The sequence below is a fragment of the Bos indicus x Bos taurus genome, chromosome X, assembly GCF_003369695.1.
Source record: "Bos indicus x Bos taurus breed Angus x Brahman F1 hybrid chromosome X, Bos_hybrid_MaternalHap_v2.0, whole genome shotgun sequence".
NCBI lineage: Eukaryota > Metazoa > Chordata > Mammalia > Artiodactyla > Bovidae > Bos > Bos indicus x Bos taurus.
The window spans coordinates 67636930-67925287 of record NC_040105.1 but is presented as its reverse complement, the minus strand read 5'-3'; the positions used below and the strand labels follow the sequence as shown (position 1 = coordinate 67925287).

General features: G+C 40.2%; 2 protein-coding genes and 1 pseudogene across 4 annotated transcripts; 1 reads left to right on the top strand and 2 right to left on the bottom strand.

Moving 5' to 3' along the window:
• The first annotated feature begins 29108 nt into the window (after positions 1 to 29108).
• RLIM (ring finger protein, LIM domain interacting) lies at positions 29109 to 53218 on the top strand. 3 transcript variants are annotated; one of them, XM_027533023.1, is made up of 5 exons: positions 29109 to 29333; positions 31148 to 31208; positions 43685 to 43877; positions 44727 to 44810; positions 46029 to 53218. In XM_027533023.1, the coding sequence occupies exons 3-5, from the start codon at positions 43709 to 43711 to the stop codon at positions 47609 to 47611; spliced, it is 1836 nt and encodes a 611-aa protein (XP_027388824.1). In that variant the 5' UTR covers positions 29109 to 29333; positions 31148 to 31208; positions 43685 to 43708; the 3' UTR covers positions 47612 to 53218. The 3 variants fall into 3 exon arrangements, with proteins under 3 accessions (XP_027388824.1, XP_027388826.1, XP_027388825.1); XM_027533024.1 differs by lacking the exon at positions 29109 to 29333 and adding an exon at positions 29368 to 29553; XM_027533025.1 differs by lacking the exon at positions 31148 to 31208.
• Positions 53219 to 80021: 26803 nt separating this feature from the next.
• On the bottom strand, positions 80022 to 212621 carry SLC16A2 (solute carrier family 16 member 2). Its single transcript, XM_027533913.1, has 6 exons — positions 211717 to 212621; positions 98384 to 98528; positions 94199 to 94649; positions 93066 to 93209; positions 84215 to 84443; positions 80022 to 82589 (listed from the first exon to the last, which is right to left on the bottom strand). Exons 1-6 carry the CDS (start codon positions 212339 to 212341, stop codon positions 82369 to 82371), a joined length of 1815 nt encoding a protein of 604 aa, XP_027389714.1. The 5' UTR covers positions 212342 to 212621; the 3' UTR covers positions 80022 to 82368.
• LOC113888237 lies at positions 116891 to 117005 on the bottom strand (annotated as a pseudogene).
• Positions 212622 to 288358: the final 75737 nt, after the last annotated feature.

Here is a 288358-nt window from a genome sequence, read left to right as displayed (position 1 = left end):
ACAACAAAAAGTAAAACAAAGGAATACCATCTGAACTGGCATTTCCAAGAGAAACTAAGCATATGCTGACGAAAAATATCTACACAATGTTCACAGTAGCATTATTCATAATAGTGGGAAAAAATGAAAACACCTATATTGTCTATCAACTGAAAAATGGATACATAATATGTAGTACATCTATACAATAGAATATTGTTCAGCTACAGAAATTGATAAAGTGCTGTATAAAGTCAGGGAGCCTGAAACCTCCAGCTCCATGTTTCTTTTTCAGTATTGCTTTGGCCGGCTTCCTTGGTGGCTCAGTAGTAAAAAATCCACCTGCCAGTGCAGGAGAGGCAAGAGACTTGGGTTCAATCCTTGATCCAGGAAGATTCCACATTCCACAGAGCAACTAAGCCTGTGTGCCACGACTATTGAGCCTGTGCCCTAAAGCCTTGGAACCACAACTACTGAAGCCCAAGCACCCTAGAGCCTGTGCTGTGCAACAAGAGGAGCCACTGCAATGAGAAGCCCTCGCACAACGGCTAGAGAGTAACACCCACTTGCCTCTACTAGAGAACGCCCACACAGCAACGAAGAACCAGCACAGCCATAAATAAATTAAAATTTAAAAAAAAAAAAAAGATTGCTTTGACTATTCGGGTTCTTTCGTGTCTCCATACAGATTTTGAAATTTTTTGTTCTATTTCTGTGAAAAATGTCATTGGTAATTTGATAGGGATTGTGTTGAATGAACTTGTAGATGCCTTGTGAAAGTGAAAGTTAGTTGCACAGTCCTGTCCAACTCTTTGCGATTCCATGGACTGCAGCCTGTCCTGCTCCTCTGTCCATGTAATTCTCCAGGCAAGAGTACTGAAGTGGGTTGCCATTTCCTTCTCCAGGGGATCTTCCTGATCCAGGGATTAAACCCAGGACTCCCTCATTGCATGTGGATTCTTTACCAACTGAGCCACAAGGGAAGACCTGATTCCTTGTAGACTGCTTGGGCGCATCTATGCATGCTCAGTCACTTCAGTTGTGCCCGACTCTTTGCAACCCTATGGAATGTAGCCTGCCAGGCTCCTCTGTCCATGGTAGTCTCTAGGCAAGAATACTGGAGTGGGTTGCCATGCCCTCCTCTAGGGGATCTTCCTCATCCAGGGATTGAACTCAAGTCTCCTGCATCTCCTGTATTGCAGGCAGATTCTTTACTACTGAGTCATGGGTTAGAAGTCCAGATTGCCTTGGGTAGTATAGTCATTTTGACAATATTGAGTCTTCCAATCCATGAACATGGTATATCTTTCCATCTGTTTATGTCTTCTTCGATTTCTTTCATTAGTATCATATAATTTTCAGAGTACAAGTCTTTTGTCTCCTTACGTAGGTTTATTACTAGGTATTTTATTCTTTTTGATGCAATGGTAAATGGAATTGCTTCTTGAATTTCTCTTTCTGATCTTTAGTTTTTAGTATATAGAAATGCAACACAGTCATCAAAACAGTATGGTACTGGCACAAAAACAGAAATACAGATCAATGGAACAGGATAGAAAACCCAGAAATAAGCCCATGCACCTCAATTTTAATCTGTGACAAAGGAGGTGAGACTATGCAATGTTGGAAAGACAATCTCTTCAACAAATGGTGCTGGGAAAATTGGACAGCCACATGTAAGATAAAAAAAAAAAAAAAGAAATTAGGTCACTCCTTAACTCCATACACAAAAATAAGTTTAAAATGGATTAAAGACCTAAATGTTAGACCAGACACTATAAAACTCCTAGAGAAAAAATGCTACTAGAGGAAAACATAGGCGAAACTCTCTCTGACATAAATGACAGCAACATATTTTTTAAACCACCTCCTAGAATAACGGAAATAAGAGCAAAAATAAACAAATGGGACCTACCTAAACTCAAAAGCTTTTGCACAGCAAAGGAAACAGTAAACAAAAGACAACCCACAGATTGGGAGAAAATATTTGCAAGTGATGTAACTGATAAGGGATTAGTCTCCAAAATTTACAAACAGCTTATGACAATTAATAGTATGAAAACAAACAACCCACTCAAAAAATGGGCAGAAGATCTGAATAGACATTTCTCTAAAGAGGACATACACAAGAATAGGCCATTCTTTTTAATGACTGAGTAATATTCCTATATACACCACATCTTTATCCACTGTTCATAGCCAATAGGCACATGAAAAGGTGTTTAAAATTGCTAGTTATTAGAGAAACGCAAATCAAAACTACAATGAGATATCAACACAGCCAGAATGGCTATCAAAAAACCCACAAACAACAATGCTGGAGAGGGTATGGAGAGAAGGGAACCCTCCTGCACTGTTGGTGGGACTGTAAATTGGTACAGCCACTATGGAAAACAGTATGGAGGTTCCTTAAAAAAACTAAAAATAGAGCTACCATATGACCCTGCAATCCCACTCCTGGGCATATATCCAGAGAAAAACATGGCCCAAAAAGATACATACACCCCAGTGTTCATTGCTGCACTGTTTACAAGAGCCAAGATATGTAAACAGCCTAAATGTCCATCAACAGAGGAATGGATAAATGGATAAAGAAGATGTGATGTATGTTTGTATGTATATGTATGTGTGTATATATATATGCTGCTACTGCTGCTAAGTCGCTTCAGTCGTGTCCGACTCTATGCGACCCCATAGACGGCAGCCCACCAGGCTCCCCCGTCCCTTGGATTCTCCAGGCAAGAACACTGGAGTGGGTTGAGATATATATATATATATATATATATATATATATATATATATATACACACATATATACATATATATATATATATATAATGTAATATTACTCAGCCATTAAAAAGAATGAAATAAGGCCTTTGCAGCAGCATGGATGGACATAGAGAGTGTCATATTGAGTGAAGTAAGTCAGATAGAGAAGGAGAAATATCATATGACATCCCTTATATGTGGAATCTAAAAAGAGATGATACAAATGAACTTACAAAACAGACTCACAGACTTAGAAAATGAACTCATGGTTGCTGGAGGCAAGGGATAGTTAAGGACTTTTGGAAGGTCATGTACACACTGCTATATTTTAAATGGTTAACCAACAAAAACCTACTGCATAGCACATGGAACTCTGCTCAATGTTCTATGCCAGTCTGGATGGGAGGGGAGTTTATGGGAGAATAGATACATGTATATGTATGGCTGAGTCCCTTCACTGTTCACCTGAAACCATCACAACATTGTTAATCAGTTATACCCCAGTATAAAATGTTTTTTGTGCTTAAAGAAAAGTAAAAATAAAATTAGGATAAATGATAAAGTACTGACGCATGCTACAAAATGGATGGACCTGGAAAACATGCTAAATGAAAGAATCCAGTCATGAAAGACCATGTGTTGTAGGATTCCATGTACATTAAATGAGCAAGCAAATCCATGAAAACAGAAAGCAGATTAATGTTTGCCTAAGGCTGGAAAAAGGGAATGAGAGGAAAGTAGGAGGGAACATGCTAATTGGTATGAGGATATTTTATTGGGGTGATAAAAATGTTCTGGAATTAGTGGTGAAGGTTGCACAACTTTGTTAATGTACTAAAAACTACTGAAACTAAAAACTACTAAAAGGGTGAATTTTATGGTATGTGAATTTTATCTCAAGCTATTAAGAACACATACATAAAATGAAGTGTCAATTGTGGTAGGCTAAATAATGCTTCCTCTCCCACAATTTGCCTATGTCATAATCCCTGAAACCTGTGACTGTTATCTAACATTGTAAAAGGTGCTTTCCAGATACAAGCAAGTCAAGGATCTTGAGCTGGGGAGATCATCCAAGATTATCTGTATGGACCCAAAATAACCACCAGAATCTTGTTTAGGGAGAAGCTGGAGTATCTGTTGAAAGAAGGGGATGTGACAACAGAAACAAAGATTGGAATGATAAGCTTTGGAGATGGAGAAAAAGGCCAGGCATGAGCCAAGGAATGTAGGTGGCCTCTAGAAGATGGAAAAGGCAAGGGAAAGGAGTTTCTCTTGCAGTTTCCAGAAGGAAAACAGTCTGTCTTGTGCTTTGATTTTAGTCTTATGATACTCATTTCAAACTTCAGGCTTTCAGAATTGTATGATAAATAAATTTCTGCTGTTTTAAGGAATTAAATCCATGTTAGTTTGTACAGCAGCAATAGGAAAATAATATAACATTTCATAGCCAATAGATAAATAAATGGCTAAAACAAAAAATGTTAACCACACTAAATGTTTTTTATTGAAGAATAGCTGATGTACAATGTTATGTTTCAGGTGTACAACATAGTAATTCACAATTTTTAAAGGTTATACTCCATTTATAGTTATTATAAAATATTGCCTATATTTCCCATATTGTACAATATATCCTTGTAGCTTAATTATTTTATCATAGTAGCTTGCAGCTTTTAATCCCCTACCCCTAACTGGCCCCTCCCACCTTCCTTCTCTCCACTTGTAACCACTAGTTTGTTCTCTATATCTGTGAGTCTGCTTCATTTTTGTTATATTCAATAGTTTCTTTTAGTTTTAAAATTTCATATATAAGTGATATAACACAGTATTTTCTTTCTGTGTCTGACTTATTTCACTTAGTGTAATACCCTTCAAGTCCTCAATGTTGTTGCAAATGCAAAATTTCATCCTTTTTATGACTGAGTAGTATTCCATATATACTGAGTTGGTCAATATACATATCGCATTTTTTTTGGACTGAGGTGGTTTTTAAAACAAAAATACAATTGTTTTACAATGCTGTGTTAGTTTTATCAAAGTGATCAGTTACACACACACACACACACACACATATATATATATATATATATTTGAGATTCTTTTACCATGGAGTTTATTACAAACTATTAAGCATAGTACCCTGTGCTATACAGTAAGTTCTTTTTGGTTATCTGTTTTATATATAGTAAAGTGTATAAGTCAGTCCCAAACTCCTTATTTATCCCTCTCCCTTCCTCAACTTTTATAAATTTTATTTATTTATCTGTGTTGGGTATTTGTTGCTGTGAGTGAGCTTTTTTTAGTTGCAGCAAGTGGGGGCTATACTCTATTTGCTGTGCATAGGCTTCTCTTTGCAGTGACTTTTCTTGTTGTGGAGCATGGGCTCTAGAGCACGTGGGCTTCAATAGTTGTGGTGCATAGGCTCAGCAGTTGTGGTTCGTGGGCTCTAGAGCACAGGCTCAGTGGTTATGGTGCACAGGCTTAGTTCCTCCATAGCATGTGGGATCTTTCCAGACCAGGGATTGAACCTGTGTCCCCTGAATTGGCAGATGGATTCTTAACCACTGGATCCCAGGGAAGTTCCCCCCTTCCCCTTTGATAAACATATTTGTTTTCTATGTTTATGAGTCTATTTCTGCTTTGTATAGAAACTCATTCATATCAATTTTTTTACATTCCACATATAAGTGATATAATATGATATTTGTCTTTCTCTGGCTTACTTCACCTAGTATGATAATCTCTAGGTCCATCCATATTGCTGCAAATGGCATTATTTCATTCTTTTTCTAGCTGAATAATATTCTATTAAATGATTATACCACACCTTCTTTATCCATTCCTGTTGATGGATATTTAGGTTGCTTGCATGTCTTGGCTATTGTAAATAGTGTTGCAATGAACACTGAGGTGCGTGTATCTTTTCAAATTATAGTGTTGTCTGGATATATGCCCAGGAGTGGGATTGCAAGATCATATAGCAGCTCTGTTTTAAGTTTTTTAAAGAAACTCCACACTGTTCTCTGGGGCTTCCCTTGTGGCTCAGTGGTAAAGAATCTGCCTGCAATGCAGGAGACGCAGGAGGAATGGGTTAGATCTCTAGGTCGTGTTAGATGCCCTAGAGTTAGATTGGTTAGATGCCCTGGAGGAGGGAATGCCAACCCACTCCAGTATTCTTGCCAGGAAAATCCCATGGACAGAGGGGCCTGGCAGGCTACAGTCCATGGGGTTGCAAAGAGTCAGACACAACTGAAACAACTGAGCACAAACACAGCACACACACACACAGTTCTTTACAGTATATCACATCTTTATCCATTCATCTGTTGATGGACATTTAGATTGTTTCCATATATTGGCAATAGTGAATAACTAATGCTGCTATGAACATTTGGGTGCATTTATCTTTTCAAACTAGTGTTGTTTTTGTTGTTGTTGTCTTTTAAGGTATATACTCAGGGGTGGAATTGATTGTTGGGTTAAATGGTAGTCCTGGGCTTCCCTGGTAGCTCAGCTGGTAAAGAATTCGCCTACAATACAGGAGATCCTAGTTCGATTCCTGGGTCAGGAAGATTCCCTGGAGGAGGACATGGCAACCCACCCCAGTGTTCTAGCTTGGAGAATCCCCATGGACAGAGGAGCCTGGTGGGCTACATACAGTCCACGGAGACACAAAGAGTTGGACACGACTGAGTGACTAAGCACCACACAGCATGGTAGTTCTATTTTTAGTTTTTTGAGAAACCTTCATACTGCTTTCCACAATGGCTGTACCAGTTTACATTCCCTCCAACTGTGAATGAAGGTATCCTTTGCTCCACATTTTTGTTCTTTTTGCTGATAGCCATTCTGACAGGTATAAGGTGATAGTTCATGTGATTTTGATTTGCATTTCCCTGATAATTAGTGATGTTGAGCATCTTTTCACGTGATTATTAGCCATCTGCAATTCCTCTTTGGAAAAATGTCTATTTGGGTCTTCTGCTCATTTTTAAATTGGGTTTGTTTTTGATAATGAATTGTATGATGGATATATGCTGGATATTAACCTCTTATATATCATATACTTTGCATAAGTCTCCCATTCAGTAGATTGTCTTTTTTTTTTTTTTTGGCAATAGTTTCCTTTGCTGTGCAAAAGCTTCAAATTCTCCCACACTCTGGGAGGTAGTGCAGAACAGAGAAGCCTGGTGTGCTGCAGTCCATGGGGTCACAAAGAATCAGACATGTTCAGTCGCTCAGTCGTGTCCGACTCTTTGCGACCCCATTGACTGCAGCATGCCAGGTTTCCCTGTCCATCACCAACTCCTGAAGCTTGCTCAAACTCATGTCCATCAAGTCGGTGATTCCATCCCACCATCGTCCCCTTCTCCACCTGCTGTCAAACTTTCCCAGCATCACCGTCTTTTCCAGTGAGTCAGCTCTTCGCATCAGGTGGCCAAAATATTGGAGCTTCAGCTTTAGCATCAGTCCTTCCAATGAATATTCAGGATTGATTTCTTTTAGGATTGACTGGTTAGATCTCCTTGCAGTCCAAGGGACTCTCAAGAGTCTTCTCCAACACCACAGTTCAAAAGCATCAATTTTTCGGTGCTCAGCTTTCTTTATGGTCCAACTCTCACATCCATACATGACTACTAGAAAAACCATAGCTTTGACTGGATGGACCTCTGTTGGCAAAGTAATGTCTCTGCTTTTTAATATGCATTCTAGATTGATCATAGCTTTTCTTCCAAGGAGCAAACGTCTTTTAATTTCATGGCTGCAATCACCATCTGCAGTGATTTTAGAGCCCCCCAAAAATAAAGTCTGTCACTGTTTCCATTGTTTCCCCATCTATTTGCCATGAAGTCATGGGACCGGATGCCATGATCTTGGTTTTCTGAATGTTGAGTTTCAAGCGAACTTTTCCACTCTCCTCTTTCACTTTCATCTAGAGGCTCTTTAGTTCTTCACTTTCTGCCATAAGGGTGGTGTCATCTGAGTATCTGAGGTTATTGATATTTCTCCTGGCAACCTTCATTCCAGCTTGTGCTTCATCCAGCCTGGCATTTGGCATGATATACTCTGCATATAAGTTAAATAAGCAGGGTGACAATATATAACCTTGGAATACTCCTTTCCCTATTCAGAACCAGTCTATTGTTCCATGTCCAGTTCTAACTGTTGCTTCTTGACCTGCATACAGGTTTCTCAGGAGGCAGGTAAGGCGGTTTGGTATTCCCATCTCTTGGAGAATTTTCCACAATTTGTTGTGATCTACACAGTCAAATGCTTTGGTGTAGTCAACAAAGCAGAAGCAGATGTTTTTCTGGAACTCTCTTGCTTTTTCAATGATCCAACAAATGTTGGCCATTTGATCTCTGGTTTCTCTGCCTTTTCTAAATCCAGCTTGAACATCTGGAAGTTCTCAATTCACATACTGTTTAAGCCTGGCTTGGAGAATCTTGAGCATTACTTTGCTAGCATGTGAGATGAGTGCAATTGTGTGGTAGTTTGAACATTCTTTGGCATTGCCTTCTTTGCGATTGGAATGAAAACTGACTTTTTTCAATACTGTGGCCACTGCTGAGTTTTCCAAATTTGCTGGCATATTGAGCACAGCACTTTCACAGCATCATCTTTTAGGATTTGAAATAGCTCAACTGGAATTCCATCACCTCCGCTAGCTTTGTTCGTAGCAGTGCTTCCTAAGGCCCACTTGACTTCACATTCCAGGATCTCTGGCTCTAGGTGAGTGATCACACCATTGTGGTTATCTGAGTCATAAAGATCTTTTTTGTATAGTTTTTCTGTGTATTCTTGCCACCTCTTGTTAATATCTTCTGCTGAACAACAACGTATTAAAGTAGTAATCCTTGTGTCAATCTTTTCTCAACAAAATATTTTTAATAAAATAAATTTAAATGACTGATATAACATAGCTCTACCTCTGGACCATTCTCAGGATTATGAGAATGACCTGCTTCTTTTTATTTTGCACCCAATGAACAGCAGTTATATCAGGGTAACTGCCTGTTTGTGTTAACTCCTCCTCGTCCTCCTGATATTTAATTCTCATTTAAGTTAGCTTTATGTTTCTCAAGCTGAACTCTGGGTTCCCTAAGAAGAATTATTTGTTTCTTTGAATTTAGAGTGGAAACAATATCCTAATAATCAAAACATAAGGCAAGTCTTTGATAAATTCAAATATGTTAAGATTAAGGATTTCTATTCAATATGAAGTTCCATGCAGAAAACTAAAAGAGAGATGATAAGGTTAGATAAAAAATTTCAATGTCTGAAACTGATGAAGGAATACCTGAAGTACACAAGAACTGGCAAATCAACAAAAAGTCAGCAACTTCATGTTCTATATCTTGACTGTGCTATTGATTGGTTACATGACAGTGTACATTGACAAAACTCTATACACTGAAAAGTGCAAATTTCACTGTGTGTAAACTATAACTAAATAAGCTTATTTTTAAAGTAAAAAGATCAGCAACTTTAGTACAAAAAGAGGCAAATGATATTTATAAGCAATTTACATAACAGAAAGCCCAGAAGACTAATAAAGCATATGTAGATATACTGAAGCTCATTTGTAATCAGATAGATGTAAATTTTAAAAACAATGAAATATCACTTTGTACCTATTAAACTGATAAAAATGAGAAAGTAGGGTCATGCCAAATGCTGGGGGAGACCTTCTCATGAAGGTAAGAGTGTCGGTTTGTACTGTCACTCTGAAGAATTAACTGGCAGGCAGTTAAATTTGCATGTCCCATGACCCAGCATTTTTCTCCTGAGTTGGTATCCCAGATTCTTACATGGGTTCATGCAGAGTTATGTTCACTGTAGTATGGTTCGTGGTAGTGGGAAGCTGAAGATGTTAGGAGAGTGAATACAGCAGACAAAAGCCATATGTTAGATGTACACATAGAAACATGAATGGAACTTTTAAATAATGTTAAGGAAGAAATGAGATATAGAACAGAATGCCACTAACATCAACCGAAAAAATATTCATATACACATTTTGCAAGAATACCTATAAGTGAAAAAATACACACTAAACTAAAGATACACACTAAACAAGACCAGGAGCTGACTGTGGCTCAGATTATGAACTTCTTATTGCCAAATTCAGACGTAAATTGAAGAAAGTATGGGAAAACCACTAGACCATTCAGGTATGACCTAAATCAAATCCCTTATGATTATACAGTGGAAGTGAGAAATAGATTTAAGGGCCTAGATCTGATAGATAGAGTGCCTGATGAACTATGGACTGAGGTTCATGACATTGTACAGGAGACAGAGATCAAGACCATCCCCATGGAAAAGAAATGCAAAAAAGCACAATGCCTGTCTAGGGAGGCCTTACAAATAGCTGTGAAAAGAAAAGAAGCAAAAAACAAAGGAGAAAAGGAAAGATATAAGCATCTGAATGCAGAGTTCCAAAGAATAGCAAGAAGAGATAAGAAAGCCTTCCTCAGCGATCAATGCAAAGAAATAGAGGAAAACAACAGAATGGGAAAGACTAGAGATCTCTTCAAGAAAATTAGAGACACCAAGGAAACATTTCATGCAAAGATGGGCTCGATAAAGGACACAAATGGTATGGATCTAACAGAAGCAGAAGATATTAAGAAGAGGTGGCAAGAATACACAGAAGAACTGTACAAAAAAGATCTTCACCGCCCAGATAATCATGATGGTGTGATCCCTCACCTAGAGCCAGACATCCTGGATGTCAAGTCAAGTGGGTCTTTGAAAGCATCACTACAAACAAAGCTAGTGGAGGTGATGCAATGCCAGTTGAGCTATTTCAAATCCTGAAAGATGATGCTGTGAAAGTGCTACACTCAATATGCCAGCAAATTTGGAAAACTCAGCAGTGGCCACAGGACTGGAAAAGGTCAGTATTCATTCCAACCCCAAAGAAAGGCAATGCCAAAGAATGCTCAAACTACCGCACAATTGCACTCATGTCACACGCTAGTAAAGTAATGCTCAAAATTCTCCAAGCCAGGCTTCAGCAATATGTGAACCGTGAACTTCCAGATGTTCAAGCTGGTTTTAGAAAAGGCAGCGGATCCAGAGATCAAATTGCCAACATCCACTGGAACACTGAGAGAACAAGAGAGTTCCAGATAAACATCTATTTCTGCTTCATTGACTATGCCAAAGCCTTTGACTGTGTGGATCACAATAAACTGTGGAAAATTCTGAAAGAGATGGGAATACCAGACCACCTGACCTGCCTCTTGAGAAACCTGTATGCAGGTCAGGCAGCAACAGTTAGAACTGGACATGAAACAACAGACTGGTTCCAAATAGGAAAAGGAGTACATCAAGGCTATATATTGTCACCCTGCTTATTTAACTTCTATGCAGGGTACATCATGAGAAACGCTGGGCTGAAAGAAGCACAAGCTGGAGTCAAGATTGCTGGGAGAAATATCAATAACCTCAGATATGCAGATGACACCACCCTTATGGCAGAAAGTGAAGAGGAACTAAAAAGCCTCTTGATGAAAGTGAATGAGTAGAGTGAAAAAGTTGGTTTAAAGCTCAACATTCAGAAAACAAAGATAATGGCATCTGGTCCCATGACTTCATGGCAAATAGATGGGGAAACAATGGAAACAGTGTCAGACTTTATTTTTTTGGGCTCCAAAATCACTGCAGATGTTGACTGCAGCCATGAAATTAAAAGATGCTTACTCCTTGGAAGGAAAGTTATGACCAACCTAGACGGCATATTCAGAAGTAGAGACATTATTTGTCAACAAAGGTCCGTCTAGTCAAGGCTATGGTTTTTCCTGTGGTCATGTATGGATGTGAGAGTTGGACTGTGAAGAAAGCTGAGTGTCGAAGAATTGATGCTTTTGAACTGTGGTGTTGGAGAAGACTCTTGAGAGTCCCATGGACTGCAAGGAGATCCAACCAGTCCATTCTAAAGGAGATCAGTCCTGGGTGTTCTTTGGAAGGAAGGATGCTAAAGCTGAAACTCCAGTACTTTTCCACCTCATGCGAAGAGTTGACTCATTGGAAAAGACCCTGATGCTGGGAGGGATTGGGGGCAGGAGGAGAAGGGGACGACAGAGGATGAGATGGCTGGATGGCATCACGGACTCGATGGAGGTGGGTTTGGGTGAACTCCGGGAGTTGGTGATGGACAGGGAGGCCTGGCGAGCTGCGATTCATGGGGTTGCAAAGAGTCGGACACAACTGAACTGAACTGAACTGAAACTAAAGTTACGATAATTGTATATGGAGAGTGGGAAAGTGAAACAGGAGTCTTATATGAGGATGAAGAGGAATAAACAAGGAATGGGCATTGGCTAGACCAATGACAACATGGAAACAAAATAACAGAATTTAAAAATATTCAGCCAGGAGGCAATAAAAGTAGCCAGTGTGCAGATTTCTACAAAGAACTGCAAAGGCCAGATTTCTGACTCTTCCAAAATCTGTAGGATAATTAACAAAAAAGGCAAAGTGAGTGGCTCAGCCTAGAAACTGAACTGCTAAAGAAAAATATCTAGAACTGATGCTCAGTGGTCACTTTTAGACAATCTCTCTTTTCAAGGGTCCGCTCCCTACAACTGGTCACACATTATATGATGGACTATATTTTGAAAGTTCATTTATACACAATTTAACACTACCAAGCATTTTAAAAATATGACTTCTCTAGAGTCACTTATTTATTTATCGTGTGAAACTCAGGATGAGTCACTAAATTAGAGGCTGTGAGTATATCCTATAAGGGTACAGACCTTGCTGTGGTATAGAAGTTTCACAGGACAAGGATGTGACTGGGACCATAGCATCGCATTAGGAATGTGTTGCTTATAAACCTGTAATTCTCACTGACTCCTGTGCCAGTTCCCATGTTTTCATCAAAAGGGTACCCTCAGTATCTCCCCACAAAATGTCTGGTTGAGGGGTCTCAAAGTGGGTTAGGGTTTTAATTATTCACAAATTAACACTTTGGTTAATTTGAAAGAGGAGTACATCTGGGTCACATGAGACCTCACTAGTGCTCTCTGCTATTAAATCTTTGCTGAGTGTAGGTATCCTACTGCCAGGTTTTGGGTGTGTGAGACTTATAGGGCTTGCTGATGAACAGAAAGAATATAAGGTCTGCTGAGTAGCACTTTGGATTTTCATAGGGACATTTTATACCTTGACAGTGCATTAAATATGTAAGAAGACAGTGGTATTAGTGTGTCCCCCAGATACAGCCTCCAATGGGTTAACACTGTTGTTGTTCAGCCTCCCAGTCATGTCCGACTCTCTGTGACCCCATGGACTGCAGCATACCAGGCCACCACCTCCTGAAGTTTGCCCAGATTCATGTCCATTGCATCGGTGATGCCATCCAGCCTTCTCACCCTCTGACGACCTCTTCTCCTTCTGCCCTAAATCTTTTCCAGCATCAGGGACTTTTCTAATGAGTCAGCTGTTCACATCAGGTGGCCAAAATACTAGAGCTTCAGCTTCAGCATCAGTCCTTCCAATGAGTAATCAGGGTTGATTTTCCTTAAGATCGACTGGTTTGATCTCCCTGCTGTCCAAGGGACTCTCAGGAGTCTTCTCCAGCATCACAGTTCAAAGGCATTAATTCTTCGGTGCTCTGCCATCTTTACAGTCCAGCTCTCACAACCATATGTGACCACTGGAAAGACCATAGCCTTGACTATACGGACCTTTGTCGGCAGAGTAATGTCTCTTCTAGGCAACACACTGTCTAGGTTTGTCATAGCTTTCCTGCCAAGAAGCAATCGTCTTCTGATTTCACGGCTGCTGTCACCCTCCGCAGTGATTTTAAAGCCCAGGAAGAGGAAATCTGAAACTTTGTCAAATCCCTATTTGCCATGCAGTAATGGGGCCAGATGCCATGATCTTAGTTTTTTTTAATATTTAGTTTTAAGCCAGCTCTTTCACTCTCTTCCTTCACCCTCATCAGAGGCTCTTTATTTCCTCTTCACTTTCTGCCATGAGAGTGATATCATCTGCATTATCTGAAGCTGTTGATGTTTCTCCTGCCTATCTTGATTCCAGCTTGTAACTCATCCAGCCCTGCATTTCTTATGATGTGCTCAGTGTATAGATTAAACAAACGGGGTGACAGCAGACTGCCCTGTCGTACTCCTTTCTCAATCCTGAACCAATCAGTTGGTTCCATACAGGGTTCTAACTGTTACTTCTTGACCCACATACAGGTTTCGCAGGGGACAGGTAAAATCGTCTGGTATTCCCATCTCTTTAAGACCTTTCCACAGTTTGTTATGATCCACACAGTCAAAGGCTTTAGTGTAGTCCATGAAACTGAGGTAGATGTATCTGGGCTGTAACTCAGATGCAGCCTCTAATGGGTTAACGTAATGAGGCAGTATAAATTCACAGATGGTCCATCTGCTCAGATTTCTAAACTCCCACCTCTGTAGTCACCACTTCCCTGTGTAAAAACATCCTACAAGAGATTTCAGAATCAATAATTCTCTATCAGAGGATTAAAGAAAGCAGAAGTACTACCCAGTTACCAGCTGTGTCTCTGAGGAAAGGCCTGGGCCATGATTAGGCCCCAACCCAAGTACTAGGCTCAGCTACAGCTATAATTAAGGATAAACCACAATCTACCTTTAAAATGTCTGTCACATTCCAAGCCTTCCTTGCACAGCCATAACTATTAAAAAAAAATCAAATCATCAAGGACTCAAATTGGGTCTTTATTCTGTCCTATTTCTAAGGTTAAATGTATAAATCCTTAAGCTCTGCTATCTGATTCTGCAGAACTTTAAGAAATCTTTTAAAATAATTTAGTGGTTTTAGGGATTTTAATATTAATTCTCTCTTGGGCACCTGCTGATAACCTAAAGCACAAACTTTGTACTCTTGTCTCAGTTTTGATATGGAATATGGAGTTTTGGCGATGAGAAATGAAATGTGACTAAAGACACATACACCTGTCCTGCTTACCAGCTTCCCAACAGCTCAAAGCCCATATCACTTCAGCTGATTTAACACTTGCTTATAACTAGGAGCCCAGAGTGGGTACAGATAGCCCACTTACAGTTGGAGTTTTATTTAAATATTACAAATAAAATGCCCAGATAGACTCATTAGTAGAATTATAGAAAGCTGGAACTAGAGCAAATATTATCCAAAGTGAGATAGCACACACAAAAAAATAACTGCTTGGGCTAAAACTGACAAGCTTCACTGGTATGCCCCCCAAATCTTTAATGGTCACTTTGTACTCTTAGCTTGGCAAGTATTTTCTTTTCCCAACATATGGTGAAAAGTCAGTAGAATTATGGCACTTAAAAAACAAACAACAAAAAAACACCTGTCACTATTTATCTCATTATTGATGAGAAAGAAGTTGGCATATTTATACATGCCCACATAGGTACACAGACTTATATGTATGCACATGCATGAATGCAGTTAGTCAACATTTATTGAATGCAGAACTCTATATAGCAGGAAGAACCAAGGGAAATTACAAAAAAAACCACACACCTAATCTCTGCCCACATGATAGTTATACTCTAATAGACAATTTGAGATGCACAGGAAGATGAACAAAAATTGATTACTCTAGAGATAAAAACCTTTCTCTTCCATAACATTTACTTTTTCTTCCCTTCCGAGTACAAAAGTAATACATGTTTCTTGTAAAAACTTGGGGAAATAATCACCTGTAATGCCAGTATCCAGAAATATGTATGTATACATTTAAATATATATCCTTCCAGGCTTGTTTTTCCTGTGCTTATAAAATGTCTTTAAAGACTACATATGGTATGATTCCAACTATATTACATTCTGGAAAAGGAAAAACTATGGAGATAATAACAGGATAAGTGGTTTCCAGAGGTTGAGGGAGAAGGATGGAGGGATGAATAGAGCACAGAGAAGTCAGAGCACAGAGAATTTCAGGGAGTGAAAACACTTTTTATGATGCTATAACAATGGATACATGTCATTATACATTTATCCAAAACCACAGCCTGTACAACATGAGAAGTGAATCCTAATGTAAACTATGCACTTCAGGTGATAATGATGTGTCAGTTCCAGTTCATCAATTATAACAAAAGTACCACTCTGGTGAGTGATGTTGAAGTGGGAAAGGTTAGCCATGTGTGCAGACAGGGGGGTATATGGGAAAGATTTATATCGTCCCCTAATTTTCCTATGAAACTAAAACTTCTCCAAAAAAGTAAACTCTTTTTTTTTTTTTTTTAAACTCTTTTAAAAGCTTGTTTTACAGAAACAAAATCACAGACATAGAGAGCAGACTGGTGGTTGACAAGGGGGAGGGGGTTATGGGAGGGTTGGAGTGGGAGGTTGGAGTTAGTAGATATAGGCTTTTATATGTAGAATGGATAAGCAGCAGGGTCCTACTGTATGGCACAGAGAACTATGTTCATATCTTATGATAAAGCATAATGGAAAAGAATTTTTTTAAAAAATGTATAGGACTTCCCTGGTGGTCCAATAGTTAAGACTTCATGTTACCAATGCAGGGGGCATGGGTTCGATCCCTGGTTGGGAAAGATCCCGCATGTCATGTGGCATGGCCAAAAAGAAGAAAAAAGAATATATATGTGTGTGTGTGTGTATCTAACTGAATCATTTTGTTGTACAGCAGTAATTAACATAACATTGTTAAATACTTCAATACTTCAATAAAAAATTGTTTTAAATGTCTTTAAAACAAAATAGAATCATATTACGCATACCTTGCTATGAAATGATTTTTTTACCTGACATTATGTCACAAAGTTTTGCACGTCAATAATATTTCATAATAAAGTATGCCATAATTTATTAACAAATATCATAATTCACAACAATGTGAACATACTTAACACTACTAAACTGTACACTTAAAAATAGTTAAGATGGTTAAAATAACTTTAAAAACAAACCAAAAAACCCTAATTATTGAAGAGAGGGTACTTTAATTTTTCATTATTATGAATAATTTCATAGTGAACAATCTTTGAGTGTTATTTTGGTGCATGAAAATTGGTGCAGAAAATTTGGTGCAGAAAAATTCCTAGATTAGAACTGCTAAGCTAAAGGGTATGTGAAAAAATAGAAATATCTTTATTGTTTTTCCTAATTTTAAAAATAATTTGTGCTTGTCATTTTTTTTTTCAGAAAATGTCCAAAAATATAAAAAAACAAAACAAAACAAAACTTACTTTTAATTCCAGCATCCAGAGACAAAGACTATTAATATTTTGGAGACTATCTAGGCTTTTTCTTTGAATATATAACTATATATATTTTAAAATAAGCATATTGTATTTGGTAACCTGGATTTTCATATTATAACATATCATGTGTCTTTCCATACCAATAAATAGGCATAATCATATTTCATTCTTGAAATACATTTCACTGTACAAGTGTACCATAATTTTTGTAACCAAACCGTATCTCTGAATATTTTGTTTCTAGTTTTGCATTATTATTAACAGTGTTTTCTGAGAATTCTACAACTTTGTGCACTTATGTGATTATTTCCTCAAGATAAATTTCTAAATGCAGAATTGCTAAGTAAAAGTATTTGTAAGGTCTGGGGGATATAATGTCGAATTTTACTTCAAAAAGGATGGACTAATGTATACTTTCACTAATTGCATGTTTCACTTTTTTTCAGGAGTTTCATTTTTTATACATAAAATGGTTTCATCCATACAGATATTATTTTTCTACCATTTTGTGCAAAGTTAATTGTCTCAAAATCACTGATTAAAAAGTAGTCTGTCATTAAGTTGATTTGAAATTCCATCTTTATCAGATATTTACTTGGAATATTTGCATATGGCTCAGGCTGTCTATACCCCCTACCCCAAACTTGTACCTGGCACTACTTTGAAATTCTCTTAATAAAATAATGTAATAAGAATATATCTGATTTGATTCCAATTAAATTCTTACTTAGGTACTGAAGTCTACAGAATTAACCTTGTCTGCAGTCACTGTGATTTGACAAATACCATCAAGCACTTCCATATGAAAATATCTTCCCCATCAACTTATTATTTCTCCCCCAAAAGACCTCTCTTTCAGTTATTCCAAAGTTCCCTAACAGGTTGCACATTCAAATTACTTATCTGGACTCCACCTTAGTTCTACTGGAATCAGACTCACCAGGGTAGGCTCTGGCCCCAATGATTTGGAGGTTTGGCAATCATAGGTTTCTAGAAAAAAGATAACAGTTATTTCAAGAAGGCAAGAGTTAAAACCCGTATGTATTATCTGGAGAGAATCTCTTCTAATCCTTCCCCTATGTTATAAATTGTCTTATTCAATTTGAGCTAATTATCCCCTTGGAATAGGCCACTAGAGGCTTGAGCCCTGAAAGGAAAAATATAGAACCGGCTTTTAATTTGGAAGGGAAGGAAGGAACATAATGCAGTAATAGCATCTGGACAGCATTGGGTTCCAGGCTAGGAATACCAGTCCATAGACAAAGTTTCTCTTGCTTATGTTAGTCAGCATATTAAATGCAATCAGCATGATCTTAGGTGATATTCAGGTGAACACTGTTTTACTAATTATGTACTGATTTTTCTGATTTTCTTCCATTTATAACAAGTGACACTGGTTTTCCATTTATAATAGTGATACAAAATATCTTTTAAATAAACATACATTTTAAAAGGTGGATAAGTTTAAAGGAAAACATCACTGATAGTAAGGGGATATAATAAACTTTTGACTATGATTAGAAATAACTGAAGTTCGCTAAACTCTGACAACGAGATTCCTGGGATAGATGGTTGGAAATTTAGTTAGGGAGGAATGCCAAAGGGAAAACTAAAATGAACTTGTTTGTCTGGCAAGCTTTGCTCATGGTTAGAGCTAATACCAACTGTATTGGTGTCTTTTCGGTAGGTTCCTTACCTCATCTCGTGCTGACTTTTACTATATTTACTCAATGGGCAACATGAACCAGTCAAACTGTACAATTCCAACTCTACACCAAGGGCAAGTGACCAGTCCAGCTACACTGCTGCCTAAGTCTGATATTCTGTTTATGACTTTAGGATTCTTGCTCAACCAAGCCCTGGAGCAAAGAAGCAGGTGAGCACTGGTCAGGCCTTCTTGAAGTCAGAGACTGCACTCTTTCTGTAGGTATTTCCAGGAGCTTTATGTCCTGCCAAAAAAAAAAATAAAAAACAAACAAACAAAACCCACAAACACACACAAAACAAGGAATTAACCTAAGCCAAAGAAATATGTGACTACCTGATTTCTGCGATTATCTGTGAGGGCGGGGTGGAGGGAGCTGAAAACTTTTATTTGAAAAGACCATTCCCATTCAATATCTTTAGTATTGTAAGATATATAGACCTTTGGGGAATATGATTTCCAGCAAAGTTAGGTTTTCTGTCTTTTCAATCATCTTTAAGAACACATTTTTTAATGTATTCTTCACTTGATCTCTGGTTTAGGAGCTTGGAGATCTGGGTTGTTAGAAGCAGCATGCACTTACACATAGTACAAATCTATCTTCATTATTTACCAGCTGTGTGATCTCATGCAAATTTTGGTTTTGCTGCTTTAAGCTTCATTTCCCTCAACTATAAAATGCTCATAACATCTCTTAAGATTTTTTTGGTAAAAGTTAAATGAGATAATGTGCATAATGTTCTTGGCACATATTAGGGACACAGTATTGTTTTAACTAAAGCCCATCTTCCAAACACTTCTCTGCAGATAACCTGCATCTGAATCTCCTAGAGAGTTTCTTTAAAATGAAGATTCCTTGGATAAAGATGTGATATATATATATATATATATATATATATATATATATACATACACACACACACACACACACACACATACATATAATGGAATATTATTCAGCCATAAAAAGGAATGAAATTGTGCCATTTGCAGAGATGTGGATGGACCTAGAGACTGTCATACAGAGTGAAGTAAGTCAGAAAGAGAAAAACAAATATCGTATAATATCACTTATATGTGGAATCTAGAAAAATGATATAGATGAACTTATTTGCAAAACAGAAATAGAGACACAGATGTAGAGAACAAACATATGGATATCAAGGGGGAAGGTGGGGTAGGATGAATTGGGAGATTGGGATTGACATATATACACTACTATGTATTAATCTGATATAGATAACTAATGAGAACCTACTGTATAGCATAGGGAACTCTACTTAATGCTCTGTGGTGACCTAAATGGGAAGGAAATTTTAAAAAAGAGGGGATATATGTATATATATAGTTGATTCACTTTGCTGTATAGCAGTAACTAACACAATTATTGGAGTATGGTTGTAAATTCCAATAAAAATTAATAATAAATAAAATGCAAAGTAATAAAATAAAATGAAGATTCTTGGGTTCTATCCTAAAATTTCTGAATCAGATTATTAGAGTGAGGCCTAGGAATCTGTATTTTATCTAAGTGCCCCTCCAAACTCTCCTTCTGGGTTTGAGATATAAAGGCTTTGTGAGGAAAAACAAGTCTGCACTTGGTTTTTTATTTCTCAGTGAGTCTGGAGGGGAGAGGAGGTCTTTTGGAAGCTGGCACTTTTCAAAGTGCTGAGAAGGAGAGATCTTTCTATGAATAGACTGCGAAAGCAGGGGAGTGTGTTAATATTGAGTGTGCAGTCCCAGAGGGCTCCGTCAAAAGTGTTGGGAGGCTGTAAAACTGGACAGGTAGTAGTAGAAGTGTATTTATACCTGATCTCTATGGAAATGAAAGTTTAAATGGGTGTAGGACCAGATGAGCTTGAAGCTTTCATGATGACTGAAGAGGACAGAGATAAGCATGGACAGTCATCTCTCTAAACAGAAACTTGGTATAAAGTTGCTTGATGCCAGGGAAAGTGCATAGTCAGCTTCATCTATTTAAAATATTTAGTTAATTGCCATTTTAAATAATTGACCAAGTATTTATTAAAATAGATTAATAATTGGAGATAAGATGAGTATTTCTTCCCTAAATCCAAGCTTTCTGTCTTCTCTCTGCTATATTGCACTTGATTTGTTATAAGAAGATCAGTTCCTGGTTGTTTCTGGCATGAGCTGGAAAACTGCCCTGTGCTTTCTAAACCAGAACATCTGAAACACTGATATTTCAGTACATAAGGTGCTTGATATTGCTTCCTTAGGCAGGTTATTTTTTATATCCCCCAAAAGCATAGAATGGAAAGGAAACTGTTTAGTTGTTGCTGTAATAGCTGGGGGAAAAAGATAAACAGTGAGTCTACTGAGTTACCCCACTACTAATGTAATTAACCAGGCATTGGTACATATTTTATTTCTACTATGTTTGAATATTTGCAATAACACTTCTTATTTTTTTTCTAGAGTATATTTTACTGGAGGAGAACAACCTCAGTTAATTAACTTACAGGGCATTGATTGGAGAAATCATACACATCACTATATACCTTTTCAAAGAGATGAACTGAGTTTTAGAGCAACTAGGTCTTAAATAGCAGTGCTGGTATAAACATGGCATTGTGCTGCTAGGAATGAAACCAATTGTAATCTTTTTAACTAGTCTAAGTCGAATATACAAGATGTTCTTAAGGTTTTTAGGTTAAAAATATCTTCCACAGATGGTAAGGAATAAAAGGGATTTACTCTTACACTTTTTGTGCTTTACTCTCTAATCTTTCATTTATTTTTAAGACCTCAAACACTCTATAAATACAAACTTGTGGCTGACTTCCTAAAAAGTGTTGCTGGGGCCCCTATAATGGAACCAACAGATCAGCTTTAGCTTCCACATATTGGCACAAAATGACTGCAGATTAAATATATCCTCCCAGGATGCCTTTCTTCTAGATTGTGAACTTCCTCAAGATAGAGACTATATCTTTTATATCTGTAGCCCCAAGACATAGCACAGTGCCATGGCACACAACAAATACTGTTGAATGAAAGACTTAACTGAATCAATGAATAAATGAATGAATGAGCTCAGCTGTCTCTTCCCATCCTGTTGCCCCTTTCTCAGGGCAAACTGAAGAAAACATTTAAAATCCATTCATGTTTTGAATATTATTATGAACTCCTAAAGGAATGAACTTAAGCAAAATGGAAGTGCTAAGAAGCACATATTGGTTTTCTGGTTAATTGATTTTGTCCAGTAATTCCTGTGCAAAAAAATTTAACAAAGACATTAGAGGCAGTATCCAAACTAAATAAATAGATATTTGGGAGGATGCCACAAAGCCTGTTGAATTTCTTAAAAATAAAGGAGTTTGGACTCTTTAAATAGTAAATAAATCCACTATAAAGAAAATACAAAAAATAAAAAAAATTAACACATAGCAGCCATAAAGATTGCTTTTAAGTAATCTTTTTAAAACTCTTCAACAACTTCCCATTGCTCTGAGGATAAGATCCAAAATCTCTAATTTGGACCACAAGCTAATTCATTGATTTGGGCTTCCCTGGTGGCTTAGACTGTAAAGAATCTGCTTGCAATGTGGGAGACATGGGTTCAATCCTTGGGTTGGGAAGATCCCCTGGAGGAGGGGATGGCAACCCACTCAGATGGACACAACTGAGCAACTAAGCACAGCACAGCAATTCATTGATTCAGTCCAGAAATACTGATGAATGTCTATTATGTATTTCAGGCTTGGAAAATACAGTGGTGAAGGAGTTGGGCTAAGCCTCAGTTCCCACAGAACTTTATACTGGGAGTGGGCCAGTGGGAAGACTGACAGACTATAAACATAGAAATACAATCAGTAAACATCATAAGCAAATAGACAAGATAAATTCCAGTGTGATGAGTGCTATGAAGAAAACAGAATGATTTTCTAGAGAAAACAAGCTATTCTTTCAGTTTCCTAGTCTCTATTTTCTGACCCCAGGTAATTGGTATAGGTTATTCACTCCCTCGGGGCTCCTCCCTTACCGTCCTTCCCTCTTTAACCATCATTTTTCCTTCAGCTCAAGTCGGAGCTAAAAATGGCAACTTTTCTGGGTTAAATGTTCCTTTTACATATCCCTCCTATTGTACCCATATCTCCTTTGTAATGTTTATTCAGTTCATTTCAGTCACTCAGTCGTGTCCAACTCTTTGCGACCCCATGAATCGCAGCGTGCCAGGCCTCCCTGTCCATCACCAACTCCCGGAGTTCACTCAGACTCACGTCCATCAAGTCAGTGATGCCATCCAGCCATCTCATCCTCTGTCGTCCCCTTCTCCTCCTGCCCCCAATCCCCCCCAGCATCAGAGTCTTTTCCAGTGAGTCAACTCTTCGCATGAGGTGGCCAAAATACTGGAGTTTCAGCTTTAGCATCATTCCTTCCAAAGAAATCCCAGGGCTGATCTCCTTCAGAATGGACTGGTCGGATCTCCTTGCAGTCCAAGGGACTCTCAAGAGTCTTCTCCAACACCACAGTTCAAAAGCATCAATTCTTCGGTGCTCAGCCTTCTTCACAGTCCAACTCTCACATCCATACATGACCACAGGAAAAACCATAGCCTTGACTAGACAAACCTTTGTTGTCAAAGTAATGTCTCTGCTTTTGAATATGCTATCTAGGTTGGTCATAACTTTCCTTCCAAGGAGTAAGCGTCTTTTGATTTCATGGCTGAAGTCACCATCTGCAGTGATTTTGGAGCCCCCAAAAATAAAATCTGACACTGTTTCCACTGTTTCCCCATCTATTTCCCATGAAGTGATGGGACCAGATGCCACGATCTTCATTTTCTGAATGCTGAGCTTTAAGCCAACTTTTTCACTCTCCACTTTTACTTTCATCAAGAGGCTTTTTAGTTCCTCTTCACTTTCTGCCATAAGGGTGGTGTCACCTGCATATCTGAAGTTATTGATATTTCTCCCGGCAATCTTGATTCCAGCTTGTGTTTCTTCCAATCCAGCGTTTCTCATGATGTATTCTGCATATAAGTTAAATAAGCAGGGTGACAATATACAGCCTTGATGTACTCCTTTTCCTATTTGGAACCAGTCTGTTGTTCCATGTCCAGTTCTAACTGTTGCTTCCTGACCTGCATACAGATTTCTCAAGAGGCAGGTCAGGTGGTCTGGTATTCCCATCTCTTTCAGAATTTTTCACAGTTTATTGTGATCCACACAGTCAAGGGCTTTGGCATAGTCAATAAAGCAGAAATAGATGTTTTTCTGGAACTTTCATTACATTTATAAGTATTTGGTCAACGTCAGTCTTGCCACAAGGGCAGGGACTTGTGGTTTGTCATTCACTGATCTATTCCCAGCCACCATTTTATATCTGGGAAATATAGCAGATGGTCAGTCTACCATAGACGATCATCATATAGTAGATGATCAATACATTTTGCTGAATAAATGAACAGAAGGAAAATTGTAATATTCTTTTATTTTTCTCTGTTAAGGAAGTGATAAAAATTATGTGAACATCACACAAATGTAAAAAACACATGAGAGAGATGTAATTAGGCTGAAGAGAAACTCAATAAGAATTATTCAGTGGTTGCTTACTTGGGTTCTAGTGTGGCACTGAATGCCATCATGGGATAAACTGTTTTGAGAATTCATTTCCTAGATGTTGGAAGTAAGCACTCTATGGCTTATAAAAACTTGAAAGAATACACAGGGGAAAGAGAAGAAAGAAAGAAAGAAGAGAGTAGACTTGTTGAAACATGGAAGGAATAAGTAGTTGGGGAGATATTCATTTTTGTTTTTTTTCCAGATTCAAACAGACTTTTCTTTCAAAATAAAAATTGCCCCTCTCCCAATACCAAGTAATATATGCATATTGTAAATATTCAAGACAAAACAGAAAGAGGTAAAGAAGTCAAAATGACTAAGAATCCTTTCATTTTATTTGCATGCATACTCTAGACTTTTTTCTATGTATATATACAGGTATCTTAATATAAAAATACAATATGTACTATTTTACAGATTCAGATCAGATGAGATCAGTTGCTCAGTCGTGTCCGACTCTTTGCAACCCCATGAATCGCAGCACGCCAGGCCTCCCTGTCCATCACCACCTCCCGGAGTTCACTCAGACTCACGTCCATCAAGTCAGTGATGCCATCCAGCCATCTCATCCTCTGTCGTCCCCTTCTCCTCCTGCCCCCAATCCCTCCCAGCATCAGAGTCTTTTCCAATGAGTCAACTCTTCGCATGAGGTGGCCAAAGTACTGGAGTTTCAGCTTGAGCATCATTCCTTCCAAAGAAATCCCAGGGCTGATCTCCTTCAGAATGGATTGGTTGGATCTCCTCGCAGTCCAAGGGACTCTCAAGAGTTTTCTCCAACACCACAGTTCAAAAGCATCAATTCTTCGGCGCTCAACCTTCTTCACAGTCCAACTCTCACATCCATACATGACCACAGGAAAAACCATAGCCTTGACTAGACAAACCTTTGTTGTCAAAGTAATGTCTCTGCTTTTGAATATGCTATCTAGGTTGGTCATAACTTTCCTTCCAAGGAGTACGCGTCTTTTGATTTCATGGCTGAAGTCACCATCTGCAGTGATTTTGGAGCCCAAAAAAATAAAGTCTGACACTGTTTCCACTGTTTCCCCATCTATTTCCCATGAAGTGATGGGACCGGATGCCATGATCTTCGTTTTCTGAATGTTGAGCTTTAAGCCAACTTTTTCACTCTCCACTTTCACTTTCATCAAGAGGCTTTTTAGTTCCTCTTCACTTTCTGCCATAAGGGTGGTGTCATCTGCATATCTGAGGTTATTGATATTTGTCCTTGCAATCTTGATTATATCTTTGCTTCGTCTAGCCCAGCATTTTATAAGATGTACACTGCATATAAGTTAAATAAGCAGAGTGACAATATACAGCCCTTTTGTACTCCTTTTCCAATTTTGAACAGATTGCCTTTCTATTTAAAAACATATTTCCAGATCTATCCATTTTTTTAGCTACTCATTTCTAATAGCTATGTAGTAGTCCATTATGTGGATGTACTGTATTTAACTAATTACTGTTGAATAGTTATTTTTCTGATTTTTCAGTATTTCAATACTATACAATTAATCAAGATTAACATCTTTATATATTTAATAGGTACATTTTTGCAAACTTGTCCACTTATTTTCCTTAAAATAAATTTCTATATGTGGACTTGTTGGTCAAACAATATGGATGTTGAGGCTTTTGATACATGTTGCCAGATTACCTTAAAATGGCTGTATCAGTTTGTACCAATAGCATACAAGTGTGCCCATTTCATACTATCTTCATCCACACTTAATATTATAAAATGTTTAATCTTTGACATTCTGCTAGGCAAAAAAAGGTATCGTTTTTATTTCTGATTACTCGTGAGGTTGATTACTCACTCTGATTACTATTATTGTTATGTTTATCAGCCAAATGTTTTCTCCTTCTTTGAACTGAATTCATGTCTTTTGCATATTTTTTAATTGGAGCACTTACCTTTAAAAACATTTATAATAGCACTTCATAGACTACAGATCTTCCTCAATTTATTATGGGATTATGTCCCCAAAAAATCCATCCTAAGTAGAAAATATCCTAAGTGGAAAATGCATCTGATGCACATAACCTACCAAACAGCATAGTTTAACCTAGACTACCTCAAACATGCTCAGATAATTTACATTAGCCTACAATTCGGCAAAATCATCTAACAAAAATCTATTTTATCATAAAGTGATGAATATCTCATGTCATTTATTGAATACTGAAATACAGAATGGTTGTGCGGGTACAGAATTGTTACCAGTATCTGGGTTATTAACCCTCAAGATGTGGTTGACTGGGAACTGCAGCTCACTGCTGCTGCCCAGCATTACCAGCATATCACTGCCCAGCATATCGCTAGCCCAGAAAAAGACCAAAATTCAAAATTTGAAGTACTGAATAAGTATCACTTTATACTATCTTACAGTGAAAAAAATTGTTTAAGTCGAACCATTATAAACTGGGCACTGTCTGTAGTAATATTAGCCATACATGCTTATCATATATTTATCATATATGCAGCATTTTTGCCAATTTCCCTTTTTATTATAAACCAGTACTAATCCTTAGCTATCATATTGAAATTATTTTTCTCAGTGTATCATTTGTCTTTTAATTTTATTAACGTTGTGTGTTGATATTCAGAAGCTTTCATTTATGAAGTTATATTTAACGATAATTCCTTTTGTGGATTTTGTGTCATATTTAGAAAGTCCTTCTACATCCCCAAAGCTATGGACATATACACTTACGTTTTCTACTTCTTTTATGATCTTATATTTTACATTAAGCCATGTTTGTCTGAAGAATATGTCAAGGAGTGGCTAATGTTATTGCCATAATCTCAATATCAAGCTTAACAGCAATTGCTGGCCACTGAAGAATTCACTTTACACTAGGTAAAAGTTCTAGTATATGATTATGTAATATAAGACACAGGCTGAGTAGAGACACAGTATCTAATCCACATTCCCATACTGTCAAAAACGGTAATATTAATATGCTTGAAGGTTGAGCAGGTAAGTATGAGGGATATTGTTGTAACTGCTTGGAATGAAATACATGTCTGGGTGATGAAATGGCCATCATGCTGAGGCTGGCACTCTCTCAAATAATATTTGAGGGCCTACTATGAGCTTGTTGGGGATATAACAGTGAACAAGAGGCTTACTATTAAGGGGGTGGGCGTAAACAAATATTTTCAGATGAATTTCTTTAAAGAAAAGTAAGCTGGGAAGTGGATGTTGTTGGTGTTGGGTTGCTAAGTCGTGTCCAGCTCTTTGAGACCCCATGGACTGGAGCCCACGAGTCCCCCATCCATGAGATTTCCCCAGAAAGAAAACTGGAGTCAGTTGCCATTTCCTTCTCCAGGGGAATGTTCCTGACCCAGGGATGGAACATGTGTCTCCTGTGTCGGCAGGTAGATTCTTGGCCATTAAGCCACCAGGGAAGCCCAGTAAGGGCATGGGGGAAGTTGTAATTTCAGATAGGGTGGTTAGGGAAGTGTTTTCTGGGGAGATGACAATTGAGAAAAGGTTTGGGTGATGAGAGCAAAGATATGAAGAGGAAAATGCAAGCCTAAGTAAAGTTTTAGAGATGGGAACAAGTTTAGAGCACTGGAAGAATACTAAGAAAGCCAGTGTAGCTGGACTGTTACCTGAAAACACAGAAAACAGAAAAATGAGAAAAGAAACGAGATAACACCCTAAAACTGTGGTTGTTTTTCTTAACTGTGAAAACCAGAGTTGTTGCTTGCTAGCTCATACTGTACCTTCTTTCATGCATTACTATCTAAGAAAAGCCTTCCTTGGTGGTGGTGGTGGTGGTTTAGTCGCTAAGTCATGTCCGACTCTTGGCGACCCTGTGGACTGTAGCCCGCCAGGCTCCTCTGTCTATGGGATTTTCCAGGCAAGGATACTGGAGTGGATTGCCATTTCCTTCTCCAGGGGATCTTCTTGACCCAGGAATCGAACCCAGGTCTCCTGCGTTGCAAGCAGATTCTTTACCGACTGACCTACGAGGGAAGCCCATGTAGTTGTTTTTCTTAACTGTGAAAACGAGAGTTGTTGCTTGCTAGCTCATACTGTACCTTCTTTCATGCATTACTATCTAAGAAAGGCCTTCCTTAACCGCCCTTAGATTCCAACGTTATCAGATTTTCCCACCCTTTTACAAACACCGCCCCTTCTCAAGAAATTCAGAATTACCGTCTGAGAGAGGCCACCTCGGACCACTCTTTAAAACTGCAATTCCCATTTGCCGCCACCGGGCTCTCTCCCACCCACCTTCCCTCGCCTTATTTTTCTCCCTAGCATTTATCATTAATTTTATATACTATATATATAATTATTGTCCCTCCCCCCAAGAATATAAAGATACACAAGAACTGGGATTTTGGCTTTAATTTGCGCTGTATCCCCAAAATCTATACTAGTGTTTGACACCCACAGTTGGCATTCGATAAATGTATTCGAATAAAAGTAGGATGCTGTATTAACCGGTCCTGACTGTGTGAATCGACGTCAGGTGAGACTAATATCGCGTTTCTCACTCTCTGAAAAGGGCTTCCAGCAGTCATACGGTGACGTCCTCCAGTTTTCAAAATGGGAAAGGTTCTCACAGTTCTCAGAACGCGAATTTCTCGCCACAATTCAAAATGGCGGAGGAGGGTGGGGCCTGTCACATGGTGGGCGGCACAACAGCTTTCCTTTTCCAGGCCGCGGCCCGCCCTGCCGCGTCGTCAGCCGGCCACCTCCTCCTCTCACCGAGGGTTTTTCGAGGAATCGCCTGGGATTGGATAATCGGCTGGGAGTGGATAATCGGCTGCGGCTGCGGGGCCAGGACGCGGCATCATCACTTCCTGTTGTGGGCAGGCGTTTCCTGTCGCTGCTTGGTAACAATGGGGAAGATAATGGCTGCCTGAGCAACGTCTCCGAGCAGGCGCTGGACTAGAGGCGGGTCTCGACCAGCGACTCATCGGAGGCGGGCTTGAGAGCTGCGGCAGGGGAGGCGCGCAGGAGCCCCGGCGGCGGTGGCGGCGGCGGCGGCGGCCGAACCGACCGAGTCGGATCCCGACACCAAAACCGAGTAAGTGAAGCCTTGGGAAACGGATGGAGAGCGAGAGGAAGACAGCGAAGCCCCATCTGCTGCTTTCTCTCAAAATGGCCTGACTGGTGCATCGTGGTGGAGGCTCAGCGCCGCCTCCGGACCCCAGGCACCGGTTGCTGTGGGGGGCTCCGTGGCGTAGTCTCCGCTGCCATTTTAGTTGGGTGTATAGTCGACAGGCTTTTTGAAGAAGGGGAAGGAGGTAGGTAGTACTTCCTCTCCGTGGCCGCGCGAGCCGCAGCTGGGGCCCTCCAAAACCTTAAGAATTTGGGGGAGGCGATTTTCGAGTGTTGGCCTCAGGCATGAGAATCTTTGATCGTCTCAGGTTTTCTTCTCCCCAGTTCTCTGGAGACTTCCTTCTCCTCCTCCTCCTCCTCCCCCTTTCTTTTACATGGCGGGCTTGGGTTTAGGAAATGGGGAAAAAATCAGGCTGCTCTAAGTTAGATGCTGGGAACTCTTGGGCCTTTAGATTTCCCAGGATTTGCAAAACCCCATTTTGAGCCTTCTGCTTCTACAGGGCACTATCAATTAGGCGCCCCCTGAGGCCACGATGACATCTTCCCTGAGGATCTAAGACAAATGTGGTTTACTCCCTTGCTTGAATAACCCTGGCGTTTCCTTTGCCAGATACCACTGCACGGATTCCCCCCAAAAGGGAGGGAAAAGCCGTTGCGTGTTTGTTATTTTTCCCTGGCTGAGGGTGGGAATTGGGCCAAATGATTTTGAAGTTAATTTCCGTTCAATCCGTGCACAACCCAACCCCTCCCCCCTCAAAAAATGCCTTAGGGTCTCGGCTTCTGCGGGCGGTACCTGCCACGTACGCCATAGCTTTAGTAACTAGTATTAACCGGTTGGGCTTCTGCTTCCTGAATACTCCGTCCCTTTTTCCCTTATGCTGATTAATTTCAAGATGGAGGAGACAGCCACGTTCCTTCCCTAGACAGTTTCACCATACTTATTCCACAGGTTAGTCCGGGAATCTGAGGCCTAGCAGGCTTGTCTATTTAGGTCGTTCTTTCGTTTTGCAGAAAGAGGAAGCATTTATATTAGGTTGTCATTCAGTCATAGCAAGGCCCCACAATAATTATTTTTTTGCTGGAAATAAGGAGTCCGCATTTCCTGAATCAGAATTAACCGCAGTGGCTTTGGATGATTGAAAGGAGGAAGAAATAAACTACTATTAGTCATTTTTTAAAAAATTCTTGTCATTATTGAAGACAAAATACACTTATCACCCCATCAGGTATATTATGTCCCTCCTGTATGACTTGAGAGCAGGCAGGCACAGTTATCGCTGCCCCAGAATCAGTTTTCTAAGTTGTAGAAATAAAATATCCAGGAAGCCCAATCTAAATATTTTTTAAATTTTGTTTTAGGATACTCTTCTCTTACTGAAAAAGTGTTTTTCTTTAGCCTAAGATGTCCTGATGATTTTTCATACTTTAGTTCCTGCCTTAGGCTAGTGTAATGTACCGAGTAAGTTCTTGAAAGTAACTGTGAGAATCTGAAAATAATTACTGATCTGATGCGTAAAAGTCCATTTTAAGTAAGGTTATATTAAAAGGTAGATGGGTTGTCAGCCTTTAAAAGATATCTTCTATCTAACATATAAGATTGTTGGTTCCCTCTGACCTTCTTAGTCTCACCAAGTATCCTAATACTAATGTGGAATTAGGTTGATTATGGCGGGTGTGTATCTAAAATACATAGGATATGTAATTTTTAGGATGTGTCTGTTACAAAGAAAATGTCTATCTTATAAAAGAGGAAGAATAATGGATTCTTTTTTTTTCTAGAGCAGAGAGTGAAGAAAACTAAAATCCAGTTTATTGTATACAATACTATGTCATAAGTCAGGTAATTTTATTTTTTGTTGCGTCTCCTGATGATTTATGTGTAGAATGCATGTTTTAAAATATTTATTCTGTTTTGGGGGCCCTGTAATTGAATGGGCTTCTTTGATATATGTTAGTTGGTGTCGGGCGTTCTTAATGGTCAGAACGGGTGTTTTTCACTGGGAATTCAAAGGGTAGTGTTTCTGAGTAGCTGGAACCTCATTAGTGCTCTGTCAGTTTTCTTTTAAAATAATGTCTGAAATTTGCCAGTACCTGTATAGAACAGAAAGAACAAAATAGAAATTTGCTTCCTTTAATCACTGTTGGAATGGGATGAGTATAAATAAATAGTATTTAAATGTTTATTGAATAACTAAATGAACTAACAGTAGACTATATTACAGGAATATAATCTCAAGTTATTTTGTGTGACATTTGATATTTTTGCTTCAAGATCCGAGAAGTCATAATATATAATACTCTAATTGATATCAACCTCTTTCATCATCGTTGTTAAGATAACCACATAATTTATTGCCCTAGCTACGATGCTTTTAAGAAAAAAAGGAACATTATTTTCCTGGACAACAGGTGCAAACCAAGATTGTCCCATGCAAACTAGGATGGGTAATTAGCCTAAATTCATAATTAATTTGTATTGAATACTTATGTGTTAGGTCCTGTGCTTCACATGTGTGATTTTGTAATCCTTACAGCCAAGCTTCATGAGGATGTTACCTGTTTTACAGAGTGAGACTCAGAGGAGAGATTAGATAATTTGTTCTCTATTAAATAATTTGCTCAAAAAGCTAATAAGTGGTAGGAACCCCCATTTTAACCCAGGTCTGTCTGATGCCAAAATCAATAAACTTTTATGTCCTTAGAATTGTTATTAGATCAGAAATGCAAAAAAAAATGAAAGGTTGTAATAAAAAAAATCTATAGGTTAAGTTGCATCAAAAACTTCTGTTAACACTCAAAGGAAATTTGCTTTATGAAGCAAGTAAGACTTATCTAACGATTGCACTCTCTTTTTCAGTCTGTCAGGGTTCTTTGTTTCAGCTGTTACTGCCTGTAATATAATTTGATAAACAATTTAAAATTAGAAGTGGTTTTAAGAAGTAGCTTAATAATGAAGTGATATCTAGAAGTGTTAGGCTGGTTGGATATATTTTTCATGTTAGTGAACATGAGGCCTTATATACAGTAGATCAAATGGGACATTTGCATTTATCAAATTACAATGTGTGTATAAACATTTTGTAATACAGACATTTCCAAACCTTATAGCCCATTGATTTTTAAAAGTATCCAGTTTACATGATCCTTTGACATTTTGATACCCAGTGTAAGAAAGCAATAACACTTCTATTTTTTTTTTTCATTTTTTTGAAATAGAAGTTTCCCAGATAATAAAGCAGTTTATTTTAGAGGTAAAAATCTTGACAATCTTAAACAGTTTGGGAGTATATTTGTGAACTTGTGGTTTTGCTCCTGAAATAGATACTTGATGTTTTTGCTGTACATAGTCTTACATTTTGGGTTTCCCTGGTGGCTCAGTGGTAAAAAAAAAAAATCTGCCTGCCAGTGAAGGAGAAGTGGTTCAATGCCTGGGTCTGGAAGATCCCCTGGAGAAGGAAATGCCCACTCCAGTATTCTTGCCTTGGAAATCCCATGGACAGGGGATCCTGGCGGGCTGCAGTCCATGGGGTTGCAAAAGAGTCGGACATGTCTTAGAGACTGAACAACAAATTCTTGTATTTTAGTGCTTCAACTCAAGGGTTTAATTTCATTAGTCAAAATATCACATATATATGTTTGGAAGACTAGTATCTGTAGATAATGCATGTGTGTATATAGATTTGTGGACTTACTACAGTAATTTCACAGCAGCAGTTTGGACTGCTATTACAGTATTTATGTGATGATGAACATAATCCATTCTGTGGTGGGAAGGAGATATTTGTGTTCAGTGTTTTCAGATTTTTCTGAAATGAAAAATAGTCTTCTTTCCTCTTGCTCTACATTTGATTGTGTGAAGAAAGGGTTTAACTCGTAATTACATTTTTCATTTTGTATTGACCAAAGTTCCTGTTAGTGTCAGTTACATTTGAGGTCACCTTATCATTTATCCAAACTGGGACACTTTTAAGAGTGAAAGAAGGCCATATTAATAATCACTATAGGACAGCAGTTGTAGACTGCTACTCATATGGACAAACTGGGTATATATGGTCACCTTTGTCATCATTTCTCTGTAGGAGCACTGGTTCAGAAATCACAGTTGTCAATGTGTTTGGTTCTGTAACACAAAATTATTTTCCTCAGACAATATAGGAGTCATTTGTGTAGATGATATTTTTCAGTCACATGATTTTAAAATAGTTCATTTTTGGTGGGAAACTTATATCTTAAAAAATAGTACTTTATTTACTAACACCAGAATTGCCAGTAATCAATGACTTTTGCATTAAAACATTTTAAAAATAAGTGCATGAGCCTTTTGGGTTTTTGAGTAGAATTGAGTTAGTGTGCATAAGACCAAATTCTAATTTAGTGGCATAGCTTAATAGTAAAAGAACATGAACTGGGTAATCGAAGATTAAATTCCCTGTCTTAAGTACTTAAGTGAATCGAAATGTCATAATGGGTTCCTTTTTAAACTAACTTGTTCCTGTGAATTGGCAGCATTTGGCTTGGTCTCCATCCTTGGATTTGTTGACGTTCTTAATATTCTTTTGATTTAACTGTTTTAGAAGGTTGTTGTCATTAGAATTGTTTGTAAGCTGCACAATTCCTGCCTAGAGATTAAACACGTGCTGAATCCTTTTTTTTTCCTGATGTCCTTTTCAAGTGATAGAGAATACAAGAGACACTGTATTCAATGTCTCTTGAATTTTGCCATGCAGATACTTTATAATCTCATACTGCTCTAGTAGTATCAGCAGTGGCAGAAGTTTTAGTACCATCCTCCAATAGGCCAATAATGGAAATAAATTGTGTGGCTGGTGAGAGGTACTGTGCAGTAAGGCAGTGAAACATAAAGCCTACCCTATTTTTTAAAGAGGAATGCTTTGTATTTGTTTTTTAAAAATAAGATAGTCATAAAAAGAGAAGTGTACGAGTGAAGTAGCAGTGAGAAAAGCACAGCTTTTAAGCTTACATCCTAGTTATTCATGTTTCTTGACCTTTATTTTTCCAGCCTATATTGTAATGTGATGTGGGTTATATCATAGTCTGGATTCATAGAATTGGAAAGGTATCTTGTAGATAGTTTAATCCAGTACACTAATACTGATGGAGATCCTGAGATGCAAAAGGTTAAATAATTGGCCAAATTCACGTAGTTAATCTTACAGCCAAGACTAGAACCTAGTATCTTCTCTTTTTTCGTTTTCACAGAGCTGAATTCCACCCTGCTACTCAGTCAACCTTTGATTTGTTGGCTGCAAAAGCTGTAAAGTTTTAATCATTCTGTATAGGAAAAATTCCCAACACTTCTGGTAACTACATACACAATGGTATTTTATATCCAGACCTCAAATTCAGTAGTTCTTTGTGACTTGGCTTTTTTTGTTGTTTTTAACTATATTAAGTATTTTTCATTTTGATGATGGTATTATTGACCTGACATTTTCTTTATACACAAGGCTTGCCTGTCATTAATTCTCATATGCTCTACGAGGTTCTTAATGAAGAAAGAAACTCTGTTGCAAACAGAAAACAGAATAATGCCTGCCCTTTTTTCAGTATGACACATTTTTATGTTGATACCTATGATTTTTTTTTTTTGGTGTGTTGTACTTTAGGACACTATTGAATTTTGAAGCTTGTTTGAACACATCCAAAAGGTGACAATGCCCAAGATAACTTCAGTAGTTGGTTGACATTAGGTTATCTTGATTCCTCCCTCCTGTACTTCCTGATTTTTAAAAGAAGTGATTTCTTCCAGACTTAATGGATGTGGTCTATTTTAAAATTGATACCCCTACAACCTTTTGAATTTCAGAATTCATTTTTTTATGTCGTTTTTTTAACTCTATATTTTGGTGCCTTAAATCTTAATTGATGGAGTATGTCCATTGAATATAGTATGTGTGCTTACATTTAGCACCAGGTCTCCTGACCCATTAATACTGAACAGTATGTTTTAAGTGACTTTTTGCCCTAACAAAACAAAAATACATGTTTTAAAGATTACTGTACGTGGGTTAGGAGAATTAAATACTTATAGCAGTGGTCAGAAACGTGCATAATTTATATTAATATATGATAATTACTATAGAAGAATTGAAATCACTAAAAATGCTTTAAAATTCTCAAGGTGAATAAAATCTGCTTTAAACACCCTAATTATAGAATAAATCTCAAGTTTGGTTTTCTTGCTGGCTTTTCCTCCCCAGAATTAAATTTACCTGACACAGTCATACAGTTACTGACCAGATGAGTAGTTTTTGAAATGACTGGGCAAATTTTCTAATTTGGCTACTTACTTTCCAGGACTGGATTTGGCTGTATTGGCACACAGTACCCTGAAAGAAATAAGGTTAATAACCTATGCTATGCATCTGAGGGGCAACTGTATTTAAAACAAAAATACTAAAAGTTGACTTGTTTAAAAAGAAGCCCTGCTGGGTTCATACTGCTTATAAAAGATATTTTGTCCTTTTGGAAGTTTTCATACCAGAAGTGAACATGAGCTAAGTGAAAGTAATGAAGTTGCTCAGTCATGTCCAACTCTTTGTGACCCTATGGACTGCAGCCTGCCAGGCTCCTCTGTCCATGCCTCAGGCAAGAATACTGGATAGGGTTGCCATTTCCTTCTCCAGAGGATCTTCCCAACCTAGGGATCGAACCCGGGTCTCCCACATTGCAGAGACTCTTTGCCACCAGGGAAACCCCAAACATCAACTAAAAAGCTGATAGTGAGGTTGAATACATTGGACATGCCTGTTAGGATTGAAGGAATGTATTTTTAAGGTATATGGTCTTAGGATATATTGGGATGCAGTTGACCATTTATTGAAAAGTTGACTGGATTTGGAATCAGGAGACCTGGATTTAATTGCTGGCTCTTTCCATTGACTAGCCTCATTGCCTTTGGTAAATGACTTCCTCTCTCTGTGCTTCTGTTTCCTATCTGTAAAATAGAGTTTGTGATTCCTACTTCATAGAATTGTTGGAAGGCTTAAATGAAATATAGGTGAAAGGGCTGTATGAAAAGGGCAATGGATATTACTTTTAACTAGGAAGAGACCTAAGTGATTTAAGAACAGTTACACATTTTTTCTCTTATGTTTTATTGGTTAAGTTTTCCATTAAAATATTTAAGTTTAAAATTGACTGATGATAACCGTCTATTTAATCCAAAATTTCTGACTGTGCACATGAATATTATAACTCAGTATAAGGTAACTGAATGAAAAGATTTAAAATTTTCTCATTTATGATGATAGAAGGAGCCCAGGGGGTATGGGGATTCTTTTTTTCTCATACCACAGAGTAGAATCTAGAGACCCATTTTATTAACATGATCTTTTCACACCAAAATGGAGAGAGATCTGTATTTGATCATTTGAACTGCAGTCTCCTGACATCTTTGGCATGTTTTAACTTTCCGAACTTGTGATTTAGAATTATTACATTTTTTCATTTTTTTTTACTGCTTAGGTAGTGAAGGCACTGCTTAAAATGAGACCAGACTCACTGGGTGTATGTTCGTAAGATGATTTTACAAGGCATTTGAAGGCATTGCTTACATTCAGGATTTCCTTTTTTTTTTTTTTCCAAAATGTAATTAACTTCTAGTCCAGTGGACCTTGGCAGGTGTTAAAGCTGTAACTCTCTAAAGCTGTAACATCTGTCTTGCCAGTGCTGGAATCTCTTGACTTCCACTCCCAACCCAGGCAAATGCAGAATAAAGCAGAAAGAATGAATGCTTTGGGCAAAAGTAGGGAACCACGTAGGCTTTTTCTCTCCCTGTGCCTTAATCAACTGCAAGAAACGAACAGCATTTTAAATGGAAATCTATACCTTAGCAAAAAACATGGTGTGTTCTGTTTAATGAAGCCTTGCCAGTTTGATTGCAATTTTGAAATAAATGAGTGTGTTGCAAGGATGCCATGTAGGGAAAATAATTTCCTTTATTTTCTCTGGTGTAGGCAGGGGGAAGGGAGAGCAGCATGTTACTATGGAAGTAATAGTAATTTGGATTTGTTTACATGTTACTTTGTGTGTCTCATTGTTAAAATTTCGAATTGAAAAATAAACTAAAATAAAAATCCCTCTTGAATAGAATAACCCAACTTCTAAACTCATCAGGCAGGAGCTATTTAGGATTTAGCAGTCTCCAAAATCACAGTGTTGAGAGGGTTTTAAATAGAGGTATGGTGTTTTTTTTTTTTTTTGGTCTCTAGTTTCCATGTAGGAAATATTAGAATTTTTAGGTCAAGAGTGAACTTGAAGATTGGTGATTGTAATTAAGAATCATCTATTCCATGTGTTTTTGTAGAGTATTCACCATTATCTTCCCTAGTGGCTCAGATGGTAAAGAGAGTGTTTGCAATGCAGGAGACCCAGGTTTGATCCCTGGGTGCGGAAGATCCCCTGGAGAAGGGAATGGCAACCCACTCCAGTATTCTTGCCTGGAAAATCCCGTGGATGGAGGAGCCTGACGGGCCCCAATCCATGGGGTCACAGAGAGTCGGATATGACTGAGTGACTAACACTCACCTCACCCTCACCATTATTATTTTACTTTTGAAAAGCATAAAGGGGATTCATAAATAGTGGGTTTATAGAGCAGAAACAATATATTGGGAACACTTTAGAGCTGTTTCCGTATGTGGAGTTTCTCTACCTTACGAACAAATTCTTTAAAGCTGCATGCATTGTCCGATATGGTAACCTCTAAGCACATGTGGCTACTGGACACTTGAAATGTCATTAATTAACTGGAACTGAACTTTTACTTTTCTTTCATTTTAATTACGCTAAATAAACAATGTAAATTTTTTCCATTAAACATGACTTTTGTTTCATTAGGACCATATTTCACTTTAACCATTGAAAATTTAGCATCCAATTTGAGATGTGCTGTAAGTATAAAATAACATACCAAATTTCTGAGACTTAGAATTTTAAAAAAGAATATAATACATCTCAATAATTTTTATATTGATAATATGTTGAAATGATCTTTTGGACCTGTTGGGTAAATAAGATATTAATAAAATTAGTATTTCAAAAATATAAAAGACCTTGTGAGGCAGGAAGTGACACTAGTGGCACAGGCAAATGCTGTGTGCAGAGACAGTTGAAAATAATTGCTACCTGAGGTAGTCAGTCATAGCTTCTTAGGTGGTAAGATTTCATTGAACCTTGAGGGGTGAGTGAAATGGGGAGAGACTAAATGGAGGGCTGAAGGGAGAGTATTAGAAGTGTGAAGGTAGTAAAGTACAAGATGTGTTGGAGGGAAAGGATGGGGCAATATAAAGTGGATTGGTCTTGTTAAGAAAATGTTATAACAAAATTGTGTCACTGGGAATATGTGGCTTAGTATGACCCTAGACCCAGAATAAGGAAACCGAGGGACTGTCTATCCTTAATGACATTTTAGTCCAAAGGGTCTTTTGAAATCAGTCTGTTCAAGCTCCTACCTAATATCTAGCCTCTACTTGAATACTTCCAGAAATTGGTAGTAGCTTACTTCAAGAGACGGGTTGCATCTCTACTTTTGGACAGTCTTTATTTGTTTCACTATTAAAAGACAAGAATTATTTGCTTCATATTTTTTCCAACTCTAGGCTCTAATTTGACCCTGTGGTTTGCTCTCTTATATGTTATAACTCCAAATATTTGAAGGTGGTAATCGTGTCCATTTTTAGTGTTGTCTTTGGGCATTTTCAAGTAATTCAGCCATTTATTTTATGGTATTCCCTGGCTTCTCACCATCTTAGTCACTCTAGATATTTTCTCGTGTTTGTCAGTGTCCTTTTGGATATATTTTTAATGTTTCAAATACTCCACATATAGTCTGAACAGCAAGTAGCATTGACACTACTACCTATTTTTATCTGAATACTGTGACCTAGGAAAGATTTGTCAACCTGTGACTCCAAGGTTTCTTAACGGTCAAGTGAAACATGCTTTTAACTGAGCTTTTGTTGACTAAAAACTTCAGGTCATCTTCATATTGCCAGGACAGGTCTCCCTGTCCCCATCAGCTTGATAACCCTTAAAGTGTTTAAAGTAGCACATTTACCATCATTTTTGTTGATTTCCACTCATTCTCACAGCCCACTGAGAATTCAGGATTTGTTTTTTTATTATATACATCTTTATTACCAACTGCCAGCATTGAGTTGTCTATAGATTTGGCTGGCATGTCTTTGACTTGGTTCTTTTCAAAATGCTTAAGACTGGGCTCTTTGCAGGTTAACATTGCTCCATAATCTTTTGAGAGTGGTATTCAGAAACTGTGAATCTGTTAAATTGTATTGTCATCAAGCTCCTTGCTACTCAAACTGATTCTAGGATTAGCAGCATCAGCATTACGTTAAGGCTTATTTAAAATGCATGCTCTCAGGCCTCACCCCCAACCTACTGAATCAGAACCTGTATTTTTACAAGATTTCCAGGTGGTTCGTTTGTATGTTGGAAGTTTGAGAAGCATGGATCTAGCCTATATTTCTCCATAAAATAGGATGCAAAAACTTTTCAGACTCTGGACAAAAACCAAGCCAGGCGTTTCAGCAGTATTATCCTGATGCCTCTATCAAAAGTTTCTCAACCCTGACTGTGCAGTGGAATTACCTGTGGAATTTTTAAAATGTCGCTGTCTGATTGGCCCCAGAGAAAGCTCCTCAGGTGATTTTAATGTGAGAATCTTGTAAAGCAAGTTCTGTGTGAAAGAAGACTATGTAATGCAAATGAGGTTAATTTGACAGTGAATTCCACTTGTGAACATGTTTTTCTACATGTTTGCAATATATCTGATAGTCTATAGCAGAATTCCATGCGCTCCCCCTCCCCAGGTTTTGTGCCAGATTTTGCTGTGTTAAAGTTTATAGACGTCACTTTCTTTGCAGATTAAGATCATCTGGTATCCCCTGTTCTCTGATTTCTCAAAGACTGGAAATTTTGCAGTTTGGATTTTGTTTTGTTTTTTTGAGAAACTTGGTTTTTTCCACTACTTTCAGTTGGAAGATGATTCTCCTTGCTGTATAAGATAGAAGTTGAGTGCCTCTACCTACCATCTTCTATTAATATACCATCTGTATCAGAGGCTTAGTGAAAGATCTCATTCTTATTTCAGATTTGTTTTTCAAAGCCATTTAAAAGCTCTTTCCCATACTTTTGAAAGTTTCTGTTCCTTGTGGGCTTTAACCTCTGACGCTATTTTTAAGGCTTTGTGCCATTCTTGTAACAGTCCTTGGTATGTGATTTTTCTGTTATCTTTGGTTCCTGTCCTTCAAATGTCAGAACTTATCAGAAATTTTTGCCTTCTTTGAAAGCTTTGCATTCTTAAAGCCTTTCAACCCTACTGAGCTTTCAGTTTTTAGAAATTTTCAGAACTATTTATTAATCAATTCCTTCATAAGTGGAATTGATCCTTTCATGTTACTACTATTCAGAATATTAACTGCTTAATATTAGCCTAGTGTGATTTTCTTTGGTTTGGGAAATTATGGCTGGACTTTCTTTGTGCTTTTCTGTATTTTTTTTTAATTAACTGTGTGCTATTTATTACCAATACTAAGTTGTAGAAAATTTTGGCTTGTTTTTTTTCATTGCCTGGTCCATATAACGTTAATGGGTGTTTTATTTAACCTATTGACTTCTAGTCTTATAGTTTCAAGTTATTTAAAAAACAGCATCTTTCAGAAATTTATATAGTTTAGTCTTACCAAAATTAAGAAATCTTAGTTATGAAATTAGGAAACTCCAAAAAATATTAAGGTCTTTCTCCCTTTCCCTTTCCTTGAGATAATTCATCTTGTTTGTTTAAAGAATGATAGACTAGTTCTAAGAATAATGATCTAAGAAAAACAGTGGAGAGCCAGATGTGCCCATGTATAGACTAAAATTTGTTTAGACTCATCAGATAGGTAGACAGTCTTCTTTGTTTTTTTAATATCTGAAAGATGGCTTGTTTTTATTTTTCTCTAGTATTGACATAAACATCCAGATACTTCGTGTTTTGTGTGTGGGATTAAATCGTAGTACCAACATAGATTACTACTTTTCCATAAATCAGATTTTCACATGTTTCTGAGTTAACTTTTGTCATTGTGAACTTGAGTCAATCTGGGGTTGGAAGGAAAAGAATATACTATATATTTCCTAGGGCTGTACAAATAGTGAGTGAGAATTAAGTTTTGGCTAGTTTTATGTACTATCCAGAGTAGGGGTTGACAAACTTTTTCTGTAAAAGGCCAGATAGTAATTTTTTTTTCACTTTGCTAATTAGAATTGAACATATTACGTAGTTATTTATATAAAAACAGAGAAGCCAAATTTCCACAAAGTTTCTCTTGATGTAATAATAAATGAGTACAGTGTTTTATAATACAGGTCTACTAATGAGAAGAATGGTATTCCTTTTGGTAGGATAACATTTTGCTAAATTGGGGCTAAACATTCTTTATCATCAGAATCATTTGCAGATGTCCATTTAGTGTTTTCTGATTTGAAATGAGATTTTACATATTTCGTCGTTGAAAATACCTTCACACATTAAGTACGCTGTCTAATCAATATACAAACATATAATTTTAATTGTAAATTTGCCTGACTCAATATATTTTTGCTCTATGCATATTTTTTTTTAACCACCATTTCAGTTGTAACACATCTTCACAGATTCCACCTCAGGTTGTGCTGAATTAGTGTTTCTCAGCTTCTTTGAAAATGATATCACCTGTAGTTAGTTGTTCCATGCAAACTATTCATAGAGACTACTGCTTTAGTCACTTCAAACTCCTCAAATAACTTGACTCCTTGAATAAGCAACTGAATAGTATCAGTTATATTTGTCAACTCCTCAAGAACCAAAGGGAACTACTCATTTGCTTCCTTGTTTTTCACTTGATGATTGATATATCCCAGTATTGTCATTTTTTGAGCACCTGTTCTCATTAAAAGGCTAATAATCTTAAACCAGTTAATTTTCTGTGGACTATTTGTTTAGCTTCTGCAGTCAAATGCAATTTAGTTAACACAGCATTGATAAATGTCTTTCCTTGCTTAGCCAACAAATGAGCCACTTAGAAACTTACTCTGGTTGAAGCTTCATTTTTTATTTTTATGAGGAAATATTTTGTGATATTTGTTTTAAATTTTCTAGTTTTTCAGACCATAGCTTTCCTGTGAATTGGAAATACTATGATGAGTGCTTAGTCTAATAATATTAATGTATATTTTATTATTTTAGCACAGTTTCAGTGTCATTGCATTATAAATAAAATATTTGCCATCTACTCTAATAAAATAATCCATACTCCACTGTGCCTTTAGAGATGGTATTCAGTGTTCATCAAGTTTTACTGGAATACAGCTGTACACATTCATTTACATATTGTCTGTGGGCTGCTTTCTTCCTATAATGGCAGAGTTGAGTAGTTGTGACAGAGACTATGTGGCACCGTCACTGCTTTGCACTGGTGGTCTGTGCACTGCAAGTCACGGTGATGCAATTATAACTTTACAGCATTTCAAGTGCCATGCTCATACTGTAACATTTTTCTAAATTACCAGTGCACACTCATCGTATTAAATGGAGAAAGTGGGCTTGACCATTAGCATTTTTAGAACTTCTGTTCTACATGGCATATCTCTGTGAGAGGCAGTAGAGCATAGAGAAACCTGAATTCAGATTGTCCGGGTTCAGCTTCTGGCCCTGTCACTTGTTAGTTGTGTAACCCTGATCAAGTTATATAACCTCTCTATACTTTAGTTTCTTCATCTGTAAAAAGGAATAACAACAACAACAGTGTTTGTGCACAGTGTCATTGTGAGGACTAAAAAACAAAAGCAATTATAGTGCCAAGAATTCAGTGAGCTGCTTGGGTCTAACCTTGTTGAATACACACCGTTCAATTCTTGCTACACTGCTGAATTCTTACCTGTATTTCTCTAACCAAACTTTTCTCTGGACAGGTAGCTAAGAATTTATTTATTGGATCTCATATAATTTTCACACATCACAAAATATTCTCTTAGAAAAACATTTAAAAGTGTAATAATCATTCTTAGATCTCAAGGAAAAAAATAGTCACCAGGGCTAAGTTTGGTCCATGGGCCATGGTTTGCCAACCCCTGACCTAGTCTTTTCCTAGTATGACAGTGCTTTTCAGTGTTTGTATTAGGAAGTTTCCATTCATAGGGGTCTTAAAATTCATGTCTCAAACTGAATTCTGGATTTTCACATAATTAAAACTGTTATATAGAAGATATACTGACTTTTGTTTTCAAGAGTGATCTCCTTTCTCCTTTTAGATAATTTTCCACTTGTTCATCAAGATGGAAAGCTCAGATTGTAACGATAAAGGAAGTGGTGATCAGTCTGCAGCACAGCGCAGAAGTCAGATGGACCGATTGGATCGGGAAGAAGCTTTCTATCAATTTGTAAATAACCTCAGTGAAGAAGATTATAGGCTTATGAGGGATAACAATTTGCTAGGCACCCCAGGTATGCAATGTGTAGTTTAAAGATTTACATATATATAAATTGCTGGTCTTTAAAAAAACAACTGTTTTTTTAAAAAAATGTTTTGTTTACCATTGTGAAGTATGATTTTAATACCAGGGATAGAGAATGAAATTTACTGCTGTACTTGCTACTTGATTTTGTTCACTCATATTTGCAATTATCCTATGTCAGGATTTATAGCAAGGAATTATATTATGAGTTTATAGTAAGCTGAATTGAAAAGAGTGGAGCTGAACAATCTTTTTGTTATTTATCTTTATTTAACTACTAGACAGTGGTCTGGAAGAGCTAATAGGAACTTTGGTTCTTAGGACAGACTTAACTCTGTTTTGTCATCTCTCATTCTCTGAATATGTCCCAATCATAATCAACCAGAGCTAGCCTTGGGTGAAATAGTCAGTTATTCAGAAATTTGTGCTTGGTTATTCTTTTTTGCCTCATTAGGTCCCACTTGATTCTAGTTAAAATTCATTATATCACTTCCTCCTCATTTCTGTTTAATTCTATTAACGTTTGAGCAGTTGCTTAAATTTTAAAAGGTAAGGTGTTAGCATGGTTATTATATTAACAAATCATCTCACTCACTCTGAGTTTCTTTGTCTTAAATGCAGATAATATCTGTCTCCCAGAGTTGCATTTTTAAAGAATGAGATATTGTATGCAAAAGCATATTGTAAACTGGAAAGGAATACAAATAAATATAAGTTGTAATGTCATGCTCTCAAATAGGTGAATTTTACTCAGGTTCCTACTCTTCGGTTGTCATCTCAGATGGATAAGTCATTGGATTTTATTTATAACTTCGCAAACATTTTAAACTGTTTTCAGGTGAAAGTACTGAGGAAGAGTTGCTGAGGAGACTACAACAAATTAAAGAGGGCCCACCACCACAAAACTCAGATGAAAATAGAGGTAAGTTTTTCTTGGGAGAGGGGTGTAAAGGATGAAATGGATAAGGAGCTTCCTAATGATAAATGTCAGCCAAAGATAATCCAAATCAGTAGCACAAATTAATTTGGTGTTAAGTAACTGCTCATAAAAAGAACTGGCATTTTCTTGATATTTGGTGAGAATGTTAACTTTTTTTTTCCCTGTTTCACCTGTGGGATTTTTTTGAGTGTTAATTGGGATATAGGAATTATATATAATGTGATCTTAAATGTGTCTTAAATGTGATCATTTTTCTTGATTTTCCACCTTCATTGAAATTTCCCTGTACCCACTGAATTATTCCTTCCTTATAAACCTGATTTCCTTACCAGCAGAAAGGTTGCATTCTCTAATCCTGTGCTTCTCACTGGGGTATAATGTCTGGAGACATTTTTGGTTGGGAGTTTGCTGTTTGCTCTAGTGGGTGGAGGTAAGGGATGCTGCTAAACATCCTAAAATGCACAGCACAGCCCCCACAACAATGAATTATTTGGCTCAAAATGTAAATAGTTGCACTGTTAAGAAATCTTGTTCTTCCCTCAGGTCTGGTGTTTCTCCTTCAGTGTGAAATATGATAACAGGTTGTTGAATGTGCTGTATATGTACTGTGCTAGGTTCAGACTCTTTACTTGTTCTGATCTCTGATTTCATGTTAATTTAAAATCTTGGTAACATGAAGAAGTAACCTATAAATCTTGTTTATATTTTTGCAATGTCTAAAGCAGTCCTGTAGTTTTTAAATGTCCTGTATTATCCAAGGCACTTAAGTCAAGAGCCCAAAGAAATGTTGTAGACTAATAAAAATCTAACCCAAAAAATGTAATTTGAACTAAAATACTAGCCCTGTACCTTAACTGGTGTTTTACCTTATTTGATTATGTTAATGTTTTGACAGTGGACTGAAAAATGTCTTCTGACAGTCCCCAGTGGTACACTAGGCTCTGTATACAATGCTAAAAATAGACTTCTTCCCAATTCCCTTTTTTGAAAAATGCTTTAAATTTCTCTAGAATTAGCCTGCTGTTTTAAAATGGAATTGAAAGTTTCCTGCTTTTACTTGCCAATCAGTGCAGTATAGTTTAAAAAAAATCTGTAAATTGAAATTTGTTCAGAATGTTTTTCTGTTAATAATATGAAGTTTCAGAGTATGATTTCTTATTTTTAATAGTTCCTTTTCACCCCTCCCTTTTTAAAAAACAGGTGGAGACTCTTCAGATGATGTATCTAATGGTGACTCTATAATAGACTGGCTTAACTCAGTCAGACAAACTGGAAATACGACAAGAAGTGGGCAAAGAGGAAACCAATCTTGGAGAGCAGTGAGCCGGACTAATCCAAACAGTGGTGATTTCAGATTCAGTTTAGAGATCAATGTTAACCGTAATAATGGGAGCCAAAATCCAGAGAACGAAAATGAACCATCTGCAAGACGTTCTAGTGGAGAAAGTATGGACAACAACAGCCAAAGACAAATGGAAAATCCACGATCTGAAACAACATCTGCAAGGCCACCCAGATCAGAACGAAATTCAACTGAAGCATTAACAGGAGAAGCCCCACCTACCAGAGGTCAGAGAAGGGCAAGAAGTAGGAGCCCAGACCATCGGAGAACCCGAGCAAGAGCTGAAAGAAGTAGATCACCTCTACATCCAATGAGTGAAATTCCACGAAGATCTCATCATAGTATCTCATCTCAGACTTTTGAGCATCCTTTGGTAAATGAGACTGAAGGAAGTTCTAGAACCCGGCACCACGTGACATTAAGACAGCAAATAAGTGGACCTGACTTACTAACTAGAGGTCTTTTTGCAGCTTCTGGAACAAGAAATGCCTCACAAGGAGCAGGATCTTCAGACACAACTGGCAATGGTGAATCTACAGGATCAGGCCAGAGACCTCCAACCATAGTCCTTGATCTTCAAGTAAGAAGAGTTCGTCCTGGAGAATATCGGCAGAGAGATAGCATAGCTAGCAGAACTCGGTCAAGGTCTCAGACACCAAACAACACCGTCACTTATGAAAGTGAACGAGGAGGTTTTAGGCGTACGTTTTCACGTTCTGAGCGAGCAGGTGTGAGAACCTATGTCAGTACCATCAGAATTCCAATTCGTAGAATCTTAAATACTGGTTTAAGTGAGACTACATCTGTTGCAATTCAGACCATGTTAAGGCAGATAATGACAGGTTTTGGTGAGTTAAGCTACTTTATGTACAGTGATAGTGATTCAGAGCCTAGTGGCTCAGTCTCGAGTCGAAATATGGAAAGGTCAGAGTCACGGAATGGAAGAGGGGGTTCTGGTGGTAGTAGCAGTTCTGGTTCAAGTTCCAGTTCGAGTCCTAGTTCCAGTTCCAATGGTGAAAGTTCAGAGACTAGCTCAGAGGTATTTGAAGGCAGTAATGAAGGAAGCTCATCATCAGGCTCATCAGGTGCCAGGCGAGAGGGTCGACACAGGGCCCCAGTAACATTTGATGAAAGTGGCTCTCTGCCCTTCCTTAGTCTCGCTCAGTTTTTCCTCTTAAATGAGGATGATGATGACCAACCTAGAGGACTCACCAAAGAACAGATTGACAACTTGGCAATGAGAAGTTTTGGTGAAAACGATGCATTAAAAACCTGTAGTGTTTGCATTACAGAATACACAGAAGGCAACAAACTTCGTAAACTACCTTGTTCCCATGAGTACCATGTCCACTGCATCGATCGCTGGTTATCTGAGAATTCTACTTGTCCTATTTGTCGCAGAGCAGTCTTAGCTTCTGGTAACAGAGAAAGTATTGTGTGATTAAGGTCTGAACTCTCAGCTATGTATCTGGTATAGTGATGGGCAAACAGGAATCACTTGCTTTCTGTCCACTTTTTGAGTGGTGCTTAAATGTAAAGTAGCAACCAGAATTGAGTCATTGCTTTCTGAATGAGTCATTGTCCTTTCTCTAATTTCTGTTCCCAAAAAAAGGAAATATTTAAAAAGCAACATGTTAGGACGTAAAAATCTGACTTCAGTATCAGTAATTGTTATTACTGATGATTTATCATGTATTGTCAGTTTCTCCTTTGTTATCTTAAAAGGTCTGCCTTAGCAATGACTCTTACCTGTTTTCATATTGATCTTTAAAGTTTCATATGCCATAGGAAAGAGGGGTGAAGGAAATTCCCAGTTTAGACTCAGTTACAGTACATGTTTCCTAAGTGACTGCTTAAAGCTATACCGTTCCCAGTTATTAGTTGGCACACATTCAGCTACATTCTGAATATCATTTGTTCACCTTTCAGACAAGGTGATATTGGACTTATCAGTGTAAATAACACTAAGATTAGGATCTTCTAAGTGTATAACTGTCTTCTAAGCCCATCACTGTGGCACACTGTAGAGTGAGCTTATAGTTTAATTGAGATATTTATCTTGTGGAAATATAAAAAAAAAAGCCTATGCTTGTGTAAGTGAAAAATCACATTCATTTGTTTAAAAATGTAAAGCTATTTTGTAGAGGCTCAGTACTTTTTCCAATGCACTGTTGTATTAATGCATTAAAAATTGTAAAGTACCATGCTTAGAAATGAAAAAACTGCTTTTTGTGAGCCAACATAGTAAAAAAAAAAAGAAAACACACCAAACAAAGTACAAAGCTGCTTTTGTAAGTGTGTAGATGTAAGAGCAGAACATATCTATAATATTTAATGTATGTGAACAGCTACTGTGACCTGCAAAGGAAAGGACAGAGTATGGATTTAGGCAGGAAATGAAAGAGGGAGTATAGAGAAAACTGCTTGGAAGAACTTAAACTTTTCATGAAGACAGTAATTCCACAGATCCTTGGCACAGTATTCTACTTGAGCAGATGAAGCAAATTTGGCAGAGTTTTGGTTTAAGAAAAACAAACCACTACCCCCTAGCACAAGTTACATTGATGTTTTTGCAAGTTTGCTTCTCAAAAAAAAAAAATGGAGGAAAGAGACTGTAAACCACTTATTTAGCATAAGAAGTGAAGTTGGCACAGATGAGTATACTAGTAGGAAAGTCTCAAATTTGCATTGTTTTTGGTATTTGTTATTCAAGGTACCAGTGCACACTTGTTACTATCTCTAATACAGACCTAATATCTCATATCTAAAGACAAGATGAAGAACTAAGGGAGTTTTATTTTTTGTGGAAAGTGAGTCGTGTTGGGTTATTTGAAATTCAGATTTTAATTGTGCTGCCCATATTTGAAGATGAGAAGGCTGACTCACAATCTATGGGATATGCACTTTATGTTGTTTCCTTAGCTTTGTGAAGAACCCCAGTACTCTTGCCGACTTTCTTTTGAGGCTGGTTGGGGTTAGGATTAGTCTCACTGTGGAGGACTGTCTTTTTCTGGGAAACGCTAGTGGGCCCAAAGAGGGATTGAACACATCCTTGGCTCTTAACAAAGTGAGCTGATACCCAGGTATATGTAGTCAGATGCTCTACACAATAAATAAGTCTGCTTTAGGAATTATCTGGCTACCTTAAGTGTTACCAACTCAGCTGTAAAGATTATTTCAAAGCTCATTCTTTTATATTTTCCTCTGGCTTTCAATCCTACCTAAGTATCAAGGAAATTGTAAATATGGTAGTTGTTTACTAAGGATATGTACTGCTCTTGCAAGAAAATAATGTCCAAACAAAGCTTCACTTATTTTTTTTTAATATAAGCAGATTTTACTGTTTATGGCGCTTATGTAATACATTTTATCTTTCTAAAAAAATTGTCCATGTAAAAGTCAGGATTTGTTTATATTTGTGAGCCTCCTTGTATCCTTTACTAAGGGTGTAATCTACAGTTTTCAGATCTGCAGGGTAGTCCTGATTGGCTAAAAACAAACTCATTTTCCTCTTGGTATAAAATGTCCCATTATAATAGGGGTGTTCATTTTAAATAGTTTAAAAACAACTGCATCACATTCTAAGCATAAAAGAAAGTTATTAACAGGTACCTTCCTAACCTCCCAAGATGTATTATTACTCATTTGTGAAGTATTAAGAGGTAACTCATGCAGAATGCTGGTTATGAATGTAGATACTGAAGCTATTCATAAACACTGGAAATAGAATTTTAAGTTTTTAGCCTTCAATGCACATATTGGACATGTGCATGTGAAAACCTTTTTCAATAGCACTCATTAATTTCCATTGGACTGTGTAGAATGGATACAAATATTTTAGTGGAATTTGCTACTTGATTATTTTTTTTTGCAAGGTCCATGACCAATATGTACTTACTAGTATGGACATTGAAGACAAGGTCATTTGTAGGTGTCAGATGTACAATGGAGAACAAAAATCTTTTTTCCCACCTGCATCCAAACAACTGTTCTCTTGAGGGAGCATTTTCTTGCAAAAGACTTTACATTTCATTTTGTACCTTTGCACTTTTTCTTTATTACAGAAAGGTTCTGTCTTGAGGACCTAGTTTGAACTTCATGCAATAATAGGAACAAGAAAAAACAATGTTGGGGCATTACATTGTTCAAAGCATAGGGAAAAAGTACTAAAAATGAAATTTCTTGATTATTTCAGATTATTTTAAAAAACTCATTTACTAGTCTGAAACGTTTGAGGTGTTTAACTGCAAGCAGCTGACGTGATTGAGATTTATTAGTACTAAAAACAAAATTGAACAAGTTAGCTTTAAAGTTTGCAGACTTTAGCAACACTAGAAGATCAACCAAATTGTTAATTTGGAATATTTGCTCTAAAAAGAGCACATTAGTTATACCTTAGTGGTGGTAATGGAGGGTGGGGATTGAGAAAAGTGTTCATGTTAGTGTTGGAGTATAAGTAATCAATTGTATAAACAATTACAAAAAAACATTTAGCACCAGGATTGTGTGTGTGTGTATACATGAAATCTCTAAAAACATGATCGTGGGAGTTCATCCAAAATTTAAGGTTAGGAAACTGTTACAAGTGTTACCTCAAGTAATCCCCGCCCCCCGCCCCCTGCCAAAAACATGTTCTTTCCCTGCCAAGTATTCTCTCCTAATGTCAATGTCTCAAATTATTTTTATGAAGGGTTATCACTTAATATGCTTTGTATTTAATCACCTGCTTCTCAGATGTCCATGACATGAAATGGGGCAGCATCAGCCCTAACTTTTCAGCAGTTCTCAAAATACCCACATAATAGGAAAGTGAATGTTGCAAAATGCTTTTTTTAAAAGCCATTTTTACAGCTTGGTAGAATGCAGTGGCACCTTGTGGTTGTTTTTGATACTTTCAAAGATGGAGGATATTTTTATTCCCCCCTTTACTCCACCCCTTTTCTTTGCTGTTTGTGAAAAAGAAATATTTGTAATCTGCCTTATTTGAGTTTTTAAGTTTTACTGGCTTCCCTGTCAAATATATTACCAATACTAAATACATAGAAGCCACATTTGCAGGCACTTTTGTCTTATAATACTGTGCTGATTGCTACTTACTAAAGTATACTGTACCTTAGTAATGCAAGAGATTGATAAGGCACATGTTCAAATGTCAGGCATTTATTTTCCCTTAATATAATTCTTTAGTATGTGTAATATTCAATAATGGCTTCCCTGGTAGCTCTGTTGATAAAGAATCCGCCTGCAATGCAGGAGACCCAGGTTTGATCCCTGGATGGGGAAGATCCTTGGAGAAGGCAATGGCAACCCACTCCAGTATTCTTACCTGGAAAATCCTGTTGACTATTCAATAATTGTTATTCAGCAATATTCAGTAACTTGTAATTCATTAACAAGTAAATTGTTCACTTTTGAAAATGTAAATCAACTTATGCTTCATTTGGAAAGTTAAAATGCAAGGTCCAAGTAACTAGTATTTCATTTTTAAATTAGATTTTTAGAAAGCAGCTAAGAAACAGCTATGAGTTATATACCTACCCTTTACATTTTTAGCATTCTGAAAAGAGTGCTTAACTGGAACATTACTAAAATAGGAATATTGGAACAAGTAAGCAATCTCACTTGATTTGAGTAACTCCATTTTGTATCTAAAATGCAGTATATTTGAGTTGATGGAATGTTCAAGGAATAACAACAGTTTTATATCAGTTTTATGATTACTTTCATGTCTACATAGGTGTTCTAATTCAAATTTCAAGAAAATAGGCACACCCTCCCAACAGTCTCAAAATCACCAAAATACTTATTTTTGGTTAGGATTTGTTTACTAAAGACCCCCAGGCTTAGATTGACTGATATCTGAAAGATAGGCAGTGAAAGTGAACCCCATAATGAATGACTGTGCCTAGTTATTTCAGGGTTCCTCTATCAGTTCCTCATATTGCAGATTTTTCTTAATACCAAGATATGGCTGAACCAGCTGCCCAGCCATAACTCTTTTCAATGCCCCTTTGCTAACATTCTTTGAACTGAGTGATTTGTATGTGTTTTAACGTCCAATGTTTGGATTTTACCTCTTTATAGCTCCATTTGTTCCTGGTGCTGCTTTTAAAGATGTAGGGCCATGTGATCCAGTATCAAGTTGAGTAGGTACGCAATTGGCCTGATTATGTATCTGTGCCTGTTTTGTCTTCTCCCAAGAAGAGCTGCTTTGGTATAGATGTTTACTTAGATTCAGATAAAGAACTGGGCAGCGGTTTTGGAAAGCTTTCTGAAGCCTATAAGAATCTAAAGGGATATGGAGGGGGAACAGTAACAAAGGCGGCCTTTATGTCTTTCAAGATGAAGCACATAAATGTATGTTCTGTAAAGACTATAGTGATTGTTACACCAGGGCTTCCTGACCTCTGGGAGAGACTTTCAGAAAAGCAGAAAGGAGCACAAAAGTGAAATGAATTTGGTTGTCTTACTTTATCTGGTTTCTCATTTTCTTTCAATTTAAAGCTGAACATAACACCCTTTTCCAATATCTATCCAGCAGACTCCTGGTTGGGAAGCCCTGTATTAAACTTTGAGAATGTACCCAGTTTCCTTTTTTTTTTTTTTTTTGTACAGTGCTTTCTTTACACCTGCTAAAAATTAACTTGTTTAAAGCAAAACAAGACCTTGAAAGGTCAGTCATATTAAAGCTGGTTTGATTATTAATAGTTATCTTTTAGGAAGAAGCTTTTTCCCTATGTAAGATGTCATACTGCAGATTTAAAATATAGACTATCAATAAAATGCATGAAGTGATCATTTGTGCTTGATCATCTCTCCTTGGGTTTTTCTTTTAAAAGAGGAATCTGATAAAGATTCTGTTGCTTCACACCAATGTCAGATAGACATGGTTTTAAAAATCATGTAGAATTAGAGTGCAACCTTGATTTTGATTCCCCTCACTGTTTGAGTGTGGGCAGGTACTGGTTTATGAAATATAACTTCTGTCCTGTATTGTGTAATGGCTTAATCTTTCAGTGGTAAAATAAAAGATTAAAGTCTATTCGTATATAAGAATCCTGGAAACATTTGTGTAAGTGACATTTTAAGTAGGTGCATCTTTGATGTTTCTTGTATTACTATTGACCTGATGATTCCCTTGCTTGACCTCTGTAAGTATAAAGATTTGTCTAGGTATGCATATGTACTCAGACAGCTTTTGTCTTCCATTCCTACTTCCAGCCTTTCACACATGTTGCTTAAACCCCTAAAAGTCTTTGTTTCTAAGCAAGTCATCACATTCGGATATGTGGATTTGACTGCCCCTTGATACTGGTATTCATTTAACTAATGGTGACTTTTATCATAGCTTCATTTCTTCTAGTGCCTAACTACAGAACCCTATCATTGGCATAGGAATACGGTTCCTTGGAATAATTTTGGAGTGGTCAATGCTACTTTGCCTGATACCCTCCCAGGGTTTTACTTTTAGTGTTGTTCATGATTCTGTTTGTAGCTCAAGAATGCCACTGAAAAGTTCATATTCTAGATAACAAAGTAAGCCAGTACACAGGCATCTTATTGAGGGAAATTTAATGAAAAGGACCATTACCTAGAACAGAGAACCTGGTAGATTAGAGTGGATTATAAACTATGTTGTTACGAGAGCTTCCTTCATAGCTCAGTAGAGAATCCGCCTGCAATGCAGGAGACGCTGGTTTGATCCCTGGGTTGGGTAGATCTGCTGGAGAAGGGATAGGCTACCCACTCCAGTATTCTTGGGCTTCCTTGTGGCTCAGCTGGTAGAGAATCTACCCACTCTAGTATTCTGGCCTGGAGAATTCCATCGACTGTGTAGTCCATGGGGGTCACAAAGAGTTGGACACAACTGAGTAACTTTCACTTTCTTATTGTTAATGATCATTTAAAAAACAGGAAAGCTAGGGTCCAGTTTCTTTGAAGTCTTTAAATTCATTCAATGTTTAGACTGTGCAAATGGATTACTGATAGCTATGATATTTTCTGACTGCTGTAAGGTATTTTATTAAGTGTTATAAATTAATCCTCACATTGATTCTGAGGTATATTATTGCCACTCTATTTGATAATTTGCCCAAGGTCACATAGTGGCAGAGTATTTCCAAGTCAGATCTGATTTGAGAGCTTATTTTCACATTGTACTCTTAATTCTGCTGCCATAATACAGTCCCTAATTAGTTTTTTAAAATACTTGTCTCAAGTCCTAAGTATACCTAGAGTATACTTATGAGATATCATTTCTTAGAACAAACATTGGGGAAGTTTGCCAAGGAAAATTTAAAGGGCAAATCTGAGGAGGATTAAAGATCACATAGTGTAAATTCTGTAAATCACTTTGGGCACTGTGAGTATCAAGGGATTTCATTTCCAAAAGTTTGGAAGGAGGCAGGAATGTGTTTTACAAATTTTAATGTTAATGGTCATCTCAGTCTCATTAAATGTGCTCTTGGCCCTAGTTACAACGATTTGAAATAGGAAATGACTGGGAAAAAATTGCAGCCTTTTCTCTTAGTATGCCAACTACTTGATTGGCATCAAAGTCAATGCCCTTTAAAGTTGCTTTGGGCAACCACAGGCATTCAAAGAATGTCATTGTTGCTCAGAAGATATTTGGAACTTGTGAGCAACTGAGAGAAGCAGCCCTTATTCAGGTTTGTTCATGTTACTTCTATCCTTGAGATGAATCTTGGCTGTTTTGAAGAATTCTTTTTCTCCATGGAGATTTGCTACCAATAAGCAAATTCAGAAGAATACTATATGTACTCTGAAAGCAACCATGAACATGGCATTTCGAGTACTAGATTTAGACTAAGTTGCTGCCGAGGTGAGTGCTTTAAAATTATGATCACGTCTCACTCAACATTTAAACATGGAGAAATAGGATCCCTACTCACAGTTCAGTTCAGTCACTCAGTCGTGTCTGACTCTGTGACCCTATGACTGCAGCATGCCAGGTCTCCCTGTCCATCACCAACTCCCAGAATTTACTCAAAACTCGTGTCCATTGAGTTGGTGATGCCATCCAACCATCTCATCCTCTGTCATCCCCTTCTGCCCTCAATCTTTCCCAGCATCAGGGTCTTTTCAAATGAGTCAGCTCTTTGCATCAGGTGGCCAAAGTATTGGAGTTTCAGCTTCAACATCACTCCTTCCAATGAATATTCAGGACTGATTTTCTTTAGGATGGACTGGTTGGATCTCCTTGCAGTCCAAGGGACTCTCAAGAGTCTTCTCCAAAACCATAGTTCAAAAGCATCAATTCTTTGGTGCTCGGCTTTTCTTTATAGTCCCAACTCTCAAATCCATACATGACGACTGGAAAAACCATAGCCTTGACTAGACAGAACTTTGTTGGCAAAGTAATGTCTCTGATTTTTAATATGCTGTCTAGGTTGGTCATAGCTTTTCTTCCAGTGAGCAAGCATCTTTTAATTTCATGGGTGCAGTCACCATCTGCAGTGACTTTGGAGCCCCCCCCCCCAAAATAAAGTCTGTCACTGTTTCCACCATCTCCCCATCTATTTGCCATGAAGTGATAGGACCATATGCCATGATCTTAGTTTTCTGATCGTTGAGTTTTAAGCCAACTTTTTCACTCTCCTCTCACTTTCATCAAGAGGCTCTTTTGTTCTTCGCTTTCTGCTGTATGGGTGGTGTCATCCACATATCTGAGGTTATTGATATTTCTCCCAGCAATCTTGATGCCAGCTTGTGCTTCATCCAGCCGGGGATTTTGGATGATGTACTCTGCATATAAGTTAAATAAGCAGGGTGACAGTATGCAGCCTTGACATAATCCTTTCCCGATTTGGAACCAGTCTGTTGTTCCATGTACAGTTCTAACTTGCTTCCTACCTGCATACAGATTTCTCAGGAGGCAGGTTGGGTGGTCTGGTATTCCCATCTCTTGAAGAATTTTCCACAGTTTCTTGTGATCCACACAGTCAAAGGCTTTGGCATAGTCAATAAAGCAGAAATAGATGTTTTTCTGGAACTCTCTTGCCTTTCTGATGATCCAGTGGATGTTGGCAATTTGATCTCTGGTTCCTCTGCCTTTTCTAAATCCAGCTTGAACATCTGGAGAATTTTGAGCATTACTTTGCTAGAGTGTGAGATTAGTGTAATTGTGCAGGAGTTTGAGCATTCTTAGGCATTGCCTTTCTTTGGAACTGTAATGAAAACTGACCTTTTCCAGTCCTGTGGCCACTGCTAAGTGTTCCAAATTTGCTGGCATATTGAGTGCAGCACTTTCACAGCATCATCTTTCAGGATTTGAAATAGCTCAACTGGAATTCCATCACCCCCACCAGCTTTGTTCATAGTGATGCTTCCTAAGGCCCACTTGATTTTGCATCCCAGGATGTCTGGCTCTAGGTGAGTGATCACACCTTCATGATTATCTGGGTGATGAAGATCTTTTTTGTATAGATCTTCCATGTATTCTTGCCACCTCTTCTTAATATCTTCTGCTTCTGTTAGGTCCATACCGTTTCTGTCCTTTATTGTGCCCATCTTTGCATGAAATGTTCCCTTGATATCTCTAATTTTCTTGAAGAGCTCTCTAGTCTTTCCCATTCTATTGTTTTCCTCTTTGAATTGATCACTGAGGAAAGCTTTCTTATCTCTCCTTGCTATTCTTTGGAACTCTGCATTCAAATGAGTATATCTTTCCTTTTGTCCTTTGGCTTTCACTTCTTTTTGGAGAAGGCAATGGCACCCCACTCCAGTACTCTTGGCTGGAAAATCCCATGGACGGAGGACCCTGGTAGGTTGCAGTCCATGGGGTCGTGAAGAGTCGGACATGACTGAGCGACTTCACTTCACTTTTCACTTTCATGCATTGGAGAAGGAAATGGCAACCCACTCCAGTGTTCTTGCCTGGGGAATCCCAGGGACGGGGGAGCCTGGTAGGCTGCAGTCCATGGGGTCGCTAAGAGTCAGACACGACTGAGCAACTTCACTTTCACTTCTTTTCACAGCTATTTGTAAGGCCTCCTCAGACAACCATTTTGCCTTTTTGCATTTCTTTTCCTTGGGGATGGTCTTGATCCCTGCCTCCTATACAATATCAGGAACCTCTGTCCATAGTTCTTCAGGGACTCTATCAGATCTAATCCCTTGAATATATTTCTCACTTCCACTTCTACTCTGAAAGCAACCAAGAACATGGCATTTCAAGTACTAGATTTAGAATAAGTAAATTGCTGCCGAGGTGAGTGCTTTAAAATAATGATCACGTCTCATTCAACATTTAAACGCGGAGAAATAGGATCCCTACTCACAAGAAGCAGGTATTTCAATGGGGAAACGTGAAGTATTACAAAAACCTTAAAAGATACACATAGCGTAATTATCCATCCCCATGGCAAATGGTGTTAGAGGGGAGCATTGAGGAGTAATGGAGTGAACAAGGGCCCATCTGAATTTAGAGTTTGTTTCCTCAGCTAATAGATAAATGTATGTTGTGCTCCCACTATGTACTAGGGATTGTGCTGGTCTGAGGTTTCTCTTCCCCTTGTTTTTGGCGGACCCAAAGCCTCTGAAATATTGTTGAATTTCTCAGTGGATAAGCTGACTGATGCAAAAAATGCAGTTTCCCCTATCTATACCAAATGTTCTAGAATAGTGCTGTCTAGTGGGAATAAAATGCAAGTCACATGTAATTTTAAAATCTGTAGCAGCTACATTGTTGTTGTTTAGTTGCTAAGTCATGTCCAACTTTGACCCCATGGACTGTAGCCCGCCCAGCTTCTCTGTCCATGAGATTTCTCAGGTAAGAATACTAGAGTGGGTTGCCATTTCCCTCTCCAGGGGATCTTCCTGACCCAGGGATTGAACCCATGTCTCCTGCATCGGCAGGCAGATTCTTTACCACTGAGCCACCTAGGAAGCTCCATCAGCCATGTTACAAAAGGAATAAAGATAATAGTTGCAATTAATGTTAATACTTTTATTTCACCCATTAAATAAAAATATTTAAATGTGATCCATATAAAAAGTAAGATACTTACATTGGGTTTTTTTCATAGTGAATCTTCAAAATCTGGTATTTTACACTTACAGTATGTCTCATTTTGGACAAGGCACATTCCAAATGCTCAACAGCAACAAGTGGCTAGTGGCTACCATATTGAACAGTGCAGTTCTAGAACAATATGGGAGAGATTGATTAAAGTGCAAATGGTGTTAAGTTTTAAAAGTTCACCTGTAGATATGCACACTTCATCTGCTCATCTACACTACCTTAGAACTAAACAGACATTATGCTGCTAATTGTGTATCAAAACTGTGGCTTAGAATGTCTATCCAAGCTTACAAAACTACCATCTTTCTTCTCCCCTTCTAGGGTTAAAAGAATACACTGCCTACCAAAGCTTGGACATTAATAATTAGCAAAATGGACTTCCCCTGGTGGTCCAGTGGTTAAGACTGAGCTTCCACTGCAGGGAGCATGGGTTCAGTCCTTGGTGGGGAACTAAGATCATGCATCCAACATGCCACATGCCACGCAATAAGAAAAAAAGTTTGAGATAAAATATTTAAACAATTAGCAAAAGACTGTAGCTGGTTGAGGGCTCTTATGATTAAAAGTTAGAGAGGCCCATCACAACTATAGTATTACATAGCAGCTAATAAACAGCAGTTGTTACATTTACTACATTTACTTATTGCAGAATAAGCACCCAAAGTTTCATGTACTTCTCTTAGTTATGTTAAAGTAATACAAATAATTTCCAAGGAGTGCTCTGTCCTCTGCATGGGTGACAAACCTATCTACAGCTCTTGAATCAGACTGCTTATTTGGAAGAAGCCAGAGGAGCACATCATTCAGCTTCTTTCAGGATCTTAGGTGTAGCCCCTCTAGATTAAAGGTGAAAATTAAGGAAGAGTCACTCTGTTTTGTCTTGGCCCTGCCCTTCCTGGGAGAAGGAAAAGAACGGAAGAGTGAGGCTCTGTTAACAAAGTACAGATTATTCCTAAGGAGAGACCAACTTGGCAACTAAGCCCAAATTCTGCCCTCCTGTTCAAATTAAAAAGAAAACATCCCTAATAATACTATCTTCTCCAGCATCTGAGTTAATCCCTTTTCTCCACATGTGAGGACCTGTAGCGTCTGTATTTTTAAACAGGAAAATCATTCAGCCTTATCTACTAAGTAGGAGTATATCCCAAGATTCATTTCAGCACTATTACCTAACAGCCCTTGTGCAGATATTGACTTCGCAGGTGGTGCAGTGGGAAAGAATCTGCCTGCCAGTGCAAGACGGTCCCTGGGTCAGGAAGATCCCCTAGTGGAGGAAATGCCAACCTGCTCCAGTATTCTTGCCTGGAGAATCCCGTGGACAGAGGAGCCTGACAGAGTCCATGGGGTTGCAAAGAATCAGACATGACTGAGCACAGCACAGCAGCATTATACAGATATAGGCCCTTTCTCCATTATTTTTTAAGTCTGAGGTCAAAATCACTTGGGGAAAAAGATGGAGAAGCCATTCTTGTTCTTTCTTTCCATCCCACCCCAAAATGTTCCCTTCAGTTCACGCTATTGGTACATTTGATTTTGAATACCTTATAAGTTAACTGTCCAGCATATATTAACTGTGCCTGGAGTAGACCTTATTTTCTGTTTAAAATGCCAGTGTATAAATCAGCCTAGAAACTTGAGTGGGCAAGATTCCTGACCCTGACATCTTCGGATGACCTGAAATATCTACACACAACTGTTACAGAGAGGTACTGGGGAACCCACTCCACACCGTGACTTATAGCACCCACCCTCCAATCACCAGTATTGTATACACACTTTGATTTCACTGAAAGGTTAATGTAAAGTGTCAGCATAGGCCTAAAAGGGAAAGGGAAGGAGAAATGGATATGGATTGAAGAACTGATAAATTCAGTTCAGTTCAGTTGCTCAGTCGTGTCCTACTCTTTGCCACCCCATGAACCGCAGCATGCCAGGCCTCCCTGTCCATCACCAACTCCCGGAGTTCACCCAAACCCATGTCCATCGAGTCGGTGATGCCATCCAACCATCTCGTCCTCTTTCGTCCCCTTCTCCTCCTGCCCTCAATCTTTCCCAGCATCAGGGTCTTTGCAAATGAGTCAGCTCTTCGCATCAGGTGGCCAAAGTATTGGAGTTTCAGCTTCAACATCACTCCTTCCAATGAACATCCAGGACTGATCTCCTTTAGGATGGACTGGTTGGATCTCCTTGCAGTCCAAGGGACTCTCAAGAGTCTTCTCCAACACCACAGTTCAAAAGCATCAATTCTTTGGTGCTCAGCTTTCTTCACAGCCCAACTCTCACATCCATACATGACCACAGGAAAAACCATAGCCTTGACTAGATGGACCTTTGTTGGCAAAGTAATGTCTCTGGTTTTGAATATGCTGTCTAGGTTGGTCATAACTTTCCTTCCAAGGAGTAAGCGTCTTTTAATTTCATGGCTGCAATCACAATATGCAGTGATTTTGGAGCCCAGAAAAATAAAGTCTGCCACTGTTTCGTCTGTTTCCCCATCTATTTGCCATGAAGTGATGGGACTGGATGCCATGATCTTAGTTTTCTGAATGTTGAGCTTTAAACCAACTTTTTCACTCTCCTCTTTCACTTTCATCAAGAGGCTTTTTAGTTCCTCTTCACTTTCTGCCATAAGGGTGGTGTCATCTGCATGTCTGAGGTTATTGATATTTCTCCTGGCAGTCTTGATTCCAGCTTGTGCTTCTTCCAGCCCAGTGTTTCTCATGATGTACTAATAAGCAGGGTGACAATATACAGCCTTGATGTACTCCTTTTCCTATTTGGAACCAGTCTGTTGTTCCATGTCCAGTTCTAACTGTTGCTTCCTGACCTGCATATAGGTTTCTAAAGAGGCAGGTCAGGTGGTCTGGTATTCCCATCTCTTGAAGAATTTCCCAGTTTCTTGTGATCCACACAGTCAAAGGCTTTGGCATATAAAGCAGAAATAAATGTTTTTCTGGAACTCTCTTGCTTTTTCCATGATCCAGCGGATGTTGGCAATTTGATCTCTGGTTACTCTGCCTTTTCTAAAACCAGCTTGAACATCTGGAAGTTCATGGTTCACATATTGCTGAAGCCTAGATGTGTTGAATACCTACCTCTTTATTGACCACTGAACTAAGCCTTTTTCCCCCTACACTTCCCCTCTTATTTGATACAACAATTGGGGGGGCAATTGAATACTTTCATTTCATGACTGAAATAGAACCATGGGTTAAATAATTTGCTCCAGGTCCCACTGCTAGTACTGATTGTCAATTTTTTTTTTTTTATTGGCATCTATATCGCAAGTACCATTCTAAGTGTAAAGGATACAATGGTGAACAAGACAAAGGCCCTTGCCTTCATGGAACTTACATTTTATTAGGGAGGGGCAGATACATTCATAAACGTAAGTGAAGACAATGACTAAATGCTGGGGAAAAATTAAATTGTATGATGTGATTGTGACTGAGATGGAATAGGGTGTTTGGAGAAGACCTCTCTGAGGAGGTGATACAAACCAATACCTGAATGAAGAGGATTAGGGTTATTCCAGTCCCAGAAAATGAGCTCTGCTCATTATTTGGAGGGAGGAAAAGGAGCAATGTTGGAGGATGGAAACCTGTAACAGATGAGTAAGGGACAATTCTTGAGGGTTTTATAGCCCAGGGAAGGAAGATAGGATTTTATTCTGAGATGAGAAGCTGTTGGAGTCTTGATCATGGGAGTGAAGTGTTCTGATTTTAACTCCTAAGTGGCAAAATCAAAGACAGACCTGACTCTAGCTTGCCTGCATGTTCCATAATACCACGTAAGACTCTCTCTTCCCTGCCCCTTTACTTCCAAGTGTAAGTGCTGGAAAAACTAAGTCCATACTACCCTGTTGAAGTACATTATGCTTTTGATTTCTCTTTCTAGATTTCTTTGTTTTCCTAACAATGTGGCTTTTATGTTATTTTATTCTAATCTGATTCAAATGAGTGTTTTCTGCCATCACTGAGAAATTCTCAAGTAATAGAACCCAATGCCACAAATACAGTGTAACAAGCTCTTCTCGCTGAAAACTAGGCTAACATTGCTCTGTTTTTCTTTGCTAGTACCTGTAGGGGGCAGGGTTGTCCATATAATGAGCCAAAGAGAAATCTGAGTTTTAAATGTTTGTGTAGGCTAAATTCAACAAGCTCAGGTGAATCTAGTAAATTTAACATACATTTATGGATTAGCTAATATGCCTTGGCATATTACGATTGACAGTCTCTCAGTTCAGCTGTCTGCATCTAGGCAGGTCTAAATTTAAACCATCCCAAGAGAATTGGTAGCTTAAAAATTGGGGACTCTGGATTGAAAGATTCCAGCTATTTATTGGACATAGGTCCCTAACCTAACCATGAGAAAAGGGGTCCCAACCTCAGTGTACAAGTTACTAGTTCATCTTCTGGGTTTCAGATATAGTGCCAAAGGAAAGGAAGTTCTGGACTATAGCATAGGAAAGAAGCCAAAATACACAGAAATTGGGTAGTTTTCTACTCGTTATGGTGACATAAATTGCTTCATTAGTCTAGTTGGTAGATCCATGTTGTAGTCCTATTACCTCATCTCTCTGCCATCACTAGTTGTTGGGATGGGTCTAACGGTGACTTCATAGCCATATTCCTCCTGGACCCAGCCAAGTCCAGAGAGATTTAGGGCTGTAGGTGAGTGCGCATGGAGCCTGGCTCACTTGCAGAGGTATCTCCTCAGATTAAGCAACAAGTTTTGGGAAGAGGCCCTAGTTCAATTTCTGGTTCTAACCTTGACCTAAGTTTATGTGACAAAGGACACTGCAAATAGCATATTTGACATGGACCCTAGTCCTGTGCAAGAAAGACACTTGGCTAGGAATTTTACCTCCTGGCAGCTTTTGCCCCACTGAAACTTCCCTCTATCTTGGCTCCTTCAGAAGAATCTATTCACCTGGAGATCCAACTGAATAATTATAATTCAGTTCAGTTCAGTTCAGTCGCTCAGTCATGTCCGACTCTGCGACCCCATGAATTGCAGCACGCCAGGCCTCCCTGTCCATCACCAACTCCCGGAGTTCACTCAGACTCACGTCCATCGAGTCAGTCATGCCATTCAGCCATCTCATCCTCTGTCGTCCCCTTCTCCTCCTGCCCCCAATCCCTCCCAGCATCAGGGTCCTTTCCAATGAGTCAACTCTTCTCATGATGTGGCCAAAGTACTGGAGTTTCAGCTTTATCATCATTCCTTCCAAAGAACACCCAGGACTGATCTCCTTTAGGATGGACTGGTTGGATCTCCTTGCAGTCCAAGGGACTCTCAAGAGTCTTCTCCAACACCACAGTTCAAAAGCATCAATTCTTCGGTGCTCAGCTTTCTTCACAGTCCAACTCTCACATCCATACATGACCACTGGGAAAACCATAGCCTTGACTAGATGGACCTTTGTTGGCATTTCTGGATAAATACACATGGCCCTAGGAACTTTAAAAGGCAATACAAGTGTTCAGGCCCTTACTGACAATGAGGAGCAATGATCCTATTGAGCAAATGGCCCATGAGAGAGGTGATTTGAGGACTTAAAGGTGTAGTGAAAAGAACCTGTGTTTAAGAGCCAGTTAGATTCATACGCTTCTTACAAGCTGTGTGCTTTTAGATGATACATCTTCTCTGAGTCTCAATCTTCCTTTCTGCAAAGCAGGGATAATGATGCCTAACTTTGTTGGGAAGCTTAACAATCACATAGGTAAATTCCCTAGTATTTTAATGGGAGAGACATTCCATTGAGTTATTAATAGCATGGGAGAGGTGGCTGAGCCAACCTCCAATGACTGTGAAATCTGTACATTTAATTTTGAGACATTTATAAAATGTTGAGCTGTGGCCTGGAAAACAACTTCAATAAAGAAGAATGCATCTGCCCAGTATTCTTTGGATGCTCAAAAAAACAAAACAAAACAAAATAAAAACCTAGGTGTGTGTGAGAGAGATGGGCAGGGGACAGATACAGTTGTTCTAGAATGAGATGGGACCTGTCCATTGTGAGACACTAGGGGGATAAAGGCTTCCCTGGTAGCTCAGTTGGTAAAGAATCTGCCTGCAATGCAGGAGACCCTGGTTAGATTCCTGGGTCTGGAAGATCCCCTGGAGGAAGTCATGGCAACCCACTCCAGTATTCTTCCCTGGAGAATCCCCATGGAGAGGAGCCTGGGGGGCTACAGTCCATGGGGTGGCAAAGAGTCAGACATGACTGATCAACTTTAACTTTCACTTTCAGGGGGAGAAAAGCCCATGTTACAGGTACCAGGTAAACCAGGATTACACCTAATTGCCTGTGAAGCAACAAGTCAATGGCTAGAGATTTGTTGTTATGGCAACTTCTTATTTTTGCTTATTCACCACCTAGCCACTATTTACAGGCTACAGCAGGGTCTGGATAGGCAAAGAATTAGATACACCAGGTGCAAAACTAATGAACAATAAAACCCCCACAAGCTAAAAAAACAACCAGGGAGTTCCCTAGTGGCCCAGTGGTTAGGACTCTGTGCTCTCACTGTGGAAGGGCACAGGTTCAATTCCTTGTCAGGGACCTAAAATCCTGCAAACCGAGGGCAGAGCAGCAAAAAAAAAAAAAAAAAAATCTGCTGGTAAAATAGGAAAAGTGGCAAAACTTGCATTCTTCTTTTAAAATTTCCATGTGAGTCAACAAGGATTCCACATGTGCTGTGTGATACTAAAAAAGAAATCTTTGCTACAGTTGTAAAAGGGTCAGGAACATCCCCCGGAGAAGGAAATGGCAACCCAGTCCAGTATTCTTATCTGGAGAATGCCCTGGACAGAGGAGACTGGCAGGCTACAGTTCACGGGGTTGCAAAGAGTTAGACACAACTGAGAACACATGACATCAAATAAGTATACAATGATATCTCATTATGATCTTAGTTTATATTTCCCTAATGCAAGAAATGTTAAACATCTTTTCATGTGACTATTTGCCAAATGTATATCCTCTTTGATGAAATATCTCTTCACACTTTTTGCCTATTTTCAATTAGAAATTTTTTCTATTGAGTTTTATTTACATATTCTGGATATGAGTTCTTTGTTAGCTGTGTGGTTTGTAAATTTTTTCTCCCAGTGTGTAGCTTGTCTCTTCATCCTCTTAAGAGTCTTCTGCAGAATAAGTTTTTACTTTTCATAAAGTCCAATTTATCAATTTTTCCCTCTGGATTGTGTTTTTTATGTCATGTGTAAGAAACTCCTCTCCAAGCTCTAGGTCCTGAAGATTTTCTCCTATGTTTTCTTCTAAAAGTGTTATAGTTTTGAAGTTTACATTTAAGTCTATGATCCAAATATTTAGTAGGTTTTTTTTTTTGCCTATAGATGTCCAATTGCTCTGACATTATTTGTTAAACAGATTATAAATTGCTTTTGCACATTTGTCAGAAATCAGTTGATCACACTTGTGTGGAACTATGTCAAGGTTTTCTATTCTATTCAATTGATCTATATAACTAGCCTACATAGCTAATGCTACACACTTGTGATTACTATAGCTATATAATGTCTTGAAATCAGAGGTAGTGATTCTTCTCACTTTGTTATTGTTTTTCAAAGAAGTTATTTTAATTCCTTTACCTTTCCATGTACATTTTAGAATAATCTTGTCCATTTTTCCAAAAAGTAATCTTGTTAGGATTTTGATAGAAATTGAGTTAAAACTATCAGTTTGGGGAAAATAGACATCTTTACTGTGTTGAGTCTTCCAATCCATGAACAGACTATGCCTTTTGATTTTTTTTTTTTTTAGCTCTTCTTTCAACAGCATTTTGACATTTTCAGCATACAGATACAGTACATGTTTCATTAAATGTATACCTAAGTATTTACTTTTCTTTGTTGTTGTTCTGTTCTGTCGTGTCGGACTCTTTGTGACTCCATGGACTGCAGTATGCCAGGCTTCCCTGTCCTTCACTATCTCCTGGAGTTTGCTCAGACTCATGTCTTTTGAGTCAGTGATGCCATCTCATCCTCTGTCACCCGCTTCTCCTGCCGTCAATCTCTCCAGGCATCAAGGTCTTTTCCAATGAGTCAGTTCTTCACATATGTTACCAAAGTATTGGAGCTTCAGCTTCAGCATCAAACTTTCCAATGAATATTCAGCGTTGATTTCCTTTAAGACTGAGTAGTTTGATCTCCTTGTAGTCCAAGGGCATCTCAAGAGTCTTCTCCAGCACCACAGTTCAAATGTATCAATTCTTCAATGTTCAGCCTTCTTTATGATCCAACTCTCACATCCATACATGACTACTGGAAAAAACCATAGCTTTGACTATACAGACCTTTATCAGCAAAGTGGTGCCTCTGCTTTTTAATGCACTGTCTAGATTTGTCATAGCTTTTCTTCCAAGGAGCAAGTGTCTTTTAATTTCATGGCTGCAGTCACCATCTGTAGTGATTTTGGAGCCCCCCCAAATAAAATCTGTTGCTGTTTCCACTTTCCCCCCATCTATTTGCCATGAAGTGATGGGACCAGATGCCATGATCTTAGTTTTTTAAATGTTGAGTTTTAAGCCAGCTTTTTCCCTGTTTTCTTTGTAATGATTGTAAATACTACTGTTTTCAACTTCAATGTCTGCATCTTCATTGATAGTATTAATATATAGAAATGTGATTGATTTATGTATGTTGGTCTTATCTACCATGCTGTTGCTGTACATATTAGTTCTGTAAGATTTTCATAGATTCCTTGGGATTTTCTATGTAGACAATCCTGTTATCTGCAAATACAATTTTGTTTCATTCTTTCCAATCTGTATACATTTTTTCCTTGTTTTATTGCAGTGTCTAGAATTTCCAGTACTATGTTAAATAGCAGTGGTGAGAATGGGCATCTTTACCTTTTTCCTGATATTAGCGGGAAGGCATAGAATATTTCCTTGTAAGTTTGATGTTGATTGTAGATGATCGTCATCAAATTGAATTAGTTCCCTTCCATTCTTAACTTTTGGAGAGCTCATAATCATGAATTACTGTTGGATTTTGTCAAATGCTTTTTCTGCACCAACTGATATTATCATGATTTTTCATCTTTAATTTATTGGTATGGTACATTATATTGATTGAATTTCAAACATGGAAATAGCATTATATTTGTGGAATGAATCCCATTTGGGCATGGTGTACAATTCTTTATATTATTGGATTTGGCTTGCTAATATTTTGTTGAGGAATTTTGCATCTATATTCATAAGGGAAACTGGTATATAGCTTTCATTTTTGGTTATTGTCTTTGGTTTTATTATCAGGGTAATGCTGGCCTCTTAAAATCAGTTGGGGAGTGGTTTTCATCTTAAGTTTTCTGGAAGAGAATGTGTAAAATTGCTGTTAATTCTTGTTTGGGTGTTGGGCAAAATTTTCCAATGAATCCATGTAGAATTTTCTTTTAGAGGAGTGTTTAAATTACAAATTCAATTTCTTTAATAGTATTATTCAAGTAGTATATTTCCTTTTGATTGAATTCTATTTTTTGGTTTTGTTTTGATTGAATTCTTGATTGAGTTCTTGTGGGGTTTGAGGAGTTATTGACATTATAAGTGGAAAGTTGTTCAAGTATTCCATTATTACCTTTTTAACAGCTGTGTGGTCTGTAATATCCTGTTTCATTTCAGATATTGGTGATTTAGATTGTGTCTCTTTGTATTCAATCTTACTAGAAGTTTATAAATATTATTGATGTGTTCAAAGAGCTTTCTGTTTTATTGATTTTATCTATTGTTTTCCTATTTTTCAATTTTATTGATTTCTGTGTTTTCTTTCCTTCCTTCTGCTTTCTTTGAGTTTATTTCACACTTCTCTTTCTAGTTTCTTGAGGTAGGAACTTAGATTATTGATTTGAGACCATTCCTAATTTATAAGATAAGCAATAAGTGCTATAAACTTCCCTCTCAATACTGCTTCAGCTCTGTCCCATGTATTTTGATGTGTTTTATTTTAACTTTCATTCAGTTGTCTGTATTTTTTTAAATTCTCTTTGAGACTTCCTCTTTGATCTATGCATGGTTAAGAAGTTTGTTGTTTAATTTCTACTTGTTTAGAGATTTTCCTGTTGTCTTTCTGATTATGATTTCTACTTTGATTCCATTACACTGGGAAAACACATTATGTATGATTTCAATTATTTTAAATTTGTTGAAGTTGGTTTTATGGCTTGAATATTGTCTATTTTGGTATATGTTCCATGAGTGCTTGAAAAGAATGTGTATTCTGCTGTTGTGATGTAGAGTGCTTTTAAAAGTTGATTAGATCTTACTGGTTGATGGCATTTTTAATTCTTCTATGTCCTTACTGATTTTTCTGTTTAGTTTTTCCTATCAGTTTTTGAGATACAGTGTTGGAGTTTGCAACTATAATATTTATTTCCCTTTTACTTTCTCAGCTTTTGCTTCAACAGTTTAGGATTGCTATATCTTCTTGGTAGACTAACCCTTTTATCATTATGTTTTGTCTTTTTCTCTTTTGATAATTTTACTTGGACTGACATCTACTGATATACTTTTTCCCATCCTTTTACTTTCAACCTACCTATCATTATATATTTGAGATGAGTTGTGTCATTTAAAAAATAACTCTAATCTGCTAGCTGGTTAGCTCAGTTGATTAGAGCATGGTGCTAAGAAATCCACTCTGCTAATCTCTATAATGCTGCTGCTAAGTCGCTTCAGTCATGTCTGGCTCTGTGCGGCCCCATAGACGGCAGCCCACCAGGCTCCTCCGTCCCTGGAATTCTCCAGGCAAGAATATTGAAGTGGGTTCCCATTTCCTTCTCCAATGCATGCATACATGCTAGGTCACTTCAGTCATGTCCAACTCTATGTGACCCCATGGACAGCAGCCCACCAGGCTCCTCTGTCCACAAGACTCTCCAGGCAAGAGTACTGGAGTAGGTTGCCATTTCCTTCTCTGCTAATCTCTATAGTTGATGTGTTTACACCATTTATATTTCATATAATTATTGAAATATTATGGCCTAGGTCTGAGATTCATTGTTTGTTTTCTGTTTTTTCCCTCTGTATTTTATTTATCACATTTATTCCTGCCTTCCTGTGGGTTATAATTCTATTTGATTTTTGAGAATATCTGTTTGTATTGCTTCTTTAATGGTTGATGTGAGTATTACATTATATATGCATAACTTATCACAGTCAATTGGCATCAGTATTTTACCAGTTTCAGTGAAGTGTAGAAACCTTACCTCCTTTTTTGTCTTTTCACTCTCTCCCATTTATAATATTGTCTTAAATGATTTATCTACATACACTGAGAGCCACATCAGATATTATTATAATTTTTGCTTCAATTGTTAAATAATTTATTTTATTTTTTAAAACATAATTTAGAAAAACTGAAGATGATATGAGAAACCTGTTGTATTTACTTATTTTTTGCTCTTTTCATTGTACTTCCTTCCTTCCTGACATTTCAGATTTCTTCTTTTGTCACTTCTTTTCTATGGGAAGAGTTTCCTTGACCATTCTTTTAGGGTAGTTCTGCTGGCAACAAATTTTCTTAGTTTTCTGTCATCTGAGAATATCTTGAGTTCTTTTTAATTACTCAAGAATTTTTTCTGGATATACAATTCTGAGTTGATAGTTCTTTTTCTTTCAGTACTTGAAAAAATTTATGACTTCTTTTATCTCCCCACCATGGTTTTGGATGAGAAATGTACTGCCATTCTAATTGTTTTTTCTCCTATAATTATGGTATCATTTTTCTCTTACTGCTTTCAAGATCTTTTTTTGCTTGTGTTTAGTTTTCACATTTGATATGATGTATTTTAGCATAGATTTCTTTGAGTTTCTCCTGTTTGGGGTTTGCTCAGTTTCTTGAACCTGTAAGAATATGTCGTTTACCCAATCTGGGGAGTTTTCAGTCATTAAATAATGACTTTGAAAACTTTTTCAGCCCCACCTACTTTCTCTTCTCCTTCTGGAATTCTGATTACATGAATATTAGATCTTTGATGTAGTTTCAGCAGGCCTCCTCTGGCAGTGCGCCAGTGAGAGAAAGGGTACACTGCATCATTACTGTCAAGTTGAGGTATTAACAGAAGTCCAGGTTTCCACTGGGCCTTCATTGATATGCAGATGCTGAAGGGCTTATCATTACTGCTTTTGGGGGTTCATTTCAGGCACCCACTAGGCTTCCTCTGATACTGCATGGCTTCAAGGGACAGGGATGCCTCATTACTATTTCCCACATTTTTCTGTCTGACTGGGATGAAAATCTGGACTCTATATTTGGCTTTCTGTGACACCACCATGGTGATGGAAGGGAGTGGTGCTTTGTTATAGCATGATGAAGGTGGAAATCTAGACTTTCCACTTTGCCTTTTCTGGCTGTGGTGGGGCCACAATTTTTCCAAAGGTGTTTGACTGTAGTAGAACAGTCATTATACAAAAATTTTCTATCTTTCTAGACTGTTGCTTTCCTAATTTTTTGGCTAGAGAGAAAAAAAAATTCATCAGGCTTTTTGTGTCATGCCCATTGCCATTTATGGGTTTCTAGCTTCTCCATCACCAACTCTGGGATATTAAGGCAAAACGGAAACCTGCAGCACTCACTTCAAGTGAATCACCCCTCAGGTTCTTCCTCAGGTTCTTCACTCCTACCTGGTCTGTGTTCTCTCCAACTTTCAGAGTCATCTTAGGTTTTATTTATATACGTGCTGTGCTTATTTGCTCAGTCGTGTCCAACTCTTTGCGACTCCATGGACTGTAGCCCGCCAGGTTTCTCTGTCCATGGGGATTCTCCAGGCAAGAATACTGGAGTGGGTTGCCATGCCCTGCTCCAGGGGATCTTCCAAAACCAGGGATTGAACCCAGGCCTTCAGCATTGCAGGCGGATTCTTTACCAACTGAGCCACCAGGGAAGCCCTTTTTTATGTATAATACCCAGCAATTAAGCTGTTCTTCACTGGAGGAATAGGGAAAACCAGACCCAGAAATTTTAGTAGTCTTTGAGGTACCTCTGTAAATCCCCCAAAGAGTCACAGAGTATAGTATGAAAATTACTAGATCAGAAGCTCTCCACCATTTCACTTCTGATCTTTGGGTCTTTGATTTCCTCATGGTAGAACAGTCCTTAACTGTGTTGATCAAGGACTGTGAAGAAAGTACTTGGTTGACTAGAAATAGGGAATTAAGTTAAGTTTGTTTATAGCCCCTGTGTTCTATCATTATAATGTTTAAGGTGCTTCTGAAGTTTACTAGTTACAACTATGTACACAGCTACTGAACTGGAACTAGCTTTGCCTAGAACTTGACTTTCTATGAAACTTGCCTTTCTCTGATTTCCAGGCCCAGTCATTGTGGTTGACAGGTGAGTCCTAACCTTGAAGGGATCTGATTTGGATGCTTGAAGCTATTTACCCTGAAGGAAAGGCTTAGGCTAGGATTTATCAGGATCTGGGAATTTAGAGCCCACCAAAAATATGGTACTGAGAGGTGGACGCTGCTGGATAACAAAACGCTCTCTTGCAGATACAGGGAATCCCTCAGCTGGGGGCAGGGGAGATGAGAAGTAGGGTAAAGGCCACAGTTGCTGAGAGGCATATATAGGACAAGTCCAGCTCACACTCACAAGTCCACCTCCACAAACCACTGAGGTTTGTGGTCAGGTTTTTAGGCATGTTCTCCACTTTTCCTTTCCCTGGGTGCTACCTTGTGAGCTCCCTTACTCTTAATTGCAGGATATTTGCTACCCCTGCTCCACTCCTGTCCACCCTGAATCCCCTGACTATAGCTTGGCAAAGTACTAGAAGTTGAGAAGACAGGGAGCCTCTGAGCTAGTTGTGCTGACTACTTAGACACATTAATCCTTTTCCAAGAAAGCAAGGCCTCCCACGAACAGATCCTTGCCTCCTATTCCCTCATAACTAGACCAGACAAAGGGTCCTTTAGGGGTCTATGGGAAGTTAGAAAGGCCATGGAAATTAGCCCTCACTGATGATAATTTTATTGAATAATAAGAGAAAGAATGAAGGAGTAAGGTATAGGAGAGCTGTTTGGAGTTTTATCCCATTTTGACCCGTTCATGGATCACAGCCTTGTCATGGAAAAGGGGCTTGTGTAATTCAATGAAGCTATGAGCCCTGCTGTACAGGGTCATCAAAGATGGATGGGTCATAGTGAAGAGTTCTGACAAGACGTGAGCCACTGTAGGAGGAAATGGCAGCCCACTCCAGTATTCTTGCCATGAAAACTCCATGAACACTATGAAAAGGCCAAAAGATATGACATGGGAAGATGAACACCCCACCACCCCCCAATTTGGAAGCTGTCTGGTTTGTTACTGTGGATGAGTAGAGGGCAACTACTAATAGTTCCAGAATTAATGAAGTGGCTGGGCCAAAGCAGAAACTATGCTCAGCTGTGGATGTGTCTGGTGGTGAAAGTAAAGTCCGATGCTGTAAAGAACAACATTGTATAGGAATCTGGAATTAGGTCCATGAATCAAGGTAAACTGAATGTAGTCAAGAAGGAAATGGAAAAGAGTGAACATTGACATCTTAGGAATCAGCGAGCTAAAATGGACCAGAAGGGTGAGTTTCATTCAGATGACCATTATATCTACTACTGTGGGCAAGAATCCCTTAGAAGAAATGGAGTAGCCCTCATAGTCAACAAAAGAGTCCAAAATGCAGAACTTGGGTGCAATTGCAAAAATGGCAGAATGATCTGGGTTCCTTTCCAAGACAAACCATTCAACATCACAGTAATCCAAGTCTATGCCCCAACCACTGACGCTGAAGAAGCCAAGGTTGACCAGTTCTATGAAGACCTACAAGACCTTCTAGAACTAACATCAAAATAAAGGGAGGGTTGTCCTTTTCATCATAGGGGACTGGAATCCAAAGTAGGAAGTCAAGAGATACCCAGAATAACAGCCAAGTTTGGCCTTAGAGTACAAAATAAAGCAGGGCAAAGGCTAACAGAATTTTATCAAGAGAACACGCTGTTCATAGCAAAGAACATTTTCCAATAAATCAAGAGATGACTCTACACATGGACATCACCAGATGGTCAATACCAAAATCAGCTTGATTATGTTCTTTGCAGCTGGAGACAGAGAAGCTCTATACAGTCAGCAAAAATAAAACCTGGAGCTGACTGTGGCTCAGGTCCTTATTGCAAAATTCAGGCTTAAATTGAAGGAAGTAGGGAAACTCACTAGCCCATTCTGGTATGACCTAAATCAAATCCCTTCTGATTATGCAGTGGAGGTGACAAATAGATCCAAGGGATTAGATATGGTAGACAGAGTGCCAAAAGAACTGTGGACTATGAGAACTAAGAACTATGTTTGTAACATTGTACAGGAGGCAGTGACCAAAACCATCCCAAAGAAAAAGAAATGTAAGAAAACAAAATAGTTGTCTGAGCAAGCTTTGGTGGCTCAGTAGGTAAAGAATCTGCCTGCAATGCTGGAGATGCAGGAGACCCAGGTTTGATCCTTGGGTTGGGAAGATCCTCTGCAGGATGGCATGGCACCCCAATTCAGTATTCTTGCCTGGAGAATCCCATGGAAAGAAGAGCCTGGCAGGCTACACTGCATTGGGTAAAAAAGAGTTGGACACAACTGAGTGACTGAGCACAAGGAGGGTTTACAAACAGCTAAGGAAAGAAGAGAAGTAAAAGGCGAGGGAGAAAGAGAAAGATATACCCAACTGAATGAAGAGTTTCAGAGAATAACAAGGAGAAATAAGAAGGCCTTCTTAAATGAACAATGCAAATAAATAGAGGAAAACAATAGAATGGGAAAGACTAGAGATCTCTTCAAGAAAATTAGAGACATCAAAGGAACATTTCATGCAAAGATGGGCAAGATAAAGGACAGAAGCAGTAAGGACCTATTAATAACAGAAGCAGAAGAGATTGAGAAGAACTGGCAATAATACACAGAAGAACTATACAAGAAAGGTCTTAATGACCTGGATAACCACGATGGTGTGGTCACTCACCTAGAGCCAGACATCCTGGATTGTGAAGTCAAGTGGGCATTAGGAAGTACTACTCTGAACAAAGCTAGTGGACATGATGGGATTCCAGCTGAGATATTTAAAACCCTAAAAGATGATGCTGTTACAGTGGTGCACTCAATGTGCAATCAAATTTGGAACACTCAGCAGTGGCCACAGGACTGGAAAAGGTGAGTTTCATTCCAATCCCAGAGAAGGACAATGCCAAAGAATACTCACACTACCATACAATTGCCTTCATTTCATATGCTAGCAATATTATGCTCAAAATCCTTCAAGCTTGGCTCCTGCAGTCTGTGAACTGAGAGATTCCAGATGTACAAGCTAGTTTTGAAGAGGTAGAGGACGAGAAATCAAATTGCCAGTACTTGTTGGATTGTGGAGAAAGCAAGGGAGTTTCAGAGTCAATAAAGATTGACTATGCTAAAGCCTTTGACTCTGTGGATCACAAACTGGAAAATTCTTAAAGAGATGGGAGTATGAGACCACTTTACCTGTCACCTGAAAAACCTGTGTGCAGGTCAAGAAGCAACAGTTGGAACTGGACATGGAACAACTGACTGGTTTAAAATTGGGAAAGGAGTACGTCAAGGCTGTGTATTGTCACCCTGCTTATTTAACTTATATGCAGAGTACATCATGAGAAACACTGGGCTGGATGAGTCACAAACTAGAATCAAGATTGCAGGGAGAAGTATCTGCAACCTCAGATATGCAGATGATACCACTCTAATGGCAGAAAGTGAAGAGGAGCTAAAGAGCCTCTTGATGAGGGTGAAAGAGGAGAGTGAAAAATCTGGCTTAAAACTATATTCAAAAAACTAAGATCATGGCATCTGGTCCCATCACTTCATGGCAAATAGAAGGGGAAAAAGTGGAAGCAGTGACCGATTTTATTTTCCTGGGCTCCAAAATCACTGCAGATGGTGACTGCAGCCATGAAATTAAGGGATGCTTGCTCCTCCGAAGGAAAGCTATGACAAAGCTAGACAGCATATTAAAAAGCAGAGACATTACTTTCCTGATAAAGGTCCATATAGTGAAATCTATGTTTTTTCCAGTAGTCATGTACAGATGTAAGAGTTGGACTGTAAAGAAGGTTGAGTGGTGAAGAAATGATGCTTTCACATTGTGATGCTGGAGAAGACTCTTGAGAGTCCCTTGGACTGCAAGGAGATCAAATTAGTCAATTATAAAGGAAATCAGTCCCAAATATTCATTGGAAGGACTGATGCTGAAGCTGATGCTCCAATCCTTTGGCCACCTGATGCAAAGAACTGACTCATTGGAAAAGACCCTGATGCTTCGAAAGATGCAAGGCAGGAGCAGAAGGGGACAACAAAGGATGAGAAGGTTGGATGGCATCCCCAATTCAATGGACGTGAGTTTGAGCAAATTCCAGGAGATAGTGGAAGACAGAGGAGACTGGTGTGCTGCAGTCCATGGGGTCACAAAGAGTTGGACACAACTTAATGACTGAACAACAACAACAAACAATTTTGAGCAAAGAGGAACCCAGAAGACAATACTGTGCACCCCCAGGGAAAGGAAAATCAGAGATTCCTAATTCCTCTTCCACATTCTCCTCCCTGTCCCATTCCCTCCAAAAGAGAGGCTGGGATATGTGGTTAGGACTCTGGCTCAGCTTTTGCTGCTTTCTATGCCTTTATCCTGAGATAAGCCTCGTGAGAGGCTGTAGTGCCACTCACTACCCAGTGCCTTCCTTGAAGGGTAGATTGGGCCTGGGGAACATCAGGTACTAACTCCAGGAGTAGCAAGCAGGCTTTCTGAGAAGTCAAGGGAAAAGAAAGACTTGCTTACTTCCATACTTTCTCTGAGGTGCAGTGGAAAGAGCCTTGGAGAAGGAGTTTGAAAACTGGGATTCAGTTTTTTCCGGGGCTTACTTTCCCTATCTGTAAAACAGACACAGGAGTAGCTGCCTTCCAGTGTTGGGGGGAGGGTCAGGTGTGATGAGAGATATAGGAGCACCTATGACCTGTAAACTGCTCCTCCTAACAGGTGAAGATGCCCTATTATCATTAAAGTGTCCTCAGTGTCCAAATATGCTGGGGGAAGGCTCTTGTGTTCTTGGAGCTCAAGGATGAAAGGAGTGTGTCCGTGCACATGTATGTGGGAGGTCTTGGACTGACAGGAGGAATCTCTGGCCTTTATAGGCTTTAAGGCAGAAGAATCTGCAAGGCTGGGCCTCAGAAGACTCCATCTTGGGGAGAGAAAGGATGTATGTGCATGTGTGTGGGAGGGCAGTGGAGATGGTTGCCCTGGCCCCCTCTTTCACCCCTTCTTAGGCAACCAGCTGAAGGAAGTAGGTTGTTGGAGAGTAAGGTGGAGGAGTGTTGGGTGGGGAGCAAATTGAGGGGGCAGGTCTTAAAGTTAACCTGTTCCATTCCTGGTGATCTGTCCAGGTTTTAAGGAGGGTTCTGAACCCTAGGAAATCCTGCTAGTTCACCTGTGTGAGCCTAGGGCATCTGGTGGGTGCTCACCTTCATCTTGAGTAGGATCTGGGGACACTGTTTTGGGAGAGCCGGCCTGAATTAAGAGCTTTGATCAGCCAGTGTGGTTGTCCCTTGGGGGTTCTGGGACAACTTTTATGGGGACAGCCAACCCAGGGTTGGAGGTTGGAGAGAAGAGAGAGGAGGATAGCTGCTCTGGGCCAGAGCAGAGCATTTTCTGAAGGTAGTTCTTGCTTCTAGTCTCCTCATACTGGCAGGCCTCCTGCCTGGAATCTCTTGCATGTGAACATGCTAAGTCACTTCAGTCATGTCCAACTCTTTGCAACCCTATGGACTACAGCCTGACAGGCTCCTCTGTCCATGGAATTTTCCAGGGAAATACTGGAGTGGATTGCCCATTTCCTCCTCCATGGGATCTTCCCAACCCAGGGATGGAAGCACATCTCTTATGTCTCCTGAATTGGTAGGTGGTTCTTGACCACCAGCACCACCTGGGATGCCCTTAGGTCCTTGCTAGTTGCAGGTTGACCCCACCATCAGGACCTTGGGGACAGATCTGGTAGGGAGCCGCTGGGGTGGGGGGCTTGTTATTGGATGGCCCAGACAGAATCACCTCCAGGTTTCTCGACCCAAAGCTTGATGGGGGCGACAATGCTGCAATCCCTGGTGGTGGTGGCCCGGGCAGGGCAGTGGGAGTGGGGTACTGAGGAGGAGCTGAGGTCAGGACATGCCCAGCTGCTGTCTATCCATCTGGCTCCCCAGACAGTTGGCAGGGCCCGGAGTTGGGCCCTCCCACCTTCTTTCCCACCCTCTTCCTCTGAGAGGGAAGACTTGGTTTTCCTGGATGGGTCTGATTCCCATTTGAGTAGCAGGAGCAGATGCGTTTCAGTTGGCACGTCTCCCGGGTTCCGATGCCTTCCAGACAGGGAAATGGATGGAAAGCCACGGAGGGGGAAGAACCACCCACCACCCTGCTTAAAGTGACCCGAAGTCAGTGGGAGGACCAGGAGAGCAGCCAGGGCCGGTGAGCTGCCCCCCACCCAAGCCCCATCTCCATCCTCAGGCATTCTCCAAGTTGGAGTGGGCATGGGGATCTGGCGGGAAATGGTGCCGGCTAGCACTCACATCTGCAGATCCCACGGCCCAGTCCCCAGTCGTTGCGAGGGCAGTGTAGGGTGGGTGTGTGTTGGGGAAAGTAGGGTAGTGGTCGCCCCGCCCCTTTCTAGTTCCCCATCTCTGGGGCAGGTGGGACAGGGGAATGAGGAGGCCCTGGGCCAGGGTTGTCGGACAGCCGAAGTCAGACCCCCATGTCGACTGGCCAGCAGGAACACCCATGAGTTAGCTCTGTCCTTCTCTCCCTCCAGCTGGACGTGGGTTGACACTTGTTAGTCGTGAGCAATGGACTAATTTTATCTCGCCCCGGCTCAGCAAGAAACCAACGCTGAGGAGAGTGTAGTTCTTCTGAGAGGTTCTGGCCGGGGGAGGCCAGTCTTAGGGCAAAAGGGAGGGGGAAATGCTGAGGCCTCCATCCCGGAAGGGGCGTGGTGGCCCCTGCCTGTGCCAAAGGCTTTAAGGTCCATAGGCTCCAGGCACTGGGATCCAGAAGAGGAAAAGGCATCTTGGAAAGCAGGTAGTTCAAATTCCTTCTTGTGTTTCTTCTCTTTTTTCTCCACTTCTGTTCCTTTCATTCGCGAAATCCCTGGGTTCTAACAAAATGCCTGTCAAAGCAGGTCCCTAGAAAATATTACTGCAATGATTTGAAAACCAGGCATGGAACTTTGCTTCTTGTGACCACTAGAGAGAGCTGAAACGCAAGATTTGAAAGGCCTTCTAAAGTAAAGCCTTCTCAATGCCTGCAGAAGTTGGGTATTTAATCCCTTTTCTTATTCTTCTGGAGTCTCCTCTACATTTCAGCTTATTAGAATTTGAACTTGCTTCAAAGGCTGTGGTTCAAACCAGCACCCACCCTATCTAAGCACCAGCTGTCAGAGACCAGGGTTTTGCTGGAGGACCTGTAGTTCCTGTTAGCTGGCCTGCTCTGCTGCTGTGAAGAGGCAGGGAACTGCTGGTTGCCTCTTCAGACACGAAAAGGCTTTGAAATCTAATGATCCTGAGTGATCAAACACAGACTAGGGCCTTGGAGCTCCTAGAGGAGGGATCGAGGGGGCAGCAGACCTTGGGTGGGAGAGCCTGGGGCCAGGCAGCAGAACAGGGTAATTAGTCTCAGTGGGAAGAGATGAGGCTGGTGGCTTGAGGATGCCTGCACTGAGTCAGGGGAGAAACAATAGCCAAGAGCTGGGTGGTAAACCACCTTCTTGCAAAGGAAACCAGTCCCTTCCACTCCTATCCTGTCCAGTGTATAGCCACAGGGAGATTGGCTTTATTTGTATGTCTTGGGTTGCTGAGGCTAGAAGGGCAATAGGTGGGACCAGCTCTCCAAGGCTAAGGCTGCATGAAAGTCTGGAATGGCTTGAGAAGAGAGAATTCCAAAAGTGTATGTCAGTTGGAAGTGAGAGTTAATTGTGAAAAAATGGGCTATGCTAAAAGTCAGATTTGGCTCAGATTTCATTTTTGCTTGGAGCTGGTCCTGCCAACACTCATTTGCAGATGGGTTCGATATGTACTTGTTGAATGAAGTGGGCAAGTTATTTCCCCCTCCTTGTGTCAGATTCTTCATCTGTGAAATGAGAGGTTTGGACTGGACTGGAAGTCAGTGACCTGAGTTCAAAGTTTCAACCTACTCTGTCACTGATTTTCTGTGTGAACCTGCTGCAGTGCCTTTTATCCAGACATTAGTGTCCCCAGTTAAATTCAATGCAGAGTATGAACAACAGACATTCTAAGGTTATACTTTGTCATTGCTATAGATCTCTCTTCTGTGTTACCCTCAATTTTAGGCTGCTGCTTGGTTATATAACCCAACTATACTAGTCACTTCAAGTTACCCCATCAATAACAAGGGAGAAGAAAAGGGGCTTACACTGGATTATTGGCAAGGTCTTTGATAGTTTTCAACACGGCATTCTTGTAACAAGGTGGTAGCTTTGGTGGGACCTCTACTCCAACCCAGCCACTAACCATGTTCTCATTTTGTGAAGTAAACACTTTTTCACTTCAGAGCTCCCTAAAAATCCAATCCTAGTTGGATTAGTTCACCCAACTTCAAACCCCTATATAGCTCCTTCTCCAATTTCTGCTCTCACAAAATATAGACCCTGGCAGAAATTTGATGTGAAATGATTTCAGTTCTGAAGTTAAACTTCTGCTGTTAACCAGATTAGGACTATTTCACCAGTGTAGGCAACATACACACCAAAGCTGGATTTTTAGATTTGTTTATTTTGTTCCAAACCTTTTGAGTATTTAAATGTCCCAGATCTCAAGCTCCCAAGTTTTGTTCATTCTCCTTGATTTAACTGTAGTGCATAAGAAGCCGCATCTTACCCTAAATATTAATACTGTGCTGCTTTCACCAACCAACATTCTCCCCAAAAGTGCACAAGCACACACATGCACATGAACATGTGTGGAAGAAGTAAACTGACACCTTGCCATGTTATATGACACCTGATAGAGCAGATTTGTGACCCATGGATGTCTTTCCTTCATCTGGAGAGAAGTGGGTGGCAGCCTGATTCTTAAGAGCTGTCCACACCGTGAGCAACAAAAGAGGCCCTGCAGAACTGCCCTCAGGTGACTTGGTGGGGGTGGGCAGGGAAGAATGGAATCAGGAGCTTTGTTGCTCCAATATTTTCAGTGTCTTCTTCTGGGAGTTACAAAGCTCCTGGGGGCCAGCTTGTCCTGTTCTACTGCTGTTTGGGATAACAGGGTAGTAATTAGGCAGGCCCCTTCATGTTCACAGAGCCAAGAACCAATGGGTTTTCCTTTGGGGAGTTGATAAGAGCTGGACTGGGACCAATGGAGGGGGCTCCAGAGTTTGGCCTTGAATGAAGTCATCAGAGGCCAACCATGCCCCAGCTGCCTGTCTGTAACGGAAAAACTCATGGGTGGGGACCACTGTCTTCTTTGGAGCTCCTCAGGGGCAACCTAATCCTCCTGGCCCTGGGATGGCTCTGGCTCGGAATAGCAAGTCACTGTTAGCTCTAAGTGACAGCCAAAGTGCCTGGTGAGAAGATTAGGGTAACAGGAATACAACAGAAAAAGACCTAGAATGGGAGAGACACAAAGAGGCTGAATGAAGAAAGTGGGTGAGCTCCTAATAAGGTGAGTTGTGCTAGCTGGACACAGCCTGGCTGGAAATTCTTTTCAGCAAGAGTGCCAGCCAGAGCCTAGGCATAGGGAAGCACCTGGCACCTACTTCAGAGGATGAAGATGGTCCAGAGTCTATCTTCCCTGGCACCTTTAATTCCCACTAACTGAGTGGTCCAGGATGCCCAGCATGGGGGACACATTGGGTAGTAAAGGCTGTGATGGTTTGCTCTTCCTAAAAGAAGTTTTCCAACCCTATGTGCAGCTGCTGCCTCTACATTTGGGGGATCCAGGTTGGAAATACGATTTTCCCTCAAACAGTTCTTTTCCTGGCTTGGCCCAGGTGAAAATGTTGACCTGTCATGAATAATGAGCGATGGAGGAATTGGTCCTTCCCCAGGTCAATAATTATTGCCCCTCCCCCACCATGCCATTCCCCCTGTCATCAGTCTCCCTCTGCCTCCTGAGATGAGAGGAATTTCTTCACATTTTGACAGGTGGATATAAGGATGGGGAGCTGAGGCAACCTGCAGGTTAATGCATTAGCCCAGAAAATCTGTAAAAACCAGTGAATGGAACTTTATAGTGTTTAAGGTCCCTTTCCTATGTGATATTCTATTATTCCAGTTGATTATAGGAGCTTGAGCCAAACGGTGAGATGTGGCTCAGCCTGAGATGAGTTGAATTGATGCTAGTGTTAGGGGAGGGTTGGGCCAAGATGAGGGTTGATTGTTCCAGGGTCTGGGTCCCTCCTTTCTTCAAGCTCCCATTAGTCTATGACAGTTATGAAAAGAAATAGAGGTGAATGAGAAGGGAAAAGAGGCAGTGGAGGAATAAAAGGAGGAAGGAAAGAAGGAGGCAGACTGTTAACTAACCTTATGATGGAGAGACTCCCTATACACTTGTAAAATGATGTCACCCACACCTCTTGGGAAGCCACAGCCCTCAGAGACACTGAGGCTAAACAAGATTCCTTGTGTCATTTTACCTCTATGCCCTTTCTGCCACACCTCTCAATGCTTCCTAAGGAAAGATGTCAAGGAATTCCTCAGCACCCAGAGATTTAGATCTTCCCACCAGGCTCCTGGGGATACAGTAGCACCTTTGGCAGCTGCTTTTAGTGGGTGACTAACAAGCTGGGCCAGGAATTCCCATCCTTCTCCTCCCCCAAGAGTTACAAAGTTTATGGAGAGGTTCCAAAGGCCAGGGGGTGATCCCAAGCTTTCCTAAAGCCTGGAAGGAGACGACCCTGGCAAGTTTAAAGGCATTCATGGGGAGAATTTGGTTAATAAGTTTGGAACACCTGGAGCTTTGGCTCCAAGGGGATGGTCAGGTGGCTGAAATGCTGTGTGTGCAGGTTTGGGAACAAGTGTGCTGGTGGCAAAAATGTAAATGCCGAGCAGGGCAAGGTGAAGGGAAAGGTTTGGGGAGGAGCACACGATGGCAAATAAAAGGCATTAGATTGGTTCCTCAGGGGTAGAGGAGCCCGGCAGCAGCTCTCCATTGGGGTCTGGGTCAGGGGTCAGCATCTTATCCTTGCTGGAATCCCTTTGCTCTTTCTTGAACATCCTTTGATGCATCAGAGGGACGAACAAGAGGATTACTGCCCCAACGATTGGGGGTACACCGGCAAAGTAGAAGGCCACATGATAGTCCCCAAAACAGTTGCGGAGGAGGCCTGAAAAGTTAACAGAGACAAGTCAAGTTTAGCTTTGCTCTACTATACAAAGATGTTCTCTGCTTCTTTTAGAAGCCATCAAAATGCCTATCCAGAGAATCTTGGCCTGTACTGCCTTGACCTGGGAGCCCAACTCAGTTTAAACACTCCTTGATGGAAGACACAAAACCTCTATTACAAAGACAAGCAGCTCCTCCCTGAGCCACTGAGACTGTAGGCTCTTGAGGCAAATGCTTATTATGAAAGAGGCAAATGAAACTTCTCAAAGTTCTCCATTTTTTACTTTCATAAGCTACAGTTAACTTCTAGTCACTCCAAGGTATGGAGATAGGTATGGAGGGAGGCTATTTTAAAAGAACACAGAAGATGACCAAGACTTGTCTTGGTTCACAGTGATACACCTTCTCACACCCAACTTAGGCTAGAGTGTTCTTATGTAATAATTCAGCCAAGTTCCCTTTTTCCCTTTCTTTGAAGTGCCCATTTGCCCTAAGAGGAGGCTAGGGTTAGGGTTGGGGTTAGGGTATAGGTGTGTCTTTCCTTCAAGTTACAGATATGGTTGGCCCCTCTGGGTTCTTCTAGGTTGCCAGTGTGGTGAATGTGTTTGGCATGGTACATGGAGTCTTCTCTGCTCACCTCCAGAAGCTAATGTGGGATACCTCATAGGGAGGTTGAGCCCAGAAACAGTACTAATGAAAGGCAGGTAGGTCCTGGGGCTGCTTAGGAGGTAAGCAAGTGGAAAGAGATATGGGTTCTGGGATCCACATTTGGAATCAGGAGTTAGGTAAAGGCTCGCCTCCCCCAGTGGACAGTGTGGCCATTGTACAATGGCCTGAGTAGGAGCCTTTGTCACTGTAATGCAGTACAACCAGTGCCCTCACAACACCTGGCACTGAACTGGTATTCAAGGAATAATTGTTGAGTTAGCCTAGTTGGCTAGCTTAAGAGACACTATCCCATGAATCAATATTTGCAATAAATCATAAAGAGAGGAAATGATGTCTCTTATTAGTTTTCTTTGTTTCTTGTGTTCTCTAGGGTACAAACCATGCCCTCCTTGGAAGTAGAAAGAGAAATTAGGAGTGCTGAAAGATGGCAAGCCAACACTTTGCCTGTTGCCTGCTATAAGTGAGCTTCATTGGTCCAGCCTTGAGTTGTGGTCTTAATTAAATGTTTTCTACAGGCTCAGTTCAGAAGTTGGTAGGGGAAGGAGGGATGTCTCTAAGTATTAATAAAACCAGGGCCCACTTTTGTTTCTCTTCCTGCTCAACTACCTTGAAAATAATTACTTGCTTGTGAAGACAGAGAGAGAGAGAGAAGATTTGGGTTCAATAGAATGGTCAGAAGGCCAAACCCATTATTCTCTCTACCCTCCTGGAATCAGCCATGCTGTCTACAATAAAAACTCACAGCCATGAAATGCCCATCCCCTCAAATGAATCCATGCACATATACTGTGCTTAGTCTCTTTCATCAATAGTGGTAAGAGGTTTCATGCACTCTGATGAGACTACTTGAAGAGAGAAGAGGGAGAAAGGGACTTTAAGCAGAGGCAATTAGGAGGGCTAGGTCCCAAGGAAAACAGGACTCCCCCACTCATGCTCTCCCTGCAATGTTAAACTCACCTGCAATGGGGGGTCCAGCAATCATTGGCAGGGCCATCATACCCAGGAGGTAGCCAATGGCCTGTGAGGCCTGCATTGGGCCCACCAGCTCAAATGCGATGGGGGCCATGATGGTGATGAAGAAGCCATCGCACAGGCCCAGGAAGAGGCAGACAACGATGAGGCCCCCGAAGCCCCGGCAGAGGGGAATCATCATGGACATCAGGCCCAGGAGCAAGAAGGAGATGACCTAAAGGAACAACAGCCTGAGGTCATGTTGTGCTTGCCCATGAAGCCCACATAGTAAATCACATCTCCTTCTCAGGGCCTTATTTATACAGTCTGTAAAATGGGGCAAAGTGTTAGTTGCTCAGTTGTGTCCCACTCTTTGTGACCCCCATGGACTGTAGCCCACCAGGCTCCTCTGTCCATGGAATTCTCCAGGCAAGAATACTGGAGTGGGTAGCCATTCCCTTCTCCAGGGGATCTTCCAAACCCAGGGATTGGACCCATGTCTCCCACATTGCAGGCGGGAGATTCTTCAGCATCTGAGCCACCAGGGAAGCCCATGAAAAATGGGACAAGGGGATGTCAACAGAAAGCCCAGTGGACTAAATAGTTACTTAAGTTCCTTCTAAGTCATTTAGAAGGACTTAGAATTCAAAGTTTTAAAGAGAGCCCCTATTTAACGTTGATTGTCAAGATTTTTAAAAGAAAGGACATGGCCCCTGTCCTCAAGAAGATGTCTTTTGACTAGACTCTGAGATAAAGGGAATTGCTGTTTCTGCTTTCTGATCCTGTGTTTGTCTGCCACAGGCATCAGGGTCTGGAACCAGACCATGCTGGTGTTTTCATATCCAAGTTAGATTTAGGAAGAGGAAGGGGAGGAAGTGAGGATGACTTGAATAATGATTAGATGGGGGCATGAATGGAAGGCACAGCTTCCTGAAATGGGGAAGGATCCAGTGCCCATTTTTGTGGGAGACTGCCAAAAGCAGTTTTCTAAAAGAAAACACCTTAGTATTAGGGAGACCACCAGGAGGTTCACCCAGGTTCTTTAGGTTTTAGGACATGGGACACACCACCATCTCAGATGCTCAAGGCAGTGTGGCTCTGGGGGCTTCTGGATTTGTCTGAGCACCCTGCCAAGGCAACAAAGGGGGCTCTAAGGAGAAGCAGGGCACTCAGAGGAGGTCTAGGGAGCCTGAAGCCAGCCTCGGGGACACTGACTTAGCCACTGGGCTTTCCTTGGGCTGAGTAAAATGACTCTGAAGTAATAAAGCTGCCTTTCCAGTGGTTGGTTTTTCCCTCTCAGTAGAGAGAAGGGCCACTGGAAACAACTGGTTTTTTAAAAAATAATTAGTTAATTTAAAATATGTATTTATTTTAATTGAAGGATAATTGCTTTACAATATTGTGTTGGTTTCTGGCATACATCTACATGGAATCAACCACAGGTATACAAATGTCCCCTCCCTCTTGAAACTCTCTCCCACCTCCCACCCCATCTCACCCCTTTAGACTGTCACACAGCCCCGAACTGAGTTTCCTGAGTCATACAGTAAATCCGCCCCAGCTGTCTATTTTACATATGGTACTATATATGTTTCCATGCTACTCTCTCCATCCATTCCACCCTCTCCTTCCCATCCTCCCCATGTCTACAAGTAGGTTTTCTATGTCTGCACCTCCAGTGCTGCCCTGCAAAGAGATTCATCAGTACCATCTTTCTAGATTCCATACATATGCATTAACATATGATGTTTTTCTCTTTCTGACTTCACTATAATAGGCTCTAGGTTCATCCACCTCATTAGAACCAACTCAAGTGCATTCCTTTTTTGGGACTGAGTAATAATCCATTGTTTATATGTACCACAACTTCCTTATCCATTCATCTGTCGATGGACATCTAGGTTGCTTCCATGCCTAGCTATTGTAAATAGTGTTGCAATGGACATTGGGGTACATGTGTCTTTTTCAATTATGGTTTCCTCAGGGTATATGCCCAGTAGTGGGATTATTGGGTCATGCTGCTGCTGCTAAGTCACTTCACTCGTGTCCAACTCTTTGCAACCTATGGACCATAGCCCGCCAGGCTTCTCTATCCATGGGATTCTTCAGACAAGAATACTGGAGTGGGTTGCCATGCCCTCTTCCAGGGGACCTTCCCAACCCAGGGATTGAACTCACGTCTCTTACATCTCCTGCATTGGCAGACGAGTTCTTTACCACTGGTGCCACCTGGGAAGCCCTTCCTTTGCTGTGCAAAAGCTTTCAAGTTTAATTAGGTCCCACTTGCTTATTTTTGTTTTTATTTCCATTACTCTGGGAGGTGGGACATAGATCTTGCCATGATTTATGTCATAAAACGTTGTGCCTGTGTTTTCCTCTAAGAGCTTTATAGTTTCTCATCTTACATTTAGGTCTTTAATCCATTTTGAGTTTATCTTTGTGTATGATGTTAAGAATTGATGCTTTTGAACTGTGGTGTTGGAGAAGACTCTTGAGAGTCCCTTGGACTGCAAGGAGATCCAACCAGTCCATTCTGAAGGAGATCAGCCCTGGGTGTTCTTTGGAAGGAATGATGCTAAAGCTGAAACTCCAGTACTTTGGCCACCTCATGCGAAGAGTGGACTCACTGGAAAAGACTCTGATGCTGGGAGGGATTGGGGGCAGGAGGAGAAGGGGACGACAGAGGATGAGATGGCTGGATGGCATCACCGTGATGTTAAGTAGTGTTCTAATTTCATTCTTTTACATGTAGCTGTCCACTTTTCCCAGCATTTCTTATTGAAGAGACTATCTTTTCTCCATTGTATATTCTTGCCTCCTTTGTCAAAGATAAGGTGCCCGTAGGTATGTGGGTTTATCTCTGGGCTTTCTATCTTGTTCCATTGGTTGATATTTCTGTTTTTGTGCCAGTACCAAACTGTTATAATGATGGTAGCTTTGTAGTATAGTCTGAAGTCAGTACAGTTGATTCCTCCAGCTCCATTCTTTCTCAAGATTACTTTAGCTATTCGGGATCTTTTCCCTACAAATTGTGAAATTTTTTGTTCTAGTTCTATGAAAGATACCATTGGTAATTTGATAGGGATTACATTGAATCTGTAGACTGCTTTTGGTAATATAGTTATTTTCACAATATTGATTCTTTCAACCCAGGAACATGGAATATCTCTTCATCTGTTTATGTCATTTTTTTTTTCATCAGTCATATAGTTTCCTGTATACAGCTCTTTTGGCTCCTTGTGTGTGTGTGTGTGTGTGTGTGTGTGTGTGTGTGTGTAGCTCAGTCATGTCTGACTCTTTGCGATCCTATGAACTGTAGCCTGCCAGGCTCCTCTGTCCAAAGTATTCTCCAGGCAAGAATACTGGAGTGGGTTGCCATTTCCTTCTCCATTTGTCTCCTTAGGTAGATTTATTCTTAGGTATTTTATTCTTCTTGGTTGCAGTGGTAAATGGGATTGATTCCTTAATTTCACTTTCTGATTTTTCATTGTTAGTGTATAGGAATGCAAATTATTTCTGTGTATTGATTTTGTATCCTGTGACTTTACTAAATTCACTTATTAGCTCTAGTAATTTTCTGATAGTATATTTAGGGTTTTATATCTATAGTTTCACATCATCTGTGAACAGTGAGAGTTTTACCTCTTCTTTTCCAATCTAGATTCCTTTTATTTCTTTTTCTTCTCTGAGCGTGATAGCTAGGACTTCCAAAACTATGTTGAATAATAGTGGTGAGATTGGGCACCCTTGTGTTGTTCCTGATCTTATAGGGAATGCTTTCAGTTTCCTACCATTGAGAATAATGTTTGCTGTGGGTTTGTTGTATATGGCCTCCTCAGAAATGTAGATGACACCATCCTCATGGCAGAAAGTGAAGAACTAAAGAGCCTATTGATGAAAGTGAAAGAGTTAAAAAGTTGGCTTAAAACTCAACATTCAAAAAACTAAGATCATGGCATCCAGTCCCATCACTTCATGGCAAACAGATGTGGAAACAATGAAAACAGTGACAGACTTTATTTTTTCGGCTCCAAAATCACTGCAGATGGTGACTGCAGCCATGAAATTAAAAGATGTTTGATCCTTGGGAGAAAAGCTATGACCAACCTAGACAGCATATTAAAAACCAGAGACATTACTTTGCTGACAAAGGTCTGTCTAGACAAGGCTATAGTTTTTCCAGTAGTCATGTATGGATGTGACAGTTGGACTATAAAGAAAGCTGAGCACTGAAGAATTGATGCTTTTAAACTGTGGAGTTGGAGAAGACTCTTGAGAGTCCCTTGGACTGCAAGGAGATCAAACCAGTCAATCTTAAAGGAAATCAGTCCTGAATATTAATTGGAAGGACTGATGCTGAAGCTGAAGCTCCAATACTTTGGCCACCTGGTGCAAAGAACTGACTCATTGGAAAAGACCCCGATGCTGAGAAAGATTGACAGCAGGAGGAGAAGGGGACACAAGAGGATGAGATGGTTGGATGGCCTCACCAACTCGGTGGGCATGAGTTTGAGCAAGCTCTGGGAGTTGGTGATTGACAGGGAAGCCTGGCGTGCTGCAGTCCATGGGGTCACAAAGAGTTGGACACGACTGAGTGACTGAACTGAACTAATGTTGAGGTAGGTTTCTCCTATGTCCATTTTTAAAGAATTTTAATCATAAGTGGGTGCTGAATTTTGTTGAAAGCTTTTTCTGCACCTATTGAGATTATCATATGGCTTTTACCTTTCAATTTGTTAATATGGCATATTGCATTGATTGATTTTCATATATAGATGAATCCTTGCATCCGTGGGATAAAACTGACTTGATCATGGTGTATGATCTTTTTAATGTGTTGTTGGATTCTGTTTGCTAGAATTTTGTTGAGGATTTTTGCATCTATGTTCATCAATGATACTGGCCAGTAATTTTCTTTTTTGTGTGTGTGATGTCTTTATCTGGTTTTGGTATCAGGGTGATGGTGGCCTCATAGAATGAGTTTGGAAGTATTCCTTCCTCTGTAATTTTTCAGAAGAATTTGGAAAGAATAGGCATTAGCTCTTCTCTAAATATTGGATAGAATTCACCTGTGATGCCATCTGGCCCTGGTCTTTTGTTTTTGGGGAGAGTTTTGATCACAGTTTTGATTTCAGTGCTTGTGAGTGGCTTCCTCATAATTTCTGTTTCTTCCTGGTCAGTCTTGGAAGGTTGAATTTTTCTAAGAATCTGTCCATTTCTTCCAGGTTGTCCATTTTATGGGCAAATAGTTCATAAAACTCTTGTATGATCCTTTGTGTTTCTGTGATGTCTGTTGCAATTTCTTTTTCATTTCTAATTTTGTTGGTTTGATTCATTTCCCTTTATCTTGATGAGTCTGGCTAGTCGTTTGTCAATTTTGTATATCTTCTCAAAGAACCAGCTTTTAGTTTTATTAATCTTTACTATTGTTTCCTTCATTTCTTTTTTGTTTATTTCTGCTTTAATCTTTGATTTCTTTACTTGTACTAACTTGGGTTTTTTTGTTCTTTTTCTAGTTGTTTTAGGTGTAAAGTTAGGCCTGGCGTGCTGTGATTCATGGGGTCACAAAGAGTTGGACACGACTGAGCAACTGAACTGAACTGAACTGAGGCCTCCCTGTCCATCACCAACTCCCGGAGTTCACTCAAACTCACGTCCATCGAGTCGGTGATGCCATCCAGCCATTTCATCCTGTCGTCCCCTTTTCCTCCTGCCCCCAATCCCTCCCAGCATCAGAGTCTTTTCCAATGAGTCCACTCTTCACATGAGGTGGCCAAAGTACTGGAGTTTCAGCTTTAGCATCATTCCTTCCAAAGAACACCCAGGGCTGATCTCCTTCAGAATGGACTGGTTGGATCTCCTTGCAGTCCAAGGGACTCTCAAGAGTCTTCTCCAACACCACAGTTCAAAAGCATCAATTCTTCAGTGCTCAGCTTTCTTCACAGTCCAACTCTCACATCCATACATGACCACTGGAAAAACCATAGCCTTGACTAGATGGACCTTTGTTGGCAAAATAATGTCTCTGCTTTTGAATATGCTATCTAGGTTGGTCATAACTTTCTTTCCAAGGAGTAAGCATCTTTTAATTTCATGGCTGCAATCATCATCTGCAGTGATTTTGGAGCCCCCCAAAATAAATTCTGACACTGTTTCCACTGTTTCCCCATCTATTTGCCATGAAGTGATGGGACCAGATGCTATGATCTTAGTTTTCTGAATGTTGAGCTTTAAGCCAACTTTGTCACTCTTCTTTCACTTTCATCAAGAGGCTCTTTAGTTCTTCACTTTCTGCCATGAGGGTGGTGTCATCTGCATATCTGAGGTTATTGATATTTCTCCCGGCAATCTTGATTCCAGCTTGTGCTTCTTCCAGCCCAGCGTTTCTCATGATGTACTCTGCATATAAGTTAACTGGTGGCAATTACTATCTATTGTATCTAGCTGCCTCTTAATATCCTCCATGAGGCTTTGCCAAGGTTTGGAAATTAAAAATCCCTCTTGGAACAAAGAAACAGGTTTCAAGATTTGACCCAAAGTGAGGTTGTCCAGCAAGTTGTCACTATTTGCTTTCCAACAGACTGTCCAGGGGCTTTACACCAGACACATGTGCCTCTCTGTCAGTAGTAGGAGCCAGAAGGTCTAGTGGATGACTTTTCTGAACCTGAAGCTATGTACACTACTTTCCTCTCCCAGACCTGTACTCCTGCTCTGACCCAGGGAGAAAGGGAGGTAAATTCTTGTGAGCAGCTCAAGAGGAAGAAGTTCATTCATTGTTTCATGCCCTCAGCCTAAGACACTTACCAGCACAACGTGTTTGAACAAATCACTTTCCCTCTCTGGGCCTCAGTTCCTCAGTTTATAAAATGAGGAATTTGGGACTATGAGTTGATGAAGATATGTTTCAGCTTTAAAGCTCCAAGATTATTTTTTTAAGTGGCAAAACTGGGTCAACTAAGAGTGAGAAAAGGGAGAGAATGTTGGATAGGTAGGGGAAATGGACAGCAGAAGCACTGAGCCATAAGCCTAGTACTGTTTCTGACTGGTTATTGCCTCTTCCTCCCTTGGAACAATAGAAAACAAGAGCTGCTTGGGCTCTACCTCTCTCCTAGGGAATATGTTGAGAAATTAACTATATGGGTAGGCAAAGGCTACTTCCACTCCTCAAGATAAAGCCCTGGCCCAATGCTAACTCGGAGAAGGCAATGGCAACCCACTCCAGTGTTCTTGCCTGGAGAATCCCAGGGACGGGGGAGCCTGGTGGGCTGCCATCTATGGGGTCGCACAGAGTCGGACACGACTGAAGCGACTTAGCAGCAGAAGCAATGCTAACTTACCCTGATTTCCAGCACCCTTTGGCCACAATGGGGACATGTGGAAGAAGCTGGGAAAGCCACACATAGTCCTATACAAAAAGCCACCCAGGTAAGGTCTTGCTGATATTGGCACAGGAAATTAAATTTTCATAATTGGTTTATCTCAATCACAGGCTTTTGGTTTGACCTTGGTCAAGTCACTTATCATGTCTGGGACTTGGTTCTGCCATCCATCACTTAGGGTAAAGCAGAATATGAAAAGAATGCTACATAGGAATTCAGCTCTGCCATGACTATCTGAGTCTTTTCCTTGGTTTCTCCATCACTGTAATGAGAGGTTGGATTGGATGGACCATAATGGCGCCCCTAAGCTCTGACAAAGCAGATTCACCAGCTCTTGCAAATCTAACACAAAGTTAAAAACAATAGGAAACCTTATTCATATCCTCATCCAAGATATATGAGGGTATTTAGGAAAAGAGTTGGGGCTATCAGAAGACAGAGAAATCCCTGCTGTGTGTAGTCAGGGCCTCTTAGAAGTGCTTTCAGGACATCTCCAGTAGAGTCATAATTCAACCACCTTCCTAATGGATTCCTTATGACCCATATGTTATCTGGGGCTGCTGTTACTCCTCCATAGGGTTCCACACTTGAGTACCTTCTGGTACACTTGCTACCTCTGCTGTAGCAAGAAGCATGGGCCAGGTCAGAAAGACAATATTGTTATCCAGTAGATAAAGACAGCTTGAGCAGTAGTCTGTATTCAAGCCAGACCAGAGCCTAGTTCACACAGAAAGTGGCCTCTCAAGCATGGATACTGCCCACAATATGAGGCTACCTGTGTCACTTTGAGAAAGAATATGAGTTTGCATAGTTAAAACATTTTTTACTTCTCAAAGCCTGGTCACATCTTTATTTCTTTTGATCCTCACCTGTGAGGTGAGATAGGAAGGAAAGAATTATTCTCATTGTACAGAAGAGGAAAGTGAGACCTGGAGAGGGCAAGTGAGGTCTGGCCTTTTCTGGCACTTTTTTTGTGTCCATCAAGAGGATGGCATTTGAGAGCCAGTGTTTGATGCCAAGTAGTTCTGGAGGTATAAGAAATGATGCACTTGGGCCTAGAAGAGAGAGACATTGGGCCACAGAGTACTACAGATGCCTAAGACCCTCCAAGAAAGAGTAAGGTGCCAATGAGTTCAGTCCTCAAGGCAGGCAACATCTAATTCCTGGCTTCAGTTTCCCTCTCTCAGATGGTAGAACTTCTATAAATAAATATTTTCTTTGAAAGTGTTCTTAGAGTTTCCATTTACAGTGGCTGCTCTCACTAGATCCTTATTCCATCTTGAGGAAGGAGCAGAACAGGGATGATGACCTTCACTTGAAACCTAGGGAAACTGAGGCTTTGAGACTTTAATTGATTTCCCATGTTACATAGCAAGCTGTGTCAGATATACCCTACCATTATATCCCAAAGGCTGGAGATAACCTAGCATCATGTGGAAGGCTGTTCTGTCCACAGTAGACAGGGTGGTCACACTCACCTGCAAGTAGATCTTCTTAAGTCCAGGAATGGAGTCACTGACACGGCCTGACACAAGGCGCCCAAGGCCTGAGGTAGCCCCAATACACACCAAGAGCACCCAGGTCTGCTTGATTTCCAAGAATTCCTCTTCCACATACTTCATCTGAAAAGCATAACACCAGGCCCCCAGGATAAGAGGAAGAAGAAGATCTGACTGGTTAATTGTTGGCATACCCAGAATCCTCTACTGCTTACTTCCCTGGAACATAACAAGAGTGATTTCTCCTGCAGCCCCCTCCCCTGTAGCCTTAGCTCCAGAACCAGCTCTCTGGTTGTTTCCAACAGCTTAAAAGGCTGCATATCCCTTGGCTCTCTGGATTTTGGGCTTCTGAGCAACAGCTCAGTGGACAGTGCGTATCTCTAAGCCTCTTCCAAGCCTTGGCAGGACAGAATACAGCTTTAACAACTGAAAAAAATCTAGGAGTTCCTTTATTGTCTCCCCATTCCCTGACCCAGAACTGACAGCCTAGGGTAACAACAGGTCACCAAGGGAGAAGGATCCATCAGCTTCCAGGTAACACTCCAAAACTATGTTTTAAGAAACACAATGTCTGTGGAAGATAGCAGCTGGAAACAACCAACATTTCTATGATCATGTAAGTTGGGTAGATGCTGGTTAAACAAAGCTTAATAGAGTTTTTTACTGTATTTTGGGATCTTTTGGTACCTTTATAAGATTGTTACACATTATGAAGGTAGACAGATCTAGTATACATTATTTCCTAAACAAAATTACTTGACTACAAACACCAGCATTCCTTAAGACACTCTCTTAGAAAACCCTATTGTTGGTTCATCTAGGGGCAGTCTCCTGTATTTCAGTGATGCTTATCTTCTCTTGAGCATCCATCTAGATTTATCAGTAGGGGAAACCATAGGCATAGGCCTTTCCCTAAGGAACGTCCTCCATTTCCCACTGAGGTCTTCTCTCAGCCTGTGCTGTTTCCTACTCTCCAAATACCTCTTTTGTCTTTTTTCAAAGACCCTAGCTCTGCCCTTTCAATGTCCTCTGCTTCTACCCTCTGAACTTCAGGCAGATTACAGGCAGCTTTTTGGGGTCAGGTAGGGTAGACCCACCCTGGTATTTCTCACCAGGTGTACATAGGGAACGAAGTAGCCAAGGGCAGCAGCAGCGATCCCGAAGGCCCAGATGCGGTAGGTACGTTGGCGGAACACTCGCATGTTGAAGTACTTCCTGAGCTGAGCCAGAAAGCGTTGGCACAGGGTGTGGACACCTCTCTTGCTTGGGGTGTCTTGCGAGCTCGGCAGGAGGGGTCGGTAGGTGAGTGAAAGCAGCGTAAGAATAAACATAAAGGTACTCAGCACCTGGAAGGTTTGAGCGAGCTTGATCTTAGCCCCCAGTGTTTTGATGAGGAGGGGGAAGGATATGGAGAAGATGCTACTCCCAGCAGACACCACACCATTGGCCAGACCCAGACGGCGTTGGAAGTAATGGCCCAGGATGACGAGAGATGGCTGAAAGGCGAAGGAACAGCCACAACCAAAGAGAATCCCATAGGTGAAGTAACGCAGGCTTAGTGAGCTGTGGGAGAGACACCAAGAGCTATTCTCAGAGGCCTGACCAGAAATTTACCTGCCCTTCTCGGCTTCTCCCCCCCCCCCCCCCACCAACCAAGATCTATATCCCCCACCCTTAACCCACAGCCCCAGTTACTGCTGACCCTCAGAATAGACAAGAAATAGAACCTTCTGATCCCCATTTTATAGATAGGGAGACAGAGTTTCAGAGAAGTAATTTACCCAAGGTAGCATACTGGGTGCTTCCCTGGTAGCTCAGCTGGTAAAGAATCCACCTGCAATGCAGGAAACCCTGGTTTGATTCCTGGGTTGGGAAGATCCCCTGGAGAAGGGATAGGCTACCCACTCCAGTATTCTTGGGCTTCTCTGGTGGCTCAGATGGTAAAGAATCTGCTTACAATGAGGGAGACCTGGGTTTGATCCTTGGGTTGGGAAGATCCCCTGGAGGAGGGCATGGCAACCCACTTCAGTATTCTTGTGTGGAGAATCCCCATGGACAGAGGGGCCTGGTGGACTACAGTTCATGGGGTTACAAAGAGTTGGACATGACTGAGAGACTAAGCACAGCACAGCATAACTGGGGATGAGCAAAGCTTGGACTTGTCTCTGGGCCTGTGTGACTCTAGTTTGAATTATAGGGCCCCATCAGCACTATTCAAAAGAAAGCCACAACTATCCTATGCAAAGTCTAGATGAGGGGCTACAAGAGTAAATTAGTGGCTTAGAGAGAACAGTTTCACTGCTCATCTAGACAACATAGGTAGGGTGGTAACTAAAGCTTTATCCCAAGTAACAAGAAAATTCTGCAAGAAGCCAAGATTCTGGATGTTTGAGACCCTCCATGGTACTTTTCAGTGTCTTTCTCCATGCTCAGGGCCCTTAATATTTCAGAGAGTGGTTGGTGGTATCCTCAGAGATACTCCTTCCCCAACCATGCCCATGGTCTGGATATCCCAAAACCCTTTACTCCAGGCCCTAAATAATCTCCATAGGGATCCTAAGATAAGGAGTTCCTTTAACTTCTGAAGCCTGGCTCCTGTTCCTGGACATTATATGGACTAGTTTCCCAGAGTAGCTTGGCTACTTGGTGGGAAATGGGACCTCAAAAAAGTTATTGGCCTGTCCAAGTAGGACAAGTTCTGGCTAAAACTCTTAGGCTCTGCTTTGGCCATAAGCTTCTATAACAGAAGGCAAAGTATCAGAATGGAAAAGGCTATGGGAAGGTCAGCTTGGCTGGCCATCTGCCATCAGATGACACTGGCATAAACTAGTAAAAAAATGTGTTTTCTTTTTGATACTTCCACATATTTTGCAATACTTTTATCTGGCCACTTAATAACATAGTGCTTCCCATGGTCAGGCAGTTCCTCTTCATGAATAGACTAGTCCTCATACTAAAGGACTGGACCTATGGCACAGAGATGAAGTGGTGCTAGCTCTCATGACTCTAAGACAATCACCGTCATCATTGCTTTCCATCTATTTGCATTCATTGGGTATGAGCAAGGGCTTTGGTTTCAAAAGGGTTGCCTCTGCTTAGAACACATAGCTAAGCCAATTGCTCCTCTTCTGTCAAATTCCTTGGGGCTTCCTTCCATTAGAATAGAGGTACCCTTTGGGATTGACCCAAGCTAGGGGCCTTGCTAAGGGAAATGCATTATGAAGGTCTGAAGGAGACATTCAGGGAGGGGGCCAGTGGGAGTAAAGCATGGGATTCTATTCAGGGAGCTGTGTAGTGGATCTATTTCTACCTGTGCCCTGAGGCAGGAGGCCCCTGAGTAGGCTTGCTAAAGCCCTGCTCAAACTTCGCCCCATCTCACACCATCCAAAGGAACTCAGAGCCCTGATTTAGACACAACAGGAGAGATGACTTGGAATTCTAGCCATAAACAGAACCATATTCCACTGGATGTGAGGCCATCCAGAAAGTTTCTTGGCTCTAAAGATGTTCTTACAGAAAGGGCAAAGGGAGTGGGGGAGGAGCTTAAGGGCTGGGGAACAGTGTGCCTAAAGAAGAATGCCAGGAGAAAGCACATATGAGCTCTTTCCCCTCCTGTAACTGAGCTCATGTGGATTGGAAAGAAAATGGGATCCGTATGTTGCTAATTTGTTTACACTTTGCTCTGCTTGGCCTTAAAAACAGGCCGCTGCTGAGTAGCACTGAGGCTGGAGCTGCTTCTGAGGCCTAACTCCTTCCCACAAGAAGCAGGCACCAGCCTGCTGAGGGCAAATGAGGCCGGCCACCAGAGGGGTCCTGAAAAGATTTGGAGCTGCAGCCCTGGGAGGGCTGAGCAGATTACAGACAGGATGTGGTTTTCCCTGCCTCTGTTCCAATTGGATAGAACCAAGCCAAGAAACTATTGCAGGCCAGACCCAAGCTCTGCTGGAGGGTAGACTGGGCAGCCAGAAATGCTCAAGTCATAAAGTGGGCTCAATCTCACAGGGCCCAGTTGTGGCAGAACACGATTATCATTCTCTGCTGTGAGTGGATCCTTAGGCCTAGAGTGCATAACTATGGTCCTCTGGGAAGCCAAGCTCAGAAAACAGGTCTCTGACAAGTTAGCCATGTCTCCAGGTCAGCATTCTCCTACACCCGGAGATTGGAAGTAGGTGGTACCATAACTTCCAAAGTGTCTTTGGCAGAAAATTATTGGAGTTCTTTTGGAAAGCCATATTCCTCAAGCTGTGGTGGAGTGTTTTGCCTTCTCCCCTCTCCTACAGATATGCTTCTGGAGAGCAGCAGAGATAAGGAGAATATGAACTTGTAACCTACTGCTTGCCAGACACTGACCGAATTCTGCCAGTGGGATCTATGGGACCAGAATTTGAGTTTACCAAGTTTAGGTCTAGTTGGATAGCTGGGTGTTGGGTCTGTATCTCAGTGAGGGATGCTGCTGAATATCCTTTCTCATGCCCAAGATGTGAATCTTTATCTGTCCCAAACTGTCCTAACATTTGTTGTTGTTTAGTCGCTAAGTCATGTCCAACTCTTTGCTACCCCATGGACTGCAGCAAACCAGGCTTCCCTGTCCTTCACTATCTCTTGGAGTTTGCTCAAACTCATGTCCATTGAGTTGGTGATGCTATCTAACCATCTCAAGAACCCACTGCCACCCTCTTTTCTTTTTGCTTTCCATCTTTCCCAGTGTCAGGGTCTTTTCATTGCCATGCAGAAATGGAAAAGGATCAGAAATGCCAAACAGCCCTGGGCTCAGCTGACCTCTTTTTCAGCATAAGATTACCCAAGAATCCTCTAATGGTAGGTGTTCACATGGTCTTACTCTAGATTTTCATCCCTAGGAGGGCAGTTGAGGTCATGAGATGTGTGGCATATTGAAGGGAAATAGAATGGCAGAGTGGAAGACACACCTGAAAAGACCTGATCTAATTTCATGTTGTAGATATAAAAATTGAGGCCCAGAGAGGGAAATGATACTCATCAATTGTTCCATTGCCATTCAGTGGCCAAAATTGAACCTGGGCTCAGTTGTATGAATGCCCAAGCTTAAGCTTCTCTTACCACTTTGGAAATCTTGAGTCCTCTTTGGGTATATTCCCTACCAATATGTCCTTGGGGACTCTACTTAGATAAATCCCATTGAACAATAATTACTGGGAGCAAGGTATTTGAAGACCCTACATGGAAAAGGCCACAGGGGATTCTGTAATGAAAAGAGTGTCTCCATTTGAGACCCAGAAAAAAGCCAAGGGCAAATGGCCAGCAATTCCTAGACTTACCTGGTGAAGGAGCTGGTATGGAGGCCAATGAAAGCAACAGCAGCCCCTGCAGTTGCTGTGATTCGGCAGCCCAAACGATCAGTGAATATACTCACAATGGGAGAACAGAAGAAGATCATTCCCATTGACAGGGCTCCTACCCATGCTGCAGAGAAAAGAAGCACAAAGACATCTTAGTTTAATGTGGTACCTGGTGGTGCATCTGGTATGTCAGTTCTTCTCTGACCTTTCACAGGGGGCATTGTGTTGGCCTGCACTGCCAGCCTGTTAGTCCCTAATGGCCAGAGAGGTTAGGCAATTTTCAAAGTTCCTGTAACAAGGCAATGTGAGAACCAGGGGTCTAGTTCATAAGCATACCCAGAACTTCAAAGCTGGGGCAAGAGGCCTTTAAAGATCAAGTCTGTGGTAGAGATGTCTAGCTAGCTACCACACAGCTGCACTACATTTCTTAGCCTGTTTCCTGTGGCTATTTGGTATGACCATGTTACAGAATTCTGACCAATAGAATGTGGGTAAAAAGGACACATACCACTTCTGGGTTTGGACCATAAAAAGACTCCCATGATGTTTCTGTTTTCTTGGGGGCCATAATGGCAGTGACCTTGGATGCCATGTATTAAGACTGGAAGAACTGCCATCAGTTCTGTCTGGGACCCTGAATGGAGTAGAGTTCCTCCTTTCTCTCCAGTCTGGAACCCTTGCCCTGAACGTTACCTAAGAATTAAACTTCTTTTCCTTTAAGCTACTGAATTTTCGAGGGCTATTTGTTATAGCAGTTAAATAAACACAAACTAAGACAAAGAGATTCCTCTACTACCATTTTATTGATAAAGAAACAAGTCTAGAAATGTGAAGGGACTTGCCAAATATCACATAGCAAGTTAAGTGGCAGAGCTGGGCCTCAGACCTAACTCTCCTTATTTCTACTCCAATGTTCATTGTATTATATCTCTAATTAGGATTAATGAAGCTCCCATCATTGGAAGTGTGTAAGAGGCTAGATATAAAACAGGGGATTCAACCACTGGTGTCAGATTTGGACTAGCCAGCATTTCAGGCTTCCTTCCAGGGATACTAAGCCAGATTTATAGCCTTAGGCACTAGGCTACTTGGTTTCAGTGCCAAGGAACATGAAAGTTAATTAAGCCTTTAGAAGCTTAGGTAAGATTTGTCTTGGTCACTGGAACAGTCCTATGAAAATGCTAAGACTAAGGAGTAAGGAAGGCCACAGACAAAGGCCTCCTGGAATTGACACAGGGCAGGTTCAGGAGTCACACAAAGATTTATAAGGACACTGTACAAGAGAGTCATATAACCCTCCTGCTGAAATTCTTCATCAGAGCCCATGTTTGGCAAATCCCTGGGATGACCCAGAGGGATGGTATGGGGAGGGAGGTGGGAGGGAGGTTCAGGATGGGGAACACATGTACACCCGTGGCGGAATCATGTCAATGTATGGCAAAACCAATACAATATTGTAATTAGCCTCCAATTAAAATAAATAAATTTATATCTAAAAAGTAAAAAAAAAAAAAAAAGAAAAGAAGAGTTTACTCTGTTTATAAAGGCTCTTAAGTGCTTGTAACAATCCTCAACAGGGAGGAAGAGATTTGCCCTTTTACTTAGATTCTTGCTCAGCCATCAGAAAGAAAGCCCAAGCTTTTTTTGTTTGAAGGCTGTTACCAAGTTTCATTGTGAGCCTCTCTTTTCTAGGCTAAATAATCTTAGTTTCCCTAACTTTTCTTCTTAGCTTTAATTCCTAATTCTGTAATTCCTTTGAGAGCTCTCCTCTGAGTATGTTCCAAGTCTTCATCATCATCAAAGAGTATTCACTGAGTGTCACCCGAACAGCGAGCCAGGCCAGCTTCTGGCTCTCTTGGATTGTGAAGCCCCAGAAGGGCCAGAGGAGTACAATCTGAGGTTAGACAAGTCTACTGTCTGTGTCTCTTACCTCAGTACCTAATAGGTTGTTCAGATCTCCACTGGGAATCTTTATTTTGCTAGGGGTGCCATCTTAAGTCTTAGTGGCTGGCTCCAAAAGCACTGGACTGAGACAGCAGGAGACCTGAACTCTCATCAAAGTTTTACCTTACACCTTTCAGTTTCACCTCTTATCAGCTATGGGACCTTGAGCAAGTCACACAGCACTCCTCTAATCCTCAGTCTTCTCATTTATAAAATGGGGATTGAAATTCTCCACATGCCTTCTTTAAAGTTTTTTTAATGTAATGATTATCAAATGTGATCATATGTATGAGAGCTTTGTAGATATCAATAATCACACCATATATAAAAATTAATACAAATGGATCAAGTAAAACAACATTTTTAGAAGCGAGTATAGGGGAAAATCTTTCTAGCCTTTAGTTAGGCAAAGATTTCATAATTACCAAAAGTATGATCCATTAAAAAATCAACACTAGACTTCATCAAGATGTAAAACTTCTGCTCTTTGAAAAATACTGTTATGAACATGAAAGGGCAAGCCACAGACTGAGAAAAATATTTATGACACACTTGTCTTATAAAAGTCTGGTATCCAGAGTACAAGTGTGAGTTGACACTCATAACTCAGTAAGAAGACAGCAAACAATCCAGTTTAAAATATGGGCAAAAGATTTGAACAGACATTTTACACACACACAAATGCATGACATGAATAGCAATTGAGTACATGAAAAGATGCTCAATATTATTAATCATTCAAGAAATGCATGTTAAAACCAATACCCCTGTATAACCACTAAAAAAGCTTTTTAAAAAAAAAAAAAAAAAAAAGATAATACCTAGTACTGGTGAGGATGTAGAGGAACTGGAAATCTCATACAATGCTGATGGGAATGTAAAAATGGTATACCTGCTTTGGAAAACAGTTTGGCAGCTTCTTAAAAGTTAAACATACAATTACCCTATTATCCTGAAATCAGTCTCTTGGGTACTTAGCCAAGATAAAAAAAATTATATTCATAAAAAAACCTGTACCTAGATGTTTTTGAAGATTTTTCATAACTGCCAAAATGTGTCAATAACTCAAAATGTATTTCAACTGATGAATGGATAAATAAGTGAATATACATTAATATAGTGGAATACAACTCTGCAATAAACAGTAATAAACTACTGATACATGAAATGACTAGAACAATTATCAAAGGCATTATGCTAAGTGAAAAGAAGCCAGACACAAATGATTCCATTTATATGTAATTCCAAAAAAGGCAAAACTGTGTAGTCAAACAGATCAGTGAATGCCAGGAGGAAGGGTGAGGGGAAATGACTCATTATAGAGGAGTATGGGGGAACTTTTTGGGGTAATGAAATGGAGTGATGAAATGTTATATATCTTGACTGTAAGTGGTGGTATTCTTTTGTCAAAATTCATAGAATTGAGCATATAAAGAGTGACTATTACCATATGTAAATCATACCTCAATAAATCTGTTATAGAAAAAAGAGAAGAGCAAAAGGGGCAGAGAAGCAAGAAGTGTGAGTGGGTGATCTCATTTATGATATATGTATTTTTAATCTGGCCAGATTAAAAAAAAAATAGTTCAAATATATTGAACAAAAACGAAAAATTAGTTAAATTTGGTAAATTATCTTACTCATATTTTATCAACTACAACTCACCATTATCTGGCCCTTCTGAAAATATCTAAAATACAATGAAAACTGATGATGATTGGGCTTTAAAGTATCTTTTGCACAGCCAAAGAAAGTTTAAATTACATTGGATATAGCTTTTTATGTTAATGACATATATTCATCATTATGATATCATATAGAATATTTTCACTGCTGTAAAAACTCATGCTCTGCCTATTCATCCCTATTCCCCTCCAAACCTCTGGCAAACACTAATCTTTTTACTGTCTTCATAGTGTTGCCTTTTCCAGAATGTTATATAATTGGAATCATATAGTAAATAGTCTCTTCAGATTGGCTTCTTTTACTTTCATACATTTAAATTTCCCCTATACCAAAACCTGACAAAGATGCCACAAAAAAGAAAACTACAGGCCAATATCACTGATGAACATAGATTCAAAAATCCTTAACAAAATTCTAGCAAACAGAATCCAACAACATATTAAAAAGATCATACATCATGACCAAGTGGGCTTTATCCCAGGGATGCGAGGATTCTTCAATATCCACAAATCAATCAACATAATATGCCACATTAACAAATTGAAAAATAAAAACCATATGATTATCTCAATAGATGAAGAGAAAGCCTTCGACAAAATTCAACATCCATTTATGATTAAAAAAAAAAAAAAAAACCCTCAAGAAATCAGGAATAGAAGGAACATTCCTCAACACAATACAAGCTATATATGATAAACCCACAGCAAACATTATCCTCAATGGTGAAAAATTGAAAGCATTTCCCCTAAAGTCAGGAATAAGACAAAGGTGGCCACTCTCACCATTACTATTCAACATAGTTTTGGCAGTTTTGGCCACAGCAATCAGAGCAGAAAAAGAAATAAAAGGAATCCAGATTGGCAAAGAAGAAGTAAAACTTTCATTGTTTGCAGATGACATGATCCTCTACATAGAAAACCCTAAAGACTCCACCAGAAAATTACTAGAGCTAATCAATGAATATAGTAAATTCGCAGCATATAAAATCAACACACAGAAATCCCTTGCATTCCTATACACCAACAATGAGAAAACAGAAAGATAAATTAAGGAAACAATTCCATTTACCATTGCAATGAAAAGAATAAAATACTTAGGAATATATCTACCTAAAGAAACAAAAGACCTATATATAGAAAACTATAAAACACAGGTGAAAGAAATCAAAGAGGACACAAGTAGATGGAGAAATATACCATGTTCATGGATCGGAAGAATCAATATAGTGAAAATGAGTATACTACCCAAAGCAATCTATAGATTCAATGCAATCCCTACCAAGCTACCAATGGTATTTTTCACAGAACTAGAACAATTAATTTCACAATTTGTATGGAGATACAAAAAAACCTCAAATATCCAAAGCAATCTTGAGAAAGAAGAATGGAACTGGAGGAAACAACCTGCTTGACTTCAGGCTCTACTACAAATCCACAGTCATCAAGACAGTATAGTACTGATTCAAAGAAATATAGATCAATGGAACAAAATAGAAAGCCCAGAGATAAATTGATGTACCTATGGACACCTTATCTTTGACAAAGGAGGCAAGAATATACAATGGAGAAAAGACAATGTCTTTAACAAGTGGTGCTGGGAAAACTGGTCAACCACTTGTAAAAGAATGAAACTAGAACACTTTCTAACACCATACACAAAAATTAACTCAAAATGGATTAAAGATCTAAATGCAAGACCAGAAACTATAAAACTCCTAGAGGAACACATAGGCAAAACACTCTCTGACATAAATCACAGCAGGATCCTCTATGAACCACCTCCCAGAATATTGGAAATAAAAGCAAAAATAAATAAATGGGACCTAATTAAACTTAAAAGCTTTTGCACAACAAAGAAAATTATAAGCAAGGTGGAAAAAAAAAAAAAAACCTTCAGAATGGGAAAAAATAATAGCAAACGAAGCAGCTGACAAAGAATTAATCTCAAAAATATACATGCAACTCCTGCAGCTCAATTCCAGGAAAATAAATGACCCAATCAAATAATGGGCCAAAGAACTAAACAGACATTTCTCCAAAGAAGACATACAGATGGCTAACAAACACATGAAAAGATGCTCAACATCACTCATTATCAGAGAAATGCAAATCAAAACCACAATGAGGTACCATTTTATGCCAGTCAGAATGGCTGCTATCCAAAAGTCTACAAGCAATAAATGCTGGAGAGAAAGTGGAGAAAAGGGAACCCTCTTACACTGTTGGTGGGAATGCAAACTAGTACAGCCACTATGGAGAACAGTGTGGAGATTCCTTTAAAAACTGGAAATAGAACTGCCATATGACCCAGCAATCCCACTGCTGGGCATACACACCGAGGAAACCAGAATTGAAAGAGACATGTGTACCCCAATGTTCATCACAGAACTGTTTATAATAGCCAGGACATGGAAGCAACCTAGATGTCCATCAGCAGATGAATGGATAAGAAAGCTGTGGTACATATACACAATGGAGTATTACTCAGCCATTAAAAAGAATACATTTGAATCAGTCCTAATGAGGTGGATGAAACTGGAACCTATTATACAGAGTGAAGTAAGCCAGTAAGAAAAACACCAATACAGTATAATAATGCATATATATGGAATTTAGAAAGATGGTAATGATAGCCTTGTATGAGAGACAGAAAAGAGACACAGATGTATAGAACAGTCTTTTGGACTGTGTAGGAGAGGGCGAGGCTGATATGGTTTGGGAGAATGGCATTGAAACATGTATATTATCATATGTGAAATGAATCACCAGTCCAGGTTCGATGCATGATACAGGGTACTCGGGGCTGGTGCACTGGGATGACCTAGAGGGATGCTATGGGGAGGGAGGTGGGAGAGGGGGTTCAGGATGGGGAACACGTGTACACCCGTGGTGGATTCATGTCGACGTATGGCAAAACCACTACAATATTGTAAAGTAATTAGCCTCCAATTAAAATAAATAAATTTATATTAAAATAAATAAATAAATTTCCTCCATGTATTTTCATGACTTGAAAGATTTTTTTTCATCACTGAATAATATTTCTTTGTCTAGATGTACCACAGTTTATTTATTAACTCACTCCCTGAAGGAATCTTGGTTGCTTCTACATTTTGGCAAATTATGAATATAGCTGCTATAAATAGATGTGTATAAATTTTTGTGTTGATGTATGTTCTTGACTCATTTGGTTAAACACTAAGGAGCATGCTAAATTGTATGTTTAGATTTGGAAGAAATTGCCAAGCTTTCTTCCAAAGTGGCTGTACTATTTTGCATTCCCAAAAACAATGAGTGAGAGTTCTTGTTGCTCTACATCCTTACCAGCATTTGGTGGTGTCAGTGTCCTAGATTTTGGTCATTCTGATAGATATGTAGTGGCATCTCATTGCTTTCATTTGTATTTTCTTTTTTTAATATAAATTTATTTATTTTAATTGGAGGCTAATTACTTTACAATATTGTGTTGGTTTTGCCATACATCAACATGAATCCACCACGAGTGTACACGTGTTCCCCATCCTGAACCCCCCTCCCACGTCCCTTCCCATACCATCCCTCTGGGTCATCCCAGTACACCAGGCCCAAGCATCATGTATCATGCATCGAACCTGGACTGGCGATTCGTTTCAGATATGATATTATACATGTTTCAATGCCATTCTCCCAAATCATCCCACCCTCGCCCTCTCCCACAGAGTCCATTTTCTTGATGACATATAGCATTGAGTATCTTTTAATATGTTTATTTGTCATCTATATATTTTCTTTGATGAGCTGTCTGTTAACGTCTTTGGGCCATTTTTTTTTTTTTTAACTGGGTTGATCATTTTCTCATTGCTGAGTCTCAGGAGGTCTTTGTACATTTTGGATAACAGTCCTTTATCAGATATGTCTTTTGCAAATATTTTCTCTCCGTCTGTGGCTTAGCTTCTCATTCTCTTGACATTGTCTTTTGCAGAGCAGAAGTTTTAAATTTTGATGAAGTCTGGTTATTTCTTTCATGGATTACGACTTGGTCTTGAACCTAAAAAGCTGTAATCAAACCCATGGTCATCGAAGTTTACCCTAAGTTATTTTCTAGGAGTTTTAGAGTTTTGTGCTTTATATTTAAGGGCTTCCCTAGTGGCTCTGATGGTAAAGAATCTGCCTGCAATGTCTCCTGGAGAAGGGAATGGCCACCCACTCCAGTATTCTTGCCTGGAGAATTCCATGGACAGAGGAGCCTGGCAGGCTATAGTCCATGGGATTGCAAAGAGTCAGACATGACTGAGCAACTAACACTTTCACTTTCAAAGAACTAAACAGTTAGTGTTTATACTATAATAGTATTTCATGAAAGATATAAATTGAGTCATATAATCTGTGACTTTTTGAAACTGGCTTTTTCACCCAGCATGATTCCCTGGAGATATATATTTGAAGTTACTTGTAGACAGCTTATGGTTGGAGTATTTTTTTTCCTGCCAATCTCTGTTTTTTATTTAATGTATTTAGAACATTTGCAAGGACAATCATTGATTTGTGAGAGTTGGACCATAAGGAAGGTTGAGTGATGAAGAATTGATGCTTTTGAATTGTGGTGCTGGAGAAGACTCTTGAGAGTCCCTTGGACTGCAATATCAAACCAGTCAATCCTAAAGGAAATCAACCCTGAATACTCATTGGAAGGACTGATGCTGAAGCTGAAGCTCCAATACTTTGGCCATCTGATGTGAAGAGCCAACTCACTGGAAAAGACCCTGATGCTGGGAAAGATTGAAGACAAAAGGAGAAGCGGGCAGCAGAGGATGAGATGGCTAGAAACATTACTGACTCAATGGACATGAATTTGAGCAAAGTCTAGGAGAGAGTGGAGGACAGAGGAACCTGATGTGACAGAGTTCATGAGGTTGCAGAGAGTTCTTTCTTCCTTCTTGATGATCCAAGATTCCATTTTCTATTGTTTCCTTTCTGTTTGGAGAAATTCCTTTGGCCATTCTTTAAAGGTAGGTCTGCTGGTGGCCATTCCTTAAAGGTAGGTCTGCTGGTGACAAATTCTCTTGGTATTCATTCATTTGAAAATGCCTAGATTTCCTCCTCCTTTCCTGAAGCACAGTTTGACTGGATATGCAATTCCGAGTTGACAGTTTTTTCTTTTAGAGCTTGAAAAATGTTTTATCACTTCTTACTTCTGCCCTCTGTGTTTTGTTTTGTTTTGTTTATGAGAAATCCACTATCATTTGATGGCTTTTCCCTTAATTAGGGTATCACTTCTCTCTCAATATTTTCAAAATTAGTGTGTGTTTATATTTCAGAACTTTGACTCTGATGTGTTTTGGCATAGATTTCTTTGAGTTCATCCTCTTTGTAGTTCATTAGCTTCTTAATACTGTAGGTTTGTCTTTTGTCAAATTTGGGAGATTTTCAGCCATTATTTCTCTGAGTAATTTTTCAGCTGCACCTTCTTTCTCCTCTCCATCCAGCACTCTTATGATGACAGGAACATTACATCTTTTGTTATAGGACCACAGTTCTCTGATGCTCTGTTCATTTTTTAAAAATTTATTTCCCCCTCTTGTTCACATTAGATTATTTTTATTGTTCTATCTTCAAGTTTACTCATTCTTTCCTCTGCCCTCTCCATTATTTAATGGAACTCATCCAGTGAAATTTTTAAAATTATCATTATTTCAGTTCTATGTTTTAGTTCTAAAATTTCCATTGTTTCTTCTTTATATTCTCTATTTAGTTGCTGAGACTTAGTATTGTTTCACTCATCTCAAGTATGATTGTAATTGCTTATTAAAGCATTTTAATAGTGGGTGCTTTAAAATGCTTGTCATGAACAAAATTTATATTTAAAATGTTTGTCAAATAATTTCAACATCTGTGTCATCTTAGTGTTGGTGGCAGTTAATTTTCTTTTCTCATTGAAGTTGAGATTTTCTTAATCTTTGGTGTGACAAGTGGTTTATCTGTTGTACCTTGGGCATTTTGAATATCATAAGGCTTCATGTCTTACTTAAACCTTGTGTTTTAGTAGGCCTACTATGACAGTGTGCCAGCAAGGTATCTCCTCATTATTTCTAGATAGGGTGGAAGAGATGGGGATGGAAGTCCAGGTTCCCTGCTTAGCCTCCATGGATACCATGGGGAGGATAGGTGCATTGTTATGGTGAGCAGGGGTTGGTGTTCAAGATCCCCACTTGTCTTCCTCTGATACTTAACTGGTTGTGAGAGGTAAGAGTCTTTTCTTATTATTTTCCATGTTGCTTCAACGGATCGTATACTGAGTGATGCTAAATGTCCTAGTTTCCTACTTGGCATTCACTGACACCATCTTTGTACCTCTTCAGAAGTGGGGGGAGAACTGGAGGTTACAGTCTAGCAAGGGTGAATGTCCAGTCTCCCTGCATGGTCTCCACTGACACAGTGTTTTAGGAATAGGCCTTGTTGCCACTAAGAGGGAATGAAATTTCTGGCTCCCTACTCAGTTTTCTCTAATACTACCTTGGAATGGTAGAGGGACAGATTAGGGCACCTTGTTACAACTGGGTGACTTTATAAGTCGAGTTTCCTTATTAGGCCTTTTTGGTAAAGGTCAGAAGAGACACATTTTTCCCCATGGTGTTTGGTTGGAGTAGAGTGGCTATTGTCTAAAACTTTTCTGTCTTGCTAGGCTGCTCCTTTCTTGGTCTTTTGGTTAGAGAAATCAGGATTTTCTTGGTGCTCATTTTATCTGTCCGTATTGGCATTTCCCAGTTGTAAGTTTCCTCAGCTCCCTGTATAAGATATATGAGGCAAAAAAAACCAAAACCAAAAACAAAACACAGTTAATTCACCACTGTGTTGTTCCTTGAGTCTTGAGATACTTAGTCCATCAGCTTTCTTCTCTTTACCTTTCAGTCTTCTTATATGTGTTTTATATTTAATGGCCAGTGCTTTTAGCCACACTTCATGGGAGGTATAATAGGGAAAATTACTTTGATATAGCTTTTGATGCTAAACATACATTTTAAAATGAAGCTATTCATCTGTTTAACAGTTATTTAACATCCTCTCTGGCCCAAACACATAGCTATCCTACAGCACTGAGGGTGCTAAATAAGTGACATATGGTCTTTGTGGTCAAGGATCTCACAGTAGAATAGGGGATACTTTTTACATAGAGCATTCCCTGGGTCAGGAAAAATCCCTGGAGGAGGAAATGGCAGCCCACTCTAGTATTCTTTTCAGGAAAATCCCATGGACAGAAGAGCCTGCTGGGCTACAGTTCATGGGGTTGCAAAGAGTCACATATGACTGTGCACCCACGCATGCACAAAAATGTATAAATCACATGGTTTAAGACCAGAATAAAATTTTTATTTGAAGATTTTCAGAGAGGTCAGACATTCTAAGTGAAAAGAAAAGTTGCTAGATTAAGGATGTATGTGTATGTGCTCAGTCACTCAGTCATGTCCAACTCTTTGTGACCACATGGACTGTAGCCTGCCAGGCTCCTCTGTCCATGGGATTTCCCAGGCAAAAATTCTGGAGTGGGTTGCCATTTCTTACTCCAGGGGATCCTCCTGATCCAGAGACTGAACCTGTGTCTCCTGCATTGGCGGTTGAGTTCTTTACCACTGAGTTGCCAGGGAAGCCCCTCAACTTCTAGTGTGTGTGTACATGCTAAGTTGCTTCAGTCGTGTCCGACTCTTTGAGACCCTGTGGATGGTAGCCCACCAGGTTCCTCTGTCTATGGGATTCTCCAGGCATGAATACTAGAATAGGTTGCCATGCCCTCTTCCAGCAGATCTTCCTGACACAGGGATCGAACCCACACCTCATTATGTTTCCTGCATTGGTAGGCAGGTTATTTACCACTAGCACCACCTAGGAAGCCACCAATTTCTAGTACCAATTCTAAAAAAGTACATACATATGCTCACCATAGTTCTAAAAAATGTGAAATCCTTGTATTACCAATAGATGCAGGGAACTTCACATTGCATTCTTGAAGAGGCAGAATTCCATTTGCAAGAGGGCCATCTAGTCCTTCTGCCTTGAATGGAACAGCTCCCTCCCTGCTCTCATGGTTCAGAGTACAGGGACCACAGGATGGGCTTTCTGAGCCACACACAGCACATGGTGAATCCTCAATACACGGTTGGCTTGCCATGAAGGAAAGAAACATCACACACACACAGCCCAAGCACCCAATGAGGAGGGGCAGGGCAGCAGGGAACAAGAATGTGGCTAACTGGAGAGAAATGAAACAGAGCAGAACTGCAGGATCACCTGCTCAGCTCCCGAAGGCATGATAGGACAAGCCATGACAGGAGGGTCAGACTGGTCCTTAGGGGCAGGGGAAGAACCATCTCAGTGGCCTGGAGATGACAAATCTTTTCCTTGGCTAAGAACATATGAGTCAGGGGCTCAAGCATCCCAAGGATGTTCAAGGCTGGACAAGGTCCTTCTTATCCCCTTGGGGCACCTACTGAGAGCCAACAGGACAAGAAGGCCACCTGAAAACCAGGCTGACAGTGCTCACCCCATTGCCACATAGCTGGGTCTCCTTTCCTCCTCAGAACAGTCTATCCTAAGCCCTCATGCCCCAAGTAATTCAACCAAAGAAGCAGTCCTGGAAGGGAGCAATGGCCCCAGGAGAAAACCCAGCTTGTGCCAGCCCCAGGATGCACTAATGACTATGCCCATTCCAAATCCTGAAAGATGATGCTGTGAAAGTGCTGCACTCAATATGCCAGCAAATTTGGAAAACTCGGCAGTGGCCACAGGACTGGAAAATGTCAGTTTTCATTCCAATCCCAAAGAAAGGCAATGCCAAAGAATGCTCAAACTACTGCACAATTGCACTCATTTCACATGCTAGTAAAGTAATGCTTAAAATTCTCCAAGCCAGGCTTCAGCTATATGTGAACCGTGAACTTCCTGATGTTCAAGCTGGATTTAGAAAAGGCAGAGGAACCAGAGATCAAATTGCCAACATCCGCTGGATCATGGAAAAAGCAAGGGAGTTCCAGAAAAACATTTATTTCTGCTTTATTGACTATGCCAAAGCCTTTGACTGTGTGGATCACAAGAAACTGTGGAAAATTCTGAAAGAGATGGGAATACCAGACCACCTGATCTGCCTCTTGAGAAATTTGTATGCAGGTCAGGAAGCAACAGTTAGAACTGGACATGGAACAACAGACTGGTTCCAAATCGGGAAAGGAGTTTGTCAAGGCTGTATATTGTCACCCTGTTTATTTAACTTATATGCAGAGAACATCATGAGAAACGCTGGACTGGAAGAAACACAAGCTGGAATTAAGATTGCTGGGAGAAATATCAATAACCTTAGATATGCAGATGACACCACTCTTATGGCAGAAAGTGAAGAGGAACTAAAAAGCCTCTTGATGAAGGTGAAAGTGGAAAGTGAAAAAGTTGGCTTAAAGCTCAACATTCAAAAAATGAAGATCATGGCATCTGGTCCCATCACTTCATGGCAAATAGATGGGGAAACAGTGGAAACAGTGTCAGAGTTTATTTTTTGGGCTCCAAAATCACTGCAGATGGTGACTGCAACCATGAAATTAAAAGACGCTTACTCCTTGGAAGAAAAGTTATGACCAACCTAGATAGCATATTGAAAAGCAGAGACATTACTTTGCCAGCAAAGGTTCGTCTAGTCAAGGCTATGGTTTTTCCTGTGGTCATGTACGGATGTGAGAGTTGGACTGTGAAGAAGGCTGAGTGCCGAAGAATTGATGCTTTTGAACTGTGGTGTTGGAGAAGACTCTTGCGAGTCCCTTGGACTGCAAGGAGATCCAACCAGTCCATTCTGAAGGAGATCAGCCCTGGGATTTCTTTAGAAGGAATGATGCTAAAGCTGAAACTCCAGTACTTTGGCCACCTCATGTGAGGAGTTGACTCATTGGAAAAGACTCTGATGCTGGGAGGGATTGGGGGCAGGAGGAGAAGGGGATGACAGAGAATGAGATGGCTGGATGGCATCACTGACTCGATGGACATGAGTCTGAGTGAACTCCAGGAGTTGGTGATGGACAGGGAGGCCTGGCATGCTGCTATTCATGGGGTCGCAAAGAGTCCGACAAGACTGAGCGACTGATCTGATCTGATCTGATGTCCTTCCCTGGTTGCCCACCATGAAGAATCCTCTGCAGGATACTGTGACACAGTGGCCTCTGTCTCCACATGTCTCCTCCTTCTCTTGCTCACTACTGGATCTCTCTGTCTCAGGAGATCTCCCCACAAGTGATCAAGAGAACATACTCTCCCCCAAGTTCACCCCATAGCCAGGCGCTTGCTTGGACAATGGCTTACTAAGAAGGAAGGGGCAGGGATCTTGGGCCACTTCTGTCCCCCAACTTGGCCACCCACCCATCCTGGATGAGGCAGGAAAATGATACCAGACTCCATGCCCCTTAGTCTTTCACAGAGCTTGGAGGGGTAAAAAATGTAGCTGTGATTTGAGCTCCCAGAAATGGAGACCACATGAAATGTTTGTGGAGAACACAGCCAGAGGACCTACAGCACCATCAACACAGACCAGAGCTCTGGATAGCTGACTCCCCAGAGAATGGATGACAGCAAACATAACTTAATCAGAGGCAGAAGACTCACTCAGGCCCCCAGTGACATGCCTGGGAGAGATATGCCCACCTTCTCCTGGCCACGAGTGCAGTCAGATGCACTCAGCACAGCAGACAGGGGAAGGGCCGCCAGATAAAAAAGGTAAAGAAGATTAATGACTGAAGAAAAATAGCATAATTGTTAGCAAGAAAAGTTATCAGAGGAAATTTTATAAGCAAAAAACAATCAAGGGATGACTATATTTAAAAAAAAGAACCAATAGTGATAATACAAATAATGATAATTATAACCGTGCTGATGATAAAAGAGTGCTATCAGTTATTCTTTATCTTTCTTGCACTTAGTTTCCTTTTTTGGAAAATACAAGACATGTAGAGGTTTTCTAGAATGCTTGACAGTCCTTGAATCAAAGCTAGAGAGTTTTTTTGTCCCACATATTACCCCTGGGCTTTCCTGGTGGCTCAGACAGGAAGAATCTGCCTGCAATGCAGGAGACTTGTGTTCAGTCCCTGAGTTGGGGAGATCCCCTGGAGAAAGGAATGGCAACCCACTCCAGTATTCTTGCCTGGAGAATTCCATGGACGGAGGAGCCTGGTGGATTTACAGTCCATGTGGTCACAAAGAGTCGGACACAACTGAGCAACTCACACACACACATATTACCCTTGCTCTCATGAGGTAGACAAAGAAGTGTTTTTGATGAAGTAGTTGAGATGTGGGAGAGTTCAAAGGGTGAAAAATAAATTTTAATGGGAGATATAGAGGGTCATTATAAAAAGGGTCTTTATATTTATAAAGGGTCATTTATAAAGAGGGTCTTTATAAAAAGACTTGGCAAAATCAGAGATAACACCCCACAGTGTTCTATTAGGCAGAAAGCATTTTTTTCCAGTGAGCAACTGTCCTAAGTGCTAAGCAAGTGCCTAATTTCTGACTAATAAACTTTCTGTCCAACGTAGCCCAGGACTTTAAGGATTAAATATGTACAAACCTATCATTCACAATTTTCTGCCAATGAGTCCCAGAGTTCTCTTCAGCTTCAAGTACTACCCTTAAGTGAGTTAAGTACTCCCAAAAAGTTGGCCCCCAAAAGCTCTGTACCTGAAGTGAATACAATGTCTGTATTCATTAGGCACTCCCTCTTTTTTTCCTCTAAGCACCCATTGCCAGCTGGGTTTCTGTTGAGCCTGGGCAGTGCAAAAGCAGAACCCTGGCCTCTCCAGCTCCATTCTGGACCTATTGGCCCTCAAGTTTCCTTATATTCAAAGTCTTTTCACTCAAGTGCCCAATTAGTGCTCTGGCTCCTTACCCAGGCTCACAGGCTAAAGTCTTTGAAATACAGGGAGGCTGCTCAGAAAAGAACTCTAATGTGAGACCAGATTCCCCACTCCTTGGCTGCCAAAAGCCAAACTCTCTGAGCTCTCCCTCTGAGTTGGAAAGGGGGAGAGGGTATTCTAAGAGCCAAACTCTCCAAATAAATTACAGGCTTTCACAAATTCCTGTTACTGTGAGGGAACTAACAAAAGCTCAAATGAGGGAATGATGGAGCAAGGCCAAAGAAAAGGCAAAGCTGGGTAAGGGTGGATGAGAGAGAAAGGTGAAGGGGGGTGACATGAGGGCAAAGCTGTCCCCATTTAAGAGCCCCTGCTTCAGGACAAGGTGAACAGTATGATGAAAGACTAGCAAACAGTATTAGGAGGCCACACTCTGAGGCTTGCTTAGTACCCAATTTCTTAGTACTCAGTTACTGTAGTACCCAATGCTAAGCGGAGAAAATGTCACTATGAATTGGAGTCTCTGTTGCCAGAAATATTCCTGCTTCTGCCCCATCTCCACTGTTATTTAGAGTCCCAAGAACATAGTAAAGAGACTAAACCTAGTTGTGATAAGTGAGCCTAGTAGGAATGGCATAGATAGGGCATGGGGACCATGTGGGGTTGGTGGCAGGTAGCTCAGGACTGTGCTGATGGTATGCTGGCACATCTAGCCAGGTGATCAGCACACCTTAGTAAGATGACTGAAAGCACTGGTGGAATACATTTAAAAGGATGCAAATAAAAGCACTTTAGGGATCAGCTAGGGTGTGTAAAGAAAAAAATGCAACACTTTGGTCTTCCTTAGGGAATGAGATGGCAGGAGCCCTGCCCATCATTCTCTCTGTGGCTGACTAGAGAGTGACCTTCAACTGAGCTTCATTTTCTGTTTCTTTAGCCTTGTACAGAGCTTAGAGTTAAGTGCTAGGTAGCTATTTTTCCAGGGAATAAATGTAATGCTCTTGTTCAGGAAAGCTGATTCCAAACCTTTTTCCATATTCTGATAAACATTATATTGAGAAGCTTTTACTTCCAGCTTTCAGCCTATCTAAGTCCATTTACTTTGATAGCTACTCACCATCCACTGTGTCTAGAACTCTTCTCCAGATCTGTAACAAGCCTTTATTTAAAAATCCCATAAGTGTTTTCATATTTGTCCTGACATTTTTTATTTTTTCTCTTCGTTAGAATGTGATAATGTTTTTCTTGGTTGGCACAGCAGTACTGGAAAACATTCTTTTCCAAGCATTCATCATCTAAACAAACCCCATTTTTAACCTTCCACACTTTGTCTTAAAACATGCCAACTTTGATGGGCTACCTACTTTTGAATGTCAAAACTTGTAAAGTCAAATAATCACTGAAAACATAAGTTGTCTTACTACCCTCTTATTACTGTATTTAACCTCCTTCTCTGTGCTGCTGCTGTTTATTTACTTCCATTTTTGGAATCAGAAGATCTAGAAATCAAGTTTCTAATTTTACAAATAGACTGAAGCCCGGAGAGACTCACTTGGAAGTACCCACATAAGGTCTGAAAAGGCAGTCTTTCTAACTTCTGTCTCAGTCCTTAAGGGATGACAGGTTTTACTTAATGTCTTATGGCTACTGATTTGGCAACCACTGGTGTAGGACAGTGGTCAGTTATCTACTCTAATGGCTAATGTATATGAGTGGTGGTTCTTAAACCCAAATCATCAGTGCTTTAGAGGAACTACAGACTGAAACAGTTTCATCAGTTTTATCTGAGGGGGCTGGTTAGCACCTAGAAACTCTGATTATCAGACATGAATTCACCTGATAGAGTATGGAAAGGAGGCAGGAGTCAGTAACAGAAAATAAGGAGACAGAGAGATGCACATATCTAAAATGTGAAGATTGACGGTAAGCATCTTACTAGAACTGCAAAGTGTTAAAAATGAAAGGGCCCTCAAGAATCATAGAGGGCATGTATGGCAAAACCAATACAATATTGTAAAGTAACTAGCCTCCAATTAAAATAAATAAATTTATATTTAAAAAAAAAAGAATCATAGACGGTTAACCAAGATGGCTTCACTGGTGAATTACAAACATTTAAGGAAGAAATAATAATAAGCCAACACAAACTCTTACAAAAAATAAAACAGGAGGCAATACTTTACAACTCATTCTATGAGCCCAGTGTTAACCTAATACCATAACCAGATAAAGACATCACAAGAAAGAAAACTTCAAATGAATTATCCCTCATAAACACAGTTGTAAAATTCTTAACAACATTTTAGTAAATTGAATCCAACAATATATAAAAAGGATAAAAATAATGACCAAGTGATATTTATTCCAGAAATAAGACAAGAAGAAATAGAAGACATACAGATTATAAATAAGAGCAACATAGTTTTACAACTATCTCTATCTACAGACAATATGATTGTCTATCTAGAAAACTTTAGAGACTAATAAAAAGCTACTATTAGTAGAAGTAATAAATGAGTTAAACAAGTTCACAAGGTATAATACAAAAAACAATTGTATTTCTATATATTAGCAATGAATAATTAAAAATTGAAGTAAAAATGCCATTTACAATACCATCAGAAACTTGAAATACTTATGGATAAATTTGATGAAAATAATGGACACACTTGTGGAAAATTTGACCTCTACAGTGAAAATTATAGAATTTTGATGAGCTAAATTGAATAAGACCTAAATAAATGAAGGGATATATTTTTTTCATACATCAGAAGACTTAATATTGTTCATATATTAATTCTCCCCCAATTTGTCTTATAGACACAATACAATCCCAATCAAAATCCCAGCAAAGTTTTTTTTTTCATAGAATCTGGCACTGATTCTCATATTAATTTGTAAATGTAAAGGATATATAATTGCAAACATAATTTTTACATTGAAGAACAAATTTGGAAGATATATAATGAGTTGATTTTAAGACTTTTTTTTTTTTTTTTTTTTTAACCCGGTATTCCCAGGCGGTCTCCCATCCAAGTACTAACCAGGCCTGACCCTGCTTAGCTTCCGAGATCAGACGAGATCGGGCGCGTTCAGGGTGGTATGGCCGTAGACCGATTTTAAGACTTACTATAAAATTACAGCAATTAAGACATTATGGTATGGGCATAAAGATAGACATATTGTTCAATGGAACATAACAGAGTCCAAAAATGAGCCCACACATATATGGCCAGTTGATTTTCAATTAAAAATGTCAAAATAACTCAATAGGGAAGGATAGTATTTTTCAACAAATGGTACTGAATCAACTGAATATTCACACAGAAAAGAACAAAGTTGAACTAATATCTCACACCATACTCAAAAATTAACTCAAATTGGATAATAGACCTAAATGTAACATTAAAACTATAAAACTTCTAGAAAACATAGGATAAAATCATAGTGAACTTTGGTTAGACAAAGATTTCTTAAATAGAGCATGAAGATCACAAAGTATAAAAATAAATAAAATTGACTTTATCAAAATTTTTAAATTTATTCTTCAAATATACTTAAAAAAATTTTATTGCAAGATATTTGCCTTACAATATTGTGCTGGTTCAAATATACTTTTGAGAGAATTAAAAAACAAGCTACAGACTGGGAGAAAATATTTGGCAAAAATATATCTGATAAAGGAGGATTTATTTCCAGAGTTCATGAGAATAATTTCTTATTTTCAAAAACAAGAAAATAAAGAATCTGACTGAAAATAAGCAAAAAGATTTGAACTGACAGTTTTCCAAAGAGTGGTAAACAAACACATGAAAAAAATGCTCAACATCATTAGTCATTAGGGAAATACAAGTTAAAACCTAATGAGATGCCAATACACACCCATTAAAACATGTAACATTTTTTAAATTGACCATACCAAGTGTTAGTGAGGATTTGGAACAACTGGAACTCTTGAGTTCCAGTTGAATAGTTGCTAGGACTGTAAAGTGGTGCAATAACTTTGGAAAACAGTTTAGAAATTCCTCAACTGGTTAAATATAGAGTTACAATGACTCAGCAACCCTCCAAAATGAAAGCATATGTGCACATCAAGACTTGTACATAAATATTTGTAGCAACTATATTTGTAATAGTAAAAAAACCTAGAAGCAATCATGTCCGTCAATATGTAAATAGATAAACACATTGTGGTATATCCACATCGAGAAATGGCACTCAGCAAGAAAAAGGGATGAACTACAGATATATGCAACAGGTTGGGTGAAACTCAAAACAACTGTAGTGAGCACAAGAAGGCGAATTTTAAAATGTCTACTTTTTATTCCATTTATATAAAAATATCTAGAAAATACATATTAATCCATAGTGATAGAAAGAAGAGCAATAGTTGCCTGTAGTTAGGAACAGGATTTTGGAGGATGATAGATATGCTCATTATCCTGAATATGGTAATGGATTAATGATGTATACATATATCAAAACTTCTCATTTTACACATTTTAAATGTGAGTTGTTTATTGTATGTCAATTATACCTGAAGAAAGCTATTCAAAATAAAGTAACATTTCCTTACTTTTAAAAACAGCTGCATATTTTCACAATTGAAAAATTGGAAAAACAAAGAAGGAAGGCAAAAAGAACTCCATAATCCCAATCACTTGAAGACAAGTATTTTTACCTTGATATGTATTCCTCCAGATTTTTCTATGTATATATATCTATATAATTGTTTCAAAGACAATATATATAGTACATGTGACTTATAAGCTGCTTTTAAATTTTTAAATATGTTTTGGAAACCTTTCCATGTTAATAAAATTTAACACCATCTCAAAATAAATAATGGAAGGAAAGAAGGAAGGTAAGAAGGTTGGAAAGAACAAACCAATGATACATGCAACAACATGGATGAATCTCAAAATAATTTTGTTGAGTTTTGTTGGCTTGAAACAATTTTGTTGGCTTGAAAGAAGCCAGAGCTTACCAAAAAATACATATCATATGACTCTAGCTATGCAAAACTGTAAAAACTACAGACTAATTTATAGTGAGAGAAAGCATATTAGTGGTTGCCTAGGGAAGGACAAAAAGTAGAGTGGGAGAGAGATAAAGAGACACAAGACAACTTTTGGGGGTGATGGGTATGTCCATTACTTTGATCATAGTGATGGTTTCATGAGTGTGTACACAGGTCAAAACTTGTCAAACTGTATCTTTGAAATATATGCACTTTACTGTATATTAATTCTTTCTTAATAAAGCTTTAAAAAACCATTAATGGGGAAATCAAGGCTCAGAGAGGACATAAACTATTCAGGAAGACATAGTAGGTCCGTTGCTGCTGCTGCTAAGTCGCTTCAGTCGTGTCCGACTCTGTGCGACCCCATAGACGGCAGCCCACCAGGCTCCTCTGTCCCTGGGATTCTCCAGACAAGAATATTGGAGTGGGTTGCCATTTCCTTCTCCAATGCATGAAAGTGAAAGTGAAGTCGCTCAGTCGTGGCTGACTCTTAGCGGCCCCATGGACTGTAGCCTACCAGCTGAGCCAGAACTAAAACCCCTATCTTTGGACTCCTAACCTAGTGCTCCTTCCACTGTACCACAATGCCCAACAGGCCTCCAATGATCTGTCCAACCACCAGGCAAAAGCAGCAGGGATCAGATGGCTGACTTTCTAATCTTTGCTTTCAAGAATCATCAGTGCCTCTATCCTGCATCGAACCTGAACTGGCGATTCGTTTCTTATATGATATTATACATGTTTCAGTGCCATTCTCCCAAATCATCCCCCCCCACCCCCACAGAGTCCAAAAGACTGTTCTATACATCAGTGTCTCTTTTGCTGTCTCACATACAGGGTTATCATTACCATCTTTCTAAATTCCATATATAGGGATGGTATGGGGAGGGAGGTGGGAGGGGGGTTCAGGATTGGGAACACGTGTACACCTGTGGTGGATTCATGTTGATGTATGGCAAAACCAATACAATATTGTAAAGTAATTAGCCTCTAATTAAAATAAATAAATTAAAAAAAAAAAAAAAAGAATCATCAGTGCCTTTGCAGAGCCAGAACAAGAAACAAATGCTGAAATGATGAGCTACTTCCAGCCCTGAGACTGAAACTAGATAGGGCTCTGCCCTCAGCTTTGAGAACACTCTTGAGCTAAGGAGGTAGCCAGTTTAGGTAGTTCCTTTGAGTAGGCAGGTGATAGCTCTGTGTCCAGAAGCAGCTCTCCCCATACTTGCAGTCCAGTAATTAGTAAGGAAACCTTGGATGGTAAGCCTGAGACATATGACAGGGTAATCAATCAACAGAAGTCTGGCTGATAGGATCAATAATTTTTTGATCCTCAAATCTGAGATAAACACTAATGTTAGTGACACAGTTAGGGACCTCCTGCTATGGCTTCAAGGATGTATGAAGGCCACAGTAAATCTCACTCCTGAGATTAGTCCATGTTCCTGCCTCTGAACAGGAATCTGCTGACAATCCCTAGCACTGCTGGATTCCTTATTAGAGCAGAGAGACGGGAGGTAGAGAAGATGGCAGAGGGAGGCACTGGGGAAACATGGTAGAACCCATTTTTCAATGTAAAGTACCTTTTCCAAGAATACTGACCCTTTCTATTGAGTATTTTATAAAAGAGATGGAGAAAATAAGGAAAAGAACAGAGGAAGAAAAATTAAGTTCCTGCATGCCACAAGTGGTTGGTAACCTTCTTCCCAACTGAGAAATTTCCTATAGCTTCAACCTGGCCATCCTGGAACCAGGCTGGGACCTGTACCACTACAAGGAAGATTCTGGAATGGATTACTCTTTCTATAATGTATAGGTTAAGAGTACAGTCTCTGAAGTCAAATAGACATGGGTTTAAGAACAAGATCTACTTACTTGCTGGTTGATGTTGAGCAACTTTCTTCATATCTCTAAGCCTCAATTTCCTCATCTGGAAAATAGATATTATAAAAGTGCCAACTACTGCCTGGATGGGAAGGCAGTTTGGGGGAGAATGGATACATGTATATGTATGGCTGAGTCCCTTTGCTGTTTACCTAGAACTATCAAAACATTGTTAATTGGCTATACTCCAACACAAAATAAAAAGTTTTTTTTAAAGTGCCAACTAAATGTTTGTTTTGTGAAGATTAAGTGAGGTACTATAAAATACCTGACATGAATAAACACATGAAAAGATGCTCAATATTGCTCATTATTAGAGAAATGCAAATAAAAACTATAATGAGATATCACCTCACATTGGTCAGAATATCCATCATCAAAAATTCTACAAACAATAAATGCTGGAGAGGGTGTGGAGAAAAGGGAACCCTCTTGCACTGTTGGTGGGAATGTAAATTGTTACAGCCACTATGGAAAACAGTATGAAGATTCTTTAAAAACTAGGAATAAAACCACCAAATCACCCAGCAATCCCACTACTAGGCATATACCCTGAGGAAACCAAAATTGAAAAAGACACATATACACCAATGTTTATTGCAGTTCTATTTACAATAGCTAGGACATAGAAGCAACCTAGATGTCATCAACAGATGAATGCATAAAGAAGCTGTGGTACATATATGCAATGGAATATTACTTAGCCATAAAAAGGCACACATTTGAGTCAGTCCTAATCAGGTGAATGAACCTAGAGCCTATTATACAGAGTGAAGTAAGAAAGAGAAAAGCAATTATCATATATTAATGCATATATATGGAATCTAGAAAGATGGTACTGATGAACCTGTTTGCAGAGCAACAGTGGAGACACAGACATTGAGAACAGATTTATGCACATGGCTGGTCAGGGGGAGGAAGGAGAATGTGGGATGCATGGAGAGAGTAACATGGAAACATATGTTACCATATATAAAATAGATTGCCAATGGGAATTTTCTGTATGACTCAAGGAACTCAAATTGGGGGTAACAACCTAGAAAGGTAGGATGGGGAGGGAGGTGGGAGGGATATTCAAGTGGGAGGGGACATGTGTAAATCTACGGCTGATTCGTGTTGATGTTTGGTAGAAACCAACACAATACTGTAAAGCAATTATCCTTCAATTAACAATAAATTAATTAAAAAAGAGAGACCTGTCATGTACTAATAGAAATTAAATAGTGTCCTAGAGACAGCAGATGAAGACAGTCACTTCTCTCAGGCTGCTACTGAAGGGAATCCCACACCCAGACACATATATCTCTTCTTTAACCAGCCCAGATTTATTGAATGGTCATTATGCAACTGATCCTTGTGTGTGGAAGTTAATGACTGCTCAGAGCAGTGAGTCTTCATGGCATCCCATGGGTTCCAGCACACTCCAAAATTTGAAATGCAGCAGCAGCAACTAAAAGCCAGACCCTCAGCAGAGTTTCAAATCTCCTCTTCTAATTCAGTCTGCCAGGAGGAATAAATCATCATAATGGCAAGGATAGGTATGTAGGAGGGAAAGGAAATAGCCCTTCATGCCACCACTGAGCAAGCCAGATCTCACATACTCAGGATAAACCTCTTGGCAGCAAGAGGACCTAACACCTTTGTGTTTTAATTGCAATATCACCTCACTTTTGAAAAGTCCTTTTATGTTCCAAACCCTTTTCCAGCACTTATATCATTACATCCTCACAGCAAGTATATAATAACCTGATATAGATAAGCCAGCAAATGTCCTCCCCCAAGTCTTCCTTTTCTTCATAGTAGTAGTAGTAATAGCTGACACTTGTATAGTACTTACTATGTGGCAGGCACTAGGTTAAATTCCTTATGTATATTAGCTATGTCATCTCATTTAATCTTCATAACAACCTCATCAAGTGAATACTGTTAGTGCGCCCATTTACTTTCCCTGGTGGCTCAGACAGTAAAGAATCCATCTGCAATGCAGGAGACCTGGGTTTGATCCCTAGGTTGGGAAGATCCCCTGGAGGAGGGCATGGCAACCCACTCCAATATTCTTGCCTGGAGAATCCTCATGGACAGAGGAGCTTTGTGGTCTATGGTCCATGGGGTCACAGAGTCGGACAAGACTGATCTACTAAGCACAAATAAGTAAACAGACCAAAAGGGATTTGGTGACTAGACTAGCACATTGCTAGTAAGTGGTAGAGCTGGGACACCAACCCAGGTCTATCTGACTTTAAAGCCCTTGCTCTTAGCTACTATGCTAAGGTACATAACCCTATTTTACAAAAGGAAGAAAATGAAGCCAGAGAGCTTGAGTGGCTTGCCCAAGGACACAAAACAAGCTAGTAATAGAAAGGGGCCTAATTTGGGCCTTCTGACCCTCAGCCTAGTGTTCACTCCCTTATTCACTTCCCAGCCATTGGCACTACATTGCAGTCACCCTGTGGTCACCATATACTTGGAATGCCACAGATCAGGTGAACATGCCATCTATCAGCAAGGTCAGAGTTTAATCTTTCATTGTTTCATGGTACCTGATCTATAGATGAGGTAACCAAGGTGCAAAGAAAGCAAATAACTTGCCCCAGATTTCCTGCTGTACCAGGAGCAGAGAAATTCCTTGAAGTTCTTAACTCTCAAGTCTGGGCTTGTTTCACTTGAATACCTATGTGTGTGCCCACAAGGCAGCAAGGAAAGCACTGTGGGTCAAAAGAGAATCAGATAAAAGAAAGCCAATATACTCCCTGTTTCCTTTTAACTGGATATGTGGAGCTCTCAGGGTTTGGACAAAGATCGCTGACACATAAATGAGGTTACTGAAGAGAATGGCAGGGGTTTGAAGGGATAGGACAAGAGAAGTTAAAAAAAATCATATAATTTGGGTAGAGGTAGAGGGTAATGTTAGGGTCTTGAAGGCTTGGAGTTTCTTTTTGTAGAGGCTCTGAGTTGGTGGTGCTAATGGTAAAGAACCTGCCTGCCAGTGCAGGAGACATAAGAGATGCAGGTTCAGTCTCTGGGTCTGGAAGATCCCCTGGAGGAGGGCACGGCAACCCACTCTAGTATTCTTGCCTGGAGAATCCCACGGACAGAGAAGCCTGGTGGGCTGCAGGCCATAGGGTTGCAAAGAATTGGCCATGAAAAGCAACTTAGCACGCACGCATGTGTTATCTCTAAAGAGGGTATGGAGCGGACAGGAATACAGGCAGAGTTACAAGCACATTTCTATCCTGGTCTTCAGTCATGAAATGAACACTGTCAAAGAACCTGCCAGGGTTTTGGCTTCATACCAGAGCCTGAAGTGGCTATGAAGCAATTCAAGCCAAAGGTCTAGCCAATCCAAGTAGGAAGCTAATACACATATAAAGGGAGCTTGTCCAGTGATCCCAAATACCAGCCTGAGGACCATACTTGTCTGGCTGCATATAGCACCATCTAGGTAATTCAAGGGCACTGTCGAGTTTGGGAAGCTCTGGATTGGCTCAACTAGTAGTGTTCAGTGTCAGGGACCACATTGTGGGAAATGGTCAGAAGGACAACTTGGCAGGAGCTGTCATTCAGAAAACATCTCCAATGTAGACCCTATTAATCTTGTAATTGTCTTGTGAATGACATACATTGATTGCCTTGTATTTATGTGATGCATGTTGAAATGTTAGTTGTTAAAGGTAAATATTTCAAAACTTAGACAATTTCTGATAGCATATTTTGACAATTCCTTGTTTAAGAGTACCCAGAGACCCTCACAGGATGGATGTCTTGAACATTTCTCCAGCCCTGAGTGTGGAGAGCTTTGAATGGCAGGGTCGGGAAAAGGACCTGAATCTTTAGGTAAAGGAGACCCCTCACACAGTTGAAATGAAATGTTCAAAAGATAACTGTGGTAAAGTAATTAGCTTCCAATTAAAACAAATAAATTAATTTAAAAAAGATAACTGTGGTCATTGTGGCCATAAGAGTATGGAGGAAGGATTGGAAACCACCACTGATGAGGCCAATGTCAGAATTTTTTAGGGATGGTAGGAAGGAGCTTAAACTGGAGACCTGCCAATAAGAACAGACTTAAGACTGAATCACATACACAAGAGTTCAAAACAGCAACACTTAGTATTCATCAAAACCAACCTTCTCACTTTTATTGTTATGTTATGCTGTGCTCAGTCATGTTCGACTCTTTGTGACCATATGGACTGTAGCTGCCAGGCTCTTCTGTCCATGGGAGTTTCCAGGTAAAAACCAACATTCTTATTTTACACATGGAGAAACTGAGGCCCAGAGAAATTAAATGTATCACCCAAAGTCACTAATTTGTTAGAGCTTCAGGTAACATGTTATATATTTCTAGTACACAAGTGAAGTGAAGTGAAAGTCGCTCAGTCATGTCTGACTCTTTGTGACCCCATGGACTATACAGTCCATGGAATTCTCCAGGCCAGAATACTGGAGTGGGTAGCCTTTCCCTTCTCCAGGGCATCTTTCCAACCCAGGGATCAAACCCAGGTCTCCCGCATTGCAGGCAAATTCTTTACCAGCTGAGCCACAGGGGAAGCCCAAGAATACTGGAGTGGGTAGTCTATTCCTTCTCTAGCAGATCTTCCCAACCCAGGAATTGAACTGGAGTCTCCTGCATTGCAGGCAGATTCTTTACTGACTGAGCTATCAGGGAAGCCCTTCTAGTACACAAAGACTTAAGATATTAAAGAGACAGGATAGAGGAGAGAGCTGAGGAGGACTCCAAGGTTTCAAGTACGTACCTCTATCCCAGACAGTGCTTGGACCCAGGACCCTCCCACCCTATGGAAGATGAATAAGATTTCAGGGAACACTTCAAAGGAAATGGCTGAGGGCCTATCCCCAAGGGGATTTTCCATGAAGTGGGCTAAGGGTTGGTCTGGGCTCTGGGTTAGGATCCACACCTGATGGGTTATGGTGGAGCAGCAGGTATCTGTAAAACCCAGGCTACCCAGCTTCCACTGCAACCTGTTCCACTCTTCTATGTAGGTGGTATTCCCCAAAGGCCATGTAGGGGCAGGATGAACAAGCTAGGAAACACCAAAGTGAAGAGGAGCAGGAGCTATTTGTTGAGACATGTACTCCTTGGAGAGAGTAGCCTGATGCCAAGACAAACTCCTCCAAAAATAAATATGGTACATAAAAGACTAATTATGAGTTTGGACTTTGGGATTTAGTAGGAGAGAAATGACTCTGTTCAGCATGAACAGAGCAGTGCCAGTTGGCAGCAGGTGAACATGAAAGGTCAGGGTGGGAAGTGGTGTCTCCAGTACCCTTCAGCAGCTTCCTCTGTATGGAAAGTGATGCTTATCTAGGGGGAGACAGTTTTACAAAGTTGCTTTCACTAGAAACTGAAACAAAACAGAGCCAGAGCAGAGATGGAGCCCACCAGAGATGGCAGCAACTGCACTGGGTTCTTCCCTCCTGCCCTACTTGCCCAAAGGGCTTCAAACATATCCTCTCCAACCTTCTTCCTCAACTGGCTTGTGTTGTTGTCATCAGTGGCCATGAAAAATTTCTTCACCATCAGCCCTGGGAATAGTAGCCCTCTTACTCCTCCCACTCTGAGTTGGATATTCTCTGAGTTATCTGCCCAGCCCAGGCAAATACTATCTCCAACATGGCACAGGTGGAAGCCAGGTAGCTATTCTATACACAGCCTAGGCCTTTCTGGTGAGACACATTAAAGAATACTCTGACAATTAATGCCCAGCTATAGCTTCATCATTACCTTCTGTATAACTTCATACAATTAACCCCTTAAAATTAATTTTCCTACTCTGTAAAGTGGGGGTAATGGTAGTCATATTATAAGGTTATTAAAAGGACTATATAAAATAATACATATGACTGTCACTCTGTCTCCCCTAAAGAAAATAGAAGAAAATGTATATAAGGGAGAGCAGAATTGCCTCTTTCTCATTGGATATAAAGCATCTTGAAAAGCTGTTGCCAGGCCTCTGGACCTGACAGGACCCTATAACTCTTTACCTGAACTGTATTGGGCTGAAATAAGAGATAAAGATCCTAAAATCATCCATTGAATCTTCTTAAAACTGTTCCTAGAGACAAGATAGCAGAGTAAAAGGACATGAGCTTACTTTTCTCATAGAAATACCAAAATCAAAATTAACTGAACAACAATCAACAAAAAATGCTGAAAGCTACCAAAAAAGATACTCTATATCCAAAGAAGAAGCCACAATAAGATGGTAAGAGGGGTTCCAGTGCAATTAAATCAAATCCAATACACACCAGGTGGGTGAGTCACAAACTGGAAAATAATTATTTCACAGAAGTTCTCTCACAGGAGTGAAAGTTCTGAGCCCCACATCAGGCTTCCCAGCAATGAGAGGAAGAACCCCCAGAGAATCTAGCTTTGAAGTTCAGTGGGGTTTGATGGCAGGAATTCCAAAGGACTAGGGGAAACAGAAACTCCACTCTTGAAGGGAACACACAGGGTCTCATGTATACCAGGACCCAGGGGAAAAAGCGGTGACTTCATAAGAGACTGGGCCAGGCTTACCTGCTAGTATTGGAGGGTCTTCTGTGTAGGTAAGGGGTGGCTGTGGCTCACTGTGGGAACAAGGACACTAGTGGTGACAATTCTAGGCAGTACTCATTAGCATAAGCCCTCTTGGAAGCTGCCATTTATTCACCAAGATGTGACCCCACACAACAGCTTGTAGGCACCAGTGCTGGGATGTCTCAGGCCAAAAAACAAACAGGGCAGGAACACAGCCACACCTATCAGCACACACTATGCTTAAAGTCTTCCTGAGCACACAGCTGCCTGATAAACAACTCCTGACAAGGTTTCTACTCACTAGAGGGACAAGACCTAGCTCCACCCACCATGTGCAGGCAGTCACCATTCCCACCTACCAGGAAGCCTACACAAGCCCCTGTTCCAACCTCACTTACCAGGAGGCAGACACCAGAAGCAAAAGGAACTACAGTCTTGTAGCCTGTGGTAAGGAGATCACAAACACAGAAAGTTAGACCAAAGTAGATGACAAAAAAATATGTTGCTGAAGAATGATCAAAATAAAAACCCAGAAAAAACAATCACAAAAGACTATAGGAGACTACTGCAAGGAATTATATGCCAATAAAATGGACAACTTGGAAGAAATGGACAAATTCCTAGAAAAGTATAACATTCCAAAACTGAACCAGGAAGAAATAGAAAATCTTAACAGACCCATCACAAGTGTGGAAATCGAAAATGTAATAAAAAATCTTCCAACAAATAAAAGCCCAGGACCAGATGGCTTCACAGGTGAATTCTACCAAAAAATTAGAGAAGAGCTAACACCTATCTTACTGAAACTCTTCCAGAAAATTGCAGAGGAAGGTAAACTCTCAAACTCATTCTATGAGGCCACCATCACCCTAATACCAAAAGCAGACAAAGATGCCACAAAAAAAGAAAACTACAGGCCAATATCACCGATGAACATAGATGCAAAAATCCTCAGCAAAATTGTAGCAAACAGAATCCAACAACATATTAAGAAAATCACACATCATGACCAAGTGGGCATCTCTTCCAGGGATGCAAGGATTCTTTAATATTTGCAAATCAATCAATGTCATATACCATATTAACAAACTGAAAGATAAAAACCATATGATTATCTCAATAGATGGAGAGAAAGCCCTTGACAAAATTCAACACCCATTTATGATTAAAAAAAAAAAAAAAACCTCTCCAGGAAGCAGGGATAGAAGGAACATACCTCAACATAAGAAAAGCCATATATGACAAACCCAGAGCAAACATTATCCTCAATAGTGAAAAGCTGAAAGCATTTCTGTAAAAACAGGAACAAGACAAGGGTGCCCACTCTCACCACTACTATTCAACATAATTTTGGAAGACCTAGCCATCGTAATTAGAGAAGAAAAAGAAATAAAACCAAATTGGAAAAGAAGTAGAACTCTCACTGTTTGCAGATGACATAATCCTCTAATAAATATAGTAAAGTTGCAGGATATAAAATTAACACACAGAAATCCCTTGCATTCCTATACACTAACAATGAAAAAACAGAAAGAGAAATTAAGGACACAATCTCATTCACCATTGCAATGAAAAGAATAAAATACTGAGGAATAAATTTACCTAAAGAAACAAAATATATATATATATATATATATATATATATATATATATATATAACTATAAAACACTGATGAAAGGAATCAAAGATGACACAAATAGTTGGAGAAATACATCATGTTAATGGATTGGAAGAATCAATATAGTGAAAATGAGTATACTACCCAAAGCAATCTATAGATTCAATGCAATCCCTATCAAGCTACCAATAGTATTTTTCACAGAACAAGAACAAATAATTTCACAATTTGTATGGAAGTACAAAAAACCTCAAATAGCCAAAGCAATCTTGAGAAAGAAGAATGGAACTTGAGGAATCAACCTTCCTGACTTCAGACTATACTACAAATCCACAGTCATCAAGACAATATGGTACTGGGACAAAGACAGAAATATAGATCAATGGAACAAATAGAAAGCCCAGAGATAAATCCATGCACCTATGGACATCATATCTTTGACAAAGGAGGCAAAAATACACAATGGAGAAAAGACAATCTCTTTAACAAGTGGTGTTGGGAAAACTGGTCAATCACATGTGAAAGAATGAAACTAGAACACTTTCTAACACCATACACAAAAACAAACTCAAAATGGATTAAAGATCTAAATGTAAGACCAGAAACTATAAAACTCTTAGAGGAAAACATAGGCAAAACACTCTCTGACATAAATCACAGCAAGATCCTCTATGATCCACCTACCAGAGTAATGGAAATAAAAACAAAAATAAACAAATGGGACCTAATTAAACCTAAAAGCTTTTGCACAAAGAAGGAAACTATAAGCAAGGTAAAAAGGCAGCCTTCAGAATGGGAAAAAATTAACAGCAAATGAAGCAACTGACAAAGAATTAATGTCAAAAATACACAAGCAGCTCATGCAGCTCCATACCAGAAAAATGAAAAACCCAATCAAAAAGTGGGCCAAAGAATGAAACAGACATTTCTCCAAAGAAGACATATAGATGGCCAATAAACACATGAAAAGATCCTCAACATCATTCATTATTCAGTTTAGTTCAGTTGCTCAGTCGTGTCCAACTGTTTGCGACCCCATGAATTGCAGCATGCCAGGCCTCCCTGTCCATCACCAACTCATTATTGCTACTGCTGCTGCTAAGTCGCTTTAGTCATGTCCGACTCTGTGCGACCCCATAGACGGCAGCCCACCAGGCTCCCCCGTCCCTGGGATTCTCCAGGCAAGAACACTGGAGTGGGTTGCCATTTCCTCCTCCAATGCATGAAAGTGAAAAGTGAAGTGAAGTCGCTCAGTCGTGTCTGACTCTTCACGACCCCATGGACTGCAGCCTACCAGGCTCTTCTGTCCATGGGACTTTCCAGGCAAGAGTACTGGAGTGGGTTGCCATTGCCTTCTCTGAACTCATTATTAGAGAAATGCAAATCAAAACCACAATGAGGTGTCATATCACACCGGTCAGAATGGCCACCAGCAAAAATTCTACAAACAATAAATGCTGGAGAGGGTGTGGAAAAATGCAAACTAGTACAGCCACTGTGGAGAACAGTGTGGAGATTCCTTAAAAACTGGAAATAGAACTGTTACATGACCCAGCAATCCCACTGCTGAGCATACATGCTGAGGAAACCAGAATTGAGATACATGTACCCCAATGTTCATTGCAGCACTGTTTACAGACCTCAGAGACCTCTGGGACAACATTAAATACACCAACATTCACATTGTAGGGGTCCCCAAGGAGAAGAGAGAGAGAAAAGGCCTGACAAAATATTTAAAGAGATAATGACCAAAAACTTGACTAACACAGGAAAGGAAACTGTGACTGAAATCTAGGAAGCACAGAGAGTCCCAGGCAGGATAAACCAGGGAGGAATCTGCTGAGACACATAATAATCAAACTGACAAAAACTATAGACAAAGAAGAATACTAAAAGCAACAAGGAAAAAGAAACAAATATCATACAAGGAAATTCCAATAAGGTTACCAGCAGATTTCTCACCAGAAACTGCAGGTAAGAAGGTAGTGGCACAATATACTCAAAATGATGAAAGAGAAGAACCTATAACCAGAAGAATTCTAACAGGCAAGATTCTCATTCAGATTTGATGGAGAAATCAAAAGGTTTACAGACAAGCAAATGCTAAGATAATTCAGCACCACCAAGCTCCTGGGCATATATCTGGATAAAACCTGGTTTGAAAAAATACATGCACCCCAGTGTTCATTGCAGTGTTGTTTACAATAGCCAAGACATGTAAACTACATAAATGTCCCTTGACAGATAAATGGAAAAAGAAGGTGTGGTACATCGATACAATAGAATATTACTCATCCATAAAAAGAATGAAATAATGCCATTTCCAGGAAAATTGATGGATCTGGAGATTGTCTTACTAAGTGAAGAAAGACAGAGAAAGGTAAATATCATATCATTTCACATATATATGGAATTCTAAAAAATGATACAAATTGGATTTCCCTGGTGGTCCAGAAGGCAATGGGACCCCACACCAGTACTCTTGCCTGGAAAATCCCATGGACGGAGGAGCCTGGAAGGCTGCAGACCATGGGGTTGCTAAGAGTCGGGCACGACAGAGCGACTTCATTTTCACTTTTCACTTTCCTGCATTGGAGAAAGAAATGGCAACCCACTCCAGTGTTCTTGCCTGGAGAATCCCAGGGACAGGGGAGCCTGGTGGGCTGCCGTCTATGGGGTCACACAGAGTCGGACACGACTGAAGCAATTTAGCAGCAGTAGCAGCAGCCAGTGGCTAAGACTCCACATGGCCGATGCAGACAGCCCAGGTCCGATCCATGATCAGAGAACTAGCTTCTACATGCTGTAACTCAGACCTGGTACAGTCAAATAAATGAATAAAATAAATATAAAAAATGATACAGATGATCTTATTTATAAAACAGAAATAGACTTACAGAATTAGAGAATGAACTTGTGGTCAGTGGCGGGGAGTGGTGAAGGAACAGACAGATTGGGAGTTTGGAATCAACATGTACATATTGCTTAAAAAAAGGAAAAATTAAAATAAAAAATAATATAATGCATATGAAGTAAAGTGGATGGTATGTAAAGAAGAGGAATGCTTAATTTATCATCCATACTATGCCAATTTTCACATGAAATTTTAATTTCAATAATAACAATGGAACAACATCTATAAATTATGACATCCAGTTATTCTATTTACAAAGGTTAGGTATTACTAAGAAAAGAGTTTCATTGTGCAGATGATCACTGGGGGACACTGAGAAAATGACTCTAGAATTTATCTATCTGTGAAATAGAATAAATAAAGTACAGGCTCAGAATTATATCAATGTTTATATTGATGTTTGTATTGACGTTTTGATGTTTATATTGATATACTGATGTTTATAATTGATCTTTTCAGATTCATCAGGATTGTACATTTTACTTCAGAATATTTAAAATTTAAAGCACTGGTTTAAATTACCAATAACTAAGTAAAATAGAGACTTTCAGCTTTCTGATCACTATACAAACAGCAAGTGCCCTGTGTTCCCTGGGTCTCAGTTTGCAGCTCTTAGAAATAAAGGGCTAGATGCCACCACACCTATGCTTCCTCTCTTATTCCAAAGTCTGACAGGGGTGGGGCACAGCATGGGGGCCAGAGGGAAGGTGTGGCCCCCCAAAGGACTGAAGACCCACAGGGATCATTGTTTTTCATGGACACAGGCCCCACACCAGGGTCAGTGGCAAAGATAGATCATCTCGACAGAGTCTGTGGGAGTGGGCCCCAGGGACCAAAGGGCCCTTCATCTTGTTTCCAGAACACATACAGCTTCTCAATACCTCAGTACTTATGAAACAGCCTGGAAACCAGAAGACTCGGAGGTCAAACAGCAGGGATGACTAGGCAGGTAAAATTAGGTGTTTTCTTATTTTTTTCCCTGAAAGTTAATCATCTCTGTGTGTCCCTGAGCTCAGTAAGTAAAGAATCCACTGGACATTTTCCCATATTTTCCCCTCTTCTTTCCTGTGTCACTTCCCCCCCCAACAACCCCCCCAGCCCCCCCCCACACACACACACTCCCACATACATAGGAGAAGAGCAGCAGGGATGGAGAAAAGGGGCAGCCTTGTTTTCTACCCATTATGTCAATTGTCAAGGTCGATGGAAGCTAAATTGCAAACACAGGTTTGAAGAAGGAAATATCTCAGCCCTCTGCAAGAGGTAAGGGGTGGGGGACTGGGAAGGAAACTTTTTTCAGAACAGTTGAACTATTGCCATTCTTGGAGGCCTTGCAACCCACACTTGGCATCACAAAAGCCAGCAAGGGGAAGGGCACCCTGCTAATATGCAACTTCTGCTCAGAAGAGCTACTGAAGGCTCAACAGTGAGCTTGGGGGTCCCAGGCCACTACTTTGAGAACCTCTGGTCTGATGAAGGGGAGCCTCACCTCTTCTCCAAGCCCCAGAAGTTGCCCGGTTATCACTGACATGACAAAATGTTCCAGAGGGTCATCTTCAGCCTTGACCATGTCTGCCTGGCCTGAAGAGAGGAGACCAAGCCTCCCCAAGGCTACCTTCCCAATCAACCAGAATTGACTGTTCCAGAAATGGGCACAGGCAGCCGGGAAAGGGCCTGCAGCACAGGATGGTCCCTGAGCCCCTGAGCCCCTGAGGTGGGCTCCGCTGGATTCCCACTGCCCCTGGGGTGGGGCAGTTCCCTGGGTTGGACTCTCCTCTGGAGCACTTGCCCACCTGGCTAGGCTGCAAGCTCTGAGAGGGCAGGACCACATCCCACTTGTTCACTGTTCAGTTCCCAGTCACTCGGGTCACTATTTGTTGAATAAAAGAAGTAGCTAGGATACTCAGTGGCTCCTGGTGGGTAGTCAAGTTAGAGTCCCAGCTCAGGCACTTGGGAGAGTGAGGTGCTTATGACCTCTTTATGACTTATGTAGTGTGCACGCATGCATGTGTGCATGTGAGTGTGTCCTGTATTTGCCCAGGAGAACCCAGGAGCTTCCTGAGGGTGAGTGTCATAAACTAGTTTTAGTTCATGCCACAACTCTGCTCCTTAGGGGGCTGGCTCTCCACTTCACCATCAGCCACCCTGCCCAGGAAAGATCCCTCCTGAGGAGGTCCCCAGCTCTTTCCGACCCCAAGCTCCTCCCTGTCCCTGCTCTGTGTGGCCTTGGACAAGTCCCTGTTTCCTTATCTGGAAAGTGAGGATGTTGGGCTACATTAAGGGCAAGGAGCCACTTGGTGCCACAATTGCTCATCTCCATGATGTCTGAACACTGCTGCTTCCTGAATACCTCGGGGATTGGGAGCAGAGCCTTGAGGGTTCTAGAGCTCACTCTCCTACCATTGAGACTGAGTTGTGATGAAAATGGCTGTCACTGCCCAGGTACTTCTGGGTCAGTCAAGAAGCTTAGCTCGATCCAGACCTCGGCCAGACAAATGAGGTTCAGAGACAGTAGGACACAGGCAGGAAGACCCTCTTGACTGTAAACATAATTAAAACCAGCAATCATTTACTGAGGAATGTTGTGGGTCTCCCTTTCCTGGAGATCACAGAAACATGGAAGCTAATGGGCCCCTGGAGATGGACGGGTGCAGCCCCCTCATTGTATAGATGAGGAAGCTCAGACCTCCAGGGAGGAAGTAGCCCGCCCAGGGTCATGGAGCAGCGTAGAGAAAGAGCAGAGACCCAGACCTGTGACCAGGGCTCTCTGGCAAGAGCCAGTTTCATGACTCCAGACTGAGAGGCTTCCTGCAACTGCAGGGCAGCCCAGGCGAATCTCTGGAGTGTATTCTCTGCACACATGAAGACTTCCTGAGGTCTCGAGGGTAAATGACCTATGGGAGGGAGGAGTGAGGCCAGAGGCGTCTGTCTTCTTGATGCCCAAGTCCAGGCTGCTCCCTAGACAATCCCTTTCCTTCTCTGCAGGCAAGAGAGACCCCCTAACACTATGGAGTATATCTGATGGCTGCTCCAGCCTGGGATCCGGGATCTCTCCTCAAAGCCTCACCTGTACATCCAGCCCACTCACCCTCCAGAAGGCCCTTCACTCAGGCAGGCAGTCAGTCAGTCAGCTGCCCTGTGGGGAGCACCTTCCAAATGACTGTGGGTGAGGCTCAGCTGGGGCAGGTCACATATATCCAGAACCAACATCCCTGTACTTGGCGTGCTTCTGGGTGAGGGAGAAACTGAGGTCCCTGCACCCAAGGGCAGACACCTGGGAACAGAGAGAAATGGGCCAGGGTGGTCAGAGGAGGTGGGAATGTGTCAGTCTTTGACATATTCTGGGTGGGACCTGGACTAGGAGGTGGGCGCAGTGTGGAGGCCTTCCCTACGTCTGGAGGCAGGACGGGTGGAGTGGCAGGGCGTGGTTGTTAGGAGTTTAGGCTCCTGATGTGAGTTACCAGCCTGGCCTAGTGCCTCAGTAGCTGGGTGACCTTGAGTTCTTCATTTCATCACTTTGAATCTCAAGATTTGGGAATTAATAATGCCTCACATAACTCAAGGCAGAGCTCACAGGAGGCCTCCTGGGAAGAGCCCGGAGTTAGTGGTTTGCAGGGTAATTTCGCTTCCTTGTGATTTCAGCATACTGTTTGGACACAGTTGGGACCCAGAGTTGGTATAAAGATTATTTTAGCTGAAGACATTTGTGATTTGATAAACAACAGGGTAAAAAGCCTTTTTTGAGCTTCCTTTATCTGACTAAAAGCAGCAACTTCTAGGAAATGAAGCTGCCAAAAATTCCTTCTCGGGATCCACTTCTGGAAGGTAGAATAAAGTCTACTCCAAATTTTTTCTCTGAGTAACTTTGCGGCCCTGAAAAAGAAAGATCACTCACACCTATATAGACAAACATTACAGCCTTTCCTATCAAGTGTTTGTTTTCCTGAATATCCATGTATGTTTCCAAAAATCATTTATATTCCTGGCAAGGACCTTTCTCCCCCATTTCATCTAGTAAGTTGGCATGTAAGCCCCAAAATTCCAACCACACCTTTGAGTTATCATCACTGAGTTCTTCTGTGTATATGGAAGTTGCACATGTAAATAAACTCTGGGGTGTTTTTTTTTTTCCCTCCTGTCAGTCTGTCTTTTACCAGTTTTCACTCACAGGGCCTAGGTGCTAAACCTAAGAGAGTAGAAGAAAAGGTTTTCCTCCCCCAAAATATTCACAAAGGGGAACCTCTAGATTTCTGTGTCCTTTTTTTAGATCTTGACTCAAGTAAACTGTGAAAAAAAAACAACAGTCAACACCTCATGATATTGATGAGGTGCTTGAACTTTGAACACTGCCTGGATATTTGATGACATTATGGAATTATTAATTACTTTAGGTGTTGTAATGACATTGTAGGTCTGTTAAAAGAGAGTTCTCATGTTTCAAAGCTACATACTGAAATGCAGATTCAATGATATGATATCTGGCCAGGGGTTGCTAATTATTGATGCTGGGTGATGTCCACAGGAGTTTCATTATGCTATTCTACTTGTATATAGGCTTGAAATTTTCCACCACAAAAAGCTTTTCATATGAAATAGAAAAGGGTGGATCAAGGAGATGTTTACCCAAATGTGGCTTAGCTGCCTGCCTTTGGAAGCGTTTTCATTATAGGGAACAACAATCACAAATTTAAGAAAAGCCTGGTATCTGTTTTGTGAGCAACAGTGACATATGACTAGAGACTGATTTCACCCCCTCACTTCAGCCCCCTCACTAGGCAGCATCTGTGCTGCTCCCCTCAGCCTGTGGCAGCCCAGTTTGGTTGCCAGGCGATAGAAGCCAGAAGCCCTTTTCTTGGGAGAGAGAAAAGGGAAAGGGAGGGAGAGAAGCAAGGAGTGGGGGAAGGTAGAAAGAAGTTGCCCAGAGGAAAGCTTGTCCCTGCCTAGCAGCCTGGCCCAGGGGGAGAGATGGGGGCAGGGTCTCTTGTTGGATGCTGGTTTCCCACAGCTCTCACTTTCCATGGTTTATTCTTGGGGGCAGCCTTATCATCAGAGCTTGAGGCTCCACAAAAGCAGGATAGGGGTGGGGTGGGTGCACATGTGCACCTCCTGCAAAGATTAGGGAGATCTGTGATTAAGTAAGATACCAGTTAGCACCCACTCAGAGTCAGAAATTTCAGACAGGCCTCCTCTGGGGGGATGTTCCTGAACTCTTACTGAGTTAAAAACAATCCTGGGAAAGCAGCTTGTCAAATGGAAATTCTGCACTGGTGATCACCCTCTGTTGGGGCCATTCCAGAAGGCAGGAGGGCAGGAGGCTTCCTCTTTGGGGTGGAGAAATCTGTCTTCTCTGTCCTTTGGGGAGAGAAGGCAGAAGCCTCTGGTGCTGCACAGTGGCCTGGCAGTCTCAAGGACGCTGACTGTGTTGGGGACCCCTGAGTTCTGATGTTGATTCAGACCCACCTCTCACTGGAAAGCTGTGTGGGCCTGAGCCCTTCTCTGAGTCTCAGTTTCCTGATTTTTAGAAGCCTTGAGTGTGGAACCCTGCCTCCCTTCAGGCTTAGATGGGCTGGGATTACAATGCACTCCCCACCCCCAATTCCTGGGCAGGAATTGCTCTTACCTGGGGTGGGGTGAAAGGCGCCTGGCCCTCTCTACTTCCACCTACCAGGCCAGACTGGAAGAACCAACATAGCCAGCACCCTCTGAGAGACAGAGGGAGGGCCTTTCCTAGAGCCACCTTGCTGTGATCATGAGCTACTTCCTGCTGGCCTGGAAGGTGGGATTCAGAGAAGCTCTAGGCAGGTGGGATGGGGGGTGAGGTCAAGCAGCTGCCCGGGAGATCAGCCTTTCAAGACCCAGCATCTGAGAAGGCTGGCTATACTCAATGAGAAAGACATCAGGGAGGCAGCAGTCAGGAGCTGAGCAGGCGCAGGGCCCAGACAGCCCCTTTTCTCTGCAGCATCTTTGTGGCTCCTAGTTGCTAGGAGAAGGCTCTTCCGTTGCTAAGCAACTGAAGCCTGGTGGATTAACACCGATTTTCTGAGCTCACTGGAAGGGGAGGGAGAGAAGGTGCAATGCAGATGCCCTGGGGAAGTTCATTCCTGTCTCCAACCTTTGTTGGTGGATGTGAGTGGAGGTGAAGGGACCGATGAGATGCAGCTGGGAGCTGATCTCTCGGGAGAAGGTCGAGGGTGGGGCAGCTGGGGGCAGCCTATGCCTCAGGTATTCATTATAAAGACCAAAAACCAGAGTGAAACTGGCAATTAAATGCCAATTAGAGGACTAATGAATGCTAATACTGTTCCTTTTTGAAACCCCAGAAAAGGCCTGCAGTCCCTGGGGTGTTTCTGAGCCACCTAACCAGGCCAGATGGGATTGGGCAAGCTTTGTCCTCCAAAGATGTGGGGATTGGAGCATTTTAGGGTCCATGGGCCCCCAACAGTCCTGGGTTCCTACCTCCTGGTGAATGACAGAAGCCCCTCAACACACTGCCCTCTGCTTAGGTAATAACCCCCAGGTGACAGGGAGCTACTTCTTCCTGCAACAGCCCTTTCTGTAGCTTTCCCTTAGAAAGTGTTTTGCCCGACATGGCCCAAGTCTGTCTTCCTGTGGCTCTTTCCTGCAGGGGCCAAGGGTGTTATCCCAATCTGCTTTGCTGCAGGGACCTGTAGCCTCTCTCCTCTGTAAGGCCTACCTCTTACTCTTGCCACTACTCAGGGGACAGAATGGCTAGGGCCTCACCACGACTTGGTGCTTTCTGATTCCCCACCCTCAGCCTGGTCTTTAGCCTCCTTAAGGAAGAAGCTACTAGGATGGACAAATTTACAAGGGGGTCCTGGATCCAATTCTTGTCCCAGGGTTCAGGCTTCTCCCACTATCTTGCTGAGATGAGATCTTGGGTCAGAAAGAAAAGAGTCTATGTGTTTGTGTGTGTGTGTGTGTGTGTGTGTGTGTGTGTGTGTGTGTGTGTGTATGAGTGAGAGAGAGAAAGACACGTAGGAGGGTGTTTACAAACTTAAAAGAAAGGGTTCTAGTTCAAAAATGGTGGTGTGTGGATCCATTTTCTAGGGGAAAAGCCATAATTGGTACAATTCCTTAAATTTTATTAAGGAGCTGTTCTAATGACATATAACAAATGGAGAAGTATTTATTCAAAATACCATAACAAATCTTCGTAAGAACAGCAATAGCCCATGCAATTTGGGCCATGATTTACTCCCATCTCTGCCTTCTCCTGCTCAGTGTAATACAAGCTCTATTCCAGGTGACTGTGGCCACTAATAGGGAGCTCTGTCTTTCTCCAGGTCCCAGTATTGGTCTCCAGTGTGACTCCTGGAATTATAGGATACAGTTACTTCTCATCCCTCCCTCAGCTCTGTGTTATAAAATCTTTGTTCCAGACAAGCAGAGCCAGGAGGACTGAGGAGCCTTTCTGCCACTCAGCTCTTACTGGTATTGTGAGAGCTCTACTCCAGGCATGGCACCAAGAACATTGTCTCTAATTACCTCTGCCCTCAGTTCAGTTCAGTCACTCAGTCGTGTCTGACTCTTCCGGACCCCATGGACCACAGCACACCAGGCCTCCCTGTCCATTACCAACTCGCAGAGTTTACTCAGACTCATCTCCATTGAGTCGGTGATGCCATCCAACCATCTCATCCTCTGTCGTCCCCTTTTCCTCCTGTCCTCAATCTTTCCCAGCATCAGGGTCTTTTTAAATGAGTCAGCTCTTTGCATGAGGTGGCCAAAGTATTGGAGTTTCAGCTTTAGCATCAGTCCTTCCAAAGAACACCCAGGACTGATCTCCTTTCGGATGGACTGGTTGGATCTCCTTGCAGTCCAAGGGACTCGCAAGAGTCTTCTCCAACACCACAGTTCAAAAGCATCAATTCTTCAGTGCTCAGCTTTCTTTATAGTCCAACTCTCATATCCATACATGACCAATGGAAAAACCACAGCCTTGACTAGACAGACCTTTGTTGGCAAAGTAATGTCTCTGCTTTTTAATATGCTATCTAGGTCAGTCAGAACTTTCCTTCCAAGGAGTAAGCATCTTTTAATTTCATGGCTGCAGTCACCATCTGCAGTGATTTTGGAGCCCCCAAAATAAAGTCATCCACTGTTTCCACTGTTTCCCCATCTATTTGCCATGAAGTGATGGGACCAGATGCCATGATCTTAGTTTTCTGAATGTTGAGCTTTAAGCCAACTTTTTGACTCTCCTCTTTCACTTTCATCAAGAGGCTCTTTAGTTCTTCTTCACTTTCTGCCATAAGGGTGGTGTCATCTGCATATCTGAGGTTATTGATATTTCTCCTGGCAATCTTGATTCCAACTTGTGCTTCCCCCAGCCCAGCGTTTCTCATGATGTACTCTGCATATAAGTTAAATAAGCAGGGTGACAATATATACCCTTGATGTACTCCTTTTCCTATTTGGAACCAGTCTGTTGTTCCATGTCCAGTTCTAACTGTTGTTTCCTGTCCTGAATACAGATTTCTCAACCTCTGGTCCTAGTTCACTCATAAGTTGTAGGTTCCATGCTAGGAAAGACAAGTCAGAAAAATCAGGATCTACCATCTTGCCTAGCACCCTTCTCATAGAGTAATGGCACTCTGTGAATGTGGGATCCTCTCTCTACCTCGAGCTCAAGTACAATAAAGCAGAAGTTCAACCCAGAAGAAAGAAAGTATTTGAAGACTGGAAAGCCTCTTTAGCTCTCCCTAAAGGAAATAACTTTATCTAGAAAAAAGATTGGAAAAATTTTTGCTTTGTCAGAAATAATTTAGGTCTTGGTGATAAGCAATTAAGAAGGTCTAAGGGCTTCAGAATTTTTAGTAGGGGACTGTAAAATAGTAGACCAGCTAGAAGTTTAAAAGAGAGAATCAGGGAAAGAACTAAGAAGAACTATTCTAGAGTCTGAGCAAGCCTCAAAGACTGATAACACTTTACCCCTGCAATGGAGCAGCAGATTTAATTGGATCGGATTGTGGAATGACTTATGCCCACAGGCATCATTAAAAAAACAATAATGAAATTAAGGAGTAATTAGTAGAGGCTAATAGCTGGGTATGATACCACTAACTAGAGTTACATTACTCAGAAGCTAAATGGGGATCTCAGTGGAAGAAACAGAGTCCATTTGAAATCACAATAATCACTGGCTGCGACTTTAGAGGTTGTATAATGTAGGGAATAGACTTCACCAACCTCGTCCATAAAAGTCAGTAACAGTAGCTAGAGTTGCTACGGTATATTATCTGACTTGTTATATATATCTAGTTTTCAGCAAAAAGCTATGAAACATGCACAATTACAAAACAGGAAATTGTAACCCATAAACTGGAAAGAGATATTAGGCAATAAAACTGTCTTGAGGGGGCCAAATGTTAGACTTAGAAGATAAATCAGCTGTTATAAACATTTCCAAAGAACTGAAGGAAATAATACTTAAAGAAAAGAATGCATAACGATAATATCTCATCACAAAGAGAATATCAATAAACAGAAAATTTTTAAAAGAACCAAATAAAAATTCTGGAGTTGAAAAGTATTATAAGTGAAATGAAAAATTCAATAAGGAGCTGATCCATGTTGGTTTATGGCAGAAACCAACACAATATTGTAAAGTGATTATTCTCCAATTAAAAATAAATTAATTAAAAAATAAGGAGCTCAACAGTAGATTTGAGATGGCAGAAGAAAAGAATCAGAAAATTTGAAGGTAGATCAATGTATATATTATGCAAATTGAAAAAGGCTGAGAACATAGAATGAAGAAAAATGAACAGCCTCAGAGAAATGTGGGACACCAATAAGCTCACCAATACATATGCAGTGAGATTTTAGACTACATGGTGGCTCAGATAGTGAAGAATCTGCCTGCAATGCAGGAGACCCAGGTTTCATCCCTGGGTCAGGAAAGAATACTCAAAAATAATGAAAACTACTCAAATTTGGAGAAACCATTAATCTACATATCTAAGAAGCTCTACAAATAACAATAGGATAAGCACAAGGAGGGATACCCCAGAGACATCATAGTCAAAATGTTGAAAGCCAAAAACAAAGGGAAATCTTGAAAGGAGCAAGAGAAAAATGACTCATCATGGAGAAGAAAAACGCTACAAGCTTAATGGCTAACTTCTACTAAATAGAATAGAGGTCAGAAGGCAACAGGATGACATATTCAAAATGATGAAAGAGAAAACCTGTCAACCAAAAATATTTGCTACAGAATGTCCAGAATAGGCAAAATCCATATAGATAGAAAGTATATTACTGTTCACCAGGGGCTGGGGAATGAAGAGGTTGGGAAGAGATTGCTACTAGGAACAGTCTTCTTGGGGGTGATAAAAATATTCAGAAATTAGAAAGTAGAAATGGTTGGAAAACATTGAAAATATACCAAAAACACCAAATTGTACACTTTAAAAGGACAAATGTTATGGTATGTGAATTTTTATCTCAACAAAGGATTAAAAGAAAACAAAATCTCAAATCATGAACCTAATTTTCCAGCTAAAGGAACTAGAAAAGAAGAGCCAACTAAACACATAGCATGCAGAAGGAAGGCAATATTTAAGACTAGAACAGAAATAAATAAAAGAGAGAATTAAAAATGGAGAAAAACAATGAAACCACAAGTTGATTCTTTGAAATATCTACAAAATTGGCAATCCTTTAACCAAATTGATCAGAACAACAAAACAGAAAATTTTCATTAGTAAAATTAAGTACAAAGAGGGGCTATCACTACAGCCATACAGAAATAAAGGAGTACAAGTGGTTGCACCCATGAAATTAAAAGATGCTTACTCTTTGGAAGGAAAGTTATGACCAACCTAGATAGCATATTAAAAAGCAGAGACATTACTTTGCCAACAAAGGTCCATCTAGTCAAGGTTATGGTTTTTCCAGTGGTCATGCATGGATGTGGGAGTTGGTCTGTGAAGAAAGCTGAGAGCCGAAGAATTGATGCTTTTGAACTGTGGTGTTGGAGAAGACTCTTGAGAGTCCCTTGGACTGCAAGGAGATCCAACCAGTCCATCCTAAAGGAGATCAGTCCTGGGTGTTCTTTGGAAGGACTGGTGCTAAAGCTGAAACTCCAGTACTTTGGCCACCTCATGCGAAGAGTTGACTCATTGGAAAAGACTCTGATGCTGGGAGCGATTGGGGGGCAGGAGGAGAAGGGGACGACAGAGGATAAGATGGCTGGATGGCATCACCAACTCGATGGACATGAGTTTGGGTGAACTCCGGGACTTCGTGATGGACAGGAGGCCTGGTGCACTGCAGCTCATGGGGTCTGGAAGAGTCAGACACGACTGAGTGACTGAACTGAACTGAACTGAAGTGAATACCGTCAATAGCTGTGTGACACTAAATTAGACAACTTAGATGAAATAGACAAAGTCATACAAACCAAAAACTACCAAAATTATTGCAAGAAGAAACAAAGCACCTGAAGAGAAATATAACAAAAGATTGAATTAGTAACTGAAACACTTTTCACTCTATCAAAAATAAAAAATCCAAACCAAATGCCTTTACTAATGAATTGTGTCAAACATTAGAGAATTAATATCAATCTTCCCTTCACAATAGGGAAGAACATTTCTCAACTCATGAGGCCAGTATTATCCTGATATCAAAGCAAGCAAAAGCCTTCACAAGAGAAGAAAACTGTAGTTTTATCTCTTATGAATATAAATGTAAAAGTCTCAGTGAACCGCTGCTGCTGCTGCTAAGTCACTTCAGTCGTGTCCGACTCTGTGTGACTCCATAGACGGCAGCCCACCAGGCTCCCCCGTCCCTGGGATTCTCCAGGCAAGAACACTGGAGTGGGTTGCCATTTCCTTCTCCAATGCATGAAAGTGAAAAGTGAAAGTGAAGTCACTCAGTCGTGTCCGACTCTTCGCGACCCCATGGACTGCAGCCTACCAGGCTCCTCCGTCCATGGGACTTTCCAGGCAAGAGTGCTGGAATGGGTTGCCATTGCCTTCTTCGAGTAAAACCCCTACATCACACCAAATATAAAATTACCTCAAAATGAAGCATAGTCTTAAATGTAAGAACTAAAACTATAAAACTCTTAGAAGAAGGCACAAAAGTAAATCTTCATGACCTTAGACTAGGCAATGGTTTCTTGCTTGTTACAACAATGAAAGCACAAGCAACAAAAGAAAACAGTAGATAAATTGAACTTCATGAAAATTAAGAATAATTTTTGGTTATATACTCAAAATAATTTTAAACAGGGATTTGAACAGATATTTGTATACTTATGTTCAAAGCTGAAAGGTGAAAACAACCCAAATATCAATTAATGGATGAGTGGATAAACAAAATGTGATATATACAAACATAGACTATTATTCAACCTTAGAAAGGAAAGAAATTCTGACATATGCTACAACATGGATGAACCTTGAAGACATTATGCTAAGTTAAATGAGTTTAAAAAGGACAAATATTGTATAATTTCTCTTATAATAAATTACATAGAGTAATCAAATACATAGACACAGAAAGTAGAATGTTGGTTGCCAGGGGGTCATAGGAGGATAAAATGGGAAGTTATTATTTAATGAGTATAGAGTTTCAGTTTGGGAAAATAACAAAGTTCTGGATATGGGTGGTGGTGATGATTGCACAACAATGTGAATGTACTTAATACCACTGAAGCATATGCTTAAAATGGTAGGTTTTATTATGTATATTTTACCACAATAAAATATTAAAACTTTTATGCTTCAAAGGCCACCAGCAAGAAAGTGAAAAGACAACCAACACGATAGGATAAAATATTTACATATTATTTATCTGAAAAGGGTTGAGTATCCAGAATTTATAAAGAACAGTTACAATTCAACATTAATATCCTAACAAGTAATAAAAAGCTGAACAAACTGAAAAATCAACAACTCTTCTTATATTCATTAGAGAAGTGAAGTCACAGGGCAAAGTACTATACTAAAATTATACTAAAAAATTACAAAGCATACTTAAAAGCCAAAACAGAGTTTAAAGAGACAGAGAGAGCATCAGAACCAGACAAGATATGGCTGGGGTGTTGGAATTATCAGACCAAGAATTTGTAACAACTATGATTAACATGGTAAGGGCTCTAATGGATAAGGTAGACAATATACAGGAACAGATGGGCAATGTACACAGAGAGAAGAAAATCCTAAGAAAATAAAAAAGATATACTAGAGATAAAAAAAATAGTGTAACCTAAATGAACCATGCCTTTAATAGTCTCATTAGTAGATTGGACATGGATGAGGAAAGTCAGTGAGATTGAGAGTATGTCCATCAGATCAGATCAGTTGCTCAGTCGTGTCCGACTCTGTGACCCCATGAATCGCAGCACGCCAGGCCTCCCTGTCCATCACCAACTCCCGGAGTTCACTGAGACTCACGTCCATCGAGTCAGTGATGCCATCCAGCCATCTCATCCTCTGTCGTCCCCTTCTCCTCCTGCTCCCACTCCCTCCCAGCATCAGAGTCTTTTCCAATGAGTCAACTCTTCGCATGAGGTGGCCAAAATACTGGAGTTTCAGCTTTAGCATCATTTCTTCCAAAGAAATCCCAGGGCTGATCTCCTTTAGAATGGACTGGTTGGATCTCCTTGCAGTCCCAGGGACTCTCAAGAGTCTTCTCCAATACCACAGTTCAAAAGCACCAATTCTTTGGCGCTCAGCCTTCTTCACAGTCTAACTCTCACATCCGTACATGATCACAGGAAAACCATAGCCTTGACTATAACCTTTGTTGGCAAAGTAATGTCTCTGCTTTTGAATATGCTATCTAGGTTGGTCATAAGTATGTCAATAGAAACTTCCAAAATTGAAAAGCAAAGAAAAAGAAACTGGAAAAAATGGAACAGAATATCTATAAACTTTGGGACAACTATAAAAGATGTAACATATACATAATGGGAATACCAGAAGGAGACAAAAGCAAGAAAGGAACAGAAAAAATATTTGAAGCAAAAAGGACTAAGAATTTCCCCAATTAATGTCAGACACCAAATCATAGATCCAAGAAACTCAGAGAACACAAAACATAATAAATGCTCCAAAATAATACCTGGGAATATCATATTCAAACTGTAAAAAACAAAGATAAAGAAAAAATCTTGAAAGAAATTATCCTACCTAAAGAAAAGTAAAGATAAGAATTATATCTGGATTCTACTCAGAAGTCATGTAAGCAACATGAGAGTGGGATGAAATATTTAACATGTTAAGAGAAAAAAACTCACCAACTTGAAATTTTGTATCATGGGAAATTAACTTCCAAAAGTAAAGGAGAAATACTTTCTCAGATAAAAATTGTAAAGTAATTAGTGTATAATTAAAATAAATAAATTTAAATTAAAAAAAATTGAGAGAATTTGTTGCCAGTGAACCTGCCATGCAAAAAAATCTTAGAAGAAGTGTTTCAGAGAGAAGAAAAATAATATAGGTCAGAACTTCTGATCTACATAAAGAAAGAAAGAGAATTGGAGAGGAGATGAGTTAAAACTTTTATTTTTTTTATTTTTAACTGATCTAACAGATCAATATTTTTTGCTCAAGATAATAATAGTAACAGTTTCAATACTTAATATATAAGTGAAATAAATGACAGCAATGGCAGAAGGGGCAGGAAGGAAGAATTAGGATTATTTTGTTTTTATAAGATACTTACACTACTAATGAGGCAGTATAGTGTTATATAAAAGGGGACATGGATTAGTTGTGAATGTATATCGCAAACTCTAGGGCAACCACTAGAAAAAGTAAAAAAAAAAAAGTATAATTTATCTGCTATGAAAAGAGAGAAAATGGAATCATACAAAAAGCTCAATTAAAACCACAAATGGCAGAAAAAGAATGGTAGACAAAAATTAAAATGAAGAACAAGAGCAACAAATAGAAAACAGTGACAAATATGGAAAATATTAATCTAATCCAACAATATCAATAATCACTTTAAATGTTAATGGTCTAAATATATCAATTAAATGACATTGCCAGAGGGGATAAAAAATAAGATCCAACTATGTGTTGCCTACAAGGAACCCACTCTTAATATAAATACTCATACAGATTAAGAGTAAAGGGATGAGTAAAGACAAAAAAGAAATTAAAGAAAAATCTAAAAATAACTCCATGCTAACACTAAGCAAAATAAAGCTGAAGTAGCTATATTAACGGGGAAGGCAATGGCACCCCATTCCAGTACTCTTGCCTGGAAAATCCCATGGACAGAGGAGCCTGGAAGGCTGCAGTCCATGGTCGCACAGAGTCGCACACGACCGACTTCACTTTCACTTTTCACTTTCATGCATTGGAGAAGGAAATGGCAACCTACTCCAATGTTCTTGCCTGGAGAATCCCAGGGACGGGGGAGCCTGGTGGGCTGCCGTTGCTGGGGTCGCACAGAGTCGGACATGACTGAAGCGACTTAGTAGCAGCAGCTATATTAATTTCAGACAGGGTAAAAAAAAATTACAGACAGGGTAGATTTCAGAGCAAGAAATGCTCTCAGGAATAATATTTACATAATGGTAAAGGGGTCAATTCTCTAGGAAGACATTGCAATCCTTAATGTGAATATGCCTAACAACAGAGTGCCAAAATATGTGAAACAAAAACATAGAACTGCAAGGGGAAATAGATGAATCCACTATCCTAGTTGGAGAATTTAAAACCCCTCTATCAGAAATGGGTAGATTCAGCTGGCAGAAAATCAGTAAGCACATAGTTGAACTAAATCAAATGAATCTAATAAACATCTATAGATTACCTCATCCAACAACAACAGAAGAGACCTTCCCCAGCTCACAAGGAACATTCATTAACATAGTCCATTTTCTGGACCACAAAACACACCTTAACAAATTTGAAAGACTAGAAATCATACAATATCTGCTCTCAGGACACAACGGGTTAAACTAGAAATAGATAAAAACAAAAAGGTGGAAAATATGAAAATATTTGGAGATTAAACAATGCACTTTTAAATAACATATGGGTCAAAAAGGAGTATCAAGAAAAATTTTAAATTTTGAATTAAATGAAAATTAAAATATATCAAAATCTATGGGATGCAGTGAAAGCAATGCTTATAGAGAAATTTGTAGCATCAAATGCCTATATTAGAAAAGAAGAAAAATCTATAAATCAATAACCTAAGCTTCTACCTTATGAAGCTAGAAAAAGAAGAGCAAATTAAATACAAGTAAGCAGAAGAAAAAATAAAAATCAGGTCAGAAATCAATGAAATTGAAAATAGGAAATCAATTGAGAAAGTCAATAAAGCTAAAAGCTAATCTTTGGAAAGATACATAAAACTGATAAGGCTCTAGCCAGGCTAACCAAGAAAAAAAAAAGAGAGAAGACATAAACTGCAAGTATCAAAAATGAAAGAGGGATGTCATTACAGATCCCATAGACATTACAAGGATAATAAAGAAATATTATGAACAACTCTATGGCACACATTTGATAACCTAGATAAAATAGATCAGTTCATTGAAAGACACAATTGGCCAAAACTCACACAAGAAGAAACTGACGATCTGAATAAGGCTATATCTACTAAAGAAGTTGAATCAATAATTAACAATCTTCCAAAACAGAAAGTTACCAGGCCCAAATGGGTTCACTAGTGAATTCTACCAAACATTTAAGGAAGAAATGATACCAATTCTTTGCCATCTCTTCCAAAAGATAGAAGCAGAGGGACTCATTCCTAGCTCATTCTGAGACCAGCATTACCCTATCACCAAAACTAGACAAAGTCATTACAAAAAGACTACAGATCAATATCTCTCAGGAACATATGTGCAAAAATCTCAACAAAATATTAGAATCCAACAATGGATACAAAGATATATACACCACAACCAAGTAGAATTTATCACAGGTATGTAAGGCTGGTTCAACATTCAAAAATCAATTAATGCAATTTATCATAACCAGACTAAAGAACTAAAATGAAATGAGCACATCAATAGATGCAGAAAAAGCATTTGACACAATCTGAAACCTGCTACTGATAAAACTCTGAGCAAACTCTAAATAGAGGGGAACTTTCTCAACCTGGTAAAGAACATCTGCAAAAGACTTATAGTTAACATCACACTTAATGATGAGAAACTAGAAATTTTCTTACTAAGATCAGGAACAAGGGAAGGATATTCCCTCTTAGCATTCTTTTTTCTATATTGTACTGCAATAACTCTAAAACTCCCATAAAATAATATAGGAAAACATCTTGACAACCTTAGCTGTGGTGATGACTTTTTAGATATGATCCATGAAAGAAAAAATTGATAAATTGTACTTCATTAAAATTTAAAACTTTTGTTCTGTAAAAGACAATATCAATAAATGAGAAAATAAGCCACAGATTGAGAGAAAATATCTGCAGAGGATATTTTCTCTGATAATCTCTGATAAAGAGAAAATATCCTCTGCAGATATTTTCTCTCAATCTGTGATTTTCTCTGATATTATCCAAACTGATAAAGGACTGTTTGCTATCCAAAATATAAAACTGATAAAGGACTCCTCCAAACTGATAAAGGACTGTTTGCTATCCAAAATATAAAAAGAACTGAAAATTCAACAAGAAAATGAACAACTCAGTTAAAAATTGAGCAAAAGATTTTAACAGATAACTCACTGAAAAAGATATATAAATGGCAAATAAGCATATGGAAAGACATTCCATATCATGTGTTATTAGAGAATTGCAAATGAAAACAATGAGATACCACTATGTACCTATAAGAATGGACAAATCCATAACCCTGACAACAAAATGATGGTGAGAATGTAGAGCAACAGAAACTGTCATTTGTTGCTGGTGAGAAGGCAAAATGGTACAGTCACTTTGGAAGACAGTGTGTCAGTTTCCTACAAAACTAAACATATGATCCAGCAATTATGGTTCTTGGTATTTAAGGAAATTAATCAAAAAACCTATGTCCATGCAAAAATCTGCACATGATTATTTATAGCACCTTTATTCATAACTGCCTAAACTTGGAAACAATCAAGATGTCCTTCAGCAGGTGAATGGATATGGTTCATCCAGAAAATGGATTATTCAGTGCTAAAAAGAAATGAACTATCAAGACATGAAAAAACATGGAGGAACTTTAAATGCACATTACTAAGTGAAAGAAGCCAACCTGGAAAAGGTAAATACCATATAATTTCAACTATATGACAGCACATTACTAAGTGAAAGAAGCCAATCTGGAAAAGGTACATACCATATAATTTCAACTATAAGACAGCCTGAAAAAGGCAAAACTATGGAGACAATAAAAGAATCAGTGGCTTCGGGGGCTTCAGGGGGAGGGAGAGAAGAATAGAGGATTTTTAAGGCTGTGAAATTATTCTGTATACTATAATGGGGGAGTTCGACATCTCTCAGAGTTCATAGAATGTACTGATACCAAGAGTGAACCTAATGTTAACTATGGACTTTGGATACTGATGACGTACAGATGTAGGTTCACTCATTGTAATAAATATATCACTCTGGTTTGGAATGTTTATAGTAGGGGAGGCTATGTGTGCATTGAGGCAGGGGGTATATGAGAAATCTCTGTACCTTCCACTCAATTTTGCTGCAAGCCTAAAAGTGCTTTAAAAATATAGTCTTTTTCAAAATCAGACCAAAAAAATTTGGATAGACATTTCTCCAAAGAAGAAATACAATTGGTTATTAACTGTATGATAAGATGCCCAACATCATTAAAGAAGTGTAAATCAAAAGAAAAATGTAAAAGTGTAAAAAAAAAAAAACACAAACTTAACCCTGACTAGGGTTGTTATAGGGCTTCCCCAGTGGCTCGGTAATAAAGAATCCACCTGCAATGCAGGAGACATGAGATCTGTCCCTGAATGGAGAAGATTCCCCTGGAGGAGAGCATGGCGACCCACTCATGTATTCTTGCCTGGAGAATCCCATGAAAAGAGGAGCCTGGCTGGCTACAGTCCATAGGGTCACAAAGAGTCAGACATGACTCAAGTGACTGAGCCCGCATACATGTAGGGTGGTTATAATAATAATTAAAGAGGAAAATTACAAATGTTGGTAAGGATGTGGACAAACTGAAATTGTCATTCACTCCTGGTGGGGATGTAAAATGATTCAGTTACTTTAGAAAATATTTTGGCAGTCCCTTAAAATGTTAAACATAGAGCTACCATATAATCCAACAATTCTATTTTTAGGTATATATTCAGGACAAATGAAAATATATATCTACAAAAAAACTTGAATATGTGTTCAGGGCAGCATTATTTATATCACCCAAATGGAAACAACCCCACTGTGCATGAATTAATGAATGGATAAGCAAAATGTGATATATCCATATAATGGAATATTCAGTCAGTTCAGTTCAGTCGCTCAGTTGTGCCTGACTCTTTGCAACCCCATGAATCACAGCACGCCAGGCCTCCCTGTCCATCACCAACTCCCGGAGTTCACTCAGACTTATGTCCATCGAGTCAGTGATGCCATCCAGCCATCTCATCCTCTGTCGTCCCCTTCTCCTCCTGCCCCCAATCCCTCCCAGCATCAGAGTCTTTTCCAATGAGTCAACTCTTCGCATGAGGTGGCCAAAGTACTGGAGTTTCAGCTTGAGCATCATTCCTTCCAATGAACACCCAGGACTGATCTCCTTTAGGATGGACTGGTTGGATCTCCTTGCAGTCCAAGGGACTCTCAAGAGTCTTCTCCAACACCACAGTTCAAAAGCATCAATTCTTCGGCGCTCAGCTTTCTTCACAGTCCAACTCTCACATCCATACATGACCACAGGAAAAACCATAGCCTTGACTAGACGGACCTTTGTTGGCAAAGTAATATCTCTGCTTTTCAATATGCTATCTAGGTTGGTCATAACTTTTCTTCCAAGGAGTAAGCGTCTTTTAATTTCATGACAGCAGTCACCATCTGCAGTGATTTTGGAGCCCCAAAAAATGAAGTCTGACACTGTTTCCACTGTTTCCCCATCTATTTCCCATGAAGTGATGGGACCAGATGCCATGATCTTCATTTTCTGAATGTTGAGTTTTAAGCCAACTTTTTCACTCTCCTCTTTCACCTTCATCAAGAGGCTTTTTAGTTCCTCTTCACTTTCTGCCATAAGGGTGGTGTCATCTGCATATATGAGGTTATTGATATTTCAATAATTTTAATAATTATTGGAATATTATTCAGCCATAAAAATGAATAAATTGATAATACATGGTACAACATAGGAGAATCCTGAAAACATTATACTAGGTGAAAAAGCCAGTCAAAAGAGAAGACCACATATTGTATGCTGCTGCTGGTAAGTCATTTCAGTTGTGTCCGACTCTGTGTGACCCCATAGACGTCAGCCCACGAGGCTCCCCCATCCCTGGGATTCTCCAGGCAAGAACACTGGAGTGGGTTGCCATTTCTTTCTCCAATGCAGGAAAGTGAAAAGTGAGAGTGAAGTCGCTTAGTCATGTCCGACTCTTAGCGACCCCATGGACTGCCCCCCACCAGGCTCCTCCATCCATGGGATTTTCCAGGCAAGAGTACTGGAGTGGGTTGCCATTAATGTATATGAAATGTCCAGAACATGAAAGACATGTAGAGAGAAAGTAGATTAGTGTTTGCTAAGATGCAGGAACGGGGAATTGAAGGGTGAGAGCTAAAGGGTATAGGCTTCTTTTTGAAGATGACAATGTTCTAAAATTGATGGTTGTTGTGATGGTTATACAATCCTGTGAATATACTAAGTACCACTGGATTGTATACTTAAGACATGTTGTTTGTATGGCATATGAATTTTGTCTCAATAAAACTGATATTTTTTAAAAGCTTAATAGAATAGAAGGTGATCTTTGAGTCCTGAAGGATAATTAAATAATCACAAAGTAAAGAAAGGATTTCAAGCCAATGGGACAGCATGAAAAATGGTTTGGATACTTGAAATATGAATGACATGAAGGTAAATGGGGGAAGGTATGTGTGGGTGATTTAGGTAGGTGTTGGGTGGAAGAATATGAGCCTGGGAAAGCAGCCTGGGAACTTGAATAACGTGCTCAGGAGTTTGGACCTAATCTTACCAAGTCAATGGAAATCCAAGATTTGTATCTGGGCTGGGAACTGACAAAGTCAGATTTCCACTTTATGGAGCATGCCCTGACAATAGTCAGTCTGTAGAATATATGAGAGGAGGCAGGAATACCAGTTAGGCTTTTGTAAACTGTGTAGACTGCAAAAGTTATCACTGGGAGCTTTCTCAATTGTCTTCTCTGAGTTGCCTCCCCCAGGGCCTGCCCTGAGCCTTGTTCCCACAGGGTCTCACTATACTAAGATTTTATTTTTGGAAAATTAAATATGCACAATTTTCAAGCTCCAAAAGAATTACTCAGAGGCGGCATCTCTGTTCCTGAGAGATACTTTTGTGCCAGTCCTAGGAGCCCACTAGGTAAATAGCAAACCAACTCTAGAGGTGGCCACGAAGTCCACAGTATGGGTCTTAACCTGTTTTCTGCATGCCCCACCCCAACCCCGCACACTTAGGATATTCTCTGTTTTAGAAGCTTCTTTCAACCTACAGCCCTCATCTCCAGTTAGCTCTACCACTAAGCTGCTCTGTGGCCTAAGTCAAGTCCTTTATTCTTCTAGACCTTTGTTTCTCTGTCTACATCACAAAGGATTCTGAAATTGTTCTTTAATGTATGGGCACAGGAAGAGCAGAGACGGAGAAAGACAGGAAAATAGATAAGAGGGGTAAACCGTTAAAGGGCCTTAAACCTGTTTCTCTGGCTGAGAGCTCACTGGGTATACAGTGACCTAGTTCAGCCTGGGAAGGGTGGGTACTGTCCCTAAGCCAAACATGCTACCCTCAATCTGGCATCTGCCCCTTGGGAGGATTCCACTTTCAAATTCAAAATGTACTTAATGTTTTCCAATGTTCTATGTGTCTCCAAATCAAGGAAAGCATTTTGTTTTGGGTAAGATAGGAACCTATAAGAAGCATACCCTTCATTAACCACCTCCACTGAACAATGGCAAGCAGACCAAAAGAACCTTGGCATTCAAGCTTAGCTTACTTGTGGTTAGGATCCTTGCCCTCATCCCACTAGACCATCTGGATTCCTGACCGTACTTCACAGAGGCCTTACAACTGGGGAGAAACAACCCAGAGAAGAAGGTCTACCACTCTACAAAGCAACCACAGTTTGAGAGACTAGTATGGCAGTGTCACAGAAACAGGGGAGCCAGGTTTGAAAGCAGCAAGTTGGGAGCATGGACTCATTCCTTGGGGCATGTAAATGGCTGATGGGAGCTTAGTGACCATCTATTCCAGTAGCCCCTAACTGAGAATGGTAGAAGGTAGTAAAGAGGGAATGGAAGGGAGGAGAGAAATCATTGAATGAATCCAAAACCCTCAAAGAAATTCTAGATTGACCCAAGATAAGGTGACATGTAGTACATGCTCACTAAAGTGTGAAATTTCTTTCTCTTTGCCTCTAACAGTCATTATCTTTACTGGTCAGAAGTTCTGATGGGCAGTTATGACTTAGGCTAATAAGATGAGGAAATAAGTTATCAGATAAGCAATATATTTATTGGTTAAAAAATCTTGCAAAATATATGGTCCAGGAGGGGAAATATTTTTAAGGTGAAAAGTTTGGAAAGAGTAAATAAAGGCTTCCCAGGGCACTAGTGGTAAAGAACCTGCCTGCGAATACAGGAGACATAAGAGACATGGGTTTGATCCCTGGCTTGGGAAGATCCCCTGGAGGAGGACATGGAAGCCCATTCCAGTATTATTCCTTGGAGAATTCCATGGACAGAGGAGCCTGGCAGGCTAAAGTCTATGGGGTTGCAGAAGAGTCAGATACAACTTAGGGACTAAACAACAACAACCTAGTGGAATCCAAATATTTAATTTTACTCATGAGGAAACTGAGACCCAAGGAAGAGAAGTAACTTGTCTAAAGTTACATAGTGAGTAGACCTGCCAGATGTGGAGCCCAGATCTAACCACCAGCCAGCACCCTGTTTCCTCTCCTCCACTTCAAGACTACCTATCCCTCCACAACAAAGTAGGTACTCAGGAAAGGTTTGTTGAATTGAATAAAACCCATCAGTTTTTCCAGGAAAAACTGGCTTGATTGGTTCCCTGGTCATTAAGTTATCTGGATTGGCAGAATTGGGCCAAGAAAGTAGAGCCTGGGCTAAAATACTCTAGGGAGAGTATTAATAAGTACACAATAAGTATTGTGTATTATTACAAAGCCATGGACTTCTGAACCATGCTAGACCTATGGCAACCATAACTTTGATCAGGATATCATGGTTTCAATCCAAATGATACATTTCAGATTCCCCGACCCCTCTTACCAGGTGATTTTTTAAATTTGGTTTTTATTGATGGATTAATTGCTTTACAGAATTTTGTTGTTTTCTGTCAAACCTCAACATGAATCAGCCAGTTCAGTTCAGTCACTCAGGTGTCCGACTCTTTGCGTCCCCATGGACTGCAGCACGCCAGGCCTCCTTGTCATCACCAACTCCCAGAGCTGACTCAAACTCATCTCCATTGAGTCGGTGATGCCATCCAACCTTCTCATCCTTTGTCATCCCCTTCTCCTCCTGCCTTCAGTCTTTCCCAGCATCAGGGTCTTTTCAAATGAGTCAGTTTGCATCAGGTGGCCACAGTATTGGAATTTCAGCTTCAGCATCAGTCCTTCAAATGAATATTCAGGACTGATTTCCTTTAGGATGGACTGGTTGGATCTCCTTGCAGTCCAAGGGACTCTCAAGAGTCTTCTCCAACACCACAGTTCAAAAGCATCAATTCTTTGTGACTCAGCTTTCTTTATAGTCCAACTCTCACATCCATACACGACTACTGGAAAAACCATAGGTTTGACTAGACGGACCTTTGTTGGCAAAGTAATATCTCTGCTTTTTAATATACTGTCTACTGCTGCTGCTGCTAAGTCACTGCAGTCGTGTCCGACTCTGTGCAACCCTAGAGACGGCAGCCCACCAGGCTTCCCCATCCCTGGGATTCTCCAGGCAAGAACACTGGAGTGGGTTGCCATTTCCTTCTCCAATGCATGAAAGTGAAAAGTAAAAGTGAAGTCGCTCAGTCACGTCCGACTCTTCGCGACCCCACGGACTGCAGCCTACCAGGCTCCTCTGTCCATGGGATTTTCCAGGCAAGAGTACTGGAGTGGGGTGCCATCACCTACTCCGAATATAATGTCTAGGTTGGTCATAATTTTTCTTCCAAGGAGCAAGTGAATCAGCTATAGGTATACATATATCTCCTCCCTTTTGAACCTCCCTCCCATCTCCCTCCCCATCCCACCCCTCTAGGTTGATACAGAGCCCCTGTTTGAGTTCCCTGAACCATACAGCAAATGCCCATTGGCTATCTATTTCAGTAAGGTCTGTCTAGTCAAGGCTATGGTTTTTCCTGTGGTCATGTATGGATGTGAGAGTTGGACTGTGAAGAAGGCTGAGCGCGGAAGAATTGGTGCTTTTGAACTGTGGTGTTAGAAAAGACTCTTGAGAGTCCCTTGGACTGCAAGGAGATCCAACCAGTCCATCCTAAAGGAGATCAGTCCTGGGTGTTCATTGGAAGGACTGATGCTAAAGCTGAAACTCCAATACTTTGGCCACCTGATGCAAAGAGTTGACTCATTGTAAAAGACCCTGATGCTGGGAGGGATTGGGGGCAGGAGGAGAAGGGGATGACAGAGGATGAGATGGCTGGATGGCATCACCGACTTGATGCACGTGAATTTGGGTGAACTCCGGGAGTTGGTGATGGACAGGGAGGCCTGGCATGCTGCGATTCATGGGGTCACAGACAGTTGGACACGACTGAACTGAACTGAACTGAATGTAAGTTTCCATGTTACTCTCTCCATACATCTCACCCTCTCCTCCCCTCTCCTCACGTCCATAAGTCTATTCTCCATGTCTGTTTCTCCTTTGCTGTACTGTAAATTAATTCTTCAGAACCATTTTTCTAGAGCCTTTGGAGTGGGAGCCAGATGATGTTTTATTGTGCCTCCAATGTCATTGAACCAGTGCTCAGAGTGGCTGTAAGTGGGTTGGAGCTTGGAAAAGCAACTCAGGGAAGGGCAACTTTGTTTTCACCAGGCTCAGTGGGTCAATTTCTTTCTGTTGAGGATAGGCACAGAGAAATAATAGTCCTAGAAGAAGTGTGGGTCTGCAGCAAATCTCAGATAAAATACATTCAAGTGAGAGGAATGGCATGAAGGGAATCAGAGAAGTGCTGCTATTGCCTGAGTAGCTGTTTGGCTTTTGTAGCTCTTTAGAGGCAGGTCTAGAAGAAGCTCATAAAGACAAAGAAAGTAGAAAGTTCACACCAGCCCCCAAGCACCAAGGCTTTTGAAGCATCGGTGAGAGAGTATGGAGTCTGAATCCACCGCCCATCCGGACTCCTGGAACCCTGGGGCGTTGGATGGAGTCTGTATCCTTCTTCTTAGGTTTCCCCCAATGGCGTTGGGTTTGCAGTTCTCCTGGTTCCCTTCTCATTTCTCCTTGGAGGTGGTATTGACCAGCCCTCTCCCACCAGATAAGGACCTCATGTTCTTCCTGATCTAGGAGAGCAAAGCAATCCTCATTCCCTGGGGTCTGGGAGGGCCGGAGAGGGAAGTTCTAATGTTTGTAAGCAGATCAGTCAGTCTCCTGGGCAGCCCCAGGGGCTCTTCGTCCAGATAGCCTCCACCACCTCCTGTTTAGTCCCCTCCTCATCATTCCCCCCCTTCCCGTACAGCCTCTAGACTGCTTTGTTCATTGCCCAGAAACTTGCAGTTAGCCAAGAACAATGCATCCCACCTCCCTGGAATTGTCACTCCAGCATGGGGGTTGGCTGAGGAAGAAAAGTGCACTGTGCTCCTCACTAGGCCTCTCTCCAACTCTCTCCAGCCCTTTCCTGCCTACCAGTGGGGACTGTTCTGGTGCACAAACACTGTCTCCAACCTACAGGATGGCCTGAGCACCACCCCCAGCCTCCCTGGAAGCCTAGCATAGCAAAAAATACTTAAATAGCTGGTTTGAGCGGCCTTAAGGCCCAGGGGAAGAATCTGAAGGGTAAGCAAAGGCAGCAAGAACCTGGAGGGCTGCAGTTGCTGATGAGTCAGTGCTTTCTAAAGGGTTCTGTTCCTGCCTTTCTCTGTAGTAATTCATTCTCAGGAACACATGCAGGGACTCGAGTCCAAGGCAAAGTTTTTGTGCTTGGATTCCCCATTCCAGGCTGCCCCTTCTCACACTGTGACAAAATCTTCTCAAGCCACATTCTCCTGGACTGAGAGTTACTCTTGGTTTTCAAATAGTCCCATGAGGCCATTTTAAATTTTGTTAAGGAAATATAAACTTAAATAAAATACGAATGAAATAAAAGTATGGCAATTTCCTTGGAGATTCCTAGAAGGAAGACATGAGATAGATCTCATATTCCATTCTAGTAATAGTTCTATTAACAGATGCACACCATGTGATCTCTCTCTGAACCCCTTTCCTGACACAACAGCTGTTTGCTGGCCATGGGCCAGCCCAACCCTGAAGGCCACGTTCCTCTATGTCGCCATATTCTCTGGCTCAGTGACAGAGCAATAGGTCTGAAACTGATTATTTTCGGATTGTGTCCCCTCTCCCACTTATGGACTTCTAGTCTCTCCTAACTGAAGACCCTAGCCTTTGTCTAGGCCAGTGCCTTTAAAAAGAAATTAGTTCTGTCCTTTTTTGGTATTATTATTAGTTTGCTTTAGTAAACACATAATATTTACAAAAGTTTTGGCTCTCATTCCCAGCCCACCCCAGACAACTTCCTATATGAAAAGTTTTAAGTTTTTAATTAAAATTCTTCCTACATGGATGGGTTTTCAAGAAACCCATTCCTCATACGTGGGGAAGTGCTACTGTAGGGTCAACAATGTATAATAACATCAAAAGGATGTAAAATATCAACAACAACAAAAACTGCCAAAAATAGAATTGAGGACAAAAGAAAAACACAAATGCAACATTTGCCAAGTCAGTTTCTGCTAAACACATTTTGCAAATGGAAGTCATCAGTTAAAAGGTACTTGTAAATGACTTATACATGCATATAACAGCTTTATTTGTAATAGTCCGAAACTAGAAATAACCTAAACAAATGTCAACAAGTGATAAGTGTTATATCCATACAGTAGAATGCTACTTAACAATAAAAAGGAACAAAATGTTGATATACACATTATTTTGAATCTCAAAATAATTACACTTAGTGAAAGAATCTCTAAGACAAAAGAGCACATACTGTATGCGTCCATTTATACAAAATTCTAAAAACTGCCAGCTAATCTACAGTGACAGAAGACTGGTTGCCTGGGGATGGTGATGGAAGGAAAGATGTACTGCACAAGGGCATGAGGAAACTTTTGGGAGTGATATGTTCATTACCTAGACTATTGCAATGAATTCATAGGTACACTTATTGGCCAAAATTTACCAAATTATAAACTTTAAACATATACAGTTTATTGTACATCAATTATGGCTTCATAACCTATTAAAAAGTAATTAAATACAGAGCAAAAAAGTTTATTGTACCAGATGCTGCTGGGCTCACTCAATATCCATTTTAATTCTCTATTTCTGTCACTACTACAAAAGCTAATTGCTTACGTTTCCAGACTCCAAGCTAAAAGTTATAAAGTTAAAAATCTTTTTAAATCCGTGGAATCTCTTTTCCTTTCCAACTGCAATTTTACACTGAAGCACATTGTATAAATCATATAAAAGCAGGGCTGCATTAGTGTGATGGAGGTTCTTGTCAGGATACTGGAAACTCTACTCAGTCTTTTCTCGTTTACTTTTTCCTCATCCATACTGTCCCTCTGCTGTAGTCTCTGAGGGGTTCTGAATAGTCTCTGGAGTTATATAGATCTCGTCTTTCTCAGGCTAGCTACTGTTTCACTATCTGTCCTAAAAGATGATGGAGCCTAGTCTCTTCATTTGATAGATAGGGAAATTGAGCCATGAAGAGGTGAAGGGACCTGCACATGGTCTCACAAGATAGAAGCAGACACTGGTGGCCGAAATGTTTTGGGAGTCCCAAGACAGATCCCTGTGTTGAGCCTGTGGGTGGTATTTCTGAAGGGCTTTTATTTTGATGGGATTTTCTTTTAGTTTCTTTACAGGTGTCTTGAACCCCTAATGAATTCCTGCTCCCCTAGTCCTAAGCACAGCTTCTGTGTCCCCTGCTCAGTCCTATAAAACCTTCCCCCACCTTTCTGGAGAAGACCTTTCTCCATGGATATGCAGCAGGTTTAACAGCAAAGTTGTGACATGCTGGGACAAGAGCACTAAACTGGAATCAAAAACTCTGGGTGAAACACTAGCAGTCAGAAGTCTCCCCAGGAAACTTGTACCTCAGTACAAGTGCCACTTTAAATGAAGAGAACCTCAAGCCTCAAAGTAGCCATGGAACCAGAAAACACAAACAACCTTGATTCCCAGTCGTTCTCTGGATGCCTGTAAGGGGCTCCACCCAAACTCAGAGGGGCCGCTCCACACTCCCCAGTATTCAAAGATACTGGGTTAACAGAGGTGGGGTTTCCACCACTAGGGAGAAGAAGAGACAGGAAGAGGGAGTCCAGGGGGAACAGCAGCTATGAAAGCAGCTGGCATGGCCTGGGCTGAAGGGCTCATGAAGACACACTCCACTGAGAGTAGCGGAGAGTGAAGGCCACTGCAGGGCACGGGCTTAGATTTAGAGAAATCAGGAGCTTGGAGCAAAGCACCTGGCCTCTCCATATGGGGCTGGAGATGGGATTAAGGCTGAATCTCTCCTAGGAGGAGTTGGAAGTGATTAAGTTTCAAATCTCTGGGGTGGTTTCTGGCAACATAAAGCTAAGAGCTAGAATGTTTTTCAACTTTGTAATTTCTTTAATTTGGTAATGATACCAGAGCTGCAGACCCTCTGTTCCATATATCTGTATCTGTCATTTAGTGGTAGATCCAACCCAGGCCAAGGAGCAAGGTAAAGAAGATTGTAACTACAAAAAGAGCCTTCTTGCAAAAGTAGGTCACCATGTGTGTTGCCTAGCACTGTGTGTGAGGGAACCGCCAAGCAAAGCTGGAAACAAGCTGCATGGAGGGGATGTCTCTTCCCACCCTACCCCACCCTTCTCACACATACACTGCACACACTCATTTTCCAACACATTGCTGTCCTTTAGAAGAACTTGAACACCATGATTTGGATAGGAAAAGACTGAGAAAATAGAGAAAAAGTGGTAGTGACAAAAAATAGTAGCTGAGGCCCAGGAAGGGAAGGTCATAGAGAGTGTAAGGATTTGTTCCAGGTGACATGGTTTGTTAGTGGCAAATTTGGAGATAGACTTCCCTGACTCCCAATCCAAAATGGAGATCAAGATGGAATGAATGTTTCTTAGGCAATACAATAGCTAGACTAAAGAAAGAGCTTCCTATGAAATCTTGCCATTTGTGACAAGATGGATGGACCTTGAAGGCATTATACTAAGTAAATTAAGTCAGAGGGGAAAAGATAAATACTATATGATCTCACTTGTATACAGAGTCTAAAAATAAAACAAAAAGCCAACCAAACAGAAAACCCCAGAGCTCGTGGATATAGAGAACAGATTGGTGGTTACCTGAAGCACGGGGTTGAGGTGGATGAAGAGGGTCAAAAGGTATACATTTCCAATTAAAAATGAATAAACCTTGGGGATGTAATGAACAACATGGTAACAATAGTTAATAATACTGTATTGCAAACTAACACAACATTGTAAAGCAATTCAGTTCAGTTCAGTTCAGTCACTCAGTCATGTCTGACTCTGTGACCCCATGAACCGCAGCACACCAGGCCTCCCTGTCCATCATCAACTCCCGGAGTCCACCCAAACCCATGTCCATTAAGTCCGTGATGCCATCCAACCATCTCATCCTCTGTCGTCCCCTTTTCCTCCTGTCCTCAATCTTTCCCAGCATCAGGGTCTTTACAAATGAGTCAGCTCTTCGCATCAGGTGGCCAAAGTATTGGAATTTCAGCTTCAACATCAGTCCTTCCAATGAGCACCCAGGACTGATCTCCTTTAGGATGGACTGGTTGGATCTCCTCACAGTCCAAGAGACTCTCAAGAGTCTTCTCCAACACCACAGTTCAAAAGCATCAGCTCTTCGACACTCAGCTTTCGTTATAGTCCAACCCTCACATCCATACATGACCACAGGAAAAACCATAGCCTTGACTAGACAGACCTTTGTTGGCAAAGTAATGTCTCTGCTTTCTAATATGCTATCTAGGTCGGTCAGAATTTCCTTCCAAGGAGTAAGCATCTTTTAATTTCATGGCTGCAATCACCATCTGCAGTGATTTTGGAGCCCAGAAAAATAAAGTCATCCACTGTTTCCATTGTTTCCCCATCTATTTGCCATGAAGTGATGTGACCAGATGCCATGATCTTAGTTTTCTGAATGTTGAGCTTTAAGCCAACTTTTTGACTCTCCTCTTTCACTTTCATCAAGAGGCTCTTTAGTTCTTCTTCACTTTCTGCCATAAGGGTGGTGTTATCTGCATATCTGAGGTTATTGATATTTCTCCCGGCAATCTTGACTCCAGCTTGTGTTTCCTCCAGCCCAGCGTTTCTCATGATGTACTCTGCATATAAGTTAAATAAGCAGGGTGATAATATACAGCCTTGATGTACTCTTTTCCTATTTGTAATCAGTCTGTTGTTCCATGTCCAGTTCTAACTGTTGCTTCCTGACCTGCATACAGATTTCTCAAGAGGCAGGTCAGGTGGTCTGGTATTCCCATCTCTTTAAGAATTTTCCACAGTTTATTGTAATTGTAAAGCAATTATATTGCAATAAAAATACTGTATTGCATACTTGAAAGTAGCTAGGAGAGTGGATCTTGAAATTTCTCATAATAAGAAAAATTTTGTAACATTTGGTGATGGATGTTAACTGGACTTATTGTGGTGATCATTTTGCAATATATACAAATATTGAATCATTAGTACACCTGTACATCATTATAGTACTGCTATAATGTTTATCAATTATACCTCAATAAAAAAGATGTTCCTCCATAAAAAGTCATATAAGACATTGAGTTAGGAAACTTGAAAAAACATATCTTATTCATATAAGATACTGATTTGGAGTAAAGCAAGACAACACAAAATTTCTCTAAACCCTAGGGATTCTTCCTCAAAGTTTAGAAAAGTGTTGACTATTTTCTAAGGGTGGCCCATGTCTTCTCACTACAAAGGACCCTGGCTAAAGATCCAAACTCCAGGTCAAATCATTTGATTTCACATTGCCCAGAACCTGTGTTATTCTGGAGTTCCAAGAATCAGACAATGAAATAGGATTGAATGTTCAAGGATTTATTAAGGGAAATGAGAGCATGGAGAAGGGGGCCTGGGAAGGTTAAGACAGTCATGAGAATGTAACCTAAGTCTGACCCTGAACAAAAGGGAAAGGTAGAGAAGTTTGGGTAGAGGTGTCCCAGTCTGCTCTACACTCTAAGGAAGGTTTGAAAAAGCCATCAGGGATTTATGTGACTGATGTCAGTAGGCAGTCAGAGGAGTTCTGTGTCTCTCATGAATGGGTCTACCTTAGTATCTGTGCCATGTAGTGGGCGCCTTAGCACAATTGCTGGGGTGGGTTTCAGAGCACAGCAATCCTTGGTCACTTTAGCTCCTTGTAGTCAGAGGTCATCAAGGTACATTCTCTCAAGTATCAAAGAACTCCATCTTTATCTTCAGTAGAAGATACCCCTTCTTTGCCCAGATACATATGATTTCCCCATATCCATAGGGCAACTGGAACCTTGAGTCTCTAGAGAGAAAGATCAGAAGAGGACCAGGGACCAGAGAGCCTCTCCCTGGAACAATGAAGTCAGACCACCTTGAGCCATAGGTTCTTTTCTTCCATGGACCTGCCCTCTGTCATGGGTTAAGATGTTCATACCACCCATGCTAGTTGTCGATCAAAGCCATTCAGTTCTAGCAGCCCTTACAAGTACCCTGAATGTATAAACTGTTTCTTATTCCAGTGAAGTGAAAGTGAAGTCACTCAGTCATGTCCAGCTCTTTGCAACCCCATGGACTGTAGCATACCAGGCTCCTCGGTCCATGGGATTTTCTAGGCAAGAGTACTGGAATGGGTTGCCATTTCCTTCTCCAGGGGATCTTCCCAACCCAGGGACTGAACTCGGGTCTCCTGCATTGTAGGCAGACGCTTTACCATCTGAGCTACCAGGGAAGCCAAGCATACTCTTGTACTTCCTTTCTCTAGCTTCTTAATCACCTGGGCCTGGAGAATACAAAGCAAACAAAGAATGGCCAAGGAGGTGGGGTGAAAGTTGGACAGAATGCCACATACAACTGTTTTCTTCCAATAGTGGGTGTTACTATAGGGATCAAGCCAACATTTTGCTGACTGTCCCCCTCCCCACCACTGCCAATAAACCTAACCTCCATTAGTCTATACACCTGTACTAACAGGCAATTAGTATACCTGCTTAGTGGATGAGAAAACTGAGGATACATGTAAGCCACTTTCATACAGTCACACAATTCTAAGTGACAGAGACCCTAAACTCATAACGGACCAAAACCTTGGTGGGAGGGGACCCAAATTTTGTCCTTCAGTGGCTTTTCCCTCTTTCAGAACCACTGGAGGCCACCACTAATCTGCATTTTCTTTCTGGTAACTGCCATGCCTTCAACTCAGCTCCAGCCACTGGGGTAGCTACTGCCTCAGTGTCTCTTTCCCAGACTACCTCTCAGCTTCTAGACTTGATAGGAGGCAGGAAAAGTCCTGGATTAAGATCAGGGTCAGAGCTCAGTTATAGGTAGAGACCAAAGTGGAGGTTTGGAACTGGCTTGAGGGGATCCAGGCAGGGCTCTGGTGAGACAGGGATTGGAGTTTAGCTGGGCTTTCCAGGCACCCCAGTCTACCCACCACTTACTGGCATGAACAGAATAAACTATTCCCTTACAACACTGTGACTACCCTCGTGGCTCAGACGGTAAGTGCATCTGCCTACAATGCGGGAGACCTGGGTTCAATCCCTGGGTTGGGAAGATCCCCTGGAGAAGGAAATGGCAACCCACTCCAGTACTCTTGCCTGGAAAATCCCATGGATGGAGAAGCCTGGTATGCTACAGTCCATGGGGTCACTCAATATGCCAGCAAATATGGAAAACTCAGCAGTGGCCACAGGACTGGAAAAGGTCAGTTTTCATTCCAATCCCAAAGAAAGGCAATGCCAAAGAATGCTCAAACTACTGCACAATTGCACTCATCTCACACACTAGTAAAGTAATGCTTAAAATTCTCTAAGCCAGGCTTCAGCAGTACGTGAACCGTGAACTTCCAGATGTTCAAGCTGGTTTTAGAAAAGGCAGAGGAACCAGAGATCAAATTGCCAACATCCACTGGATCATGGAAAAAGCAAAAGAGTTCCAGAAACACATCTATTTCTGCTTTATTGACTATGCCAAAACCTTTGGCTGTGTGGATCACAATAAACTGGAAAATTCTGAAAGAGATGGGAATACCAGACCACCTGACCTGTCTCTTGAGAAACCTGTATGCAGGTCAGGAAGCAACAGTTAGAACTGGACATGGAACAACAGACTGGTTCCAAATAGGAAAAGGAGTACATCAAGGCTGCATATTGTCACCCTGCTTATTTAACTTATATGCAGAGTACTTCATGAGAAACGCTGGGCTGAAAGCACAAGCTGGAATCAAGATTGCTGGGAGAAATATCAGTAACCTCAGATATGCAGATGACACCACCCTTATGGCAGAAAGTGAAGAGGAACTCAAAAGCCTCTTGATGAAAGTGAAAGAGGGGAGTGAAAAAGTTGGATTAAAGCTCAACATTCACAAAACGAAGATCATAGCATCTGGTCCCATCACATCATGGGAAATAGATGGGGAAACAGTAGAAACAGTGTCAGACTTTAATTTTTGGGCTCTAAAATCACTGCAGATGGTGAATGCAGCCATGAAATTAAAAGACGCTTACTCCTTGGAAGAAAAGTTATGACCAACCTAGATAGCATATTGAAAAGCAGGGACATTACTTTGCCAACAAAGGTCCATCTAGTCAAGGCTGTGGTTTTTCCTGTGGTCATGTATGGATGTGAGAGTTGGACTGTGAAGAAAGCTGAGCGCTGAAAAATTGATGCTTTTGAACTGTGGTGTTGGAGAAGACTCTTGAGAGTCCCTTGGACTGCAAGGAGATCCAACCAGTCCATTCTGAAAGAGATTAGCCCTGGGATTTCTTTGGAGGGAATGATGCTAAAGCTGAAACTCCAGTACTTTGGCCACCTCATGCAAAGAGTTGACTCATTGATTTATGTCAAATCCAATACAATATTGTAAAGTAATTAGCCTCTAATTAAAATAAAGAAATTTCAAAAAAAAGAGTAGAATGCAAAAAAAAGAGAGAGAGAGAGAAAAGACTCTGATGCTGGGAGGGATTGGGGGCAGGAGGAAAAGGGGATGACAGAGGATGAGATGGCTGGATGGCATCACCGACTCAATGGACGTGAGTTTGAGTGAACTTGATGGACGTGAGTTTGAGTGAACTCTGGGAAATGGTGATGGACAGGGAGGCCTGGCGTCCTGCAATTCATGGGGTCACAAAGAGTCGGACACGACTGAGCAACTGAACTGAACTGAACTGATGGGGTCGCAAAGAGTTGGACACAACTGAGCGACTTCATTTTCACTACAACACTAGTCCAAAGGGATTTCTTTATTGTGCTAGCTTTGATTTTACATTTAAAAAGCCAACAGAACACCAGCCCAGGAGGTTTAACAAGCACATTCTTGGGCACTGGGTCATTGGTGGTAGGAGGTAGACGAAGAAGCAGAAATCTGACCAAGTCTTTTGTTGTAGTCAAAGACTACAGCATAGCAAAGTGTCCATGTTGCCAAACAATTATTGATATTACTTTCCAGCCTGATTATTTAAAGATAGGTATATAGAGTATGTTGAAGAGGATGTTCTTTTTATTCAGTATCACTAATGTTTCATTTTACTAGTAGATAATTCAATAAATTTTACTTTTCTGAAGAAAGGAAAAGACTACTTGGTGATGTGGGAAAACATATATATATCCCTCATTCCTGGGCAGGTCAAGCTTACACACAACTATGGGCCTAGAGCCAGCAAGAGAGCAAGCAGAGATGAACAGACATCAGAATTCCCAGTGCCCAGTGTCTCTCTTCTCCGTCCTCTGTGCTAACTCTCCCTAAAGTTCTGGTGCATAGGAAGTAGGCTCTGTGTGAGAACTGCAAGTAGATGAGGTAAAAGCTGAAGGATATTCTAGATTGCATGAGTCCTTTGGAGGGAGCCAGAGAAGAAACGTTCCTTATATGAGAGGCTTCCAAGAAAAGTCAGAAACTGGCCCAAATTGTTTGTGGGCTTCTCATTGGAGATAGGCAGTCTCTTCATAAGCATTTGTGATAGGTAAAGAAAGAGTAAAAAGGCTGGAAGTAAAAGACTTCTGATCTAGCATGAGGGGAAAGGTGATGACAAGGGGGTCAGTGGGGCTTAGGACAGTATCAGTAATTCTGAATCTCAGACTTTTAGACTCCTAGCTTCTCTATATTTCAGGATTCAGGGTCTTATTGAGGTGCAGGGTGACACAGAATCAATGGAGCAGAGGCTGGGAAGCCTGATTTGTTGGGAGTCTGTCCTTCAAGCCTCGCAGATATAAGGTTCGATTTCTGTAGAGCAAGTTTTTTTTTTTTTTTTTTAAATCTTGACTGCACATTAGAATCACCTAGAGAGCTTTTAAAAATGTTGCTCCTCCACCCCCACTCAGAGATATTGATTCAATTGGTCTGGGATAGGGCAAGCCCATCAGCATTTTTTGAAGATCCCCAGGGGTTTCCCTGGTGGCTCAGATGGTAAAGAATCCACCTGCAATGCAGGAGACCTGGGTTCAATTCCTGTGTTGGGAAAATCCCCTGGAGGAGGAAATGGCCACCCACGCCAGTATTCTTGCCTGGAGAATCCCATGGACCGAGGAGCCTGGCAGACTACAGTCCATGGGGTCACAAAGAGTTGGACACAACTGAGCAACTAAGCACAAGGGATTTTGATAGGCAACTTGGATTGAGAACCATTGCTCTGGAAGAAGTCCATAGTCTCAGTATGGTGCCAGCTTAGGTAACAGGTCAAGTGACCTGGAGTTGGTAGAGACAGAGGGAAGAAGTAGCAAGAGATGGAGGCTGTAGAAAGCACACACTGGCCTATATGAGCCAGGAGACCTAGGTTGAGGACTTGTTTCTGCCACTGCTTTACTGTGTGACCATGGTCAAGATCCTGTCTCTCTCTGTGCCACTATATCTCCACCAGTAAAACAAAGGAGTTGGATTTCATGGGCCTCTAAGTGTTCTTCCAACTTCTTCAACATTCTAGGAATTTACCAGGCAGGAGAAGGGAGTGGGAGATGCTTTGCTGCTGCTGCATACTCAAGGCTTGACCTGTGGGGGATGCAAAAGAGCACTGCTAACCCAGCCTATGGAGAAAGGTTGGTCTCAGGGACCTGCCTATCTAGAGCTCAAATTGAAAGGAATCAAAACTATTCTCCTTAATCATGAGCCCACTAGGTAGAGGCAGTGCCTAAGTGCAGGCTCCTTTGATAGCATCACGTACATATTTATTAACAGTATTTGGAGCAATAGTAGTAGTAGTGATAATGATCTTAATTTGATATCTACATTTCCATCTCATGACAGCACAAGTGTGTCTGCAGTAGCATCCTAAAGAGCTTAAACCACTTCAACTGCATTTTCTTCTTCATTCTTATTATCTCCCCACTGGGAAGATGAAGGCCCAGGGAACCGAGGTAGAAGTGTATGTAGTAATTCCTATTTCAAGTCACTGTTTTCCAAGCTCAAATGTGGCCAAGACTCTCAGCCCACACACTGGACGCTAAGAATGGCTTGCTGCCCAGTTGGGAAGGGAGCAAAGTGTCTTCTTCCACCTCCAATTCAACTCATAACTTCTCTTCTCTGTACCTCCTTTCCCAGTCAGTAGGGCACTACTAGACTCCTGGCAGTTTCTTCATTCATTTCCTGCCTCTCCCTTGTAGCCCTACTCATGAACTACAACTACAGAACACAATCCATTCAATAACAATTTCACCATGCAACAATCACAACTCAGAAGTAAGTCAATTACTTAGACTGGAAGCTTCCTGGGAAAGAGATCTTGCTTTCTTTCTCTTCAGTCACGTACAGCTTAACACAGAACTGAGCAGCCAGTGCATACCTTTCACAAGAGGCCAGTTGGCTCATCTGATAAAGTTGCCAGGGCTAATCAATCAAGGATTGTAAAAGCCCAGTGCAATAGCCAGATATTCATGGATTTTGTGAGTATATATTTTCCCTGATGGCTCAGATGTAAAGCGTCTGCCTGCAATGTGGGAGACCTGGGTTTGATCCCCGGGTCGGGAAGTTCCCTTGATAAAGGAAAGGGGAACCCACTCCAGTACTCTTGCCTGAAAAATTCCCTGGACTGAGGAGCCTGGTATGCTACAGTCCATGGGGTCACAAAGAATTGGACACGACTGAGTGAATTCACTTCATTTTAGAATACAGGTCCAAAGCCTTGACTTGCCACTGCAGGCTCTTCTTGTCCCTCTTTCACATAGTACACTCCTACAGTACACAGTATATTCCTACCTGTGCCATAGAACTACTCCTGCCTGCTCCTCACATGGCTTTCATGCCCTGGTGCCTTCTCTTCAGGGTCATTCTCCTCTTGACTCAGGTCTTCTATACCAGCAGTAGAATGTAGAAGGAGCAACACTCCACCTCCTTTACTACCCCTCACCTTACTTGGGTCCACTCTGCCTGGAATGGCCTTACTCTTATCAAGGTTAGTACTACCCATTCCTTCTTCATTGCTTCCTCCTCATCATCACAATTCTTCCCTATTCTCCCAGCCAGAAGAACTTCTAAATTCCCAGAGGCCCTTTGCTCCTCTCTCTCATAAATTTTCTATTCTACTTTATAATTAACCCTTCAATAACACTAAGATAGCTCACTTGTTGTGTGACCTTTCAACAAGTCACTTAACCTCTCAAGCTTTAGTTATTCATCTGTAAAATGGAGATAACAATCTTTGCTCTAACCACCTCCCAGATTAAATGAGATAAAACATGTGAAATATATAGTACATAAGCATAATGATAGATAATGTTTATTACCTATCATTATATGTGCCAGGCACTATTCAAAGTACTTCATATGTATATCAATTCACTTAAACCACCAAGCAACCCTATGCAAAACTTACAATTATTATCCTGATTTTGAGGAAACTGAGACACATAGAGAGATAAAGTAATCTACACAAGGACACACAATTAGTCAACTGTAGAACTAGATTTGAATCTAGGCAGTCTAGCTTTTGAGTGCTCATGTATGACTTAGTAATACAACTCCAATGCAGGCAACAAGATATTAATTTACATATATACACACAGATGCATACATACATATATATTCTTACGAATTTTAATATTAAGTGTGATATAATAGGAAAAGAAATAGAAATTTAGAAATTCAGAGAATAGATTGATATGATTTAAACCTGTTGAATAAGGCATCATGGACTATATAGTGACTTAACAGGGAGGTCTGGCGTGCTGCAATTCATGGGGTCACAAAGAATCGGACATGACTGAGCGACTGAACTGAACTGAAGCTATGTCATGAAAGATGAATTAGAGCAAGGAGAGTATCATAAGATTAGTGTTTAGTGTAGTCAAAAGCCCAGAGGCAGAAGTATGTCTGAGCTACAGGGATTAAAACAGTGAGAACATCGAGTTGGCTGGAGTTGAGGCATAATGGAAGCCAGACAGTGAAAGGATAGGTGAACAGTAAAAGAAATGGCCTATAAAAAAATAAACATGACCTGTTGAACAAGAGCTATGTGGAGTTTAGATGTAGCTCTCTCTGGGCCAATGAAATCAAATTTACATATGCATGAGGATGGTCAAGGGTGAGATATGTAAGTGGATTCAAAAAAAGGTGAGTCAAAGTGAAAGGTATACTGCAACAAAGATAAATGACAGTTAATCTACTCAGAATAAAAAGAAACCTGCACAGTTGTAGAATGAAGGAGCTATGGCTTAATAGAGACCTATGAGAGATAGTTAGGAGTTTTAGACAATGACAAGTTTAACAGGTATCAAAGTTGTGATGTTCCATCTTACTGGAAATCTTGAGCTGAGTTGTCCAAAATGTACTGATCAGAACAAAGGAGGAGATAGTTGTTCTTTCTTCTGCTCTGAGCAGACTACCACCTGGAGGGATGCTGGGGTTCCACACACAAAGAGCAACTAGAATGTGTCTAGAGGACAGTAGACTGAGGACAATTGAAGTTATATGAGCATCAGTGAAAGAAGATCTGTGTATATTTGTATATCTATGTGTATTTATATGTACAAAATATATATGTATTACACATACCTATATATGTATATGCCACATTTGTGTCATGATGCAAAATATATATATATAACTAATCTATATTTTAAATATACATGTGATATTTACATATACTTTAAACAAATTTCACAAAACAGTAATTATTCCTACTCTATGTGACAAACTAACATTTTCTAATGTATTGTATTGTTTTTAAATGCAGAATGTGACCTACTAAATTAATTTCATGATCCACTAATGGGGTATAATGCACACTTTGAAAAACAGTATACTAGATAAATCTAGAGGGTCCCACATGCTATAGGTCCCTACCCTTCTGTGTTGCTCATTTCTTGCTTCCTAATCCAAAATGGTACCTGAACTATGGGCATGTCACTGCTTTTCTTTTCTAGAGCAGGAGCTAATGGTACCTGAATTATGGGCATGTCACTGCTTTTCTTTTCTAGAGCAGGAGCTATAAGACTGCCTGCATTAGGACAAAAGAGAAGGCTTGCCCCTTTCCAAGCTAGTTCTCAAATCCACTCTGTTGAGAATACGGTGGTAATGCTTCAGGAAAGAGAGCTGACTGGCGGTTAGAAAGGTAGTGGAAACTGGGTGGCCCAGCCTCAATGCATGTCCAGTTGGGGTGGGAATGCCTAGGGGGCTTACCAACTCCATTCTGGTCATTTTACCATGATCTGAGGGGGCTCCAGGACCAATCTGCTGCTAGTCATTTAGCTCAAATTGTGCTCTAACAGTGGACAAAGGCATTGACTTTTCCCTTCTTCATATAGAGGGCATCCTTGGACCCTTTTGCTAACTATGGGCTCCTCCTACCCTTTAATAATGGTACAGCCCTTCTCCTTCTGAGAGAGCATGACATACTTGAATCCAGCTTCATTCCCTCCTATTTATAACACCAGGAAAGCTAAATACACCAAAAGCATTTGATTGGTTTGGCACATTTAAACTGTCACATTCTCCAATGAAACATTTGTCCCATGACAGGTGGGAAACCCCCAGGGAGATGATATGTCAATGCAAATAGGCATATCACTATGAGAAATCCCCCCTTGTACACATTCACACACTTCCTTTATAATCCCTTTCTGAGCTACCGGGCCCTGAGGATTCAGAGTTTTCCTTGCTTCATAGCTTATCCCCTCATCACTAACCAACAACCTTCCATGTCAATTCATAGCCAAGCCTACCAAGGTCTAGCCATATGACATGGTCATTTCTTGAATAAAACATTGAAATAAAACATTGAAAATAACCTCAGAGATATCATTGGCAAACTGCATTTCAAGTCTGAATAATCTCATAAAGTCATAGAATGAACAGCAGAACTGGAACATACCTCAAATATTATGTTGCCTAAATCTGATGTTTGATCATGGAGCCTAACTGTAAATATGAGGGAAAGTGGGAGGTATGAGTGCTCAACTTTTCAATTTATTGATTACACTTTTTAGGCTATATACATACTTTGTCCAATGAATGTTTTTTTGCCTTTCCTCAGAAAGCTGCCTCTACCTCCCCTCTGAAACTCACCATACACTCACATACACACTGCCTAACCCCACCGCCAGCCTTACTTATCACACTCAAGGAATATACACAACCTTTTTGACTTCAGACTATACTACAAAACTACCATCATCAAGACAGTATGGTACTAGCACAAAAACAGAAATATAGACTAATGGAACAAGACAGAAAGCCCAGAGATGAACCCACACACCTACAGACACCTTATCTTTGAAAAAGGAGTCAACAATATATAATGGAGAAAAGACAGCCTCTTCAATAAGCAGTTTGAGAACACTGGACAGCTATATGTATAAGAATGAAATTAGAACACTTCCTAACACCATATACAAAAATAAACTCAAAATGGATTAAAGACCTAAATGTAAGACAAGAAACTATAAAACTTAGAGGAAAACATAGGCAGAATACTCTTTGACAAAAATTGCACCAAGATCTTTTATGACCCACCTCCAAGAGTAACAGAAATAAAAACAAAAATAAAAATGTAGGACCTAATTAAATTTAAAAGGTTTTGTACAACAAAGTAAACTAAAAAAAAAGGTGAGAAAACAACCCTCAGAATGAGAGAAAATAATAGCAAATGAAACAATTGACAAAGGATTAATCTCCAAAATATATAAGCAGCTCACGTAACTCAATACCAGAAAAACAAACAATCCAATAAAAAAGTGGGCAGAAGACCTAAATAGACATTTTTTCAAAGAAGTCATACAGATGTCTAATAAACACATGAAAAGATGCTCAACATCACTCATTATTAGAGAAATGCAAATCAAAACTACAATGAGGTATCACCTCTCACCAGTAAGAATGGCCATCATCAAAAAATCCACAGATGATAAATGCTGGAGAGGCTGTAGAGAAAAGGGAACCCTCTTGAACTGTTGGTAGGAATGTAAATTGATATAGCTACTATGGAGAACAGTATGGAGACACCTTAAAAAACTAGGAATAAAACTACCATATGACCAACAATCCCACTACTGGGCATATATTCTGCTGCTGCTGCTTCTGTGTCACTCCAGTAGTGTCTGACTCTGTGCGACCCCATAGATGGCAGCCCACCAGGCTCCCCCATCCCTGGGATTCTCCAGGCAAGAACACTGGAGTGGGTTGCCATTTCCTTCTCCAATGCATGAAAGTGAAAAGTGAAAATGAAGTCGCTCAGTCATGTCTGACCCTCAGCGACCCCATGGACTGCAGCCTTCCAGGCTCCTCCATCCATGGGGTTTTCCAGGCAAGAGTACTGGAGTGGCGTGCCATTGCCTTCTCCACATATACTCTGAGGAAACCATAATTGAAAAAGACCCAAGTATCTCAATGCTCACTGCAGCTCTATTTACAATAGCTAGAAAGGACATGGAAGCAATCTAGATGTCCATCGACAGATAAATGGATAAAGAAGCTGTGGTACATATATAGAGTTGAATATTACTCAGCCCTAAAAAGGAATGCTGGAGAAGGCAATGGCAACCCACTCCAGTACTTTTGCCTGGAAAATCCCATGGATGGAGGAGCCTGGAAGGCTGCAGTCCATGGGGTCGCTGAGGGTTGGACATGACTGAGTGACTTCACTTTCACTTTTCACTTTCATGCATTGGAGAAGGAAATGGCAACCCACCACAGTGTTCTTGCCTGGAGAATCCCAGGGACGGCGGAGCCTGGTGGGCTGCCATCTATGGGGTCGCACAGAGTCGGACACGACTGAAGCAACTTAGCAGCAGCAGCAGACAGCAGCAGCAGCAAAAAGGAATGCATTTGAGTCAGTTCTAACGTGGTGGATAAAACTGGGGCCTATTATTCAGTGTGAAGTAAGTTAGAAAACCAAATATCACACATCATGGTCAACAAAAGAGTCCGAAATGCAGTACTTGGATGCAATCTCAAAAACGACAGAATGATCTCTGTTCGTTTCCAAGGCAAACCATTCAATATCACAGTAATCCAAGTCTATGCCCCAACCAGTAACGCTGAAGAAGCTGAAGTTGAATGGTTCTATGAAGACCTACAAGACCTTTTAGAACTAACACCCCAAAAAGATGTCCTTTTCATTATAGGGGACTGGAATGCAAAAGTAGGAAGTCAAGAAGCACCTGGAGTAACAGGCAAATTTGGCCTTGGAATATGGAATGAAGCAGGGCAAAGACTAATAGAGTTTTGCCAATAAAATGCACTGATCATAACAAACACCCTCTTCCAACAACACAAGAGAAGACTCTATACATGGACATCACCAGATGGTCAACACCGAAATCAGACTGATTATATTCTTTGCAGCCAAAGATGGAGAAGCTCTATACAGTCAACAAAAACAAGACCAGGAGCTGACTGTGGCTCAGATCATGAACTCCTTATTGCCAAATTCAGACTTAAATTGAAGAAAGTAGGGAAAACCACTAGACCATTCAGGTATGACCGAAATCAAATCCCTTATGATTATACAGTGGAAGTGAGAAATAGATTTAAGGGACTAGATCTGATAAATAGAGTGCCTGATGAACTATGGTCGGAGGTTCGTGACATTGTACAGGAGACAGGGATCAAGACCATCCCCATGGAAAAGAAATGCAAAAAAGCAAAATGGCTGTCTGGGGAGGCCTTACAAATAGCTGTGAAAAGAAGAGAAGCAAAAAGCAAAGGAGAAAAGAAAAGACATAAGCATCTGAATGCAGAGTTCCAAAGACAAGCAAGAAGAGATAAGAAAGCCTTCCTCAGCGATCAATGCAATGAAACAGAGGAAAACAACAGAATGGGAAGCCAGGCTTCAGCAATACGTGAACCGTGAAATTCCTGATGTTCAAGCTGGTTTTAGAAAAGGCAGAGGAATCAGAGATCAAATTGCCAACATCCACTGGATCATGGAAAAAGCAAGAGAGTTCCAGAAAAACATCTATTTCTGCTTTATTGACTATGCCACAGCCTTTGACTGTGTGGATCACAATAAACTGTGGAAAAGTCTGAAAGACATGGGAATACCAGACCACCTGACCTGCCTCTTGAGAAATCTGTATGCAGGTCAGGAAGCAACAGTTAGAACTGGACATGGAACAACAGACTGGTTCCAAATAGGAAAAGGAGTACATCAAGGCTGTATATTGTCACCCTGCTTATTTAACTTATATGCAGAGTACATCATGAGAAACGCAGGACTGGAAGAAGCACAAGCTGGAATCAAGATTGCCGGGAGAAATATCAATAACCTCAGATATGCAGATGACACCACCCTTATGGCAGAAAGTGAAGAGGAACTAAACAGCCTCTTGATGAAAGTGAAAGTGGAGAGCAAAAAAGTTGGCCTAAAGCTCAACATTCAGAAAACGAAGATCATTGTATCTGGTCACATCACTTCATGGGAAATAGATGGGGAAACAGTGTCAGACTTTATTTTTGGGGGCTCCAAAATCACTGCAGATGGTGACTGCAGCCATGAAATTAAAAGATGCTTATTCCTTGGAAGGAAAGTTATGACCAACCTAGATAGCATATTGAAAAGCAGAGACATTACTTTACCAACAAAGTCCGTCTAGTCAAGGCTATGGTTTTTCCTGTGGTCATGTATGGATGTGAGAGTTGGACTGTGAAGAAGGCTGAGTGCCGAAGAATTGATGCTTTTGAACTGTGGTGTTGGAGAAGACTCTTGAGAGTCCCTTGGACTGCAAGGAGATCCAACCAGTCCATCCTAGAGGAGATCAGCCCTGGGAGTTCTTTGGAAGGAATGATGCTAAAGCTGAAACTCCAGTACTTTGGCCACCTCATATGAAGACTTGACTCTTTGGAAACGACTCTGATGCTGGGAGGGATTGGGGGCAGGAGGAGAAGGGGATGACCGAGGATGAGATGACTGGATGGCATCACTGACTCGATGGACGTGAATCTGAGTGAACTCCAGGAGTTGGTGATGGACAGGGAGGCCTAGTGTGCTGTGATTCATGGGGTTGCAAACAGTCCGACACGACTGAGCGACTGAACTGAACTGACTGAACATATATATATGCAATCTAGAAAGATGGTACTGATGAACCTATTTGCTGGCAGCAGTGGAGATGCAGACATAGAGAATGGACTTGTGGACACAGAGGGAGGAGGAGAGGTTGGGACAAATTGAGAGAGTAAGATGGAAACATATAATTACCAAATGTAAAATAGATAGCCAGACGGAATTTGCTTATGATGCAGGGAGCACAAACTGGTGCTCTGTGACAACCTAGAAGGGTGGGATGGGGTGGGAGGTGGGAGAGAGGTTTACGAGGGAGGTTCATATGTATACCTATGGCTGATTCATGTTGATGTATGGCAGAAACCAACACAATATTGTAAAGCGATTATTCTCCAACTAAAAATAAATATTTTTTTAAAAGGATATGCACAAAACAAACCACCTTTTTACTGGTTATATATTTGGTATCAGAATCATACATGTCAGGGATTGGAAAGTTTCTTAAAGGTTATCCTTAATAAAAAGCATCTTTAAAACTCAAGTGCTTTACCCACAGAGCCCTATAGAAACCCAATACAGAGAGAGGGACAGGAAAAGACAGTTAACTAAGAGAGATTCTACCTTTTCTGTCTTTTTACTGCTTAATTTCCTTCAATTCCAGACAGGTAAACCTGTATATATTTTACGGCTGAATGAGACTTTCAAAGTCAAGACAAGGATTTGTTCTTTCATGATGAAGACTCCCAGATCTTCAGGAACCTGCCCACCCCAACCACCACTGGAGCCCAGGGAACACCATTTGTACAAAATACTTCCCATGGGCCATCAAAGAAAGGGTAGGAAGGGCAAAAGTGGGGGACCTTGAATGTTGTGACTTTCACTCAGAAGTGAGACCTGATTAGTAATCTCCATTGTCAGGGAGGCAGTGCCTTGTCTGACTTTGAATTGGTCCAAAATCCAGAGTTACGTTCTTTTTTCCCACTAACTTGAGTCAAATACCATGTGATAAGTAGATGGAGGTTTCTTTCACTTCTTGTGGGTGGGCATTTGGTATTAGAGTTCAGATCACAGAGTCATAAACTGACAGAAATGGAAGATTTCTAAGGGACCACTGAACTCAGCATCCAATTCTATAGAGGGAGAGACTTAGACCCAGAGAGAGGAAGGAATATGATCCAAGTTTAAAAAAGAGTTATTGGCTGATCCAGGTCTTCTGACTCAGCTAGCACGATTTCCTTTGGTTTTCGGTCTGTTTAGTCTCCATTTGTTCAGTATTATTCATTCAACAAATATTTATTTAGTATCTATTATGTGCCAGTCAGACCTTGTGTTAGGCCCTGAGGCATACAATGGGGCATCCATAATTCCTCAATAGGAAGGGCATAAGGAAAGCAATTTGGCTGGAAGGAGGTGACTAGAGGACTTGTCTTGCTTGCTTATATAACGAGTGCATGAATTTTGCTTAGATTATCAATTTATTAATCATGACTCTGAGCAATGCTAAAGTTTCCCAAGGCAGCCCTTGTTACTGGTGGTAGAGGAAGGGTGGGCCTGTTTCAAGACAAAACCATCCCATTATCCCTAGAGGATTAGGGTGGAGGGTGAGGAGTAGGAGGAGGGAGGGAGGGTTATTGGGAGGAGAAGGGTTAGGCACAGGAGAAATCCCCAGAGTAAAATTGCCAAACAGAAGAGTTCCCCACAACAGGATGAATCAAGACCTTTCCAGTCAGAGAAACCACAGGCTGCCAGCAGGTGACCTAGTTAGAGGGGTGTGTGGCTAAGGCAGTCAGTATGCTAAAAAGCCCCACAGATGCTGCAGACCAGGCAAAAGACAGCCAGGGATCCTGAAAAGCGAAGTTAACTGTATCCTCAGGCTCTCATATCCAGTGGGAAAATCAATTTTCTGTTGTACCTGGCTGCCTTCAAGAAGCTGAAATATCTGAAATGCAATGGAGCCAGGCTGCACTGAGAGATCGCCCAGCTGAGGTCCACTGAAGCCAGCACAGTAGGACAGGGACATGTTAGGTAAATTGCTCTGGAGGTTAGATCTTGAACCTGGGGTAATCACACAACTTCTCCAAGAATGAACTGAAGATGTGGGATCAATAGGGCACCACGGGGTCAGGGAATGGTCAACACCTATTAGGGGACCCTACAGCATGGCTCTTAGCATCATTCAGTCAAAAGTGAAAGGTTCCAAGTACTACCTCTTCATTGTGTGGGTGGGGAAACAGACTTAGAAGGGTGAGGGCCTACTCTCCAGTCACATCAAGTAGTGGTGAGGCTAGAACCCAGGTCTAATGACAGTCAGCACTCTCTCTACCATACTCCCCTACCTAGCTTGGCACTGAGCTCACTTCAAAGAATAAAAATGCAAACAAGTCAGGCCTGCCTTGCCCTCCACTAGCCATCTTTCCATTCTACTTCCTAGCCTAGTCCTGAAGAAGAGCAGGTCAAAGCTGTGGGCAGCCCTGCAGACTTAGGCAGGGTGAAACACGGTGCTGTGAGAGTGATAAGCACAGCTTAAGATGTGGACATGCAGGAACAACTCCCAGGGTTTGCCTCAATGCTGCGTAATTGACGTTTGAGGCATTTTTCAAAGCATGTCACTATCCTTGCACTTAAGGCTGCCGCCAGCGATAGTGTGATGGGAATAAGGCCAAAATTCCCCAAGATATACAGACACTTAGCCCCAGCCTGAGCTTTAGGTAACCTGCTGCCACTAGACATTCCGCCTCCCTCAGCACAAGAACTGAGCTCCCAGCTCCCACACAGCTCTGGGCAGATCTCTGGCAGTACACACATTTGAAACTTTACAGCTGGCCCTGCTCTTTGAAGAAAGAGAGGTACTGTGGCTCCTACCTCAACCTTTTATCCCTGGAAAAATGAAGGTACAGAGGCAAAGAATATGCAGCAATCTGACTGTCTTCAAAGATCAAACTCAAGAACTTGGAGGTCCCAGAGATGGATCTGATTTTGTCCCATCATCAAAGTATTCATAATTCTGGAGACACAGAAAGATAAGTAATGGCAGAGTGCATGTGGGTGTTGTACGTAAGGAGGGCATGGTAAGAACCAAGCAGAATGTCTCTGCCCTTATTTTCATGTCTGGCCACTTTGCTGCAGGCCACTGACCCAAACCCAAAAGATTCAACCAAGCAGTTCCCAAGCCTGGTCTATTATCAGAATCACTTGATGAGATTATTTATAATACAGTACAGACTCTGGGCCCCACCTCAGAAACTGAATCACTAGATTTGTCTTGGGCCCCAGAGAAGCTGTATTTTTAACACATTCCCTAGATGATTTTGATGGTCAGCCAGGGCTAGGAACCACTGGACTAGATAACTGCTGTGGACCTTCCAGACCTGACTATCTATGAATCTAAGTCAGATTCGGACCAAGTACTTTATCATGATTATCAATGTTACCATCCAAAAAGCCTTTATCATGCAATTACCTTCACATGACTCAGATCTAGGCATTTCACATAGGGAGTTTGTGGGCGTCTCTGAGAACTCAAAAAGATTGAAATTGACCACGTATTCAGACCCAAAGGACATAACTATGGTCTCTTGAACACTGAAACTTTTATTTGAATAACTAAGTCAATAAACTTAAGAACCTTATTTAGGAAGAAAAGGGCAAAAGCTTATTGAGGGGTGGCAAAGGGAGAGGTATTCAATTACATGTTAGGGCAGGACTGGGTAGGGAGGAATGCATTCTCTATTGCAGTTAGGTAACTCTGTCATTCTGTCATCCTCATCTTCATCCAGGCCCTAGGCCAAAATCTGAACTTCTGACACTAAGAAAATAGATAGAGACCTTCATCTTTCTGGCATGACTGGAGGCAGGAAGCTGAATCCAAGGCATTATGGAGTATGGTATCTGTAACAATGTCTTAGAATTCTCTTTTTGCTCCAAGTTTACCTCACCAGTAATTTGGTCTTTGTATGAGAGGTAGGCAAGCTTAAAATATCAATCCTTAAATAATCATATGGACTTCCCAGGTGGCGCTAGTGGTAAAGAACCCAGCTGCCAATGCAGGAGAAGTAAGAGATGTGGGTTTGATCCCTGGGTTGGGAAGATGCCCTGGAGGAGGGCATGGCAACCCACTCCAGTATTCTTGCCTGGAGAATCCCACAGACAGAGGAGCCTGGCAGGCTATGGTCCATAGGGTTGCAAAGAATCGGACAAGACTGAAAGAACTTAGCATACAGGATAATTATATCAGAATCCACTTGAAGCTGGGATGCAATCAGCTTGCTCCACCCAAAGGTGTCACTGAGCAGACAAGAAAGAAGCCGGTCTCTGCCCCCCACCAACCAGATATTCTCATAAAGGGGAAAGAAAGCAGAGAATTGACTTAGATTGAGTCTGAAAAATGGGGGTTGGGAGACCAGGCTGCCCAGAGAAGGACAGAGCAGATGTCTGGAAAATTTACCTTGTCTAGCTGCCCCTGGAATACAGACAAGGCAAACGATCTTTGAGAATTCCAGACTCAGCCAGAGGATGGGTGAGAGTGTAGTTCTCCTCTGGAATTGAGAAACCTGATTTGTCCCAGAGGAAAGAGGCAGAGGGAGGAGTGGAATCTTGGCCCGACAACTAAAATCAGAGTTCATAGATGGGGCAAGGAAATGCGAAAGTCATTTGCCAGGCATCCAAGAGCAAAGTGAAGTTTGGGGGCTTCCTATGAGATTTCTTAGGCAGAGGGACATTGTCAATAGTCAAAGGAAAAGCCAAAATCTCAAACCTTGGCTGTTAAGAACAATGATTTGGAAAACAAATACATCCCACCTTTAAAGTAGCCTTGCAAATAAACCCTGAGAAGTTAGCAGTACATCCTGAAGTAGGGGGCCTGAAACATGCCCACATTGCATTAACCTTTCCCCAAACATCCCATGGTCTCCTACTTGTGTCCCTCATTTTTTTCAATACACATTTATCACACACTTACTATATATAGTGCATTGTGTTATGTGCTAGGATGACCATATCATTCTTTATAAATCACTCCACTCAATTATATGTCTGTTCATACAGACATGAAACATGAGACAGTTCTCTACTTCACCTTGATCATCTGATCATAGCATCTAGCGAAATGTGCTATATGTATTGTTGCTCTTGTTCAGTCACTCAGTTATGTCTGACTCTTTGCAATCCCATGGACTGCAGCATGCCAGGCTTCCCTGTCCTTCACTGTCTCCTGGAGTTTGCTCAAACTCATGTCACTTGAGTCGATGATGCCATCCAGCCATCTCATCCTCTGTCATCCCCTTCTCCTCCTGCCCTCAATCTTTCCCATAATCAGGGTTTTTTCCAGTGAGACAGCTCTTTGCATCAGGGGGCCGAAGTATTGGTGCTTCAGCTTCAGCATCAATCCTTCCAATGAATATTCAAGATTGATTTTCTTTAGGATTGATTGGTTTGATCTCTTTGCAATCCAAGGGACTCTCAAGAGTCTTCTCCAACACCACAATTCGAAAGCATCAATTCTTCAGTGATCAGCATTTTTTATGGTCCAGCTCTCACATCTGTACATGACTACTCAAAAACACCATAGCTTTGACTAGATGGACCTTCGTCAGCAAAGTGATGTCTATGCTTTTTAATACTCTGTCTAGGTTTGTCTTTGCTTTTCTTCCAAGGAGCAAGCATCTTTTAATTTCATGGCTGCAGTCACCATCTGCAGTGATTTTGGAGCCCAGAAGAATAAAGTCTGTCACTGTTTCCATTGTTCCCCCATCTGTTTGCCATGAACTGATGGGACTGGATGCCATGATCTTCATTTTTTGAATGTTGATTTTTAAGCCAGATTTTTCACTCTCCTCTTTCACCTTCATCAAGAGGCTGTTTAGTTCCTCTGCTTTTTGCCATAAGGGTGGTGTCATCTGCATATCTGAGGGTATTGGTATTTCTCCCAGCAATCTTGATTCCAGCTTGTGCTTCATCCAGCCCGGCATTTTGCATGATGCACTCTGCATATAAGTTAAATAAACAGGGTGACAATATACAACCTTGATGTATTCCTTTCCCAATTTTGAAACTGTCTTTTGTTCCACGTCCAGTTCTAACTGTTGCTTCTTGATCTGCATACAGGTTTCACAGAAGACAAGTAAGGTGGTCTGGTATTCCCATTTCTTTAAGAATTTTCCATGGTTTGTTGTGACCCACACAGTCAAAGCCTTTAGAGTAGTCAATGAAGCAAATGTTTTTCTAGAATTCCCTTGCTTTTTCCATGGTCCAACAGATATTGGCAGTTAGATCTCTGGTTCCTCTGTCTTTTCTAAATCCAGGTTGTACATCTGGAAGTTCTTAGTTCACATACTGTTGAAGCCTGGCTTGAAGGATTTTAAGCATTACCTTGCTAGCGTGTGAAATGAGTGCAATTGTGCAGAAGTTTGAACATTCTTTGGCATTGCCCTTGTTTGGGATAGGAATGAAAACTGACCTTTTCCAGTCCTCTGGTCACTGTTGAATTTTCCAAGTGTATGGGCATATTAAGTGCAGCACTATAACAGCATCATCTTTTAGGATTTGAAATAGCTCAGCTGGAATTTCATCACCTCCACTAGCTTTGTTCATAGTAATGCTTCCAAAGGCCTACTTGACTTAGCTCTTGAAGATGGCTGGCTTTAGGTGAGTGACCACACCATTGTGGTTGTCCAGGCCATTAAGATCTTTTTTGTATAGTTCTTCTGTGTATTCTTGCCACCTCTTAATATCTTCTGCTTCTGTTAGGTCCATACCATTTCTGTCCTTTATAGTGCCCATCTTTGCATGAAATAATCCCTTGGTATTTAATTTTTTTAATGAGATCTCTAGTCTTTCCCATTCTACTGTTTTCCTCGATTTCTTTGCATTGTTCACTTTAAAAGGCTTTCTTATAGCTCCTTCCTATTCTTTGGAACTCTGCATTCAGATGGGTATATCTTTCCTTTTCTCCTTTGCCTTTCACTTCTTTTCTCTTCTCAGCTATTTGTAAGGCCTCATCAGACAACTATTTTGCCTTTTTGCATTTCTTTTTCTTGTGGATAATTTTAATCACCACCTCCTGTATGATGTTATGAACCTCCATCCATAGTTCTTCAGGCACTCTATCTATCAGATCTAATCCCTTGAATCTATTTGTCATTTCTACTATATAGTCATAAGGGATTTGATTTAGGTCATACCTGAATGGCCTAGTGGTATATACAGTGAAATAAAATAAGGCTTCCTGTAGGAACTCAAGCCAAATAAAGAAGAAGATGAAAAGGTAGTGCACAGTCAGTATCTTTTTGGTGCACTGCTTGACTTTTGTTAGGCTTACTGCCTGGTTTTATTTGATTCCTGGAGACTGATGGCTATCTTAATAGCTAATCCAGACTTTTTACCTCTCACATGCTTCCAGATGAACTTCCTGCCCACCTCAATACACACACACACACACACACACACACACACACACACACTCATACACACAACTTAGAACCTACCCCTTATTATCTATGTGCCCTTCACTTCTCTGAGCTTCAGTTTCCTCATCTGCCAAAATGGGCTAAAAACATACTGAGACAAGCTGCATCTTTCCAAATAGATTTCTCCCTACTGATTTGCACTGACTTGAGATTGCCACTGCTCTTATGGGTAAGGTGAAAAAGAATTTCTGTACAAAAAATCAGGCTAAGTTTGTCCTTGCATTAAGAAAGAGGGCCCTGTGGGAACCTTGTGATTCTCTGCCATAGACATAGAGAGTCTAGGAACAGATGACTACCTAATCTTCAGAGGAAGCATCAGAGGAGAACAGGACATTAGCTAGACTGGGTAACTTTTAATATATATGTATGGCAAAGCAGTTAGGGAACAGCGGGTATTAACAATAGCAGCTCCTCCTATGCAAACAGCACTTTAGAGCTCACTCAATATTTAGTTTATTCTCTCAACTGATTCTCAAAATAAGCAAAAGAAATGTCCTAGATATTTCTGCATACTTTTTATTTAAATCTTGAGTCAAACCTTAAAAAACAGTTTGTTTTTTCCTGTTCTACAGATAATGGAACTGAGGTTCAGGGCAATAAAGTACATCATTCAAATTCACACAGGGAGATAGTGGTGAAATTTGCAGATAGTAGTAGAACTCACATTTTCTGATTCCTTTCAGAGTTCTCCTTTCCCTATAACACATAACAAGGGTGGAGAAGTGGGGCAGGGGCAGGATACAATTCCAGGAAAGCAAGGTAGTATGGAGAAGGAAAGTAGCATCAAGATGAAAGAAGAATGGAAAGGTATCCAGACCATAGCCCTTCCACCCATAGTAACTTCTCAACTGCTGCTCAGGACCCTCCTCTGAGAACCCAGGTACATCTGAGTCCTCTCTAATTGGATAAATCAATATCACCTCCACCAGGTACCAGACCCTGACTAATATCATTCTGTGAGCCAAATTGCCTTCTTCTGATCAAGAAAAAGATGGAAAATTCATCATCACCTTCCAAGAGGAAAAGGTATGATGGAGCAAGCAGAGAAGGAAATATTCATCTCAGTCTACTAAAGAGATTCGGAATCAAGGTTGATCTCTATCTGGGTTAATATCCAAAATATATAAACAATTTCCACAAATCAACATAAAAAAAATCTCATTAAAAGATGGGCAGAAGAGCTGGATGGACATTTTTCTGCTGCTACTGCTGCTAAGTTACTTCAGTCATGTCTGACTCTGTGCGACCCCATAGATGGCAGCCCACCAGGCTCCCCCGTCCCTGGGATTCTCCAGGCAAGAACACTGGAGTGGGTTGCCATTTCCTTCTCCAATGCATGAAAGTGAAAAGTCAAAGTGAAGTCACTCAGTCGTGTCCGACTCTTAGTGATCCCATGGACTGCAGCCCACCAGGCTCCTCTGTCCATGGGATTTTCCAGGCAAGAGTACTGGAGTGGGGTGCCATTGCCTTCTCTGGGACATTTTTCTAAAGATATACAAATGGCCAACAGGCACATGAAATGATGTTCAACATCATTAATCATGAGAGAAATGCAAATTAAAACCACAATGAGATATCATCACCTCACACCTGTCAGAATGGCTACCATCAAAAAGAACCCCAAAAGCAAATGGTGGGGACGTGGAGAAAAAGGAATCCTCACATACTGTTGATGGGAATGTAAATTGGTACAGCTACTATGGAAAACAATATGGAGGTTTCTCAAAAAACTAAAAATACAACACTATGTGACCCAGTATTCCACTCCTAGATATATAGCTGAAGAAAACAAGAACACTAAATTGAAAAGATACATGCATCCCAGTGTTCACTGTAGCATTACATACAATAGTCAAGATATAGAAGCAACCTAAATGCCCATCGACAGATGAATGGATGAAGATGTGGTACACATGCACACAATGGAATACTACTCAGCTATAAAAAAAAAAAAAGAATGAAATTTTGCCATCTGCAACAACATGGATGGACTTAGATGGTATTATGCACAGTAAAACGAGTAAGACAGAGGAAGACAAATACTGTATGATATCACTTATATATGGAGTCTAAAAAATACAATGAACTATGAAAATACAAAAAAGAAAACAGACTCACAGATGATGTAGAGAACAAACTAGTGATTACCACTTGGTGGAAGGAATATGGTAGGGGCAAAACAGGAGTAAGGAATTAAGAGGTAAAGGCTACTATATATACAAATGAATAAATAAATATAAATTATTCTACAAGGATATATTGTACAACATGGGGAATATAGCCAATATTATACAATAACTATAAATGTAACATAACTTTAAAAAATTGTGAGTGACTATGTTGTACACCTGAAACTTATATAAAACTGTATACCAATTAGGGGGTCACTAATAAGTTTTGTTTTTTAAAAGTTGACCTCTGTCTGCAATTCCTGGCTGTACCATACACCCAGAGAAATGAGCACACAAACACAGGCACAGTCACAGAAGGCAAGGAGGCAGCTTCTCTGTGCCCCTTTTGCAGGATTTTATCATTTGCCAATTTAAGGAGATATTTCCCATTTTTTACAAAGGGAAAGAATTACAGGGCCCAGGCCTAGAGCCCAGAGCAGCTTCTGAGGTTGATACAGAAAGCACCTCACCTGGTACTTGGGGTCAGCAGTGCAGGGGGTGAGTCAGAGCCGCAGGCCAACAGACTAAGCTAATCGGGGATCACTTGCTCACTCTTCCCTAGTGGGAAGGAGAGCATGGCAGGAGAATACAGCCAAGTGACTTAAGGCTGCTTGAGTTAGTGGAGAAGGGTTACCATAGAGTTGCCAACCTCTAGAATGTCAAAACTGGAAGGGGTTTTAGGAATCATCTTGGTGGGGAATCTGATACCCATGGTAGGTCAGGGGAAAAAACCGTAGACTTGGGAATCAACAGGCAATATTAGTGCTATAGTAGCACTAGACCCTGGATGAGTTACCTAGCACTTCTATTCTTCAATACCCGTATCTGTAAAAAAGGGAGGAGTATCCTCCCCATAGGGCTATTTTGAGAATTAAGTGAGATATGCTAGCTAAGTCGCTTCAGTCATGTCTGACTCTTTGTGACCCTATGTACTGTAACCCACCAGGCTTCTCTGTCCATGGGATTCTCCTGGTAAGAACACTGGAGTGGGTTGCTGTGCCCTCTTCCAGGGGATCTTCCTGACCCAGGGATCAAACCTGCATCTCTTATGTCTCCTGCATTGGCAGGTGGATTCTTTACTACTAGCGCTACCTGGGAAGCCTATCAAGTGAGATAATCCATGGAAAAATATTAGCATAGTGCCTGGTATGCAGTAGGTTCTCAATAATTTATTTTAAATGTAAATAGATTTATTACCACTAATCAAGCAAAGTTGTGGTTGAATTCTGATTTCCCCATTACTAGCTGCCTTAATTTAAGCAAGCTACTTTACCTCTTGGAGCTTCTTAATGAGATGAATCCTACTTCACAGGGCTGTTGTGAGTATTCAAGGAGATAGTTAACACAGGTAAAAGTTTCTCATGGTGCTAGGCACATAGTAAATGCTCAATAAATACTGACTGAGTCTGAACTGGCATATCACAACATGCGACCTGGGTTGTTTTCTCGTTGTGCTGCAGCACCCCATACTCTTTTGCTTTATCCTTTGTGTGACTGGTCAGGCAAATGCATACAACATGAACAGAAGCTTGAGAAAGGTGGATGTGTTCAAGTGAGGACTGAACCATGGTTTGGAATTTGGCTTCATTAACACTGGGATAATGCACAACTTGTACTTATCACTTGGGGTTAATGCACAGCTTGTACTTACTTGTACAGATAACTTCTCAGCCACAGATAGAAAAAGCCAGAGCTCATGAGAGAGTCCCCCAACCCTCCTGGGGGCACAAATTCCCATTCCAACAACTAACTCTAACACTCCTGGGGCCTCCCTAGCTATTTCCTTTGCCCAGATCCCAAAATGATGAGGACAGAAGCCGTATGGTCACAGATTAGAAGGGGAGAGGCTTTCCTGTCTTATTGCTCAGTCTGGGGATACTTTCAGCCTATGTCTAGCCCACATCCTGTGAAGGCCTCTAGTGGGTCTTTACTATCTGAGTTCGTCTCCAAGGTAAATCTCATCTGTACATTGTATGTTTGGAGCTGGGAGGCTTTGTGTGATGTTCAAAACACTGGAAAGTTTCCATTATTTGAAAAGGTCCTTCAGGAAGGCAGGCTTAGGGGAACTGGCCATCTGTCAAATCTTCCCCTTGTGCCCAAATCTAGGCTTACAGGTACCTCAAGCTTACTCTCAAGCAGCTTCTTCCCACACTTGCCAAGCACCTGTTGTTTTCAGAAACCTTAAAGAAACAGCTAGGCTTTTACTCCAATGCATAATCCACTGGCAGGTGGCTCCCAATCAGGATTATTGTGATTGTCACTAGTCTACCCCCAACCACTGATAAGAAAAGAGTAAAAGTAGGTCTCATTACACATACCTCAGTTTCCTCACATGTAAAATGAGGTGGTGGTCTATGTGATTGTTCTCTGGAAGTTAAAAAGTTCACAACTTAATGAATTAGGGGGTCAGGCCTGGCAATCACATGCACACACATACACACACACATGCACACACATCTTTATTTATGTTCACCACATCCATGTTCAATACACTCACACGTCCATTCACATGTACACGCCCATAGATACACACAGTTACATATACTCATATTTCCAGTCACCCTCATTTGCTGTTTGTTGTTCAGTTACTAAGTCACGTCCAACTCTTTGCGACCCCATGGACTGTAGCCCACCAGGCTCCTCTGTCCATGGGATTTCCCAGGCAAGAATACTGGAGTGGTCGCTATTTCCTTCTCCAGGGGACATTCATACATGCTTTCAAAACTTTGACACACATACATACACACAATACACAAAAGTGCATACACACACAAAATGTCTCCTTTTCTGAAGCTGACTAGGAAATAAACATACTTGGGATAGAGTTCCATTATATATTTATGGACAACAACAATAAAAGGAATTTGTGTTTAGAATAAACAATCCCTAGTCTCAAGACTGAATCTCCCCGCCCTGCTCCCCACTACCCGACAACCCCCTCACACACATTTTTTAAGTCATACTTGTGAGGAGTCCTTACAGTGTGTCCTTTCCTGGAAAACTAGAGCAATATGGCCTAAATCTAGAATGAAAATCCATCTTGGTCTACCCGGGACAATCCTAGTTTATGCCTATTGTCTCAGAATAATATTCTTTTATTCTTAAATTATCACAGTATGGAACATAAATTATCTAATAGCCCTACCTAAAGCTCTCCTCAGCCTGGGCCATGATTAGGCCCCCTGGAGGGGGGCCCATTACACCTGGCCTGGGCTTGCTCTCTTCCCATTTTGTTCTTTAACTAAGTTTAACTTCCCAATTCTATCACTAGGGAGTCTTTTTTAGTATTTCCACCCCTCATACAAACAAAACCATTTACTAGCTCACATCTAGGTGATAAAGGGGAGGCTGGGGTAGTTTGCCATCCTAGATGGCCTCAAAGTAGGCATTAATCCACTTCCTTTAGGTGTCACCCCATTTAATTCCCCAGCTATATTCTTCCAGTTTATAATCCCAGAAATTCTAACTTTTTTCTTCTCTTTCTTCCCCTTCCTTCCTCCCAAAGAAGGCTTGATGACCACAGGATCTCTCTGAACCCAATACACGCCATGCGAACACAACTCCCTCTCCCCTTACCACTACCATGAGAGAGAGAGGAGGGAAAAGAAGGAGGAGACAGGGGAGGGGGGAGAAGAAGGAGGAGAGGAATAGGAAGAAGAGGAGGAGGAAGAGAAAAAAGGAGAGGAAATATTGATTGATTCAACCTCATTTAGGCTCTGACTAATTTTCATTAGGCTTTCTGCCTAATTTCTTTTAGCCTCAGGGCATGTGGGCCAGTGACTATTTTCATGGCTAGATTAACTTGTTTTGAAAAAATATGAAACAGCTGTCAAATATGGATAATAATATATTGTGCATAATAGAGTGCAATTCACAGAGCAACTGAATAAGGATCCATGTTCTCCAGACATGTGGATACCACATACTATGCAGCTGGAATTGTGGCAGCAGCTGTGCTAATCTGTAAACAAAATGGAAGCAAAGGAAGAAGCCCCAGCAAGGACAAAAGGGACAATTTCAGTATGAAGTGGGGGAATTAACAAACAGGACCTTTCTCAGACCCTTAGAAAAGTGAATAGTCTGAGGAGAAGCTGAAGGGAAGGGTATGCTCACCTGTACAGCTAGGGGTGGTACATATATGTACATATGCATGTAAAAACATACATAGATACATATACATCTGCTCATGTGTGGATATATATGTGACAGAAAGAGAAAGAGGCTGTCAATATAGATAAATGTGTATCTGTATGCCTATGTGTATGCTTTTAGTTGCCTATGTCATGATTATTTATATAGTTTTGTACATACAAGTGGTTTGCTTATACATATGTGTGGTTTTGGTTATGCCACAATTCAGCTCTACATGCATGAATACATGTGCAAATCTATAGATGAACTTCTGTACATGGCAGCCATGATGATAATCCATACATAAGGCTCAAATCAGTTTTCAAAGGACTGTCACATCCATCCTCTTATTTGAACCTCCTCACAAGACTGTGAGAGATTATTACTACCCCTCCCACCGCTGCTTTGCAGATGGGTAAATTGAGGCTCAGAGATGCCAAATGACCTGCCCATGGGTTGAAAATTAGGTAAATGACAAAGTTAAGACTCTAATGCTGGTCTGTCTGATGTCAGATCCTGTTCCTTACCCTATAACACACAACACAAGGAGAAATAAGGCAAAAGGGACTTGAACTTCAGGATCTTTTTTATGATCTCCCATTCCAAGGTAATCTTTTCTGTTAGTGTTGAAACAACTTCCAGGAAAAGAAAGAGGGCTTTGCTATGCTATGCTAAGTCACTTCAGTCATGTCCAACTCTGTGCAACCCCATAGACGGCAGCCCACCAGGCTCCCCCGTCCCTGGGATTCTCCAGGCAAGAACACTGGAGTGGGTTGCCATTTCCTTCTCCAATGCAGGAAAGTGAAAAGTGAAAGTGACGTTGCTCAGTCGTGTCCAACTCTTAGTGACCCCATGGACTGCAGCCTACCAGGCTCCTCCATCCATGGGATTTTCCAGGCAAGAGTACTGGAGTGGGTTTTAGGACCTGTACTATTCTCTGTTGAACCATGGTCTGGAGATTGGCTTTCAGGTTTCTGGTCCTGCCTGGAGATATGGCCAACTCCACTCATGGGACACATAAAAGCCATGGCTCCCTTGAGTGGGTGTTCGCTGGTGTTACCCTGGAGCCTAAGGGGAGGCTTCCTAGGGTTAGGAGCCAAGACAATAGATTTGTTCCTTCCTTATTCTATCCTCTGGCTGTCTGTCTTTCTCTTCCTAAAAGCTGCAGGCTCTCAACATCTGGTCTGACCGGTTCCACTGAGCCTTCCATGTTTGAGATACTTTGTGAATAGTGTAGGGAGCACAGGCTTGGCTAGGCTTGAATGTGAGTGGTGCCATCCCAGGGCAAAACAACAAATGAACCTGTTTGGGGTCCTGCTAACCTCATTTACCCTGGCCAACAGGTCCCTCCAGCTGGTTAACCAGAAGATTTTAAGGACAACTTGCTTTTGACTAATCTTTCCATAGGCAAAATCTAGGCCAAAGCAAAAAAACCACTATGGCTCTTGGAATACACACAACTTTCCTGTTGTTCAACATTTGAATGATTAGAACCTGGTCAAGAGTTGTAGAGATAATGTTAGTAACTCCAAATCTTCAGGATCATCAGTTTGAAGGTCCTGTAGAAGTCAGGGCTCAGGGAAGTGGGGAGGGTCTCCTAGTCATCTGGAGTCAGGGGATCCTCACCATTCCCTGTCTCTACTACTCAGTCATCCCAACTAGTCACCAGAATTTTAACCTGCTAATGTTTACAGCTTCCTGCAGGGGATCCCTCTTGGGACTTCCTGGCACCTGTCTTCCCCTCCCCCACCCCAGAAGATAAACCCTCTTTCCAAGTAATAGGACGGGATGTCCCAATGGGCAAGGAGGTCAAGGGGCTTGGTAGGATAAGCTCCTGGGAGGCAGGGCACAGAGCACCTTATTGTAGATGGAGTTGTTCAGGTTAAAAATTGTTGTATGTGGATGAGTAGATCATCCACAATCATTGGTTCCTTCCAGAATTGAGGGAGGAGCTTATAGGCTGATGTGGCCAGTGCAGGATTATCCAACAGGTGGGCTAAGTATAAGCTTAGGACATCAACAAAGCAAGGGCACCCAAAATGAAAAAATTACAAATTTATTGAATTGTTCCAGAATTTGGCAATTGGAAAAACAGTGCCTTGGGCCTCTAAAGGTATTAATCTGGTCCTGAGAATGACCAATATCAGAGCAGCCCAGACGGTGTCTTGAGAAGGCACATTTACCTTCAAAATTCCCGAATGAGTGGTGCTAAACTCCCTTGGGCTCACTTGGGGTTACACTAGCTTACTAGGGAGATAATAACAGCAAATGCTTCTATAGCACTTACTGTTCTGAGACATATATAATTCTAAGATATATATAACTCTTCTAACAATCTTACTGGTAAGTACTCTTGTTATCCTCCCCTTGTGCTTAGTTGCTCAGTCGTGTCCGACTCTTTGTGACCCCATGGACTGTAGCCCGCCAGGCGTCTCTGTCCATGGGGATTCTCCAGGCAAGAATACTGGGTTGCCATGCCCTCCTCGATCCTCCTCTTACACATGAGGAAATAGTGGTGCAGAGATGCTAAGTCCCTTGCCTAAGTACATAGCTGGTAAATGGTGGAGCCAGACTTCCCCAGGCAGTTGGGCTCCAGGGTCAGTTCTCACTCAAGAGGGCTACATGAAAGTATGACTTCAGTGGCACTTTGTCCATAAGACACAAACTCTCTTTTAAAAAAATAATAAAGCTAAGATCTTAGAAAAGTGATGTTAGTAGAGAATATTCAGGAGAGAGTTCTAGGCATTGGCTCAGCATATCATAACCTGTCCCACCAAATCTCAGTTTCACATTGAGGTACTTGCTCACTTGGGCATACATGTTCTCTCTTTGCCTCTCATGGGTGGAATTCTTCAAGAAGATAGAATAGAGACCATGGGATAACTACACTTCCCAAGACTCATCTTTTTCTCAAATCTGGGAGTATCTGTTTTCAATTTTCATCAGAGAAGTTGTCCCTATATCCTCTGACCCCTTGCCAGGGAGCACCCAATGTCTCATTGGTTTATATAAACCATTGGTTCTAAGCACCACTAAGTTTCTGGGAGGCCCAGCTTTCTTATCGCTTAAGGGGAGAAATCAAGGCCCAGAAAGTGGAAGAGACTTGTCAGGGTCACAAACACAGTAGTAGAGCCAGAAGTAGAACTTGGATCTCCTGACTCCCAGTCTGGTGCTCTTTCTTGACCTCAGCCAGCAGGTCTTAGTTATGCCCATATCCTTCCTTCCATGACCCTTGTTTCTCTCCCCCTTAGCTTTTTTATTCCAATTTGTTTCAGGCTGCTATCAAGTTAAGGGAAAACTGTTACAGGTTTTGGGGAGGCCCTACATCTCAGACCCCATGGAACATGGGATTGGGATCCCTGGTTTCTAGTTTCAGCTCTGTTAAATATTAAGTATATGACCTTCAATCTGCTCTCTATTTTCTGTAACTATAAAATGGGAATATGAATCTCTATACAGCCCTTCCCTGCCATGAACTTCTCCCTGACTAATACAAACCACACTGACTTTTCATTTTCCGGAACCTCTCAACATAGCACTTGTTATCAAAGATGTTGGCACATGATGAGATTCAATTGAGTACTTTATTTCATAACTGTCTCTGTTGCAAGGATAAACATCAATTAAGATGTAAATTACAATGTACCACATGGAGAAGGGATTATTATCACTCAGTTGTCTCCCCCTCTCCTGGGGCTCACAGCATCTGGACCTATTTGGGACTCAGGGTGCGGGGCTGAGAGCTTCTGCTATTTCTACTCTCAGACCATTTATCCTTCTTCTTGGACCTTTTAAAAGTGCTTGGCTGCTGACATGGAAGAGCAGATGGTGTAAGCTGGGTGGGCTCTGCCACAAGCCACTTGCAGGCTCCTCATTTTGTGGCCTAATATCCAAACATCCCCCTTCCCCATACCATTTTCTCTAAATGTCCTCAGTATTTTCCTCTCCCCCTTCCTTTTGACACCACTCCACCTGCTGGGTCAGGGACTTCCAGAGGGCAAAGTAACAAATTTGAGTAACAATCTATCTGTCCAATTTGCAAGTCTCAGTTGACCACTACCCAATTCATAGGCTCCTCTCCACTTAGCTAAATCTCTTTTCAAGTTACAACTGTACTAGCAAAGCTCTTTTGATTCCTTTGGCCCTTACACTTACCTCTCCTTTTCCACAAAAGTGAAAGAAAGTGAAATCGCTCAGTCGTGTCTGACTCTTTGCGACCCCATAGACTGTAGCCTACCAGGCTCCTCTGTCCATGGGATTTTCCAGGCAATAGTACTGGAGGGGATTGCCATTTCCTTCTCCAGGGGATCTTTCCAACCCAGGGCTAGAACCCGGGTCTCCGCATTGTAGACAGACACTTTACCATCTGAGCCACCAGGGAAGTCCTCCTTTTCCACATCACCACACCAAAATTGCATTCAATTTCACATATACATATTTTTTCTAGCTAGCAGTGACCTGTGGTTGTTTAGTATGTCATGTCTTCTCAAAGAAATTATAAACTTCTTGAGGGACACTTTTCCTTCTCTGGTTCATCCAAGGTCCAACCTAACACGTAATAAACACCTGTTGACTTGAATTGAACCAATATCAACTGAACTGAAGGTGGAGAGTATGGGCAAGGCCTATGAGCAGGGCGTGACTATTCAATATTTATTGAACCCTTAGTATGTGCCAGGCTGTATGCTAGATGTTTTATATGCTTCCTCTCATTTAATCTCCACCCCAATAATGACTGATATTATTATTATCTGTATTTTATACATGTGAGAACTCAAACTTCAAAAAGTTAAAATCTTTGTCAAGGCCAGCCATATAGTGAGTATTTGAATTTAGTGATGTTTGATTCTAAAGCCTATATTCAAAGATTGGTTATAGTTTGAATTTCTATTAGCAGAGTGCTGAATAAATAAATTACAGCATATCCATATAATGGAATACTGACTGTGCAGTTATTTTTTTTAAAAAGTGATGATTTTACAGACTTACTGTGTAATAATATTCAAGATATACAGCAAGGAGAGATAAAGACTTTTTAAGTGAGCAATGCAAAAAATAGAGGAAAACAACAGAATGGGAAAGACTAGAGATTTCTAAAAGAAAATTAGAGACACCATGGGAACATTTCATGCAAAGATAGGCTCAATAAAGGACAGAAACAGTACAGACCTAACAGAAGCAGAAGATATTAAGAAGAGGTGGCAAGAATACACAGAAGAACTGTACAAAAAAAGATCTTCACGACCCAGATAATCACGATGCTGTGATTACTGATCTAGAGCCAGACTTCCTAGAATGTGAAGTCAAGTGGGCCTTAGAAAGCATCAATATGAACAAAGCTAGTGGAGGTGATGGAATTCCAGTTGAGCTCTTTCAAATCCTGAAAAATGATGTTGTGAAAGTGCTGCACTCAATATGACAGCAAATTTGGAAAACAGCAGTGGCCACAAGACTGGAAAGGTCAGTTTTCATTCTAAGTCTGAAGAAGGGCAATGCCAAAGAATGTTCAAACTTCTGCACAATTGCACTTATTTCACATGCTAGCAAGATAATGCTCAAAATCCTTCAAGCTAGGGTTCAACAGTACATGAATGAAGAACTTCCAGATGTATAAGCTGGATTTAGAAAAGACTGAAGAACCAGAAGATCTAATTGCCCACATCCATTGGATCATAGAAAAAGTAAAAGATTTTCAGAAAAAAACATCTACTTCTGCATCACTGACTATGCTAAAGTCATTGGCTGTATAGATCACAACAAATCATGTAAAATTCTTAAAGAAATGGGAATACCAGCCCACCTTACTTGCTTCCGGCAAAACCTGTATGCAGGTCAAGAATCAATAGTTAGAACCAGACATGAAACAACAGACAGGTTCAAAATTGGGAAAGGAGTACATCAAGGTTGTATATTGTCACCCCTGTTTATTTAACTTATTGTGCAGAGTACATCGTGTGAAATGCCGGGCTGGATGAAGCACAAGCTGGAATCAAGATTGCCAGGAGAAATATCAATAACCTCAGATATGCAGATGACACCACCCTTATGGCAGAAAGTGAAGAAGAACTAAAGAGCCTCTAGATGAAGGTGAACGAGGAGAGTGAAAAAACTTGGCTTAAAATTCAACATTCAAAAAACAAAGATCACGCCATCAGTCCCATCACTTCATGGCAAATAGATGGGGAAACAGTGGAAACAGTGACAGACTTTATTTTCTTGGCCTCCAAAATCACTGTGGACGGTGACTGCACCCATGAAATTAAAAGACACTTGCTCCTTGGAAGAAAAGCAATGACAAAGCAGAGTTGGCAAAACCAACACAATATTGTAAAGTAATTAACCTCTAATTAAAATAAATAAATTTAAATTAAAAAAAATAAAATATGTACAAAGAAAAAAAAAAAAAGTAGAGACCTTACTTTGCTGACAAAAGTCCGTCTTGTCATAGCTATGGTTTTTTCAATTAGTCATGTATGGATGTGAGAGCTGGACAATAATAAAGGCTGAGCACCGAAGAATTGATGCTTTTGAACTGTGGTGTTGGAGAAGACTCTTGAGAGTCCCTTGGACAACAGGGAGACCAAACCATTCAGTCCTAAAGGAAATCAACCCTGAATATTCATTGGAAGGACTGATGCTCAAGCTCCAATTCTTTGGCCACCTGATGTTAAGAACCGACTCGCTGGAAAAGAGCCAGATGCTCGGAAAGATTGAAGGCAGGAGGAGAAGGGGACAATGGAGGATGAGATGGTTGGATGGCATCACCAACTCAATGGACATGACTTTGCGCAAACTCCGGCAGATGATGAAGGACAGGGAAGCCTGCCATGCTGCAGTCCATGGGGTCATGAAGAGTCAGACAATGACTGAGCGACTGAACAACAACATAAAAGGCAAAGTGGGGGATAATGTGAATTACAGGTTACCACTGTGTTTTTAATATAGGGTATACACATACATACACAATTGTTTGTACATATACAGAATATCTTTGGAAGAACACCCCAGATAACATTAGTGGCCTCTAGGGAGGGGAACAAGGTAGCTATAAGGTAATGTAGCTTCCCTGATAGCTCAGTTGGTAAAGAATCTTCCTGCAATGTAGGAGACCCCAGTTTGATTCCTGGGTCAGGAAGATCCACTGGATAAGGGATAGGCTACCCACTCCAGTATTCTTAGGCTTCCCTTGTGGCTCAGCTGGTAAAGAATCTGCCTGCAACGTGGGAGACCTGGGTTCAATCCCTGAGTTTGGAAGACCCCCTGGAGAAGGGAAAGGCTACCCACTCCAGTATTCAGGCCTGGAGAATTCCATGGACTGTATAGTCCATGGGGTTGCAGAGAGTTGGACACAACTGAGCGACTTTCACTTTTAAGATAATGTAGCAGGGAGACTTTTCACCATCCCACCTCTTGAATTTTGTCTCATATTAAGTAAATGAAATTACACCTATTACAACACAATACAGTCTCTTTATGCAACATAGTGCCTGTGGATTGACTTTAGAAAAGTTCAGGGAGACATAAAGTAGGCAGTATGCCAGTGATCGAACTGAGGAACTCCCAAGGTGCCAGGAGCATTACTTCTTACACCCATCCCCAACTACTCTTATAAACCAACCTTGACTACAATCATCTACCTGTAATACTGACTGAGGTTACATCTTTCCAGATGTCAGTTCTCCTATAAAATGGGAACCAGATAGATAGGAATGGGTAGTCTCTAAAATGCCTTTCAACTCACATGTTTAAATAACTGAAAATCAAGATGGTAAGTCTTGGTATATTTGAAATCTTGTCTCAAAGAAGGACTTGAGAATTTAGTATTGTTGTTTACAACAACAACAACAAAAGAGAAATATTTTCATCATGAGATGGTATAAATATTTGTCTTCTAAATGGTCTTAATGGAAGTTCCTAAGTAGTTACTGAAATGCTGCTCAAAACTGCTATTGCAGGCCTCTTCCAGGCTTCTGGCCTTCTGTGGCCTCTGTTCTCTGGGGCTATCCTGTTTAGAACATAAGGAAATTGGCCCACTCAAAAACTGAATACAAAGGAGCAAGGTCCCTTCTTTGCTTAATGTCCCCTGGCCCAGACCTTCTGACCCTAAATATCCCTTTCCTTCTTTTCACTACCTGCAGGAGAACAGAGGCTCTGTGAGAGACCCTCGGGAGGAAATGACACCCTAACTCCACCCACCATCTGCCCCCAATGGCTAGTAATCCTTATTAAAAAAAAAAAAGAAAAAGAAAAAAGTCAGTCCTTGACTCAAAGGGAGGTTTGTGAGCTCCTGCCAAGAGCTGTAAATATTTCAACATGCCTTGTTTCCTTGAATGTATATGGCCTGGGATCTGGCCCCTCCTCTCCCTGGGCTCCTAGAGAACTAAGGAACAAAGGAAACATGGCCAGTGGCCAATCCTTAGCTATGAGACACCCGGGTAAAATTGCAGAAGAATACAGACAGGAGACGGAGACAAGATGGAGTGGGGAGGGATTGATTCCTCTTCCAGAAATATTTAGAGAAAGGTGTAACAACTCACTTTCTAGGAGCTGGAAAAGGCTACTGGATGATGATGATGATGAATGATAATAATAATACCAACCTCTTCACAACTGACAAATACCACTCACATACAGAATCTCATATGCTCCTTCACAGTCTTATAAAAGTAAATACTATCAATCTCACTATGAAGATGAGAACACCGAAGGCTTGAAAGTTTATGTGGCATTCAGGGTAACCAACTGAAAAGAGACAGTTTCTCTGGCCCTTTTTTGGACCCAATGACCCGTGACTCTAGGTAGAGTAAAATGAGTGGTTAGAAGAGTATACCACATATCACAAGACTGTCAGACTTTTGTTTACTAAGTCCTTTCATGGTCATCTCATATATCCCTTAATCATAAGGATGCCCGGAGGCTAAAGGAATGGAAAACTCTGTAGTAGTCATTCTTGGTACCTGGCCCCTCTCATCTTTAGATGTATTAAATGATATCTGGATTCATACTCCCTAGGTTCAAATATTGGCTCTGCCATTATTTGCTATATGAGCTGAAGCAAGCTACTTAATTTCTATGCATCTGTCTCTATCTGTGAAATGGAGGAAATAATAGTACCTACCTCATAGAGTTGCTCAGAATTGAAATGAGTTGTACATGTAAAGTGCTTAATATAATGTCTAGCACAGAATTGGGCTTCCCCTGTGGCTCAGCTGGCAAAGAATCCGCCTGCATTGTGGGAGACCTGGGTTCGGTCCCTGGGCTGGGGAGAAGGGAAGGGCTACCCACTCCAATATTCTGGCTGGAGAATTCCTTGGACTGCATAGTCCATGGGGTCTCAAAGAAGCACAGAATTAATTGATAAATGCTAAATAAAAGTTATCAATTACTATTATTATTATTATCAGGGTGCTTGATGGGACAAGCTAAATGTCAAAGAAATTTCACACTGTGAAAGAGCAGATACCACTAGGCTGTGTGCTTTGTTACTTTTTCCCCTGTAAGAAAGGTTTATAGGGAGTCATCTCCATACTTATACCCAGTCCTCTTGGAATCAGTGGCAACCACACATGAAGGGCATGAGTGGTGAACAGAAGAAGAGTTCTTTTCCTTGTAAGAAGCTCAGTAACCTAAACAAATGACTAAAATTGTGACCTGAATCTCATAGGCATCATATTCTAAGCAACTGTGCTAATTGGCCCAGACAGATATCACACCCAGCTATACACACGTACCCACAGGTCTGGACACATGGGCACATGCACATACCCTTCTAGCCTGGGTAAGAAGGTGGTAAGAGCCACAGGATAAGTTAGACAAGAGATTCTGTGGGGACTGCTGGTTTAGTGACATTTCCTTTTTTCCCTTCAGTTGCAGGGAAGCAACTAACCTGGGAGTTTCATTTCCTCCCTCTCCATCTCACTAAAAGCACTTTAAAGTCTAGTGTGTTTGTCTCATCCCTCCTCCAACTCCTCTACAATCAATTCTGTAGTATCTTTTTTTTTTTTTTTTTGGCAAGAAGAGAGATTAATAGGGGATCAAAATAGAGTGGAGATTTCTATTTTATTCAGAACCCCTCAGGCTACTAAAAACCAATCTGAAGTCTCTAGAAGTTCAGTAGGCTCAGTAATTGAGGGACAATGATAGTGCAGATTTGAAGAGAAAGGGTGCAACTGATCAGGACATTTGTTGAATACTATTGAGTAAGACCTGCTACAATACTATCTCTTTGACTGGGGTCCCAGGGCTGTGAATCTTACTGCAAAAATCCAGAGGCGATAGCTTCTACACTCTTGAGTGTTCCATAGGAAGTCGCTCTTCCCTCAGAAAGTGGAGAGTAAGAGAGAGGGGAAAGGGGGAAAGAGACACTTCCACAGGGTGTGTGGGAATGGGCCTGAGATCCAGTCTGGAGTAAGGACTATACAACATCTGAAACCCTAGTTGTTCCTCTAACTGAGTGAGGGAAAGAAAGAAGAAAGAACAATACTAGGAGCAAAAGGATGGCATATCAAACATAGGTATTACAAATGCCCTATGAAAATAGGAGGAGCCAAGAAAATATATGGTTGGGATAGCCATTTTTATCCCTTCTTCTACCAACCCCAGAAAAAGCAAACAAGAAAACAGAGAAGGGCAAGACTACTAGGGTGAAAAAGCATGTACTTTCTCAAGCCACCCAAGCAGGCCACATTCTCCACCCACAGATAAGTGTCAAGTGATTTCATATTAGTAATCGCAATACCTCGACTTCAAGGCAAATGATTAAACATCCCTAGGCTTAGCCCTCTCTCACCCTTAAAATGGGAGAGGGCTGGAGTATCCTAAACCCTCTTCCCAATAACTTTTGAATGGGATGCAGGATAAGGGGAGGATGGAAGCAGAAAGAAACTTATATAAATGTTTCCAAGCACTACTATAGGGGAGTTGCAAAGAATCCATGCCAAGAGGTACAATCTAGGCTGACCATATTCTCTCCATCACTCCTCCTTAACAGTCTGGGCCCTTTGTACTAGTCTCACACAAACCCTACAGAAGCTTCTGTTACATTAAAACCTAATTCCATAAGCAGACAAGAAAAGACTTTTTCAGGCAGAATACTCATAATCCATGGCTTGAGGTGTAGAGTACGTGTATGTGTATGTGTGTGTATGCATGAACATTTTATGAAAAAAGTGTTTTCTCTAAGGTTTACTCATTCAGTCCCAGGTGAGACAGTTCCTTTCAAAATAGGAAATCCCACTCCATCTTTCACACAATATGAAAAGAGTAAATGATTCTTTTTTTTTTTTTTCCAAAATGCAAAACAGGACTTCCCTGGTGGTCTGGTGGTTAAGAAGCTGGAGGCCAATGCAGGGGACACAGGTTTGATCCCTGGTCTGGGAAGGTCCCACATGCCCCGAGGCCACTAAGCCTGAGCTGCAACTGCTGAGCCCATGGGCCTAGAGTCTGTCTTTCACAACAAAAGAAGCCACCACAATGAGAAGCCCACGCAGCGCAACTAGAGAAAGCCCTGGCATAGCAACAGAGACCCAGCACAGTCAAAAACAAGATCTTAAAAAATGCAACAAAACAAAAAGATGCTGATGGGAAAAGTGGCACACTCTCCCGGGAAACTGGTCTGCTCAAAATGTACAGATGACATCCTTTATATGTTTCTGCAAATGCTGACAGTCCATCTGCTTATTTACTCTTCATGGCACTGGAGGAAATATTTCCAAAGCAAGTATAAATTCAGAAAAAAGAAAAGAGAGAGCTCTGTGCCTGCTACTTCAGTAGTCACTCTCAGTAAACCCTGAGTGAAACTGAAGTTGCTCAGAAATTGGGAATAATGAATATGGCCTTCTCTAGGATGACAAGCAGCAGCTCTCACACACCCAGTACCAGGCAGCAGCCCTTAGCTAGCTATAAGGATGCCCTGTCTGAAGTCCCCTAAAGGAAACCACTTTATTGAATTTATAAATCTTGGTTTTCTCTTCTATCCTGAAGTAACAGCAAACCAAGGTCACACTAACCATGCATTTCTGAGAAATGAGAATGAGCTGCAGAAAATTAAGTTTCAGGAGAGGGGTCCAAACTGAGGCTTAAGGGAATGCTTTCAGTTTAATGCTTTATAGGAATAGGCTCAAATGCTGGGAAACAGCAGCATACAGAACCACTCTGCTGGCCTGCAGCAGGCCAAGTTGAGAGAATTCTTTTGGAGGTCCAATTCTTTGCTAAGCAAGACATTCTGGGGGAAGTAGTTGTGAATCTGAAGTTACCATTACATACTGTGTTTTTTTAAGTGGGTCTTTTCAACCAATATTGGTACATATGAGTAGCATATGTACATACAACATGGAGAAATGCTGTCTGTATAGCTTTTCTTTGCTTTCCCAATCTCCTCCCAACACATTCAAATCCCCATTCAGGAAGATTAGCGTATTTCCATTTGTTTGAATGAGTCAAAATTTATGCCAAGTGAATAGTAAAGAATAAAATATCATATAATTTTAGAAGGATAGAACAGAAGAGCTAAGAAGTTCATCTAGTATTCATCTAGTCAAACCCTTTCACTTTACAACTAGATAAACTGAAGTACAGAGAGGTAAAGTGACTGCTCAAAGTCACAGAGCAAGTCAGGGGCACAAGTTATCTAACTCCTAGTCACTGCCCAGCTAGTATTACTGAGATCACCAATCCATTAGGATCCAGATTTAGACTTAGAATGAGCACTTGAGGTCACAAGCCAGGGATCTAACTTCAATTAGCCACTCCAGCTCAAACAAGCACCCCCCGGTTGGCTTCCAAATACCCCCAACCTCTCTTCCTCATCCCCTCCAGTATGAGTCAGGGTCTCAGTTTGGGACCCAGTTTGATTGGAGAGGAGTCAGAGGATTGGCTTGAAAGATGTCTGGCCCTGTGTCCCAAAGCTCCATAGCAGGCTCTGAGCCAACCTTCTATGGCTGACCAAGGTTGGTTCTCTGAGCCAACCTCTGTCTTCTATGGACAGTAGGCAAAGGCCTTCAGCCAAAGGCAGGACATTGGCATATTTGCTCGAAAGATACCTGGCTTCCAAAGTCAGCAATTTAGTGGTCATCCCAGTGAGACACTGAACTAAGCAATGAAAGCTTCTAAAACAAGGAAGAGAAAGATAGCCTAAATTGCCCCTGGTCTCACCTATCTTTGGGACTCTTTGCTCAAAGACAGAATGTATCATTTATCCCATGGCTAGAAATTCTGTCTCCATCAGAGTGACCCATGAGCATGAACTATCTTGTACCCAATAATGAACCTTCCTGACCATTATTACCCCTTTCTCTGGGTGGTGAGAGACATCCCCCCACCCCTACCTGGGAGACTACAAGGGTCATGCTTATAAACTGCCAAGGAAAAGATGCCTCCCATCATGTTTTATGACTAGTGCTAGACTGGAAGTCAAGGTGGAAAGTACAGGGTGCTGAGCTTACTCTAGGGCATGTCCAAAAAGACCTAAGCTTGGAGCCAGTGTTAACAACTCTGACTTGTTCTGCCTTGTCTTCTGGACCCCCAACCCTAACCTGCCTCTGATCAAACTCATTTAGGGTTCCAATAATGATCTGAGGCCTGCAACCAATGCTACCTTGCTCTTTCTTTCCCCCCAAAGTCTCCATTCTCATATCAGGTGGGCATTATAGACTTCCATCAAATTGTTGGGTTGCCCCTGTCTTCTATGCTGCTTGGTCTGGGTTAGGGGAACTCACAAATTTCCCACAAGCTCTACAAAAAGTATAGGCTCATTTCTCTCTTGATCTTTTCCTTTTTCCCCTAAACCAGACCTTGGTCACTTGCCTTTATGTCAAGGACTTTTTGCCTGCTGGTCCTCCCAGGCTTAGGACCCAGGGAAAGCTGGTTTCCTTTTCAAAATAGGTGAAGAGAAAGGACAAGATACACTGCCACCACAGAACTGTAGGCACCACAGAGTTCACAAAGACTGGACATTGCATGCTCTAGAATGCCCTGAATTCCACTTTCCTTACACTTTCTATGACTTTTTCCCATGCCCAGAGACCACTATGATGTGCAGTTAGCCCCTAAACATCAAAACAACCTTTTTTGGAGGGCACCTTCATAATAGTCCCAATGATCTGCAGAACCTTAGGCCCATTAAACCAATCAGCACAGCTTTAGGGCTGTGAAGATATTCAGTTCAGTTCAGCTCAGTCGCACAGTCATGTCTGACTCTTTATGACCCAATGGACTACAGTATACCAGGCCTCTCTGTACATTACCAACTCCCTAAGTTTACTCAAATTCATGTCCATTGAGTCGGTGATGCCATCCAACCATCTCATCTGCTGCCGTCCCCTTCTCCTCCTACCTTCAATCTTTCCAAGCATCAGGGTATTTACAAATGAGTCAGCTCTTCACATCAGGTGGCCAAAGTATTGGAGTTTCAGCTTCAACATAGGTCCTTCCAATGAATATTCAAGACTGATTTCCTTTAGGATGGACTGGTTGTATCTCCTTGCAGTCCAAGGGACTCTCAAGAGTCTTCTCCAACACCACAGTTCAAAAGCATCAATTCTTCGGTGCTCAGTTTTCTTTATAGTCCAACACTCATATCCATACATGACTGCTGGAAAAACCATAGCCTTGACTAGACAGACCTTTGTTGGCAAAGGAATATCTCTGCTTTTTAATATGCTGTCTAGTTTGGTCATAACTTTCCTTCCAAGGAGTAAGCGTCTTTTAATTTCATGTCTGCAGTCACAATCTGCAGTGATTTTGGAGCCAAAATATATAAGGTCTGCCACTATTCCCCATCTATTTGCCATGAAGTGATGGGACTAGATGCCATGATCTTAGTTTTCTGAATGTTGAGCTTTAAGCCAACTTTTTAACTCTCCTCTTCACTCTCACTCTACTCTGGTTCCAAATAGGAAAGGGAGTACATCAAGGCTGTATATTGTCACCCTGCTTATTTAACTTATATTCAGAGTACATCATGAGAAATGCTGGGCTGGAGGAAGCACAAGCTGGAATCAAGATTGCTGGGAGAAATATCAATAACCTTAGATATGCAGATGATACCACCCTTATGGCAGAAAGTGAAGAACGAAAGAGCCTCTTGATGAAAATGAAAGAGGAGAGTGAAAAAGTTGGCTTGAAACTCAATGTTCAGAAAACTAAGATCATGGCATCCAGTCCCATCACTTCATGGCAAATAGATGGGAAAACAGTGGAAACAGTGACAGACTTTATTATTCTGGGCTCCAAAATCACTGCAGATGGTGATTGCAGCCTTAAAATTAAAAGACGCTCACTCATTGGAAGGAAAGTTATGACCAACCTAGACAGCATATTAGAAGCAGAGACATTACTTTGCCAACAAAGGTCTGTCTAGTCAAGGCTATGGTTTTTCCTGTGGTCATGTATGGATGTGAGAGTTGGACTATAAAGAAAGCTGAGCACTGAAGAATTGATGCATTTGAACTGTGGTGTTGGAAAAGACTCTTGAGAGTCCCTTGGACTGCAAGGAAATCCAACCAGTCCATCCTCAAAGAGATCAGTCCTGGGTGTTCATTGGGAGGACTGATGGTGAAGCTGAAACTCCAATACTTTAGTCACCTGATGTGAAGAGCTGACTCATTTGAAAAGACCCTGATGCTGGGAAATATTGAGGGCAGGAGGAGAAGGGGACAACAGAGGATGAGATGGTTGGATGGCATCACTAACTCAATGGACATGGGTTTGGGTGGACTCCGGGTGTTGATGATGGACAGGGAGACCTGGCATGCTGTGGCTCATGGGGTCACAAAGAGTCGGACACGACTGAGTGACTGAACTGAACTGAACTGAACTGGACTCTGCATATAAGTTAAATAAACAGGGTGACAATATATAGCCTTGACGTACTCCTTTTCCTATTTGGAACCAGTCTGTTGTTCCACGTCCAGTTCTAACTGTTACTTCCTGGCCCTGCTTACAGATTTCTCAAGAGGCAGGTCAGGTAGTCTGGTATTCCCATCTCTTTCAGAATTTTCCAGTTTATTGTGATCCACACAGCCAAAGGCTTTGGCATAGTCAATAAAGCAGAAATAGATGTGTTTCTGGAACTCTCTTGCTTTTTCAATGATCCAATAGATGTTGGCAATTTGATCTCTGGTTCCTCTGCCTTTTGTAAAACCAGCTTGAACATCAGGAAGTTCACAGTTCATGTATTGCTGAAGCCTGGCTTGGAGAATTTTGAGCACTACTTTACTAGCGTGTGAGATGAGTGCAATTGTGCGGTAGTTTGAGCATTCTTTGGCATTGCCTTTCTTTGGGATTGGAATGAAAACGGACCTTTTCCAGTCCTGTGGCCACTGCTGAGTTTTCCAAATTTACTGGCATATTGAGTGCAGCACTTTCACAGCATCATCTTTCAGGATTTGAAATAGTTCAACTGGAATTCCATCACTCCACTAGCTTTGTTCGTAGTGATGTTTTCTAAGGCCCACTTGACTTCACATTCCAAGATGTCTGGCTCTAGGTGAGTGATGAAACCACTGTGATTATCTGGGTCATGAAGATCTTTTCTGTACAGTTTTCTGTGTATTCTTGCCACCTCTTCTTAATATCTTCTGCTTCTGTTAGGTTCATACCATTTTTGTCCTTTATTGAGCCCATCTTTGCATGAAATGTTCCCTTGGTATCTCTAATTTTCTTGAAGAGATCTCTAGTCTTTCCTATTATACTGCTTTCCTCTATTTCTTTGCATTGATTGCTGAGGAAGGCTTTCTTATCTCTCCTTGTTATTCTTTGGAACTCTGCATTCAAATGGGTATATCTTTCCTTTTCTCCTTTGCTTTTCACTTCTCTTCTTTTCTCAGCTATTTGTAAGGCCTCCTTATACAGTCATTTTGCTTTTTTCCATTTCTTCTTCTTGGGGATGGTCTTGATTCCTGTCTCCTGTACAATGTCACGAACCTCTGTCCATAGTTCATCAGGCATTCTGTCTATCAGATCTAGTCCCTTAAATCTATTTTTCACTTCCACTGTATAATCGTAATGGATTTTATTTAGGTCATACATGAATGGTCTAGTGGTTTTCTTTACTTTCTTCAGTGTAAGTCTGAATTTGGCAATAAGGAGTTCATGATCTGAGCCAGTCAGCTCCTGGTCTTGTTTTTGCTGACTTTATAGAGCTTCTCCATCTTTGACTGCAAAGAACATAATCAATCTGATTTCGTGTAGGCCATCTGGTGATGTCTATGTATTGAGTCTTCTCTTGTGTTGCTGGAAGAGGGTTTTTGCTATGACCAGTGTGTTCTTTTGGCAAAACTCTATTAGCCTTTGCCCTGCTTCATTCTGTACTCCAAGGCCAAATTTGCCTGTTCCTCCAGGTGTTTCTTGACTTCCTACTTTTGCATTCCAGTCCCCTATAATGAAAAGGACATCTTTTTTGAGTGTTAGTTCTAAAAGGTCTTGGAGGTCTTCCTAGAACCGTTCAACTTTAGCTTCTTCAGCATTACTGGTTGGGCATAGACTTGGATTACCATGATATTGAATGGTTTGCCTTGGAAATGATCAGAGATCATTCTGTCATTTTTGAGATTGCACCTAAGTACTGCATTTCAGATTCTTTTCTTGACTATAATGGCTACTCCATTTCTTCTAAGGGATTCTTGCCCACAGTAGTAGATATAATGGTCATCTGAGTTAAATTCACCCATTCCAGTCCATTTTAGTTTGCTGATTCCTAAAATGTTGATGTTCACTCTTGCCATCTCCAGTTTGACCACTTCCAATTTACCTTGATTCATGGACCTAACATTCCAGGTTCCTATGCAATATTGCTCTTTACTGCATTGGACCTTGCTTCCATCACCAGTCACATCCACAACAGGGTGTTGTTTTTGCTTTGGCTCCATTTCTTAATTCTTTCTGGAGTTATTCCTCCACTGACCTCCAGTAGCATATTGGGCACCTAACAATATGGGGTTAGGTGGAGTTCAATATGGGGAGTTCATCTTTCAGTGTCCTATCTTTTTGCCTTTTCATACTATTCATGGGGTTCTCAAGGCAAGAATACTGAAGTGGTTTGCCATTCCCTTCTCCAGTGGACCACATTTTGTCAGAACTCTCCACCATGATCCATCTGTCTTGGGTGGCCCTACATGGCATGGCTCATAGTTTCATTGAGTTAGACAAGGCTGTGGTCCATATGATTAGATTGATTAGTTTTCTGTGATTGTGGTTTTCAGTCTGTCTGCCCTCTGATGGAGAAAGATAAGAGGTTTATGGAAGCTTCCTGATGGTAGAGACTGACTGAGGGGGAAACTGGGTCTTGTTCTGATGGGCGGGGCCATAGGCCTAGCCAAAGAGAATTTGGGCTGTGGGGGTGCTTCCAAATATTTAATTCATAGATTTCTAGAGATGGAATGCATGTCAGACATTAATAGAAATAGACAATGCACTAACCTGCTTGATTGTATGGGTGTACATTCCATGTTCCCCAGAATGGCTATTAGGCAAACACTGACTAACAAAGATCTCAGCAAGCTTCTACTGGCTTCTTCTATCCCTTTGAGACACCAGTAACGTGGCACAGGTAGCTGAGAAATTCTGAGTAAACTGCAGAAAGTGTAGGGAGGCAGAGACATATTTGGAATCTCAGGACCTAAATGGCTGCTTGGGAAAGTTGAGGGGCTCAAGAAGGGTAGTGGTGAGGATAAGATTTTCTAGGAACTAAGGAAAGTAGTGGGGGGCTCCTGACATTTTAAAAATAAAAACTGAGGTGCTCCCCAGAGCCTCCAGTATCAAAAATAATTTTCATGAATTCAAGACACACACAGCAAGGACCCAAGCCAAAGTAGTTTGAGACCCTAGGGATATACCAAATTCCTTTCCATCCTTTCCTGACCCATACTCACCATAATTTAAACAAGTAACCCCAGCCCCTCAATGGACCTAGTCTGTGTCAGAGTACACACCAGCCACACCTCTGTACAGCTCACTGCCACCCCCACTTCCCAGTTTCACTGTGAGGTCTTGACCGGAAAGTCACAGCCAGCCCTCCCCCTGAGTCCCCTATGATCACCTACTTTGAAGTTTGTTCCCCAGCAGTGAACCTCTTCCTGGTAAAATAGTGGTTTTTCCAAGTTTTATTTCACATTCCCAAGGCCCCTGCTCTAGGCCTGCTCACTCACATGAATGCCAGGGTCTAACTTCAGCCCATTCCCCACGACCTCGCGTGAAGTTTTCCACAGACTTTACCACTGACCTAAAAGGCCAACAGCCCGTCTTTAAACACAGGGCAGTGTTCAGCAGGTGCCCTAAAAGGTAATCTAGGCAAAAGCCAGAGACCCTACCTTGGCTGCCTTCCCAAGAGCCCCTGAACTGCATCAAAGCAAGGAAAATGTAGTCCCAGGGGTGAGTGTGGTAGTGACCTTCTGCCCAGATGTTCCACACAGTCAGGAACCCCCTCCACTCAGGCATCAATGCAGCCTGGGAAGTCCTGTGAGTGCTTTGTACAGCCATTCACACGCACTCAAACTTTCAAGTGGGGCCTGCACATTAGGATGCCAATGGATCACAAGTCCAGGGGCACCAAGAGTCCCAAAACCTCTTTAAAGGCAGCCCAGCAAAGCTGCAAAGTAAAAAACAAAAGAGTCCTTGATTGAGAGCAGTAGGAGAGGCTCTCCAAGGGCTCAGAGAATCCACAGGTGGATGCCCACAGAATTCAAGGTTTCTATTTACTAAATAATCCCCAGTGCTCCTCAGAGAGCAGCAGAAGTGTGTGTGTTTGGGGGTGGGGAGAGGAGGGAACCCTTCAGTCCCAAGGCAACACATTCTGAGCTGCGTTTTTAAAAGCCACGTATTCTAAGCTTTGAACTTGCGACAGGTCTAGAGTGGAGCTGTCCTGAGGAGCCACAAGAGGGAGTGAGCCTTGAGGAAGGCATCCCAAGCCCTTCAGCTCGCTCCTGAGACTCCTCATCAAAACGGCTTACGGGCTTCACCGGCGGCTTGCTGAGAAAGCCGGATGGCTACTTCAACTTCTCTGAGTCCACGGGCAGGCTCAGTGGGAGGAGCACACAATCCTGTGGTCCTGCAGCCTGCTTTGAACAGCGAGAGCTATGCCCCCAGCCCTGTTTGTCTTAGAGAAGAAGACCAAGTCAGCACCACCCGAAGGCAGGAGGGGTGGAGGCTGGCTTTCTGGCTAAAGACTAACGAGGCACCCCGCGGATAGCGAAGAGGCGCGAGGCGCCAGGGAGGGCAAGGCTGAGGTTGGAGGCGGTGCAAAGTGAGTCTCAGGGCCCAGTCTGCCAGCCGCCTCACGCCTCTCTGGAGACTGCCTCCCTGCCTGGTTTGGGGTTCAGCTCAGAGGGCACAGAGATCCGCTCGCTCCCTCAGTGTGGCAGAGGACAGCCCGCCCTGTTAGGCAGTAATCACTGCGGGCAAATAGACGCGCGCACACCCCGCCACTCGCACTTCTTCCTTCCCTTCCTCTCTCTCCAACAGATACACACGCCTGCCATGTGTTTGACTCTTCGCTCAGTCATCAGGATTCCTAAAGTGCTTTTGACAGAAAACACCTCCACTTCCTGTACAGAAACAGAGGCTGCTGCGGACATCTGAGGTACGGTATTTCTCTCAAAGTCCTCCCAACCTTCCAACTCTCTCCTCTCTCCATGGCCTCACACTTCGCCTCCCCCCTCCCCCCGAAAACAAAACAAAACAACAACAATAACAAAAACCTTTCTGCAAATATTTCCCCCCTGTACAGACGCTCAGAGTACCTTAAACAAACCCGAAGGGTGCGTCTGGATATGTACCAGAACAAAAAAGTTCATTCTTTGTGTATGATCAACGAAGGTCCCAGGTCCCACCCCCCGGGATTTCTTGCAGCTAGTCTCCACAGCCGAGGCTGCCCAGAGCCAGGCAACCCGCGCCCTAGCAGCGCCAAGGGCTAGGGGTAACTGTGATAAGTCCAAGCGGCGCACTATAGAGGGGCGCTTCGGGCCAGGAGATACGAGATCTGCAGCAGCCGAACGAACACCCTTGCCTAGAACGCCAGGTGGGGCGCGCGGGGCCGCTCACCTGCTTGGAACTCCACTTGGCGATTTTTCTCTCTTTCCTCCTGCAGCAGCATGGAGTAAAGAATCCCGAAGGAGTTCTGGATGCCGAAGATGGAGCCGTTGCACCAGGTGGCAGCGAAGACCACCATCCAGCCGAAGCCACCTTCGGGGGGCTGGAAGCCACGCGCGGTGCCGCGGGTCTCCACCGTGGGTGTAGGGTCGGGTTCGTGCATCGGCTCAGGCTCAAACTCCAGCTCCGGCAGCGGTGCAGGGTCCGGTAGGGGCTGGGGCTCCGGCTGAGGTTCTGGCTGGGGCTCGGGTGGGGGCACTGGCACTGGCTCCGGCTCCGGCTCGGGGCTACCCACCGGCTCCTGCTGTTCCTGGTCTGCCTCCCGCCAGGGCCCTTTAGCTTCCTCGCTCGCCGGGCTTTGCAGCGCCATCGCGGCTGGGGGACTGTGGCTGCTCGGGCCGGAGGAGCCGCTCTGTGGCTGGTACTTGTTTCTGCTGCTGCTGCTCCAAGCGCTGCTGCTGCTGCCTCCTCCTCCTCCCGGCTCCGCGCCCCAGCTGGCCAGCCTGTCCCGAGACAGACGGTCCCTCGAGCCCTCTACTCCTCCTCCCCCGTCCAATCCCCCTCCTCCTCTCCCCATGTCATCTCTCTCCTCCCCCTCCTCCTCCTCCTCTCCCTCCCCCTCAACCTCTTCCTCCGTCAACAGGCAGCCCTACAGCCTCGCTCTTCTCTCCAGCCCTTCCTCCTCCTCCTCACACTTGCCTACCTCCTCCTCAATTCGCCACTGCCTTCCTCAACTCCCTTTCCGAACTACTGAATCCCGTTCTCCTAGTCCAGAAGCCCAGTAGAGGGATAGTTAAAATGGAAAAACGAGAGCATAAACTATACTGTTCTCCTTCCCTCTCCTCCCTGCAGGCTCCAAACGAGCATTGATCAACCCAGAATCCCCAGGGAAGACCCCGCCTATCCTTTACTCCCACTCTCTCTCCTTCCTCACAAGTAGCCTGGAACTAGGGTCTCCCCAGGGACCCCAGGACGAGAGATGGCCCCTAAGAACCCCATCTCGCCCTCAGTAGTCCCTATGTACCCCCCCTTGGGCTTAAGGGGGACTTGGAGGACACAGCCCAGGCTCAGACAGACGGTGGGCACAGTTTTCTCGAGCTCAGGAGCTCAGCCCCCACCCACAGTCCTGCGCAACAGCCCCCCCACCCCAGTCTCTCCCCCTCCGCCCCCGCCCTTCCCGGCAAATCCCTGGCGGGGCACGGATGGGAGGAGGCGGCCCGGCAGCGAGGCCCGCCCCTCCGGGCAGTCAATCAGGGCTTTGTTTGCGCCAACCTGGAGCCCAGAGGAGCCGTAGAGGGCCGGGTCTGGGCCGGGGGCCGGGCCAGGTAGGGAGGGAGGTTCAGTGGCACCGGAGGGGGCCGGGCCCAGGCGGGGCACGAGACCGAGCTCAGCGCTGGCTTCTCTCGGCTCTCTGTCCCGCATTGGAGAAGTAGGAGTTGGGGCCAGGTCGAGCCGCCAGTTTGGGCAAGGGCCGCTCTGCCCTCAACATCCCAGCTGGGCTGGTCCCTCGGGTCTCCGCCGCGGCTTTTCGGGCTCTCGAGAACTCTGCCGAGCCGCTAGCTGAGGGATGTCTTCCCAGCACCCACCGCGCCCTTCCGCCCACCTCTGGCATAGAGACACCAGAGTCCCGCTAAAAGTCCGAGACTAAGGCCCTAGCCCTGCGAGGGAAAGGGAGAGTTTGCTCCCTAGAGAATGAGAGGGTCCCGGTATGCGGGAGGGGTGATCTGCCCCGCGGGCGGCTGGGCTCCCTGCCGGAGTGCACGGCTGTTTCCAGCCTCGGCCCTCGGGGCCGGCCCCAGAGATCCCGGGAAACTCTGCTTCCCCTAAGGGCCCGCGCGTCTAATGCACTAATCAAGAATTCGTGGTGTGGTTACCAAGCTACTTCGCTCCCCACCAGCGGGCGGGCAAGCGCTAAGCCCTTTATACCCAGCATCTCATTAACCTTCTTGTTGGGTGAAAAGACTGCATGGCAGGTGAAAATGCAGCTCAGGGTTGCACCAGATGCCCAGGAACATAGGCAATAAGCAGCTGAAGGCGGGGTGAGCTGAGCGGGAGGATAGAGGTGTCCCAGGTAGCTTGCCATGCCATGAGAGGAAAAAGCCAAATTCACAAATCATGGGGCCTCCACCAGTCAGTAAAGCAGTCATTGCTAGAGGAATAGAGCACGTTCCTTACTGCCTGGAGGTGAGTGTTTTTATCGCCTGCTTTTTCCAGGCCAGAAGATTGAGGATTAAGGAAATATTTATTAGTCTAAGGTCATGGGACAAGTCAAATACAAGCTGAAATTCAAGGCAAAGTCTCGAGCTCCCTGAGCTTCACAACAGGCCACTGGGGAGGTACTCCCCGGGAGAGGGACAGAGGAAGGAAAGGCAGGATGTGGTTGAGTTATCACAGTAGGCTTCCGGAGGAGGTAGTGGCATAGATGGCCCTTGAATCTTGAGAAGGATTTTAACAGGCTGGGGATGGAGGTTGGGTGTCCCTACCTAAAAGGGACAAAGTAAAGAGGCATGAAGAATTCTACTCATAGAAAGAGGTAAATGAAAGCTAATCAGGCCAAAAAGTTAATATGTATACTGCCTCTCCCAGGAAACGTTTGCATTTTAATAAAAATCCTCAATGCTTCAGTCATGAGGAGTGACGAATCATGGACATTATGGGTACTGGTGCTTAAGATTTGATTTTTTAGTCAGCAGTCTTACAGGACCAACTATTGCCCTAGTGGAACACTAGCCTTGGCTTCCATTTGCAGGGAACTTGATTAAAATGCTGAAAAGGGTTATTTCCAAACACAGAACCAGGAATAGACCTTGGAGTCTTGTAGCCCATGTCAGACTCCTGTCTAAATTCTGTTCTCATTTGAATGGTTTTTGTTTTTTTTTTTTTTAGATCACTGGAATGGGGGTTGTGATGACACTAAGAAGCTCTTGTGAACCTAGAACTATGCTAGCCCTTTACAAAAATGATCTCATATGATCTTCATAACAATGCTATCAGATTGAAATGATTTGTCCCTGTCTCACAAGTGAGGAAGCAAGTGAGGAAACATCTTAAGTCTAGTTTTTAAGTCTACAAAGCTATCAAGAGGTTAGAACAGGAATCTTAACTCATTTGTATGAGCTTCACATTATGTGCTCCATCCAAAAGACAAGATGATGTAGCCACCATCTTACCATTCTCAAAACACATGCAGTGCCTACCATTTATTCCCTCTTTAGAAGGTATTTTATAATAGTAGAGCACTGGAATCTGGAGACCTGGATTCTAATCATGATTCTATCATTGTAAACTTGTGTAATCCTAAGCAAGTTGTTTTCCCTTTCTGAGCTTCAGTTTGTTTATCTGCAAAATGGAGTTAATACCCACATCACAAAGTTGTTAAATAGCATACTGAGAAGTATTAGATTTTATTTTGGATATACAAGAGAGCCAGTGAAGATTATTGAGTAGGCAACTAATATCAGATCTGCATTTTAGGGAAAAATCCATGGTGACAGTGTAAAAATTTACTGTGACTTGGAAAGATAAGAGGTAAGGAAACCAAGCAATGAACCAGGTAATAAAAAGTTTATGATCTCAAATAGGGCACTGACTAGGAATGAGGACAAAGGGATGGCTCTGTGAACTATTGTTATGGTAAAGTTGACAGAATAGATTTGGATAGTAAGAGAAAAAGAAGAAGCAAAGATGACGCTGACATTTCCTTCTTTTTTGAGTGAAGGAAAGGATGATAGTAGTGTTAGTGATGGAGAAGGCAATGGCACCCCACTCCAGTACTCTTGCTTGGAAAATCCCATGGATGGAGGAGCCTGGTGGGCTGCAGTCCATGGGGTTGCTAAGAGTCGGACAAAACTGAGCGACTTCACTTTCACTTTTCACTTTGATGCATTGGAGAAGGAGAATCCTAGGGATGGGGGAGCCTGGTGGGCTGCCATCTATGGAGTCACACAGAGTCGGACACGACTGAAGCGACTTAGCAGTAGCAGCAGTGTTAGTGAATATTGGAAGTTAAGAGCCAAATCAGATCTGAAGGTGCCTGTGGCTTTCTGTCTCTTCTTCTAAACAATCCTGTCAATTACAACTTTAAAATACAATTTTAATCATGACACTTCTCTGTTTTAAAAACTTTCAGTGATTCTCTCTTTGAGTTAAGTTTAAATTCCTCAACTAGGCATAAAAGTCCTTTATGCTTTGGGACCAGCCACAATTATTCAGCAAGTGTTTACTAAGAGCCTCTGTGTGTCAGACTATAGTATATACCAAGGACACAAAAAGACCTGGTACTTGTCTCTGAGACATTCACATTCAACCTGTCTAGTAGCTCCACTCTTTAACATTTTCTCCCTTTCCCTTTCTCCCATTCATGGCAGGCCCCAAACATACTAGATTATCCATCATTCCATGACATATGGACACCTGCTCTTCTCTCATCCCTCACCACCCATTTTCCTCACTATTCTCCAGTTGAGATTCTATGCCTTTCATGAATCTCCAGAGTGGGTTCAACAAAGTATATAAGAGGGTTAGTCTTTAACTGGGGAGATATGCCTCTTGCCTTTGTCATACCATTCGGTCATTCATTTCACAAATAGTTATTAAGCAAGTACTATGTGCCAGTCACTAAGTCAAGCCCAGGAACATACAATGGTCCTTGTCCTCTTGAGGAAAAGGAAAGAGAAGGATGTAAAGGATGAGACAAGGTTGAGAGTGAGGTGACAGAAATAGAGTTAAGGTCTCAAGATCAATGAAGTTTTCTCTACAAATTTCTAAATCAGACTTGGTTGACAGACATCATCAATATGAACAAATCATTAGAGAGCACCTACTGTGTGTTGTTGTTGCTGTTGTTCAGTCGTGTCTGACTCTGTGACCCCATGAACTGCAGCACACCAGGCTTCCCTGTCCTTCACCATCTCCTGGAGCTTGCTCAAACTCGTGTCCATTGAGTCGGTGATACCATCCAACCATCTCATCCTCTGTCATCCCCTTTTCATTCAATTTGGCTTATGCTCTTGAGAAGTGAGTGTGGCCCCTGTAAACTCTGTAAATTATTTTACTTAATCTGTCTGTGGATCTTAGAAAACCCCAACGGAGGTCTCTGATTTACACCCCAAGGTAAAGAACGTACTCTATTTCTGTCTCTAACAGAATAATCCCACAATGGAACCATTCCAATTACTTATGTCCTTGATTAATCATACAAGTGGTGAAGCAAAGCAGTAGTTCCCTAACCTGGTTACACATTAGAATCACCTAGAGACTTATGTACAAGTACTGACTCCTGGGTCCCTCTCCACACTGGCTGAATCAAAGCTTCTGGGGATGGGAGCCAGGACTTCCCTGGTGGCTCAGACAGTTAAGCGTCTGTCTATAATGCGGGAGACCCGGGTTCAATCCCTGGGTTGGGAAGATCCCCTGGAGAAGGAAATGGCAGTACTATTGCCTGGAAAATCCCATGGACAGAGGATCCTGGTAGGCTACAGTCCATGGGGTTGCAAAGAGTCAGACACGACTGAGTGACTTCACTTTCACTTTCCAGTAATATTACTGCACTGCCAGGTTTTGAAATCACTAGACCAAAGCATTAATAACCACAATTTTAGATCTCAAAGACTAGTACAATTTCTCTAAAATTTCTCCCAAAACTTTGGGGATCAACATAAAGATGTCAACTTTTAATATTGTCTTGTAAGGGCATGTATCATCACTATCATATTATTGTAATGATGTCTTAATACTGACATATAGAAAATGTAGTAAGGGCATAGTCTTTTACTGAGGAAAATCTTTCTCAAGAAAGATCAGTTGACAACAAGTTTTGTAGTGTCAGCAGACTGATGAAAATGTCACAGACTGCCATGGGTCTACAGATTATTGCTTGGGATTCGCTGGACCAGATGACCTCTGAAAGCCCTTTATCCCTGACGTTCTCAATTTCAGGCCAAAGGTGCTTGCTTGCATTGGGCCTCTTTTTTTTTTTCAATATAAGTCTCAGGCTGAATAAAACTCAATAGGTCATTCTATCATCCCTCTGTCCTGTGCCTAAATCATCCTAACTACTTGAGAATGAATGACATATTGAGAACTTTCTCAAGAAGCCTGTGTGCATGCTCAGTCGCTTGAGTCATATTCAACTTTCTGCAACCCTCTGGACTGTAGTCCATCAGGCTCCTCTGTCCATGGGCTTCCCCAGGCAAGAATACTGGAGTGGGTTGCCATGCCCTGCTCTGGGGGATCTTCCCATCCCAGGAATCAAACCTGCATCTTCTGCGTCTTCTGCATTGCAGGCAGATTCTTTACCCACTGAGCCACCTGGGAAGCCCTTCTCAAGAGGAGTACATAATTTTTCCTTCCTTTATTCACTTTTCTTTATTTATCTCTATAAGGGTAACTGAAGAGTTCTGATGACACGGCACCACCCTGTATCTGACAGCCAAGTAAGATTGATTGTGAAAAGGAGCCAGGATTCTTGTAGTGGCAAAAGAAATGGTGATGGCAAAAGAAGTCCAAAGGCAAAGAAGACTTAGGTTTTGTTGTCTAGAATCAGGAAAGAGTACTGATGGAAATCCTTATTACTGGGAAAGGAAATTGAATGTTGACACCTCCTAGGAGCCACAGTGGAGGCATGGAAGGAAAAAGATATTGGATGTAGCCTGATTTCAGTTTGAGCCAGCAGGCTATTCATAATAATAGGTACATTAAAAACAAATCAATTGACCATATGCATGAAGCCTGCTTCCTGAATGCCAAGGAAGCAATTCTGCTCAATCGTTGGTCTATTATTAGAGCAGGCATAGAGGAGAAAGATGACAGAAGCAGCAGGAGCTTTATAGAGAACAATGAGATGGGATTTAACCCTCTGAGAGCTAGTACAGAGCAGCAAAGCTTGAAGTGAGAGAAAGGGTGAAATGGATTGGTTTATTGATCGTATCCAAGGTAGAAATGGAATGGGTTTTTAAAAAGCCTTTTGTTAATTATTTTTTTTCATTTATTCAAGAGTATTTATTGAGAATCTCTGTGTGTGTGTGTGCACACATGCGTGCTCAGTTGCTCAGTTGTGTCCAACTTTTGTGACTCCATGGATTGTAGCCTGCCAAGGTCCTCTGTCCATGGAATTTTTCAGGTAAGAATATTGGAGTGGGGTGCCATTTCCTTCAGGGATTTTCCTAGGTATCAAACCTGTCTCTCTTGCATCTCCTGCATTGGCAGGCAGGTTCTCTACCACTGCATCACTTGGGAAGCCTAACTGAGAGCCTACCATCTTCTAAACATTATGCTAAATCTTGGCTAAAAGATTCCCATCCTGAGGAGTGGCTCCCTTGTGGGACTGAAACAGAAGTGTCTTAGGTATATGGTTACCATGCAGTGTAAGGATGAGCCTTGCCCTTTATATTGGTTTCCTCTCCTAGTCTGTGACCTCCTTGAGCATAGGATCAGCATTATTTATCTTTATATCCTTAGGATTTAACACAAATGCCTGATACAAACAGGGTGCAATTAATTAATTAAACTATTTAGTGTAACAAAGCCCATACAGTAAGTACCCTACATACAAACCTTCAAATTGCGAACTTTCAAAGATGTGAATGTGTATTCCAACAACGTTAGGTGTGAGTGAAATTGCAGCTTTCCTTCCATCTCCTATTGCTGACAGTCCTTCAGCTCTACCATCTCCCACCTCTTCTCCCTCTTCCAGTCAGTAACTCTTCTTGCCTGTTCACTTGATGCCAGCCACTGTATGCCAGCCATTGTACTGTACTACTGTACTTTTCAAAGTACTGCACTGTAAGGTTAAAAATGTTTTCTGTATTTTTTATGTTTGTTTTTTATATATTATTTGTTTGAAAAGTATTATAAACCTATTACAATACAGTGCTAGATAGCTGATTGTGTTAGTTGGAAACCTAGGCTCACTTTGTTAGACCTATGAACAGATTGGGCTTATGAACATGCTCTTGGAACAGAACTCATTTGTATGTAGGAGACTTACTATAAACAATAGAGAAGAGGCTTATTGTTAAGGTTTATTGTGAGGATGAGAAATAAAATATGGAAAGCAGCTGGCACAGCACCTGGAAATAAATGTTAGCATGTAGTAAACACTCAATAAATGTTAACAACAAGATGGTTTGCAGAATGCTTTCATTGGAAAAAGAAGAATACAGCATAGTATGTTCTTTGGCATTGGTTCAACTCCAGAATCTAGAGCCTAGCTGTCAGAGCTGGAAGGTACTTCCACAAAATCCAGTCTCCTCATTATACAGATGGGAACATTGAAGCCTAAACAAGCAGTAGGACTTACTTAAGGTGATGTCTAAATTATCTAAGCTTTTCCTTCTAATTACTTCAAATCCTTGTGAACAGCAATATGACATACATACATATAAGGCAGGGGCATCATTTTACAGTTAACACAGGGAAAAGTTAAATCATTTACCCAAGGATCTATGATTCACACTGTGGCAGTCTAGCTCCAGAGTCTGTGATTTTTAATCACTAACACTTCTTTATCACAGCACTTATGAAATTGTATTAAAATTATCCATTTAGCACATCTCCTCATTAGAACCTAAGTTCCTTAGGGATAAGAATGGTGTCTCTCTTCCATTGTGGATAGGTATTCATTCACAAATATTTATTGAGCAACTATTATACAATCAGGAATTGCTAGCCTTAAGATCAAGCCATATATTTGAAGCCAGAATTATCTAGCTTTGTGGTACTGTTGGATTTTATTTCCCTTTTGTTAGTTCTTTCCCTTTTCTAGTGTCTTGCTGAACATTTCAGTTTAGTCTCATCTGTTCTTTGGGGCATGAAGTTCTGTGCCAGGCTTTGGATCAGACTATTAAAGGAGAATAAACAGTGAGAAACTTCAAGAAGAAAGTGTAGTGTCAGAGACATGTTGAGATATGAGAGTTCCTCATCACATCAAGGGGCTTCTTTTAGTAAAGTCTTTGGGGTATTACATTTGGCAGGTTTTTGTTTTGTTTTGTTCAATTTAAGAAGTGCTCTGGCTTTACAGGATCTTTTGTCTGCCCCATGCCCATTTGTCCTTCTAAGAATTCAGTCTAGCCAAAAAGGTAAGTCAAACACATTCAGAAATATAACTCTCTTAACACCAGGTCAGTGGTAGAGACACTAACTGCTGAGGAGAGTATAGGAGGGCCAAATGGGGGAGACCTGGGTGGGGATAGGGTGGGGTTCAGGTTAGCAGTGGGAAGGCTTGGAGCAGACAAAGTGTGTCTGCATTCTCAGACATTTCCTGGTCCATTTCTTTGGGGTAGCTTTTCAGACTCTAAGATAGCCACAGACCTAAGGCCTTTAGAAACCTCAAGGCCCTTACACAGGAAATTTCTGGAGAGTAAGAGACAGAGGATGAAACAGTAGTGAGCATTAAGGCTAGAATCAAGTATCAGCAGCTGAATTAGAGGAAAGTGACTGGTATGCTCTGGCCCAGAGGCCAAGTTTCAAGTCTAACTTGCTGATCTTGCAGGTAAAGAAAGCCAGTTAAATGGCAGGAAAAAATCATTCAAATGGAGCAGGGGCAAGGGTGCAAGGGGCAGGGGCAAGGGATTTGGGTGGAGGGGAAGGACAAAGAAGAAGAAGTTTATTTTTCTCCTTCAGTACATATTTACAGAGTTCCTTCTGTGCTCAATTAAACTCAGTTTCCCAAGGGCCTTTTTTTTGGATGGAGGAGAAGACAAAGGAGGAAGAGTATATTTTGTTGAATCTTTCTGAGACTTGGAGGTATTAATCCACTTGCCCAAGGTCATGCTGTAAGTGAGACCAGAAACATTCTTTCTTAGCTCTTAATCACAGAACATTTCTCCATGCCACACTACCTCTTATAATGTCATTTAACTCCTTAAAAATCTGAAATGATTCCTCACTGCCTAAAAATTAAAGTCCAGACTCCTGAGCTGCCCCACTGGGCCCCTCCGTATCTGGGGTCTGGTCAATTCTCTAATTTGTTTCTGAACCAATTCCCAGAGCTCTTTCCTTTCCGCCAAATGCCTTTGTCTCCTTTTTCTCAACTCGACCCCCCAAAATTGAAATACATTTACCATGAACACCTGTATACTCATCACTGGATTCTACATTAACAGTTTACTCTATTCGCTTTATCACATATCTATCTACCCAATTCTCTGTTGGTCTATCAATCCATATTATTTTTAATGCATTTCAAAGTAAATTGAAGACATTAGTATACATTTTCCCCTCAATATTTCTGTATGTATATTATTAGAGTTCAATTTTCTTGCAGTTTTTTCCTTTTGGGGTAAAACTTACATGTAGTATAATACATAAACCTTAGGAAAACATTTGCTGACTTTTGAAAAGTACTAACCCAAACCCCTATCAAGAACATTACCATCACCCTGCAAACTTCCTTCATGGGCCTTCCCAGTCAAACCCACCCCCTCTCACCCTCAAGAGAACCACCATGGATTAGTTGTGCCTTTTTAGAGACTCATGTAAAAGGAATAATTCAGCTTGTAGGTTTGTGAACATAGTATCTTTCACAGCATAATGATTTGAGATTTAGCTGCATTGTGCTGGGTAGTATTCCACTGTATTTGTATTGTATTCACCAATTGATGGGCTTCTGGGTTGTTTCTAGCTTACAGCTTTTATGAAGAAGGCTGCTATGAATTATTTTTTCATGGCCATATTTTCATTTCTTTTGGGTAGATGCCTAGAAGTGGAAATGTCAAGTCATAGAGTAAGATAGGTGTTCAACTATATAAGATGCTGTCAGCGCTGTGTCAGAATACGTTGTTCCATTTTATACTACTGCCACCAGCAGTGTGAGTTCCAGTTACTCCATATTCTCACCAGTGTTTGGTTTTTTCATTTTAAGTGAAATTAAATTAATTTCACTTACTTTTTTTTCATTTTAAGTGAAATTAAATTAATTAATTAATTAAACTAATTTTCACTTAATTTTTTTCATTTTAAGTGAAAACCACTACTCATCTAGTAGATGAGTAGTGGTTTTAACTTGAAATTCCTTGATGACTAATGATGTTGAGTATTTTTTTTTCATGTCCTTATTGGCTTTATCTTTTGTGAAGTGTATATTCAAATATTTTTACATTCTTAATGCCAAATTTATGTATTTTTTTTAAAAAATTCTTTTATTTCTTGGCTATGCCACGTGGCTCATGGAATCTTAGTTCCCCAACCAGGGATTGAACCTTGGCCACCACAATGAAAGCACCAAGTCCTAACCACTGGACTGTGAGAGAATTCCCTGTGTACTTTTAAATTAGATTGTCCATCTTTTATTATTGAGTTTTAGGAGAACTTTACATGGCCTGAATCCTTTGTCAGATGTATGTTTTGCAAATTTTTCTCCCAGTCTACAGTTTGGTTACCAATTTTCTTGACAATGCCTTTTCATGAGTAGATGTTTTTAACTTCAACAAAATCTAATTTAGTCTCTTTTTTCTTGTTTGGGTATTCTTTCTGTGACTTGTTTAAGAAATAAATGCATGTCTGCAAGTCATATATATTCTCCTATGTTTTCCTCTGAAAGCTTTATGATTTCAGATAATGTGTACAGACACTCAGTCATGCCTGACTCTTTGTGACCCCATGGACTGCAGCCTACCAGGCTCCTCCGCCCATGGGATTTTCCAGGCAAGAGTACTGGAGTGGGTTGACATTTCCTTCTCCAACGCATGAAAGTGAAAAGTGAAAGTGAAGCTGCTCAGTCATGTCCAACTCTTCGTGACCCCATGGACTTCAGCCCACCAGGCTCCTATGCCCATGGGATTTTCCAGGCAAGAGCACTGGAGTGGGGTGCCATTGACTTATGATCCATTTCAAATGAATATTTGTGTGTGATATGGATATCCTATTATTCTTATACTATTTGGAAAAACTTTCATTTCCTCCATTGGACTGTTTTGGTTTCTTCTCTTTTTACTATTAGCTCATCTGTGTAGAAAAGTGAATGTGTACATATCATTGGATTTCACAAATGGGACACTCCCATTTAACCAGCCCCCATATCCCAGTAACTGTATCATTACTGGCAACCTAGATGCCCCCTTTGTGCCTACTTAGAGTTACAACCTCTCCTTCTGCTGTGGTGGTAACCACTATCCTGATCTCTGTTAGCACAGATTAATTTTACCTAATTTTTATACTTTATATAAACAGAATCATACTTGTGTCTCTTTTGTGTCTAGCTTCATTCCTTCAATTCTATGTTTCTGAGAGTCATCAATTTTGAGTATAACCATAGTTCATTCACTTTCACTGCTGCATATTATTTTATTGAATGAATATACTACATGGACTGGGAAAAGTCAATCCTCATCCAAATCACCAAGAAGGGTAGGACCAAAGAATATGCTAACTATCAGACAATTGCACACATCTCCCATGCTAGTAAGGTCATGCTTAAAATCTTGCATGCTAGATTCATGTATTATGCTTCATGATATTCATGTATTATTTGCTTCAGTATTATGCAAACCAAGAACTTCCAGATGTCCAAGCTGGGTTTAGAAAAGGAAGGGGAACTAGAGATCAAATTGCCAACATTTTCTGGATTATACAGAAAGCAAGGGAATTTCAGAAAAATATCTATCTCTGTTTCATCAACTATGCTAAAGCCTTTTACTGTGTGGATTATGACAAACTGTGGAAAGCTTTTAGAAAGATGGGAATACCAACCAGACCATCTTACCTGTCTCCTGAGAAACCTGTATGTGGGTCAAGAAGCAACAGTTAGAACCCTGTATGGAACAACTGATTGGTTCAGGATTGAGAAAGGAATATGACAGGGCTGTCTGCTGTCACCCCGTTTGTTTAAGCTATGTGCTGAGCACATCATGAGAAATGCCGAGCTGGATGAGTTACAAGCTGGCATCAAGATAGGCAGGATAGGCATGAAGATAAACATCAACAACTTCAGATATGCAGATGATACCCCTCTAATGGCAAAAAGTGAAGAGGAACTAAAGACCTCTTGATGAGAGTGAAGGAGGAGAGTGAAAGAGCCGACTTAAGATTAAATATTAAAAAAAAAAAAAAAAACTAAGATCATGGCATCCAGCCCCATTACTTCATGGCAAATAGAAGGGGAAAAGGTGGAAGTAGTGACAGATTTCCTCTTCTTGGGCTCCAAAATCACTACAGATGATGACTGCAGCCATGAAATCAGAAGACAACTGCTTCTTGGCAGGAAAGCAATGACAAACCTAGACAGTGTGTTGAAAAGCAGAGACATTACTCTGTTGACAAAGGTCCGCTATGGTCTTCCCAGTGGTCATGTACAGTTGTGAGAGCTGGACCACAAAGAAGGCAGAGGGCTGAAGAATTGATGCCTTCAAACTGTGATGCTGGAAAAGACTCCTGAAAGTTCCTTGGACAGCAAGGACATCAAACCAGTCAATCTTAAGGGAGATCAACCCTGAATATTCACTGGAAGGACTGATGCTGAAGCTGAAGCTCCAGTATTTTGGTCATCTGATGCAAACAATTGATTCATTGGAAAAGTCCCTGACACTGGGAAAGATTGAAGGCAGAAGGAGAAAAGGGTGTCAGAGGATGAGATGGCTGGATGGCTTCACCAATGCAATGAACATGAACTTGAGCAAACTCTGCGAGATGGTGAGGGACAGGGAGGCCTGGTGTGCTAGAGTCCATGGGGTCACAAAGAGTCAGACATGACTGGCAACTGAACAACAACAACTACATGGACATGGATGTTTGGGTTGTTTCCAGTCTTTGACTATAATGACCGGTGTCACACATATGTCTGCATTTCTGTTAGATGTATACTTAGGAAGTGGAACTACTAGCTCATAAGGCATGCATATCTTTACATTTTAGTTGATGCTGATGAACAGTTTTCTGAAGTGATTATTTCAATATGTACTCTCACTAGTAGTCACTCTACATCCTTGACAATACTTGGTATTGTCAATCTTTTTCATTTTATTTATTCTGGTGTAAATGATATTATGGCTTTTATTTTATTTCACTGATTAAAAGGTTGAGTACTTTTAATATATTTATGAAACATTTATTTATCCTCTTGGAATTATCATCTTTTTACTTGTGACCATTCTGGTGGGTGATTTACTTCCTTTTATACTTACTAAAAATATATTCTACCTTTAAGATTCAGCTCAAATATCACCTTTTTCATAATGCTTTTCCCATTTTATATGCCTCATAAATGTCTCCTCAAAATTATCATAGCACTCGCACCCAATTATATTTCACTTTTATTTGGCATCTATTTTCATGCGTTACTGGGTTAAACTGTTAAGGCAATACCAGATTTGTGTCATGGGCCTATCTTCTTGTAATTACCTCTTTTACTTGGCTAGAAGCTCTTCAAGGACAGAAATTCTACCTTGTTTAGTTCTGCACACCCTTCTCCATTTACTATTCCCACACTTATAGAGTGACAAGCACATAGTAGCTTCTCAATAAACATTTGTTGAATTAAATGCATGTTATTGAATATATGACACATTACTTTGGATCTACACAGGACCTCAGCAAATGGTTGATAATGTCAAATTAATGCTAAAATACATTTTGTGTGGAAAGGATTAAATCAAGTCATTGAAAGCTTTTCCATAGCCGTTAGGCTCAGAACTAGACTTTGGATTCAGTTTCCTAGGCCAGAAGGACAGGGGCAATTTTTCTTAGGTACCTGCCATGCTCCTAGGATGTCAGTTTCATGGGAGCAGGGACTATTATCTCCAGTATCTAGAAGGATGCCTAACGCATGGTGAGTGCTTAATTATTGACTGTCACATGATTGATCAAGTCACAAAGTGGCTTGAGCCTCCACCGTCTATCCCATCCTGTCCTGATGTTTAAAATGCTGTATTAATGGCTGGTTCCTTCAAGTTATGCTCTTTCAAAATACCAGTGCCCAAAGAGATGTGACTCACTTAACATTTCACATGCATATTGTGATTGGCTCTTCACAAAGCAACTTCATGTCCAATATCCCCTTTGATCTGTACAGCAGTTTTCTGAGGTAAGTGGGTCAGGGGTTATCATGCCTGTTTTGCAAAGAAGAAACTGAGACTCAGAGAGGTGAAATTATTTTGTTCCAAGTTACACAACTAGGAAGTGAAAAAGCCAAGACTTTTTCATTCCTGTTTGGAGAGTGAGTCCTGTATTTGCAACCAATATGAAGGAGTAGGGTAAAGGAAGGAACATTGGTGACAAATGTCAGTGGTTAAAAAAAGCAAAAGACTCTATGGATATGGCCTTGCAACTCTAGACTTCGAAGGGTATTTAACACCTATCAGTCTCCACGGTTGAGAGAAGAGAAAACCAAGCCTTTGGACTAGGGCTCCTGAAGTTGTGTAGGGCAGGGCTTGTGCCCACTCTCCTCCCCCTCCCCACTTTCATCAAGCCTTTCTCTGCTCTTGCAGCAACATACGTTCCCCATCCCAACACTCTAATCAGCTGTTTGCTGAGATGTTTCACCCACTGGAATTTAAGCTCCTTTTTATCTTCTCAGGCATGTAATAGGTGCTCTACAATTTCATGTTGTGTGTATGAGCAAATGAGCCTAGGATTTAGAAGATGAGACCTCACAGGTAGTTGACCTAGAGAGACATGGGAAATCATTGTACCCCACACCTGCCTTTGGACTCCAGAGTCACAGGTTCTGTAGCAGTCCCGTTTCAATAAGCAAACAGCATTTCTTCTTCCTTTCATTCCTTCTTTCCCATGGGGGGTTCTGGATAGTGAAGGGGCTTCCTAATAACCTTGGAATATGATATAGTGAAAGGAACAAAGGACTGGGAGTCAGTAGACTTGGGTTTAAGTCCCAGCTCTGTCACTGTGTGACCTCAGATAACTCCCTATCCTTTCTGGGTCTTTTAGTGTCTTTCCCTGACAATAGAATGAACTAGGACAAGTACTTTCTCAACTGTGTTCTTTGGTGCCATAAGGTCATTTCCTGAAGTGCAATACAAGGACAAGAGACAATTTTCAGATCAGATCAGATCAGATCAGTCGCTCAGTCGTATCCGACTCTTTGCGACCCCATGAATCGCAGCATACCAGGCCTCCCTGTCCATCACCAACACCCAGAGTTCACTCAGACTCACGTCCATCGAGTCAGTGATGCCATCCAGCCATGTCATCCTCTGTCGTCCCCTTCTCCTCCTGCCCCCAATCCCTCCCAGCATCAGGATCTTTTCCAGTGAGTCAACTCTTCGCATGAGGTGGCCAAAGTACTGGAGTTTCAGCTTTAGCATCATTCCTTCCAAAGAAATCCCAGGGCTGATCTCATTCAGAATGGACTGGTTGGATTTCCTTGCAGCCCAAGGGACTCTCAAGAGTGTTCTCCAACACCACAGTTCAAAAGCATCAATTCTTCAATGCTCAGCCTTCTTCACAGTCCAACTCTAATATCCATACATGACCACAGGAAAAACCATAGCCTTGACTAGACGAACATTTGTTGGAAAAGTAATGTCTCTGCCTTTGAATATGCTATCTAGGTTGGTCATAATTTTCCTTCCAAGGAGTAAGCGTCTTTTAATTTCATGGCTGCAATCACCATCTGCAGTGATTTTGGAGCCCCCCAAAATAAAGTCTGACACTGTTTCCACTGTTTCCCCATCTATTTCCCATGAAGTGATGGAACCAGATGCCATGATCTTCGTTTTCTGAATGTTGAGCTTTAAGCCAAATTTTTCACTCTCCACTTTCACTTTGATCAAGAGGCTTTTGAGTTCCTCTTCACTTTCTGCCATAAGGGTGGTGTCATCTGCATATCTGAGGTTATTGATATTTCTCCCAGCAATCTTGATTCCAGCTTGTGTTTCTTTCAGTCCAGCGTTTCTCATGATGTACTCTGCATATAAGTTAAATAAGTAGGTTAACAATATACAGCCTTGACGTACTCCTTTTCCTATTTGGAACCAGTCTGTTGTTCCATGTCCAGTTCTAACTGTTGCTTCCTGACCTGCATACAAATTTCTCAAGGGGCAGATTAGGTGGTCTGGTATTCCCATGTCTTTCAGACTTTTCCACAGTTTCTTGTGATCCACACAGTCAAAGGCTTTGGCATAGTCAACAAAGCAGAAATAGATGTTTTTCTGGAACTCTCTTGCTTTTTTGATGATCCAGAGGATGTTGGCTATTTGATCTCTGGTTCCTCTGCCTTTTATAAAACCAGCTTGAACAACAGGAAGTTCACGTTTCACGTATTGCTGAAGCCTGGCTTGGAGAATTTTGAACATTACTAACGTGTGAGATGAGTGCAATTGTGTGGTAGTTTGAGCTTTTTTTGGCACTGCCTTTCTTTGGGATTGGAATGAAAACTGACATTTTTCAGTCCTGTGGCCACTGCTGAGTTTTCCAAATTTGCTGGCATATTGAGTGTAGCACTTTCACAGCATCATCTTTCAGGATTTGGAATAGCTCAACTGGAATTCTATCACCTCCACTAGCTTTGTTTGTAGTGATGCTTTTTAAGGCCCACTTGACTTCACATTCCAGGATGTCTGGCTCTAGGTCAGTGATCACACCATCGTGATTATCTGGGTCGTGAAGATCTTTTTTGTACAGTTCTTCTGTGTATTCTTGCCACCTCTTCTTAATATCTTCTGCTTCTGTTAGGCCCATAGCATTTCTGTCCTTTATTGAGCCCATCTTTGCATGAAATGTTCCTTTGGTATCTCTGATTTTCTTGAAGAGATCTCTAGTCTTTCCCATTCTGTTGTTTTCCTCTATTTCTTTGCATTGATTGCTGAAGAAGACTTTCTTATCTCTTCTTGCTATTCTTTGGAACTCTGCATTCAGATGTTTATATCTTTCATTTTCTCCTTTGCTTTTCACTTCTCTTCTTTTCACAGCTATTTGTAAGGCCTCCCCAGACAGCCATTTTGCTTTTTTGCATTTCTTTTCCATGGGGATGGTCTTGATCCCTGTCTCCTGTACAATGTCATGAACCTCATTCCATAGTTCATCAGGCACTCTATCTGACAGAATGTGGTCCACTGGAGAAGGGAATGGCAAACCACTTCAGTATTCTTGCCTTGAGAACCCCATGAACAGTATGAAAAGGCAAAATGATAGGATACTGAAAGAGGAACTCCCCAGGTCAGTAGGTGCCCAATATGCTACTGGAGATCAGTGGAGAAATAACTCCAGAAAGAATGAAGGGATGGAGCCAAAGCAAAAACAATACCCAGCTGTGGATGTGACTGGTGATAGAAGCAAGGTCTGATGCTGTAAAGGGTAATATTGCATAGGAACCTGGAATGTCAGGTCCATGAATCAAGGCAAATTGGAAGTGGTCAAACAAGAGATGGCAAGAGTGAATGTCGACATTCTAGGAATCAGCTAACTGAAATGGACTGGAATGGGTGAATTTAACTCAGATGACCATTATATCTACTACTGCGGGCAGGAATCCCTCAGAAGAAATGGAGTAGCCATCATGGTCAACAAAAGAGTCCGAAATGCAGTACTTGGATGCCATCTCAAAAACGACAGAATGATCTCTGTTCGTTTCCAAGGCAAACCACTCAGTATCACAGTAATCCAAGTCTATGCCCCAACCAGTCACGCTGAAGAAGCTGAAGTTGAACGGTTCTATGAAGACCTACAAGACGTTTTAGAACTAACACGCAAAAAAGATGTCCTTTTCATTATAGGGGACTGGAATGCAAAAGTAGGAAGTCAAGAAACACCTGGAGTAACAGGCAAATTTGGCCTTGGAACATGGAATGAAGCAGGGCAAAGACTAATAGAGTTTTGCCAAGAAAATGCACTGGTTATAACAAACACCCTCTTCCAACAACACAAGAGAAGACTCTATACATGGACATCACCAGATGGTCAACACCAAAATCAGATTGATTATATACTTTGCAGCCAAAGATGGAGGAGCTCTATACAGTCAGCAAAAACAAGACCAGGAGCTGACTGTGACTCAGACCATGAACTCCTTATTGCCAAATTCAGACTGAAATTGAAGAAAGTAGGGAAAACCACTAGACCATTCAGAGACAATTTTAAGTGCTATCAAAAATAAATCTTAAATTTCAATAGTTGTGGATGTATTTTAATATGAATTAGAAAAATATGCTTAGGACATTAAATCTATATTACATAGTATGATGCTGGATTTATTTAAGGAAAAAATGAGTCAATTTAAAGAAACATATTAAATAAATAATTTCACACTGGCTGGTAGATAATGCATAATTATATAGGCGCTCTGAGTAGGACTTAAGGTTGGACCACACTGCTGTACAGTTCTGAGGCATCTCTTCAGGCCAAGGTTGAGCCCAGGTCCTCCCCCTGTCAACCATCACCACTATCCTTTAATCAAAAGACTTGCATCTTATTTAAAGAATGAAAAAACAAAAACAAATCTCCAAGCCCCCGAACCTGGCCTAGGTGATCCTCCAAGGGTCCCCCAGTGCAGACATTCTAACATTCTAACACAACAGCCAGACTTGGATATTCTGTTAGTCCAAGGAGTAACTTGATGACGATGTCTGAATCGTGTGATTTGAAAAGCTGCCCACTTTCCTGCAGTGCACTTCAGACTCCAGGGCAAAGTTCTCAGAAGAAATTTGGAAGCCGCCATTCAAAACTAGTTTTGAGGGGGCAGGGTGGTGGTGTAACAGTCTCCAAAACCCAGCTGCCCCCTAGTGGCCATAGGATAGGCATCAATGTGCATGGATAGTGAGATCCTTTTGACCCAGATTGGCATCCGTTCAGAGTAGATAGTTCCAGAGCACAGTGGTTTTCAATAAACCTCAGAGACCATGGAGGACAGCAGTGCAGGGCTGAGAGTGGAGTATGAAAAAAATCTGAGAAATCTTTAGAGCTCTGGCTGTTACACCTGAGTCAGCTATATACTGCCTTCAGCCCCCAAACTGAATGATAGTAAGACTCACTAAACCCTGGACTTAACCCAATATTCAGACAGTTTGCTTGACTCCCAAGTCCATCTCAAGAAGGGACTATTGTTATTTGACCAGGCTCATCTTCCTATCCTCACATGTAGTCTTAGAAGCAGCTCCCCAGTCAAGGAACCACTTGCTATTTCCACAGCACTGAGAGGCCTGTGAAGGATTTAATACCTTGCCACATAATTTCCATCAGTTCTCATGCATCCATGATATTAAAAAATGGTGTTTTCTCAAATTTATGCAATGTGCTTCACAAACATGTCTGAAATAAAAGTTCCCTAGTCTGTTTCTCTAACCAATACCCTCTGTCACCCCTAAAAATTGACTATTTGGAAATTCTAGAGCCACTTCAGTCCTTGGATTGCAAGTAGCACTCATAACTAGCAGGGGATAGTATTTCAAGAATTAGGATATATCAATCACTGAAAATTATGTAATAGGGCACTCCAGGTACACAACCCTCCCCAAAAGCAACAACTAAGCTAGAAAAACTATCAGAATTAGCTTTAGAAAAGCTCTGCAATCTAGTAAAAAAAAAAAAAAAAACTTCCAATGGGACTTAAAACAAAAATTTGCTAAAGAAAGATATTGCTTTGTAGTAAGAAAGTGCTCAGAGAAGGCAATGGCAACCCACTCCAGTACTCTTGACTGGAAAATCCCATGGGCGGAGGAGCCTGGTAGGCTGTTGTCTATGGGGTCACACAGAGTCGGACACGACTGAGCGACTTCACTTTCACTTTTCACTTTCATGCACTGGAGAAGGGAATGGCAACCCACTCCAGTGTTCTTGCCTGGAAAATCCCAGGGACGGGGGAGCCTGGTGGGCTGCTGTCTATGGGGTCACACAGAGTCGGACACGACTGAAGCGACTTAGCAGCAGCAGCAGCAAGAAAGTGCTACGGTGTTTTAAATCATTCACTTACCATCCACCACACCCTGGATCAGCAGCAGCTGTGAGGACAGTACCTGGAGCAACTGATGCAAGTTGATAGTCCCAAAGGGAGCAATATGGACCTTACTTTTAAAGAATTGTGTTATAGATCTCAACCTGTCTAGAGGCTCCCTCAGGAACTGGTAAAAAGGTTTCTTTTTATTTTGCTTGACTCAAAGTCTCCACTAGAGTCAGGTAGCTTCCAGGGAGGATATTACCAAAAGTCTTTAAATACAAAGGTATTGGGCACAGCAGCCTGGGACAAAGGACAACATAGACAAACAATAGATCTAGAAGCCTGGGAAGGAAGAGACTGCACAGGAGATATGTGTGAGAATAAGGACTATCAAAAGGTTTTATGGGGGAGAACAAGATGGAGGAGGAGTAGGTGATCATGGAGTACATCTCTCTCCACTGATACATCAAGAACACACCTTCAGACAGACAGAATTGCATGCAGAACACCAGTTGAGAGCAAACAGGAGTACCTGACCAGCAGAAAAGAATATATAGACCCACGCAAAACTCGAGATCAAGCCCTGAGCCTTTGGAGTGGGAGCACTGACTCCAAGACCCTAGACCACCAGAGAACTAACTCTAGGGGGTATAAAATAGTGAGAATTCACACAAAGGAAACCACTGGAACACAAGACTTGACATCACCCACCACCAGTAGCACCCTGTGTAGGACATCTCACCTAAACAACAAACAACACAAAAATACAAACCCAGTCACCAACAGACAGGATTACCAGCTCACTCAGCCTTGCCCATCAGAAGAAAAACAAACAAACAAAGACTCAGCACAAATCTCACCCTATAAGAAGCTTACAAAAACCACTGGACCAACCTTAGGAAGGCAGAAAACAAAAGGAAGAAAGAATTCAACCTTGAAGCCTGGGAAAAGGAGACCTCAAACACAGTAAGTCAAAAAATAACAATAGTAATGAAAAGGCAGAGAAATGCTACACAAATGAAGGAACAAACTAGAAACATAGAAGTCCAAATAAATGAAGAGTAAATAGGCAAACTACCTGAAATATAATTCAGAATAATGATAGTAAAGATGATTTAAAAAAAAACCTTGAAAGAAAAATGGAGAAAATGCAAGAATCAATTAACAAAGACCTGGAAGAATTAAAGAATAAACATACAGAGACAAACAACACAATTACTGTAATTAAAAATACTCTAGAAGGAACCAATAGCAGAATATCTGAAGCAGAAGAACGAATCAGTGATCTGGAAGATAAAATGGTGGAAATAACTTCTGAAGAGCAGAATAAAGTAAAAAGAACGAAAAGAACTGAGATAATCTCAGAGACCTCTGGGACAATATCAAAAGCAACAACATTAGAATTATAGGGGTCCCAGAAGAAGAAGAGAAAAATAAAGCTTATATGAGAAAATTTTTGAAGACATTATAGTTGAAAATTTCCTCAGCATGGAAAAGGAAATAGTCAATCAAGTCCAAGAGGCACAAAGAGTCCCATACAGGATAAACTCAAGGAGAAACATGCCAAGACACATACTAATCAAACTAACAAAGACTAAACACAAAGAAAGAATATTAAAGGCAGCAAGGGAGAAGCAACAAGTAACATACAAGGGAAACCAAATATGCTTAACAGCTGATCTTTCAGCAAAAACTCTGCAGGCCAGAAGGGAATGGAAGGATTTATTTAAAGTCCTGAAAGGGAAAAATCTACAACCAAGGTTACTAGGATCTCATTCAAAATTGATGGAGAAATAAAAAGCTTTTAACACAAGCTAAAGTTAAGATAATTCAGAGAAGAGCATTAGATGAGATGGATCTCATTGATATCTTCAGGACATACCATCCAAATGCAAAAGAATACACCTTCTCAAGTGCACATGGAACATTCTCCAGGATAGACCACATCTTGGGTCACAAATCAAACCTCCAGTAAATTAAAGCTGAAATCAAACCAGCTTTACAACAAATGATAAACTTACATAATCAAGAAATACAGGAGAAGAAGAAAGATCTACAAAATCAACCCCAAACAATTAAGAAAATGGCAATAGGAACTTATATATCAATAATTATTTTAAATGTGAATGGATTAAATGCTCCAACCAGAAGACACAGACTGGTTGAAGGGATAAAAAAACAAGACCCATATATATGCTGTCTACAAGAAACCCACTTCAGACCTAAAGACATATATAGACTGAAAGTGAGAGGATGGAAAAATATATTCCATGCAAATTGGAAGTAAAAGAAAGCTGGAGTAGCAATCCTCATATCAGATAAAATAGACCTTAAAATAAAGACGATAACAAGAGATAAGGAAGGACACTACATAATGATCAAAGGATCTACCCAAGAGGAAGACAAAACAATTGTAAATATCTATGCACCCAGCATAGGAGCACCTCAATACATTAGACAAACACTAACAGACATAAAAGGAGAAATTGACAGTAACAAAACAATAGTAGGAAACTTTAACACCCCACTCACACTAATGGACAGATCATCAAAACAGAAAATTAATAAGGAAACACAAGTCTTAAATGACACATTAGATGAGATGGATCTCATTGATATCTTCAGGACATACCACCCAAATGCAGAAGAATACACCTTCTTCTCAAGTGCACCTGGAACATTCTCCAGGATATACCACATCTTGAGTCACAAATCAAACCTCAGTAAATTAAGAAAATTGAAATTGTATCAAGCATCTTCTCTGACCACAATGCTATGAGACTAGATATCAAGTACAAGAAAAAAAAAACTGTAAGAAACACAAACACGTGGAGATTAAACAGCACGTTTCTGTATAACCAACAGGTTGCTGAAGAAATCAAAAGGGAAATCAAAAAATTTCTAGAAACAAATGACAGTGAAAACACAACTCAAAACCTATGGGATGCAGCAAAAACAGTCCTAAGAGGGAAGTTTATAGCAATACAATCCTACCTCAAGAAACAAGAAAAACACAGAATAAGCAACATAACTTTACACCTAAAACAACTGGGAAAAGAATAACTAAAAAACCCCAAAATTAGTAGAAGGAAAGAAATCATAAAGATCTGAGCAGAAATAAATGAAAAATAAATGAAAGAAACAATAGTAAAGATTAATAAAACTGAAAGCTGGTTCTTTGAGAAGATAAACAAAATTGACAAACCTTTAGCCAGACTCATCGAGAAAAAAAGAGAGAAGAATCAAATCAACAAAATTAGAAATGAAAAAGGATAAGTTACAACAGACAATGCAGAAATACAAAGGATTATAAGAGACTATTATGAACACCTATATGGAAATAAAACAGATAACCTGGAAGAAATGGACAGGTTCTTAGAAAAGTTCAATCTTCCAAGACTGAACCAGGAAGAAATAGAAATTATGAACAACCCAATTACAAGCACTGAAATTGAAGCTGTAATAAAAAATCTCTCAAAAAACAAAAGGCCAGGACCAGATGGCTTCACAGAAGAATTCTATCAAACATTTAGAGAAGAGCTAATGCCTATCCTTCTAAGACTCTTTCAAAAAATTGCAGAGAAAGGAACACTTCCAAACTTATTCTACAAGATCACTATGATCCTGATACCCAAACCAGACAAAGACAACACACAAAAAGAAAACTACAGGCCAATATCACTGATGAACATAGATGCAAAATTCCTCAACAAAATTTTAGCTAACAGAATTCAGCAACACATCAAAAAACTCATACACCATGGTCAAGTTGGGTTTATTCCAGGAATGCAAGGATTCTTCAATATATGCAAATCAATCAATATGATACACCATATTAGTAAATTGAAGGATAAAATCATATTATAATCTCAATAGATGCAGAAAAAGCCTTTGACAAAATTCAGCACCCATTTATGATTAAAACTCTTCAAAAAATGGGCATAGAAGGAACCTACCTCAACATAGTGAAGGCCATAAATGATAGTGAAAAGTGAAAGTGAAGTCTCTCAGTCGTGTCCGACTCTTTGCGACCCCTTGGACTGTAGCCCTCCAGGCTCCTCCATCCATGGGATTTTCCAGGCAAGAATATTGGAGTGGGTTGCCATTTGATAAGCCTACAGCAAACATTGTTTTCATTAGTGAAAAACTGATCCCCCTAAGATCAGGAACAAGACAGGGGTGTCCACTTTTACCACTATTATTCAACATAGTTCTGGAAGTTCTAGCTACAGAAACCAGGGAAGAAAAAGAAATAAAAGGAATCCAGATCAGAAAAGAAGTAAAGCTCTCACTGTTTGCAGATGATACAATACTGTACATAGAAAACCCTAAAGATACTATCAGAAAATTACTAGAGTTAATCAGTGGATTTAGCAAAGTTGCATGATACAAAATCAATACACAGAAATCACTTGCATTTCTATATACTAACAATGAAAAATCAGAAAGAGAAATTAAGGATTCGATCCCATTCACCACTGCAACAAAAAGAGTTAAATATCTAGGAATAAACTTACCTTTTGTAGCTCAGTCAGTAAAGAATCTGCCTGCAGTGCAGGAGACCTGGGTTAGACCCCTGGGTTGGGAAGATCCCCTGGAGAAGGAAATGGCGACCCAGTCCAGTATCCTTGCCTGGAAAATCTCAAGGACAGAGGAGCCTGGTGGGCTGAAGTCCATGGGGTTGCAAAGAGTTGGGCATGACTGAGCGACTAACATTTACTTACTTACTTACTTACATAAGGAGACAAAAGTACTGTACACAGAAAATTATAAGACATTGATGAAAGAAATCAAAGATGACATAAACAGATGGAGAGATATTCCATGTTCTGGGTAGGAAGAATCAATATTGTGAAAATGACTATACTATCAAATGAAATCTACAGATTCAATGCAATCCCTATCAAATTACCAATGACATTTTTCACAGAACTAGAACAAAAAATTTCACAATTCATATGGAAACACAAAAGACCCCAAATAGCCAAAGCTGTCTTGAGAAAGAAGAATGGAGCTGGAGCAATCAACCTTCTTGACTTCAGATTATACTACAAAGCCAAAATTATCAGGACAGTATGGTACTGGGACAAAACCAGAAATATAGACCAAAGGAACAAGATAGAAAGCCCAGAAATAAACCCACGCACCTATGGGCACCCTATTTTTGACAAAGGAGGCCAGAATATACAATGGGGCAAAGACAGCCTCTTTAATAAATGGTGCTGGGAAAACTGGACAGCTACATGTAAAAGAATGAAATTAGAACTCTTCCTAACACCATACACAAAGATAAACTCAAAATGGATTAAAGACCTAAATGTAAGACCAGAAACTATACAACTCTTAGAGGAAAACATAGACAGAACACTCAATGACATAAATCAAAGCAAGATCCTCTATGATCCACCTCCTAGAGTAACAAAAAGAAAAAGAAAAGTAAGCAAGTGGGACCTGATTAAACTTAAAAGTTTTAGCACAGCAAAGGAAACTCTAAGCAAGGTGAAAGGACAACCCTCAGAATGGGAGAAAATAATAGCATATGAAACAACTGACAAAGGATTAATTTCCAAAATGTACAAGCAGCTCATATAACTCAATGCTAGAAAAACAAATAACCCAATCAAAGAGTGGGGAAAAGACCTAAACAGACATTTCCAAAGAAGAAATACAGATGGCTAACAAACACATGAAAAGATGCTCAACATCACTCATTATTACAGAAATGAAAATCAAAACCACAATGAGATATCACCTCACACCAGTCAGAATGGCCATCATTAAAAAGTCTACAAACAATAAATGCTAGAGAGGGTGTGGAGAAAAGGGAACACTCTTGCATTGTTGGTGGGAATGTAAATCAATACAGCCACTATGGAAGACGGTATGGAGATTCCTTAAAAAACTAGGAATAAAACCACCATATGACCTAGCAATCCCACTCCTACGCATATACCCTGAGGAAACCAGGGTTGACAAAGACACATGTATCCCATTTTTCATTGCAGCACTATTTACAATAGCTAGAACATGGAAGAAACCTAGATGTCCATCGACAGATGCATGGATAAAGAAGTTGTGGTACATATACACAATGGAATATTGCTCAGTCATAAAAAGGAACGCATTTGAGTCAGTTCTGATAAGGTGGATGAACCTAGAACCTATTACACAGAGTAAAGTGAGTCAGAAAGAGAAAGATAAGTGTCATATTCTAACACATATATACGGAATCTAGAAAAATGGTACTGAAGAATTTATTTACAGGTCAGCAATGGAGAAACAGACATAGAGAATAAACTTATGGACATGGGGAGAGGGGAGGAGAGGGCGAGATGTATGGAAAGAGTAACATGGAAACTTACATTACCATATGTAAAATAGATAGCCAACTGGAATTTGCTGTATGGCTCAGGGAACTCAAACAGGGGCTTTGTATCACCCTAGATGGGTGGGATGGGGAGGGAGATTGGAAGGAGGTTCAAAAGGGAGGGGATATATGTATACCTATGGCTGATTCATGTTGAGGTTTGATGGAAAACAACAAAATTCTGTATACCAATTATCCTTCAATAAAAAAAATAAATTAAAAAAAAAACTTTTATATATACCAGGGAATTTAAAAAAAACCCATGTGTATAACAAGGGCAAGACACATGCTTGAAAAGGCCTGAGAAGACCCTAAGCTTTAATTTCTGACTGGTCTTCAGGCTTGACCCAAGTAGGAAGTAGAAGCTGAGGCAGAGTTGTAAATGACCCAGCAAAGCACTGAAGGAGGGCCCCAATACCAAACCAATAAGCAGAGATTGTGAGAGTATTTTTTTCCTTTCTTATTTTTCTTCTTTTTTGCATTTCTCAGCTCCAGGTTTTTAGGGTAACTGTAAAAACAACAACTGATCATTAAGCTAACAGAACACAGACTTCAGTAAGCATACAACAACTAATATAGACTTAATAAGATAGTTTAGAAAAGTCACTATACAAGTAAACAACAACCCACAATAGTCACCAGAAACAAACCCTGAAGAAGAGAGAGAATCTGGTTTCCAGAATGTCACATTATATTGACATATATAATGTCACATAATCTGACATATATAATGTCCAGTTTTCAGTAAAAAATCAGAGGCATCAAAGAAACAAGAAAATATGGTCCATTCACAGGAAAAAAGACATGAGCATAAGTTTTCCATAAAGAAGTTCAGGCATTGGACTTACTATACGAAGACTTTAAATGTATGGTTTTAATATGCTTAAAGAAATGAGACCATGAACAAAGAACAAAAGGAAATCAGGACAGTGATGTCTGAGCAAATAAGGAATATCAACGAAGATGGAGAAATTATAAAAAGGAGCCAAATAGAAATTCCAGAGCTGAGAAATACAATTATTGGGAGGGGTTCAAGAGCAAAAAGAATCAGTAAAGTTGACAATAGTCAACCAAGATTATCTATTTTGGGGAGTAGAAAGAGAAAAAAAAAATGAAGAAAAATGAATAAAGCCCAAGAGACCTGTGGGATAACATCAAAAGTACCAGATTGCACATAATGGGATTCTCAGAAGGAGAGAAGAGAGAGAACAGAAAGTACATTTGGAAAAAAATATGACCATAAACTTTCAAAATTTGAGGGAAGACATGAATTTATACATCTAAGAAGCTCAACCAACTCCAAGTAGTGTGAAATGAAAGAGATCCATACTCAGATATATTATATTCAAAGTGACCAAAGACCCCAAAAAAGGCAACAAGAGGGAAGTGACTGAACATGTCTAAGGGATCCCCACTAAGATTAAAAGCCAATTTCTTACTAGAAACCATGGAGGCCAGAAGGCAGTGAGATGACATATTTAAAGTGCTGGGGGCAATGTTTATTGCAGCACTGTTTACAACAGCCAAGACATGGAAGCAACCTAAATGTTCATCAATAGAGGGAAAAATAAAGAAGATATGATACATAAGTACAATTGAGTATTGTGTTAGTCGCAAAGTCATGTCCGACTCTTTGTGACCCCATGGACTGTAGCCCACCAGGTTTCTATGTCCATGGAATTCTCCAGGCAAGAATACTGGAGTGGGTTGCCATTTCCTTCTCCAACAATTGAGTATTACTCAGCCATAAAAATGAATGAAATAATGCCATTTGCAGCAACATGAGTGAACCTAGAGATTGGCATACTGAGTGAAATAAGTCAGACAGAGAAGGAGAAATATTGTATGACATCTCTTATATGTGGACTCTAAAAGGAAATGATAGAAATGAACTTACAAAACAGAAATAGATTCACATACTTAGAGAGAATGAACTATGGTTGCTGGGAAGAAAGATGGGGGGAAGGAATAGTTAGGGAATTTGGGATGGACATGTACACACTGCTATATTTAAAATGAATAACCAACGAGGAGAAACTATCGCAACCTTGTTAATTAGTATACCCCAATACAAAATTTAAAAGTTTGAAAAAAAATTAAAAATACAGGTAAAACATTTTCTAATAAATAAAGTGCAGGTGGCAAAATCAAGCAAGGAATATATATTCAGCAAAAAATAGCCTTCTAAAATGAAGAAAAGACACCTACTTTCCAGTACATGTATGGAGCTTGCAAATCATCAGTCTAAAAACAACTAAAAAAACTGAACAAGTTAAAAATCAATAACTCTTGGGAACTTCTCTGGTGGTCCAGTGGTTAAGATTATGAGCTTCCAATGCAGGGGGCATGCTTTTGATCCCTGATTAGGGAACTAAGATCCCAAATGCCAAGCAGCATGGCCAAAAACAAACAAACAAACTGAAAAGCAACAACTCTTCATAGATCATCAGAGAGAATTGAGGATACAGGACAAACTGAAGTGCCCCAAATTAGAGAGACAGGCAGATACGGAGAATTACATTTACCAGAACAGAAACCCAAAGTGGAAACATCCATGTAGACCAGTTCTGGGGTAGGAAAACCTAAACTATAAGTGACGAATAGCTGGTAGCTCAGTGTGGGCAAGTTTGAGAGTTAAAAATTCCAGAGAGTCTAGTCATAGAGATGCCCTAACACTTTTGTGATTTTTCCCTTCAGAAGCCCTACCAAGTTCCCATAAGGAAGATCAGAGAAAAATATCCTTGTGCTTCTAATAGAAAAATGGAAAAAGGAGCCATTTGGAAATATGCCCAGAGCATTCTGTTCTTCACAGTGAGGCTATACCTTCCAAACTATTTTATCAGGGTGTAACCTACTGGGCTTTTATCAGAGACTACCCAACCTGGGGAAAAGGAAATATCCAACTTCAGCACACTCTGACCTTCCTGACCCACATAAGGGGAAGAAACAACTGAGAATCACTTGTGAAAGCCATTACCCAGGAGCATAAGCTCACTAAAAGACTGAGACCTAATCATAGGTCTGTAGAATGTTTCTCTCCCACACCTTAATACCACATCAGTAAAAGCCAGCTTGCATCAGTCCCTTTTACCCACTACATCACATATGGTTTTTGACAACAAATTGCAAGGCATTCTAAAAGGTAAAAAACACACTTTGAAAAGAAGCCAGACAAACCAAACATTAGATCCAGACTTATATGGCAGGGATGTTGGAAGTACCACATGAGTAATTTAAAATAAAATATGCTGGGACGTCCTTGGTGGTCCAGTGACTGGGATTCTGCACTTCCAGTGTGAGGGCCCCAGGTTCAGTTCCAGTCAGGGAGCTGGATCCCACATGCCACAACTGGGGGGTCCCACATGCTGCAAAAGAGACCCAGCACAGCCAAATAAATAAATATTTTTTAAAAATATAAATAAATAAATAAAGTATGCTAAAGGCACTAATGAATAAAGTAGATAGCATGAAAGAACAGATGGGTAATTCTAAGCAAAGAGATGGAAAATCTTAAAAAGAATCAAAAGAAGTGTTTGAAATTTAAAAAATAGAACACTGTAATGGAAAAGAAGAAAGCATTTGAGAAAATAATCCAAATGTCCATAAACAAATGAATGGATAAAGAAATATTATGCACACACATGCATGCACATGCATACAAACACAATAGACTATTATCAAACTTTTAAAAAGAAGGAAATCCTGCCATTTGCAATAACATAGATGAACCTGGAGGACATTATGCTAAATGAAATAAGCCAGTCAGAAATACACATATCACATGATTCCACTTATATGAGGTATGTAAAATAGCCAAACTCTTAGAAACAGAAAATAGAATAATGGTGTCTAGGGGCTGAGAGAGATGTAAATAAAGAGTTGTTGCTAAATGGATAGCAAGTTTCAGTTACACAAGATGAATAATTTCTAGAGATCTGCTTTACAACTTAGTGTCTACAGTTAACAATACTGTACTGTGTATTTAAAAATATAAGGGGATAAATCTCATGTTAAATGTTCTTACCACAAACAAAACAAAACAAAAAGGCACAAGAAATGTTTGGAGATGATGAGTATGTCTATAACTTGATTATGGTGAAGGCTTCATGGGTGTGTGCATATGTCCAAATTCATCAAGTTGAATACATAATATAGGTACAGCTTTCTGTATATCAATTATATTTCAATACTGTTTTTTAAAAAGCAATGTATTTGATAAGCTCAGTAGTAGACTAGACATGGCTGAGGAAATAGTGAGTTTGAAGATATATCAAATTTCTAAAACTGAAAAAAAAAATGAAAAAAGGAAAAGAACAGATACCCAAAAACTGTGTGACAACAATTATGAAAGGTGTAACATATGCACAATGGAAATACCAGGAGAAGAGAGAAAGGAACAGAAAAAAATATATATCTGAAACAATGATAACTGAAAATTTTGTAAATGTAAAAACTAAACCCAAAATTCAGAAATCTCAGGGAACAGCAAGCAAGATAAAAACCAAAAAATCCACTCCTAAGCATATCACATTCAAACTGCAGAAAACCAAAAATAAGGAAAAAATCTTGAAAGAAACCAAAGGGAAAAAAACACTTTACCTATAGAGAGACAAGGATAAGAATTACATCAGACTTCCCCTCAGAAACTAGTCAAGCAAGAAGAGAGTGTGGTGAAATAGTTGAAGTATTGACAGAGAGAAAGGGAAAAAAAAGCACCAGTATAGAAATCTATACCTAGTGAAATTATCCTTCAATAATACCAAAGAAGTTCTCCCATTGTTATTAAGGTTCTGAGCCCCATGTCAAATTTCCCAGCCTGGAGACGCAGCAGAGGGACTAGGAATCCCCAGGGAATCTGACTTTGAAGGGCAATGGGATTTGATTGCAAGACTTCCACAGGATCAGGGGAAACAAAGACTCCACTCTTGGAGGGCAAACAAAATCTTCTGCACACTAAGACACAGGGGAAAGGAGCAGTAACCCTACAGGAGACTGAACCAGACATATTTGCTGGTGTTGGAGGGTCTCCTGTGGAGGCATGGGGCGGCAGTAGCTCAACACAGGGACCAAGGCACTGGCAGCAGCAGTTATGGGAAGTGCACATTAATGTGAGGCCCACTGGAGGTCACCATTAACCCCAAAATAGAGCCTGTAGACTCAAGAGCTGTGATGATTTAGGTCAAACAACTAACAGGGAGGGAGTGCAACTCTACCCATCAGCAGACAAGTGGACTAAAGTTGTACCAAGCTGCCCCCCTCTACTGGAGTAAAGCCCAATTTATACCATGGCCAGTCCGTCCCATCAGGAAGCTTGCACGATCCTCTTAGATAGCCTTATCCAGTCAGAAGATGCAAGAAGAACTACAATATTGCAGCCTCCAAAACAAAAGCTGCAATCATAAAATGTTAATCAAAATGAAAAGTCAGAGTATCATGTCTTAGATGAAGAAATAAGATAAAACTGCAGAAAAACAGCTAAATGAAGTGGAGATAAGCAAATTTCCAAAAAGTTATTCAGAATAATGATAGTGAAGATGATCCATGACCTCAGAAAAGGAATGCAGAAGATGTAAAAAAAAATGTTTACCAAAGACCTAGAAGATCTAAAAGAACAAACAAGCAGAGAAGAAAAATACACTAGAAAGAATCAATAACAGAATAATTAAGACAGAAGAATAGATAAGTGACCTGGAAGACAGAATGGTAGAAATCACTGCCACAGAACGGAATATAGAAAAAAGAATGGAAAGAAATGAAGACAGCCTAAGAGACCTCTGGGACAACATTAAATGCAATAACATGTGCATTATAGGGATCCCAGAAGGAGAAGAGAGAGAGAAAAGACCTGAGTAAATATTTGAAATTATAATAATGGAAAATTTCCTTAACATGGGAGAGGAAATAGTCAACCAAATCCAGGAAGTGCAAAAAGTGCCAGGCAGGATAAACCCAAGGAGGAAAACACTGAGACACATAGTAATCAAATTTTCAAAAATTAAAGATAAAATACTAAAAGCAACAAGGGAAAAATAACATACAAGGGAACTCCCATAAGGTTATCAGTTGATTTCTCAACAGAAACTCTGCAAGCCAGAAAGGGGTGGCACTATATATTTATTAAATTGATGAAAGGGAAGAACCTACAACCAAGAATACTCTACCCGGCAAAGCTCTCATTCAGACTTGATGGAGAAATAAAAAGCTTTATAGACAATAAAAAGTTAAGAGAATTCAGCACCACCAAACCAGCTTTACAGCAAATGCAGAAGGAACTCCTTTAGGCAGGAAACATAAGAGAATGAAAAGATCTACAAAAGATAAACTTAAAACAATCAAGAAAATGGTAGTAGGATCATACATATCAATAATTACCTTAAATGGAAATGGATTAAATGCACCAACCAAAAGACATAAACTGGCTGGGTTGATACAAAAACAGGACCCATATATATGCTGTCTACAAAAGATCCACGGTAGACCTAGGGACACATACAGACTGAAGTGAAGGGATGAGAAAAGGTATTCCATGGAATTAAAAAGAAAGGTGGAGTAGCAATACCCATATCCGACAAAATAGACTTTAAAACAAAGAGACAAAGAAGGACACTACATAATTATCAAGGGATCAATCCAAGAAGACATAATAATTATAAATATATATGCAACGAATATAGGAGTATCTCAATATGTAAGGCAAATACAACAACTGTGAAGGGAGAAATAGACAATAACACAATAATAGTGGGAAACATTAACACTTCACTTTCATCATTGGACAGATCATCCATACAGAAAATAAATAAAGAAGCACAGGCCTTAAATGACACATTAGACCAATGGACTTAATTGATATATAGAGCATTCCATCTAAAAACAGCAGAATATACATTCTGCTCAAGTGCACACGAAACCTTCTCCAGGACTGGCCACATGCTGGATCAAAAGAGAAGCATTGGTAAATATGAGAAAATTGAAATCATACCAAGCATCTTTTCCAATTACAATGCTATCAGATTAGAAATAAAGTACAAAAAAAAAAAACTATAAAAAACACAAACACGTGGCAGGTAAATAATATGCTACTTAACAACCAATAGTCACTGAGGAAATAAAAGAGGAAAAAAAAAAATACCTAGAGGCAAGTGAAAACGAAAGCACAATGATCCAAAACCTATGGGATTCAGCAAAAGCAGTTTTAAGAGCTAAGTTTATAGCAATAAAATCTTACTTCAAGAAACAAGAAAAATCTCAAATAAACAGCCTAACCTTATACCTAAAACAACTAGAGAAAGAAAAGCAAACAAAACCTAAAGTTAGTAGAAGGAAAGAAATCATAAAGATTGGAGCAGAAAAAATTAGTTGAATTTGAGATGAAAAAGCTAGTTCTTTGAAAAGGTAATCAAAATTGACAAACCTTTAGCCTGACTCATCAAGAAAAAATAAAAAGGACTAAAATTAAAAAACTGAAAGTGAAAAAGGAAATACAAAGGCTCATAAGAGACTACTATAAGCAACTGTATGCCAATAAAATAGACAACATGGAAGAAATAGACAAATTCTTAGAAAAGTACAGTCTCCCCCAACTGAACTAAGAATAGGAAATATGGACAGACCAATCACAAGCACTGAAACTGAAACTGTGACTAAAAAACTCCCAATAAACAAAAGTCCAGGTCCTGATGGCTTCATGGACCAATTCTATCAAACATTTAGAGAAGTGTTAACACCTATCCTTCTGAAACTATTTCTAAAACATTACAGAGGAAGGATAACGTCCAAACTCATTCTATGAGGCCACCATCACCCTGATACCAATACCAGACAAAGACACCACAAAAAATTAGAAGTACAGGCCAATATCACTGATGAACAAAGATGCAAAATCTTCAACAAAATGCTAGCAATCTGAACTCAACAATATATTAAAAAGACCATATACCATGATGAAGTGATATTCATCTCATGGATGCCAAGGATTTTTCAATATCCACAAATTAATCAATGTGATACACCACATTAACAGATTGAAGAATAAAAATTATACTATCATCTCAATAGATGGAGGAAAAAGCTTTTAACAAAATTCAGTACTCATTTATGATAAAAACTCTTCAAATAGTGGGAATAGAGAAAACATGTTGTTGTTGTTTAGCCACTTAGTCATGTCCAACTCTTTTGCAACCCCATGGACTGTCGCCCACCAGGCTCCTCTGTCCATATGATTTTCCAGGTAAAATACTGGAGTGGATTGTCATTTCCTTCTCCAGGGTACTTTCCAACCCAGGGATCAAACCGACATCTCCTACATTGGTAAGTGGATTCTTTACCACTGACCCACCAAGAAATCCCCAGAGGGAGCATACCTCACCATAATAAAGACCACATACAACAAAACTACAGCTAAATCATACTCAATAGTGAAAAGCTGAAAGTATTCCTTCTAAGATAAGAAACAAGACAAGGATGTCTACTCTCACCACTTTTATTCAACATAGTTTTGGAAGTCCTACCTATGGCAATAAGAGAAGAAGAAGAAATAAAGGCAATCCAAATTGGAAAACAAGAAGCAGTACTGTCACTGTTTGGAGATGACATGATATTATACATAGAAAATGCTGAATATGTTACCAGAAAACTACCAGAGCTCATCAATGAATTTGGTAAAGTTTCAGGTTACAAAATTAATACACAGAAATCTGTTGCATTTCTATACACTAAGAACAAAAGATCAGAAAGAGAAACAAAGAAATAATTTCATTTACCATCACATCAAAAAGAATTAAATACCTAGGAATTAAACTTACCTAAGGAGACAAAAACGATAAATGATCTCAAAAACAATAGGATGATTTCTGTTCGTTTCCAAGGCAAACCATTCAATATCACAGTGATTCAAGCCTATGCCCCAACCAGTAACACTGAAGAAGCTGAAGTTGAACGGTTCTATGAAGACCTCCAAGAACTTTTAGAACTAACACTCAAAAAAGATGTCCTTTTCATTATAGGGGACTGGAATGCAAAAGTAGGAAGTCAAGAAACACCTGGCGTAACAGGCAAATTTGACCTTGGAATACGGAATGAAGCAGGGCAAAGGCTAATAGAGTTTTGCCAAGAGAACACACTGGTCATAGCAAATACCTCTTGCAACAACACAAGAGAAGACTCTACACATGGACATCACCAGATGGTCGATATCGAAATCAGATTGATTATATTCTTTGCAGCCAAAGTTGGAGAAGCTCTATACAGTCAGCAAAAACAAGACTGGGAGCTGACTGTGGCTCAGATCATGAACTCCTTATTGCCAAATTCAGATTTAAATTGAAGAAAGTAGGAAAAACCGCTAGACCATTCAGGTATGACCTAAATCAAATCCCTTATGATTATACAGTGGAAGTGAGAAATAGATTTAAGGGACTATACCTGATAGACAGAGTACCTGATGAACAATGAACGGAGGTTCATAACATTGTACAGGAGACAGGGATCAAGACCATCCCCAACAAAAAGAAATACAAAAAAAAAAAAAAAAACCAAAATGGCTGTCTGAGGAGGCCTTACAAATAGTTGTGAAAAGAAGAGAAGCAAAAAGCAAAGGAGAAAAGGAAAGATATAAGCATCTGAATGCAGAGTTCCAAAGAATAGCAAGGAGAGATAAGAAAGCCTTCCTCAGCGATCAATGCAAAGAAACAGAGGAAAACAACAGAATGGGAAAGACTAGAGATCTCTTCAGGAAAATTAGAGATACCAAGGGAATATTTCATGCAAAGATGGGCTCAATAAAGGACAGAAATGGTATGGACTTAACAGCAGAAGATATTAAGAAGAGGTGGCAAGAATACACAGAAGAACTGTACAAAAAAGATCTTCACGACCCAGATAATCACGAAGGTGTGATCACTCACCTAGAGCCAGACATCCTGGAATGTGAAATCAAGTGGGCCTTAAAAAGCATCACTACGAACAAAGCTAGTGGAGGTGGTGGAATTCCAGTTGAGCTATTTCAAATCCTGAAAGACGATGTTGTGAAAGTGCTGTACTCAATATGCCAGCAAATTTGGAAAACTCGGCAGTGGCCACAGGACTGGAAAAGGTCAGTTTTCATTCCAATCCCAAAGAAAGGCAATGCCAAAGAATGCTCAAACTATTGCACAATTGCACTCATCTCACACGCTAGTAAAGTAATGCTCAAAATTCTCCAAGCCAGGCTTCAGCAATACGTGAACCGTGAACTTCCAGATGTTCAAGCTGGTTTTACAAAAGGCAGAAGAACCAGAGATCAAATTGCCAACATCCGCTGGATCATGGAAAAAGCAAGAGAGTTCCAGAAAAATATCTATTTCTGCTTTATTGACTATGCCAAAGCCTTTGACTGTGTGGATCACAAGAAACTGTAGAAAATTCAAGAGATGGGAATACCAGACCACCTGATCTGCCTATTGAGAAACCTATATGCTGGTCAGGAAGCAACAGTTAGAACTAGACATGGAGCAACAGACTGGTTCCAAATAGGAAAAGGAGTACATCAAGGCTGTATATTGTCACCCTGCTTATTTAACTTATATGCAGAGTACATCATGAGAAACGCTGGGCTGGAAGAAGCACAAGCTGGAATCAAGATTGCCGGGAGAAATATCAATAGCCTCAGATATGCAGATGACACCATCCTTATGGCAGAAAGTGAAGAGGAACTAAAAAGCCTCTTGATGAAAGTGAAAGTGGAGAGTGAAAAAGTTGGCCTAAAGCTCAACATTCAGAAAACGAAGATCATGGCATCTGGTCTCATCACTTCATAGGAAATAGATGGGGAAACAGTGTCAGACTTTATTTTTGGGGGTTCCAAAATCACTGCAGATGGTGACTGCAGCCATGAAATTAAAAGACGCTTACTCCTTGGAAGGAAAGTTATGACCAACCTAGATAGCATATTAAAAAGCAGAGATATTACTTTGCCAACAAAGGTCCATCTAGTCAAGGCTATGGTTTTTCCAGTGGTCATGTATGGATGTGAGAGTTGGACTGTGATGAAAGCTGAGTACGAAAGAATTGATGCTTTTGAAGTGTGGTGTTGGAGAAGACTCTTGAGAGTCCCTTGGACTGCAAGGAGATCCAACCAGTCCACCCTAAAGGACAGTCCTGGGTGTTCATTGGAAGGAGTGATGCTGAGGCTGAAACTCCAATACTTTGGCCATCTCATGCGCAGAGTTGACTCATTTGAAAAGACCCTGATGCTGGGGAGATTGGGGGCAGGAGAAGAAGGGGACGACAGAAGATGAGATGGCTGGACGGCATCACTGACTCAATGCACATGAGTTTGGGTGGACTCCAGGAGCTGGTGATGGACAGGGAGGCCTGGCGTGCTGCAGTTCATGGGGTCACAAAGAGTTGGACACGACTGAGTGACTAAACTGAACTGAAGGAGACAAAAGACCTGTATTCCAAAAATTATAAGATGCTGATGAAAAAAAAAAAAAAACAAAAGAAGACACAACAGATGAAAAGATATATACCATGTTCATGGATTGGAAGAACCAATATGGTCAAAATGACTATATTACCCTAGGCAATCTACAAATTCAATGCTGCTGCTGCTAAGTCGTTTCAGTCATGTCTGACTCTGTGCGACCCCATAGATGGTAGCCCACCAGGCTCTGCCATCCCTGGGATTCTCCAGGCAAGAACACTGGAGTGAGTTGCCATTTCCTTCGCCAATGCATGAAAGTGAAATCGCTCAGTCATGTCCAAGTCCTAGTGACACCATTGACTGCAGCCTACCAGGCTCTTGCATCCATGGGATTTGCCAGGCAAGAGTACTGGAGTGGGTTGTTATTGCCTTCTCCAACAAATTCAATGCAGTCTCTATCAAATTAACAATGACATTTTTCATATAACTAGAACAAAAATGTCTTAAAATTTGTATGGAGACACAAAAGACCCTGAATACACAAAGAAATCTTAAAAAAAAAAAAAAAAAACGGAACTGGAGGAATCTCTGACTTCAGAATATACTACAAAGATACAGTCATCAAAAGAGTATGGTACTAGCACAAAACTAGACATATAGATCAATGGAATAGGATAAAAAGCCCAGAAATAAACCCATGCAGCTATGGTCAATTAATCTATGATAAATTAAAGAATGCAAGACTGCAATGTTGGGGGGCCGGTCCTAAGATGGCAGAGGAATAAGACGGGGAGACCACTTTCCCCCCCCCCAAATTCATCAAAAGAACATTTGAACGCTGAGAAAATTCCACAAAACAACTTCTGAATGCTGGCAGAGGACATCAGACACCCAGAAAGGCAGACCGTTGTCTTTGAAAGGAGGTAGGACAAAATATAAAAGATAAAAAGAGAGACAAAGAAGTAGGGATGGAGATCCATCCCAGGAAAGGAGTCTTAAAAGAAGTTTCCAAACACCAGGAAACACTCTTACTGGCGGGTTTGTGGGGAATTTTGGAATCTGCTGCCCTCTGATAACCAGGAGGAAAATAAATAAATAAATAAATAAAACCCACAGATTATGTGCCTAATGGCAACTCCCAGTGCTCACAGCCACCACCAGAGAGTGGGGCTGAACAGAGAGGCACAGGCTGCATTGCTTAGGGTAAGAACCGGCCCAAATGCCCTGAGGGCAATCTGAGGGAACTAACTTGAGATAGCAATCCAAACTGTGGAATAGCCAGAGAGAGAGAGGAAAAAAAAGAGAGAGAGAGAGAACTATGCCACGAAATGCCCTAACCTAAGGCACTGCCAGGCCTGCCCACAGAACAAAGGACTGAGCGAATAACAGAGGAGAGCTAGCCGGCTGTGGACCGGCCCATCCCCCACCAGAAACAAGCAGGCAGGGGGCAGCCAGAGCCAGAAAGGGGCAATCTCAGCCCAAGAGGCATCCTCTACCAAACTGCAAGCAGGCTCCATTGCTAACCAAGACTTCTTGGGATTCTGGATGGTTGACCTCTGCCAGGAGGGTTGCAGCCAGAGATCAGCTCCCCAGAAGAAACACACAGCACACCTATGAAGGCGTGCCTGCTACGCACCCGGAAAACTGAGCAGCTGGGACAAGGGAGGCGATAACATGCACCTCCAACTTGGGGGAGACTGTGCTGGCCAAGCACCTGGTCTCCTGAGCTGATCGGACCTGGGAAGGGCACAAAACGCAGGCCAAACCAAGTCTGCGCCTTTGTGGAGTACCTGAGAACCTGAACCTGAGCGGCTTAGACCTGGAAAGTATACACAACCCAGGGCCCGCCTCAGACAGTTCCCCTGCAGAGCAACCTAGAACCTGAGAAGTGTAGACGATGAAAGCACACACGCCGTGAGTGGGGGCAAACCCAGTGTGGCCAAGACACAGTGAGCACTCCCCACACACGCCAGTGACATTTGTTTGCAGTGTTCCTCTCTCCCCACAGCAGGACTGAACAAGAGAGCATAAATAAGTGACCACCTTTGCCCCCTTGTGTCGGGGCAGAAATCAGACACTGAAGAGACGAGCAAACAGAAGAAGCTAAAATAAACAGAGGGAACTGCTTTGGGAGTGACAGGTGCAACAGATTAAAGCCCTGTAGTTAGCACTGACTACATTGGAAGGGGCCTATAGATCTTGAGAAGTATAAGCCGAATCAAGGAACTATCTGAAACTGAACTGACCCCACACTGTCCACAACAGCTCCAGAGAAATTCCTAGATATACTTTTACTATTATCAGTGTTTTACATTTTTAAAAATATATTTTAAAAATTTTTAAGTCCTCAATTGCTCCTTTAATTTTCATTTTTATAACCTACTATTACCTTGCAAAAAAAAAAAGACCCTATTTTTAAAGCAAACCATATATATATATATATATATATATATATATATATATATAGTGATTTTGCTTTGTTAATATTGTATTTTTGAGAGTCTAACCTCTACTCTAGATTTTTAATCTTTGCTTTTTGGTATTTATTATCAAATTTTGTTCCTTTAAGAACTCAATCTTCAGTACTGAGATTTACTTAGGAGTGTGATTACTGGCTTGATTGCTTTCTCCCCCTTTTGACTCTCCTTTTTCTCCACCAGGTCACCTCTATCTTCTTCCTCCCCCTTCTCTTCTCTACCCAACTCTGTGAATCTCTTTGTGTGTTCCGGGCTGTGGAGAACACTTAGGGAACTGATTACTGGCTGGATCTGTCTCTCTCCTTTTGATTCCCTCTTTTCTCCTCCTGGTCACGTCTGTCTCCTTCCTCCTTCTTATCCTCTCTGTGTAACTCCGTGAATATCTCTGAGGGATCCAGACTGTGGAGAACACCTAAGGAATTGATTACTGGCTAGTTTTCTCTCTCCCCTTTTGATTTCCCCTCTTCTCCTGGTCACCTCTCTCTCCCTCCTCCCTCTTCTCTTCTCCATGTAACTCTGTGAACCTTTCCAGGTGTCCCTCACTATGGAGAAACTTTTCATCATTAACCTAGATGTTTTATCATCAGTGCTGTATAGATAGAGAAGTCTTGAGGCTACTGTAAGAATAAGACTGAAAACCAGAGGCAGGAGGCTTAAGTCCAAAACCTGAGAACACCAGAGAACTCCTGACTTCAAGGAACATTAACTGATAAGAGCTCATCCAAAAGCCTCCATACCTACACCGAAACCAAGCACCACCCAAGAGACAACAAGATCCAGAGCAAGACATACCATGCAAATACTGGAAACTTCATTGCACTCCAGAGAAAAGAAATCCAGCTCCACCCACCAGAACACCTACACAAGCTTCCCTAACCAGAAAACCTTGACAAGCCACCCGTCCAACCCCACCCACAGAGAGGAACCTCCACAATAAAGAGGAACCACAAACTGCCAGAATACAGAAAGGCCACCTCAAACACAGCAATCTAAACAAGATGAAAAGGCAGAGAAATACTCAGCAGGTAAAGGAACATATTAAATGCCCACCAGACCAAACAAAAGAAGGATAGGGAATCTACCTGAAAAATAATTCAGAATAATGATAGTAAAAATGATCTGAAATCTTGAAAACAAAATGGAGTTACAGATAAATAGCCTGGAGACAAGGATTGAGAAGATGCAAGAAAGGTTTAACAAGGACCTAGGAGAAATAAAAAAGAGCCAATATATAATGAATAGTGCAACAAATGAGATAAAAAAAAAAAAAAAAACATTCTGGAAGTAACCAATAGTAGAAACATGGAGGCAGAAGATAGGATAAGTGAGGTAGAAGATAGAATGGTAGAAAGAAATGAAGCAGAGAGGAAAAAAGGAAAAAGAAAAGAATAGAGGACAACCTCAGAGACCCCTGGGACAATGTTAAATGCCCCAACATTTGAATCATAGGAGTCCCAAAAGAAGAAGACAAAAAGAAAGGCCATGAGAAAATACTTGAGGAGATAATAGTTGAAAACTTCCCTAAAATGGGGAAGGAAATAGCCACCCAAGTCCAAGAAACCCACAGAGTCTCAAACAGGATAAACCCAAGGCAAAACACCCCAAGGCACATATTAATCAAATTAACAAAGATCAAACACAAAGAATAAATATTAAAAGCAGCAAGGGAAAAACAACAAATAAGACACAAGGGGATTCCCAAAAGGATAACAGCTGATCTTTCAATAGAAACTCTTCAGGCCAGAAGGGAATGGCAGGACATAAAGTAATGAAAGAGAAAAACCAACAACCCAGATTGCTGTATCCAGGAAGGATCTCATTCAAATATGAAGGAGACATCAAAAGCTTTACAGACAAGCAAAAGCTGAGAGAATTCAGCACCACCAAAGCAGCTCTTCAACAAATGCTAAAGGATCTTCTCTAGACAGGAAACACAGAAAGGGTGTATAAACTCAAACCTGAAACAACAAAGTAAATGGCAATGGGATCATACTTATCAATAATTACCTTAAATGTAAATGGGTTGAATGCCCCAACCAAAAGACAAAGACTGGCTGAATGGATAAAAAATAAGACCCCTATATATGTTGTCTACAAGAGACCCACCTAAAAACAAAGGACACATACAGACTGAAAGTGAAGGGCTGGAAAAAGATATTCCATGCAAGAGACCAAAAGAAAGCAGGAGCAGCAATACTCATATTAGATAAAATAGACTTTAAAATAAAGGTTATGAAAAGAGACAAAGAAAGACACTACATAATGATCAAAGGATCAATCCAAGAAGAAGATATAACAGTTATAAATATATATGCACCCAACATAGGAACACCATAATATGTAGGCCAAATGCTAACAAGTATGAAAGTGGAAATTAACAATAAAACAATAATAGTGGGAGACTTTAATACCCCACTCACACCAATGAATAGATCAACTAAACAGAAAATTAACAAGGAAACACAAACTTTAAATGATACAATGGACCAGTTAGACCTAATTGATATCTATAGGACATTTCACCCCAAAACAATGAATTTGACCTTTTTCTCAAGTGCACATAGAACCTTTTCCAGGATAGATCACATCCTGGGCCATAAATCTAGCCTTGGTAAATTCAAAAAAATTGAAATCATTCCAAGCATCTTTTCTGACCACAATTCAGTAAGACTAGATGTCAATTACAGGAGAAAAACTACTAAAAATTCCAGCACATGGAGGCTGAACAACATATTGCTGAATAACCAATAAACCACAGAAAAAATCAAAAAAGAAATCAAAATATGCATAGAAATGAATGAAAATGAAAACACAACAACCCAAAATCTATAGGACACTGTAAAAGCAGTGCTAAGGGGAAAGTTCATAGCAATACAGGCTTAACTCAAGAAACAAGAAAAAAGTCAAATAAATAACCTAACTCTACACTTAAAGCAACTATAAAAGGAAAAAATTAAGAACCCCAGGGTTAGTAGAAGGAAAGAAATCTTAAAAATTAGGGTAGAAATAAATGCAAAAGAAACAAAAGGGACCATAGCAAAAGTCAACAAAGCTAAAAGCTAGTTCTTTGAGAAGATAAATAAAATTGACAAACTATTAGCCAGACTCATCAAGAAACAAAAGGAGAAGAATCAAATCAACAAAATTAGAAATGAAAACGGATAAATCACAACAGATAACACAGAAATACAAAGGATCGTAAAAGACTACTATCAGCAACTACATGCCAATAAAATGGACAACTTGGAAGAAATAGACAAATTCTTAGAAAAGTACAACTTTCCAAACTGAACCAGGAAGAAATAGAAAATCTTAACAGACCCATCACACGCAGGGAAATTGAAACAGTAATCAGAAATCTTCCAGCAAACAAAAGCCCAGGACCAGACAGCTTCACAGCTGAATTCTACCAAAAATTTAAAGAAGAGCTAACGCCTATCCTACTCAAACTCTTCCAGAAAATTGCAGAGGAAGGTAAACTTCCAAACTCATTCTATGAGGCCACCATCACCCTAATACCAAAACCAGACAAAGATGCCACAAAAAAGAAAACTACAGGCCAATATCACTGATGAACATAGATGCAAAAATCCTTAACAAAATTCTAGCAAACAGAATCCAACAACATATTTAAAAGATCATACATCATGACCAAGTGGGCTTTATCCCAGGGATGCAAGGATTCTTCAATATCTGCAAATTAATCAATGTATACACCACAGTAACAAATTGAAAGATGAAAACCATATGATTATCTCAATAGATGCAGAGAAAGCCTTTGACAAAATTCAACATGAAGGAACATACCTAAACATAGTATAAGCTATATATGACAAACCCTCGGCAAACATTATCCTCAATGGTGAAAAATTGAAAGCATTTCCCCTAAAGTCAAGAACAAGACAAGGGTGCCCACTCTCACCACTACTATTCATCATAGTTTTGGAAGTTTTGGTCACAGCAATCAGAGAAGAAAAAGAAATAAAAGGAATCCAGATTGGAAAAGAAGAAGTAAAAAAGATGGTAACAATAACCCTGTGTACGAGACAGCAAAAGAGACACTAATGTATAGATCAGTCTTATGGACTCTGTGGAAGAGGGAGAGGGTGGGGAGATTTGGGAGAATGGCATTGAAACGTGTATAATATCATGTATGAAACGAGTCGCCAGTCCAGATTCGATGCACGATACTGGATGCTTGGGGCTGGTGCACTGGGACGACCCAGAGGGAGGGTATCAGGAGGGAGGAGGGAGGAGGGTTCAGAATGGGGAACGCGGGTATACCTGTGGCGGATTCATTTCGATATTTGGCAAAACTAATACAATATTGTAAAGTTTAAAAATAAAATAAAATTTTAAAAAAATTAAATTAAATTAAAAAAAAAAGAAACAAAACACCTATATATAGAAAACTATAAAACACTGGTGAAAGAAATCAAAGAGGACACAAATACATGGAGAAATATACAATGTTCATGGATCGGAAGAATCAATATAGTGAAAATGAGCATACTAAGCAATCTATAGATTCAATACAATTCCTACCAAGCTACCAATACAGTATACTAATGCATATATATGGAATTTAGAAAGATGGTAACGACAACCCTATATGCGAGACAGCAAAAGAGACACAGATGTATAGAACAGTCTTTTGGACTCTGTGGGAGAGGGAGGGGGGATGATTTGGGAGAATGGCATTAAAACATGCATAATATCATATAAGAAACGAATCACCAGTCCAAGTTCCATGCAGGATACAGGAAGCTTGGGGCTGGTGTACCTAAATATAGACATTTTTCAAAAGAAGACATGCAGATGCCTAACAGGAACATGAAAAGATGCTCAATATTGCTAATCACTAGAGAAATGCAAATCAAAACCACAATAAGGTATCACCTTACACAAGTCAGAATGGAAACAGTCTAAAAGTCTACAAATAATAAATGCTGAAGAGGGTGTGGAGAAAAGGGAACTCTCCTGCACTGTTGGTGGGAATATAAGTTGGTGCAGCTATTGTAGAAAACAGTATGGAAGATCCTTTAGAAACTAAAAAATAGAGCTACTGTACTATCTTGCAATCCTACTCCTAGGAATATACCTGGAGAAAACCATAATTTGAAAAGATACATGCAGGAGAAACAGAGCAGGTGAGCCCGGGGAAAAGGCCTGAAGCCTGAGGGAGTGCAGGCTTGCAGGCCCGCTCTGGGCCTGTGCATCAGTTCCCTGATTTCTGCTCCCTGCAGGAGGATGGGGACACACCAGGTAATCTGTGCTCCTGATGGCATTCAGGACAGCTCACCCCAATACACTCCACTTTAGCACATTTATTGCTCTGAGTTAAAGAGACTTGAGAAACAAAAAAAAAAAAAAGAAGAAGAAGAAAAGAAAAGATACATGCACCCTAATGTTCACTGCAGCACTATTTACAATAGCCAGGACATGGAAGCAATCTAAATGTCTATCAACATTGTTGTTTAGTTGCTAAGTCATGTCCAACTCTTTGTGACTCCATGGACTGTAGATCACCAGGCTTACTGAATAGAGTAGATTGTGGTACATATATACAATGGAATATTGCTCAGCTATACAAAAGAATGAAATGATGCCATTTTCAGTGAGATGGATGAACCTAAAGATTGTCATACTGAGTGAAGTAAGTCAGAGAAAGATAAATATCATGTGATATCATTTATATGCGGAATCTTTAGAAAAGGGGTACAAATGAACTTATCTACAAAACAGAAATAGAATTACAGATGTAGAAAATAAACTTATGGTTATCAGGTGGTAATGGTGGGAGGGATAAATTGGAAGTTTGAGACTGACATATACACACTACTATGTATAAAATAGATTACTAATAATGACCTATTGTATAGCACAGAGATCTGTACTCAGTACTTTGTAATGGTGTTTAAGGGAAAAGAATCTAAAAAAGAGTGAATATATGTATATGAATAACTGATTCACTTTGCTGTATAGCAGAAACTAACACAATATTGTAAATCAACTATACTCCAGTAAAAATTAATTTAAAAAACAAAAATAAAAAATAAAATTTACTCTTCACGGCTTTCAAAAAAAAAGAAAGTTGAACCTAAGGAGGAGAACTGCCTATATATAGCAGGTTGATCAGAAACATAGGTGATAACCTGGCCTTGCAACTGACATCCTAAAGTAAAGGTAGGGGCTGTAAACTTTAACCTATGATCTGATGCTATTTCCAGTAGATCATGTCCAAGAATTGCTTTGTGGTATAGTGGAAAACCTCACACATTTGGTGACCAGAAGTGAAGTTTTCTGTGTGAGTAGTAAAGTAAAATCACAAGAAAGAAAAAAAAGACTCACAAAAAAGTAGGGAACAGCTGTGTTTTTCCCTATATAGAAGGTGAAAGACCAAGGTTTTCCCATACAATGTCAAAGTCAGATAAGGATACCATAAAAAAAATAAAATTACACACCAATATCCCTGACGAGTATGGATGCAGAAGTTATGAACCAAATACTAGCAATCTGAATTCAACAGCACAGTCATAATATCATACACCACGATCAAGTGGAACTTATCCCTGGGTTGCAAGATGAGTCAACATACACAAATAAATGAATGTGATACACCACATTAATAGATAAAAATCATGTGATCATCTCAGTAGATGCAGAAACATGACAAAATTCAGCATCCCCTTATCATGAAAATCTTCAACAAATTGAGTATAGAAGGAATTGACTTCTAAATAGTAAAGGCTATATGTGACAAACACACAGCCAAATTTATATTCAATGGTAATGGGTTGAAAGCTTTCCTTCTAAGATGAGGAACAAGATAAAGATGCCCACTCTCACCACTGTTATTCAGTAGTACTAGAAGTCCTAGCTAGAGCTAACAGTCAAATAAAAGAAAAGGCACCCAAACAGGAAAAATAGAAGTAAAATTAGCTTTGTTAATAGATGATATGATCTTACATATAGGAAATACTAAACTTTCTAAATAAAAGAAAACCCTAACTGTTAGAACTAATCAATGAATTTGGTAGAGTTGTAGGACAAAAAATCAATATACAAAAATCAGTTGTGGTTTCATATACTAACAAAACATCTGAAAAATAAAGAGAACAATTCCATTCACAATAGAATCCAAACCAATAAATTACTTAGGAATAAATTTATCAGGGAGGTGAAAGATCTGTACATTTGAAATCTGTACATTCCTTTAATGAAAGAAATTGAAGAAGACACAAACAAAAAGATATCCAGTGTTCATGGATCAGAATTAATATTGTTAAAATGTCTTTACTCCTCAAGGTCATCTATACATTCAGTGCAATCTCTATCAAAATTCCAATGGCATTTTTCACAGTAGTAGAAAACACAATCTTAAAATTTGCATGGAACCACAAAAAACTTCAAATAGCCAATGTAATCTTGACAAAGAATAAAACTGCAGGCATCACACTTCCTGATTTCAAACTATACTACAAAGCTATAGTAATCAAAATAGTATGGTAGGCATAAACATAAACATATAGACCAGTGGAACATAATCGAGAGCCCAGAAACAAACCCTCATATATCAGTCAACTAATATTTGACAAGGAAGCCAAGAATATGCAATGTGGGAAGAGATTGCCTCTTCCATAAATGGATACAGAAGAATTAAATTGTATCCCTATGTTACACTGCTGCTGCTGCTGCTAAGTCACTTCAGTCATGTCTGACTCTGTGCGACCCCATAGAGGGCAGCCCACCAGGCTCCCCTGTCCCTGGGATTCTCCAGGCAAGAACACTGGAGTGGGTTGCCATTTCCTTCTCCAATGCATGAAAGTGAAAAGTGAAAGTGAAGTCACTCAGTCGTGTCTGACTCTTAGCGACCCCATGGACTGCAGCCTACCAGGCTCCTCCGTCCATGGGATTTTCCAGGCAAGAGTACTGGAGTGGGGTGCCATTGCCTTCTCCACTAGTCATAGAAATTAACTCAAAATGGACAAAGACGTAGATACAAGTTCTGAAACTGAAACTTTCCTAGAAGAAATACCAGGAGGAAAGCTCATTGACATTGGTCTTGGAAGAAATTTCTTGGATATAATACAAAAACACAAGAAACAAAAGTAAAAATAAATAAGTGGAACTACATCAAACTAAAAAAACCTCTGCACAGCAAAGGAAACAATCAACAAAATGAAAAGTCAGCCTATGAAAAGGGAGAAAATAAATGCAAAACATATATCTTAAAAAGGATTACTATCCAAAATATATGCAAATAACTCATTTAACTCAATAGCAAAAACATAAACAAAGTTATTTAAAAATCAGCAGAGGAACTAAATAAACATTTTTCCAAAAGTGAGTGAAAGTTTCTCAGTTGTGTCCAACTCTGTGAGACCCCATAGACTGTAGCCACCAGACTCCTCTGTCCATGGAATTCTCCAGGCAAGAATACTGGAGTGGGTTGCCATTTCCTCCTCCAGGGGATCTTCCTGATCCAGGGATCAACCCCCAGTCTCCTGCATTGCGGGCAGATTCTTTACCATCTGAGCCACCAGGGAAACTTATTTTTTCTGAAGAAAATATACAAATGGCCAATATGTACCCAAAAAGGTGCTTGATATCACTAATTATTAGGGAAGTGCAAATCAAAACCACAATGAGATACCACCTCACACTCATTAGGATTATTAGTATCCAAAAAACAAAAAACAAAAGAAAGAAAAAAATGAGTTTTGTAAGGGAAGAAATTATAGCACTTGTGCATTGTTGGTGAAAATATAAAATGGTGTATGTAGTTGCTACAGAAAAAAAATAGAATTATGACATGATCAGCAATCCCATTTCTGGGTATAAAAAAAAAAAAAGCAAGATCTTGAGTTAATTTTTGTTATTAGGTAAGAGTCCAACTTCATTTTTTGCACGTTCACTTTTTAGTACCATTTATTGAAGACACTGTATGATGAATGATTTCTTTTGTTAAAAATTAGACATTTTCATATTATGAATATTTTTAGCAACTTGAGAGATCTCCAAAGTTCTCACCACAAAAAATAAATGGTAATTATGAGAGGTGATGGAGGTGTTAACTAACTCTACTTTGGTAGTCATTTCACAATATATGTGTATCAAATCATCACATTGTACACCTTAAAATTATACAATGTTATATATCAATTATATCTCAATAAAGCTGGAAAAAAATTCACAGGCTTGCATGCAAAAAACATGATTTTTTAAAATTGTACTTCATCCAAATATAAAACTTTTGCTGTGTGCAAGATCTTAATGAAATGATAAAAAGACAAGCTACAGATTGGGAGAAAATATTTGCAAATCAGAAATGCAACAAAAAAACTGTGTCTAGATTACATAAAGAACCACTGAAAACAACAGTAATAAAGCAAACAACAGTACTAGAAAATGGGCAAGAGACATTTCATCAAAGAAGATATATAGATAGCAAGTAAGCACACAAAACATATTCAACATTACTAGCCACCAGGGAAATGCAAATTAAGACTACAGTGAAATATCACTACACATATATCAGAATGAGTAAAACAGGTCTCAATAAATTCAAAAAGATTCAAGTCATACAAAGTATACCCTCTGACCTCAATGAAATTAAACTAGAAATCAGTAACAAAAGATTCTTGGAAAATCCCCAAATATCTGGTAACTCAATAACACACTTCTAAGTAACAGAAGATCAAAGAAGTAAAAAGGGAAATTAGAATATTTTTTATACTGAATGAAAATGAAAATACAAAAATATCAAAATTTGTGGGATGCCACTAAAGTAGTATTTCTTAGGGGAAATTTTAAAACACTAAAAGCCTATATTAGAAAATAAGAAAAGCTTTTATTCAATAACCTCAGTTTTCATCTTAATAACCTAGAAAGAAAGAGCAAATTAAACCCAAAGAAAATGAAATAAAGGAAATAACAACGGTTGAGTAAAAATTAGTGAAGTAAGAAACAGATAAACAATTGAGAAAACCAATGAAAGCAAAAGCTGGGGGTTTTTTGAGAGCATGAATATAATTGATAAAATTTGATCAGAAAAAAATGAGAAAAGACACAAATCACTAATATCAGAGATGAAGGTGATGATATTTTATAACTATTAAAAGGATAAAAAGGGAATATTATTAGCAACTTTATGACAACAAGTTCAACAATTAAGATGAAATAGACAATTCTTCAAAAGATACAATCAAAGTTCATTGTTTTCCTCTGCTCTCATCTGGAGCTTGTGGTCCAAGCTCACTAGTTGTTGGCAAAATTTATTTCTTTGCAGTTTTAAGACAGAGATTCCCATTTTCTTGCTGGATATTGGAAGTAGGTCACTCTCTGCAACTAGAGGTTGACCTCACATTCCAGCCACATTGCCTTCTCACAGCATGGCACCTTATTTCTTCAAAACCAGCAGAATATTTCCCCAGTGTGCTAAGACAGTATATTGTCAAAAGAGCGACTGTCCCATCACCTTTGCCATATAATATAACCTAATTAAGGTGGTGGTTGTCACATCATATTCACAAGTCTAAGCCACATTTAAGGGCAGGGGATTTATACAGAGAATGTATAACAGGGAGAAGATCCTAGGGACCAGTTTAGAATTCTGCCCAACACAATCAGGAAAGAATAGATAAACTGAATAACTTTACATCCAATTTTTAAAAATTGAACTTGTAGTTAATAATCTTCTCACAAAGAAAATTTCAGGCCTAGATGGTTTCATTGGAGAACTCTGCCAATAATTTAAGAAAATAACAACAGTCCTACACAACTGTCAAGAAAATTTTTTTTGGAGCACTTATTGTGAATTTTATTTAATTAAATTGTCTCTGACAACTTAAACTGCCATTAAAGAGTTAGGTGATGCTAGTGGTAAAGAACCCTGCCAATGCGGGTTAGACACCAGTTTGATCCCTGGTGGGGAAGATCCCCTGGAGAAGGGAATGGCAACCTACTCCAGTACTCTTGCCTGGAGAATCCCATGGACAGAGGAGCCTGGTGGGATACAGTCCATAGAGTCGCACAGTCAGACACGACTGAAGAGACTAAGCAAGTCACAAATTTAGTGCTGAATATTTTTAACCTTTCAAACGCCTGAAAGAGTACATTAACCATTCTTAACATATTAGGGCCTTCCAGAGAAATACAGACAATAGGAGATATATGTATATATAAAACAAGATCTACTATGGGGAATTGGCTCATGCAATTATGGAGGCTGAAAAGTCCGGCCGAGTACAGTCTACAAGTGGAGATCCAGGAAAGTTAATGGCATAATTGATCTGGAGGCCTGAAAATCAGGTGACTCAATGATGCAAATCCCAGTCAAAGGGCAGAAGACAAATGTCCCTTCTTCCACTTTTAGTTCTATTCAGGCCCTTAGCTGATTGAATTATATCCACCCACCTTGGAGAGGGCAATCTACTGAGTCCACCAATCAATTCAAATGCCAATCTTAATCAAAACATCGTCACAGGCACACCCAGAAATGTTAACTTGGGACATCCCATGGCCCAATCAAATTGTCACAAAATTAACCTTTAAAAGAAGCAATATTCAACTTCAATATAAACTGTGGACTTTAATTAATAATAATGTGTCAATATTGGCCAATTTAATTTTAACATATGTACCAAATTAATGAAGATGTTAATAATAAGGGAAAATGTACAGGGGAGTGAAGGAAATGGGTATATGAAAACTCTACTTTATGCTCAATTTTCCCATAAGCTTGAAACTTCTTTGGAAACTGAAATCTTTAAACAAACAAACAAAAATTAAAGTGAGGAAATATTCCCCAACTCATTTTATTAGTAGACCAACAGATTTACAATAAAACAAAAGCAAACAACAACACTAAAGAAAACGATAAACCAATAACCCTCAGGAACTTGATGACAAAATCTTAAAAAGAAATTTAGCAAATCAAATGCAATAACAAATTAGAAGGATAACACATTACAAGTGGAGCATATCACAGGAATGGAAGATTGGTTTAACATTTGGAAACCAATCATAGAAAGTCACCATATTAGCAGACTAAAAATAAAAAACTATATGGCCATCTAAATAGACACAGATGAATCATCTAAGAAGGCCAACATCCATTCCAGATAAAATTTCTCAACAAAGGACTGAAGGGAATTTCCTCAATCTGATAAAAGGCATCTACAAAATATTTACAGCAAACATGATTAATGGTGAGAGACTGAATGTGTTTCCCCTAAGATTAGGAATAAAGCAAGAATGTCTGCTTTCACTACTACTATTCAATATTGTACTGGATACTTTACCAGTAAAATCAGGGAAGGAAAAGGGGGGAAAAGGCTCGAAGATTGGAGAAGAAGTAAAACTGCATTTATTCATATGATTATCTATATAGAAAATCTGATGAAGTCTAGAAAAAAGCTATTAGAACTAATAAACAAATTTAGCAAGCTTAAAAGATTCAATAGTCAATTGTTTTTCTATATAATAACAACAAACAATTTTTAAAAACCAATGCCATTTACAGTAGCATCAAAAATTTTGAATAACAGAGGTAAATCTGACAAAAGACATGAAAGACTTGTACACTGAAAACTAAAACATTGCTGAAAGAAATTGAGGAAGACCTAAATAAATTGATAGATATACTGCATCCATGATTTGGAAGATTCAATAACAGCAGATGTCAACTCCTTTCAAAATGATGTACAGATTCAATGAAATAGCAATCAGAATTTCAACAAGATTTGTGTGTGTGTGTGTAAATTGACAGGATGATTCCAAAATTTAGATTAAAAATAAAAAGGACCTAGAATGACCAAAACAAATTTGAAAAAGAACAAATTTGCAGTAGAAAACACCAATTGATTTCAAGATTTATTATAAAATGACATTAATCAAGACAGTGTGATAGTGGTATAAAGGAGACAAATAGATCAGTGGAACAGAATAGGAAGTCCAGAAAAAGACCCACACATATATGGACAATCAACATGTGACAAGGTTGTAAAGGCAATTAAGTGAAGAAAGGAGAGAGAGTCCTTTCATCAAATTCTGCTAGAGCAATTGAATATCTGTAAGTAAAAAAAAATTCAATCATAACTTGCACCACATAAATAAAAATCAACACAAAATGGACCATAGATCTAAATGCTAAATCTAAACCTATAAAATTTCTAGAAGAAAACATAGGGCGAAAAATCTGTGTGACCTGGTATTTGGCAAAGATTTCTTATATACCACACTGAAAGTTGTTGATGTTGTTCAGTCGCTCAGTCATGTCTGATTCTTTGTGACCCCGTGTACCACAGCATGCCAGGCTTCCCTGTCCTTCACCATTTCCCAGAGCTTGCTCAAACTCATGTCCACTGAGTTGGTGATGTCATCCAACCATCTCATCCTCTGTTGTCGCCTTCTGCTCCTCCCTACAATCTTTCCCAGCATCAGGGTCTTTTCTAAGGAGTTGGCTCTGCATCAGGTGGCTAAAATATTGGAGCTTCAGCATCAGGCCTTCTAATGAATATTCAGGATTGATTTCCTTTAGAATTGTCTGGTTTGATCTCTTTGCAGTCCAAGGGACTCTCAAGAGTCTTCTCCAACACCACAGTTCAAAAGCATCAAATTTTTGGCATTCAGCTTTCTTTATGGTCCAACTCTCACATCCATACATGACTACTGGAAAAACCATAGCTCTGACTATATGGACCTTTGTTGGCAAAGTAACATCTCTGCTTTTTAATACGCTGTTTGTTATAGCTTTTTCCCAAAGAGCAAGCGTCTTTTAATTTCATGGCTGCAGTCACCACCTGCCGTGATTTTGGAGCCCAAGAAAATGAAGTCTGTCACTACCCATAAAAGATCAAACTGATAAACTACACTACATTACAATTTAAATCTACTCTTCAGGGTTAAATGCTTCATTTAATTTACATGATATTCTTGGGAAAAAACTATCATGGCAGAGAATCAATCAATGGTTTCCAAGGATTATAGTGGGAGGTACAATAGAATGTGGCTTTAAAAGGACAGCATGAAGGAGATTTGAAGAGTAGTGGAAACAATTATGGTGTTCTTTACATGAACCTATACATGTGTTAAAACTTATGGAACTGCTATAAATATTCAGGTACAGGTTTTTGTGTGAACATTAAGTCTTTATTTTAAACTTCCAGAAGTGTAATTGCTGAGTCATATGGTAGTTAAATGTTTAATCCTTTGTTTTGTTTTTAGAAACTGCCAAACAATTCATCATCCCATCTTACATCCCCACCAGCAACGTATGAATGATAGTGTCTCTGTATCCTTACCACTATCACTTTTTAAAATTTTTGTTTATTTTTAATTGAAGGATAATTGCTTTACAGTATTGTGTTGGTTTCTACCAAACATCAACATGAATCAGCCATAGGTTTACCCATGTCCTCCTCCAACTTGGACTACAAGGAAATCAAACCAATCAACCCTAAAAGAAATCAATGCTGAATATTCATTAGAAGGAGTGACGCTGAAGCTGAAGCTCTAATACTTTGGCCACCTGATGCAAAGAGTCAATTCATTAGGAAAAGACCCTGGGAAATATTGAGGGCAGGAGGAGAAGGGGACAACAGAGGACAAGATGGTTGGATGGCATCGCGGAATCAATGGACATGAGTTTGAGCAATGGGAGATGGTAAAGGACAGAGAAACCTGGCATGCTACAGTCCATGGGTCACAAAGAGTTAGACATGACTGAACGATTGAACAACAACCTCCCACTTGAACATCTGTCCCATCTCCCTCCCCATCCCACCCCTCTAGGTTGTTACTGAGCCCAGTTTTGAGTTCCCTGAAACATACAGCAAATTCCCATTGATTATCTATTTTACATATGGCAATGTATGTTTCCATGTCACTCTCTCCATACATCCTACTGTCTCCCTCCTCCCCCACCCCAAGCCATGTCCACAGGTGTATGGTACTGTCTCATTACAGTTTTAATATGCATTTCTCTGATGGCTAGTGATTTTTTTAGTTCAGTATAAGAAAGACTTTACTGGTATTTAGACTTATTCAGAGATGGATCGGGCATCTTTGGTAATTAGCAAGCTATTTATGGGAGTGTGTAGGCACAAATGTGTTATTCACAGACATCAGATGGAATGGTGGAAGCTTAGATTTTATCTAGACCAACTCCTACATCATACAATTGAAGAAATATATACCTAGAGACACACAGGACCTTGCTCAAGGTCAAGCATAAATTCAGCAGCAGAATCAACATTCATGACATCCATCCAGAGTTACCTGTTAAGGAAGTTGAGGTATTAGGACACAATGTCGTAACTGTAATAGTTACATAACTGCATAACTGTTGTATAACTGTTGAGTCACAGATTTCACTGAGATTGGTCATGTTGTTTGACTTCATCAATTCATTTATATAGAAAACATATTGTACACCTTTAACATGAAAGTCACTGTGAAGCTTCTTAAGATGTAATATTTAGTATATATTAAAGTTACTTCATCTTTAGTTTCAATGTTATAAATTAATTAACAAAGAAAGTACAGTGCTATGATCAGTTGTGATGGCTAATGACTTTTTTTATTAATTTATTTTAATTGGAGGCTAATTACTTTACAATATTATAGTGGTTTTTGCCATACATTGACATGAATCAGCCGTGGGTGTACATGTGTTCCCCATCCTGAACCCCCTCCCACTTTCTTCCCCATCCCATCCCTCAGGGTCATCCCAGTGCACCAACCCTGAGCACCCTGTCTTATGCATCGAACCTGGACTGGCAATCTATTTTACATATGATAATATACATGTTTTGATGCTATTCTCTCAAATCACCCCACCTTCACCTTCTCCACGGAGTCCAAAAGTCTGTTCTTTACATCTGTGTCTCTTTTGCTATCTCATTTATAGGGTCATCATTACCATCTTTCTAAATTCCATATATATGCATTAGTATACTGTATTGGTGTTTTCCTTTCTGGCTTACTTCACTCTGTATAATAGGCTCCAGTTTCATCCACCTCATTAGAACTGATTCAAATGTATTCTTTTTAATGGCTGAGAAATACTCCATTGTGTATATGTACCACAGCTTTCTTATCCATTTGTCTGCTGATGGACATCTAGGTTGCTTCCATGTCCTGGCTGTTGTAAACAGTGCTGCAATGAACATTGGGGTATATGTGTCTCTTTCAATTCTGGTTTCCTGGGTGTGTATGCCCAGCAGTGGGATTGCTGGGTCATAAGGCAGTTCTATTTCCAGTTTTTTAAGGAATCTCCACACTGTTGTCCATAGTGGCTGTACTAGTTTGCATTCCCACCAACAGTGTAAGAAGGTTCCCTTTTCTCCACACCCTCACCAGCATTTATTATTTGTAAACTTTTGTATAGCAGCCATTCTGACTGGCGTGAGATGGTACCTCATTGTGGTTTTGATTTGGATTTCTCTGATAATGAGTGATGTTGAGCATCTTTTCATGTGTTTGTTAGATGGCTAATGACTTTAAACTTGTTTTTGTGTGCCTATTTGCCATCTGTATAGCCTCTTCAATGAAATGTCTCTTTAGATCTCTTGCTCATTTTCTAATTGAATTATTTGGTCTTTGTTTTTTTACTTTTGAGTTTTGAGAATTTTTTATGTAATCTAGATTCTATTCTAGTGTTGCATAGTTTGTTGGGAATATGGTTTGCAAATATTTTCTACAATTCTGTAGTTCATATTTTCATACACTTAGTGAGATTTTACACAAAGCAAATGTTTTTAATTTTGATGATGTTTAATCTACTTTATCAATATTTCTTTTTTGGATTGTGCTTTTGAAGTTGTCATAGAACACTTTGCCTAGATCTGAACATTTTTCTCTAAATTTTTTTCTAAATGTTTTATAGTTTTACATTTCACATAAGTGAGACTTAGGCTGAGGTTCAATTTTTGCCTATGGATGTGTATTTGCTCCAGCACAATTTGTTAGAAAGCCTACCTTTCCTCCATTGAATTGCTTTTGAGACTGTCAAAGGGTATTTTAGTGCAGGTCTATTTTTAAGTTTTCTGTTCTGTTCCATTCATCTATGTTTCTATCTCTTCACCAATACCACACACTCTTAATTATTGTAGTTAAATAATAAATCTTGAAATTGAGTAGACTGATCCCTGCCACTTTGTTATTCTTTCTCAAGATTGCTTTTTCTATTCTAGATCTTTTGGTTTAGCACACAAATTTTAGAATTGTCTATGCCTGCTGAAAATCTTGCTGGGAAGAAAATAAATAAAATAAAAATAAGTAAAGAAAATCTCTCTGGAATCTTGATAAGAATTGCACTAAACCTGTATATCAGTTAGACAGAATTGAAATTTTTACTATATTGTCTTCCAATTCATGAACAGAATATCAGTCTTTTAAAATATTTATTTATTTTAATTGATTGACTATTGCTTTACAATATTGGATTTCTGTCATATACCAATATGAAATAAACATAGGTGTACATATGTCACCTCCCTGTTGAATCTCCCTCGCACCTCCCACCCATTCCCACCCCTCTAGGTTATCAAAGAGCTCCAGTTTGAGTTCCCTGAGTCATACAGCAATTTCTAATTGTTAGTGTATATGGTTCCATGCTACTCTCTCAATTTATCTCACCCTCTCCCTCTTCTCCCCACCCTTGTCCATAAGTCTTTTCTCTATGTCTGCATTTCCATTGCTGCTGTGAACAGGTTCATCAGTGTCATCGTTCTAGAGTCCATATATACGTGTTGACATACAACATTTGTTTTTCTCTTTTTTACTTACTTCACTCTGTATAATAGCAAAGAATCTGCTCTTGTAGGTTCAAGAGCATCAATTCTTTGGTGTTCAGCTTTCTTTATGGTCCAACTCTAATATCCATACATGACTACTGGAAAAAGCCATAGCTTTGACTATACAGACCTCTGTCAGCAAAGTAACGCCTCTGCTTTTTAATATGATGCCTAGGTTTGTCATTGCTTTTCTTCCAAGGAGCAAGTCTCTTTTAATTTCATGACTGCAGTCACCATCTGTGGTGATTTTGGAGCCCAAGAAAATAAAGTCTGTCACTCTTTTCATTGTTTCGCCATCTACTTGACATGAAGTGATGGGACCAGCTGTCATGATCTTTGTTTTCTGAATGTTGAGTTTTAAGCCAGCTTTTTCACTCTACCTTTTCACTTTAATCAAGAGGCTCTTTAGTTCCTCTTTGCTTTCTACCGTAAGAGTCGTGTCACATGCATATCTGAGGTTATTGATATTTCTTCCAGCAATCTTGATTCAAGCTTGTGCTTCATCCAGCCTGGCATTTCTCATGATGTACTCTGAATATAAGTTAAATAAGCAGGTGACAGTATACAGCCTAACAAAGATCATGGCATCCAGCTGTACATTTATGTATGTAGTTTTCTGTTTATACTATATTAAAAAACAAAAATCTAAAGTGAAAAGTAAAGAAGAATAGAAATTGATTGAAATAGAGGCAACTGTAATGGGAAATTCTAAGAACTGAGCCTTATGATGTAACTAAGACTTGTTGACTGGGGATTTTATTAAAATGTTATTTTGAGGGAATTACCTGGTGGTTCAGTGGTTAGGATTCCAAGCTTTCACTGCTGAATACCCGGGTTCCATCTCTGGTCAAAGAACTAGGACCCTGCAAGCTACATTGCATGGCCAAATAAAATAATAAAATGCTATTTTGAGAAGATTCACCATCAGATCAGATCAGTCGCTCAGTCGTGTCCGACTCTTTGCGACCCCATGAATCGCAGCATGCCAGGCCTCCCTGTCCATCACCAACTCCCGAAGTTCACTCAAACTCACGTCCATTGAGTCAGTGATGCCATCCAGCCATCTCATCCTCTGTCATCCCCTTCTCCTCCTGCCCCCAATCCCTCCCAGCATCAGAGTCTTTTCCAATGAGTCAACTCTTTGCATGAGGTGGCCAAAGTACTGGAGTTTCAGCTTTAGTATCATTCCTTCCAAAGAAATCCCAGGGCTGATCTCCTTCAGAATGGACTGGTTGGATCTCCTTGCAGTCCAAGGGACTCTCAAGAGTCTTCTCCAACACCACACTTCAAAAGCATCAATTCTTCAGTGCTCAGCCTTCTTCACAGTCCAACTCTCACATACATGACCACAGGAAAAACCATAGCCTTGACTAGACGGACCTTTGTTGGCAAAGTAATGTCTCTGCTTTTCAGTATGCTATCTAGGTTGGTCATAACTTTCCTTCCAAGGAGTAAGTGTCTTTTAATTTCATGGCTGCAGTCACCATCTGTAGTGATTTTGGAGCCCAGAAAAATAAAGTCTGACACTGTTTCCACTGTTTCCCCATCTATTTCCCATGAAGTGGTGGGACCGGATGCCATGATCTTCGTTTTCTGAATGTTGAGTTTTAAGCCAACTTTTTCACTCTCCACTTTCACTTTCATCAAGAGGCTTTTGAGTTCCTCTTCGCTTTCTGCCATAAGGGGGGAGCCGGTGAGGCATTCCACTGGTGGTGTCATCTGCATATCTGAGGTTATTGATATTTCTCCCGGCAATCTTGATTCCAGCTTGTGTTTCTTTCAGTCCAGCGTTTTTCATCATGTACTCTGCATATAAATTAAATAAGCAGGGTGACAATATTCAGCCTTAATATACTCTTCTCCCAACTTGGAACCAGTCTGTTGCTTCCTGACCTGCATACAAATTTGTCAAGAGGCAGATCAGGTGGTCTGGTATTCCCATCTCTTTCAGAATTTTCCACAGTTTCTTGTGATCCACACAGTCAAAGGCTTTGGCATAGTCCATAAAGCAGAAATAGATGTTTTTCTGGAACTCTCTTGCTTTTTCCATGATCCAGCGGATGTTGGCAATTTGATCTCTGGTTCCTCTGCCTTTTCTAAAACCAGCTTGAACATCTGGAAGTTCACAGTTCATGTATTGCTGAAGCCTGGCTTGGAGAATTTTGAGCATTACTTTACTAGTGTGTGAGATGAGTGCAATTGTGCGGTAGTTTGAGCATTCTTTGGCATTGCCTTTCTTTGGGATTGGAATGAAAACGGACCTTTTCCAGTCCTGTGGCCACTGCTGAGTTTTCCAAATTTGCTGGCATATTGAGTGTAGCACTTTCACAGCATCATCTTTCAGGATTTGAAATAGCTCAACTGGAATTCCATCACCTCCACTAGCTTTGTTCGTAGTGATGCTTTTTTAAGGCCCACTTGACTTCACATTCCAGGATGTCTGGCTCTAGGTCAGTGATCACACCATCGTGATTATCTGGGTCGTGAAGATCTTTTTTGTACAGTTCTTCTGTGTATTCTTGCCATCTCTTCTTAATATCTTCTGCTTCTGTTAGGTCCATACCATTTCTGTTCTTTATCGAGCTCATCTTTGCATGAAATGTTCCTTTGGTATCTCTGATTTTCTTGAAGAGATCCCTAGTCTTTCGCATTCTGTTGTTTTCCTCTATTTCTTTGCATTGATCGCTGAAGAAGGCTTTCTTATCTCTTCTTGCTATTCTTTGAAACTCTGAATTCACCATAATCTGTTGGTAAATAACCATTGAAATGTAATAAAATGGGGTTGGAGTGCTGAAAACTGTTTCTAAGAAGCCAAATCTGGCAGAAGTGATGAGAAACTGGAAAGCCAGCCAAGAGACCACTGTAATAAGGTGGTAATGATAAGGTAATGATGATAAAGATTTAATTGGGTGATGCTTGTAGGAACAGAGCTAAAATAACCACTATTATGTTAGGCAACAGAATAGTCAGCAATATTAAGAGACAGATTAAGTACGGCTGGTAAAAATAAAAACATTAGATATAAACTCATATTGTCTATTGAGGAGGTACTGGGGTATTCTGTAAGAATAATTCTTGGTGATCAGGCTAGAGTAAAATCTGCTGTTTCATCTCATGTTGTATGCAAAATCCCAAAGAAATGGTTGCTAGATGAACTCATATGCTAGTTTTATTACACTGGAAAGAACTTTCTGAACTTATGCTCAGTAACAGTTGGGGAGCAGATGTTCTTGCCTTATTCCCCAATTTAAGGGGCACACATTCAGTATTTCTCCATTAAATAAAGTGTTAGCTTCATGTTTTTTATAAATAATCCTTATCAAGTTGAGGAAGTTGCCCTCTATCCCTATTTTCCTGGGAGCTGTTATCATGTATAGGAGGTTAACTTTGTAATCCATTGATAAGATCTTATGATTTTTCTTTTGTCTTTCAATATGGTGGGTTGCACTTATTGATTTTCAAATGTTGAACCTGCCTTACATCCATGGAATAAACTCCACTCAGTCATACTGTATAATTCTTTTTATGTATCACTGAATTCTATCTGCTAATATATTGTTAAGGATATTCATGAGGGAAATTGTTCTGTCCTTTTCTCTTTCTGCACTCTTTGTCATGTTTTGGTATCAGGGTAATATTAGTTTTATAAAATGAATTTGGACATATTCTTTCTTCTCTTTTTCTGGAAGAATGTGTAAAATTGGTGTTAATTCTTCTTTAAGTATTTGGTAGAATTCTCCCATAAGAGCATCTGAGCTGGAGGTTTCTTTTTTTTTTTTTGAAGTTTTTTGTTTTTTATTAAGTCAAAATTTCAATGTAAATCTTTTGCATCTCTCACATAGAATAATAAAATAGTTTTTAAAATTGTGATGAAATATATATATATATATATATATATATATATATATATATATATATAACATAAAACTTGCCATTCTATCATTACATGGAGTTCAAGGAGGGAGAGTAAGGAGTTTGTACAAAAAGGATGCAAAGTTTAGAGATATGAAACCATCTTGGAAACAGATAGTGATGCTGGTTGTACAACATTGTCAGTGTAATTAAAGTCATTCATTTGTTACTGAAAAGTGAAGGTTTCTTTTTTCAGGAGTTTTTAAATTGTGAATTCAGTTACCTTAGTAAGTATAGGGCTGTTCAAGTGATCTATATCATTTTATGAGTTGTGATATTTTGGGTTATTTGAGAAACTGATCAATTTTGTCTAAATCATGAAATTTGTGTCTCTAGAGTTTTCATAGTAATCCTTTATTACACTTTTGATGTTTGGAGTATATGTAGTGATACTCCATTTATTCCTGATTTAGCTATTTTGTATCTTTTCTCCTTTTCTCTTTTTCAGTCTTTTTAGTTTGTCAATTTTATTAAACTGTTAAAAAAAAACACAGCTCTTTGTTTCACTTATTTTTCTCCATTGTTTTGCTATTTTCAATTTCACTGATTTTTATTCTATTATTTCCTTCCTTTGCTTGCTTTTGGGCTTATTTTGGTCTTATTTTCCTAGGTTCTTGATGTGAGAGCTTAGTGATTCAAGATGGTTCCTCTTTACGAATGTATGCATCTACTGCCATAAATTTCCCTATCGACATTCCTTTAGCTGTGTTCTACAAACTTTGATGTGTTGTGTTTTCTTTTGCATTCACTTCTATATACTTTTTACTTCCATCTTTGATCCATGGATTAAAACTGTGCTGTTTAGTTGCCAAGTGTTTGGAGATGTTCTTCTTCTTTTCCTCTTACTAATTTCCAGTTTGATTCTACTGTGCTCTGAAATCGCAGTCTGTATGATTTAAGTTCTTTAAATTTATTGAGGTTTGTTTTAAGGCCCAGGATATGGTCTACCTTGGTATATGTTTCCATGAGCACTTGAAATGAGCGTGTATTCTGCTATTTTGGGGTAGATTGTTCTATAAATGTCAGTGAAATTATGTGGGTAGATAGTAGTATTAATTCTTGTATATTCTTACTGATTTTCTGTTTAGTTATGTTATCACAATTGTTTAGATAGGAGGTTTGAAGTCCCTGAGCATAATTGTGCATTGTTATATTTCTACTTTCATCTATTATGATAGTTTTTACTTCACATGTTTTACAGTTCTTTTGGGGGGATGCATAACATTTAGGATTATTATGTCTTTTTGGTAGATTGACATTTTTATCACTGTATAATGTCCTTATTTGTCTTTCGTAAGTTTTTTGCTCCAAAATCTACTTTATCTGATGGTGTAGCCACTCCTGCCTTCCCTTGATTAATATCTGCATTATATTTTTTCCATTATTTTCTTTTCAACCTGACTACATGTTTATAGTTGAAGTTAACTTCTTTTAGTAGCATACAGTTGGGTAGTAATACTTTTTAATCTCTATCATTTAATTAGTGTATTTAGACCATTTGTATTTCTTATAATTATTGTTATGTTAGCACAGAAGTATACCATTTTACTTTTTTTATCTCTTTCATTTTCCTTTCTGTTTTCTTTTTCTTGCCTTCATGTGGGTGCCTTGAAAAGTTTTTAGAATTACATTTATATTTATAGTCTTTTAAAGTGCACTTCTCTGTATATTTTATTTGTGGTTGCTCTAGATATTATATTTCCTAAGCATAAAGCCTCTTGATGAAAGTGAAAGTGGAGAGTGAAAAAGTTGGCTTAAAGCTCAACATTCAGAAAACAAAGATCATGGCATCCGGTCCCATCACTTCATGGGAAATAGATGGGGAAATAGTGGAAACAGTGTCAGACTTTATTTTTTGGGGCTCCAAAATCACTGCAGATGGTGACTGCAGCCATGAAATTAAAAAACGCTTACTCCTTGGAAGGAAAGTTATGACCAACCTAGATAGTGTATTCAAAAGTAGAGACATTACTTTGCCAACAAAGGTCCGTCTAGTCAAGGCTATGGTTTTGCCTGTGGTCATGTATGGATGTGACAGTTGGACTGTGAAGAAGGCTGAGCGCCAAAGAATTAATGCTTTTGAAGTGTGGTGTTGGAGAAGACTCTTGAGAGTCCCTTGGACTGCAAGGAGATCCAAGCAGTCCATTCTGAAGGAGATCAGCCCTGGGATTTCTTTGGAGGGAATGATGCTAAAGCTGAAACTCCAGTACTTTGGCCACCTCATGCGAAGAGTTGACTCACTGGAAAAGACTCTGATGCTGGGAGGGGTTGGGGGCAGGAGGAGAAGGGGACAACGGAGGATGAGATGGCTGGATGGCATCACTGACTCATTGGACGTGAGTCTGAGTGAACTCCAGGAGTTGGTGATGGACAGGGAGGCCTGGCCTGCAGTGATTCATGGGGTCGCAAAGAGTCAGACATGACTGAGTGACTGGACTGAACTGAACTGAACTGAACTGAAGCATAGCCTATCACAGTCTACTGGTGTCATCACTTTACCAGTTCCAGTGAAATATACAAATTATACCTTCTTTAATGTCCCTTTACTCACCCTTGTTTATAATATATTTGCTTAAAAATTTTCTCTACATACATTTAGAACATCAGGCAGTGCTATGTTTTTTTGTTTGTTTGTTTGTTTTGAAGATCAAATATAACTTAGAAAACTCAGGAGGAGAAAAAAAAAGCCTATTGTATTTACTCATATTTTTGCTTACTAGGTTCTTTCTACCTTCCTATGTGCCAAGTTTCCTTCTTATTTTTTCCTTTCTATTTAGAGAATTTCCATTAGATTTCCTTCAAGATAGACCTGTCATTGACAAATTATGTTAATTTTCCTTTATCTGAGAATGTCTTGATTTCTCCTTTCTTACAAAAGGATATTTTCAATGAGTATTGGATTCTGGGTTAACAGTTCTTAAGCATCTGAAAAATAGTGTGTTAATTCCTTCTCATTACCATGGTTTTAGATGACAAATCCATTGTCACTCCAATTATTTTTCCACCATAGATAAGGTGCTGTTTTTATTTGGGTGCTTTTAAAGGCTTTTTTTTTTTTTTTGTCTTTCATTTTCAGAAGACTATTTAGCATGTGTCTTTGTATGGATAACTTTGAATTTTATCTGTTTGGAGTTTGTTCTGATTCTTAAGTCTTTAAACTTGAGGTTTTCAGCCACAATTTTTTGAGTATGTATTCAGCCTCACCCTCTTTCTCCTCTCCTTTTGGGTCTCTGATGACACAGATGTTAAATCTTTGTTTCGTTGTTTCCCATGTCCCTGAGTCTCTTTTCATTTTTTTCAGTATTTTTCTCTCTGTTGTTCAGATTGGGTCATTTCTGTTGTGCTATCTTCTAGTTCACTGATTCTTTTGTCTGGCTCCTCTATTCTGTTGTGGAGTTCATCCACTGAGTTTTTTATTTCAATTACTGAGCAGTTTTTTACTTGCAAAATTTCCATTTTGTTCTTCTATATGTCTTACATTTTTGTTGGAACTTTCTTTTTTATGTGTCTCAGGTGTGTTTGTCTTTTCTTATTGAAGCATTTTTATCAAGACTGCTTTAAAATTTTTGTCAGATAATTCTAACATTTCTGGCATCTAGGCATTGGCTAGACTATTGACTATTTTTTTCCATTAACTTTGATATCTTCCTATTTCTTGGTTTGATAAGTGATTTTAAAATTAAACCTGGATATTTTCATATTATGTTATGAGACTCTGGACATTATTTAAAATCCTCTATTGTAGCTGGCTTTCTCTGATATCACTCTTGCAGAGGAAGAGAGGTACTGCCTTATTACTTCTAGGTGGATGTAAATAGAATTCCCACTGCCTTACTTGGATTCCATTGACAGAGGGTGGGGGATATGCTCATTACTGATAGGTGGTGATGAATGTTCTGGCTCCTCATGTCTTCTCCATTGACAACATAGTGCAGATGTTCTTGTTACTACTCAATTATGGTGAAATCCTGACTCTTTCCTAGGCCTCTTCTGATACCGCTCCAGAGGGGAGTGGGAGAGAAACTTCATTATTGCCAGGGGAAACGGAAGCCCAAGTTTTCAACATGGTCTCCAGTAACACCATCGGGTGGGCAGCTCATTATTTGCTGGTAATGAAATGCTGAGGTTCCTTACTTGACCTTCCCCAAACTGATAAAGATGGTTCACTATTCATAGACTGTAAAAATGATTAAGATAAGATTTATGTTGCATACTTGTTTTTTCTTCTGGGAGTCTGGGATTTTGGTATATGCTAGACAAAAGGTGTCTATGTGACCAGCTCCAAATGAAACCCTTGAGCACTGAGTATTCAATGGGCCTCCCTTGGCAGAAATGCAGTGCATATGCTGGTGCAGTTTGTCATTAAAGGAATAGTGCTCTTTGTGTGACCACTAATGGGAGGGAGAGAGTATAAAGAAGCTGCATAGAGATTCCTCTAGTAAAGTCTATTTTTTCCCCATAATGATCATACTATCCATCTTTACTACATCACTATAATAAATCTGTCATGAGTAGAACTATATACAGTGTCCTGTGAATCCTTCTAGTGAATCTCCAAATGGGATGGTCTTGGAAACCAATTTTGAAGCAGTTTTGTAGTTACTGTTAGGTGCAACATACATCTACTATGCAATCAGATCATTCCACTCCTAGATATTTTCCCAAGAAAGCAAAGCATATACCCATACAAACATTTCTAGGTAAGTGTTCAAACATTTCTAATAGCTCAAACTTGAAACTACACACTTGTCCACCAACAAGTGAATGGATAACAAAACTGCAGAATCAGTTCAGTTCAGTCACTCAGTCGTGTCTGACTCTTTGTGACCCCATGAATAGCAGCACACCAGGCCTCCCTGTCCATCACCAACTCCTGGAATTCACTCAAACTCATGTCCATTGAGTAGGTGATGCCACCCAGCCATCTCATCCTCTGTCGTCCCCTTCTCCTCCTGCCCCCAATCCCTCCCAGCATCAGAGTCTTTTCCAATGAGTCAACTCTGCACATGAGGTGGCCAAAGTACTGGAGTTTCAGCTTTAGCATCATTCCTTCCAAAGATATCCCAGGGCTGATCTCCTTCAGAATGGACTGCTTGGATCTCCTTGCAGTCCAAGGGACTCTCAAGAGTCTTCTCCAACACCACAGCTCAAAAGCATCAATTCTTCGGTGTTCAGCCTTCTTCACAGTCCAACTGTCACATCCATACATGACCACAGGAAAAACCATAGCCTTGACTAGACAGACCTTTGTTGGCAAAGTAATGTCTCTGCTTTTCAATATGCTATCTAGGTTGGTCATAACTTTCCTTCCAAGGAGTAAGCGTCTTTTAATTTCATGGCTGCAGTCACCATCTGCAGTGATTTTGGAGCCCAGAAAAATAAAGTCTGACACTGTTTCCACTGTTTCCCCATCTATTTCCCATGAAGTGGTGGGACCAGATGCCATGATCTTAGAATATTACTCAGCAATAAAAAAATAATGATTACAAAGCAGCATGAAAAAACTTTGGGGTGATGAATATATTTATTATCTTGATTGTGGTGATAGTTTTTTGGGTATATCATATGTCAATACTTACATTATATACTTTAAATATGTACAGTTATTTGTGTGTTAGCTGAACCTCAATGAGGATATATGCCTTGTATGTTGTATATATTTTATGACTGTTCTTTATTGACTCAAGATTTAATAAATCAGTTCAAAAATACATACATTTTCCCTATCAATTCTTCTTTTTGAAAATAGATGAACATATATAAACATTCAAGAATATTCACTTATGAGTTTGTTCAAGAATATTTATTGCTGCATTATTTAAATAAATAAGAAATTAGAAATAACTACCCATAAAGTAATGTACACAGCAATAGGGAATGTATACTGTTAATATATAGCAAGTTCTTCAAAATCAATATGAAAAAGACAAATAACCCAGTGAAAAATAGGAGAAAATACTTGACAGGCCATTCATAGAAAAAAATGTAAATGGTCAATTAACATATATATGAAACATTCAACTTCACTTGTAAGTTAATAAATGTAAATTAAAGCAACAATGAAACATCTTTTTCCAATGGACAAAGATAAAAGTTTTGATAGTTCCCATTTTTGATGAAGGAGTAGTAACCACTCAGTGTCATACAAAAGCTGGTCATGTAAAGGAAAAGATTGATCAATATATTAAGTCAGAATAGTGGTTACCCTTGAAGAGTGAAGTATGACTGGAAGGAGCCTCAGGGGACTGTTGGAGTACAAGAAATGTTATGTATGATCTGGATACTGAGTCTAGGGATGACTTAACATTGTAAAACATCATCGAGCTATACATTTATGACTTGTGTATTTCTCTGTATGTATAATATAGTTCAACAAATTTTTTTTCCTTAATGCAAAAACAGGATGTAGAAAAAGGTGTCTATCTGGAAAAACACACATCAAATGTTATTAGAGGTTATTGCTGGGAGTTGAGATTTAGGGAAATTTTTTAAGTTTAATTCTTATACATTGATATATTGTTCACATTTCCCACAATGAGTCTATATATTTTTACTGTAAATTCATAAATGTAGTCATATATATGCCTTTTTTAATGTTTTTTCTTCCCATTTTTTCCTACTTTCTCTCTTCTGAAGAGAAGAGAGCATATCAACATGATCCCCCACCCTACCATTGTTAACATATTTTTAAAATTTTCATAACATTCCATATTTTTAATATCATATATAGATATATACACATATATTAGGGGTACTTTAAGTTCTTGCTTTACCAAAAAAACAGAGGTGGGAGAGATGACAAACACACTTTTCACATATTTCTATTTCCATTAATTATACAATACAGACATCCAGATCTAGGAAGCACAGAGAATTCCAAGCAAAATCAACCCCAAAAGGTCCACACTAAGAAACATTATAATTAAAATGACAAAAATTAAAGAGAGGTTATTAAAAACAGTAAGAGGCTTCCCTGGTGGCTCAGCGGTAAAGAATCCACTGGCCAATGCAGAAGAGACAGGAGACATGGATTCAATCACTGAGCTGAAAAGAGTTCCCAGAGAAGGACATGGCAACCCACTTCAGTATTCTTGCTGGGAAAATCTCATGGACAGAGGAGCTTGGCAGGCTATGGTCCATGGGGTTGCAGAGAGTTGGACATGACTGAAGTGACTGAGCATGCATGCATTAAAAACATTAAAGGAAAAGCAACTACTTATATACAAAGGAACTCCCATAAGACTATCAGCTGATTTTGCAGCAGAAACTTTGCAAATCAGAAGGGAGTGACAGGATATACTTAAGCATTAAAAGAAAAAAAAGCCTACAGCCAAGAAAACTTTACCTGGGAAGCTATCATTCAGATTTGAAGGAGACTATAGTTTTATAGACCTTCAAAAGCTAAGAGTTTAGCATCATTAATCTGGTTCTATAAAAAATGTTAAAGGGGGTTCTTTAAATGGGAAGGAAAAGATAACAATTAGAAATGTGAAAATAATGGAAGAAAAAGTCTCATTGGTAAAGGCAAATATATAGTAAAGTAGATCAATCATTTATAAAGCTAGTAGGAAGGTTAAAAGACAAAAGTAGTACAATCATCTGTGGCCACAATAAGTAATTAAGGGATACACAAAACGAAAAGATATAGAAGATGATGTCAAAAATCTTGAATGTGGGAAAGGGAGTAAAAATGCAGGGTTATTAAGATGTATTTAAATCTAAGAGATCATCAACTTAAAATAATCACATACAACTCCCTAACATCATACAAAAAAATAAACCCAAAGTGTTTAAGAGACCTAACTGTAAGGTCAGCCACTATAAAATTCATAGAGAAAAACATAGGCAGAACACTCTTTGACGTAAATTTCAGCATGATCTTTTATGACCCACCTCCTAGAGTAATGAAACTAAAAGCAAAAATAGCAAATGGGACCTAATTAAACTTAAAAGCTTTTGCACAGCAAAGGAAACTATAAACAAGATGAAAAGACAACACTCAGAATGGGAGAAAATATTTGCAAATAAAGCTTCTGACAAGGAATTAATCTCCAAAATACTCAAACAGTTCATGTAGCTCAATACCAAAAAAACAAACAAGCCAATCAAAAATGGGCAGAAAACCCAAATAGACATTTCTCCATAGAATACACAAAGATGGCCAACAGGAACATGAAAAGATGCTCAATATCACTAAATATTATAGAAATGCGAATCAAAACTACAATGAGGTGTCACCTCACACCAGTCAGGATGTCCATCATCAAAAAATCTACAAACAATAAAGGCTGGAGAGAGTGTGGAGAAAAGGGAACCTCTTAGACTGTTGGTGGGAATGTAAACTGATACAGCTACTATGGAGAACAGTATGAAGGTTCCTTAAGAAACTACAAGTAGAACTACTATATGACCCAACAAGGCTACTTCTGGGCATATACCCAGAGAAAACTATAATTCAAATTACATGCACCCCAATATTCATTGCAGCACTATTTAAAATAGCCAGCAATGGCTATTGTACAAGGAGGCAACCTAAATGTCCATTGACAGATGAATGGATAAAGAAGATGTGGTGCATATATAGTGGAATATTACACAGATATAAAAAGAATGAAATTGTGTCATTTTGCAGAGATACAGATGGACCTAGAGACTGTCATACAGAATAAAGTCAGAAAAACAAATATCATATATTAGCACATATAAGTGGAATCTAGAAAAAATAGTACAGAAGAACCTATTTGCAAAGAAGAAATACAGACACAGATGTAGAGAACAAACATATGGACACCAAAGAGGGAAAGGGGAGGACAAATTGGGAGATTGGAATTGACGTGTACACACTACTATGGGAATCTTACATGATACCACTGTACCAGCAGTACGCTTACACAATATAACTAATGAGAACCCACTGTGTAGTGGGGGGGGGGAGGGGGGAGGTATAATCTGTTTGTAGGACATATATTAAGTTAACCTTAAAAATTCATTACAATATACAGTAGGTACAGATAAATACTGTATGATTCCACTTATATGAGGTATGTAAAATAGTCAAATTCATAGTCAAAAAGTACATTGGTAGATGCCAGGGGCAAGGGGCTGGAGGAAGGGAATGGGGAGTTAGCTTTTAATGGGGACAAAGTTTCAGTTTAAGAAGGCGAGAAATTTGGGAGATGGATGATGGTGAGAGTTGTACAACAATGTGAATGTACTTAGTGCCACTGAACTGTACAGTTAAATATGTTTAAAGTAATATACTGCATATTATTTTACTTTTATCACAGCAAAAAAACAGTCAAAAATAATAATCACATACATATGTATAGTCTGTTATATGTAAACATCATGGTAAGCACAAACTAAACTACCCATAGTAGATACACACACACACAAAGAGAAAGGAAACCAAACATAACACTAAAGATAGTCATCAGATTACAAAGGAAGAGGGCAAAAGAAGAGGAAAGGAACAAAAAAGAACTACAAAAACAACCTTAAAACAATTAACAAAATGGCAATAAGTACATACCTATCAATAGTTACTTTAAATGTAAATGGACAAAATGCTCTAATCAGAAGTCAAGGAGTAGCTGGATGGATAAAAAAAAAAAGATTTGCCTACATATATTGGGCCAAAAGAAATTCACCTCAAATCTAAAGACATTCAGAGACTGAAAGTGAGGGGATGGGAAAAGATATTCTATGAAAATGGAAATGAAAAGAAAGCTGGGATAGCAGTACTTGTATCAGACAAAGTGTTAATCACTCAGTCACATCTGACTCTTTGCAACCCCATGGACTGTAGCGCCCCGCCCCCCCCCCCCCCCCCCCCAGGCTTCTCTGTTCATGGGATTCTCCAGGCAAGAATACTGGAGTGGTTGTCTTCTCCAGGGGATCTTCCCAACCCAGGGACTGAACCCACATCTCTTACATTTCCTGCATTGGCAGGTGTGTTCTGTACCACTAACACCACCTGGCTTTAAAACAAAGACTGTAAAGAGAGACAAAGACTGTAAAAAGAGCATTACATAATGATAGGACTTCCCAGGTGGTGTTAGTGGTAAAGAATCCACTTGCCAATGCAGGAGACATGAAATCTGGGTTTGATCTCAGGGTAGGGAAGATCCCCTGGAGGAGGGCATGGCAACCTACTCCAGTTTTCTTGCTTGGAGAATCCCATGCACAGAGGAGCCTGGTGGGCTACAGTCCAGAGGGTCACAAAGAGTCAGACATGACTGAAGTGACTTAGCACACACACACACACACACACACATGCATAATGATAAAGGAACTGATCTAACAATAAGATATAACAATTCTAAATCTATATATGCACCCAACATAGGAGTACCTAATACAAAAAGCAAATATTAACAAACATAAAAGTAGAAATTGAAAAGTAGCTTGAAAATAGTAGGGAACTTTAACACCCTACTTATATCAGTGGACATATCATCCAGACAGAAATTCAATGAGGAAACACTGGTCTAGATCAGAGGGGATTAATAAATATGTATAGAACATTCCAACCAAAAGCTGCAGAATATGCATTCTTTTCAAGTGCACATGGAGCATTCTCTAGGATAGATCACATATTAGGCCATCAAATAAGTCTCAATAAATTTAAGAATATTGAATTCATATCAAGCATCTTTTCCAACTGCAACAATATAAGACTAGAAATCAATGACAAGAAAAAACTGCAAAAAACCACAAACACATGGAGGCTAAACAGTATGCTACTAAACAACCAATGGGCCACTGAATAAATAAAAGAATATGTAGAATAGATCCTGGGCTTCCTAGGCTTATACCCTTTCTCTGTTATTTATTTTTTCGTAAGTTTAGGTAGTTACTCTTTGGGCTTCAGTTTCTTCATCTGTACCATTGGGTTAATAATAACTATTCTTCAGAGATAATATGAAACCAGAAATGAGTTAATAAATATAAACTGCTTTGTCCAAAGTAGAATATAAGTAATGTCCCTATAAGGGAGTCCCATCACAACTGTTCTACTGTTTGGGTCTAAAGACCTTTCTCAACCTTAGATTGAAAAATCAACCAGTATCTCAGCCATTTTCCTTCCTCCCACATTATGGCACATTCCACTCTCTTATGCTGTTCTGGATCTTTATAATTTTCCTACATGGATGTGTTTATTAAGGTACTAGAATTACCCACACCATACTCTGAGTGAAACTGCCTTGCCCACCACTGGTATTGGCCATGTAGCCACATTTTCTACCCCTCGTTCTTCTTCCTCATGCTGCAACTAAATTTTTTGGCAAGGGAGGGAAAAAGACCTTTTACAAGGGCATAAGCTGGTCTATATAAACTGACTTGAGAAAATTAGCTGGGCTAGTCAGATACTTTATTTCCTAAATATAAAATATGAAACAGAAAGCAGCAATAATAAAAAAAAAACTGAATTGTTATAGCTAAAAGATCACGAGGTATATTTGGGGTTGGAGAAGCCATGATAGGCTATGTTAGGGAGAATTATGAGTAATAATAAATAATTAGAGGCAGTCAAGTGGCAGTGGGATGGAAAGAAGCAATCACTTAGTCACTAGAATAAAGACTCTAAACACTTACTGAAATTCTTTTGTGCTACCTTAAAGCCAAAACTATCCCCCAGTCTAATATTGATGATATTCATTCCCATCACAGTGTTTGTTCTTGTATTTCTACACTACTTCTACACCATTACTTTACTTATTGCCTTAGAATAAACTTAACTTTGTATGAGTTAACTTGAGTGAGTTTCTTGTAACCATTTGAGCCTAAGTAAACTCTCTGTTCTTCAATTTTTCATGGATTATAATGGGACATTATACTTTGGATAAAATTACCAAATATAAAGTTGGATTTCATTTACACAAAATTTGCACCAAATAATGATAGATATTAGTTGCAAGCACAACTGTAATAAAATCAGATGGAATGAAATGGGGCTCTCTGATAGAATGCATGATCATTTGACATAGGTTGAAGAGCTGCAGTGACAATTAGAAAGGGTCTCATCCAAATCATGTTGATATAAGTATGGGGGTGGGAGTGTGATCTTCCAGAAATAATCAGGAAAGCCCAAGTCACTGCCTTTAAACCTCTTGACTCTTCTAGCTATATCAGCACAATATGGGCTACCCTGTCTGATTTGGCTGACCTCTAGATATATCAACAGGTTCTTAAATTGATGCTTTTAGAATGTTCTGATTTGTCTCTAGGGTTTTCTACCTCATTTTTCTTCCATCATATCACCTTATACCTTCAAATTTGCCCCTCCCTTTCCCTGCCTTGGACTTTTTATCTTTTCTGGTTGCTTATTCTTTAGCTGTTTGTTACATTTCTGCCCTCCCTGTCTCAGAAGCAAACATACACATTATATAGCAGTTTACTTATATGACAACTTAATTTTTGGAGAATTGACCTAGAGTTCTCTGCTCTATCCTTTCTGAGATCCCTGGCTGAGATCCTATAGATTGTCTGATAAATGTGTTTTATTCCTCTACAGATTTGGTGTCTATGTTCACACTGGAACTCTCCATCCTTCCACTTCCTCCACAACAACCTCCCAGCCTATTATAAATTCATATACATAAATCATCCACTGCTATAGACCAGAAACGAACACAACTACTTTGCTGGCATTGATCTGTGGCTTGGCTCTACCTCACCTACTGGAGTACTAGCAAGAATAACTGAACTGCAGCATGTTAGCCAGTGGAAAGAAAGGGCCTGGAGAATGGACTAAAGCAGAGGGTAGAAGGCATTCTTGAACATTGTTTGGACAAGGTGTTAAAAGACAAATTAAAGGAAATTAGTTCAGGGACTTAAGTATAATGTTCAACCTGACTAAGCATATTGAAAAGCAGAGACATTACTTTGCCAACAAAGGTCCATCTAGTCAAGGCTATGGTTTTTCCTGTGGTCATGTATGGATGTGAGAGTTGCACTGTGAAGAAGGCTGAGCACCGAAGAACTGATGCTTTTGAACTGTGGTGTTGGAGAAAACTCTTGAGAGTCCCTTGGACTACAAGGAGATCCAACCAGTCCATTCTGAAGGAGATCAGTCCTGGGATTGCTTTGGAAGGAATGATGCTAAAGCTGAAACTCCAGTACTTTGGCCACCTCATGCAAAGAGTTGACTCATTGGAAAAGACTCTGATGCTGGGAGGGATTGGGGGCAGGAGGAGAAGGGGACGACAGAGGATGAGATGGCTGGATGGCATCACTGACTCGATGGACGTGCGTCTGAGTGAACTCTGGGAGTTGGTGATGGACAGGGAGGCCTGGCGTGCTGCAATTCATGGGATCGCAAAGAGTTGGACACGACTGAGCGACTGAACTGAACTGAAGGTGTCTATACTAAGATTCTTCAGCTACAAGTAACAGAAACCAATGAAAGCTACTTCAGGAAAAAATAGGGGAATTTATTTTAAGCACTTAGGGGTGTCTCACAAAACCCAAAATCAAAACCATTACTGGATCTCAGGAATGGACTGGAACAAGCAGCTACAAAGTCTTCAGAAAATCAGAAAATATCATTTATCCTTCCCTTTATAATGTTTCTTTTTGTTTCACTCTCTGATGAACAGCTCCTCTGCTTCTCAGAAAGCATGGGGAAATATAGCTTCCCTTCAGGGTCATGGTATTATTGTTTACTTTCTAAGGCTCAGCCACAGAAAATAAACAAACTTCCCTCTCTCTCACCACTGTAATTTCAGACTCCTGGAAAGAGCTTCTAAAAACTCACATGCTCATCCTTGGGCCAACTGACTTAAGCCTAGGATTGGAACAACAGTTATAAAC

Excerpts from the sequence above, each read along its gene's own strand:
- RLIM (XM_027533025.1), top strand. The coding sequence starts at position 43,709 with ATGGAAAGCTCAGATTGTAACGATAAAGGAAGTGGTGATCAGTCTGCA. Across the intron at positions 43,878-44,726 it reads CAATTTGCTAGGCACCCCAG|GTGAAAGTACTGAGGAAGAG; the intron begins GTATGCAATGTG and ends AACTGTTTTCAG. Across the intron at positions 44,811-46,028 it reads AAACTCAGATGAAAATAGAG|GTGGAGACTCTTCAGATGAT; the intron begins GTAAGTTTTTCT and ends TTTAAAAAACAG.
- SLC16A2 (XM_027533913.1), bottom strand. The coding sequence starts at position 212,341 with ATGGGGAGAGGAGGAGGGGGATTGGACGGGGGAGGAGGAGTAGAGGGC. Across the intron at positions 94,650-98,383 it reads CATACCAGCTCCTTCACCAG|CTCACTAAGCCTGCGTTACT; the intron begins GTAAGTCTAGGA and ends TCTCTCCCACAG. Across the intron at positions 82,590-84,214 it reads TGCTGGACCCCCCATTGCAG|GCCTCCTCCGCAACTGTTTT; the intron begins GTGAGTTTAACA and ends TTAACTTTTCAG.